Source organism: Calonectris borealis, chromosome 17 (assembly GCF_964195595.1).
Source record: "Calonectris borealis chromosome 17, bCalBor7.hap1.2, whole genome shotgun sequence".
NCBI lineage: Eukaryota > Metazoa > Chordata > Aves > Procellariiformes > Procellariidae > Calonectris > Calonectris borealis.
The window spans coordinates 12,234,701-12,523,058 of record NC_134328.1 but is presented as its reverse complement, the minus strand read 5'-3'; the positions used below and the strand labels follow the sequence as shown (position 1 = coordinate 12,523,058).

The following is a 288,358-nucleotide window of genomic DNA, read 5'->3' as shown; positions in this document are numbered from 1 at the left end:
GACTGAGTGAAGCCTTCTCAATGCCTTTCTAGGTGAACAAAGATTGACCAAACATTTCACGTTATCTGCTGCAGAATCTCACAGATGTTTCCTTGCAGAAACCTTAAGCAGAATACCACATGTTTCAACATCACATACAAAACTGGTCCAGAGCCAAACCTTTACGACGTTGTTTTGAGTTTGCCTATAGTATTGCATGTGCCTGTCAAATCCGCTTCCTGTTTTGGATATTAGATCTCAGGATGGAGAACTTCCAAATACTAGCCAGGTCCAAAGTAAGCTGCGCTCCGCAAAAATAAAAACAATAATATCAGAAGAAGTATAAATACTCAGATGAATAATTGTCTCTATTATTTCCTGGCTTGCAAGCTTACATGTGTTCATAGGAGGGGGGCAATTTTAAAAAACATGCTAAACTCCTGCTGGCCAAAGATACGAAAGTCTTTGTTGCTCTCAGAGCCTTTATATCTTACATGTCAAAGTGATATCCAACAAAATACACATTTAAGATCCATCCCCATCCCTTATGATATTCATACAATGGGCTTTGGATTAGGTTTGTGAGTTTGTCCACTGTTAAGGCTGCTGAAGACAAAGGGAATGGTATTTTGCTATCACCGGCAGAATTTCAGACAGATATGAAGAGCGGCTAAATGTTACGAAATTGCTTGTGAAGTACGATTCAGAAAGAAGCGTGTTGGTGGGATACCCAGTCGTATGAGAGAGTGTGATAGTCTGATGGGGAAGAAAGTCACATGCATGGAGGTGAATGCCCATAACAAACAAACAACTGGTATTTTAAACATCAGACCTGCAGCCAGTGCCTCCTTGGCTTTAGTCTTAACCTTATGTCTTTGGGAAAAATACTTCCAGATTTGCAATCTGGATTTATGCATTAAGGCTGGTTTGACAGGGAATAAAAAATGTTGTAAAATACGATTAATAAAAGCATTTGGCTAGTTGGAAAAAAAAATTAGACTAAAAAAATGAACATTTCTTATTTCTTAAGTAATTTCTAAATCAAATCTGAGTTTTCTGATCATTTCTATAACACTGAAGTTGCAGACTCTATGCCGCAGAGTTGTCACGAGGACAGTGTTTGTAAGATACTGAATTCAGATAAAGTGCACACCTAATTTAGAGCAGTTATTGCCTTAATTTTGTTTTCAACCAGTAGGATGAAACTAATCAAAATAAGACAGAAGAAATGTGAGAGTTTGAAGCAAACCGCTAGCCCTGTGATCCCCCCAGAGGAAGAGCAGCATCTCCATGCAGGTAAAACAGCAGCATCACGTTGTGTCTCTGTCCCTATTCTCTCCTTGGGTTCAGCAGAAAAATGATGGCACAAAGAAACGGTGGCAACCCTGGCTGAACCACCCCTCGGGGAAGTTAAAAGCCAACGAGCCATTACTAGAAGGAAAGATGATGTGTAGAAGTGGAAACACCACACCCTGCCGGAGACGTGTCTCCGCACACAGCCACGACCTGCGGGAACGAAACCCTGCTGCTCTCCGATAGCTGCACCGAGAGCTGCCCTCGTTTAAGGGGAGTGTGTGTATTTTAGCAAGATGTGTACAATTTTCCACTCTGTCCCTCCCAAACGCTGCTGTTGCCCAACATACTTCAATGTACGTGGAAAATGATTTTCTTCCCAGATGTTCCGATTTAGAGCTCAGTAACTGCCTTAAACTGCATTAAAATTACATTAAAAATACTAATAAAGAGAATAAAAACATTAACTGTATGTTCCATTATGCTATAGTTAACTTGTACTGAAAAGTACATGCAAACATATGCACCAAGCTGTCCAGCAGCACACACATGATTTACAGGCACGGTTCCTTTGGATTTTGAGAATTGTCTTTCTAAATCATCTACACGACTCTGAACTCCACCGGTTTTCAAATCGTTTTAGTGGTTGGAAGTGGTGGTTAGCACCATCTGAGGCTGAGCGTGAAGAGGAGGAGGACCCAGGGCAGACAGGAAAGCACAGGCGAGGTATTTGCCTCTTGGCAAGAACCTTCCGTTATCTCTGTCTAAAATTGTCACCGACTATTAATTTTTTTTCTGATAGGTTCAGAGATGTTCAAAAGAACACATTTGAGCCACGATGCTGAAGAAGTAAGTGGAGATGAAGGGGCAGAAAAGATGGAAGCTGAAGACAGCATCAAAGGCAAGATGCCAGAGGCGAATCCTTCACCTGCTCCCTCCAGTTTCCCAGCCTGGAGAACCGCTCATCAGCTGCGGCAGATCGTGTCCTTTCCCCGTCAGTTCGGAGGGGTGAAGAAGCAGGCAGGCCATTAAATGAAGTTCCTGCAACAATCACTGCCAGTGAACTGTTTCTGAACAGGCAAGAAAAACCTAAAAGCAAACCCACCTGTGACAATACGCACGTGATCGGTGCGAGACATCTTAAAAAAATACAATAATAGCACTTAATAGTTTCCAGAGCTCCAAGAGGGACTTGAATCACGTGTGGACAAATCAGTTGTCCTCAATCGGCATTACTGCATTGACCGAGCACGGGTGCCCGCTGCGAGCACGTGTCTGCCCCTCGGGGTGACCGCCCCTGCCAGGGCTGTCTGCCCCGTGCAGGAGCTGAGGCTCGTTTTCACACTGTACGTTGTCTCTGTGGCCTTTTAAAGAAAATTAAACTTTTGACAAAGTAATCTGGCAACTGTTTAGTGCCCTCTTTGATGTGTAAGTGTAAACACAGCCTTGTAACTTAGGGGGGTTTCCGAGCAGGTGCAATTTAGATGATTTAACTCATATCCTTTTAGTACCTATAAATCAGCCCAGTATAACTCTGGTGTCCTGGGCTGTGATTATCAGAGACCGAGTCAGCAAAAGCTTGGTTAACAGGCTGTCACCAGCTCACACCTGCAGTTCTTAAGATGTTCCATTATGCCATCCCCTGGCCTGATTTCCTTAATCATCTGGGTTAAAAAATGCTGTTTAGCAGTCTCACACCCTTTTTCCTAGAAAATGAAAATGATTCATTTGAACTCCTCCCCCCCGCGGAGTCAGAGAAGTTTTATCCGTCTGCCTTGTGCTTTGCTTTGTACCGTGCTATGGTGCCCAGGTCAGAAAGGCTTTGCTATTTCGTGATCATTCTGAATCACAGGATTTCTGCTTCAATTCTCACTTTGGTTCTGCCCACTTCTATTTTTTTTCTGGGTCATTTTATCTGTTCCAAGGCCAACAAAATCCTTCTGGATGACAGCTATTATTTATATACAGGTACGTTTTTCTTGCTACTGCTAAAGTTTTTCTTAGTATTGAAGTGAGTAACTGCAAACAAGACATTTTTAAAGTGCAATGAATGTCCTTTAGGACCAATGTTAGAATGGATTAGCAAGGATGTAGGACTTAAAACATTTTGTTCATGAACTGTAGACAATTCATTGACTTGAAAATGACAACTAAATTGAGTAAAAAGAGAAAATATTTATCCAACCTAAAGTTTCATTGGCTTTTAGAGCAAGTCCTCCAGAGTTCCAAACCATTAAGAATGTCTGTTGGAACCATCCCCTATACTTAAAAGATCTGCAGATTTCTTGAAGAATAATTATAGTCCAAAATTCCAGCTAATTTTTTTTTATTATTATTTTTCCTTCTCTAGATAACAGTAGTTGTCAAATATTTTCACAGTTTGGATTTTTTTCCCTGGACCACTACTAAATTATATTCTGCCATCAATGCAGAAGAACCATTCGTTCTGCCAAATATTGTTGGGATGGAGAAGTCGGCTGGCTACGTGCACTTTGATCTCATCCAGCTGCTTGCTTTGTTATTTCACAGGTCAATCCTGAAGGTAAATTTTCATACATATGGAGAGGAATTTATTTTTTTTTCTTAACTCTGATGCATGTTTGCAGTTAAATTAAGGGTTGCTGAATGTACTTTGTCTTAATTTTTTTTATAAATCCAAAATTGACTTTTTTTGCTTTAAGGAATACGGCCTCAGCATCCAAACTTCGATTTGAAGGTGAATTTAAGATCTGTTTCTTTGTAAAAGCCTAAATCACACCCCTAAGCACCATTGTCCCTACTTCTCATACTACATCACAAAGAGGCCTGAATAAGAGATATTCCTTATTCCCTTTAGCTGACTGCTTTGCTCTACCACTAGGAACGTGATGGGAGTTTCCTCTGATCTACAGCCACCCTTCTTTGTTTGTCTGCTTGCTTTTTGATTCAGCCTTAACAAAGAGGACAAATCTGTTACTTTTAGGCAGTCACTTTTTTTTTTTCTTTAAAATGAAATTCTTTAAAATAGTCCAGCAAATCCTGGGCTCTGCTCATTTCCAGGAGGTTTAACAGAAACCACGTGGCTCAGCTTTGATACTTGGTCAAATGCACCTATTTTGATTTGTCAGACTATCAGATCAAGTGTGGCGATAGCCCAGTCCAGTCCTAGGCTACATTCGGATGGAGATACGATTGCACCAACCCTTATTTCAGGTCACGGCAGTGACATTGAGCTTTCACAACAGAGTATGACAACTGCAAGCCCAGTCCTACCCGCAAAGGAGCCCGCAGTGCAGTCCTGCCGTGGGTTAGCCCAGGACATTTGCAATTTACGGAAAGCGTCCCAGGAATTCTTTGCAGAAAATGAAAATGTCTGAATGCTATTGTCCGACCCCTATATAAGAACCACGTTTCTTACTGCTACGGTAAGCCTTCCCCCTTCCTTCATGGAGGACTGCTCCAATTCTAAAGAATTCCTCCGCGAGTATTTCAGACACATGGTCTCATTTCTGGCAGCCTCCCTTACGCTAAATTCTCTCTGGTGCCTGGAACAGCTGCTTATTCCTCAGCTTGGGCCTTTGAGATGTAAATAGTGTAATCCGACTTCAAGAGGCAAGGAAATATTAGCAGAATTTAATGTAAATATTGTATAAATCATCCCAAAATAGCATGGCCACGGGATGAGCCAAAGACACTAACTGAAAGTTAAACAGACTAAGTAAATATAGACTAAATATATTCCCCTCCTGGAATTGTTACTGGAATGGATCCAGAGAGGAAATAGGTTAAAATGCAGTCTTGTGGCAGTGATATTAAAAAGGCATTGGCCCATTTGGTGACATTTATAATGAATTTTATGTACTCCATACATTTTTAATGCATGCCGAGTTAAATATTATCAAATCTATAAAAAGATTATGGAAGAAAATGTCTGGTTTCACATGGGTGGACACTGCCTGGAACTCTCTCTGTGGGTTTTGTGTAAGAGAAGTGTTTGAAAGAAAACATGAAAGGGAAAAAGAAAAAAAAAAAAAACGCACAGTGCAGTTTTTGAAAACTGTTACTTGCCCATTTGGAGCCTAGAAGCCATCACTCATCAAGGCAACAGAATTTCCAGGACACAAACCACAATGGGGACCAAGGAATGAGATGTAGTAATTCCATCCCTTACACGTGCAAATGGAGAAAAAACAATCTGATTGTCTCTGCGTGGCTTTGTGCAGCTTCTGATTCGGTGTAGTGTCGGTATGAAAGGACCCTTGTCTTGTACGGATGTTTTTAGCAGGTCCCTAGCCACTGCTGTAGCAAACATGATTCATACTAGTTTTGTGCATAGGTACTAGAAGATAAACAGATGCCCTGACTCACCTAGAACAGTCCTGGAATGCAGGCGCTTGTCTTGATGTCCCAAGGACTGTTTTTCAAACAGCTACTTTGTCCAAATTACGGAGAGGATGGGATTTCCAAGCCCCCCCCCTCGCATACTGTACCCAGGGAAAGCAGTAAGCCCCGGACACCCAGCAGAATTCAAACCAGAAGCTACAGGTAAAGTCCAACACACCCAAAGGGGACCAAGATGGGTCTGAACTGACACGACCCTCAGCTTCTCTAGCTGGATCTGTGTTGATATGATTTATAGGCTAGCATTTTCGTTATGAAAGGCTGGAGAGACTCCAAGAAGGTGAGCGACTCCTGTTGTGCAATCCCTTTTCACAAAAACTTCTGAAACAGCTGTGACAAGTTAACTAAAATTTTCTTTCTCCGCAGAAATATCCTCAGCCTACGGGGCAGGAGGGGAAAATGATTGTGAAATGCAGAATGAGGGAGCTGTGTTATCCTCGTACTGATCTGTGCCGTGGGGCCTCCTTTGCTCCTTACGCCCCTTCTTCAGCCCGTGGCAGGGGTGACCAGCCAGGTCCCAAGGAGCGGTTACAAGGTGAAGGGCTCCTCTGACCAAAGCGTGACACACAACTACGAGTTCAAAACTCAACAGCTAAGAAACAACACAGAAGAAAGTCCTTGAACCTTCCTGTTAACTGCAGGCTGTTCAGTCCCACGTATAAAGCAGCAGGGAGGAAAATGACAGAAAAAAGGCAAGGGAGAATGAGAAATGTGGATGCAGCGAGTCCCACTTAAGTTTCTTTCTGCCTTCCAACATTACGGATTTTGTTTGCTTTAGTAAATGCTGTCCCAGATGCAGGAGGGGGCATTTGCAAACACCCACCAAACAGGTTGACCAGGGAGGGTTTACCCTCCTTGGCAGTCAGACCACAGCATCCTCCAGAATAGCTTTTTTCTCTGTATTTCTGGTAAGGGACTAGGCTCATTCACCTCCTCAGGCTACGTGTAGCCCTGGTGTCAGACTCTCCTCCGAGTCATCATTCGCCATGAGTTCTCAGCAGAGGACTTTGATCCCTTTTACTCAAGCAGCACACAACGACCTGACAAATCCCTGCGCCCTTCACCTGGAAGCTGCTGTCCAAGAACCTGATACATATAACACGCGAGGGCAGGACCCCTCTGCGATTTAAAGCTCAGCTCTGGTACTTGTGCATGGCACCGCGCTCGCTCCTCTCCAGAGCTCTTGCGGGTACGTTGGTACCGTACGCCACCCGGCTAACGCATCGCATCCAGCGGCGTACGAGACGCTGCGACGCGCTGTATCGGTGCCTCAGAGGGAGGACGCTCATCTCTACTGCGCCATGTAAACGCTCTCCCAGGGCCAGTACTGCCCAGCAGGAGCTAATCCCGGAGCAGTGTTCTGGGCAGGTCCATCTTTCCTCTAGGGACTGAGCCCTCAATAAAACCCTGGTGATGTGCCTGTCCCCAGTGCAGACAGCATTTAGTAGTGCCAAGTTGTGGTAAAACACGCCGTTAGCTTCATTTGCTCCAAACAAAATGCAGCGCAGCCCTGTGGTAAGGTTTACAAGTTGAAGATAAATCAAAACATCACAGACAGGTTTTTCGCTGACTGAGCACGTTGGTCTGGGACAATCCATGAAACACCAACTCCTCTTTGCTTTAACAAGAGAAGCAGATCACCCTTGTCCTCCCCTCCCAAGCCTGCCACGCAGTTCATAGCAAACTACTGCCCAGAGGACATGGTTGTCACCAAGAGCAGCACTGGTCTGCTGTGGACCACCAGCCCCCAGAGCCGGTGGCCATGGCAAGGAGCTTGCCAACTCACCTGCTGCCTACGTCAGCTTCCACTGGACCATCCTCAGGTAACAGCAGCCCAGCTCCAAGGAGGAAAGGAGAAGAAGGAAACGAGGAGAAGGAAATCTCCTGGGGGAGTATATGAGCTTGTGCCTAATGGGCAACCTCCTTTTAAAAGTGCTGGGCCCACAGCTGTAGTAATTTAAGCTTTAATTCCTAGAAAACAACCTTGAGAGGCACCTCCCTGGCTTTGTGCTCTTTCTGGAGCCTGGTGTCAGGTCCTGCATGACCCTGCTCCACCTTCTATGGTTGCTCAGACGGCAGCCAAGGAGCGGGAGGACATCTGGGAACCTGGAGCTTGGGAGCCCCAAGTTTCAGTTCTCTGCTTAGACACTGAGGCCATCTCCAGCAACTCACTGAGCCCTGTGCTGCTGCCTTACCTTTGAAGGGCTGGTCCGGGGTACCCGGCAGCGTGGAGCACCCAGGCCCTAGCAGAGTTTTATGAAGTTACGCTGCCCACCATAGGAGTGTTTCTATTTAAAGTTGCTTAAGTGGTGCCAGAGGATACTTCAAGCGTAGTCACCTAAATCCACCGAGGTCAGCCTCTGGTGCCTGAAACTGTTTCCCATGAATAACCGTGCTGCTTTGTCACACGGAGGGGACTGTAAAGCTCAGCGTAACTGTGGTGCGCGCGGTCAGGGTGGCCATCGCGGCAGCAAGAACATCTGACGGCTTTTTGCCGTGCTCATTTCAGGCTGCGCAGTGACTAGCAGAAGAGGGTAGCAGCTGCAGAGACCAAATTCCAGCTTTGCTGCTCGATGCAGGCTTATTTCTCTTTGGTAACTCTGCCAAGTTCACTTCTGACACTGAGTATCTGCCACTTCTAAGGCAGTTTTGGGATCTCCCCTTTTGTAGATTGCCTCCAGGTCTCATACCAAGATGCTTCAGGGCAAACGCTGCAGCAGAAGCTAAAATTGCCCATCGCCTGAAGGTAGGTAAGTAAATCCACCACCTGATTGGAAACACTGTGAGCTTAACGGGAATGATCGCAGTGCAAGCTCTGTGAAACACAGAAGAGAGAAATACAGCTCACAAATCACTGTCTTGTGTAGGTCCTAAGCTTCTGCTCTAGCGAATAGACCTCTTATCTAAACAGAAGGAAATAATAATGTACATCGGGAATAGCAAGAGACTTTATTACGGAAATGAAAAAAAAAAGTCTTGATTTTTATTTTTTATCTCTGAAACAGAGGAAGCATTGGACCTTTTTACTATTAGGTGTTAGATTGATTTATTTTACTTTGCTTAAGCAAACCTAAGCTGGTTTTCAGTTTTTGATTTCCTAAATATTTATCCCATTTGCTTTTCAGGTATTTCATGTTAGATTTCTTTAATACTCTATATTTCTTTTTAAATATGGCTTCTATTAAGTGCTTTCCAAATTAAATCCAGCAGAATGATATGCTTTGAGACACAGCAAAATCCAAGAATATGATAATCAGTCATCAAAATCTAATTTCTCCTTTATCTGGGCTTGCTGCATTCAGTGAATAACATTAGAATTTAGCCTTGTGCCACAAAACCGCAGGCTACTTTTCATGTAAGTATCTGCCTCATGTTGGCAAAACACTGAATTTCAAAATTAGAACTGATTAATTTGAGGAGTGTTTCTACAAGATGGAGATTGAAGACTTGATTTCAGAGCACTGAAATTAGAACATTTTGCCATTAGCTTCAGCGGTCAGACTGAGTCACTAATGACAGTAACTCTGCATCAACACATTTCCCGCAACGGTTTTTGGTACCAGAAGTGCTTTATACTGAGTGTCTAGAATGACAAAAGCAGCACTCATTTATATATAGATCTCCTAAAACTGTGATCAAGTGGACCAGGGAAGCAAAACAGCAAGGGAGAAGCAAATAGGGGAAGTAATGAAGTTCTGTTTTTTTTTTATTAAAAAAACCCAGTTACATTCTGCCTAAGAATCAAATATAGCCACAAAACCAAAATGAAAAATGCAGTTTCTTCTCCCTTCTGCATTAAGCTTTCCATGAAGTCTTTAATCAAAAAGACTCATGCCTAAACCAGATGTGTACCTCATTGTTGGAACTCCATCTAAAACCTAGCACCAGTTCTCTCCAGAGATTACCTCCGACACAGGGAAAGGTGTAATTCATCACAACTCAGCTTGACTTTATCTGCAAAGCAGCCAAAACTGTGTGCTGGGTGGGATTTTTCACCATCAACACTCTGGTTGAGCCAAGAAATGTTTCCAAAGGCTGACGCTTGAACCACTGGGCAGGGACAAGCACTGATTAAAACTTGGTCACTCTGTTCCCAACTCTGCCGCGGACATCGGGGCAAGTCATTTCCCGTGGGTGTCCAAGCCAAACTCGCGCTGGTAAGCTCCTTGTGACTGGCTTATACAGAAACTAATACTATGCATCCCTGATTACTGTTGAATCAAACAAATGAAGTGAATCAGTGTATGTTCTTCAGCACTGCCCCAAACCATTCAGCATAAGCTGTTACTCTATCAGGTCTGTTTTCAGATGTATGAGTGCTGGGAAAAGAAATCTGAACGGAGTAATGATGTCGCGCACAAACTTTTGGAGCACTCAGTGTTCTCAGAAATGTAAATAACACCATGAAACGCCACATAGGATATGTAAGCTGCTTTAATAATAATAAATTTATTAAGTGGCAAGAAGCCACTCTGCTTTGTAAACCGATTTTACTCAATCACAGTCCCTCTATTTTTTTTCCTCATTTAACATGAATACATTCTGTAATTTGTATGTGAAAGATTTATGTAGAGATATGTTCTGGACCACTCTCGCTGATTTTTACTGGTCAGAAAAACATTAAACATGCGGAAACAGCACCTTATTAAAACTATAGGCCTTTTCTCATTACATCTCCTTTGCTGCTAAGCTAAATTGTCACTGAATAAGCCAAGTCTACACAGGTTTTTTTCCTTGTCCTGTGCTCTGAGATGTAGTGGGGCCTGCAGAAATGTCTGATAAAACCTCACATATAATAAGTAATTCAGAAGGCTTTGTAAGCAATAGCTGCAGTTGCTTCTTCAGACTAGAGAGAGCTTCTCATGCATTAATGCACTTAGTTAGGTTTTGTGAGGAGCTCAGAGGAGGATGTGCCCTCTTCCTGATACAGTTAGTTGAGCCTGGACTCTGCACCACTGATATTGTTCAGCAACTGTGTGCACCAATAATTTAAAAAAAAAAAGAAATCAGGCTGTTTTTATCAGAAACAAGTAATAAATCTTATCATGATAGTAAAAAAAATGGCAATTTCTGACGTGTGACATTTTCATTGCTTGAGAATGAATCAGTGCAAAGTGAGGTAACCCATGCACCCCGTCACTTAGGGCTGGGGGTGCATTAAACCAGGCGCCGCCTTTTGGAATCCCTCTCCATGTCTTCAGTGGGAGAGTCTCCATTGCACCCTAGAGGGGACACCATGTTTAGCAAAGGGTCTTCAGATGCCCCTCCAAACAGGGACAGCAACAAAGCCACGCCATAGCCAGTAGCTCGTTCACCCTAGGAAAAAAAAAAACCCAAACAAAATCACACAACAATTTACACTTCAGATTGTACAATTTGAATCTAGTTTTAATTTACCTCCTCACTCAACAAGAGCAGTGATGGCGCATGGCCACAGTGAATACTCGGGGTTCCTGGCAAGCCTGCTCAGCCTGTGCTTCTGTATCCTTACTGCTATTGGAATCTGTCCCGGTTAGATCAAACCACCACATTGGTCGATTCACATGAGAACAGAGCTCACACTGACTCGAGGGTGGACTTACACTAGCACTGTTCAGGGCAGGGAATGTTCCATCCAACACGAGCATGGATTTGGAGTATGAGCTGAGTAAGTTGGGTTTAAAAAAAAGGAGAAAGGGGGAGTAAAATGGCTTGTTTTTTAGGAAAAAAAGAATATACACAAGTTCCATCAAAGGGAGGAGGGGAAACCCCCAAAGGGAAACAAATGTTTTCTCTGCTGGAGGTCAGCAGGCAGGATGATCAACTCTGGTCAATCGTCTTAAAACAATGCGGGTGAAAATGGAAGGGTAGGATTATTGCCATGAACAGAAAGCAGGCAAGTTGTCAAAGTTTACAATGATAAAGATGTTGCTGATTAAAGTGACCGTTAAAGAGTATTTTAAAACCAAAATGAAAAACGTCAACAGATGAAGCTACCAAAACAAAGAAATTCCCAACACAGATGAAGAGTCCATACTTTTCAAAAGAACTCTTCTCCACCTAATTCTCTTGCTTTGAATTTGATGGCACAGAATTCAGAGTATCTGCAGGCACAAGCAGTTTTTTCTTTACCCAGCTTGCTCGCCCAGGAAAATGTCAGAAGCCACATGAACATACTCACTGCATGAACAGGTGCAGCGATGTCTATATGTACCCAGACTCCAGGCCAGTCGAAGCCGATGTGAGAAGCAATGAAGAGCCCAGCACAGGAGCTTGGAGTATTGTCTCGGTCCTGTAGAAATAATAAAAACACAGTTGGTCTTGCAAGAAAAGAAAATGTCAATGTTTTATTCTTGCCTACAGAAAAGACAGTTGTGCAAATCTAGTTCAGAGCTTAATGAATGGCCCTAAAACACAGTCTTGCAAACCAACTATACTGTAAATCCTCTGACTTAATCCGTGGTAGCAGTCTCGCTCTGCTCAATTCCTTTTCTGCCCAACCTCCTTTCTGCAGTGTTTTTGGAACTTGGCGCACATTGTAAGTCTCAAACACAGCAAAAGCAGCTGCAGCAATCCCCGAGGCCTCTGTCCTCAATTTCCTGGTTTCTGCATTCCCCGTTACTGTCTCTCTTGGTTACATATGATCTAAGGAATACTCGTCTTTACTTCTTAAACGGTCTCCATCCAGGAATTTAGCATTCATCTTAGGGCCATGGTTAAAAGGCAAGCAGCCTAAAGACACCTTTGCAGCAAGCTACCCTGTTTAAAATTGATGCTAAATATCAGTATAGTGACATATAGCTTGCAAAATCCCCAGGTAAAAGACCCTGAAGACCATAACTATATGGCCATTTCTAAAAGATTACAGCCCACATGAAGAGCTTTCAGCCAGCTATCAACAAGCCAGCACATTATCTAGAAAACACACGTTTATGTAATAAATGAAATTTAAAAGAAAAAAAAAATCTTACTGCCACAGAGTTCTTCATATCAGCTACAGCAGAGGTAAATTCACTGAAGTGGAGCTCAGGGCAATACACAAGAGGATGGACCAGGTCTCCACAGTTCCTGCCAGCTTTAACACAAGCCTTTTCCCACTCTTCGTTATTGGTAAGGACAGCAGCATGATACTTTCCTGTAGCAACTCCCTAGTGAGATATAAGACAAAATCAGGAAGGATTCATCTTAACTGTGCTGGATAGGATAATTCTGTACTACTCCCTCTCAGCATTAACAGCTGCTTTCCATCTAACAAAACCACCACGAAAAAAACGTCTCAAAACTACTCCACAAGAAGGTAGTGTTACAAATGTAGACAAAGACATTGTAGCTACTGCTGAATCTTTTAAAATTTCTGAAAATCTATTCTGCAGTGAAATAGTCTGCATTTATCTGGCCTATTCAAACCACTGTCCCACATAAATATTTCTTTATAGTTACTGAGTAAGCAAACTATATCACTTTACAATTATTTATCTTTAGAAATAAATGAATTATAAACAAAACATTTAACACAGACACACAGAGAGGATACCCCAGCAATGTGTGTCAACCACACAAACAGTCTAAACATAACATCCCCATTCATTGGAAAGGTTGCTTCCTTCCAAATCTACAAAACCCAGAAGCCACCATCACATCAGTTTTCCAGTAGGACAATGATGGGAAGCTTTCAAAGGATTGATGTTTACACCAATGTATGCAATGTTCATGCTTATAAAATTTGCCACCATTTCTCCTCCTGATATGAAGACCGATTCATTTTCTAGAAAATTAAACCACAAGAATCGCTGCTTGTCAATATAACCTTCTATAAAACAGGAACAGATTTCAAAAAATAATAGCATTAAGTTTGTACCCTTGTGTCATTCTGTGTATGACTTAAAATGTAAGCCATTTTATGGACAAGAAAAATTCTAATCACTATCATCAAATCAGTTTTGCTAATTATAAAGCTACTGAATTGCAGACACTGAATACTGGATGGCTTACATCAGCTGCTAATGTCATCAGAAGAATTCAATTTTTTCTGTAAGTAGGCAAAAGCATAAAAGTTGCATAAAGAACAAAAAAACCTGCTCCAGTAATGCAGTTATAAATGTAACACATTCAGGGCACACATCGTGTGCACAGAGGATTACAGTTTACTGGGGTTGCTGCTGGCAACTTTCTCTTGCAGAAGTTTTGGAAGCCACCATCAGTCACAGTAGTTCACAGTATCTGCCTTCCACCAAAGACCAGCAGGACAGAGGCAAAGAAGAGTATCACGTGCAGACAGTAAAAGGACGCACCCCCTGTCTGCTAGCAGTTCTGTACCAGTACCTGAGCTCCAGTAAGAGTGGCCATATCAAGAATGATATCAGCTCCAAGATCTTTGCATGCATAAGCTACTCCATCAGCCAGTATCAGTCTACCTTCTGCATCAGTGTTATTGATTTCCACAGTTCTAGGAAGAAGAGAGGGCATTTAATACAACAGTGCTTCAGGCTGGAAGTTAAGACTCATCTGTCTGGACTAGAATACTGGATGAGAAAGCAGACTCAAACCTAATGTGCTTTCTTATTTGACTCTGCAAGTCTGTATGGCTGCTTATTCCCCAGCTGCAAGCATCCAGGCAGAGCACACATGGAAAAGGGTTATAACAGTACTGGCCTCACGGTCCGGTCTACTCGTCGGGCCTGTATAATGCCTAGCAAGCCGAGCTGAGATTTTACAAATTACTGCCATGCAAAGAGGAATCATACTCCGCTTAAAACAAGAAGAGATTCTCATACAGTGGTAGCCTCCCTCTGCGACTGAGACAATACAGACTAGAGATGGACACAGAAAAGCGGTTGTACTGGGAAAAAATGCCTAAACCTGAGTGCTTTAAAGAAACTTCAGTTCATGATATATGGTACGTATTCTGATGTGTATTTACATACCCAACAGGAAACTCTAAGCACACTTAACACTCACTACTATGGCTGTCTGAAATACTATTATCAATATTCAGGGAAGCTGATGATTGACAGGTTCACAATCTGCACAGTGCTCAGATAAATAGAACCAAAGACGATGTTTCCTCTCAATGTTTCTGTGAAAAGGATAGATGCAATCTTACTTTCCAGAATAAAGAACATGAATGTCATCCGGTCTCGTTGCACGTGGTCCGACTGCATTCTCGGCCAAACAAAAAACAGCATGAAGATTGTCTTTAAAACCCTGTAACAACAATAGGAGAGAAATGGTTTTTGATTCACACCAAGCTAATTTATTGCGACTGAAATCAATGAGGGATTATGACTTCTTGACAGCAATGCCTCTAATTACACGGGAAATCTGTGAGGAATGTTTTATATCTTGAAGCTGAGGCTAAGAGCTGTAGAAAGCGGGCGAGGAGGTAACATCTCATACTCAATGGAGAGCGAGTAAAAGCCTAAATGCATGTGACAGACACATGGGGAAAGGATCTAGAAAGCCCTTGTCAATTAAGCAGTGATCAGTACAAACTTCTCTCAGTGGCAAGGTATCCGAATTAAAACACCTTTTATATGCAGTGTGCAGAAGTAACTGGAGGGGGTTATGTTTAGTCAAACCTGATTCCCTGGGAAGAGCTCTTTACAGCCAGCTCCAGTAAGATCTTCACAAGCACAACTCCAAAGCCCACTGAGCTCACCAGGAAACTGCCAGGCTCACCAAAAACAAACCCCAAGTCACTAAACTACAGTACCCCTGTATGAAAATCAGCAGAATACATCTCCAAAGATGCGATGCTTCACTTATCCAATTTTAATACAACTCTAACATAGACTCACAACAGAGCTCACAAACAACACGTCCGGACTGTGTAACTCCTTCACCTTTCGTAGCCACAAAGGAAAGATCCAAGCAAGGGATGCTATCAATGTGACAGTTACAAAGGCTTGTGAGAGGACATTACACAGCCAGTCAGGACGCTTGGGATTATTCCCCAAACGCTGCATTTCCAAACCCTGCTTTTATTTAGTCTCCAATAACAACAAAGATACAACTGGGGCCACTTGAGAAACTGAGCTCCTTCCCACCATTTCTGCCACACTGGGGAAGAGCCTACAGTAATAGTGGAAAATGATGGAAATAATAAATGCTAATATGCAGCCATTTGTGAACTGTATGCTTTTCCTAAAAAACCAACCCCAGGTGAACAGATTCCATCTCTAAGAATTTTGTTGGAAAGTAACTTTGATTGTGGCAATCCTGGAACGTGGTGGTACTCCATGTCTCAGTGGACCTCCCAGCTGCCAACGACACAGCTTGCTGCTCTTCAGCATCTAACCTGCACCATAGGTCAGACACATGCTACCAGGATCTATCCTCTCTCTTTCCATGTAAAATCAAAAATATCCATGACTAAGATGAATTTGAGTTGGTTTTTTTTTTTTGGAGGGTGGGGTGGGTGTTTGTTTTCATTTTTAATGTATCGTTCCTGCTGGGAAGCACACAGCATTTTCAAACTCTCTTGTTTTCCCTTAGCCTCCTCTCTTCTAGCATATCCCATTCTGGTTTACTTTGGTTTAAAATCAAGTGCTTACATGGTTATGGATGAGATTTTAAAATGTATGATGATTTTGTTATTTATACAATGGCTGTATTGTGAGGAGGGATCCTAGAAACAGAAAGAGACAGCAGCATTTAACAAATAAAAACATAGTTCCTCCTCAACTGGGATAGCTAGCCTTAAAAATACCAAATTGTTAGGGAAACCAGGGCCAGTTTTACTGCTAATCTCTTGATAAAAGTCCGTAGCTGAAGAAATCTGGACTTGCTGAATCAGCTCATGTTCTGAAGTCTAAAGGGCAAATGCATCAATCAAAACCTTTCAAAATAACGGGCAGCATCTAGAAGCCATAAAGTAACTTCGCAGTTTCTAGTCCAGCCAGTGGGCAAACAGCATTGTTGATGAGATAACCTTCCATCTACGAGCCTTTGCTCTTCCAAAACGGTCTGTGCAGCAAAAACCCCACTCTGTTCACAATCTTGCACTGGACTCTACCAAATTTTCCTCCCTCAAGTGGGAGATGCGGTTAACCTACTGTCAAAAAGTGAAAACCCGCTTCCAGTATCAGTTGCCTTTTCCTGAATCTCATTCCACCTGCAGCTCTCCAAAAGCAAGATTCACTATGTTAACATGCAGGATCAAGAAAGACTTCAACAATTTAAGTGAACTTTTTTCTCTTCTTCCTTGTGTTGGAAAGCTCACAACGGATGAAATGCATCTTTCTAGGAAAAACCACTTTCTTAATTTTGCTATCCAAAGCCTTTTAAAATCACACTGAAAAACTGTTGAACGGCATGTAGGCAGATACTTTCTGAAGATGGATAATAACCTCTGCCCCTCTTCCCACAGAGCTTTCTATCCAACACACGTTTCCAAATTCAGTCTCTGTGATGAAGCATCGCTAATTTAAACCCCTTCCAGCTTTTTATTATTCTTAAGAGCATTTAAAAAAAAAAAAGTCATGAAACAGTAACGACAAATTATTTCCACTGCCTATCTGAATACATTTTCTGTAGGGATTTCATTAACAGGTCTTCTTACATGAGGTTGTAAAATTAAGCAGTGAGATCATTCTTTTGTTTTTACATATACAGGCACAGATTTCTTGTGAGGTATGACAGCTTCTTCAGGCTCAGTTTGTCCAAAATAAACTGCCAGTTTATTCATTTGTACAATAATGGTGTAGGAAATGACAGATCACTTATGTTCACACCTACTGTGATTGTGAATGCAACTTCTCTCGGTGCAGATAATTACACACAAAACTACTTCAGAAACAAGGTGTGAATCACTGAAGGAAGGTACCATACCCATGGCCTTCACAGACTCTCCCAAAGCATCGTTTAAGTTCTAGCTCTTGTCCTGTGCAAACATGATCTACCTTTCTGAAGGTCTTGATTATGGAAAGCTAGCCGTTTTGCCTAAGACGCAGCTCACAAATCTGTTTCGAATTTTAAGTCTCTGCAGATAACTGTGAAGTTTACAACCTTTCCACATCAAACATGCTGCCAGGGCCAAGGCACAGAGCTAAACTCTTGCGAAATGGGTATTTGGCACTGATCATCCCCTGGACAAAGCTTCCGTCAGATCTATGCATTAATCTGCAGCAGTAAATGTTCTTTGAACTTTGGATACTCCGTAAAGGCAATAGCTGCTCTGTCAGCAAGACTCAGTCACTGGATTTGTGGAGAGGGCAGAGTTTTATTGGCAGCAGCCACTTCTTTTCCCCAGTTCATATTGTTAAAGCGCAATATGCATTTTTTTAATTCTTCGTATTTCAATACCTGGCTTCCTCTCAGCTTCCCTACTACTTTCTGACCACAGGAGCAAACCAACAAGCAGCTCCTGATGAGACTAGAGCTGGCACTTCCCCAGTAGGTTAATATTAGAACACAGTATTTGGAATATGGACAGACTTCATATCCCAGAGCCACTCACCCCCTTCTTTGCTAAGGGGACGACAGCTGCCCCAAATCCCACAGCTTAAACAAAATCAGCACTGGATAACACAAGTATAAATCTGATTCAAGGAACTAGAAACCACCCAGGCCACAGAACAAGCACTGAAATTCAAGAAAGACTCTTAAAAAAAAAATCAGCACTCAAGGAATTTCTCACAATTCTCAAGATCCCGATAAAGATTTGAAATATTTTCCTGAAATAGCAGGAAGAGCAGAGTGCCTCAAGATCACTAACAGCAGTGGCAGGACAGAACTTCAGGATTAGACTGGCCCCCATATCTGGGAATATATCCAAAAGCCAGACTGCTCCTTGGCAATACTGGGCTACATGATATCAATTAACACGTTTTACTTACTTGCTTTACAGTGGCTTTGAAGGCACCCAAAATAGCAGCTGCTCCACCACAGTCTCGTTTCATTCCAGGCATAGTAGTCTGTTTAAACAGAACCATAGAATTTTTTTTTTCTTGTTGTGGTTTACACCAGCTAATAGGAAGAAAATTAACTCTACCTCAGCCGAAACCAGGACATTTCTTTACAAGAGAATTTCACAGTAATGCCAGCTAAAACTAGTATTTCTGATGCTTCTGTAACTCTGGTCTTGACAGTGCTCAGCCGTAACAGAAACACGGAACACGTGCATCTGCTTACTGGTGGATCTAGCCCTAGAACTGGAAAATACTAAACCTCTGCTGCTAGTTTGTTAGAAAAGAAAAAAAAAAAAGGTTGTTTACAAGATTCACACTGAGGCCAACTCAAATGGGTTTTGTATCTGTCTCCAAAATCAGAAATTAAACATCTTTGTTTCTAGCTTTCTCCTAGCAGTGGGCAATACTTAGCGAGCAAAATATCAGGTAGCTATTTAACTGCTCTGTAAAGTGTTCCTTGATTTGGTCTTCTCCCCTGGTAGTTTGTGTCCATATGGTTGACAGTAGATCAAGCGTTCACTCAAACAAATATACTCTGGTTTCCTACAGACACTAACTGAACTGCTTCCATCAGAAAACAACACTGTAAGCAAAGGCAGCAGCAGAACAAGCGTTATGTACCTTTCCCTTAATGCTGAGTCCTCCAGTGTCATACACAATACCTTTGCCCACCCATGCAATGGTCTGCGTAGCACCATCTGGAGTGTGACTGAGAACTGCTAGGGCTGGAGGATGCAGAGCTGCCTTGCCAACTCCGTAGATACCTGGAAAACAGAGAATTAAACCACTTGCGGGGAAGAAAGACTGTGGGGAGCAATCTGTGCCTATTTTCTGTAAAACATTTTGGAATACTATGGGCAATAAAAGTGTTTCAAAAACGTGCAAATAAAACATTCCAATGGAGGTGCAAAACATTCCAATTAACTGCCAGGAAAAAAGCTGAATTTTCAACAAGATATACCTCCAAAGCCTCTCTCTTTCAGCTCCTCATCTCGAATAATGGTAGGAGTAATCCCAAGGTCCTTGCCAACTTTTTTGATTTCCTTAATCATTAAAAGAAAAAGGACAGTGTCAGTCAGTTATCAGAAGGACACATTTGTGTCTTTCCACTTAAGAGTTTTGTGTGATTTTTGCATGCATACACATACAAACATTCACAATTTTGGGAGTGGTGCTGGTTTTCCAATGGCCTAATTCCACTGAGACATCCTTGACTTACTATGGCATGAAATACCAATTTGACCTTTAAGCTCCACCAATAAAAGAAATCTTCAGAGGTAAGGGCCAGCTGTTCACTCTACTGGATCATGATGCAACAGGACAGGAATACTTTCATTCTCAACAGCTTTCCAGATCTTTATGATAAAACTCATTCGGAAATATGTCAACTTCTGTCCCATAATTTCAGAAACTCTTATCACCATTGGGCTTAAGACAACATTAGCACTGGCAAAGAAGCCAGTGTCATGACCGAATCAAGAACTCGTGTCTTCTGACTCCCAGTGCCTTACCCCAAGCTGTACACTCTGCCCCCTTCCAACTTACCAAAGTTCTATGAAATATTAAAGGCCAAAGAAACAGCCTCAGCATCCTCGGACAGGTTCTTTGATGTGCTTCCCACTAGCTGACATACAAGTTTTGCTACGAGATAGCAACACTAGTTCTTGATTACTGCAGTCTAGACTTACAATTAGTAACTCTTACTCATCAGGTGTACTACCTACCTCCAGGAAGTTATCTGTGTTCATCTCATTGCATGGGGTGTCCACAATTCGAGCAGCCAGCCTGACTCCTTCTGTAGCACTTGCCAGACACTATGAAAAGAAGTCAGGACACCTGAAAACTGGCCTTGGTTTGGCTGGTTTTCTGCATAGCTTTGCATTTAGTCCTGTGCAGCCTACCCCAGATGTGTGGTTCCTCTGGAGCACATTAATGCTTGACTGCAACCGATCACAGGCAGTTGTATGGTATTAAATAATTATGTCAACCAAGCTAACCATTTTTTTTTTGTATGTGTTAAGCTTAAGTTATTTTTCCCTGTGCTCTAATTTCTAAGCAACTGTATTCCTTCCCACAATGAATTGATAGTGCAAAATTAGTAGTCTTCTCCACTATCAAAGTGAGACCAAGAGGGCAACGTGAGGTGGAGGAAAGAAAGATAAGAGGAAGCCAATTCAGGAAGTCACAACGAGCTTGTAGGCTGCTTGGGCTGGAAACCTGCAGAGATGATGTGATCTACAACATGGGAAACCGCACAGTTTATACATGGCAGGCAGAGCGGCTGAGCGCAATAAAGATTACTGCCGTAAAACATTCTATATGGCAGGCCCATGGGGAACGTGGAATATTCCGTATTTGTGTAAAACATGCATGCATCCGTTTCCTCATTCCTGTGGCAAAATTGACTGACCCTCACCCGGACTGAGTAAAAACTTATCTAAGCAAGAGTGGACAGAATCTAAATGGTCCACAGTGAGCATGCCGAGGCTGTTTCCTTGAAGAAGGAGCCTCCTGGCAAAAAGGACAATGGGGGCACCAGACACTAAGCTTCAACTTTTAACTCCTGTGAATCAACAACTTGAAACAAAAAGACTAGGTGGAAGGAAACTTGTTCAAGCTTTCCAGTAGCCACACTACACTGAAGACCACACACAGCAGATGGGTGAGTCAAGATGGGTTTCAAAGGAATCTGATGTGTTGGTTAGTTATTTGTGCTGAGGTATCTGAAGTTTGGCTTGGCCAGACTGGCCTAAGGACTCTATACATTCCATATCCCAGCAGACTCATAAACCTTGGCTTGCTTTGGAGTGGTGCCCAATTCCCTACAATTACTTTTGATTGCTTTACTTCCCCTAAAGGTATAAGGGCCTCCTCAAGAGCCAAGCTAGGTTTGAAGTGATTCACCGTTAGGGCCACACAGGTAAATGGAGGTGCTCTAACCCAAAGGTCAAGTCCGAGGGAAACAATATGACTTACAAAAATAAGCTGTGCCTGGGTTTGCCTTCCAGGACACTCAAGAGAACCTGGATAATGGCAGCCTTTAGTAAGTGCCTTGTAAAACGGTGACAATCCCTGATAGTCCTCACCATAAAATATCCTGGACAATGCAGTAGGTGCAAAATACAGCAACATGCCAAGGGAGAGGTTTAACTAAAAAAATCCTACCACGTGCCTCTTCCGTGCTCTACGTTAGCTGTCTGGTGCTAGTTGAATTTAAGGGGTGAAAACTTAGCTTGGAGGAAGCCAGTAATAGTTTTGGCATTGACATCAAGGGGAAGAACAGGAGGTAGAAATAATTTCAGCGTTGTTTTTTAGTTATAAATAACCCAAGAGGTTTGGAATCTACCTATCTGAAGGAACTATTTTTGACACCAGTTATGTTTTTTCTGATTTGGGGCACGGAAAAATAGCACGTCTGTCTTTGTCACTTTCCTGAAAACTGGTCTGGCATCATTTGCTGTGGCCAAATCAGTTCATAGAGTAAGGACAAAGTATGGAGGAAAAGATACTGAAAGAAAAAAAAATACCCTAAAGCTGCAATTCTGTGAGATGCAGCAACACTGCATCCTTTCTCAAATCCACTGCCAAAATTTTTAGGGGATTTGTATAACCTCACTGACCGTTCAGCTACGTGAGTGTCCATCTGTACTGAAGCACAGAACCTGGAGCCCTGAACGGGAAGTTGCCTAACAGCTTAAGTGCAAACCTTGGAATAGCTTTTAAGTTAGGATCCTGAAGAGGAATGACCTAGCATACTAAAAGCTACCTGATGTGGAGTTTCCTCTCTGTAATAGTCAGGTGCAAGGAAACAGTCTTTGATTATCTGCTATTGAACGATAACTTAGACATATTTAACTCTTATGTATAGCCCATCTCCAAGCTGTATAATTTCTCAGGGTCTTGTTTCTGGCTGCAGTTCTGCTAGAAAAACTCAGCCAAAGAGGTACATCAGACAGAAATATCAGAGACCATATGTGATCCCAGAATAAGCAACTTTTAGTGACTTCACTGTAATATACACCTGCACAGCCACATACAGATTTTGCCCGGGTAAACGAAAGAAAGAAGCCCACACACCGAAGGCAATGTAATATTAAAGGCTAAAAATACACTATTTGCATCTATGATAAAAATGAGAAAAGAGAAATTTTCTTTGTGCTATTTGTTTGGTGTTTTCCACCTCTGAAATCTAAACTCTGAATAACATCTTCAGCCTTTGCTGCAGTAATACGTTTAATATTTCTACTCACAGGTGCTGTGAACTGATCAATTTCACGGAACTTCGACCTAGAATAATTTATTACTTTAGATAAACACCTATTCCATACGTAGCCTGAGACAGATGTATTTGCGCATGCAAAAAATTAAAGAAAAAAAAAGTATTTCGGGGAATAATGGAAAAAACTGAGGACAGGGGGGAAAAAAAAAAAAATCTTACTTTAAGCGTTGCCACTTCTATTGGTCCATTGTTTTGTCCAACCAGGAAAAACTCTACCGTTACAGTTTTCTTCTCTGTGCGTCTTGATGCGCTGGACCGATGTGTGAACAACGGGAAAGCCCTGGCCAATGCACAAGCAGAAGCGAAGACTTCCGACCGCTCGCAGACCATCTGAAACGCCAGCCAGAAGACAAACAAGTCAGACAACATTAGGGATGTGGAAGACTACATTTAAAAGGACCTGTGATATTACTGATGAAGAGGGGGGAAAAAAGGGGGTGGGTGGGAAATAACTGATGTCTGAGTCAAGACATACTCATACGTCTTGTTTTGTGTGGATGGAATGGCAGTACGAACGGTACTACATTGAACTGGTTAAGTTCATTTCCCATATGGAAATGGACTTGACTGTGTGGTAATTAGTACATCCTTATAAGGGAGCTGGCCTGCTTTAATTATACTAGTGCAATTAACACAAGTTAGCCTACAGATCAAGACAAAAAAAAGCATGGGAACCACCAATACACGTTCAAAACAAATGAAACAAAGAGAAATGATATCAGAATGTGGCTAATATTAACCTGAAAGCTTTTTCACACGCAGAATATTTTTCTGAAGTTCATTACAGAAATTACTATGGAAAGCAGTTTTAGCTAAACATTTTCAAAGTTAGCTATAAGGGAAAAAAAATTAAGTAGAGTTATTACTCTTGCAAATAAGTTTTCCAAGTGAAGAGTATAATCAGATTTTGTTACTGACACTGACTATACGAGTCTTCTGTAACAACCTAGAAATCTGAATTAATCTGGAGAAGCCATAGAAACAAACAACAAATTCATCAGGCTCATAGAGAAGATGACCAAAGCAGTCCGAGAGCTTCTCCAGCAAAGGACTCACATTGGAGCATTAATTTGCTTTAAGACTTTTAAAACTCACTGAGTAACACAAACAAGGCACCTTCAATGGGTTATGCGATATAGACATAGCCCCCTGCACGCAGGCTACGTCAATCTTCCAAAGCATGTGCTAATGTCATAAATCCTAGTTCGAAAAAAGCCACTACCGGTTCCCTTTGCATGGATATTCCTAGTTGAAGACATTCCATACATATCCAACCTTAATTCCCTGCAACTGCTGGAGCATGCATAAACTATTATAGTTAGGTCTTATTTATGCATCAGTGCAAAACCACTTATAAATGTCAGTATAATTATATCGGTAAAACTTGCCCACCTCCAGTCTCCTTGGATACAGCTAAAATCCTGAAAAGTTGAGAAAATACTTGACTAGACATTTCACCAGAAGCACTTTCAAACAGCCACTTACAACAATACATCTGTTGACACCTCCTGGAAGGCAATTTCTAACCAGGCGGGTGATGAACTGAGCTGCAGATGGACTATTGTGTCGGCTGACCCTGGAAGGCAAAGCGGCCACAGTGGCGTAATTCAGGTAGAGAGGACAGCTGTCGGTGGGGTTTGGATTCAGAGTGCTTAAAGCGGATTGCCATATCTGGGGAGAAAAGAAGAATTTAAAGAACTGTGTCAGACTTTTCTTTCCATCTCATTCCCACTATATTTAGGCACTCTTTAACTACAGGATTTTAGATGTTGGATATAGAGAAATTGTGCATACACTTTTAAATGTAATAACCTTTACAGCGAAAAGAAACAGGAAATATGACAAACCTGTTTATTAACCAGAAAATACAAATGTGCTTTCCATTCCAAGCATCACTTTTGAGCCATGTGAATTAGAATTTAAAAACACACCATATAGTGCAAAGGCTGCTTTGGAGCGTTTTTAAGTTGAGAGAGTTTTCCTAGTGATAAATACATGGATTGATTTACTAGTCCTGAGTTATCGTTTCACACAGCAATTTAATTAAAAACAAACAAACAAAAGAAGTCTAGATATTGTCATAAGGGACTCGGGAGTCCAGCAAAAAAACCTGCCAAACGTCCAGCGACCTAAAAGCCGCGATGCAAAACATTTATCATTTTACGAGAAGCCATCAAATAGAACTAGGTCCGCATACCCCACCGCAGCAGCGGAAAGCAGGGGAGGGGGAAGCGCTGGCACCTCGTTCACCCCGTGCAGGGAGCGAGGCTCAGCCTCCCGCCGGCCATCTGGCACCTGAGAACGCGTGTTTCAGTAATTACGTTAATTGCAGACATCCCCGTGTCACCTCAGAGGAGGGCACAGCACTTCCCACCCGTCGAGGCGGGCACACGGGGTGCGGGAGCGAAGCCGCCGTGCCTCGCCCGCGGGTGGGGAAGGGCTGCGCGGTCCCCCCGCCGCAGCAACAGGCTCCTGCCGGACCCCGCTGCCCTCCCGGCCCGCTGAGCGGGGCGGGGACCGGCTCGTTTCCCCTTTATTTTTCCGTTAAGGGCCACTCCGAGGGGGTTTCACGGGGTAAACCCCCCGGCTCCGGGGTTCAAGGCCGCGTTCCGCCCCCGCGGGCCGGGCAGGCTCCTTCCCCGCCCGGCCGGGCGCCGGCGCCCCTCGCCGCAGCAGGCCCCGGCGCCGCGCAAGCAGCCGCAGGCCGGGCGAGCCCCCGCCTCCCCCGCACCACGAGGCCGCTCAGGGCCGGGGCGGGCAGACGCGGCCTCGGGGGGGCCGCGGGCGCTCCGGAGGGGCGGTGCCGGGGCCGCCGTCTCGGGGGGCTGGTGCGTGGGGGGGTACGGGGACACCGCGCTCCCGCCGCGGCCCGGCCTCACCTCCTCGGTGACCCGCGGCTGCAGCTTGCCCCGCAGCTGGGCCCAGGGCAGGCGGTGGAGGTTGTGGAGCTGGCCCAGGACGAGCAGCGGGCGGCTCTGCGGGTCCGCCTCGCCGGCGCTGGCCTGGAACTCCAGCTGCACGTTCGCCATCTTCCTGCCCCGGCCCGGCCCGGCCCGGCTCGGCTCGGCCCGGCCCGTCCGCACGGCTCCGCCCCGGCGCCCGGCGCCGGCTCCGCGGGGCGGGCACCACGGCGGCGCGGGCGGCCCCCGGCGGCCGCGCCGGGCACCGCAGGCGGGCAGCGCGCCGGGCCGGGCGGGGCGCGGGACCCGGATGCGGCGGAGGGGGCCGGCCGGGCCCGCGGGGGCCTTCCCCGCCCCTCCCGAGACGGGCCCGCCGTGCTGCGGCCCCCCGCAGCCCCCAGGCGGCACCGGCAACCTCGGCTCTGCGGCCCGGCCCGGTGTGCGGCTCCTTCGCGGCGGGATGCCCCCGCACACGACGCGAGTGTAACGGCGGTGTGCTCCCTGCCTGCGCTGGGAGCTCCAGGCTAGAGAGAAGCCTTTGCCAGGCCTTTGGGTTCCACCCGAGTTTCGGAAAACGCAGGGGTGGATCCGGTTTTACAGTTTCACGGGTTATAGAGGAAAATGGAAAAAAAATGCAGGGTAACGCTGCTGTGCAGTGTGAGATCCCGCGTCCTACTGCACTGTCAAAGCGTACAGAGTGCTGAGAGGGAAAGGTGTCAGTACTCGCCCAGCTACCTCCGTGTACAACTGAAATGCAATTGTATCAAGCTGGAAGTCTGGATTTCCCCTTCGTAATTCCATCCTAAATGGTAATGCTTCATTTTGGAAGTGTGAGGTTACATAGGGATAAAAATGAGAAAAGCTGAATTCCTGTTTTCCTCATGAAGTTAAATACTGGATAAAATGCACTGCTAAAAACCATTTCAGAAACAGAGGAAAAAGCCAAAATATGCTCTAAGGTACAGCGTGGAGATTCACTAAAGGAAACAATGTTTTCCAAACACTAGCTTTAATAGTAAATCTAAATGTCTGTTTTAAATGTAATAGGGTATTTATCCTCATCTTTTTGTATTTGCCAATCACCTCCTATTAACATTAGGTCAGTAGGGAATTGATACTCATTAATCTGCAGCTATGAAAGCTAGGAAAATCCAAACATCAGAAAGGGAGTGTACTTCCACTTACACTGGAAACATGAATGCTGACACATATAATGGCAATACATCTAAAAAGAAAAAAAATACTAGGTTGAATTGCAGAAAAAGCTTCCTTAGAGTAAGGTCTTACTTGGTCTCTGAAGGGACATGATGGAAACTTTATTGCCTGATATATTTAAAATTAGCCTGAATAAAAGATCTAGCAAAATCTGTTGCAGAGGTCAGTCATGCATCCTCCAGCCTGGACAGGATAACTCAACAAATAGGCTCCAACTGCAACTTTTATGAGTCTTTACTGAGCCACAGAACATAAACTGTTTAGGGGCTCACTACTATTCCAACACATATAGTCAGAGTGGGAGATATGAAAGACAATAACACACAGCAATTATTTCAGGATTGAGACATTCAAAAGATTCAACCAGGCAGTAAGCTCCTAGTCCTTGAGTACAAATTCTGCTGCAAGTACAAATTCTTGCTACTGCAAGAATATCAGTACAGTGCTGTCCCCAAATCCACATTATCTGAAAGGTAAACAAAGCAGTAGGAAACACCTAACCCTCGAGCCTTCCTTCATTAAAGTTAAGGACAGCAAAGGAGGGTCCTACTCAAGGCAACAGACTGACTAAGTAAATCAGTTCTGTCTACAGATGTTTCTACATACGTTCCACTAACAGTAGCTGCAAACATTTCTACTCGTATGAGCCACAGCGGAAACTGCAGCATGGACCAATCTTCCATGGCCACTCCAATTATTGATCCTCTACAAGTATTTATGGAATTAAGGCACTCAAACATAAGCCATCATAATTAATATGCAAAGTCATAATGGATTCCCTGTTTTAATGAATTTTAGTTTATCTAGGAAGGCTGTTGGGTTTGGGGTTTGTTTTTTAAGATACTAAATATACATTTTTTTCCCAACAAAATCAGTTTCACTGTCACCTATCTAAGAACTTACATTTTGCATGGCTGTGCCAAAAGCAAGGTTTCCAAGGATTTAAGCAAAGGAGATAAGACTCCTTTGTGTTTTAATAAGTGTTTCATAAAAGCAAATCTTAAATCAATACAGTCTAGGCAGCCTCAGTGAACCCTGCATCCTTTATATTCATTCAAATTCTTAGCACATCCCAAAAATCACCAAGCAAGAAACTAATTCTTCCATTTTACTTTTCAGTTTCTAGACAAGGCTTGCAGTAGAAATAAATTTTCTATTGCAGTGCTTTTAATACTATCATTTTCACATATCACTGGAATTAAGTTCTGTTAACATGGAGTAGCAGCTCATTTTTGCACGCCTGCATGCATTTTAATGGAGAATTTCTGTACAAGCCAACAGCTTTATAGGTCATTCCCACCAGGTGAGGAGCCACGGATTCTTGGGAGATGCTCTAGCAACGTTCTTCTGTTCCTCTGTAAGGAATCAGAGGTTCAATACAAGCTGAAAAGAATCCAGCAACCATGAAGAGGCCACAATCTGCAGAACAGAGCGTACCAGCTTTCTCTGCAGCAGAATACAGATATGACTACAGGGCTGGACAGAAGCACAGTCAGATTAGGCTCATGCTTAATCATGAGCATTAAATCATGAGCGGTAACACCTGAGTAGGCAGCAGCCACTATTAAAGCCAAGCTACTCTTACTTTTTTGGGCTTTCATTGCCCAGTGGCACAGATAGTACCCCTTCTGTAACATGCCATGTAGATGTATTCTTACAAAGCACAGCATAAGGGTTTGATTTAGCTGCTGATATTTATTTAGACTGATTCCTAATAAGCTAGACAGCTGCAATGATTTAGAAACCTGTTGTTGTGGGTTTTTTCCCTCAATATAATCAGTTTCAATAAATTCCAGCTCAAGTTACACAGCACAGTTGACATCTGAGTTCAACCTCTTGTCCAATGCATATTAAAAATGCATTTCATTTTACAGAATTTGGATAGAACATATGCAGCCAGTTACTTCAGTGGACTTAAGAGACTATGGGCATAACTCAGGGGAAGTAACTCTTAACAATGCAAGTTACATTGTGCTACAGAAAGTTACTTTTTTTTCCCCCAAAGATATTTCATGCTTTCATTTAATTATGAAGAATATATAGAAACACATTAACATCACACAAGTATGTTTCAGTTTATACTTTTTTGAAAAATGAATAATTGCCCAATTAGGTTGGAAGTGTTTTATTACTTCTTTGAATTCATTAGCCATGATAAAATGTCAAAAGCACCAGTCAAGACAGAAATAAATAACACGATCTCATGTTAGAGAGAAAGTTGCAAATACAGTATATTAAATTATAGCAATATGCTGCTTCACACCAACCGATGTAGACAGCACACTAGGGAGACAGTAGTTTTACTCACGATCATTGAAAAGATCTATTACCAGAACAGGGGAGCTGCACACCCAACTACAAGCATCATTCTTTCTTTTACCAATTTACTTTATGAATTTAATTAAGGGTTTGAACAGGCAGTTTTGGAAGTTCAACATCCCCTCTGTCTAGAGGTAACAAAAGTGGTACAAAGCTTTTCACAATAAGCCACGCAGAGCCAAGGCTGTCACATCGTTGTAGTCTTTGCTTTCAGGTCCGTTCCTACCAAGTCAGTTTAAAGCCACATCTTAAGTCCTCCTTAGTACACAGTAAAGGTAAACTCAGGGCAGGCAACATATGCAACATTAATATCATAGTATTACGAAACTGCACTTCAGGGGCTTTGAGCAGAGCATCTCTGCAAGTTTATGGGGAGCACTGTATCAGTCAGAAAATGAAGGAAATAAGTTACAGTCCCGTTGGAGAAAAAAACCCATACAGAAAAGCCGTATTAAAAATATTAAGGCAAGGCCTCTACAATTGCACACCACTTCAGGCCTGAATTAAATCATGAGCATTCTATTCCTTAGATGTTTCTTTAATTTCTCTTTTATGGCCTACAGCAAAGTTTTCCACTAGAAAAAAATAGTGAAAAAAAACCCCAAATTCTCTACTGAAGGCCTAATAACATGTCCCTTGCATGACATCTCTCATGGTCGGTAAAAGACCATAAACACGTCCTCTTCCAGGCAGGCATTCGAAAGAAATAATCTTCTGTCAGGGAAAATGGATGTAATATATACTGTAGTGAAGTCACTTCTTATACAAAAAAGATAACACATACAGACAGATGCACTGTAAAATAAACAGCTTATAAAACAACTAAAGTTTGAAACATCCGAGACCCACTACAGCAGGTCAGATGGAGTAGAAAGCCAAAAGGAGAATCTCTAATTTTTAGGTTTAACTTCACCACTGCTTTAATGTAATGTCTGTACTTTAAACTAAAAAAATTGTACATGAAAAAAATATATATGATCATTCTGGTGAGGAAAAACATTCCCATGATTACTCAAGCTCAGAAAATTTTTTAATTAACTAAATGTATTAAATTATACCAGTGATTAAATCTTGTTATTTACAAGATCAAGTACTACTCTGATTCTTAGTAATGGTGCAGTATCTAAATTAAGATCACACGGGTTGGATTACATTCTGGTTGCTAAAAGCTTTCTTGTTTAGCTGTCTATCCAGTTCTTTGGATTTTTTGAGTCTGGAAGAAAGGAGATGAAGTCAAACATTTTTGTGCCTCAACATATTTTACATCTAGATCAATTTTTGTTATCTAGTCCCATGTACCATGGTTTAAATTTGAAGCCTGTAACAATTGTGACATTAGAATACAGAAGACAACACGTTTTTGTTCACAGTAACACACTAATTACTGTACTCACTGGTAAACTTCAATTTTGTAATTATTTTTAAGTACTGTGTTTCCAATACCTCTGCGTAGAGCGCCAAATTATTTGTGTGGGAGCATCAGATTTCCTGACATTTTCCGTATAATCCTTACAAACACCTCACAGATCACCAAACTTGTACTTTGAAGAATTCTACAGAAACATTGCACAGACTTTGCACCACAAGGGCTTATACATTCAAAGGCAGCTTTCTGGAGTGCAGGTCCATCCATTCACATTGGGGAAAAAAGTTCACATAAACTCCAAAAATGAGAAAATGAAGTGAAACCTAGTGTGACTTTACACCAATAAGAACAACAATAAGGACAATTACTATAACAAACAAAATTAAAATAACAAGCATCTTCCGATTCTTCTTTTGATATTGCTCTGCCTATAGAAACAGAAAAGAAAGAGTTAATACTTTGATTTCTGCAAAGCTACAAAGTACAGACTCTTGTTTAGTATAAGTGAAGTACACGTATATCAGAATTGTTCTCTGGTAACTTGACATTTCATACAATGTATATTGCAAGCAACTCCCACAAAATAACTCTGGTCTGCACCATAGACTTCAGTGAAGGTAAACGTACACTGAAGTAATTTATCTGTATTGAACAGCAGACTCTATAAAGAGGAATGCATCCTCGTATCGGTTAAGCAACCTCACTTCTTTTCAGCAGTCCTTGAGAGGGCCCTATGCCTCCAGAGGACATATGAGCTACAGGGAAGAATGATACTTCATTTGGAAGAACACTTAGCTATGAAGACCATGGAAACAAGATCAGGCAGCTGGGTATGCGAAAGTCTGAACAGTAAAAGTTGGTAAGATGTTTTAACTCATTTTGCTGATATAAGATTCCTGTATTGTATTTGAAGGATATCAAAATTCGCAACAACACTTCATTTTTTAATAGGCATTTTTGTTGTACCTGATTCAGCTGTGCATTTTCATTTAATTTCAATTAGAACTGAAAGCTTTCTTTTTGATTTGGTTCTCAGTTTTCTGCTTCATTCCTTCTTTCTTCTAACCACATTTTCTCATCCCTTTCCTCTTTTTCCCAGGGGAATTAAAAGGAGGCAACGTGGAGAAAACTCTCCAAAAGCCAAATGAAAGTCTGCTAATAGAAGCTAAACAAAAAAAAACTTGCATTTAATTCTTTTTAAATTAATAAACCTTCAAAATTTAAAGGGAAAGATATTAATTCTTCTCCTTTATAGTCCCTGGAAAGTAATTATTTATTATCAGATCTGCTAAAGAGGAGTTTTTGACCTGAAACTATGTAACATGCAACCACTGTGGTTATTTACTTAATTAGCCTTTAAGTATCAAAGCCTGACAAAGTATCATAACTGATTCCAATTTTCATGTGAAGCAGGAATTGGTAACTGGTGATTCATATCACCAGACTTCTGCAGTGAATTAATGCAATTTCTGTGAGAGTGCTGTCTCAGTAGTTTGTAATAATTATGCCAATTAAAACAGAAAAGAAAATTCACATTATAGATATTGAATCAGAATAAACTACCAACAGTACTAGAAACAGCAAGGTATCCATGGCTGATATTACTATTCAGACCTGTGTGTATGTCTTCCATGACAGGTGAAAAAATCCCTATGCTGTACTGAAGACAGGTATATATTGCATCAAAAATCCATACTCTAGTCGGCAATCCAAACAGGGGTTTGCTGACAGTTCATTAACTACCACTAGACTAGAAATAGCATTGATTCCAACCGATTCATTTATTTCCAGTTCAGTTTGTGCAAATTGCTTGCAACTACTTTAAGCCTTGTTCACCAATGGTCAATGCCTTATTTAGTGATCTCCAATTTACTTTTATGTATAACAAGAATAAACCTATAACCAATTTATTTTGCTTTTCCTCAAATGGCACTTTTTTGCTGTCCATATGTTAGAAATCTACCATAATATGAAGAAGTTGAGTGTGTAGTAATAAGATGTCCATGTTTCCAAAACAGAATGTTTTACTTAAGAGGCTTTTGCGTAAATTCTCATTCCACTTTATTTCCAGCAATGGAAGGACTGAACTGAGCTGACAAGTCAGAACTTTGCTTAAAATCAAAACAAAACAAAAAAGCCAGCAAAACAAAACAACCACAAAACTGTGTTCTGCTGCCAATTAAAACTTTTCAGATGTTCATAGTAAAAGCTTCACATTAAAAGCATAAGGTTGGAGCTAACTTCTAACAAATGTCAGATGGTAAGAGAAAACATTAAAAATTATTCTTGCTGCCCACACTACTGAGATAGTGTTTTCAAACTAGGATTATCAACTGACTGAAATCTATACTGAGGTACCCAATAACCAGTCCTATTTCACAAGCGCTGGGCTCTCCAAACAGAGAAAGAATTGCAGATAGGTCCCACCAGGTCAGCAATATAAAGATCAAAGCACATTGCTTGGATGCTCAGAAAATTATTTAAGAAATTAACACTAGGCATCAAGCATGACATTAACAGAAGTTATACGGAAAGTTCCTACTACAGTACAGTTGGACATTTTATACTGTACAGCAATCATTTCTAAAAGGGATGATGTCCAATTGAAAAATGACTGAATAACTTAATGGCTATTAAATTACAAAAGATTATTAGATATGCAAAGCAGCTTAAATATTCCATCAGCTTACCTTATGTAGTTGTTTTAGACCCTCTTCAGTTTTCATACATGACTGTTCGACATTGTAGTCAATTCTATCTAGAACTGTTCCCTAAATAAAATCGAGAGAATGAGCACCAAATTGAACCTAAATGAACTTCATAAAGCAATTATTATTATGAGCAGCAGAGGAATTAACAACGCTCACAGCAAACAGCTAATGAACTACATAAACTATGAACTTTTACAGGAGAACTAGTTGGGATTTCATTAAACAACCTCCTTGCTCAATGCCTAACTGGCAGCTCTGTCACCATCTCACATCACATCCCTTAATAATCACCTTACTTCCAGTTCAGGTGCTTTTGGCTGACACATTTAACCTAAACTGAATCTTTGGGAGAAATAACCAACAGAACTTTGGCATTCTATTTTTTTCTCATCTAACACCCATAACCAGTTGAATTTTTATTTATTTTCATTAACTCATCTTCTGGCAGATTTCAAGCAGAGGAAACGTTAGCCTGAAGAGGTAAGGTAGGAAAAGCAAGAAGCACATGAAAACAGGATGTTACAACAGGGGATTTCTTACTAACACTGTGATGTCAATGTACCTGTTCTACTATCATTGCTCCCAGGTCCCTAAATATTTCATTAAGATCCGAGATGGACTGTACAATTTGACGGATTTCTCGTTCCCGCTCTTCCACCATTAATGTGTTTTGCTCCACCAATGCTAGCTGGTCATCTGTAAAACCCTGTTGAAATAAAAGATTTAGATGTTGAACTAACACTAACAGCGTAAAAACACTAGAAATAATTGTAATTATTTTAAGATTTTGTAACACAACAGTCCTTTTGGAATTTCCATAGTAGACAACTATCTAAAAAAATCTTACTGTATTTTAAAAACAGAGCTTCAGAACCACTAAAATAACTTGGACAGCTATTTATAGTTTTAGCAGAGAAAACGTAAGTCTTACATTCTGCCTGAACATATAAACAGCTTTTAAAAATAAGATCTGTCCTAAAGAATGTTTTTGTTGATGTACAAATCCAATATATGTGTCTTGTAGTTATGGAATATCTACTGATTGATCAGCATTATAGAAAGTTCCATAATGTCAATGGTCATTAAAACGTGTAAAGACACAGCAGCAATCCTGATTTTGTTTTAAACTATAGAGACCTTACTGTTTTTGTCTCCCAAGGCCATTCACAACTGAACACTGTCCTTCCCCCCCATCACTCTTATACAGAGGTAAGTGAAAAATCTCTTATACACAAGATTAGCTGAAAAGTTGCCTTAACTTTTTCCGTAAGTTTTCAGTTAAACATTAAGCATTACCATTAAGAGTATTCTGTGGCACTATTAGATAGGACGCAATAGAACAGATCCCACTATTGCTTAGAAATGCAGTATTCCCAAACTCCACAACAAAGTAAAACAAAGTGGGTCTGGTACTGCTCTACAACATAACAATTTAAGTGTGCAGAAACAAACCATTACACCATTATTTGCAACAATTTGTAGTATTGAAAATCTTCAGTTACACTTGAAAGTTCACTTTAAAGTGAGTGCCACCTTCCACCCAAACTTAGGATCACACAATTTTCTAACAATTGCATCTGCCCCAAAAGGTGGTATGACAAAGGCAGCACTGTATTTACAGACCTTCTAGTCCCTTTTAGTCATGTAAGGAGAATTCAGCAGTCAAACTGAGTTCCCTCGCACTGAGGCTGATGGCACAATCATCTTAACATTGCAGCAGCAATACTAACTAGAAAAATGCATCACAGAAATCTGCAGAAATAGAGTTTCCAGGTAGCTTGGTGCTCATGGCATACCATTTTGAAATTTTCATACTAAAATTAAAGGTACATTAAAAAGTTTCTTTGTGTTGAATTTGTGTAATAATATCTTAACTTACTCTATCGTAAAGTGTATCATCCTCCCCATCATCCATCAGTGGGACTGAGGTGTCGAAGAAGTGTTTGGATCTTTCTTCTCTATTCTTCATGCCTGTAAAAGACAAACTATGTTTGAGCATAATATTTACGCACCCTAAAATCAGAGTAAGAGCGAGGTCTGAAGCACCAGATAGAAAAGCACAAGAAAGAAAATCTGGCTAATGAATGACATAAATAGCAGTATCTAAATTTTAACTGTCACACAGGCTTACTATTTAACAAAGCATAACAAATTCAACCAAACTTGCAAGATGCCGATTAAATCAGTGATTTTAAGTCATTATGTTCCATGAAGTTAAAAAAATTAGGTAAGTTAAGAGCCTTAAAGTGTGATCACTCTAGGCTATTTTCTAACAAATTCTCTTAGGAACATCCCTTGTCTGAATTGTGATCTTAAGTTCCACCTGTGCCATTTATACCATGGGAGGAAGAAGTATTAAATTTGAAGATCAAATTTTTGTGGGTTTCTTCCAAGATTAAAATAATCTTACTTAGCTGAAAATAGAACTCCACACAATTTTAGAGTTTTAAACAGAGGATATTCCACTTCCGAACTGTTTATGGATGCAGAATTTTAATTCATCACAGACGACTTTTTGAAGTTTTATCTATCACAGACTACCAATCAACAGTGGGTATCATGTCTGAAGACCAAAGGCTGCTTCACCAGTGTAACAGAAGTAGCTTTGCAGACCACAATTTGAGAAGCAATGATGCATTAAAATGTGGATGGATGAAATACACTGGTTTTGTTGATATATTTAAACATGAAATTTCTCCTTTAGAAATATGAAAGAGAGGTAGAATAAAGCAGTTTGAACATGGGCTGTGAACCAGAAACTCCCAAATTCCAACCTTCACTCTAATACACTTCTGGTAGTCCTGTGTGCATCACTTAACCCTTTTGTGCTTCAGTTTTCCCAACCAAGAAAATAAGCACACCTTAATTAGTGGTTTCCACAGAAGGTGCCCATGTATTACTGTATCTCTTATGCTTACGTTTGAGATAGTCAGACTGTGCATGCCTAAAGTTGGTGGATAGGTCCTGAAGGGACTGTGCTAAGGAAGACACTACATTCCTGAGAACACGTGCTTCTTGTTCTGTACAACTACGTGACCTGCTCTGCAAGACCTGGACTGCTCTCTGACATCTGTGAAATAACTGAGAAAACAATCCCATTAGTAAAAAACATACAGCAACATACATTTTAAATATCACATGGCAAAAGTTCCAAATGGGAGACTAATATTTTGATTTCTAGATTTTAAAAATTAATTTTTTATTGCCCAGTGCAATGTTTAAAAAGGTATGGAAACACAGAAGATAGATGAACAAACAACTTAAAGCTAACAGGGTAGCAGAGTAACACAACTAATTCTGACCAAAGACATTTGCTTCATTATAACTGCTTGGACTGGAAGCCTTAGAAAATATATATATACACATATATATGTATTTCTCTGAGATATCTGTAAATGTGATTTGATTAAGTCTCCCAATCCTATTCTAAGTAGAAAAGCAAACAGGTAAGTAAAAGAACAGGGAGGTTAAGCAACTTGTTGAGAAGTTCACTGAGACAGTGAGTGCAGTACCAAGCATAGAACCCAGGACTTCTGGCTCGCTCTAATACTGATTACAAAAGAAATGCTTTACTCAAAGGAAACCACTGCCTCATCATGATGCATTACAGATATGGGAAACTGTAGGTTTAGAATGGAAAGCAGTCTGTACCTGTGTGATCTCTTGGGTTGTTATTTCTATTGCCCGTTCTTCTTCACTGCTGTCATCCAGTGTTGGTCTGTTTAGATGTTTATCATGAAGACTGGCTAATTCTTTCATCTTCTGTTTAACCCTGGCGATATCATACTGAATCTAAAACAGAAAACCCAACAATGAAGAAAGGGAAGTAAGCAATGTTTCAGAGGAAAAGGTTCCGACAAATGCTAGACAAAAATAATTGCAAGAAACCTATATTACATAAAAAGCAGACCAAAGATCATTAACAAAATCCACATAAAAAGCTGACTAAGAAGTAACTGAATACTCTCATATACTTTGAGTTTGCTACTTTTTGAACCTACTCTTGTTAATCTTAGGCAAGACTGCTGTTTTCAAATATACTTCATTAAGTTGGAATAATATTTTTATCATTATATAATTAATATCACAGTAAGAAGGTTTAGCGAACTTCCAAAAATATAAATGAAAACCCAGTCTTCTGGAATTCATGGCCCTAGATAATCTCCCTTTATTTCACTTGCAATATATCCTTCAAGATAATAAGTCACAGCTTGCCTGATATTTTCCTCTAAACAAAGGTGTCAATTTAGAAAACACAATTTTAATCTTTTTTCTAATACTACTTCTATCATAAAACTTACAGCATTGAGAATGTAACTGACCACACTAATAAATCCCTATATGAGGAATCAAACTCTGTGTTGGATTTGCCACACAACTTACTTCGTCTGCTCCATCAACCCATTTGGGAGGTAAGCGTTTTGTTACTCCAATTGCTGCTTCGGGATCTAAACTTATTCCTGATACCAGTGCCATACGATCATCAGCAAGCTATGGAAGATAAGAAAAGACAGCAAATTAATTTTACTCAAATTAGATCCAAATCCTTGAGCATTAGGAAAAAATACATGTATGCCTTCCCGTAAAAATTAACCTCGAAAATGTGTTTGCAAATGATGCAGGTATGATCAAGCTCCACATCTCCTGGTTTGTCCCTATCCTCCCGCTTCCTACAGGATCTGAAAGATGAAAGTTACTCTTAGAATAAATTCTTAGCAGATTTTCAAGGAGAAAATACGGTATTGCAGCAAGAATTCAAGTAATTCTCATGTTGGTACATTTTGTATTAGACAATGATTCACAGCCAAGGGATCCCTAATCAATGGTGTAGCATGGTTTATACTGGGCCAGGCAAGTCTGAAAATCTCATTTGGGAAAATCTCCAAATAAAAATGTTTATTATATCTCCAAGAAATAAAAATAGTATCCCGAGATTGTTCTCAAACCATGTTGTATTTAGCCAGACACTCACCTACTAGGCAGCTGAATAACAAACCCTCTTGCAAAATGACATGCAACTAAAATTATTAAATTATTTATTTAATAGAAATTAAAAGGTGCTGAACAAAAATAACCAACGCAGTGACCAATCCATACTTCCCTGTATCACAATGATACATGCTTGCTGCTTCAGCTATACGGTCTGAGGCAAAGAAAGTTGCAGGAAAATGGGTGGAATAATCCTCCAGAAAATTCCAGAGATTGTCAGAGAGTAAATAAGACAATGTGCCAGCCAGCTTATACACAGATCCACAGGAGGGCTGGAGATAGGGAAGGAGTGGAAGAAACCCTTTATCACAATTAATAGTCATAATTTGAATAACTCAGGTGCAATAAATCAGGGGTTTTATTATTGGAGACTGATGCACACTGATGTACAGCAGCACAGTCACAGTTGCAGAAGGGTACGATACACTTTTTGGACACTATTTTTGGGAATAGAATCCAATTTGCAGGGTTGAAATACTAAAAGGCTTTAGGAAAAAAAACACATAACTAATTAAAAGTATCTTTTAGAGTCACAAAATGCCTGTGATAAATCTATCGGAGTCTTATTTTTCAAATAATGCCTTTGGACGCAGGTTGAATAACTTCAACCTCAAGAAAGCTTAAAATATGACAACTATGATGGAATAAGAACATAATGTGCAGGTGTTTGTTTTGGTTTTGTTTGTTTTTTTTAAAGCTCAGTTTGGCAGAAATCAAAAGCTATGTCTGATCTTGAATATACAGGTACAGATTTATTTATCTGCTTTGATATCATTACCAGTAAAATGGGCTGTTCATCCTCAATAAGAATTCTTTTGTTAAGGACAGCATTAATGCTACTAACCTTTAAACAGATCAGAAGATTTTTCCTGGTAGGGTGTAGAAACTTATGTAACTAGACTCAGTGCTATCGTGCAGGTACGAAGAAACCTATTTCTACAATGGCTCAGTGTTGGATGAGGTTGTCCAGAGAAAGTATGGTATCTTTGTTCTTGGAGTTTTTCAAGACTTAGTTAAACAAAATCATGGATGACCCTATATAGATTACCAATAGTCCTGTTTTGAGCAGGAGCTTGAACTACAGTATCTCCAGAGGTTCCTTCCAACAAGCATGCCTTTGATTCTCCAATTTAAGGCCGAGTATGATACATACTTAACAGTGTGCAGGGCCACAGAGCAACATTTAGCACTGGGGCCATAGATGCCTCCAGCCATCTTCCTCCTCTGCGAGGAAGGCAGGGGAATGGATGGAATTGGAAGACAAAGATAGATCTTGTTACCAGTTGAACCAGGCTTTGTAATTTCAGAGGTAAAATAATCTTCCTTTACTGGAGATAGAAAGAGGTGGTATCATCAATGATACCACTTGAAACATACCTAATTACTTCACTGTTTGGTCTCAGGGAAAGATTTCATACAAAAACCTCACTTCCTAGTTTCTCCCAGATTTCTAATTTTCCTTTATCAGACCTGGAAAGCTTTGTGGTGTGTCGTGTCCCCCCCCCCGCTTTTAAAAAACAATCTCTCTTCCTTCCTGGGCAATTCTTTCCTGAAAGCCTGTTTTTTATCCCTGACCTTATTTCCTGACCAATAAAATTTGTACAATTTATGCATAGCATAAAAAATAGTTAATAGCTTCATTGTACAAAGTCACTATATCCCATATGTATACTAGTTTATACATTTATCTATTAACAATGTAACATTATACCACAAAATGCTTGCCTTCTCTATGCAGCCTTGTCCTTTTACTGTACACGGAGACACCTCATTCTATATAATGAAATCTAATAAACTAGCAGAATAAAAAAAAGGAACATTTTAGCTCAGCAGTGTACGCTTGATGCACCATGGCAGAATAAAATGTGAAAAACAATACCTCATCCAGCTCCTGAAGTGATTTGTAGATCCCATCAGCCCCATCCAGTTAGAGACAGCAAAAGATAAAAGGGAAAAAAGAGACATAGGACAGATACAGGGTATGGTCAGTTGAGAAAATACTAATTTATTTTTAAGCATGTTTACCAAGAACAAAACAAACTGGCTTTCAAAACACAACTATTCAATAAATACATCATGATATTATATTTTTTAAGTCAGCATTTTGCTTGATGCACAAACTTTTAAAAAAAAGGATTTCAGTTGCTTGGTAAACAGAAAGAACATAAGAGATCAAGTTAAGAGCTTGGTTTGTTTTCCAAAGTAACTGCACAGTGAAGTTTCTAGTTACCAAAATTTCAGGTAGAAAAACTGCAATAGAATATATTGAAGTTGAATATATTGACAGCAAGGGCAATTTGACTGCAGTATTCAACATCCACTGGTGAGTTAGAAGGTTTGATTATGATCAGAGGATGCACATACAGGCTTTTGTAAGACATTTTTTGACAAGCACCCCAGTTACCACAGGATAAAACAGACAGCAAAAGACAAAAAGCAAAAGCAAACACAGTATACGCTCACTTATGTACACACTTCAGTTATGCTCTAGTTTCAGGTAACATTAATCCTACATGCATCTGAAAAAATACAAAAGCTAGTATCTGCAACATATATGCACCTTCTCTATTCATCAGTCTTTATACTGTGGAGGGTATGTGTGAGGAATAGGGTATTTCACTGAAAGATTAATAAAGCAAGCATATCAGATCTAAAACAAGGACAAAATACTTGTGGTTTAACAACGCAGCAGGCTTCAACTAATGAACTCTTTTATCCTACACCAGGCTTTTGAAATAGGACTATACTATTAAGAATGCTACTTTGATTATCTGAGTTTAAGGAGTGGTTGACTGTCCACATGAGAATGCAGGGCAAAATGCCATTTTTGACAGAGAGCTCTCGAAGTAAAGGATTTCTTCAGAAGCAGCCTGGAGAGTGAACTAAGGTAAGCCAAAGTACTACGGGCTAGAATTTGCAACAGTGCCCTGCTGGCATGCAACAGCTCTGCTCTGGGGAGGGCACCCAAAAGAAACGGTAATTAGCTGCAACTCTGACAGCGATAGGTACCTTAGAAACATGGAAGGTGAATAGCTCACACTACCATCTCTACGCTTCTTGCTAAAATAGTATGCTTGTAGTAAGTAACTACAGAACTCTCAACTGTCCCCCAGGATCAAGATTGAGCCATTGGCTAATTTCATCCACTGCACAAGAGCAACAATTTCCAATCACAGTTAGATTTGATTGCATTTGAATGGGCATCCTAGAAAATAGCTTCAATTAATGTTAGCAAACACTGTAAATAAACATTTTATGCAAGTGCTAAGTGTTATTGCACTCACTATTGAGTAAAAGTGTAGTTTCACTGCTCAGTAGCCTGCATGTGAGTTTAAACTATCACTAACTTTTTAGGTGATATTTTAAAAAAATCCAAGGATCTTAAAAAAAGTGATACTGATATTGGCAAAAATCCATGTTAACAAGAACTAAATGCAGTGCCAAATTAAACATGTATAATACACATTACTGTTGACATTTCCTGTTCTGCAAATGCAATTTAATACATAGCTCATTAGACACAGGTGTAATAGAGTTAACAACGAACAAAGACCATTCAACAGTAACTCATCAGCTGAAATAAAGTTTGCAGCACAAAGTACTGCTTTTCCTAACAAAAACGCATTAATGCAAGGCAATTTAGAATGACAAGACTGCCAGCAGATATTTACTGGTGACTACTACAAATAAATTATAAGTTTGAAGAGAAAGTGTAAAAACCTCAGTAGAGCTGAGCTGCCACACAGACCATCAGAGTCTGACTAGCTCAAAACTTAGAAAAAGCCGCATAAACTGCCACCGAACAAGTGGCTTTTTGAAATTTCTGTAATGAGGACACACACCAGAATCTACTGACTCCCCTCTCTCACAGATAACCTTCAGTATTATATGGGTGGGGGGTGGGGTGGGGGGGGGGGAAGTAAAAAGGGCAATGGACATCAGAGCAAATTAAGGAAAAATTCAAGCAATAGGAATAATCTACACTAGCATACTTAACAGTGCCCACACTGAAGTGAATAGAAGAGTTCTGCTCTACGCAGTAACATAGGTTTTTTTCTTTGGGGAAAGGAGACATCAAAAAGCACAGTGGACAAAAAACCTCATGTCAATGCTAACATGAAGTTATTAAAATAACTGTATTTATTATTCATGAAGTGAACAAAGACGTGATCAGCACAAAGACAGATCTCTTCTATTCATTTTACGTGAAGTAGTAGGAAAAAGGGGTCAACAAGGCGGGGAGGGAGGGGAAGGGGGAGAGGGGGAAAGTACAGAGGACGATGGGGTTTTGAGGAGAGGACTCAGAGAAAGGGAGCTAGGGTGAGGGGGGATCGGGGAAGGCTGGGGGGCCCGACGGGAGGAGCGGGGCACACCGCACGGCTGCCTGGAGCCCTAGCGCAGCAAGGTACAGTAGGATGAAGGGAGGAGACTCACCGCAGCAGCCATGCTACGTGAACTCAGAGGGCTGGAGGAGCCGTAACTACTCACTTGCTCGGCCAGCAGCTGCCGGCTCTGCACCGCGTTGTTCCGCAACAACAAGAACGCGTCCGTTAGACGCCGGGTGGCCATGGCCTACCGCCCCGGGGCCCCTCGCCCCGGGGCCGCTCGCCGCCTCGCTGCCGGGCCCGCGGCCCTAGCTCAGCCCGGGGCCCGCGGGCAGAGACGGCGGCCGCCCCCGGCGACGCCCGCTGGCCGCTCACAGGGCCCGGGCGGAGACCCCCAGCGCCGGGCCCCCCCGGCCGGCGGCCCCATCCATCCCCCCCGGATCCGACTGCAGCCCCAGCAACGGCCCGGCTCACTTCCGCGTTGTGCATCGCTCAGCGCCTTCCGCCCCGCCCGCCTGCCGCCGCCCCGCTCCGCCCGGGCCCGCTGGCCGCCGCACCAACGTTCCGGCCCTCTTGGGGCCCGGGGGTGGGCAGCAAACCCCCCCCCCCCATCCAAACGGCTGTGAAACCCCCGTAGGGCTGACAGACCCCAGCCCTCTGCCTCTCCTGGCCTTAGCGGGGAGGAGTGTGGGGGCGTTAGTGACTTATGTTGGTTGCCCATAATGACAGCCAGGTGTGGGCCCATGAGCAATGGCAGCCTCCGTGTCTCCACACCTGTCCCTGGGCCCCTGGCTGGCGGCTGGGCTGGAGCCCTGCCTTTCCCTGGCGGGGAAGCTTGGCAAAAAGGCTCCGTACAAAGAAGCCCTAACATTTCCATCGCTTTTTCAGTTAACTTGCTCCTTCTCACTGCTGTGAAGCATCCTCAAATCATCCTCAAAAGCACAAGTTTGGTTCAAAGCAAAATACCGTAGTATGACCATTTTGGTGTGATGGCTTCTCTTTTCCCATTTATTTTTTTATTCTGAATCCTCTCACCTTCCCCCTAACTTCGTTTCAGTAAATTTTCTGTTTTCCGAAAAACCTTGCACAGCTCATTTTGCTGGCTCCGACGGTTCAAAAATCAGGATGTTCTCTGAAAACGAACGAGCCGTTTAAAATGACCCTATGGAGTTTGACTTTCTGAAAGAGGCTTTTTAATACGGCGAACTGAAACGGTGTTTTCCCTGCTGCTCTGTCAGGCCGGTCCGGGTCCCCCCTGCGCGGGGCCGACGTGGCAGGAGGTGGGGCCGGGGCTCCCTGGGGCGCACCCCGTGCCGGGGCCCCCGGGGACCCCCAACGTGGCCCTTGCGAAAACAGCAGCAGCCTCTGCCCGGCACGGGGTCGTCAGGAGGCTCCCTAGCTTAGACTCTCAAAAAAAACCCCAAAACCCCCAAACAACTAGTATTTACACATATGGTAGGAACAGCGACTCTAATCACAACCACATTTTCTGGAAATGTTACCCCGTTTTATCTAACCGCCTGGGCAAACTTGCACAGCGAGAAATAGAAAAAAAGTATTCCTTTGCTATTATAAGACATTTGGGGAGTTTTCTTGAGCAGCCCTTCTGCCTCCGCAGGAGAGACCCGAAACTTGGAATTTAGCAAGGAAATAAGCTCCAGTCATACAAGGACTAACGCACGCGTTTCATTTTTCGTGGTCTGGTGAAATCTGTTTTCATTTTGGCTGCCTGACAGAGGCTTTAAAAATATATGTACGTACTTCATTTCTTCATGCTAATTTTTAATCTACTGTAACAATTTTTTATTCTATGAGAACAGTTTCAGCTAATGACCTTCCAGCCTTCTCTTGGCACTGCTGCTGTGGCTGTAGGTCGGGAGGAATTTCTCCTGCCGTCAGCGGTCTCCCCACGGTCTTTTAGCTCTGGATGCGTGCGCGGAGAAAACCGGTGGGAATCTCTCACACGGTGGGATGGCGAACGTGAACCCAATGGGAAGCCTAACGGGCTGGAAGTTGGTATACGCCAGCAAGTAATGCCTTTTACTTCCTGATTTTTGACACCTTAAAAAGGTTTGAATGTTGGGCAGGCTTAGAATTTAAGCAGAGGGTATAAAAGCATTTGGGACTTGTACACAGAGGGATAAAACTCTGAAAGGAAGGGGTCCAGACCTAACTTGGTGAACAACCACTTCAAAGTGGCTATTAGGAGTAAGCAAAGGGAGTAGAAGGAATGGAAAAAAGGATTAATCAAAGAAAAGGGAATTAGAAGTTAGGAAGTGTAGGCATAAAGGGAAACGTGCCAGAAGCAAAGCCGAGTTAGACCTCGCAAAGGAATTAAAACAAATAGCAAAATGTTCTTCAGGCGTACATACCAGGAGACGAAGGAGAGAAGAGGTAGGGGTGATGAAAGGGGGAGAGGCAGGACACAAATCAATGCATAATATATAGTGGAAATGTACATAGAGGAAATGAATGCATGGAGATAGAAATTATCTCATCCAAGTGGAACAAATAATAAAGATCGTAATGCGACGGTAATTTGGACTAGATGGTCGTTATAGGTCCCTTTCAACTGAAATATTCTAATTTCTGACCCAGTCATCTAACAGCACTGGCCTATCAAGATTGTATCTGGCTGTGTGACAGCATCACTGCGGGAGCAACACAACACAATCTGAGAGCAGGAAAAATCGTTCCAGGATTTGAAAAGAGGAAAAATGATTGAAGTCCGATCCAAATAAAATACAAGACTTTTGGATAAATTTAGTAGGAAAGAATAATACCAGACATGATGGCAGATAGGAACGGGCTAAAATACAACATGCATTTACTGAAGGTGGATAGTGCTAGACTCACCTGATGACTTTGTAAGGTAACTAGTTTTCTAAACAGAGGAAAGCTAGTAGATCTATTCTGTCTGGTAATGAATAAACGTAGGCTGGAAATTAGAAGAAAATGTTTAACCATCAGAGGAATGAGGTCCTGGTATATCTTTCATACAGGCATGGCAAGGGCAAACAAATGCATTACAAGGTAGCACTCGATCCCTTCATAAAAAGGATCATATTTTCCCCTCCTAAGACAGCACATATCCCTGAATATATCTCTCTAAGCGTATACTGTTAATATTTTGGGCTGTTGCTTTTTGATGCTAAAGCTCATTGCCATAGATTTGGAGCCTGTGTCTTCCTTTGCCCTTTTATCTGCTTTTTCAACTCCTGTTCTTTTCTGCTGTTCTTAATGAGCAATGAGATGGCAATGCTGCCTGCACTCGCACATTCCTGCACCCACTGCCTCCCACAGCCAGGGCCCGGTCTAAAATGGTGGGAACTTTCCAGTTACTACCGTGGCATTTGGATCAGGCTTCTGGAGGAAGACAAAAATACTCCATATTTCAGAAGAACATTCTATTTTGAGGTGAATAGCTAAGCTTTTTTTTTTTTTTTTTTTAATGGGAAGATAATCAGAGCCATATTTCAAAAGCCAGCTTTTAAACGGTGCTTGCAAACTCCTTTCTCGCAGTCCAGTCCCTCTATCACCGCTGTTTAGCTACCAGGCGAAGTCAAGGGCAAACAGACCTTACGCTTCGGTGATCAGACGAAGGTCAATCTCCACGACATTTTATCTTGTGTAATTGAGTAGATACACGGAGGAGGTGAAATATTGCAGTCTTTTGAAGCCTGAACAATTGGCTTGTGCCAAAGGTAGGATTAATGGACCATTAAGTGCATTTTGCCCTGGAAAATCCCACCATCCTTTTGCAGCTGGGACACTTGGCTGCCAGAAAAGTTGTTCTGCAGGAAAGTTTCTGAAGAAAAAATCAGCAAAGTGGCTGGGTTAGCTCTGTCATTGCTAGAGGTGCATTTTCTGCATGGGAATTGAGGGGCTCTTGGAAAAATAGACCATATTCTTGCCTTTATCCTATAGCAGAAGATTTTCAGGCTTCAGGGCTGTCAAACTCGCAGTTTCCAGTGTTAATCACTGAACCAGGGTTTGTTTGGCCAGTGAACCGGGAGTTTTCCGAGTTTTGGCAGTGGTGTGATTCTGACAGCCTCTCTGTAGGTGGTGCTGCAAGGCAGCGAGATGTGAGTAAGAATCACCTATGCTATTTTTAAAATTCCGTCCCTTGGTTTCTTACCCAGCTCTTGGTATTCCAACTGTCTCAAAAGACAATCAGACATTGTTGCCTATAATTTCTTTATTTTGATGATCTATAATCTGAATGTACCCACTGGAAATATAAACAGAGGAGAATTGTTATTTTCTTTGTGTTCAAACTGTTGGCATTATGTACTCGTGCTGGAAAACTGCAGTTGAACAAACTGTCTTTTCATATTGATCTAACTTTGCCAGATTTTAACAGCAGATTGTAGAATCTAATGAATTGGAGAAGAACACCTGAAAAAGAATAATAAGTTGGTCATGCAGAGACACTAAGTAATGGATGTTTAAATTATAAAGAGAAAGAAATTATAGAGAGAAAGAAATTCACATCTCTAAGTGGGCTCTGTCCTCTTTTGCTCTGTACTCAAATGTTGCCTTGAGTTCAGCTGCTCTTCTGCACACTGAAAAATGGTAGAATGGATCCTGCAAGTGTGTCTGTACTCCTCCCCTGCTACTGAAATGCAATCAATCCAGATGGAATCAAGTTTTACTTCAAGCTTGGTAGACAGTGAAGACTGCTGCGTCTGCTTGGAGGGGTGCGAGGAATTTTTTAATCAAAATTCAGCTGCAAAAATTTGGTGTTTACAGTATTTACATACATAATTAGACCGGCAGCCTTGTTCAAAGGCAGATGTAAGAGTTACAGTCTATGAGCTCGTACCCCAGTCTTGTGACAGGCTAATAATGCCTATGGTACTTAAACAATGGAACAAGTTTGTCATCTAATATTGTGCAAAATTCCTTTCCTCAGCGGGGCACTATATTAAATCTTCTGTGTCACCATGGTGTAGGGTCACCTCTGCAGCAAAGATAAAATGTTGCTCATTGTAGGCATTTATATCTCTGCTTATCCTAATTACGTCTCCAGTAGTCACATGAAGATATACTGTATTTAAATTGATGTATCAAATGTAAAAATTTGTCACTGGTCTCTTTCTTGTAAGATATATACAAAGATTCTAGCTCAAGATGGGATGCCTAGTTGTCATGGATGTATGGTTTAGCTGAGCAAAATTTTTGGAGCTGGATGTACAGCAGTGGTTAGATGTTCATCCACAGAAATAGCAGTGTGAATTCAAGATGTTTCTGTCCCCTAGCTGGTTGCTGTTGACCATAGCAGTGATGTTACCCTGCAATTTAGCTAGCACAGTACGCTCCGTGAGTGCTTCTCATGTGCTTTAGTGCAAGCCGATCAGGTTAGTTGCTAATATAGCAGCTTTCCTTGCGAGGCCAAGCCACTGCAGCTGACACACGGGAGCGCTGAGGGGAGTTAGCTCGAATCACTCTGCAAACCCACATTCGAGGGTCGAAGAGTACCATGTCTGCAGTAAGAGAGGAGAGAAATGTGTTGTTGGCATACTGTGGCAGAGTCCCACAGTACTTCAAGTACATGCATACATGAAGAGATTGTAATCAAATCAAGTAGACAAGAGAAGTATTATTATTCCTCTTTTAGAGATGAGGAACCAAGCCATGAAGAGATTCAGTGAGCAGTTCCCCTGCAGATATGCATAATGTAAGAGCTGGCAATAAAACACAGGATTCACCATTACTGCCATTTTACAGGTGGAAAAACCAAGTCAGAGAACAATAGTGGCTTGCTCAAGGTCACACAGGGTATTTATAGCAAACCCAGGACCTGAATCTGGAGCTGCTGAGACCTGGTCAGCATTTTTCCCAAGGGAATCACGGGTAAGGAGATTAATGTCAATAGTTTCCCCAAAAGCAGCAGAATTTCAGAAAGAGAAGGAAGACTGTTCCAGAAAAAGATGCCTGTGCTTGTGTTAGAAAAATAAGCTTAGACTCCAGTATCCCCAGCAACTCATACCTATCTTCTTGTTATCCTAATTAGTGGCAATGTTCCACTTCCAGAAGGTTTTATCTCATTAAATTAGGTGGTGTTTTTTCCAACTAATAAAATTAGAGAAGGCAATTCAGAAAGATGTATTACAGTAGATCACAGTCTGACATTCATTCCAGCAATAACAACTGTTATCAAAGAAAGATCTTTTTCATAAATGTAGGAAACAAGTCAGGCTAATAAAGACATGAATAAGTTTTTGCACATTACAATGTAAAAATAATCAATGAAACAGTGAAAAAAAATCTAGTCAGAGAGTCTGCATAATGACTATTATCTTGCACGGAAGTAGTCTGACTCTGCTTTATAATGAATAGCATTTAGCCATAAATCATTCTGAAACGAGGGAAAGAAGGAATGACCCTGCTAATTTCAATGCCATTTGGGAGCAGCAGAGGGCACATCAGAGCAGGTTCCTACTTAACAAATCTTCACTTTTTTGGCCTGGATTTTCCTGTAGAATCAGGAACTGTAAATACTGATTTTCTTAATGAACCGGTGCCAAGTGGCTAGCAAGTGGGTATCCTCTAAAGAAGGAATCATAGATTTCCAGACTGGTTTTCTGTCACTTAAGACTGCTGCTTGCAGCTGATGTATTATGCCAAGATACTGCCATACATGGTGTTTATTGCTATTCTCAGAGGTGCTTAGAAATGGGAAATGCTAGAATCTGAGATAAGTACAAAGATGATGTAAGAGCGCAAGGAAGGAAACTAGACCAAGCAAAAAAAAAGTTTATTAGACCAAGTGGAGCAAGGCGGGGAGGGGGGGGTCAGAGCTGCAGCTGAGAATGGCCATGGGGAGATGATGAAATCCCCTTTCTGCCTTAAATAGCATCACAGTTAAAAAAAAAAAAAAAAAAAAAGCCCAAACCATACATCTGAAATCAAAGCAAAGTCGTTGCAAGGAACAGCAGAACAGCAGCTCCAAGAAAGGAACTGCTCTCATTTCTTTCTCTTTTCTTCCTGTTGCTCAGATAAAAGAATTACAGTGTCTCTAGAAACACTTTTACCACCATCTGTGAACTTCTACTCCACAGAGCAAGGCCTCACGGGAACACGTCTTATTGTCGCCAGTTTATACATGAAGAAACTGAGGCAAGGGAGCATTGATTTGACAATCAGTTTTTCTCCAAGCTATCCTCGTTTGATCCCTCTGAAGACGTGGATGCCCGACCTTGGATGACTCACGCAGCCCAGACTCAACTAGTTTACCTCCCACTGGTGCCCCAGCGGCTGGCTTTAGCCCAGGACCCTTCAGCTGTTGCCTGTGGCTCCAGCTGGTCTGCAGTGAATATCCCCTTCAGTCATCTGTGCCCTGAACTCCCCACTCACCCCCATTGCTGGGAGAGGATCATCCAGAGCACTGTGAACGACGGCAGCAGTGGTCAGAGCGGGCAGGGAGTTATTTTGATCTCCCACCTCAGTGCTGCCATGTATCGGCTGATCTGGGAGGCTCTGCGGTCTCCAGAGTGTATGGCCCCATCCCGGTGCTCTGCTGTCCTTGTTGCATCCCTGCTGGGAAAGATAGTCCAGTGCCCTTTGGCTGTGCTTTGCAGGGGTGGGCACATCCTCCCGTGCGTGGAGTACATCCACCGTTGATCACAGAGGGTTCAGGATCCTTGGAGCCCTGAGCTGAGTTGCAGGAAAAAAAGACCCATGTCCGAATTGTTGTACCTGAAGGAGGGATGGATCCAGCCTGGCCAGTCCAGGCTGGCTGGTTATCCTGACACAGCCACCCCGTTTTCCTTGCATGGGAATGTCTGCGCTGGCTTCTGTCCACTGCGTCCCTCTTAAAATCTGTAGAAGAGGCCATCAGAAGCACTCAGCCAGCAGGAAACACTGAGCACAAGGGCCACAGTGGGATTTAGGGTGCCTGAATCTGGGTTATTCTTGGTGCTTCAATGTCCCAGCTAACAGCAGTGGCTTTCTCCACCATTGCAAACGAGAGCACGTTAGAGATCGGGAGGTGTCCAGTAGCAGGGGGCCTAGGTAATGGTCCAAATGCTGACCTGCTTTCCCTGCAGCGTAGCTGTGGAAGATGGTGGGCTGGGAGAAGTTAATGGGACATAATTTGGCTCCGCATGTTTTCTTGAGGTATTCTGTCTAAGTAGGCTCAGCAGCTTTGCCTCCCCCCATCTCGGTTTCCTGACCAAAGATGAGGTGCGAGGAACTGAACCGCATTCCCTGGGAAGAGCTGATAGAGCCTCCCCCGCTTCTCCCCCTCCTCTGGTGCTTCAAACCAAAACAGCTGCAAACTTCTTGTGGCTGGAGATGTGCTGAGTGGCCTGGCAGGAGTTCAGGGAGAGGTAAAGGAATCCCACCCACCAGTAGCAAGGGCTCTGCGCCACCAACAGCCCTTGCGTGCCCTAAATCCTGCCTTCCTGGTAATTGCTATCTCCATAAATACCAGTCGGCCGGCAAGAGAAGGGACTTGCATCACTGGACTGCGTTGTATCGCGTGAAATATGAGGTGACACACAATACACTGGCATTAGGCAAAGGACTTGTCTGCTGATGTGGTGACACGCTTGAGGCAAAACTGGAAAATCTGATCCCTTCCTGCCCGCGGTCTCCCAGGCGCTGTGGTAAGGCACGCTTGACTTGCTTTGCTCGGGGATGTCGAGGGAAATGGGAAAATGAAACACGCGGGCCAGCACCATCTGCAGTTCGTGAACTCAGACGTGTCAGGTTGGCAAGTGCCCGCAAGGCCGTTTGGTTTGCTGAGCTTGGGTCCTACAGCTGGATTATCTGGGCTGAGCACAGCCCAGCCAGGTTTGTCCCTGCTGAAGCTCAAGGGAGGTGAAGAACGCTGAGCTGCTTTTGGCAGTGTTATATCAGAGACGACTTTGGCCAACAGCTCAAAATGTCTCCCTGCTGCACAGATTGCCCGTTACCCCGTCCTCCTCCCCACAGGACCAGCCGCCTGCTTTCCTGTTGAATCGAAGAACGACAGAGCAGCATTTGTGTTTGATTCTCCTACACGTGCGGTCCAAGGGCGACAGAGACCTGCGAACGCCTTTCTGTGCTCCCTGCATTTGCTTCTCCACTTTTCTCTCCCTCATTTCTGTTTCTGGATAACTTTTCTCTTTTTTTAAGCAAGATGGCAGCTGCATTACAGAGATCAAAGCCCTGAACAAAGAAAATTTGCCCTCTCCTGCAGCTCTGTTGTTAGTTTCTTTTTGTTTTCATGGCCCCAGCTCCAGAATGATGCTGTCTGTAGAGCGACCATGAAACCGTATCACTGGGGTGAGTGCTAATAGTTGTAGACCCAGAATTGCATGGCTAATCCGCACATGGTCTGACAGCAGAGCAAGCGCACGGGGGTGGCAGCAGGCACAAACAGCTGGTGGGTGAGAGGAGGGATCTCCCTCCTGCTGGGGACTCTGTTATGAACCCCACCTCGGTGAGATGCCTCCTGTACCTCAGAGCAGTCTTGCAAATATCTGCCTCCCTCCAAGTGCCACTCCTGAAAGCATCTCTGTTCTTAACTTAATGAAGAGTTAGGCGATTTTCTTTGGGTTCCCACGTGGACTTTGTAAAACCAATTTCCAGAACAGCCCAAGAAAGCCACACAACCAATACTAATTTGTGTCAGTTCCAGCACAGCGCTCGCACAGGGAAATGAGAATCTCCAACGTGTCTGCGACGCTCGCTTGGGTGGATGTGTACATACACACTCATCCAGAGGGGTTTCTGGTTGTTTATGTAGCACAAGTGTCTTGAAACAGATCTGTTTGCTCTGAAGAGCGAAGGATTAATGAATAACGTGCAATTAAAGCCTGCACAGGAGGTAGCATGTAAGAATAGCTCCAGCTCTGCTCCCTTTCCAGAGCTTGTTTCATCTGCACGTTAAGTGTGCTTGTTTAAACTAATACCTCTCTTTCGATTGCGTGGGGCAGATTTTTCAGCAGGGCTTTAGAAAGGCAACTACAGAACAACGCTCCTCGTAACGCGCGTGCCAGCTGCTCTCAGGGCGGCTCGACAGGCGCGCGCCGGGCAGGCAGCAGCGCTGGTAACCGAAGGGCGCGGGGTTGATGCTTGCAGCCAGCCCCTGCTCAGGGGAAAAGATTAGTCTTGGGGGGGGGTTGCCTGGGCCTCCGGAGATGCAAATCCAACACGCTGCCCGACGATCTGTGCTGACACACATTTCCTGCGTGACCTCCAGCGAGCTGCGTGGGACTCCGACAGACAAACCATGCCAAATCTTCCCGGGGAGGCGAAGGTATAAGCCTCTGTTTTCATAATGGACGGGGAGAGAGGCACAAATGTCTGCCAGGTCCTCGGCCTCTGCAATTCCCAGTCTGCTGTATTACCTTACGCTGGTGATTTAATTTACGGCAATGAACTGTGAACTGCAGTGGCTGCGAGCTGTGATTTCTGCGATAGCTGCTGGGCTGTGACAGCAGCTTCCAGTGGAGGAGCAGTGGTCGGCTCTGGTGCCACCTCCTCGACCGCCGCAGCTGAGCCTGGCAGATCCTTTCCCACCCAGCGGGACCCCTCTGCTGTCTACCCAGGCCCCCGGCAAGAAAGGCTGCGTTCCCACACTGGTTTTGGGCTCCTTTGAACACGATTCAGTCATCCTGGGTTCGGGAGTTCAGGCTCACGCTGGTACTATTGTGAGAGGGAAGGAAGAAGCAGGGATAATCTTATGGGAGAACAATAAACTCCGTGCTGCTGCAGAGAGGAGCAAACCCCAGGGAGTTTGGAGCCAGGTTTTCCAGCTCAGCTCATTGCCCAAATGGTGAACCCATGGACATGAACTTTGTTTCCTTTTCGCAGGTGGGAAAACCCTGGCACAGGGAGGCTGAGTGATCGTGAGCGATGGAGAGGCAAACCTTTGGCTGAGGCAGTGATACAAATAACGTCTCGAGTCTGAGCCCTCACCAGCAGATCAAGACCTCCATATGACGAGAAGAATGTGCTGCAGTATTCAGTGCACATATTGTTCTCCCTCAAAGGAGCAGAAGTGTGCACATCATTAAAAGGAAATATTTTATGCTGATCATTCCCACATGCCTGCTCTGTATCTATATGGTTCTTAAGCAGCACCCATTCTGCACATAATGTCATGCATTTACATCTCACAAGGAAGATCAGACCTCCTCAGGCTAAGGAATTGTGTTCTGGGCCCCTGATAAAACCATTTTATGGAGATGAATAACTTGTGTGGTTTCATGCTTCCTTTCCCTGAAATGCCATTAGATGAACATCAAGTGCTTTTGTATTTATTTGAGGGAATTTCCTTTTAGACTCTGCAGGCAGAGAAAAAAATGGGGATGGGAAGGGAGCTGGGACTGAATTATGCCACTAACTGGCAGTGCCTCAGCGAGAGCCGAAGAGCACGGCTTGCTGCCTCATTTATATCCATCGGAGGTGCCGTGAGCTGCAGACTAGGATAAGTTACCTTGTCTGAAGGGCTGAAATACCACATCAAAGCGCCATGTGGATCAAAGGTGAAAGCAACAGGCATTCCTGGCTGGCTCATCTTTCAGACCTTTCTCTCTCTTTAGTTTCCACTTTGAATCTGATAATGCAGCCTGAACGCAGCCTTTCATATGCCTTCATTCCTCGAGGCACAGGTGGTATGGAGCATGTATTTCCTTGTCAGCGGGCTTCATGGGGCGTAGGATTTCCAGGGCTTAGCTCTCAGGCATCAGTGATGGAAAACATCTATCATTTTGACCGAGGCAGAGCAAGACTGATGGAGCTGGACTGATGGAGAGGCTCTCCTGCCCCAAGTACAGAACAGGGTGCAAATCTACAAAGAGCTGCTCAACAGTTAAGTACCAGTATTAATCTCTAACACGCAGTGCTCAGGGCCCTCCCAGAGAATCAAACCCGTGATTCAAGACTTTATTTGAACACAGACTAAAGCATCTGCGAGCCTTGGAGAGGACACACTGAAACACACGGGGTGAAACTGAGAAGGCCACATCTACTGACACATGGGTCCCAATGGCACTTGGAAGCACATTGAAAATTTTTATGCTAAATGAAGTAAATGTGAAAGTAAACGACTTCAGGGACTCAGAAAGAAGACTTTCACCCCACAGGTGTGTGACTTCTGTGACACAGAAGACGGTAGGAGGCAGATGAAGCTGTGTTGCTCAGCATCTCTGAAAATCTGGATGTTAACTCTTCCATACTGTAGGTTCCTCCTGCAGTACTACTTGTCAGAGAGGATCAGAGTCATCACAGCATGAAGGAAAGGCCTCATGACCTGAAAAAATCTTGTTTCTGACATTTTCTGTCCTTCAGACTCTTTCATTTATGTCAGCAAACTTTTATTGAGTCCATAGTGGCGGAAGTCTCCCTCTGATAGATGTTGCCAGCTGTGCATTCATTGCTGCAGTTTGGTGTCAGAATCAATATACGTGCTTCGTCAGATTTGTGGAGATGTTGTCTTCTGGATTCAGAGCTCTGTACTAGTACGTAGGGCCTTAGCGAGTAGCTTTTGAAATCGAGACCCTTCTATATCTGTGGGTTCATGTACTATGAAATACTACCTTATGTTAAAGCTGAGCTGGATTCTTGTATGTCAGGGTTGATCTCCAAGGTTTATAAAGCCGTTCAGAATGGCAGCGAGATGAACAGGGCAATTGTATAGCCCTTTCCCCTATTCCAATCTGCGAAAGGAAAACATTGTGACTCATCAGCCAGAGAAGTTGTGTTTTCTTCAGCAGGAAGCTTTGCAGATTCTCTGCTCCCAGATCTCGTTACGCTCTTCCATCCCACCATTCTGGAAAAACTCCCACGGAAAGACAGGCAGATATTTTAATCAAGAAATGGTCCTTATTTCCATTAGCAACAGCTGTTTTCCTTTTAATTTAATTCTCCATTCTGGAGTCTGTTTATGAAAGCTGCCATTAATTATGTTTTTCATCAGTCAATGTTCAGGGATGGCTAATGGCCCAGCACACCTAATTAGTCCTTCATGTACGATAACGTTTCAGCACGTCTATAGTTAGTGTGTAGGGCTGATATCCGCTGCGTAGTGGAGTTGTGCGTGGGGCTGCGCAAACTCTCCCGGTGTGTGTCAGATAGCGTCACAGCAGTGTTCCCTGCTGCTGCCAACATGGGGCTAGCTGGGCTGCAGTCACCGGGATGTGATAGCAGCCAGTGCCAGAAGTGGCTTCTAATGTCACTCCGAGCATGCTAGCAAAAGGGTGAAGAATTCAAGCTGCCTTTGGAAGCTCTTTGAAGACAGGGAGTGCAGGGACTGGAAATACAGCTACTTTTATTTTTGTTTCAAATGATGCACTTGGTAAGTGTTAGTGATGGCTAAATGCACTGTGCTAGGGTGTTTTTCTTCAGCTGCTTCTGGGCAGAAATCCTTGCCTAGGTATTCCCAGCTGACCCATCTGTCTCCAGCCACGAAGGGGGCTACTTGTGATGCAAAGAATGTTCCTCTCCTTAATGTCCCTGTGGAGACACTGGCATGACTTAACCTCACAAACCTAGTGATGCATCTAGGTTTAGGTGAGTCTTTGGCTAGGTATAGCAAAAAGCTTGACACAACTGTCCAGAAACTGTGGGAATGAAAAACAACTCATCTTTGTTCAACAAGATGCACAAGTTGGTTGATTGAATTCTTCACATACCTTAAAGCTGGAGCTGGAGTTTGAACATCAGGCTCAGTTGGAACTTTGCCTTTATTTTGAAGGTGTTTGCAGCTGCAAAGCATAGTAGTAGTTATTGGCAGGTAGCCTCAGGTAAGAAGTATTTCAAATCCTCCAGAACACAGATAGTTTTGAAAAATATCCACATCTGTCACAATTGTGTATTGAAATCCAATCAGCGTGTGTGCAGAGAGCTGGCTCTGTTCCCTTGCCCAGGCTGTCACCTGCAGAGTTCATGGCATTGTGGAAAATTGCATGCACTGAGTAGGAGCATGTTTTGTTTACCTTGGTAGAAAAGTGGCAAACGACCAGCTCAGGATTTGTAGTCATGTATTGCATAAAACAGTCAGTCACCTTCAGCCTTTCCTACGCCTGAAGGAGTCTGGTGCCCACGATCATTCTTCGCTCACTTCATTTGCTTTTGCTGGGAGCCCCATGGGAGGCTGCAGGAAAGTAAAGCTGATGTAGCCACATTTGCTGGATACAATAATAACAATGTACTGCAGTGAAACCACTTCACTGTATTTGAGGAATGAGAGATGCTCTAATATTCTACCTGATGCTGAAGGTATTTCTCTGCCCTGTAGAATCTCGTCGGACTTATGCAGAGGTTCTTCGGTGAGTGTTCAATTGGCCAACTTCTGACTGTGAGACCTCACTAAACTTCAAACCTTTTGACTGCAGGAGGAATGAATCTGCCATGCTGCTACACAGACAGAGGCTTTTTCACAAGGCATCTGCTTCCAAAGCAAATGAAATTTGCTTTGATTTTCATGGCCTGTTGAGGGATGAGAGCAGCACCGCAAGGAACCATACAGGATTGGCTCAGAAACAGTTTAAAGGAGGATACAGGAGCATCCAAGGTGCTGTCATTTGAGAAGAGAACGAGAAAATGCAGGTGACCTGTTAAAGAATATGTCCTGTCCCCAAAGCCTCCAGCTCTCATGCTGCGAAGGGGTATAATTGCAGACAAAGTAGGTTTAGACACAGAGTGACTCTGCATTTAGTATTACTCTAACTTAACACATTTTTCGGTCAGGGGAAGTAAGGCGAGTGTCCTACTGTTATTCATTGTTCGGTCTCCTCTTTGCTAGTTGTTTGATCACCTCAACTTTGAGCTCTCATCTGAAATGTCTCAGCTGGAAAGTGCTGGATTTACGGAGCTCTTGCAATGGTGATACAAGAAATGTTCTAGCTGGGTGTTATGGTCCTGCTGTCAAGTCCTTCACTGGAAACCCAGAGTAATTCCAGTGCAGCTGATGGGTTACTGTCGTGTAAGTGGAGGCAGCGTTCATCTCTTGGACGTCACCTTTTGGCCTCTTCTGTTGGCAAATGAACCTGAGGTAATATTGCAAAAACACATCCTTTGAGTGAAAGCGATAAGAAAGACAAATGTTTGACTTTAGCCAGAGAATTTAAAACTCAGAGTCCTTTGAAGATTGCTGAGTTCTGCGCTGTGTTAGTCATCCATATCTATCTAAGAAAACACTCATTTCATCACAGCTGATGACATAAATTCAGACTTGTGAGCAAATGGCTAGGTTGAGTTAAATCACCTCTCTATCTGCTAATGGCATTTTTGCCTTTGCTTGATGATGAAGGTTATCTTGCTGTTTGGAAATTATAACCTGCAACTGTTAGACAGCATTATCGGCAGACTTGGGTGAGATAATTTGTATGAAAAATCCAGGGAATCTGAAGCTGATTGGCTTCCATTCACATGAAGCTGAAACGCTTCAAGCCTCCAGCCGCCTTCACACACCATGTGCCTCCTGCTATGGTGGGGAAGGAGCAGCAGCTGGCAGATGATGGGTAGCGATGCCGCAGCCCGCTGTAAGGTTGGGAGTGACATCACTGATGGAAGGGAGAGCAGCTTGAGCTGTTTATAAAACTGCAGTTGGGAAGTTTGCCCCGGACTGCATTAGCCTCTCTTCGCCTGCCTTTCCCCACTCAAATTCCAAGCTCCTTCAAGGGAAACAAACATCTGCAGAGACACAATGTTAATTGTTGTACTTAGCGCTGCTGTTTACATTTTTGATGCAGGCAAGTCAAAGCATGTCAAGGCTATCCTGATGGCTAAAACAAGCCAGAAATCTTGTTCTGGCTGAAATAACAAGGGGGCGGATTCTGATCTCGTGGACCAAGGCATTCTGCATTGGCCCCGGAGGATGGAAATCGGAATCTGGAGACATCAGAGGGTGTAAAAAAAGTAGCAGAGAGGCTTGTAAGAGGGTGAATGTGATAGAGTCACCAGGGAAGCATTACAAGGTTAATGCAGTTTTCCATTATCTGAAAACAGTTGGGGATTACACTGCATTTGTAAGCTTAGAAAGGCCGGCTTCCCGGGTTCTGCTCCCATCAAAATCCAGCCTAATGGCTCCTTATCAGGAATGATGAATCGCTCTTGTGCCTACACTTTGGTCCCTGATTTCCACTTTTCTTGCATCTGCTTCAAGTCCTTTTTAATTTTAACATGTAGAGCAGCCTCTGAGCCAAGCGTGGCCCTGGTGTTCATAGTCATTCCGGTAATTACCGCACTCGCCAGGTCCCTTTAGGATGCAATTTCAATGGGGTGTGACTTTCACAATATTTTTTTCCTTGTTGTTGCTCGAGCCACTCCAGGAAGGAGCTGTTAAACACGAGTCTCAGCAGGATCCATCATGACTGAGGACAGAACAGAATGTAATGAAACAGGGTGAATACGTGTCTCACGTATTCAGGATATGTTCTCTTAGTTATATGGTTGATAAAGCTTTGGCTGAGGTTCAGAAAGGTGTTCAGCTTTCATCTCTCTGTCTTTCTTCCTCCACTCCCCTAAATATTAATGGCTGCACTCATACCTCCCATATTCGTGGCTACTTTAATTGTTTACAGACTTTTTTAATAAAGGATTTGACCTTTTGCCTGTGCAGTTATACAAACCTTTCTCTGTCTTCATGGTGATGCCCCCTCCATCGCAGCTTGTCCTTGGCTTCCCTGCGCCCCGGCTGGCTCGGTCCGATGCAGTGCAAGGGAATAGACACTAAATCACTGTAGTCAGGAATACTGCGGTGGAGTTTTCCTGCTGAAGAGAAGGAGGGACGGCGCCGCACCGTGCTCTGCTCAGGCTGTGACCCCGACGGCACAAAGCTGTGTGCGGGCAGCAGTGTATTGGTTTCACTGGTGCCAGGTCTTACGATGACTGGTGGGTTTGGCACCCTGGGCTGGCTGTTTGAAGTCGTGCTTGCTCTGTTACTCTCCTTTTGGCTTGGGCGATTGCGGCAAGGCTGGGTGGGAAGCTGAGGTGGCACGGGAAGTGTGTGGCAGTGCTGGGAACTGAAGTCACATCTCCTGAGTCCCCACCCGGTCCGTCAACCACAAAACCATTTTCCCTCACTAATTGAATACAAAGAGAACAGTCTTTTTTACATTATTTACGTGCTGGGAGAGCAGAGGCAGCTCTGTGAGAAAGTAACGTGGCAAAGGAAAGCTAGCAGGATTGTGAAGTGCCAGGTGACAGCGGGGTGAAGGTTTTGGGAGGGTCGGGCTGTGCCGGTTTAACCCTGAGCATCTCCGTAAGTGCAGCTTAGCAGCTGGGTTCCCAGGTCGTGAGGAAACGACAGGGCACCCAGGAGTGCAATGACTGTCCCTCCGGATGTATACCCATGCCAGGAGGAGAGGGAGGGTGTGTATCCCCTTTAATGCTGACTGCTTCTTCCCGGCACCAGTTGCTCCCTTCAGAGGATCCCATTGTCTCAAGACAGATTTCACATGAATCGCAGCAGCTGGGAGTAAAGGAAGAGAAAAATCGATCACACTGTTCTGCTGTGGTCGTGTTGCTGTGCTGCGTTTCTGTATCGGCCAAGCTCTGACCATGAAATTCTCCTTTATCACATTTTTGGCTCCGTTTGCTGTGTAAAATTATGATACTTGAATTAGGGCCTGTGTTTATGAAAAGAGACAACAATGATTAATATTAATGTGAGCATGAATTGAACCAGTGTTTTTAATCCTATGGCAATTAATTAAATCAGGGCGGTGACAAATAAGAGCATAGATGCCCAATTAGGCACCGTTGCACAGGCAACTGAAGAAAAGAAAAAAGTTCATCTGACGTAATGTGATTTGGATCAGGCCCTTAAGAAGGAAGAGCCTTTCTGCTCCAAATAATTATTAATTTGATTGCTATCAGAACAGGAATTTACTACAGTGTCTCTGGCCAGCCTGTCCTCTCGATCTGAAGAGACTTGGGTTCCTATTCTCTCCAGAAATGACTGTGCATGTATGCAATGCAGTCGTAAAAAGCTGTGAATGAAAAAATGTTAGTTAAGTATAAGACCATTAGTAGTTGGTAGCTGGGAAGGAGTGCGTTAGTAATGAAATATAATGTTTATTTTCCCTCTGAGTTAAGCACGTTTAGGGATATCCCCAATGTACAGGGAGATGAACTGGCTGATGGTCCGCTGTGCCCCTGCTTCTGCAAGGGACCAGGCAGCAGAGAAGTTTGGGAGCAGCCTCTGCTCCTGGTTCCACAGCTGCTCAGGTCAGAAGGGACTTGGATTATTTCCTTTCCCTTAGCCCACCTCACGCCACCCATCTCCGCCCCGGGGGCTGATCCGTTCCAAGAGCAATTCTAGAGGCAGGAGGACATGGGTGCTGGTGGAGCCGGGGCCGATGCCGGCGAGCAGGGCCAGAGCTGGACCGCAGGCACTGGAAGTCACGGCTGAAGCGCGTTGGCAAACGGCGAGTGCAGGGGCCCCGCGGTGGGACGGCAGCGGCTGCTGCTGCAAGCGAGGTCCGCTGGCAGAGCTGCGGGTGTGTGGGCAGGCGTACCGCCTGGCAAGGTTCAAGCTGGCCCTGTGCACTGAGATTAGTCCTTGAGCGCTAACTTTACCCACAAAGTATTCAGGAAAATAAAAGGAAACCATGCTTACGTTTGGGCTTTAATGGCTGGCTTTTTGCATCTCTCTTTCTTATTCTTGGTCACGAAAGCAGTCAGTCTGCCTAGCAGTTCAGATCTGAATTCTTTAACCTGGAAGGCATTTTGTGTAATGTAACGTCTCCCAGCCTAAGACCAAGTCAAGCATCATGCATCAGTGAGCTTCGTTTTCCAGGCTGGTAATTCTGGCTTACCAGAATGAAGAACAAAGGCACTGAGTAAGTAAAAGGAATAGGGGGAAAAAAACCCCAAATGGAATGGACATGTTGGTTGAAGCATCCCATTTCTTGAAAAACTGATTTTGAGGTGTCTGTCAAAGCAATCCCTGTATTTCGTATGATTATTATATCACATGGCCTTGGCGTGGTTTTCTGGTATTTCGCGAGGACCACCCAGAAGTGGGCCAGGTTTGGTTATTGGATTTACTAAACAGAACAAGAAACACAGAGCTCCTGCCTGCTGTTCAAAAATAATATCGCAAGGGAAGCAAACCACAGTGAGACCACAGGGAGGTGAAGCCCATTTTCCACTTGCTGAGGGAACTGCCCTCGCTTGCTGCAGAATGCAGTCTCCATATGCTGGGAATGATTCCCAAAAGCACTCCGTCCTTGCCGGCTCTGCTTCCTTTCAGAAGCTGCATCCACTGGGATGTAGGGTAAGGAAGTGGCTCTGAACAGGATACTCTGGGGTGTTTTCTCTGTGCAGTGAGGTGGAGAGAACAGCCTGTAAGAGAAAACACCAAATGGTGTTGGACTAGAACAGAGAAAGCCTGTTTCTCCCTGTCAGTGTTTCTCAAATTATGGATCCCGGACCACCCGATGGCTGGAGTGAGCTTTCTGGGGTGTAGCACACTCCTGTGCCGCAAGTAGCTCTGTGCTCACGTTGCTGTCGGTCCCCTGCTGCCTTCCTGCCTCGGCTGGTGGGGTGAGGAAGAGGAAGACCGTGCGCTGATGGAGAGAAGGGAGAGAATTCGCCCCTCCCTAAGAAGCCATTGAAACGGCACGCAGAAAATGGGGGAAGAAAAGGAGAGGTGACCTACAGTGACTGGGAATTTAGGAGAGCTGTGGAAAGCCAGGCTTCTCTTCATGATCTGCAGGAAGAAACGTTATCAGAAATATATGCAGTGGTGAAATAAATATGGCAGATTGTTTCAGAAACAGAGATAACTCACCATACTGAGGGCCTGGGGGCGTTTGTATCTGAAAAGAGAGAGGCATTGGCTGTATGTGAAGCTTTGCCTTGTACCCCAAGCTAAAAAGGACATCAGGATTCCTAGCGATAGTGTCCAAACGGTGGCTCAGCAGACTGCACGCAGGGGGATGTGCTCTGTCGGTGGAACAAACCCTGAGGGACCTGAAGGAAGCAGCGGGCAGGCCAGGGCCGCTGACCGTGTAGTGCATGCGATGGGCACGGTTTCACCCAGCAGAGCATATGCTCATCCTTTGTGGGTCATTTACAGAAGACACCAGCTGAATTAAATCATACTAATAGAGGTGTAATACTGCCACACCTCTGCTGTATACTATGGCTCAGTGGGAGAAGCTAAAGCTATAACCAACAGGCCAGAATATTTCAGATCTTGACTGCTGCGGGTAGCAATCTCAGTGATTCTTGCCTACGCTAAGACATAAAACGTTTTGCAATATCAGAAATCCCTGCATACACTGTTGTTAGACGCTGGTATGGATGGGAAGGAAGAAGGCAATGGAGATCTTTACCTCTCCATACGTTGACTAAGTGACTACTCTTTTCAGCTTCGTGGTAGTTAAAGGGTTAAGGAGAAAAGCTCCCTCCCGTGACCTTTCACTCCCCTAATGTGTTGTTGATCTCTTGTTCTCTTAGGCATGATTTTTGTTTGGGAATGAAATGTGCTTACTCACTCATATGCCTTTCTTCCCCAGACACCATGTTTGGGTACATCATCCATCAGCGGAAACTCAGGCTGTGTAAAAGCCCGGTACCCAGAGTGACAACTGAGTTAGTGCTTGTGTCGTGGAGCAGCCCCCTGGCCAAGTTTCTGCAGCTGGACGGTTTTAAACAGAACTCCTTTACGAATAGATCCACCAGCAAAAGAATCTGCAGTCGCATGTTGCTCTTGTGGAAGCTGCCAGCTTCTGGGGGTCACTGGCCTTCTCACGGGGGCCAGCGAGGCGAGCCGGTGGACCGTGGCCAGGGAAGGGCCACAGAAGCGTGATCAAAAGCTGTTCTCAGCTGATCGCTTTTTGACTTCTCCTGCGAAATGACTCATTGCTCTCCGTTCTGCTAAATAGATTCAAAAGGTGCTGGTGCTAATTCTGCTGCCGAGCTCAAGGCTGAGGATTAAACGGCACAAGAACTCGTCGCTGCCATTTCTCTTCTTGGGTGGAGCTCAGGTTGGAGGAGCAATCTTTGGGGTATAGCAGTGATGGCACGCTTACTTAAGCATATTCATTTCTCAGCATGTTGTTTGCAACTCCTGCCTTTATTCTGCTGTACAGACATCTATTTTTTTAATAATGATTTGGAGTTTTCATGGCAACAGCCGTGAAAGCCAATGGCAGTCATACAAGTCAAACTTCAAGCAACACTTTGCAAAATACACAGCAATCTATTTTAGTGCACCACATCATTAATTAGAAGAGACAGACTGGGCAGGTTTGGAAAATATGATCTCTAGTGTTCAATTTTTAAAAAGCATTCTGAAATGGCCATTGAAATTCTGGGCATTTTCTACCCATAGAAGAAAATACAGCTAGAAAAATTAGGCCATATATTGATTAATCTCAGAATTGAAATAAATTATTTGTGTTAGTTACCAGCGGATTCTGTTTGTGACAGTTCTTCTAGCTATAGGCTTATTAAATTAATATGGTAATAATGGGAGAAGCAGAGAGAGGGATTAATGCCGTAGGAATACTGAAAATCTGAAAATAGTTTCTAAATTTATCCCTGTAATTTTGTGCTTACAGTAATAAGCAATTTTGATTTTCATCCATCTAATTTATATTATGCATTGTGCATGATAGCAATCTTTGCTTAACTCACGTGTTGAGACATTAACACTTCAGTACACCAGTATGTCACCAGTCAGTTTTAGCAATGACTCTAGGTACAGTCGTACTGGTGGCAATACGTTGGACTCACACATTCAAAGGCTAGGTTGATGTCTGTTTAAAACCTATGCTTTTATAAATAAAAGCTAATCCTATTTTTATGAATTTAGAAGCTTAGTTTTGTCCAGTTATGCTTTTTTTTTTTTTGAGGCTGTGTTTTTTTCCTTGTAAAATTTTTTAACTGAACGTTTTCTGCTTACAATTTTTTCACTTGAAATTTTTTGGTGGGAGATTTCTAAAGGTAACAAAATGTCAACGTTACCTCTGTTTCAAGTGAAAAACAAAAATCCAAATTTGCCTGGAAATTTCTAATATCTTTTTTGCTAATTAAAATATAACATTTTCCTAAAATTGTATTTGATCCAACTCCCATTTTTGCTTTGGAAATGTTTTCGGTGAAAAGATTCTAACCAGCCTGATTTATTTTTAAAGCAGCAATGATCGTTGCAATAGCGTGTAATTATCTTTAGTTCCAAGATCTTTGATCACAGTGTGTTCACATCTAAATCTGAGTTGGGATCTAGATCTCTTTTTTATGCCTTAGGCTATAATTTGTGCGGCTTCTTTGACAAAAGAATTTCTTTTATAAGATATACACACAAGAGCAGCACCATGTTTTTCCCTCTCTATGTGGGAGTATACAACCTTATAAAAAATGTATTGTGATTCCCTTTAGCGGGAAGGGAGAAGGAAGAGGTCACGTATTCCAGTCCTGGGATTTTGATATGTCAGGTGAGCATCACATATGCGAGGTTAATGACTGCGTTGCGGAAGCCCGTGTGCTATGGGAGTAATTTGTCTCCTGCATAAAGAATAATACAGACGTAAAACTGGGAATTTAAAGAGAAGAGTGGTCTAAGAGCAGTGCCATGGGGTTGACTGCCTGGTAGTTCATTGCTGCACTGCTGGGATAGATGTCTACACGCGTGTGTTATATGCACATCTCACTTGAATTTGCAAAACAACTGAGGCTGTATATAACTGGAAAATAAGCAGAAATAATTGCAGGAATGGTCCAGTTGTTCAGCCACTCTTTGCAAAAGAAATTGCTGTATCTGTAGGAGTATTCTCTCCTGTTTAGCTTTAACTTGAGTCCCTAAAATAGACGGCTCATCTTGCCAGACTCCCACAGAGGGAGACTGGGGCTCCTCCGGAGGGTGCGTCAGAAGGACAGGGCAGTCCCTGGCTGTTGGATCCACAGCATCAACATGAGGCTCCGACAGCATATTATGAAACGCCTCCATCAATTCTGCGTCGCCCCACAAGAGTGGAGACGAACCTTTGCTCATGTCAGTTGGACTAGCAAACCCGCACCGTTCCCAGTGAAAACTGCTTATCTGAATGCAGTTGAGACTGGGACTCCCAGGCCTTTACTGAGACTCCAGATTTCTCTGAACTATTAGGCACATCTGTACTGCTGTATTTCAACTAACGGACTGTAACACAAAAACCTTTATTTTTGAGTTCCCAAATTTTGTTATAGTACTTCCGTATTAAAACTTACTTTTCTGAGTAAATAACTCAGGCGTGGCTAATACGAATTTTCATCATCACCATTATCATGATGATGGATGATGAAAGCAACTGTGTTTTTGAACTGTTAAGTTTTGGAAAAAAAGGAAGCAAGTTTTAGATGTATGGTGTATTTTCATGTTAAATTGGTATAATCAAGATTGCACAGCCTCAAAGCTTACCATCTTCTACCAGGCAAAATGATTTCATTTCTTCTGAAATCTTAAATCATTATCTGTTTATACAAAAATGTCAGATGACAGAAGCAGCGAGAGGTAAATGGGAGTATGCTGGATGCTAGCAGTTTAGACTGAGAAGGCACAATAAATCTGTTTCTAGCAAGAAGAAAATTGTACCGTCAGTGAAATAGCATTATCCTGCCTCTTCCAATATGTTTTTACCTGATGGATCAGGGAAAAAAACACCAGTATTAGCGGACAACATATTTCCACTCGGAGTGAAAATGACTTTATATCAGAAACACATGCTAAAAATGTCTTTTGCATTCCTGCTAATTTCTCAGATCCAGCACTAGGCATATGCTCCTTATCTAATCTTGATTGCTGCATTAAACCAATGCATGCTATTCTACTTTATCCTTTGTGTAATTTCAGACATGGTTTCTATTTTCTTTGCACTTCACCAAGGTAGCATATAACTGCTTGGAAAATGTTAACATCTGCAAAGGAAAAAAAAAAAAATAAAAGGAAAGGAATTAATCAAAGCCCTGAGATTTATGGGCTAAATCCTTGGACTTTGGTCCAGGTAGTAGGTTTCTTTCTCTGCTGAGGCAGCAGAAAGCAGCCAAGGCGCTGCCCGTGCAGAGTAATGGAGGGTTCTCCTGCACAGGAGCCCCGGGGCAGAGCAGAGCTGCCCTGGCTGGGTCTCTGCTGCCTGTCCCCTGTCCCTGCCTTCACACATCGTGACAGCACGTAGTATTTAGCCAGCTCCTCTGCTGGGCCAGCAGCTGGCTGCAGCTGGGGTGTGCTGCAGCAGCCCCAAGGCCATCCTGCAGTATGCTGGAAACCCTTTCAGCCCAGCTTTCGCTCAGCTTCAGGGAAAGAGAAGCAGAGTTTACAGCATGAACCTGGTGCAGCTGAGAGCTGAGCCAGGTTTTGTGATGATGGCGGTTACTTACCTGCGAGTTTTGATGAACTGCATCTGCCACCCCCCAGCATGGCAGGGCTCAGTTGCCTTGCTAGGAACATCCTTTTGATGCAAAAAAAAAAGGGTAAACATGGATCCCCAGGGCAGAATTATTGACCTGCTGAGGCCAATATGACCTGCGAAATCCCAGGGGTGACAGCGGCTACGCTTGGAGAGGCTGGGATGCAGGCGCTCATTTATCTTCAGGCACCGTCATAGCCTTGCAGCCAGGCTTTACCATTGACGCAATGCCAGCAGAGAATTGTGAGCCTTGCCGGTGATGTTGTCACCTGTCCTGACATATCTAAGAAGACAATTAAAAGCTCGAATCACCGGTGCCTGAAAGAAATGTGGTCCTGACATGCAGCCAGTATGTTCCTCTTAAATGTTCCCCCGAGGCTCGCAGTGCTCCCTGAGATAGCAGTGCTGCGGGAACCTCTTCGCTCCTCATCGGCAGCTGGGAGGATTTACCTCTGGTATAAACAATTAGTAAAGAAAGGATAAAACTTCCTAATGGAGAAGGAGGCCTCAGGAAAAGCCAGAACTTGAACAAATCTAAACTTGCGGTTGAGGTGTGCGAGGAGGAGGGGCTGGGGCTATCTTCGTTTGAACTTTTTTCTAAATTTCAACGATCACATTTTCAAAAGCTACCCCTCATTTTTCTTTTCTTACATTTTCAGGTATTAGTACAGCTGCAGGCAGAGCAGGAACATCATGTATGCAGATGTCTGAGCTATTTCTGGTGAGGTAAAAAGGAGGCTCTGATAAAGCTGATTTGAAACCCCGAAGGCATGGACTTCCACTAAGTGTATGGTGGAAGGGTCACTTAGTGGGAAGGTAGCGACGCTTGCGTAAACCTGGTGGCACAAGAAGGAAGTGAGAAACCCCTTGAGATCTTCAAGACGTAAAATCAAAATTGCCTTTTGATGACATCCATGGTTTAGTCATCAAATTCTTGGGTCTTTCTAGACAGGATTGGCAGAACTGCTGTGCCACACACAGAAATGGAGTCGTGCACTGATGTATTACTGGAAGAGACTTCACAGTTACTCTGCCACTGACTGTTACTATTATTATCATTATGATTATTGTTGTTGTTATTATTATGTATTTTGGGGGAATAACAAGAAATTAAGATTTGAAATGGAAAATTCAAAGTTCTTGGAAATGTTTTCTATTCACAGAAGATTACCTGCATATTTGTGGTTTCACAAGTACCACTGGTACTTTAATGGTCGTACTGTTATAGTCTGCTAGAAACATACATTCAGACTGGATACCCATTACTGGAAATGATAGTGGGTGTCTGGAATGGAAGTTGTATGTTCTTTTGAAAGTGTCAGTTGTCGCTATATGTTACTTGCAGCATTAATATTGCAAATTGGAATACAATGTAGAAACATAAAGGGATTTACTACTACAGAACTGCATGTGTTATGTGATGTAGTGCTGTGATATTAGACAATGTGACATTTCATGAATAAAACAAAAGATCTTACAGCACTCCTTGTAAAGGGAAAAAAGGGCTTGAAGCTGGTCACATTTACAGGGTGACTCTCTGAGGACTATTTCAAATGCTAGAAATTTAATAATGACTCTTAAAAATCTAATTATATACTGACTAAAATTAATAAAATCCGCAGGAGCAAAGATAGGAATTAATGAAATCAGATCAGAGTAGATATACTGATGAACAACACGATTTATGTTAACATTTAAAAATCATGATAAAACACCATCTAAAGGCACACAAAACCTTGTTAATAGAACTTGAAAGAAAAATGATGCCACAAACTCATAAAAATACTTCTCCTCCTTAGATTGAACATATTCTATCAGTCCAAACGTTTGCTCAGCACACTGCAGAGAGAAGGAGAAGCAGTAAATAGCTGCTCCAATTTTTCAGGACGGCTATTTGACCTATGGTGTGACTGAGCAACCGCAGGGGCAGCGGCCACTCAGCCAGAGGCGAGGCACGGCCAGCAGAGCCTCTCTTGGCCACCCCTTCTCCTTCACCGAGTCCCAGCCAAGCCTTTTGCCTGCATGGTGTTTGGGAATGGTGATGTGCAACCCTTTACGGCAACTGCTCCCTTCCTTTGTGCTGCTGAAGGTCAGAAACTGGCCAGAGCGGAGACCACGATCCATTCTATAGGTCTAGATAGAGGTAGTCTCTGTGGCTACCTCAAAATTTAACTGGCTAGTCTGGGGCTGTCCTGAAGTCTGGGATATCCTAAATCCCGTAACCTTGGATTCATTATTGTCCCTGTATGCAGGTTGGATTCAGGCTGAAATGCCCCGAAATCCCTGGTACGCAGTTAACGTCGTGGCCCTCTAGGAAAGATTTGCAGTGGTCTTGTCTGACATGGCATCAGCACCCAGGCGGATGGGGCAGGGGGAAGGTGCAGAGCCAGGCACGGAGCTCCGGCCCCAGGTAGACTGTGGGTGTGCTGTACAGTGCAGAGAGTGCGTCAGAATCTCCCCTTCTTGAACTGCCAGGTGCCTCATCCCTGAGCTGACTCGGGTCGCTACAGCAGCAAAGAAGTGTAGGGGAACAGCAGAGCTGGCTTTGAGCCCAGCCTGGGGCTTATTTTTACCTAGATGCAACCACTGTCCTTATTTGCCACTTCCCATGCAGTACTGTGCAAGTGCAATGCATTATTCTTCCCGTTATTTTATTACTAGAGAATCATGGTTCTTCACTGAGGGAATATTCTCATGGCTGAACTCAGACTCAAGAGTATTTTGGCCTCTAAAACTTTCACTAGTGTTGACATGGAATAATTTCCTCCTTAGTAATCTCTGGACTTTGCGATTCTGCAGTTGCATATGGAAAATATTAAACGTGGTAGCCTGCCTGTGCTTTCTATTATTTATTTTTTGTTTAGAAAAGTATTTATGCACATTTCTCTGAAGCCACCTGTTCAGTCCTGGACTTGGAATTCATAGATTTGTATGTGCTGCCTGGTGGCACGCAAGCCTGAGCACACATCTCTGTTATCTCACACACAACTATTAGCTCATTGTTGATATTTGATTGCTGTTATTATTATTATTATTATCAGACCCCATGGGAAACTACTTTCATTATTAATAAGCAATATCATAAACATGACCAATTTTCAGTATTACCAGCATCTGAACCCTAATATCATGATAATGCTTTTCAGCTTGTAACTTTCCTTCTTGAGCCTTTCTTTACTAATTAGCTGAAGACTCACTACGCTGAAAATATCTGGCATTACCACAGACAGCATGTCCGATGCGGGCTCTAGCCTTCGTATGTGCCATCCTCCACCCAAATCCCGGGGCTGAGGAGGCTGTGTTCTAGAACACTTGTATCAGACCAGCTAATCATGCCACTGACTCGCTTGTGCTTAATTAGAATTTGGTTAGGTTCATTTGCAAAGACAAACTGCATTGTGTATTAGCATCCCTGCTTTTATTATCAGCTCATAAGCCATGATACTTCAGTTCACTGCACTAAATTGCTTCAAGAACATTTGTTGGCACCTGCAAATATTTCTTACCCTTATACTATACGCCTAAGTAACCCCATGGTAAGTAGTGTTATCCTTCCCAGCGGTAAATGCTACTAGTATTTGCGCTAGTACTATGATTAATACGATCAGTGGCACATGTTTGCAAAACTGGGATTTCTCCAGCCTCCTCTGCTATTAGTGAGTTGCGGGGTGGAATGTGTTCAGAGTGACTAAAGCAGCAAGAGCAGAGCTGGAGGAGCCCTCAGGCTTTGGCATCAGAAAACTCTGTATGGCCTGGAGTTCCACTTTGGAAGCTTACTACACATTGAAACATAATTAATGGGACATCTACTGATTTTTGATCTTGAGGTTCATTTTAAGCATGTTCAGCATTTCAAAAAATTGAGACGATGAACATTTGATGTTGCAGAATGGTGCCAAAAATGTAAGTTTCGAGCATTCCTACTCCTGATTTGTTTTGACAGATATTTCGTTTTCTAAAGCTGCAGTTAGAGCAATAAAAACAAAATTCACCACAGAAAAACAAACACCAGCTCCCCTTTCAGAAAAACTGATATATTTTTCGAATGCTGGAAAATTGTACAGCTAGACCCCATTGAATTTCCACAGGAGGTAAAGCTCGTTAGCGAACACATGAAAGACAGTGAGCAGATTATTGTGAAAAAGATATTTATACAGTTACTTCAGTAACACTTTATTTAAAGTTTCTGGTTGCTGGCACTTAGACAGCATGTGTGACCTTGGTTAGGGAATGGTTATTGCTGAAAAACAGACATTCTAAGAACCCTTACAGCCCGCGAGAGAGCTGGAGGGACGGAGTTCAGCGAAAAGGAGGAAAACCTGACATTTCTCTTTTTATTCCACCAACAGATCATCTATTTAAGGAGGTAAACGGAAGAGGAAAAGCGTCCCTGGAGTGGGAAAAGGAGGGATCGAATGGAGCATGCTCGGGATTGTGTGCTGCTGCCGGGGAGGGTCTCCCACTTGCCCCCAGTCAAAGGGGATTTGTGCTGAGCTGGCTGCCTAAGGATGCCGTCGCTGTGAGCGGGGGAGCACAGAGGAGCTTTCTGCTATAACTTCCTGTTCTTTGTTTAAGAAAATACATTAACTGGAGGAAGAGAGTTCTCACTACAACCCTGATTACTATTTCCTTTAATTCCATCAAAATGACTTCTTCCCAACCCAGCCTCCCCAGCCAGACGCTCTCCCCAGCCTGTGGAGTGTTCGAAACCCCTTCATCTTTGCTGCCGTTAATGTTTTGCAGATTTCGGCAAGACTCCTGGGCTGTGTGTATAAAAGTACAGTTTAAGCAGTGACAAATAGAAAGCACATGCTTATTAAAGCTACATTACACAACTCCGTACCGCTTTAATGTCATCTGCTCCTAAAACAACAAACCTGCGGGGACTTGTGCCTCCGTGTGTGTCTTGGAAAAGGCAGGCAGGTCTGAGGTTAGGCTGACTCCTGAGGACAAGCTGGTATATAGATTTGGGTCCACGCTGAATACGGCAGGACCACTGTTAGCTGGAGGACACATGGGGGCTCGATCGCCATCTGATTAATAGACACATGTAATTTATACATGTCAGGCTCTAGGCAGGACAGCCTCTGGCTTGTCTAAACACCTAACAATGCCCTCACCATAAAAAATGAGGCAGAACTACGGGACGCTGGGCTGGGCTGACAGCTGGTGCTTGCTTGATTTACTTGCTAGCGCTGTATCAAAACCTACGTCCCTGAACTCTGGGTTAAGCTGGATTCAGATATGCAAGCTCAGGTTCTACAGATCAGGTTCACCCTTAGTATTTCCTTCTGCAGCGAGCAGAACCCCCTTGGCTGGTGGTAGTGGATCCTGGCAAGATCCACCTCCAGGGCAGAGTGGGTAGTGAACAGAGATTACCCCCGCGGTGGCGGATCCTCCTTTGCTTTCGCCCCCCGGGGTAAGGGGGAGCTGCTGGGAGGGCGGGGGGCTCTGCAAAAGCAGCGAAGAGCCCGGACACCTTCCTCCTCGCTTCTGCTCCTTCCTCTGAGCTTTCTCAGTCGGTGCCTAGCAGTTCTTGAATATTTTCAGTCTAACTTTGTTTTACTTAGAGTCTGAGGTAGGCTTCCCAAGCCAAACTTGTAATCTTTTTGATTTGAGTCCCTGCATGCTCAGCAGCACACAGCACATCGTTGGCATGCAGCACTGGTAGCGTTTGACTGAGATAAATGTTCTCTATGTGAACTCAGAGGCTGTGTCTTATTTAATTTTGTCATTTTCAATTAAACTTTGCCCGTCCTTCCATTACTGTTTTGAGTCCTGTTTAGTGCTAATATTTAATATACATGCACTTCGAAGTGTTTTCCTTATTTCAGCTACATATTTCACACATTCTTTCAAAGATAAAATTAATGTTTGATTTTAGCTGCTTGATTTCTTCTGTAACTTTTGTCGCTACAGAAATGTTGATGGTTCAGTTCAATTAGCATCATATCAGTATTTTCATATATTTGGAATGGGAAGGGAGAAGGACAGAAAAACAGCCTGTGAAGGCACTGAACGCTGCTACATGTAAAACTAATAGAAGGAAAGTGAAATAACATGGGATATTATCACAATTTTTTTTCAAAAATGCTTTCTGAAGTTATCTGTATATTTTAAGTTTCCCACAGTGATACACTTCAAGTTTTTAAAACAACACAAACATTTGCCTTGGCTAACAGCCTAGTGTAAAGAATAAAAATTATCAACACAACTAAATGGCTTAAAAAGACAAGGTATTGTCCCCGAGGAGAAGCAGAGAATGTAAAAGTAATCTGTACAGGCACAATCCTATTCACGTGTGGCCAGCAAAAACAAACCGCTTGAGTCAGCTATCTCTTTCAAATGGAGAGATTTCTTTCTTTACCTGTCCATCATCTCTCTAGGATGCACACGTACCACCTAACTGGACTGCTTTAAGTACAATTAATATTTGTTCTGTGTCTCGTAGGTGCTTTTTCAGTAATGACATGACATTTATTTATTGCTCTTCTTCAAGAATTAATAAAAAAGCCAGAGGGGCTATGGATCTCTTGATCCTCTGGCAGAAAGTTGTGAGCAGGTTATCTGAACTGTATAACCCCCAAAAGGTCATTTTTTTCATGGCCTACTGCAATCACACAGGTCATTGAAATCCATTTTTTCCCATCTCTTCAGCCTTTTTTGTGAAAAGCAGCAATAAAGTTCAAACCTCTGCCACATTGAATTCTTTGGCAGCTTTTTAAAGCTGCCCGGAAACCATTGTGAAAGCTTCCATAATCAGATAATGACTGATATACAGTGCGTGTCGATAGAAGTGTTTGAAAATAAAATGCAGGGTGCTATAAAATGGGTTTACTAGATAGTAAATAACGTTTCAAATATGCAAGAGAATCACATTCCAGTCCTGCTTTCTCTCTGCCGCCCTCCTTCCCTCCAGGATCTGCTCCACTTGTGGGAAGTCCAGCGCAAACTCAGGCAGTTATAACTTCGGGGAATATTTGCACCACTTCATACGAGACATATTTTAGGTGTCTCTGTTGGCTGGCCGGTCTCCCTGCATGGCTTTTGCAGCCGATGGGAAGAGACAGACCCTCCGAAGCCTGACACAAAGCAGGAGCCTCTCTCAGGTTCCCCATCCCCCTCGGCGCTCACGGAGCACTGAAAAACCCCAAAAGCCCAGCAGCTACCCTGTCCCGAGGAGGAGGGGAGGCCGTCCAACCCCTTATGTCGCGCTGCGGTCCGCCGCCTGCTGTTGCCCTCCCCTGTGGACTTACAGCCTACCAAATGGGCAGAGGAGAGAGGATGAAAGGGTTGCATTTATAGGGCATGCCCCCGTTGGGTGACCGGCCGGCTCCGAGCCGTGGCTTCCCATCAGCACCCGCCGCTCTCCGCTGCCTCTCCGTCCGTCGGTTGTCTCTCCTCCGACATTGCAGCCCTAAGCTCTCCAGGGACTGAGTTTGTGCTCTGCATTCGCACCAGGCCAAGCATAATACACCTGGACTATAACTTAATTTGCGTGTGCTACCTCATTTTGCAATTTCCAGGTAAGCCTGGAGATAACATCAAGAGGATTTAACAGAGGCCGGGGAGGGAGGGGACGCAGAAAAGCGCCGTGACCCAGCCTTGGCACCAGGGTGCTGGGTGAAGCTGGTGCGTGGGTGCCCGGTTCACTTGATCCTGCAGCTGCTGGCTCTGATAAATACGAAGTGATCCGCGAGAGCTTAGTCCTAATGAAAGATGAGTGCATGGAGTTACTGTCAAAGGTCTTGAGAGGCTGTTCTGCTGCCAAAAAGGAAAAAAATCCAATATACGCAATACAAAAGCAATGTCTGATCAAAATGAAACTGTGAGAGTGACCCTGCTAATGAAAAGTTCTGGTTTGCATGGAGTTGTAGATGAATGAATGACCAGTTAGGGGAAAATATTATTTGCCTGGGAAAGCTTAACATTTGAATAAGGAAAAAGGACTGCTTCTTATCTCTAGCAGATCACTGGGTGCTATTGAAAACACTGCTATGAATTTTTCTCTCCCTCTCTCTGAAGCTGTTCTATTTCAGATCAGGCAAAAGGGAAACAAATGTGTAATTGTCTTACGCATAGTCTCTAATCTCAGTTTCAGCACAAATACGTAGTAGTCCTTAACAGAGGAAGAGAAAAAAGTGATTGTTTGGAATGAATGTTTGGTCGTCTTTGAACACTGAGACTACGGCATACTGTTCGCATCTTGGGCAAAGGATTTTGTGACTTCTAACTTGTTGATAAAACTGACTTCAAATGTCTTTTAACCAGCAATGAAAATGTATGGGGTCATCTCAGAGGCTGGAGCATAAGAAAAAAGGAACAAATTCTATGGGAATTTTGCATAGAGATGCAGGGAATGACTGTTAAGTGCTGGCATATGTTTCAGTGCATCGAGGTACATATGCTCATTTCTGACCCATGAAAAATCAATTGAAATTAATGAGAATACTCTAAGCTTTAAAATAGAAACATGCTTAACTACCTTCCTGGGGTATTAAATGGCTGCCCCAATGTTGGCTGGGTTTCTGTAATGCTGAAGTCAGCCAACTTGATGCATTTTGCCCTCTTAGTGTGAAATCACATGTGGTTTGCAAGAGAATTTTGTGAGTGCCTCTGAATGCAAAATCCAGCTTGTAGATGTGTGGATGAAAGGCTCTGTATAAATGTCAGCCTTTATTATTGTTACGAATTTCCGGCTTCTGTTATTAAGATATTTTATACGGATCTTTGCGTGTCTCTCCGTCTGTAAGTTTGCATTAAATGCCTGCCACAAATCTCCCTGGCATCCCATGGAGAGGGGATTGCTTTAACTTGGTGCTCTTCTAACCTTTCCTTCTGTTCGGGGAATAAACCTCCTTTAAAAAAATGACCTCATAAAAATGGAGTAAACTCTGAGCTCTTTGTTTTTCTCAGGTCTAACCTCCAGGAAGACTATAAATTCATTTATTCTATAAACCACAGAGAAGTAAATCTTCAGCGTAATGTGTGGGGAATTAGCCACTTAACTCTCATTAACATTAATGGGAACTGAATATTTATTTACCCCACAGCACATAAATCTTCGCCTTGTAACTTCTACAGTTTCTAACTAAAATGTTTCCATTGTTCTAAGGATCAGGGTTATCCTGCTGGAGTGTTTACTAGGTTGTCAGCCTATGGGAGATATACTGGATGTTTCAGTCCTTTCCCTTCAAGTAAGCTGTAAAATGCATTGGGGCTCTGTAACGTGAACTTTGTGAAACCTCTGTGTGATAAGCTCGGATGATTCAAACCTCCTCTGCTTGGTGCTGGTCCCATCATTCCTGCTGGGAGCTGGAATCATCTGACATGAATAAACTGTTGTAACTGATAGACTCTTGGTCTGCACCCGGGGTGATGGATGGATGGGGCTGAGGCTGTCGGTGCTCTGCCATGAGTCTCCACCTCTTCCAGAATCTGTATTTCTTCCTTTCTCCCTTCAAACCTGTGTTCTCATTGTCAGAGAATTACACACTCAGCTCTTTCTTCTCTACTTTAAGTCAAAATCAGGCAAATCAATCAAGCACCATATAACTCCGCTTTAAGGAGATCTTTTCTCTCCCATGGAGGGAGGTGAAGGGGCCATAGCTCAGCAAGACCTATTGGAGGCTTCACAGTTGTTACGTGTTACCTGGAAGACACTGAGATGCTCTCAGGATGGATGAGCCAATGGACCCTAACAAAAATATGAATATGAAAACTGCCAGACACGGGCTGAAATCCAGGCTCTGTTATACTCCATGGCAAAACTTCCCATGACTTCAGTACACCAGGTTTAACTAGCGCATGAAACTACTTTTCCCTAAAGCACTCCATAGAAAGCTATTGCTCTTCTGTGTGGTTTATTTGAACTACTCTGAGGAAGTTAATAAATCCTCCAAATTTCTGGTTAAAAATAAATAAGTAACAATGGAAGCAGAAAGGCTCCATCTTGCTTTCTATTGATTTATGAAGTATTTTAGAAATAAAGCCTTCCTCTGCACCTAAGTGGATTGGGCAAAAAGAATTGGGCTTAAACTGCAGCTAGAGAGTTTTAGGCAAGACATCAGAACAAGCCTCCCAGGGCGAGGGTTGAGAAGCACAGCTGCAGACTGCACAGGCTGCTGTCTCTAGAAGCAGGCTAGATAAATTGTGAGGAAGGACCTCGGTGGTCTAATGTAGGCTGGACAGTTGAAGAGGAAGCGATGGCTTGTTACTTTAGACGCTCACTTCCAGCTCTGGCACTCTGCTGGAGCAGGAGGAGATCCATCGATTTTCAAGGTTGTTGGATCAAGCCTGTTTAGTTCTGTAAGACTTTTCAATAAACTAAGAAAACTTTATCCAATGCTGTCCTTCAAACGGCAAAGAATCTGAGTGTGGGGCAGAAATTACTGTGGAAAGTGGTGTTAAGAGAGCAGAAACCTTGGGCTGTGTCTGACCTGTGTCTGAACTCATATTGAGAGTCCTAGTAAACTATAAAACCATTGCAAAGAAGAAAACACATGGAAACCCAATCCCCAGGTACACGTTTCCTATGTGAGAAGTTCACCTCATCTTCTGATCTGACTTGCCCCCATTCTGTGTCGCCGTGATCCTTGGGAGTCGCACCTCGTGCCACACAATGGAGAACCCGCCTTCCATCCCTGTTCTTGACATTTTTGAGGCAGTTGAGCACATGCAAGCATCGCACACACCAGCAGTGCAGGACCTCTCCTCTTATGGCAGTTTTACAGACAGCCCTTAACTGAGCCAAGTGACCGAGCTGTGCATAATGCCTTTTTTAATAGCGTACTGAACCTATGGCTTTTATTATCCTGACCAGCTTGCTCACTGCACCTGTCAGGTCCTCCCGAGGCTGAAATGAGAGCAGTCTCTGCGTCTGTTTTCACAGCTCGAAAGCAGAGACAGGGATTTGTCAGGAAATCATTAAGCAATACTACACCATTTGTTGTGGATCCATTTTCTTTCCTGAAATCAAAGTATTTATTTTCAAGTTCAGGGCACAGGATTCTGGTGTGAGTTATGCCAACATAAATGCACAGGACCCCTCCAGGCAATCAGTAGCGAGACTTCTGGTTCACACACTTTGCTGCACACTGATGCACACACATGAGAACCATGTCTATCTCTGGAGCTTTCAAGCTACAGAGACTGGATGCATGGTTAGGCTCAGGGACGTGAGACCTATGACATATTAAAACATCAAATGGTTGCTGTTATTAGGTATTTTAAACACCATAATCATAAACAAAGGGCAAACAGGCAAAGCCACGTGCAACGTGCTAACGGCACGTTAAGCACAGACCCAGGAGACAGCTTTGATTTCAGGTTTAGCTCCTGTGAAACATATTTACTTGGGAAATCTTTACTCTGATATTATTTATTTTTTGTTTTCTCAAATGAGGCACTATTCATCAAAATCTTAAAAAATATCAAACTAATGTTAACTGTGAAACCATACTATTAATATGTGTTTCATTGTACCTCACATTTAGTGTATTCCTTCCTGAATGATCAATTAGCAAACCTTACTCTATACTGGGTTACTGGAATGTAAATATCTCAAACAGAAGTTTCTTAACAATGTTCAGCATCGTCCTTCAGAAAGGTTAGGAAATGACCAAAGGGAAAACTAGAGAAAAAAAACAGATAGAAAATTGCAATTACCCAATCTTAACTCAAGTGTTTCCTATGGAAAAGAACGTGGTGTCTTTAATCAAGAAAAGATGAGATTCCCATGAACTGTTTTTCCTGTCACCCACATTACGGTGCAGTAGCCCTGGCCACAAAGGCTCCATCCAGCACAGTGGTCACAGACAACTCTTCCAGTTGCAATGGGTCATGATCCATTTGCACGATCCATTTCCTTGGAGAGAAGGACAGTCCACCTGGATTGAACCACCAGAGCATCCCTCTGGAGCAGCCCGCTTTGCATGGATGCACTGCTCTAGCCTGACCTGCCTTATGCAAGCTGGCGAAGCCCTAGCTGATGGTGCCTGGCCATATCAGTTACACGGCAATGTAGGAGCACGGTTATGCTGTTGGGCATATCACTGAACTCGTCAGACTGATACGTGTTCAACCAGTGGAGAAACAAATGCAGGTATCAGATAAAACCATATTTCTCCCTTTCTTTTTTTTTTTTTTTCTAAAGTGCTGGAGGGGTTTCCAGCAATAGATAAAATCATTTTTACAAAATTGAAATGCAACAGTTGTTCCGGAGCTTGTTAAGTCCTGAAATCTGTAGGTGGGGTTGGGAAAATGACATTCTCAGCTCTTCGCCAGCAGCGAAGCTATTAGAGCCTTTATAAATGTTATCCAGTTCAGTGCTGCTGCTTGTGCCATATTCCCAACAGCAAATGCAAGCATCATCAGGATCCAACAAGCTCCCAAGAATAAGCCCACCAATTCAACTAAAAATAAATATAATTAAGCCATAAAAAGAAAAATGTCTGCAAGATTATCATCCTTGCAGCTACTTGGAATGTACTTGGGAAATATTTTTGTACTTAGTTGCAAATAAAATATGTTTTACATGGAGAGAATGTTGCCAAAATATCACAAAATAGATTTATTAAATAAAAAATGAAAATGGAAAAAGATGAAATAAAAAATGGAAATAACTTTTTCACATGGTTAGACAAGTTGCTTATAAATATTGTCTCATCTGTTAGAACCAACTAGTTGGTGTCTGGCCTAAGGTTGTGTTTTGTAACCTGTCAGACTGGGAGCTGTGAGAGTGGTTAGCAAACATCGGATGAGTGATCCAAGGGATTTACCCATTTTGAGTTTGTTAATCCTTCATTCTTATGATACTTTAATCATTCATGACCTCTATCATAACGCATCCCCTCCTAAAATTTCCATTGCTGGGATACTTGTTCAGATTGACTATATGGTATTTTGAATATACTGTCTAAATTGTATTATATTGTTTCTGTTATGTGTCTGGCTAAGTGAAACTTTTCAAACAGGACAGTAACAAGCATCACACAAAGAATATTATATCACCTCCCCCAGTTTCTTAAATAACTGATCTTGGAGAATGAGTAGTAACAGGTTTATAACATTTCTGAAAACTGAAGAAGTTTTCGTGACTATATCAGCTAACATTATCTGAATACTGATAAATTAATAATTTCATCTAACACCCACAAAAAACTTCCAAAGAAAATGAGTCAGTAATGTGCTCAAAGTCTGAAGGATAGTGCCTCTGCCACCAGGCTCCAATCCTGTTAAAGATTTCTTTCTCATACCGCTACGGGATGTGTGTCTGGACATACTGACGTGCCCAATAACTTGCGTAAGGGCAAATCAGTACCCGTGTCTCCCTTCAGCGAGAATGAATTAATTCTCTTGATTTTCAGCACAGTGAATGGTGGCACTGAGCACCTCTTATGAACTATCAAACACCTCAGAGGTCTGGGCTCATTAGAAAGAACTGTAATTAGTGCTCCCATTGCTATTATTGATGCATTTGTTACGCTATCACCTCAAAGGCTTCCAGTGTTTATTTGTCAGATAAATTTCTCAGTGCCCAGTATATTGAATTTTTCACTTGCTAAGAGTGCAGGTATGTGGGAACACTAACACATTAGGCAAGATTTGATTGCACAAAACAGCAAAAGAAAAACCAAACTATTGTAAGGTTTGGTGGGCAAGTGAATGGGAATCTGACAGGGAATTCATTAAAAATCATGTCACATGTGCCTGGTGCAGAGCCACAACTGGCAATTGGCTTTGTTGGAACTAAAAGGCTGAGCCCAAACTTTGCTGGAAAACTCCCTAAGGCCATTTCATTTACAAAAAGACCAAGCTTTTGAGTGCATATAATTATCCTTCATCCCTGCCATCTTATCCTGCATTAAATTTAATTGCTCACAAAACTTGGCAACATTCTCACACCCATTTAAAGAAATTAAGTGGCTCTGTCATTTTTTAGCACTCTTGATATGAAAGTGTTTCAACTTTCACTCTGTGACAAGAGTCTCTGCCTCCTCCCCTTCCCCCAAAATATACATTCTTCCTGACAGAACTGAGCTCAGAGGGAACAGATGGGCTAAAAATTGTTGATTTTGGCCGAGAGTGTCAAAAGTCACCAGTGGTTTCCAGCCTCTATTTTTAGAGGTGAGTGTTGACCACTTACTGGAAGTCACATTCCTTCACGTTTCCAGAGCTGGGCAACCCATGTCTTGCTCTGTCATTTCCAAAGTAATAGGTCATGAGCAACAGTCACCCAGGGGCTGTGGTGGGATCATCACCCTGGGCCTTGATCCTTCACCAAGCTTTGCTATCCCAGCTCAGGAGAAGCTCCCCAGAGTTGCTGCGCGTAGGGTTGACCCATTGAGTCGCTGACCCACCAGTGCTGTTTCATCGTAAGAGCACCAGACGCAATTTGAATTTCCTCTCTACCCTTCACTGTCAGTCGGTTGTAATTTTAGAGCGTGGTAGAGTCAAACCTGTTGCCTGGAAATGAAAGACTCCTAAAATATGAACTAAAGAGCAGTCCCAATGGTATGAGCCAGTCTTTGTTGCTGGTACCTGTACCAGTTAGTTCATTAATGCTGTCTTACCCGAGAGATTGATTTGATCTTTACCTGCTCAGTATATACAGACTTCTTTTTTTACAGGCCATGAAGAGGACAAGTCACTTAAATATGTTTCAAAGATAAAAGATGAACGTTTGCTACTCCTTTCAATAAATGTGGCAGGCACTAACTATGACAGTGCAATTAGAGATGGGTGGAAATTTTGAGTTCACTAAGGGAATATCTGTTAACATTTGCTTTTTATCTACAGGCCTGCATTTCAACTGTGAAATGCTGTTAATCCATCATGAAGTCTTGTCATGTGCTTGGTAATTATATGTTTTGGTATTCCTCAAATGAAAATGAATTTGGGTTTTGGGGTGGACAGTGTGTAGGGGAAATTCCTGATGATCAAGTAAAAATATACTATTGACACATGTGACAATTAAAATTAAATAGGTTTATAAAAGCAGTATTTTCAAAGGTACTGAGCGCCTACAGCTCCTGTTGTCTTCAGCGTTATGTACTGAACTTGACTGGGCCCAACACAGCACTACATTAAATAAATGTCGGGTTTCATGTCCAGTGTGAAAGAGAATGTCTGTGAAGCAAAGGACAATGAAGTCAGATTTTCTGCTGTGTTTATTGGCGATAAACATCTTGAGAGAGAATGTGAACATCTACAAACACCGGGTTATAATGTTAATATAGTCCCTTATCGCCTTATAAACGATCTGTATCCTGACACGGGAAGTGAGCTTCAGTCCCAGATGAATTATGAATGAGTGACTCCCTGATACAAATAAAAGCAGGAGGATGGGCCTTGTCGAGCAGTCTGAGCACAAGAGATGGAAATAGGAGCCAGGAACTTATCTCAGCTTTGGAAAGTGAGCTGCTTTGGAGTCTGGTCCAAAGCTCCGTTAATTAAGTGGGAGTCTTTCCAACAACATCAGAGGACTTTATCACTCTTTATTAGGGCTACCATACATCCACCTTTTTCGCTTACATTTGTCTTCTTTTTCTGCCCCCAAGTGACAGATGCAGCCCAAGTTTCCCCAAACCCTGAAGCGCACACGTGTGTGTGAGTAGGAGCAGATTTGGTTTGCCACGGTGGGCAGATGCAGGATGTCAATGGATGCAAGCGGCTGATGGACGTGGGGAGGTGATGGAGGGGCAGGGCAGGACGAGAAGTGTCGTGGGCTGGCAGAAGGACCTGTGCTGGGAAGGCTGAGAAGGGAGAGAAGGGGGGATTTGGGGATGAGGAAATGGGGAAGAAAAAAAGCAATCAGGGTGGGATAGGTGAGAAAAGCAGATTGCTCCAGGATAGGAGGCTCTGGGAAGCAAAGAAGGTGGGGGTCCTGGGGTTACTGCTCTGGCATTTAATCCTTAATTGGGGCTTTGAGAGGGGATTTCCACGGACTTCCCCAGGCTGCCACTTCTACTTCTCTGCCCTGTCTGCTGCCACCGCCTCCCTGGGCTGGTGGAGAGGGTGGCTCTGCTCTATGGTCTTGGAAATGTCACTAGCTTCCCTGCTTCAACGCCCTACCTGCATGATGGCATGAGTGCCATAGTCACCCTCCAGTCTGGGGAGCTGTGAGGTTCACTTCATGTGTGTAAAGACTTAGGGAGAAAATTATGTTGTGTTATTAAACTGCCCCCTTGGAACAACAGAAATAAGGGTTGAAGCCTGAAATTTGAGGAAAAAGTTGTTGGAATAAAGTAGTTTAATAAAATTATATGTGTAGGTGAAGGTTTTTGTTGTCATAGCACTGCAGGTGACTGAGACAGCATTGTTTCAGGTCCGGCTCCTGCTGCTCCTCGGGATGTCTGGCTGGGGTGTAAGATGTGCATGGCAGACTACTGTGTGGTGGGAGATGTCCAGGTGAGCTTTAGGTGACTTCACCCTGGTGCTGGATTCACCCCCGACGTGGGTGCACAGCACTCACCAACATCAGGCGATGGCTCCTGGGGCTTTCTCCCCGCTGCCATGCAGACACTGTCCCTGAGCGCCGCACCCAGCCTGCTCTGCAGGAGAGGAAGGTGTCTCTTGGCCACTTCTGTGCCTGCTCCGTGCCACCGTTCGGGTCCCTCTTCTCTCCTACACTTCAGGCCTCGGGCAAGATGTCCTATGACTTCATCCCTCCTCAAGGATTTCCACAGTGTCATGGCTGAAGCTGAACTCTAAATGCACACAGGTCTGGAGCTGGGGCTATTCTTTCCTTTGACAAATTGTTCAGACCTCACACCTCTACAGCTAAACAAATGTAATCCAAGCATCAGATCATAAAATCTTGGAAAAAATTTATTTGAACTGCTGGCATGGCTTCTAGTAGTACACTGGGGGCAGCTCTCCTTTCACATGTCCCCAGAGGCAAGTAAAGTATTTCACTCCTAGTAACTGCGCTATAAATGTAGGTCTCAAGCAGTGCATGCTCCGTGTTACAATGTGAGAAACCTGAGGGCTTTCGCTTTTTGTGCAGGAGATTATCAAAGCACCTTTAAAGGGAGCCAGATTTCCTGCCTCACCTTTCCTCTCCCATTGCTCCGACACCCACTCTTCAAGAAACCAAAAGGTGTCAAACTTTCTTCAACACGTACAAACGAGCCACACTGCCTGGGCAAAAGGGGAGGAAAGACTTTGGTCTCTTGAGGGCTTTTTGCTGGCTGCTCGCAGGCAGGTAGCCGCTCTCTGGCGACGCAGTTCTGCACCCACGTTACCAGTTACAGTAATACGGAGACGGAGACACGCTGATAACCACGGGCCAGACAGGCTTATTTCCCTAACCTGCTTATACTCCATCGCTGTGAAATGCAATGTGCTGGAGCAAACATGTCCCTTCATGTTTTAGGGGAAAGAATGTGATTTTGCAACTCGCTGTTCTGCTTTTCCCTCTAGTTACCAGCAGTGCACACTTGGACTTGAAGGAGTAAGAGCTGAGGGGAGTCAGGATAACACTGATCCTCACTTCTCACCCAGGTCTCCCAATTACCTGAACTGTTATTAACGACGAGAAACAGTTTATTAAATGCAAACTTTTGGCTTGTCCTTGCAAATGACCTTGGGAGTTTCAGGTGCGCCAGGACTGATGGAGAGGGAGCGCTGGTGCCAGGTCGCGGGAGAAGCTGGTGGGTAGAATGCGGGGCAGCAAAGGTTCACCCCGTCACTCCAGTGCCAGGGATAACCAAAACACCAACAGTTACCTCTTGTGAAATGTGCAGGTGTCAACATTTGCTTTGTTCTGCAAAGGAATGAAATTGAAAACTTCTGGGGGTTTTTTTTTGTTTGTTTTTTGTTTGGTTTTTTTTTTTCCCCCAGAAAAAATAAGGGAATCGTTTTCTTATTCTGAATGAACACCTGAGGCACCAGGTTATAGCATCCATCTCTCACGGCATAGAAACCAGTGATTTCTTTGCTCCCTCATCCATTGGTTAGGGTACCAGGTGAAAGATTTTGCACCATTTCAAAAAAAGGACTTGAAAATAACTTTCCATAGTGCAGGTGAGGGGCCGGGACACCAGATACTTTCCTGGATGATCAGGGCAGGAGAGACAGAAAGGGGTACGCTCCTGCTCTGCCTCCTTGCTCAGCAGTTTCACACCTTGTCTTGAGTTAAATTTAGCAAAACCAATACATTTGCACAGAAAGCTTCAGTTCTAATTAACTGCCATTTTCCAACACCACAAAACCCCAATTCACTGAAAACTTGCTAGTGACTTGGATATAACTGCCACTGGTTTGATGGTGCTCATGACATAAGGCAGGATCAAACTCGGCAGTGGAAGGATAAATAATCAATTTTTGCATGCTGGAGGAGCAAAATTTCAGGCTTTTGATGTGAAAAGGCACCTGAACAACTAGAGGCTGACATTCATAGCACTGGAAAATTCAACTCTGAGAGAGGGCACTGAGCTTGAAGGAACAAAGAGAGGTCGCACCGCATTTTTTTGTGGGAAGACAGTGACTGCACCTGCCAGCCAGCTCATCCAATGAACTCTGCTGAGGAGGGTGGACGGAGCTCACGGATGTGCCAGTTCTTTTCTGTGAGGCGGCTTTCTGCCCGCTGCAATTACGGAAGGAGGAAAACAGCAGTTTTGTGAATAAAGCTGGCAGCTACCCAATACAGCCTGAAGAAATAACCGTACCTTGGAGAAGCCTTTCTTTTTCTTTCTGGGTTGAGCTAAGCTCTTTAAAGGAGTTTAGCATTCATGTAGGCATCTTCATTTCAAGATGTTCATTACTGATAAAATCTATCCTGGTCCCCATGCAGTCGCCCGCCTGTGCTGGTATGAAATGCCTAAGATGCTGGTGTGGGAGGTTTGTCTGCTCTAGACACTCCTTAATCTGAATGGTTGAAGGTTGGTTTCAGGTCAGAAGCACTAGGTTTAAAAATACTTCTAGGATTTAACAGCAACCATTGTAACTCTGGACAAGTTTATTTATCCTATATGGTTGCTGAACATAGCTTAATTCTTGACCACAAAGGCTTCCTCTGGTACTAAATTCTGACTTCTAATCAGGCTTCATGTGGAAAACACCATCCTTGGATCAGTTTTGACCATGCTCCCTTTTACTGTGGCTGGATGCACGACAACTTTGTTTTCTTAGTATGAGACATCAAGCACAGAGCTCCTCCTGGATCATGTTGGCTTAAAAGCAATGGTTCTGAGCCATTATCCTCCCTACCTGTATCTCTTTTGCACTTTTGCAGCATCCCCAAGTCTTCCTCCCTGATTGCAGAGCTACGGGGGTCTCTTTGTAGCCATCGTTGGGGTTACAAACTAAATCCATACACTTGGAGCTCCTCTCCATCATGTATTTCAGCAAGTACTTCTTCAGAGTGATGAGGCCATTGGCCACATCCCACACATCTCCTGACACCAGGGAAGTGAATTAAAACATCCTAAAGGTGTAATAATACCCTGCATGCTGAGATTGGAGGGGGAGGAACAGCCCGGCAGTTATTACTGCATATTGGCAGCCTCCTGATAAGAGCAAAGCCTCCTCCAATCGGTTTATAAATAAATCAAATGTATGAACATTGACACTATGTGGTTCTTTAAAGCAGATCTTTGTTCAATATGGTGAGAAACTCTATTACCGAAGTTTTACAAACAGAAAAGACACAAATTCAGTCTTTTGGAGTAAGAGTTTTGGCTGATACTGAGCAAAAGCCAACATTCATTTGCTGAGAAGTCCTAGAGGTTTTATCTATTGAAAACTAACAGGAAAAAAGATTCAAGAAGAGCAGAGGAATCATTAAGAAGAGAAGATGAAATGAGAAGGAACAAGAAAGAATGCAGAAAGTTAGAAAGACTTCGTTGAAAACATAAGATGCATAAAGGTTAAAACAAAACTGCAGACAATAAAACCTGCATTCTTGCAAATCCTGTTATGAAATTATGGCAGAAGGGCTAATGTGAAGAAGAACATTATGCAAAGAAAGTAAAAACTGTAGAGAAAAAGAGGTGAATCCAGGTTAAGGCAATGTAAATAGCTTTCTGAGATACACACACCCTTTGTGTCATTCGTTCCTTCTAAGAAAAGTATTATCTTTTAAAGTCAATAGATGTGTTTACCCAAGTCACTCCTAGTTCACTTCACAAGGAAGGCTTTGGGGTTTTTAATTTTTAGTTCCAGACAAAGTAATTTTTCTTTGTCTCTTTTTTTTTCTTTTAGAAAAATGTAATACATTTTTCATATTAAGAAAACAAGAGATTGAATGATTTCTTTTGGCACTTCCCATCCATGACCCCATTTGCTGCTTATGTGAAGGAAAAAAGGCAGAAGATGGTTCTTGCTGAGACTGCAGCCCCTGCAATTGCCAGATGTGAGCGCAGAAGAGAACGGGGGCCTGTTAGCCTGTCTAAATCTACCCTCACCCCAACGACCTCCCTGTGTCTGAAGACACCTGCAAGAACATTTACCCTTGAAGCATCGCCAGGGCCACCTCCGGCAGTCCCCTTTGCTTACTGCTGAATTTCATCATCCTGAGTACATGGCTGCTGCCTGGAGAGTTATGAGCATCCTTGCCAGCACACGTCTGCGTACACAGCCAGCCCTGTGCCTCTGGTAATGAGTGCTCGACAGGAGCCACATCTCTTATTCTGGGAAAGTTTGCGTCTTGTCTGTGTGCAACACTTTGGCAATATATTTTCTCTCCATTTCCTTTGGCATAAATAGCAGCCAAAGGCAGCCCTGCCTGAGGGAAGCGCTGGTACCCATCCCGAAGGCAGAGCACCTCTTCCCCTGCACTCTTGGGTAAGCCCTTCAGGGGGTTTTATCCTGTATTAGGAAGAGATTACCTTTTGCCTTGCTCAAAACTGCTTGGCCAAGTAGGTCCTCCTAAAAGCAGCATCTCTCCTATCACAAGGCCTTTTTTTCCTTTGGAATCTCTTCCCCGGTGTAATTTGTAAAGTAAATTATGTAACAGCAATTACAGAATTCCTGATGTGGCCAGACAAGGGGAGCAGTTATCTCCTTTGCTTTGTAACCCAGTCCCCCACCCTTATATTCTCCAGCTCTGTTTGACTGCTTTGCAGCTACTGTTGCCAGCAGGTCTGTTTCCTCTTTAGTTTCCTCATGAACGTTTCCATCCAAAGTATATTTTGCATTTTTATTGGTCCTCCCCAGACGTGTGGCCTTTCATCTATTGACATTGAATCCATATGCCGATCTCGGCAGAGCGTGCAGACTGTAGCACCTTCCCATGCCACACCTTCCATGCATCGCTGCTCGTTTTCCAGGTCACATCCCATCACCGTCCCATGTTGCATGAGCAACAGCATCCCCTTCCCTGCGCCCGGACCGGGCTCTGCCCTGCACGCCGTGCAGCCACCCTTCAACACTCCTTCTACCACCGCGCTGCAACGAGCCTCTCTGTGCTCTCCTTTCAAAAAATACCTCTCATTTATGTAGTGACCACTGCTGCCTGCTGCCTAATAACCCAGCCTGTGTGTGGCCCCACTGGCACCCGCAGTGGGGACAGTGCAACCTGGGGTCCTTCATTCACTTGGAGATAGCTTCAACCCCCACCAAAATCAACAGAGACTTTGTTAAACCATGGGGCTTGTGCCCTCCACCAGCTACCCCGATCCTGGTCCTCCCTGCTTGCCCGGTATCTGTACAAGGAGGTTCCTCCTGCCCTCAGCAACTGGGCTTCCCTTTTGCAGAAAGAGTATTGCAGAGGGCTAGAGGAGCCGCTCCAGAGCCCAGAGTTTTTTCCATAGTGCGAATGGGCTCGCCCAGGCTTTTTCACCGGCCCTAGAAAAGCTCCGATCCATTTTGGCCAGGACTTTTGTTAAAAAGGCAAACAAAGCGAGGAGCGCTGGAGAGATGGCGGAGGTGTGGGAAGAGCTCAGCCCTGGCGTGATGCCTCGGATGTACCTGAGGCATGACGGTGTCTGGAAACACGTGTGCCTGGTCGTGCGTTAACGTCTGCTGCGGGGTCTGCTCCTCCACCGCAGCATGTGAAGCTCCAGCTGACGTTAATAGGAGTCGCATGTGCATCTGGACAGAAGAAATATAGAGTCTGAAACAACGCCTCGGCACAATGAAGCTCTCGCCGTCTCAAGGCCTATTTGTTCCTCACGTACAACAAAGCAAAAAAATCCCTCCTGCTTGTTTTTGTCTTGATATTTTTCACAGATCCCAGCGCTGTAGGCAGCCTCAGAGCAGACCCCCAAAAAGGGTTTTGGCTTAGTTTGGATTGTGAACTAGTTGTCAGAGAAAATTATGCTGTAATCCTGGGAGATACAATAAAGCTGTCCCGTAGGTTAGGCCCTCGCCAGTTGGAGGCGATTCTTAATGCAGATTTCACTCTGCGTGTGTCACATTTGCTAATTTTCCATGAATGATTCCTGATTTTCAATCGACCTTGGTCTTTAGGTTCATAAAACTTTGTTCTGCATTGAAGTCTTTTGGCAATGTGGAGTTTTGCCTGAAATAAAGTAGGAAAGAGACATCCTGAAAAATAAATTCAGTCGGATTTTGCACAGGGTGCAGCGTTACCATCAAATGGTACATTTTGTGCTGCTTCTACTGAAGAGGGAGATGTTCCTGTAGATAAGGTGCTAGGTTTTAAGAAATGCGCATTCAGCTTGTACTTCTGACAGGCCTTAGACTGAGCTTGTAAATGCTTTGGGACTCAACTTTTCCCCTGTAAATACAGTCTTTATTTTTCCTGTTGTGTCTATTCAGACTGATTTTCAAAGGGACCCAGGGGAATTGCCGCAGGAGTCCCATAGAACAATAAGTCTGTTCTAGTTTCATTAAATGCCTCACTGAAGCCCTTTCCTGGGAGAGTAGATCATTCACCCTGCTTTCCTACCCACCAACCTGGTCCTATTTACACAAGCTGACAGACTACCTGATGGAGCCATTATTCTCTTTTCACATATAGTCCAAACTATTTCCTTTTGCTGGGCACTGAGCAGTTTTAAATCAAGATGTCTTAGTTCATGGAGGTTAGGAATAGTCTTATAAAATGCCTTATTTCTTCCTTGCTCCTATGTAAATCTATTTTATTGGACAATTGGAAAACATAACACTTGGCTTGTGTGGATAACCCCCCACGTGCTTCCAAATACAATATACAGTATTTTTTTTTCAGAATAAGCTTTTCATGAAAGCCTGTTGTTCCCTGCATCCAGGCTGAGCTTTTGGAGAGCAACCTGCCCTCCTGCCTGAAATCACACCCTGACCCTCGGCCAGGAACTCCGCATGAGAAGACATTTCAGAGCTGAAATTCAGGTCACATCGAGGTGGTTTGGTGTCATTTTAAGCCTGAGAATACAGGTTAGACCAGTACCATAATCAATGGAAAAACCTCCGAGGGGTGTTAATAGTTCTCTGTTGCCTGCTCTGCCTTGTGAAAGGAGGTGCCCGACCAGAAATTAACCCATGAGGCCCCTACGCCGGTTCCTCTGCCATGCAGCCTCTCGCCGCTCACCCCTGCCATCCCTCCCAAATGTGTTCTGGCACGCAGAGTTTGTTCTGGCCGGGAATTCGGTTTACAAAGATTAAAGAGACGCTGTGCAGTGGGCAGCGAGCCTCAGCAAGCGAGGAGATAAAGGCAGCATTGGAGGCGGTATGGGCACAGTGTGGACCGGGGGCAATGGGGGAGTGGGCCAGCTGGGGACATGGGAGGAGGTTACACATCCTGAATACACATGAATTAATGATAAATGCACCAACCTCCACACTTTGAACAAGATGTGCTGGCCTGCTCGAAGCCCCTCTCCCTTATATTGCAACGTCTGGCTCTCTCTAGGCTCTGGTGTGATACAGTGCAACCGTTATGCTCTGCAAAACTACTTGTCAACTGCCCAACAGCTATACAAACAAGGCAGGAAAACACTGCTTGAATATTTAAAATCATCAACAGGCTCCTTTAAACCACTGGCTAATGCCTCTGGTTGACATTTAATACTCTGCATTAAGAAAGAAACACCACCTCATTTTTACAGTCAGGCAATGTCTTGCACTTATTGTCATTGTCAAAAATTATTTTCACTTAAACTATGCTACTGCAGCATAGGACACAGAAAAAGGAAAGGATTTACTGCTGAATGCTAAGTCATACTTTATTTTGCTATTTAAGGAGCTAATAGAGTAATGTAATATAGAGAGCACAGACCCAAATAAAAGTTCATATGTTACTGCCAACTCCAAGCAATTTAGTTTTGTGACTCAGGCAGCATAATTGTGAAATTGGCTTAGAACTCACTACGTTGTTTTATTTTTATCTCTTTGTATGTTTAAATGCATGCTTGAGGTTCATTGCATTTGCCTTAAGACCCAAAGGTTCATCTCAGTTGCTTATTGAAGATTTTCAGTGTAATCTGAAAATTGTACGGGCTACAAGGCTATTTTTTATTGCTGAGAGCAGAGATTCTCTCACAATTGTCTGTAAGATTTGGACTGTAGGTAAAATGTTAAATGCACCAAAACACAATAAAATGAAGAGGACATGGGAACCCTTAACACAGACACCCAGGCTCTGCCCCGTCTAGCCACCCACCTACCCTGTTCACCACAGTTTGCAGAGGATACAGGGTGAAAGGGATGTGCGAAATATCTTAAATGCATTTCCTGAAATGACACTGAGTATGGATTTGGCTCAGTTTGTCTCCAAATACAGAGACAAAAAAATATCAAATTCTAAAAGATTAATTACAATGCGGAGGGCGACAATTTTGTATCGTGTTCGGGTGCTTTTCATAAGACAGTCTCTGAGACTGCGTGCGGGTGCTGAGTGTTTTCAAATGTAAATCTGATCGCAGGCTGCAGCCCATGTGGTAGATAAACAAGCCGTATTTTTAAACGCAGTGTGAAATGTGGGGGCTGACGTGACCATTATCAGAGCCTCATGCATGAGTTATGAGACATCATAAAATATTTTCATATTGCAACAATGAAAACTGAAGCTGCTCTGTGGTAGGCTTGTTTGATCTGATAGCTCACCCGGCTCCTTTACTGGGTCTAGCAGGAGGGAGAAATGTTTCTCAAGAGCCGTACTTCTGAATGCTAAGCTGTTTTCTCATAAATTTCTTACGAAGAAAAAACTTTCTACTGGAATGACTGACGAAGAATTGACTGTTAAGACAATGCAGGTGACATTTTCAGGGATTTAAGGATATTCCACCCTGCCCATGAAGCAGCTGAACTAGTCACCTTAATCAGGCTGAAACAGAGTTGCGACGTGAGTGCAAAGAGTTAGGTCACCTCCTTTTATTAAATAGTTAATTAATACATTTTATTGTGAAAATGAGCGTTCCTAGGGGTTCTTCAGACTCATGGTACATAGCTGGATGGATATAACAAATACAGTCACTTCATCTCCTTTGAGACTGATCCTATAAATTCTTAATGCCACAAATTTCCTTTTCCTTTGATAGTTTCTTTCATCTTAATTTATTCTATTGCATTCATTATATAAGTGATTATTCTTATTCTTGTTTGCATAGCCAGATTATATTTTACAGAATACCTGTCAGCTGAGTTTCTGTATGCTAGTGTTAAAGCCTGGGTATAGATCTTCTTAAGCGTTAAATTGCATTTCTCCCAGTGATACAGATTTCCGAGGTGATCTTGAGCTAATGGTCTGATTTCGCTGTGTTTCACTGCTGCTGTGGCAGATATTCTGCAAATACAGGAGACTTAGATGCCTCTGAACTTCTTCAGACTCCTGTGAAAATCCTAGTCCAGGTCATTCCTCCCAGCAGATGTAAATGCTTCTTTTCATAAAGTGAAAAGTGAGGGTAAGTAAGTGGGGAAGGAAAGCCCAGCGGTGCCATGGCTGCTGCAAGCAGCGGGGCTGAAATGCCCTGACCGACAAAGGAAAAGCAGGGGAGTGTGTCCGTACAAGCGTCTCGGGGGCATTTTGCACTCAGGCCAGCAGTGACCAGGCATTGGCTTGCGGACTTGGCTTGGATCCGACCAACTTGGAGCCGTGGCAGCGTGTGGCTGGGTCTGGAAGGGCCGTCGGTGCAGACATACCCTTCCAAGCAGCGAGTCCAGCTCTGTGGTTTCTGGCACTGCAGGAACGACTTCAATGGCATGAGCCCACGGGAAGAGCTGGACCTTGGAGGGTATTGCTGAGAGTCTAATTTGTCTTCCTGTCATGGGCATGAGGTTCAATTACCTTTCTCCCCCTTGCTCTATTTCTTGAAGACTATGATAAAAATGCATGCAAGCAGTTAAATATTCTGAACTGCTTCAGCTTGGCAGAATATCCTTCTCTTCTTGTCTTCCCAGCATTTTACTTTGGGGACACACAGGCACACTGAATCCATGTCTGTGGTGCCTTTGCATCGAGCTGATTCCACTCAGCCTAATCACAAAGCTGGGCAAAGGAAAAACTGAATTTTCAAACTGATGACACATTTATACCAGAATTGTAACTTTATAATATTAATGTATCATTTAACTTACATGTATACTTTGGAATGTTTATAACTACTGTAAATCATAGACAAGAGCGGCCAAGAGTGCCACACAACATTCCTAGTACAACTCGTAAAATAAATACAACAATTGCAGAAGAACAACATTCCCTGTTACAAAAGGGAAAACGTAGCCGCTCTGCTGCAGATGGGAAACGTGCAAAGGAAATCTTCACGAAGCCCAGGCACACGCAGAGGCAGCGGCGTGGCGCTTTCTCTGCACTGCCCCAGTGCTGCTGCTGTGGTATTCGGCAGAGATTTGAAAGGACAAAATGCCATCCAGCCAGCGCCAACGAAGTGTTGTGTCGCTGGGAAATGACACCGGAGGTTTGCTGGTGACGCCGCTTGGCATCATTGTTCGCTTCAGTATGACAGCCCGGATTTTGTGACGTGATCTTCCTCCCTCCCTGTAAGGTGACTGCTGGAAAGCCATCCCCACGCAGCGTGCAACTCTCTGACCTCTGTCCACCTTGTCTTGCAGGGCACCTTGAAAAGAATAAACCCCTACTGTTTCCTGACCCGTGAAATTCTGTGGCTGATTTCTGACCTATTAACCTTCAGTTTTTCTTTTAAGGTTTATAGTACTTTTATGACTTGACCAGTGGACTGTGAAATACACATTTAAATGCATTCAACTCAGATAACAATCTCATCATTAAAACAGCCTAGCTTCTTTGTTTGAAGTTAATCACACTCAAATTCTTCTGGATTCATCAGCACCTTACCAATACTTGTTTTTTCTCCCTGAAGTTGGCAACAGAACATGACACGAAGATATTCAGTTCTTAAAAGACAGTAAAAAAAGATTGCAAATCTTATTGAAAATTCCCCTCAACTTTAGAGCAAAATCTACAGAAAAATCAAATCCCAATTTGAATTCAGGACATCTTCAAGCATTAAAAATGAATCAACTTCTGAGATTTAGGTGAAAGGATGACTGTTTTTTCTAGTTTTATTATGCTGAAAATACAGTTGAGCAGCAAGCACAATGTGGTAACATTGCACAGGCAGCAAAATACCAAAATAACACCAAGAAGAGGAGACTGTTTTAATGTACTTTCTGGTAAGTTATTTAACATGCTTTTGTTGGCAGGGCAGATGGTTTGGGGCTTTGGATCAGGCCTGGATTACTTAGAGCAGGCAGTAGGCAGTGCCTCTCACGTAATGGTTGTTCCCAAATACAGCTGAAAGCCAGTGTAATGGGACACTCGGTTCTGTTTCTCTTCTCTAACACTGACACCACGAGTATCCTGGCATGTCCTTAAGTTTGGAAGAAAAAAACCCCACCATTTCATTGCATCTGCAGATGCTGAACTGGGGTCCTCATCTTACCAAGAGGTGCCAACTGCCCCTATCACTGGCAGGAAGGACGGGACCCCGAGCTCTGTCCTGTGCTGCAGAAGCCACATGAGTTATCTGGAAAGCAAAGCTGCTGTCAGAAACGGGTTGGCAGAGCCCAAGGCAGGCAGGGTTTTGGCACTGCTGTGTGCCAAGGGCAGGTGGAGAAGAAGAGCTGTGTCCAGCAGAATCAGCCCCTCCGTCTGCTTGATGTTGCTGCTTGGTAACTTCACCCTGGAAACCTTCTGCCAGGTTAATGAGTCAAAAAATGTGTTTCCTTTCCTCCCCAGTCGGATCATTTCTTGTTATGGCCAACAATTGAAAGTTTTATTTTAATACATTGCCTAATTTATAATGGGTTCTGTCCATCATACACAGAAATGCTCTTTTTTTGAGTCAAATATAACGGTGCCTGTGTTCATACACTTTTTCTGTGCAATCCTTGGCCTCTGCATTTAAGAAACGTGACCCTAGGAGGTGTTTATTGAAGGCTAAATATAGGTTTATCTGTTCTAGTCTTTCCATGAAAGATCTTTTTCCTTCAACACATGGAGATTAAATACACGGAGCAATATTAGTTAACACTTAAGTTATGGCACACTGTGAAAAACGCCAGGAAATTCCGTTTCGAAGTTGACGTTCCAGTCCTAACTGCTGTTGACTTAATATTTCTTTTCTCTCAAAGGCATGAACTGAGGATAGGGTGTCGCTTGAAGCTGAGTGACGCTGCCTCAGACAGGATTTTGGAGAGACACCTTAATCTCTTTAGGTGTGCTCTGCAGGTTCGTTTGGGCCATGGTGGAAAGCAAGAGCAAAAATCCCACTGTTCTCAGCAGCCCAGAACCTACCGAAAGCAATATTTGCGAGTCCAGAGTATTAACTCTGAGTTAAATAAAAGAAAATGAACCAAACTTGAGGGAATTTACGTCAGAGCAGCTGTTTGCGTGCATCTTCTGCTGGTCTTAACTCTCACACTTTGGGCTTTCCTGTTAGCGTTTACAATAACTTCATTGCATCATGGTCCTAGTGTTTAATATTCCCTCTTTCAAAATATGAAGTTGCAGCTGACTCCCTGTATCCTTCTGGGATAAACGCAGAAAAAGCTTTACTTAACAGCTGCTATATATTATTATTATTACCTCTTACATCATATCTTATTACAGCTCTATTACAAGTTTCCCCTAAAATCTAATCACATTCTGAAATTGTTTACAGCGAAACTAGAAATGGGCTCGAGACATAAAGTTCACATCCCAGCATGGGTCTGAACTTTCCTGCAGTTCAGATTTATTCAGACGCAGCATTTAACTCTCTTGCTCCTGAAAGATGGGAGCAACTGCAAAGATGTGCATTGCGGTACCGCAGCTATGAGTATACGTCGAGGGCACCTGAGATGTGCCTGTTCAGAGGCGATCTGAATTGGTGGCAGCTGAGACAGGGTTTTATTTTCTGGTGTGTGCTCTGAGACTGAAAGGCAGAGAGATAAGGAGTGAAATTCTGGTCCCATATACGTGAATAGCAAAACTTCCATTGATTTCATCATAGCCAGAATTTCATTCAAGCTAAAGAGATGGACGACAGATAGACAGACAGACAGACACTAATTAATTAACTCATCTGAGCTAAGCTAGGCTTATTTCTTTAAAATGCAAATGAGCACTGGCAGAAGTGTGTCATTGTACCCATTTTGAGCTGCTTATGGCACGTGTCAGGGAGCCTGAGGTGGGGAAGGACAGAGGATTTGGAGTGGTTTGAGGCTCCCAAGATACAGAGAAAAGCTGTTCTGTGCTCAGGTCTGCCTGCTGAAAAGGGTCCGGAGCCTGCCTGGACCTCCAGGGACCCAGTCCAGCCCCTTGGGAGCTTCACCACAATGCCCAAACTTCTCTTGCCTTCACTTCCCACTCTCCAGCCTTGTGCAGACTACGAAACAGCCCCTTGGCAAGACAGCAATAGTGTTGCACCCACATGGCTTCTCTTACAGGAGCAACTGCGGCTACTGTGGGTAAATCTTCACAGGATGGGTCCCTTAGCAGAAGTGCATGCTCATAAAGGTGGAATAAAAACAATTCAGGTCACTAGCCTCATCCACACACTGACATTTCTATAGGTCTTTGCTTTACAGCTATGATATTAAGTAGTTTGGCTAACTTTTTAGAAATGTTACTATTTTCTCGACAAAATGTCAAGTAAGTTTTCAGGGGGGAATACTTCATAACTGAAGTATGTTTTCCTAAGGGCAATAAACCACTAAGAAATGTACTTTTTTCCCACCCGGCCTTTGAGCCAAAACTTTCACATGTTTTTCAAAGAAATAAAATTATAGGTGTTTTTCTGTAGTAGGGTGAAGTACCACCTGGGTGGCAGTGGTAGAAAGCTGGGCAAACTTTATAAATCTAGAAGGGGGAGATTGTTTTGGCATGACTTAGGGCTACAGCCTGGGTTTCCTATGCATAATTTTAAAAGGAATTGCTCAAAGCATCAGGAAACTCTTGCCGGTACACTATACCCAGTGTACAACTCTTACCTCTTTAGACCCGTGGAAGATTGCCACGGCTGAAGAGAGGACTTTTTCAGTGTAATGAACAGTGGAGGCAAGAGGCAGACGTTTAATTATTTCTGTATCTGACAAACTCACACCCCATACACATGCTGGTTTAAGAGACCAGGAGAATGTAGAGTGAATTGAAAATAATGAGTTGGTCAACACCGTTTAATTTGGTTCCTGTTCTGAGGTCGAGGTGGGTTCCCATCATCTGCTGGCCATGAGGACGGCAGCACTGAACTGGTGTTTCGGACACCTCCAGTCTACTCTGAGCTCCGCAAAACCAATGGGAGAGTGTGGGGGATTTTTATAATTACTGGTAAATAGCTGAGCAGCTGGAAATGCACTTTTTTTTGGTCATTTTAATCTCTGGCATCACAGTGCTCAGAATGTCAGCAAATACTTTTTCTGATTGAAGTAATAGAAAAATTTAATCAGTTCATCCACGATCACTTTACATCAGCGGGGGAAGATGAGCAAAGGTAAGGACAAAGAAACTTTTGCAAAAACGTCTAACAGTGGTGCAAGACCACTAAGAGTTAAGAAGTGCTTTGCTGGGCTGCCTGGCACCCTGACCGAGCAAGCCAGGCTCTGAGTATTTTTTTAAATATTGAAAAACAGGCAACATAAAATCTCTCTCCTGGAAATCAAACAGAAGGAAAACTAAAGTAAAGCTACAAAGGAAATCTCATTCTCTGGCCTGCTCTCTGTGCTGGCTTCCTACGTGCCGGGCTGGGGAAACTCTGAATCCTGTGGAAGAAATCCATGGAGAGGAAGCAACAGCCATCGCACAGTATAAAAGATGAGGCTGGTTTTAATCAGGGCTGACTCTTCACAAATAACAAATGGGAAGGAGAGGTTAAAGTGGGGCATAAGGCTAAGCCAATAAAGCCTTTTTTGAGACAAAATAAGAAGGGCGTATTTCATTATGCCACGGTGGAGAGAGAGTCGAACGAACTAACGTGTCTCGGATGTACAAACACTGTCTGACTCCAGGCTTACGCTGCCTGCCCAGCTCACGGCGAGCAGCAGGCTCCTAATTTAGGAGCTCTGAGTAACCCTCATCAGAAGGCGAGTCTCTTTGACTATGTAACAAGGCCAGATCTTAATTGAATTAGACATCTAAAATTAGACAGTGTGAACGTCCACACTCCCCCATCCCCTCCCCGCCCCCTCAATATGCGCATGCATCACTTGCCTGGGAGCGTCCTAGCATTTTTCAAACTTTATTGGGGGAAAAGTACATTTTTTTGAATGTCAAATCCGTGAGAAAGGTGTGAACAAGAGCAGTGTTTGGCTCTGCCTGCATCCAGGATGCCGAGAACTTTCCTCCTCGGCTGGAAGCCGGGGTCTCCTGCCTGAGTACGGTGGGTGAAGGGTGTTATTCGTGCTGCTGGTGAAAGCAGTGAAGGTTTCCAGCAGATTTAAGAGCGATATGGATCCAGTGCACAGTTTTTAAGTTTTTCCTGCAGCAAGCATCTAAAGCGAGCCGTTAAATTGCCATGCTCATTTTCCTGAAATTCTGGTGTGTTCAGAGATGGGATAACTAGGCTGGAAACGAGAGAGTGCTGGTGAGAGAAGGCAACATTTCAGAAGGAGATCTTGATCTGACGGCCATGGAGGGGGGCGGGGGTTGGCGCTAAATCATTTAGTACTACAGCACCAAGGCTAAAAAATGATTCCAGCAAGCTGTGTAAATGCCTTGGCTACCAGCTGATGTTAGGGCCAAGGGAAAAAACAGCTCTATGGATTTCTGTAACAGATATTGGTAACACCTAGAGCAGAATCTTCCAAGACCACAATAAAATTTTCAGTGCTTAATGGATTTTTTTCAGCATAAAATTGTGGTTTGTGTGGGTTGCTTCTTAGTGTCTTTCAAGTAACTAGCCTGCTGCTAAGCAAACATTTGGGGTATGCAGTGGCCTGTGTGGATGCTGTCTTGATTTATAGTAAACCCTGGGAAGAACTACTATAGCACCTGAAAGCAATCTTTCAGCAACTCAAGGAAGCAGAGTTGACTTTTAATTCCCCAGTGTTCAGTAAGAAAGCAGGAAACCATTATATATATATATATATATATATGAGATATAGTAGGGCAGGGGAGTTATGAAACCAGAGATATGTAAAATGCAAGCTATTAAAATGCACCTATTACTGACTACTAAATGGCAGGTGAGATCTTTTCTGGATATTGCAGTATATTATTGGAAATTTATTCCACATTTCGCAACACTGGCTGCTCCATTAACTGATCTCACTAGGAAAAAATCATCTCATAAAATAAATATGACCCCATGGCGTGTGCTAGCCTTTCAAGGACTGAAATCAGTTCCTAGAGATCAAACGGTTTTCATGAGCCTGGAATTTTAAGGTCTGTAGAGGGTGAATCTCAATGTCAATAATCTTAAATCGGGGACAAAATTAGCACAAAATTTAAAAGGATAATAAAAAAAAAATTCACATTTTCTTGATAAATTATCTGAAAGAAGTTGAATTCCCTAGGTATGCAGAGATTTTAATAAAGCCGATCACAGCATTTCCCTGGAAGGAATTATATGCCACACTAAAGCATAGGTGGTTAAACAACAGGAAATTCATAAAGCCAAGCAGAAAGTTAGCGATTGTGCAACTTTATATGATCAGTTTAGTAACTTAGGTTTGCATTGGACCAAACAGACCAATGAATGTATTTTTCCCAGAATGACTGAGAATAAAAGGATCAGTTTCTCATAATGCAATTGCTCTTTGCTGAACTTGATTTGGAACAGATCTGCCTAAGTATAAGCCTTTTATTAAAAAAGAAATCATTTAAAAATGATCAAATACAAGCTAGAACTCCTGCAGTGAAGTGGTGTTGCCTGTGATTTCCAGGACACCAGAGATCACCCTGGTCTCCTTCTCCTCGGTGACTCTCTGGTTTGCCAGAGCCCAAAGGCTTGACTCAGAGTGCAACAAATGGGGGATGCAAACAACGATTCATGCAGAAAACTCACCAGTGTAAGATTGTTTCCTTCAAAGAAAATAACTTTTCCAAGTCTGGATTTCATGATTCTTCACTTCTGAAGCAAACAATTTTCAGCAATAAAGGGAGGGAAAACCAAGTTGATCTGGAATATAATTTTCATTCCTAGGAGTGAAGGATGGACTTGGCCAAAAGAAAAAAGACTAAATCTGTCCTGAAGGTAGGAGGAAAGTGTGCAAGTGACACAAGCCAGTGCCTCACCTGCTCTCTGGCAGTGGCGTGCACACGCTGCTGAGAGAGAATTCGCAGATGTGCTGTAAACCCACCGTGCGGAAGGTGGGTTCCCAGAGCCCTTGAGGACACATCTGAGCCTGCATTTTAGTGCAGCTGAACCAAGCCATGTCCTCAGTCTGAGAAACTGCACTATTCATTCCTATCATTAATCTTTCTCTGTATCTCATGTCTTAAGTGGTTTCTGAGGAGGTTTGGTTCAGGGTTTTTTTTCCCAAACAATACAACTTTGCACAGCACTAAGGAAAACATTCATCCAGCAACAGCAGTAATTGCGATAGTGGCTCATACAACTCCAACCCCTCCAGCCTCTACCTGCCGCTACACAGAGGGAAGCGATACTTCCTTGGAGGCAGTGCCTCTCCACTGAGTTACAGGTGCTTCTCTTTCCCTGGTTGGGAAATCTGCAGTATAGTCACCGAGACCCAGGTATTAAATTAAGTTTTTGGTTTTTTGTGAGCTCAGGTGTCCAGCTCACATTTGAGCCCAGGTCCTGTACATGAAGAGCCAACTGGGCTTTGCAAGAGGGAGAGCATGGAAATGTAGGTGCAGGGGAGCGGACCCACGGTTTGAATTATCCCTTTGCTCACCCGGGGACCAAGAGATGCTCCCCACCGATCTAAGGACACCCTGTGGTACAAGCAGTGGTTCAGTTAAGGTGTTGTTGAAGGAGGGACACTATTTGCTTTTATCCTTTGGGTAATTGCACTGGAACGATTTATCCAAAAAAACATGGAAAACCAGCTAATCTCTACACCCTGAATAAAAAAATCCCTCACACTGCTTCTTCCCTCTGTGAAACATGACATGTGGCCTGGTCATTTGGTTTTCCATCCAAAACCTCTGACCTCAAGTTCTATTTTCTTAGGCACGCTTACATTTAATTAAAAGGAAACTATCAGACATAAAAGTAACCCTCATAGATATGCTGTATCCAGTCTCAGCTTAGGCCTGTTCATGACTTCTCCATGTACAGTTTCCTCCAGGATTCCACCCTAAACAGAGACCCGGTGTGATGCAACACCATTTCAGCACAGAAGATAGGGTAATGCCGGCTTGACAAGTGAAATTAATTATTGCATTCCATTAATTTTGAGTCATGCGCCCAGCCCATGGAAGCTAGGAGAACCTTGTGAAAAACAAACTCACTACATTGTACTGTAATATTATTCTTGGCCGGAGTTTCAGGCAGCCTGCTGGGGTACTCCTGAGCGGCCGAGCTCTGCAGCGGTTTCTCCACTAGCATCGGTAGAGCAGCTGCTGTCTTCAGAGAGAAAGAGAGGCTCAGTCTTCATCCGGGACTATAATAAGGACAGTTAGGGCCTCCGTGGGATCTTTAAATGCAAGCATGACTTGGGAGGGTGGTGATATTGGCTCCTGACACTTTTGAGTGTTGAGCTCCAATTACATATTTACTTGCAATTGCTAAGTGACTGCTTTGAGCATTTCCTGTGCAAAACTTAACTCCTGGAGTGTGCCATGGGAATGGCTGCGGCAGTGAAGGGACTTTGACCCTCCTGAGAACAAAGTGACCTCCATAAAGGCCCCGTGACAACTGCGTGAAGTCTTCTGCACCGCAGCGTTCAGCTGGAGCCCTGCGGTAGCATCTTTCCAGTCATAAAAAGGAATGGCTTAGCGTGACTCAGAGCAGAAACACTGCCCATCCCAAATGTTGTATTAAAATTTTGAGCGTGAGTCAGCCCAGTTCCCTCTGGGGAATACAATTACTGTCAGCGAGTGTCTGCTAAGCAAGGCCCTGCTCAGGGATCACGTCCATGGGTTTCTCCCATGGGAACCCATGCTGGAGACACCCAGGTACGGCGCTGGCCTGGCATCGCACCAGTAAGTCCGTGACTCACGGTGGTGGCTGTCTTGCAATACTGACTTCATCAAACCATGGGGCGCTGATGTGGATCTACCAGACTTCAGAAGAATGGGATAAAGCAGAGCTTCCCAGGCTCGTCCATAGGCTCACCTCATGTTGTGATGGGAAGATGGTTTGACCCCTTCTCCTTCAGTAAGGAGGGTGGCTAAGCACTGAGGAGACAAAACTAACGGATAAGTCTTTTGCACCGTCACAGCAAGGAGCAGACACCATGTCCATAGGCTGCAGGCCATGGCAACAGTCCCTGTCCCAGTCCCTGCTTTTTTCTCTTCAGTCTTTTTCCTGGCAGACTGAACTGTGCTGGGCCTCTATATTAACTGACTTAACTTACTTTAGTAAACAGAGTAAATCTTTTGCTCCAGCTGTACAACAGCTTGCGCTTAGCAGTCCTCTGGGTCCCTTCCATACGTGCCACTGGGTTGAGGAGACACAAGCCTTGCCCCTCTCAGAGAGCCAGGACCTGCGACGGTGGCTTCCCCAAGGCCACCCAGGAGCGTCCACGCTCACCTCTTCACTACCAATGTCAACAGAGCGCTTCCCACCCCACCTCTTTCCCTTATCACCCGTTTTCTGTCTCTCTCTGACAGATAATGAAGTATATAAGTGCTGTCTTGTCTCAGGTATCTGTCTGGGGCATCAAAAAATCTTCCCTGCAGTGAACGGAGGTGCTTTGACACAGTTCAGGCGGTGGCTGTTTGCACGCTACGGGCCGCTGGCACGCACCACTTCTGGCTCTCCTTGTGATTAGCTTTCTGCTGTCAGGCTGCTCATTTTGTGTGGGAAGAGAAACGAGGAGACCGGCAACGGAGATAAAATTAACTGCGCAGGCAATCTGAAAAGCCTTTTGCTGAGCGTAAGGATAAAGCCAGGAGGATTTATCAGCGGGAAGGCAGCAGTCGTGAAAGACGACAGGGTGATAAAGCACCTCCATTTGCCCCAGAGCAGCCTCCTCGCACGTGCCCCTGCTCTGACCTTCCGGGACGAGCGGAGGGGACGAGGAGGAGCTCCGTCTCCCCGGCACGGCACGGCCTTGCTGCCCTGCCGCCAGCGCCGGGCACTTGGCACCTTCGCTCCGGGGCTTCCTCAAGGCAGCAAAAAGGAGGTGCTGACCCGGGGGTGTGGGGGGCTTGGAAGGGATCCTGTCAACGCTGATTTTCAATGGAGAAATTTTCAGTTAGTAGTATTATTTTAAGGAGAAAAGTTCTCTTCTCAACAGAGTCCCACCTTTCTTTAGTTCTGTTTCTTCATTTTTTGAGTATGAAAATTCTCTGCAAGAATCTTCCTTGGAAATCACTGGTGGTTTCTATGACTCTGGCTGCTTTCATCTGCTTGTCCTTGGAGGAAGAAGAAACAGAAGGACAACTTCCAGAAAGACAGCTTCCCCTCTGGTGAGCACAGGAGCTTCTTTTTGCTTTCAATGTCACAAAAGAGGCTCTGCACTTCTGACTGTAGAAGATGCCACATTTGCTGGTTCAGACGCTGCTCCTCGGGAGAAGCTGAAGTACCACGGTAAAGGCAATTCAGTGCACACAGGTGTCAACCACACGCCAGGAGGATGCACAGACAAATGGACTCTCTATCTTTTGCAGACAAACCTCCCGTTGCACCAGGGCAAATGATACAAAGGTCATCCTAATTTCTTGACTTTTCAGCTGAGCATCGCAAAGAAAATTTCACATCTGGATGACTAAAATTGCACGCATTGTGTCCCACTTCACAGCCAAGAATCTGAAGCTGAAGATGACAAACACAAACCACGCGGAAGACTAAAGCCTGGCTCTTCCCACCCCTGCACTAACCATGGAGCTGGCAACAGCCAGCCCGACAGCACAGCCCTGATAGGAAATTCAAAGTTGTAGTAGCTCACTAACAGTGGGGAGCAACCAAGTCTTCTGGGTGAAAATATGGGTAATAAATATTAATAGATCAAGGCTCTGAGAATAGCCAGGGAAAACAAGTCAGAAACATTTTGCAGAATCTCATTGATTAAAGTGAAATCTCATTTAAAATAGTCGGTAGTGGTAGTTCTGCCTTTACCATTTCATTTTAATCACATCAAAATGTTTCATTTGGGTAAGAAAAAGCAGCTTTATTTTAACAGTCTCAGTTGGGTTAGTTCTGATTTATGTTGCACGTCAATCTTAGAATAGGTACTTGTTATTTTTTTTAGGAACATCTGCAGTTTTCAGTATGCTGAGAGAAATGGTATTTTTTGACCCAGGACTTTGCAAGCTCATGCTTTGTCCAAGGAGGAGCCAGGACCACCTTTACGCTGGTAATTACAGATGGGTGACTGTCCCGCCCGGGACTGGAGCAGGGTTTTGCAGAATGTGCTGATGGATTTGGTAGACATTTCCCTACATGCGGTGCAAACCGTTGCAGAGAACAGACTTGGGGAGCAACCGTGATGGAGTGACTCCCTGTTCTCCGAGGACTCCACATAAATCTCTACAGCCTCTGTAACCACCGACTCAGACGGTGCCCAGCTCTAATTAAGGCATTGGAAGACTTTTTGGGGTGTACAGTGGGATGTCCCATAATGGTTTCCTGCAGTGAAACATGTATGAGGCAGCACTCCTCGAAAGGTTCATAGAGGTGCCCACAGTGATATGCTGCTGACTCTTTTATGGGATATAATCATATTACACTGTTGTGCAGTTGTAACTGATGGCAACAAAACCTGATGTATTGGGAGGACAAACCATTTTGCAACAGCCTGTGAAAAACAAATTTTACCAAAAGATTTGTTCTTGCTAAGTCTTGCAGAGATAAATGAATGGTTATAAAGGCTCTGAAATGGATGGTACATATTGTTTAATTTTAAAAAGGGAGATGATCATAAACTACATTTTAAAACTTATCAGTTCAACAGCATCCTTGGTGCAAAATGCCATGTTATATTCATTAACAGGTAGTTTGCTGGGATCACTCATCCAGGGACTGGGCATTTGATGCAAATCTTTGACTGTAACAGACTGTCTCTTAGACTTCTTCCTCATATATATCAAGCTTGAAAACACAGCTAATAAAGGCCAGATGGCTGCAGGCTCCTTCTCACACCCATAACATTGATGGGAACATTCTGGAGGGAGTGGATTCTGCCTGAGTCTTTGCCTTGTGCATGACATGATGATAACCACATTTCAGCCTTTGCACTGTTTGGTCCTAACTCGATTCAAATGTTTCCTGGATTTCTAGCAAATGAATGAAGTGCAGCTCAAAAGAAAATATATCCAGCCCTTATTAGAAAAGGTTGTACTCATCACGAATCATCTAAATACCCCATTTCTGACAGCAGGGAAATCCTTTTATTACTGAGTTTGTTTGGAAAGATTTTGAATAGTTCATTATAAAATTGCATTCATCTCTGCCAGAACATATAGAAAGCGGCCAAAGTCCAAAATCTGGCCCCACTCAAGTCCATGGGATTTGGCATAAAATGGCAGAACTACTGGGCAGAATACTTTGATCTGGAATAAAGTAGTACATCTTCTCAGGTAATGTAACCCACTGAAGTGTGCTCTCCAACACTGCAAGGCCTTGCAGTTAGGTTCTGTCTGACTACACTAATTAAGAAGACCAATTAATGCCAAAATATAATTCTCTGGAATGCTGCAGATATCACAGATATTGCACGATTGCACAGGATATTGCACAGGATTAGATACTGTCTCTGTTGGTAAATTCCTCATGGTTAGTAACCTCATCTTTTATATTTAGTTTTTAATAAGCTGCAAGAAAAAAGTAATTAAATCTGACAGGACTCACTTTCGTGACATATATTGCAGGCTATCTCATGACATGGAGACCTGGTGATATTTTTTTTATAAGGAGCTGATTTATTTTCACCAAATATCTGTACTAGAATCAGAGTTTTCTCAAATTCTGTATTTCTTTGGCTAAACAAGACCCGCTGCCTGTCTGGCTTTGTGCTCTGCAGCACCGCTGGCTGCACACCCTGTATATGTTGACATGGAATGGTTTGAACATTTGACATTTATATGTAGCTGGCATTCATTTTGTTGCCTTGCAACCATCTGGTTCCAGAAGAAACTCATAAACTGATCTTGAATCATGCAACCACCAGACAGCAAACAGATAGAGCTGTAGACTCTGACAGCACATTTATCACACTTCTGTGATAGCTGACACAAATACTGCACTGCACTGTCTTCTCCTATCTCTGTCATGCAGACCAGCGAGGGCTGCATTTTAAAAAGAGGATTTGATTCTTCACAGCAGTGGGAGCTTACGGTTTGCACTGACTTTGGCACATCCTGTGTTTAGGCTCTCTGTTAGCCCATGAAAGCTCTGCATGAACCAGCATGCGCAACTGGGTCCCGACATCTGGCATATGGTAACAACTCACCTTGCCAACCCGAGCTAGAGCGGACAACTCCAAAGCCCAGATTTTTCCAAACTTTGGAAATACCAGGGGGCAGATTTCAAGTCAGAGCCTTTCACGCTTGTGCATAAAAGAAAATTAAAAATTTATAGCCCATGCTGATTCTGGTGGTGTTGGTACACCTAAGGAAAGGGGACTGGCAGTGACCTGCCATCATCCCCGGCCCCATCACTGGGCCAGAAGCCGGAGGGGAGCAAGCCAGCCTGCTCAGAGGTTTCTACTGGACAGAATATTCTTGCCACAAAAGCTATATTCTTCATTGTCAAGTGTTTTGCTCAGTAGATTAACTGATACATGAATGGAAAGTTTCTAGGAACAAAGTGCATTCTTGAAAATAGAGCAAAGGGAGTGCAGTTGCATTTTTCTTGGCTGTGGTTTATGTAGGAGGACAGTGGCTCCCCTGTCATTCCACTTGCTTGTCCTCTCCTTTTTATTTCCAGTTCCTAAATCCCTGACACTGGTCTGGTGTCCATGAAGCAAAGAGATCACTTTTCTCAATAAATAGGAGAACTGAAAAATGCAGGAAGACCAGGTTATTAAATCCTAAGAACTTTTACTCACACATTATGTAATACCAATTTAACGAGAATCTTGCTCTGTAATTAAATCCCCATAACTCATCATATAACTGGTACCTCCTCTTTCCAAATTAAACATTGCTTTTTCTATAATTGGATAATATTAGAGTACTACAGCAATTTGGGTTAAGATTTCATCATTGGAATCCATTTTTATTTTCAGCTTCCATAGATGTGTACACAAACACACATCACACACTAATGCAAAAGAATGACTTTTGCACTACAAAATTCAGCAAATAATAGCAGCAGTCACTGGAGGGCACCTGCCTCAAATTCTCAACTGGCTAAATATGCCAGAAAGGAAAAGTAAGTACTTAAGATGACTGGAAACGCTTCCTTTTCAATTCCAATTCAAAGTGCCTGCAAAAATGTTTTATTGGGTCCGTACTGGTTTTCTGACTCTTTAAGATATATGTGTGTGTGTCCCTGTGTCTGCACATATGTATCAGTGATGGGAGAGGAACCAGACAGGAGATCTGAGTGTGCAGCTGAGTGCTCAGGTACGGAGCAGAGCAAGGTCAGCCAGGTCAGCACCTACATTAGTATTTACTTTGTTCATTATTCTTATGTTAAAAAAATAAAAAAATATGGGCTCTGTACGCTAAGGATTTCACAAACGTACAACAAGAAGCCATTCCTGTGCCAGGGATCCTTATACATATATGGACAAAACAGCAAAGGAAAGGATGGATGTGCAGGCAGTTACGGATGCAAAGCAGGAACAGAGCTTTGTTATCAGGACTGGTCTGAACTTGAGAGAGGCAGTGATTTTCAGTGTCCTTTAATGGTATTGGCTCTTCAGGGAGGGCTTAAAATCTTATTCTCGAAAACTGCGTCTCTGCAAGGAGTAGATAAAGAGAGGCGTTGCAAAGAGCCAGGGAGCCACATCCAAGTCCTTTTCACTATTTACAACAGCCCACAAGAATGCCTCTGCCTTCTGCACTCCTTCAGGGACATCTGCCTCCTGCTCAGGTCAGCGGATTGAACAGATTTTGTGTTTTTACTCTTTTACATCCTATATCAAATCAGTGCAGGTCACAGCATCACTTACTGATGATGCTCCAGATTACAAGGGTGTGAAATACTGGTCTGTGTAAATGTTCAGAGAGTCTTGGACATGTGAACTCTCCCAAATCTAAGTCATAAGAATGACCTGTTCTGCTGTCTGATATACCCTGTCTTTCCACAAACCCGAGTTCATCTTGTCAGGCGTCAACAGACTTAGATAAACAGATAAAAGGTGTCAAAAGGATTTTACAGGAAGAAAACTATATTCAAGAAAAGAAAGACTGCTTCAACTGAAGGACATTCACAAGTTGAGTTCTTTGGATTTTAGTTTTATTTTAAACTATTGATTTATTATTTAAATTCTTCTATTGCAGCAAAAAATGCACTTCTTTATTCTGTACACATACATTGCAACAGAATACTTATTAAAAAGCCAGTGGATGATTTCAATAAGGAGGGTTATTTGGTAGACTAGGCTACCTTTAGGGAAAAACATGTTTACTGCGTTAAGATTAAAAGTTCTACATTAGTGTCTGGGATATTGTCCAGCCCACCATTGAGATGTGCCATAGGCATTGCTTGTACTTCTATACAGCACAAAGTGCTATATGCTTTCTATATAGTTAGACAGGCAGAGGAGTTCTGCCTTTATGAAAGACAAGCACTGAGAAACAGATATGGCAAGTAAATTAGGACAATTCCTGAGTATCTGCTTCCATGTGAGTGTAGCTGCTAGTGTCTATATTGCAGCTATACTTAAGCAACAGGAGATTCAAGCCTGGCTTTTCCAAACACGAGACCAAAGCCTGGATTCCTCTTGCACCACAGTTAGGTGCTGGAGTACCTACACTTCCCTCCTTTCTACTTTTTTCTTCTTCAGGTGATGTTGAACAACTTGGTTTAGTCTTTCCATGTAAAAGAGCACACAGCAAAACTGCCCTCACCAGTGCCTTGTGGGCCCCAGTGGTTTTCCCACTCAGACCGCATTGAGAATATCCTCAATACCAGGTATATCGCATTTTTTTCCTCGTCTCTCAATTTACTGAAAACCTTATGTGAAACTCTCTTCACAAAGAAATGCAATGAAACTACTCTTCACAGGGAAATTCTTCCTCATTAAAAAACTGAAAGGAAGAAGCTGTATGAAATGAAGCTCTGGGAACTGTTCATATGGCTGAGCTTTGCATGGCTATAGCTGTCCTAGGGCTGGCATGCCGAAAATATCTTTGAGTAACATGACAGGTAAGAGCAACTTGGATAGAGGAGAATTACCCTGGCCCATTTTCCTCCGATTGCTGAAACTCAGTTGCTCACTAGGAGGAAACCACAGAAATGGGCATGTTTTACAGTGTTATGTATTAGAAACCTACATAAATGGGCACTTTTTTTAAGCTTTGCACTGAGAACCATTATTGTCACTGCCAATACGTCTTAGAAGCTGGGACGAAGCACTGGAATGATGGCAGACTGATGATTTAAGGCATGACAGTGAGGGGCTCAAGAGGGAGCCTGCTTCCGAGCGGCTAATGGCAGTAGCAACATTCAAAACATACTGCAGGCTGCAACAGCAATGTCTCCCAACGGCACGCTGTGCGCTGGCATGCCAGGGGGAGAGAAAGGGAGGATGGCTGCAAACTTCCTGCCCGGAGCAATGCCACGGCACGGGGCTCTCACTCGTGCCATAGCGGCTCTGGCAGCGATGCCTATTGCTCAGTCACTCTCGGTCGTTGATGGATTTCAGTGATCCCCCTGCAAATCGCTGAGGTGTTTTCCAGCAGAGGCTGGCACCGGGATCTCTCGGTGGGCAGTGCAGCGTGGCTGGCATTTGGGAGCACAAATGGTGCGAGAGGATTTCTTGCTGTTTGTCACCGTGACATGGCAGACACACTGAGGTCCTCTTCCAAACAAGACGGAGCATTTCCAAGGTATTTAAATCTAGTGGAAAACCTCTCTACCCTGACTCTCCTCCTGCAAATGCCTCTCTGAGGACATGCAACTAGCAAACCACAACCGGAGGGGAATACTGGCTGTGAGGAGAGAAAAAAGAGGTGTTTGGCAGGCTGCGGTGCAGGGAGGCTCTGACAGAGCTGCCTGTGCTCTGGTGCCTGCCCCACACCGGACGGGGCAGCTCCTGCAGGCTCAGGCTCCAGGGAAAAGCCTGGTGCATGGCAGCGTGTGGCCTTTCGGAGCAGCTGGGAGAGCAGGGTTGCAGCTGGCAAGAATTTCTGAGCTCAAACTGTGGGGTCTTGATGCCCTGCCGAGGCAGGTTATTGTGGAAGTGCTAAAATGTAATGTGCCTATCAAACCATGACTGTCGTACGGTGCCAAACGCTGAGTCCAATGCTCTGTGTTGCACCCTGTCCCCAGAGGACTGATCCTGGGACTTCTGAGCAGCAGAGCTAGGACAGCCTGTCCCAGCTGTAGCCAGTTCAAAAGAAAAATGGGATACCAGTTACCAACTGGGACATAACTCTGTCATGCATGTATCTTTATATACGTTTCATCTCTTATCCTATAGGTAAAGCTTTAAAAATATTTATTGTTAATCTGTGGTGCTCCTTCCAACAAAATTATGTTACTGCAGAGTCCTTGTTATGGCCACGTAACTTTGATATCAGAAGCATTTTGTTTTATTATTATCTCACTGCCCAACTAATTTGTTTTATAAGTTTCTCCTCCTGTATTTTTATTTGTTTTCCTTATTTTTTCTGTTTTTATACTGAAGATAAAAAGATCAATATCTGTTCAATCTCCAGTAACCTAATAAAATATCTATCAATGCAAACAAAGGAGAAGTAAGTTCCAGATTTTTTTCACCATCTTTTCAAAAGGAAAGACTGCAGTAATTTTTAGAAGGGGTTTTTGTTGGTTGGTTTTGGTTTTTTTTCATTTAAACCAGCCAACACAAAAGTCACTCTTAGGCAATATTTAAGGAGATATTTCTCTCAAGTTCTGAACACTCTTGGAATGTTTTCAAAGGAGAAAATGAAGGAAAGTCCACCATTAACAGGCAGTTAGAGAAATTTTCGGATTACTTTCAGTTTCTTACTTATCTTGGCACTCCATTAAAATAATTACATTTGCTTTAGTAACAGAGAGATTGATTAGACTGAAAACTTTATTGTTAGCATGTTTAACATTATATTTACCCCACTTAGCAGCTTTTGATTCAGAGTGAGGCACTAACAATAAAAAATGGAAAGTAATTTCCATGAGGAAGCTTCAATTTTACTGGCTTTAGTCTAATCACTATAAAGGGGAACTCTGGTTTAATCTAATTTTTCTTGGGATTAGAAGACTTTTAATTATTGCTTGGAATCAAGCTTTCTAGCCTTGCATGAAGCTACACATTAAAGCTGGCATTTTAAAAGGGTCTAAGGAATACATCTATCATTAAAATTCAATGACACTGGCAGCTTAGCTCCCTGCCTCCTTTGAACATCTCAGGGTTTCCTATTAATAAAACAACATCTGTGAAATTTAGGAAAAAATATTAATTTTGACCCCCTCTGGATTTTAAATGGGCATATTGAGCCAATGCAAACCCATCCTCCACTCCTGCCAGCCCTTCCTGCGCATTTCACTTTCCTGTGAGCAGTTTTCTTTAATCCTAGGGTTTTTTTATTGCAATACAAAGTTTCTTCAAAATAGGAAACTACCAGGACCATAGTGGGTGGATTCTCTGATCATTTCCAGAGACAAAGAGAAATGAGCATCAGCTTCGATCAAGGACCACACAACGGGGTGGCTGCAGAGCATCACTGAAATGTTTGGTCCAGAACGTGGGGATGGTAGCACCGAGTGTGCGCGTGTACATGTGTGTGTGAGAGCGAGTGAGTTTGGAGGACCTGAACTTATGTTTGTGCTAAAGTCTTAACTGATGATGATAATTTTACACACTAGGTAAGTCACCCTCGTACTCTGGCAGACACTCCGAAAAGCAAACCAACACACTCCTCCCTCAGGCGATGCTACTGCTGACCTGAGACCGGTCCTTGAGACTGCTCCACTAGCCCCTATGAAAGTTGCTTAGACAAAGCTTCTGTACTAAAAGTGGCATTTATCTTTAATTCTTTCTCTCCCAGAGTTTCCACTGGATTCCCATTACAGACAGAAATTTGGCAACTGTTCAGATTAAACACCAGAGTGAATTTGCTTGGCTCCAAGGAAGACATTTCTGTGTCGAAAGCTAAATTATGTTGCTGTTTTTCCACCTGTTAGTGTGTAGATTATATAATAGAGACATTTTTTGATTTTTTTTTTTTCTTCTTATGATTGAAATGATGTGGAAGATGTGATCTTCACAGCTTCTTCTTTGCTTCATAGACTAATGCCAATGCTTTTGTCAAAAAGATCAAAAAGAAATATTTGAAACCATGACGATTTTGCTTGCTGCTTACAGAGCTGTTTTTAGTGGTAAATCTTACAGAAGTTTTAGTCCAAAGCCATTTTTAAGGTTTAAATCTTTGGCAACACAAGAGCTTGATCCTAAAATTTGGATGGTTGTGGGGAGCACTGTTGGAATGTGGGTCCCAATTTGTGTGTGTTTTGGGATGCCTTGATTTCAGGGTAGCCAGCCTGCAACATCTTTTGAAACTCCTAACTTCCTGGGATGGTGTAGTCAGAACATTTGAGGACCAGTCCCAATACATAATGAAAGGGCAAGTACAAGTGGTGAGATCCCCAAATCAACGGTCTTGACTTGCAAGTTGATAATAGGCTGTGCTATAGCCAGTGCCTGATTATTTCCTTCCATGGACTCAAGCTACACACACCATAGCAGCATGGATGTCAATATTGAGTCCACTAATGCAGCTGGGCTTTATATTTTCAGACTGCTATTGAATACGCAATGGCAATTTCTTGTTACTTTTTAATCTCTCCTTAAACAAAGTCATAGTTCTTACACAGTCACCTCTGAGACAGGGAGAGAAATATTTTCCTAACAATTACTGCAGTCGGCTTAGCTGGGCATTTGAAAGTAACAGACATTTAAAAATATACAATAACAGTAATCTTTAAAAATACTTTATTTTAAAAATATTATTTGGGAAAAAAAGTCCTTGCTCCCTTTATTCAGCAGGAAATGCCACACAATTATCTTTATTTTCTTACTGTTTGTGGGGTGAATTGAAAATTGCTGGTTTAGATGAATTTACCTAGCAGCAATTAACATTTAATTTCCTTTAAAAACATAGAAACAAGATTAAAATGCCCATTGGGGTGTCATTTCTCCTTGATTAAAGTTTAGCAGTGACCAAAAAAAGTTGATGTTCAATGCATTAATCAAAAAATAAGAGAATAAAAACTTATGTTTGATATTCCAGAAGCGAACTCAGAAGTGGCTCAGAATCTGTTGTAGCTTATTTTTATTATCAGAGAAATAAGTGTCTTGCAGGTGCCCAGGGGTGACCATAGCCCACTGAAGCAAACAGCAGACTTTCCACTGAACTCAGTGGATGGGGCATGGTCAGAAAAATGGACTAATATTTGTACATTCAGCATTTTGTGTTTCCTTATATGTTAAAGGAAAGAAGGATACAAATGTGATAACCTGTGTGATTCAAATTCTAATATTGCTTATGATGATCTGTCTTAATATATTCTTTACTGTATGATTACCTGACACTAACCTCCTTGTGACCCTGCAAGTCCTTGTCCTGGAGTTGCCTAGAAAAGGTAAATATTTCTGTGCATACTAGGAATCTTTTATCTTAAAGGCTCAGTAGGGGGATTTATGAAGACCATTATATTCTGTTGTCCTTTATTTAGAAGCCTTACAATGAGAAATAATAAGAAACAATCCTGTAAAAATTCCAGAGGGAAATATGTTACTACTGAGCATAATGATGCACTAAGTAAGGTGGCACTGCCAGGACAAGGAATGGTATTTTTCAAGGCAGTGTATAGCTACACACCCAGCAACATTTATTTATTTAATGAGAAACATGAATTTTACACCTTCCTAGTGACCTAGCTAAAAAGATTAAGCAGCATTTACATTCTCCAAGCTTAAAAAGTTCTTAAAGGGTGGCTATGTCCTCACAGTTGCATTGTGCATGGCAGTAAATGCTCATCTCCACATATACTGGTTTGTGCACAAACACTGACTGGGACATCCAGGGAGCAAATACTAGAGACATGAGCATGGCTGAAAGCCCATTGCTTTTTCTGCTGAGGGACTTGTGGCAGAGGGTTGCTGGTGGTTTTCTTTTCAAGAATGTTTACTTCTCTGATTAATATATTGCTGATACCTGGATGAACAGGTACTTATTACCAATAACTATGTTTGGCTGACCAGGATATCTTGAGTCAATCTGGGTCAAGTCCACAGGAACACTCACTAATAGCAACAAGCCATTTGCTGGGGCTAGTCCTCCCAACTTATAGTTATAGGGGCAAAAAACAGAGCTCAGGCTCTGAGGCAAGGCAGAGAAGATTCCTCTCACCTAAGAAAGCTGGAATCAGCTCACAGAGACAGTCGAACACTCTGCGGTAATGTCCGCATCTGGATGCATTTTCAACTGAATGTGACCCTAGCCTAGACCAAGGAGGACCAACTTTCAGGTCATGCCTTTAGATCATACACCATAAGTCACTGAGATTTTTACTAGCTAAAGCAGAAAAAGAGCTTTTTCCATCACCTGTGTTCTTGCATTGTCTTTCATAAACAAAGATGCTTTTGTTGATCGTATTATATCTTGTACATATGGGCAGAAAGCACTGTGCTCAAATGGCAGTCTTTTCCACACCGGTAGCACACTGGTATGCAGTAAACACATTCAGGCCATCCTGATTTCTTTACTGAACAGTGAATGGATCTACGTTTTAGACCTGCCCATGTCTACAGAAACCTAGAGGTATGCAACTAGTCTTATCCTGTGCAGCTCTCTGCATGTAGGACTGGGACCTCCGTGTACACAGCGATTATGGAGTGGACACATAAACATGCAGGAGAATAAAGATGGAGACAGAATCATGACATTTTTATTGCATTTTGACTCTTTGCAGATTGTCTGAATAATTTGGAATCCGGTCCATAAAAAATAATGTTCCAGATATTGTTCAAAATGCACATGCAGTTGAATAATCAGTTCATATGCACAATTATTTGACTTGTGAGTAGACTGGGTAAAACCTGACATATTTTTTCCAGCATATGGTTGTACTACTAACTTATTTGAAAGAAAAAATGACCCAAAATTCACAGAAATAACTGTCCCACAGTTTTTCCTGTCTGCCTAATTTTGTCTATTTTCCCCACTAGCAACCAGAGATTCAATAAACTATTAAAGACTAAAGGCTGATGTAACTCCTTTTTTAGGGCAGTGATTTCAACAACAGCGACTGTGTATGAAGAGCTTTTTTTAAGCTAGGGAAGAAGAGCAAACAGCTAGAAAAACAAAAATGTAAAGTGCTTATACAAAAATCTGTCATGGACATCTGGACCACCCTTGTCCAGCTCAGGAAATGTAACACCAGTCATGCCTCTAAGTGAAAAGAATCAATTGCACTTTCTGTTTTCAGAGGATCAAAGGTCTCCCTGTCAGCTCTGCATTTCAGGCTGGGCAGTTACTCGCAGAGCTGGGGTCTTGGTGCAGGTCTCTGTCTCCCCTCTGTCCTGCAGCACATCTGCGGCTGCAGGCTCACGAGGTGTTTCCAGTATTCTTGTCGCTATGACTTTTTAGCATCCATGCAACCAGGCAGCTGTGTACCATGACTCTGCAGTGGTGATGGAGAAAAAGGGAAAGGCTGACACTGAAAGTCACAGAAGAAGTCACCTCTTTCTGTGAAAGCTTGATTCTTGAGCCTGACAATATCATTGTTTACAGCACCCATGCAACTCACTGAGATACTGCGGTTTAAATCTTGCTTCTGTAAATGCAGAGTATCTCTGCTTTATCCCCAAGGTTTTGGGACATACAGGTACAGAGCTCAGATTTATGGTCATCTTATTTTTGGAATACCTGAACTGTCGCTGATGTGATAGACTGTATTGGCTCCAAAGGACTGGTATAACTAAACAGAGACACAGTTTGATATAAGATTAGATACTTTTGTAAAAACAAAGCTTTACAAAATATAAGATGAGGGGAAATTTGTCATATTTATAGTTCAAAGAAATCTCTCTCCCCAACACTACTGAGTCTAGACATCTGGTTTTCGTGCTTAAAATACAAATGCTGTAACAGCAAACCAGGTCACAACTGCAGGAATTGAAGCTGTCTAGAAACAAGAATAAAAATTACTTGTCCTCCATGGCAAGCAAAAAGCAGGAGGAAAAAGCCTCTTGCAATTAGTGGTGGAAAATAAAATTAGGTTTTCAAAATTATTACAGCCATATGTAAGATGGACTCCCGCACCGCTGAAGCCACAGGCAAAACACAGTCTGGAGTACTCTTCATACACTGATCCCTAAATAGCTGGGAACAATTGGGACTTTTTGGGTCATAAGGCTCACAGCTATCCCATACAACGACGTCAGAAAATACCAAGAGAGGTTTTGTTCCCCCCCACACCTCATTCCCCCAGTAGAAGGCTGTACATCCAGTCAAAAAGCAGTTCCAATCCATCATCACCTGTCTGAGGTTACATCTATCTTCTCTCAGATCTATTCTTTTTATAACGAACTATGCTCTCGGCTGACTTAATCCTCATGAGAGTCATTGATTTACAGTTTCATAGGTAACATGGATAACATGAAAAGAATAATCTATAAAAAAATACATAGAGCCAAATTCACTGGCTAACCTGGATAATGTTCCTTTAAGTTTAAAGCCTCTATTGTGCTAAATACCCAGATGTTAACAATCTCTTCTAGAGGCTATTGAATGCAGGAAGGACATGTTTTTAGCAATTAGAAAAATAGTAGTACACTTACACATGGCAATATTTAGCAGAGTTTGTTTGGTTAATAGGTCAGCAGTTTGGGACAGTTGGTGGTTGTTACGGGGCAGCAAGGAGGGTTTATGCAACGAGACGTACTGGCAAGCATAAGGAACAGCCAGGTACCCATGGGCCACTCACAGATGAAAGCGTGCTATATAATCCAAAGCACTGAAAAGACATCCCTTATTCCATCATTTCCTTCTACCTTTAAAAAAAAAGCTTTGAAAACATTTTGCGATAGGTTTGAACAGTGGCAGGGAAAGGGCACATATTAAACCAGAAAAAATGCACATGGTGGAATAATGTTTTGGGCATATAAGGATACTACACATGTAAGGCTTGAACTAAAGTTCATTTCCTTAAATACTTTTTGGGTAGAGCAAGAATTGGATAAGTGATTGGATAAGTGATTAAGTGCTTTCCTGAATAGGGCATCAGTCTTGGCTGCTGTTTGCAAATCCTGTAAAGATTATTCTTATGCTTTGCAGGAATATTACATGCAAGGGGCTGGTCTCAAGCTGTGAGCAGGTGCATACTAACATTGCTTCTAGAGTAGACGTGTGTCTGCTGCAACGATTTATGATGCGTTCCTCACAGTAGCATGAATTTGGCTGGTGGCCTTTGCAATTTATCTTTGCTGATATCATTATGTGCCTTGAGAACATTTATCTTCCTAAACGTAAAGAGTAAATGATTGTTTTAACGAGGAGAAAACAAGCCTTATTATAACAGCCCTGGACTAGGGACCACAGAAAAGCTTGGATTTTTAACACACTCCAATCTGTTTTAACAGCTGCTTATGGTTACTATAGTCACTGAACAAAGATACGGTTATTTTACCTTTCTTTATTGATGGCCCAAGTTCCCTCTTATTTTCTCTGTCTTTGCAGAATGGCAGAGGCCATGCTTGGAGCCACAGACCTTTGGAATCAGCCAGATCTGTGCAGTTTTCTGCATGCAGTGGTGCAATTGGCCCTTCTTACATTGAAACTGAAAATTGGATTACATATAAGGATGCAAAAAAGGGGCCATATCCAATCTAAATAATCCATCCATTGATCTCAGAGGTGGTTTCCAGTCTTTTAGGACCATGGCCCCCCATGGAGTCACTGACAATAGACCTGCTTTTCTTGGTCATTTTTTGCAGAACCTTAGAATTAGTTCACATTCACCACAAGGTCCATGGAAAACATATATAAAATCACGCATCTAAGGTATTTGTAAGACGCCAGCACCTAAATTCCTACAATCCTCATGAGCGAACACTAATAAACCTTGAGGGAGTTTTATTACTTGCCCAGCAATCAGACTAGATACATGATTATGCTTGCTTGTTGTTTCTAAGCCACATGCTGCCCTGAAAAAAACAGTCTCAGCACAGACTACGTCTGTATCTATAGTAGCTTCTCCTCTAGCGAAAGTCAGAGCTAGTGGTGATTTTGCAATACAAGAATAAAAGCAATTGCTTTCCAGATTGTTATTCTTCTCCCTTCCTGGGTATGGGCAGAAGAGAAACAGAAGAGAACAGGACCTCCCACTAATCTGAAAAAGCTAAACCCTAGAGAGGAGGAAAATGAAATTTTAATAAGGAATCAGGGCTTTGGAGGTGTCAAGTGTTGGAGTATGACTGTCCCAGCTCTCATGCCACTAGAAGGGAGAATGGAAATTAATGCTGGGCTGCTGGGATTGTGAAGGAAGCAGCATAACCACAGAATCAGCACCAATTTTTTTGAATACAGGCCCAGTTTTTGCTTTGGAACAAGAACTTGGACTCACATGAATTGTGTGAGGGCTTGGCCTTGAAAAATCAATGGGTGCTCAGTATCTGGCAGGATCAAGTCCATGGTGAACAAGAAACTTGGCGGAGATGTGAAACAACACTTCTTCTGCTTTCCAACCCCATGGTGTAACCACCAGACCACAAACGTCTTTCCCACTTTTTGCTGTTAAGAAGGAAGCGTCAGTTTTCAGGCTTGGAGAAATGTGGTGGACTGAGGGCAGGAAGGATCTGTCATTCATAAGAAAACGTGGGCTAGAGTTTCAAGATCTATTTAAATTTTAAATTTCCTTAATGCTGATAGGGTCCAGGGGCAGAAGAAGGTTCCGTCGCCTGTGGCTCTCACTGCAGCATGCAGCGAGATCTCGCCTCTAGCTGCCTTTAAAAACTAATGACACACTTAATTCCTTCACGCTTTGGAAAACAGTGGCACCTTGCACAAGATATAAAACTGGCTCATTTTTTATTCTTTCTTCTTCCCCTAGCCCCAAAAGGGACCTTGAATTAATGCGTGTTCCTGATTAGCATGATGATATAAATCACAGCAAGCTGCTTTCATGTTGAGATGTGAAGCCAGTGCTCCACAGTGCCCTACAGTGCACGTAGTCACAACAACTTGCAGTGCAATGAAACCAAACAAAGTTGCTTCTAGAGTAATGTGCTACACAAACTGTTGCAATTATCTCCAAGGATGTGGGAGCTTTATCTGCGTCAAACCTTTGCTGTCAGACATTATAAAGTTAATTATAAAATGTGCCGAGGGGGAGGCAAGCAGAAACCTTGTTAACCTTTTCTTTCTGTGGTTTTCCCCCCTCATTGCATTTACATTGGCCTTGAAGAACTGGGACATTTTGCAGATGGTTTAGGATCTATAAATTCTTATTTAAATCATCACGAGCCAAGTATAACAGGTAGCAGTCCAGACTTCTCTAGAAAGGACAAACCCCAGCTAAGCATGTAAATAATACTCCAGTGCTTTTTAGCATATAAATACATACACTGAGCCAGGTACCCTGGAAGGTTTATTCACATTTTCCTATTGTTATTCTGTAAAGTGCACTGGGTATGCACCGTATGACTCTGCAATATTTTTTTTAAATGCTACTTCTCAGTGAATAGCGCAAAGCAACAGGCTAAAGGAAGGTGGTATTCCCCTCACTGCTCCACTGTCAGAAGGTGCTCATCTCAGGAGGCTGATGAAGACAACCAAAACGCCGGCAATCTGTCTATATCCACCTCAGCCTCAAATGGCAAAGTCCAAATAGGCGGTCACCAATCACGAAAAAGCAAGAGGAAGTTACCTGCTTGAGATCAGGTTGGTGTAAGAAATGAGGTCATCAAGGAGGGCAGTGTTACGTTTTCTTTACTAATGGTGAAGCGTGTGGCAATAATATAGTATGTTGCACAGTACGGAAGTATTGTTCTGTGCTGAATTGAGAGAAACAGGGTAATCATTACAGCACGTTATAGCTGGGAGATGTCCTTAGGCAGGCACTGATGACACCATTTACTTGTTTGGGCAAAATGTATCATCCCTGGCCCCGGTGTCCCTGTGGGAAAGATAAGGCAATCTTCCTTTGGCCATGTGATGAGAGTTAATGAATAAAGGCTCTGTACGTTGTATTTCTCATGAAGAATCCTCTGCATGTATTAGCTGTTTTTATTTAAGAGTGAAAGAAATAGAATCTGCACCTTATATTTGGTTTTTTTTTCTGAGAAATTTAAGAATCCTTTCCAGGTTTGTTTATTTTTATAGCTTTTTTATATCTTTTTTCTGTCCCCATCTGCCAACTCTGCATCATGGTCCATCTGTTGGTAAGTCAAAGAGTGTTAAATGTATATAGCTCCCTCCAGAGTTTCCCAGTGAAGTTCTTGCCATGAGGGACATCTAGTTCTTCTCCCACAAGCCACTCAAAACTGGGTTTTATTATTCAATTCCATCTATTCTTGGCTGAGATGTGACAAAAGAAGCTGTAGATTGGAAGTCATTCACAGGCACTGAGAAAGATGTTGTCTGTGCCTTTAAACTCTATCCTGATGCAGAACAACATTTTACAGGTGACCATCCATAGCAGTTGAAACTACCTGGATGAAAACGGAGTCTGAATGTTAAGAAGGATCTTTTTTAATATTGTGCTTCCACTAACATTTTTGCGGTAGTCTTGTGCCTAAACATATAGGCTATCCTAGAAAGCTGTTAGGGCATACTAATTCCCATAGCCCCATAAAATACACCCCTGAAACTGAAATAGAGTGCAAGTGGTTCTACAGGGTAAACATGAGTTGTAAATGCACATACTCAGCACTTTCAGGTCACCCAGTATTTTCAGCTCTGCGAACATTATACCCCTTGGTATTACCTCTTAGAGACTGAACTTCAGAAGCAGAGTTGCTACGGCTTATGGACATGGCTTTTCGGGAACCCGAGTATCTACTCAGAGGATCCCTTTCTTCAGACAAACAGTATTTTCAGAGTTGTTGGCTTATTAATCTTTGGTTTCCTGGCCTGCTGCCTTCATGTGTGGTTGCCTATCCTTGCTAGTCTGGCAAGGGGAAGAGAAAATATTTGGCCTTCAGGGGCTAGGCAACTCATTGCCCTGTATTGCTGACACGAGTGCATGATTCTGAGTTCAAATATTCTGTACCTGTTTTGCACAGGAATTAATATTACACAAGGTGCCAGGCAAGTGAAGCATAGCTAATGTAAAAACACCTTGGTCTGGTTCCCAGTTACCCTGCAGCTGTGTTAGTATTTACAGCAGCGTGAGCAAAGTGCTCCTGAATCAGAATAGGAACACCTTATATTCACTTTGAATACGTAAATCAGGCTACAGAGTTCTGCTGGAATTACAGGCTATTTGCAATCATTTGTCTCCCTCCACGTGCTTTGCCCAGCAGGTAGTCTGTAATTATTTGATAATAAAAATTATAGGCATTTTTACATTGCTGGTCCTCTGCAGGAGCTGAAGATTACCCAGCAACTTTTACACAAGTCGAGAATTTAAGCCTGATGTCCTGGCAGACTTCCAGGTTGGAAGACTCGATCGCCTGTCTAAATCCTCCCGGTATTTCTAACAGGCTGTGGCACTCTTCTCATCCTCCCGGGGCGGCGCGCTGCGAAACAGCTGCATTGCTGTGCTCAGGCAGCTCTGCAACGCAATGGTGGCAGGAGGCATTCTTCCAAAGCAAAAGTGCTTGTGACTTGGTTACTTTGATAAGGTCCCTTGGGAGTTGCAGGGATGAAAGAGGCCATATGAATGAAATCTATCGCTACGCCCTGTTAGTCTGATATATGATAAAAGCTCATGATAGTTTACATATGATTATTAAAATTTTCAAACACCTGTGTAAAAACTGCTCTGGTTTAGTTTTATTCCCTCCCTCAAACAAATGCTCTTAAAATACTCTGAAAGAAATGGAGGAGATTAGCATTAGAGGTTGGAAGTGTCATACGAGAAGCGCATAGCCAAAATCAAAGTTTGTTACCGGTAGAAGATTACCTGTACCATCATTTTTCTGGGTTTCAGTTGACTATGTCTGAAAAGAACATGTCCTGCTTTGTAAGGGTAAATTATTGCAAAATTATTCCTTTCTCTCTAGCATCATTATAAAGGACAACTCTTTTGCCTATGCATTTGGTAATTTATGTATTTGTAAATATAATAAAACCACAGTGGTTTGGACATTTACCGAGAATGACTGGTTTGGGGAATTTGAGAAACAAAAAGAGATAAAAACATCAGCTAGAAGAAGGAGTGCCTGCATTACAAATGGATTTTGTTATTTTTATCTTGGCAAGTATCATTAAACTTTAATTCTTTATGCACCCATGACAGATAAGTTTGTCCCACTTCTCATTAAAGATGTTATGCGTTATTTTTGACAAAGTAATAAACCCACTGCACTGAGACCTCACCCCAGCGTGCTGAAGCCTCTGCTGAGCAAAGATGTGACTGCAGAATCAGGCCTCGACTTCTTCTCCTCATTGCAACCAACGCGAGTACTGCTGTGAACTTGAAGACTAGCTTTTTTTCTCCTAAAGTTTCCCTTTACCCAGTGAAACAGCCAGTTTCACTAGAAAAAGTGCGTTTGCAGGGTCCTGGGGTTCTGCTGGGGGCATGCCTGTATCTTGAGTTCATTTGCAAAAACCGAACCTAGTTTTTCAGTCCGGAAAAGGGCACTAAACCTCAAACTTCAGTGCCGACACCGGCATGAGAGTTAGACTGTCAGAGTCACAGCACAGCCTCTTCCCCTCACCGCTTCCAAAGGCAACCCACTCCCCGCATTATCGGACAGACGTCGTTTTACTGTCTTCGAAGGGCAGTGAACGGACCGGCTTCACCTCCAGCCAACACCTCGTTTCCAGTTCATTGCTAAACATCAATACAGACAAGGAGAAGCGTTGTTTTGTCCTAGACGCGTCTGAGTTCAGATTTGTGCTTAGCTTCGTGCCAAGAGCCGATTATAAGCCCTTTATCAATCGCGGCTCTGTCCCGCAGCCTCGTTTGGGTAATGGAAAGGAAAGGGAATTGGCTGGCATGGGCGCCAGGGCCCTGGGCGAGCGCCGCCTGAGGCAGGTACTTCGGAGTCACCTTCAAAGGGTCCTGTATTTTTTCAGCGTGGGATGTTGAGAGGGTTTCTAAGGGCTTTAGGCCCCATTCTCTTGACGACCCTGGCAGCCGAGGCTGAAGATGAACGAGGGCTGTCAGGTCTGAGGGAGCAGCGGCCCGCAGCGGGCAGGAGGGCGAGGCCGTGGGGACGCGGGGATGATCCCCTCACAGTGCCACGCTGAGGAGAGCTGGCCCAAGCTCCACAGCGACCTCCGAGACCTCGGGGGAGCCGGGGCAGCCCCACCGCCACGGGTGGGGGTGAGGCGGGGGTGACACCCGCCTCGGCCCGCCGCGGGGGCCCCTGAGGCACAGAGCGGCATGCTGCAGCCATGGCGCCCCACGGCCAGGGCGGCCGTCGGGGCTGGTCCCTGAGGGAGAAGTGCCGATCCCTGAGGGGAAAGTGTCGGTCCCCGAGGCGGGGGTGCCGGCCCCGAGGCGGGGGTGCCGGTCCCGGTCGGGGGTGCCGGTGCCGGTGCCGGTCGGCCGGCGGCGGCGCGGCGGGGCAGCCCTCCTCCTCCCCCGCGTGTGCGATGCGCGGCCGCATGTGGGGCGCAGGCGGCGGAGTCTCCACCTCTTCTGGCAACTTGAACCTGTGGCTGCCAAGCTCCATTAAAGCTATCAGCAGTCGGGGGGACGCGCTCCACAGCGAAGGCGGGGTGGGTTGTGGTGTTTTATTTTAAAATATATATTTTTTTTTTTTCTCCCTTCGCAAGGCTTGGGGCTGAGCGGGACGACTGCTCCGGAGCCTGCCCCCCCGCGCTCAGCCTCCCGCCGGCGGGCTGAAGCCGCGGTCCCGCCGCCGCGGGCATCGGAGCGCCGGAGGCGGCCCATGGCTGCGCCGCCGGGCGCCGCGCCCCGCTGAGCTCCGCGGGCACCGGCGGCGATCGCGCCTCTCCTGCCGCCGGCTCGGCGAGGAAACAGAGCGGCCACCATGGTCCGGTGCTGGTGGCTCGCCGGGCTGCTCGTAGGTAGGTGGCACCGGCGACCGCTGCCATTCTGGGGCGGGTGGAGGGGGGGGGAGCGGGTGCCGGAGTCGGGGTCGTCCCTTCGGAGGGCTTCCCGCCACTTCCCTCTCCCCCCGGGCGCTACGAAGGGGCAGAAGGGGTCAGGGGATTGCTAGGAGGGTGCAAGGAATTAGGGTGCAAGGGGATTGTATGGAGAGTGCAAAGAAATAACAAGGAGTGTGCAAGAAGTGTGCAAGGAGGGTGCAAGAAGTGTGCAAGGAGGGTGCAAGAAGTGTGCACGGAGGGTGCAAGGACAGCGCAAGGAAATGGCAAGAAGGATGCAAGAAAGCTGTAAGGAGATTGCAAAGAGGGTGCAAAGAAATGGCAAGGAGGGTTGCAAGGAGTGTGCGAAGAGGGTGCGAGAAGATTGCAAGGAGGGCGCAAGGAAGTTGCAAGGCGGGTCTCCGTGGGGCCGGCTCTGGGACGGAGGTCCCCGGGGTGCCCCTGCCGCCCCGGGCCGTGCTGGCGGCGGGGCAGGGGGCACCTGGCGCCCGGAGCTCCGCTGGCTCGCTCCCTGCCCGGCTTTCCCCTCGGATGCCCGCCCGGCCCGCGGAGCGTTTCTCCGCCGTACACACCCGCGGTGTCCGGTCGGAGCGTCCGCCCAGAAGCCAGGGCAGCGTCCCCGGGCGTGCCCCGCACCATCTACCACCGTTTGCCTGGGGAGAGGACGGGCGAGGAGAGCCCCGGAGGGAGCCCGGAGCCCCGGGGATGCTGCCGAGCTGTGGGGCCGGGGAGGGGGGACAGCCCTCCCCGCCGACGGGCTGCCCTGAAGCCTTTCCCGTCCCCCACCTCTGAGCAGCGTGTGGAGATGCCCGAAGGGCTGGAGGTCCGGTGCTGAGCGGCCCAGGGCGGTGCTGGGCTGGGGCTCAGCCTCCACCTCCCACCCGAGGCTCCCAGAGTGGTGGGGGTCGCTTCCCCCCCCCCCCCCCCCGAAACCCTGTCGGGTTTTCCCTGTGCTATTGCAGCTTGCTCCTGTCCGGAGCACGGAGCATGGTGAATGCTTGAGCTGAGTTTAGATCCAGGGAGGGCTCAGAGGTGATTCTCAGTGGTGGTTCACTGGGAATTGGGAATTATCCCTGGGAGGATCCAGCACCTGCCCCAGCAAGGAACAACTTCACAAGTAGTCTTCTGCTCCAGGGACATGCCACCGAGCCCCAGCTGTGCAGACAGACCCTCAGAGCAGTGCAGGCTGCAGCTTTGCGGCTCCCTTTCAGAAAGGCATCTTTCAACCCCACAGTTCTTGGAGCAGTTTCAGAAGAAAAGGTTCTGGCTTAAGAGACCATATGGGAGAACAAAGACAACTGTGCTGTGAAAAAAGGCAAAATGATTTCTGTTTATGACAAGGAGCAGAGCCTGAGGGAGGCTTCTCCATCCTTGGACAGAGTATTTTCCTAGGAAATGCAAGGGAGACCCTGGGTTGAGACTCTGCACCCCTGAACAGAAGGGGCAGGTGAAAGGAAGGGTGGGAGAGTGCCCCTGAGGCCCCCATGCAGTCTGGACATTGGAAATCCAGACACCTGGGTTTCCTGCTGCTAGCTTCCTTTCTACCACTTCGTTTACTCATCTGAGGTTTTGGGCAGCAAAGTATCAGACTGACTTGCTTCTCCAGCTCAGGGCTTAGTTTAGTGATCATTCCAAAAGAATCGTGTAGTGACAGCTATTGGACATTATTTGCATTAAGTGTAAAGGACCAGACTACAGAAAGCAATTTCTTAGCAAGGTACTTTTATAGGGTTACTTTTCTGTCCTCCTTATGTGGGGTCTTTATCATATGTTGTTCCTCAAAAGATAAGGCTTAACAGGTTAAGAAATATATTTTAGTAGCTCAAGTTGCTCTGCTCAGAGATCTGATACAGTGCATTATGTAAGATTCATAGAATCATAGAATGGTTTGTGTTGGAAGGGACCTTAAAGATCATCTAGTTCCAACCCCCCTGCCATGGGCAGGGACACCTTCCACTAGACCAGGTGACTCAAAGCCCCATCCAGCCTGGCCTTGAACACTGCCAGGGATGGGGCATCCACAACTGCTCTGGGCAACCTGTGCCAGTGCCTCACCACCCTCATAGTGAGATTATTCACTTAAGTCTAATTAGAATACTTCTTTCTTAAATCTTCATACAATTTATTTTAGTCCAATCTAATTTAAACCCTGTGCTTCTTCCATCTGATGTCAGTGAGAGAATTTCCATTGATTTCACTAAGAACAGAAGCTGGACCTTAAAACAGATATTTAAATAGCTAAATCAGATCCAGAACTCATTAAAATCAAAGCAAGGTTTGCCAGTGACTTCACTGTGAGCAAAACTGGCATTCTGTATTTTGCATAAAACTGAACATCAGCATGAGCATGACACCAGTGCATAATTAGTTGAAAAAGTACTTAAGTTAGGTAACTGAATCTGATTTTGGAGTCTCCTCCAGCAAAGAATCACTCATTCCTGGAAATGTCCCCAGAGACTTGCTGAGTTTTACCTAAGCTTTCATTAAAGTCTTTACGTTCCAATAACACCACAGTGATATTTTTCTTGTGTAGCTTCTCCTATAAGGTTTAACATAAAAGATCTATTCTTGCTTTCAATGTTTATTTTTAAGTTTGAAAATTACAGTGTTGGGGTAAGATAAGATCAGCAGTTGCATTGAATTATGAGATTAGGAAGAGAATCCCATGAATGATAGTAGTACATTCAATACAGATCTGTGTGTGTGTGTATTTACACATGCATATATATGTACTTACTATTAAATTAACATCATTGTCTTTGATTCAAATATGTGTTTGGGCAATGTGTACTTAGCTAATTTATTTTTACCAAGTTGGTGGTTTTTATTCTTCATTTCTCAAGCTGGCCAAAAAATCAACAACTAATGTATTATGCCGGATCGTGTGATATGACTCTATTTGTTCTTTCCATAATTATAGGTTAGCCATGTTTCAAAGTATATGGATATAGATGAAAACAGCGCTGAGATGTAAAAAAAGCACAAGTGAAAAAAAATATCGTGTGGTTTCTATATTTTCCCCACAAGCACAAATTGTTGAGTAAGGAGATTTTCAAAAGCCAGAAATTGCTATGAAGAAAACCAAAGCTGGAATCCAATGCTAGGGGAGGCTGCATCTGGCAGAACAAAGTTTGGAAAGAGATTTTGCTTTCAGTGGGATCCTGTGTTTCCCCACAACATAGCATATGTCATCTATAAAGACAACGCTTTCATGCATGAGATGATAGATACAATCACTGCTAAAAATCAACCTGAAAATTATGAAGCACCTATACAATGCTGTTACGCAATTCCTTTGGTCTTCTTATTTATTTGCCAAGGAAGATAAAGCTATGAAAAAAGATAAACCCTAACTTCATGATTTTAAGATGGTGCGTCTCAGGTACAGTAACACCAAGAAACTGACAGTGAGAATGTGAGAATTTTAATGTGTAACCCTTCTTCTGTAGGCTGAGTGCTGCCAGAAACTGAAAATATGATTCGTAGAACAGCTCCTTCGAGTTTAAATTGTGTAAGATCTGAGGGGTTAGTAATCTGCAATCTTTTTTTTTTTCTTTAAGGAGTTAAAAGGTCTCATGGTCTAAAATGTGAAATTAGGAAAGTTCTGTTTCTGTGTATTAGGAAAGAAACTCTGATGTCTATTTGAAATGCCAAAGCTTCAGAGTGTTAAGTGATAAGAGGGTTGAAATCCATCATTGTTTTTGAGTTTTAGCAGGGTGATGGTGTGATAATCATGTCTTTCATACTGATGTTTTCTCATTTTCAGTGAATAGCTTATTAAATTATCACAGTTTGAATTCAGCTGAAACTGAGAATGCTGCAATGAAGCTCAGCTCCTGTGGCACTGTTAGATAGACATTTGGATCAGTGCAACAACAGCTCTCGACTTACAACTGGTGTGATGGTACATAAATCAGCAGAAGTCTCACCGCTGAGTGTTTGAAGAGATTTGCTTGAGTTCCATTTTTAAAATAATCCTTTAAACTTGAGCGTATCCCTTCGGTCGATCACTGAAAAAGTCCCCTATGGTTTCTACTGGGTTAATAACAAACACTGACAAACGTGTGACATTTTGGCCTTGTCCAAGTCAAAGACAGATCCTTGGAAGCGGGCTTTCACCCCGTACTCTAAGATCAATGTATACACCAAGCTCCCCACGGAGACAATTGGATTCACCTTGTTCACACTCTTACCAAATCCCCAAGTGCTGGACAGTGGCAGGTTATGGCTTTTAAGTGTCTCTTCTGTCCTGTTGATACAAAAACACAATGACATATTATTTTTAAAGCTTTTCAGACAAGCTTTTTCAGAGAAAAAATTGTTTTTCCCAGTTAGACTCCCTGGAAAAGACAGATGAAAATACAAATGACCGCAAAGTTTTGCTGAAGAAAAGCTCCTAGGTTTTGTTAGTTTTGAGTAGCGCGAGTCCCGTTATTAGATTATGCGGCGCATAGGTTGAATGTCAACTTTGATTTCAGCATCTGTCGGCGGTGTTTAAGAGAACTGGAACACATCAAAACTTGGCTAATGTTGACAGGCAAAACAGTAGACTGAAATTTCAGGCTATCTAGAAACCACACCCAGACCCCAAAACACATGTTAGAAGTAACTTTAATTCTGTGCTTCAGCTGAACAAGTAACCTTTCTCTGTGGTCACTTGTGATTCTAAGTTAAACACGTGTGCGTATTTCTGGTCTGGGCTATGTATCAATTTACCACCTTTCTGCAGAGCTTTTTTTCTGAGGATACCTTCCTCTATGACTGCTTTTGAATGCCCTTCTCCTCCTTGGCTTCTCGAGAGCCAAGTAGCCTCAGACTATTAGATCCTATTAGATCCTATTTTTGTTACTCTAAACAGTATCCTTGCAGGAGTGCCAAGAATCCTGTCGTGTTAGGTGCTAAATAAGGAGAGAACAAAAGGATCGTTCTTGCTTTAGTGGGTTTATAGTCTAATTTCCTGGACTTAGATTTTCAATGGTGCGTCCTTGACATTGCAGGGACCTACTGGGATTCCCAGCTGTGTCCAGCAGTTTAGTACCTATTGCAGTCGCTTATGTCTTTACACACCTAAATGCCTTTGTGCGTCTGGCCCATATTTCTAGTCCCATGGAGGCCAGGCAGTAATTTCAATGAGCAGGACGGCAAACAAAGTGCTTACACAGGACAGCAGCTGTCTCCCGTGGGAGCAGGGAACTGGGATGACTCCATGGCAGTGGGAGACTGAAAGGCCACTCAGAGTATCCCGCCAACTCCCTGCCAAGAGCGGGTTATTCCCTGCTGTACTAATGCTTTGTTCAATCCCTCAAAATCCTGCCAAGCAAGTGGACTTGCGCTGCCTACTAGATTGTGCCTCAAGAAGTTTACCCTGATACACAAAACACATTTTTTCCTCTCTTCATTCACTCCCAACAGAACCTCTTTATTCACTGCAAGGAATTCCTTCCCTTCCTTGGTGTTTATGCTTTGTGAATATTTATAGGCTGTTATCATGTCCATCTTGCCCCAGCCGTCACTCAGCCAGGCTACATATACTCTGTTCTTGTAATCTTGCTTCGTAACTCAATCCCTCCCACCCCCTAATCATTTTTTGTTGTTCTGTTCTCAACTCCCGCCAGTTCCAGTTGCTCCTTTTGCTTCGGGTAAATGCTATATTTATGTTAATATTATGTGGTGGGTGGTCCTCTCTGCGCTTATGGTCCATGTGAGTGATTTAGATGTTCGAAATGAGGTTGGCATTTTATAGCCAAGCCATGGCCTGATTACCGCTTCCGCTCTTCAAAGCGCTCCAGGAAGAAATATGCTTAGCCATCACTATTAAAAATGGCCACGATAGCCACTAATAAAGTGTCTGTGCAGGGGTTCGAGGGAATTGCCAAAATTGCATGGGTGCTCTATACATTCGAAATGATGGTGTGCCACTAATTTTAAAACCATGTGCTGTATTTTCTAATGAGTTTCCAGCTCATCTAAATTAAGGAAGATAGATGTAATATTTCCCATTTGGTAAGAATATGAATTCCAGTTAGAATTTAACTGAGTCACGATTGTACCCCCGGGGTATTGTTCAGCCTTGGACTGAGTTGGTTTGCTTTTGTTTTTGAAAATAAATGCTTTCCCCCATGTGTTCTCACCAATCTCTCACCATCTAGGTACCCAGGGGATTAGAGATCATCTCACCATGGTCTCACCTATCTCACCAAAACAAAATTTAAACGTTCACCAGTGTCCAAGGAAAAAAGCTCTAGCATCGTCCTCCTTTCCTTCAGTTTCTTTTGCTTTTTGGTTATCTATTTTTCTGTGCCAAACTTCTATGGCAGAACTGATCAGAGTTTAACACAGGTCACGATGTGTTAGCGTAGCCTGAACCCATTTGCTTTTTTCAGTGCTTGCCGATGCCGAAAAAGAAGGCACATAGGATTATCCTATTAGTTCTTACCTCTCCTGATTAACCATCCCTCTCCCTCCAGACTCTTTCCTGTAGGTTTGTGTGGAGGTAGTGACTTGTTGCAGGGGAGCCCTGTGATTTCTCTGATTTTGGCTCACAGCAAGACCCCGTTCTCGGCACTCTTGTCCGCTCTCCTGGACCCCCCCGGCTGGGCTGCCCGGCACGGGGCTGGCAGCGGGACAGGGCTCTGAGCTAAGGGCCGGTTACTGCTGAGCTCTTCACAATGGTTGGGCCAACTGCCGTCAGGCCATATAGCCGTCAGGCTATATGGAATTGCTCAGCTGTTCTCCGGTAAATCTTTTGACATTGACCAATTTAGCTGTGGAAAAAGCATACGACTCCTCTTTCTGAGCCTGCGCAATATCTTCTGGGAGGTGGGAGGGAGAAACACGAGGTGAAATGGCTCCTGTATCTGTCAGGACAGCAAGTATGTGGTGAGTAAGGCTCTGTTGTGTAACTGAAAAGTGTAGCGTTTTGATTAACGTTAACTGTCGGAGATCTCTTGGGAAGATGTACTCACATCCGCCTCTAGTGCTTTTATTTGTCATCATAAGTCCTCTATGCCAACTCTTACATGTCTTGCTTAGTTCCCTCCATTTGAGAATATTCCACATCCCATTTCGCCTTTGTATCCCTTCGTTCTCCAGAGGGAGTGTTTACTGTCAGTTTATGGGGACGGGCATTTTCTGAATAAGGTGCTGATGCTGTGTTGGAACGCTCATGGGATCTTTCCTGTTTATGGACCCCAATGAAACTGGGCCCAAGCCCCACAATCCCATTTACAGTGTTAGGCCTGTTTTTTTTCTTTGAGATAAACAGCTAGAGAGGGCAATTTTAAGAAGCCATTTTATTTAAATGTAGTTTATACTGAAGAAGATCTTTGAGGTGCAGGAAAGAATACCTTCTCCCTTCTCCCCTTCCCTACCACAAATCCCATCTGTCTTGTCATCTGTCACTGGACATGACACTTATAGGAGAAAGAAATGATTTTGTGATTCCAAGAGCAAAACATTTACTTCTCTAGTGCCTTAAAAACCTCCAGTCAACTCACCACAAGTGCTTCACTATTTTAATTGTGGACATGAGACAAATTAGGCAATGATCACAGCCTCAGAATAAAGCTAGGCTAAAAGCCATAGAACACAATGTCTGAACCTGTTTGCCAATGTGTTGAAAGTATGTGATGAAAGTATGTTTTGAAAATTTCTCTAAAATCCTGAGCTGCTTGGGAATTTTGAGTCAGTTGAGTTCCCTCTTAGGATCTGCAGAATTTCATATATGATTATGCTGTGTTACGAACAGGAAACTCAAGGTGATGCTCTCTGCCTATGATAGCTAACATGTAATACATTTACTGTGCCATCCTTGAGAGAATAACTGAGAAACATCTAGTGAATTTGAACTATTTTACAAATAGCATGAACTGAGCATCAGACTGGTGAAACAGCTATATTAATTATACTCGTTTTACAGACAAATAAGAGAAGGGATGAATAATAGAAATACTTTTCCAGAAGCCAAACAGTACTCCAGTGAAAGCACTGGCATCCTCCCTCAACCACTTGACCACATTCTGGCTTCAATTCAGGGAGGCATTACTAATCAGGAAAAATGCTCATGCACTGGCTTAATTTCAAGCACATGCTTAAGTTTCACTGAAACCAATTAGACTTAAGCATGTGCTTAAGTCCTGTCCTGAACTGGGTTCAGTTTGCAGATAGGCAAAATGCGAAGTTCTGCTGTGATACTGTTTTCCACTCCCAGTGGGTTATATTTAAGTTTTATAACTTTATAATATTATAATATAAAATGTCTCTCTTCCCACAGAATTGTTCTCTTGGGAATGCCTTATTCTGAGTGAATTAAAAGCACCACTAACTTAATCTCCACACAAATGCAAGAAAAACTGATTTGCTAAATACAAACATTTTCTTTGCTTTTAAAAGAATGCTTATTCCTTTAGTGCCTAACCCAAAATCCATTCTGTGTGCTCTCAGGAGAGAAAAATGCTGAAGAAACACTATTTTGCTCTGTCAGTGAAGTCTGTGTGGATAAGTATAATTTACTTATGCAAATATATTAATATGTTTCTTATTGTCCATTTCATTCCAGTCTGAACATTCCTCAGAAAATATCAAAGGTTTTATGTAATCTCTAAATGAAGAAATGTGTAATGCTCCATGACTTCAGGCACTGATCTTATCCCTGTGAATGGGTGACTAACTGAAACATTAGAATTATAAATGGGAATAATAAATTCTGGCCATAGGAGGCAATAGCATGTAACAGATCAAGCAATCTAGCTCTAGAGAAGAGTTGATCTACAGTAACTAATTTGGTGCAAACTGTAATGTATGCTTTTTCTCCTCCATTTATAAAGAAACAGATGTGTGACTCAACTTTGCTTTTTTCCAAAGACAATCTGCTTGGAGGAACACAAACAAGATTTGTTTCCAACAAGGCATATTACAGTATTTCTCTCCTGGTTGGTATTTTTTTCCTTTAAAAGTGAGAAGTAGTCTGAATCTGGAGCATACAGCAGTTATGTAGCACAACCCCACTGGCAGGCTCTCATTTTCAGGCTTGGCCATTGCCTAGGAATCTTTCATCTTAAATTTACCAAAAACTTACTTTGCGAAGAATTTCCAGTTCTGCCTTTCTATCATTTGATGCCGTGGGTCTGATTTTTCTGAAAGTCGCTTATACAAATAAGTCTATGGAATAGTTGGTCAGTATTTGGTACTGCTGTTGTCTCAAGGCTTGATCCAGTTTCTGCTGATTCCAGTGATCAGCCGCCGTTCTGGTTACTGGCATTCCTAATTGCCTGAGTGCTTGTGCAGCCCCATTGCTCGGAGACTTTGGGCCAGTACTTTGGATGCAGCACGCGCTGGAAAGCTGGAAAAAGATACTGTTTTGTCTAGCTGCTGTACTGAGGAGCTCTCTGGAAACGCTTGTGGTTAATCGATACAGACAGATGGGATAACGAGTGAGTGGAAGAGATCACAGTTGGGGATTTTTTTTAGATTTTCCTATGAATGAGTATTTTTGTCTTGAAGATGAATTGTGAATAATTCCTTCCTCCTGCTCAAGAACTCTATTAAGCAGTTAATTTGTGTCTCTCTTAAGATGGAGAGAGGAGCTGCTCTGATGTGCTTCACCAGGGCTGAGTAACAGAGTGACATATGAGTGACAGCCACTTTATGCTGCTGTTGGAATAGACATGTGCCCTAACTACAGATTTTAGGTCTGGAACTGAACTTTTCCAGCTTGAAAGAATGTTTGAATCTGGTGGGGCTGGGCTGGAGTATTTGAGAGAGAATAGCAGCCACAAAATTTGGACACAAGCCAATAGCTTTTGGTTTGAGGATGCATCCAGCTTGGAGTCTTGTGTACAGTTAAGTAAGATAAAATCCCTAGGAATTCCCATCATGTCAAATATTTACATTCTGGGGGCTTTTTTTTTTTTCCCCATGGAGTTTGATCCTGATTATAAAAATTCCCTTTTCTATTGAATGTGTCAAAATGTAGTGATTGCATTGCCAAAGTGTCTGTGCGCTCAAACAATGTAGACTTTCAGTGTTTCTGCCAAAAGTAGCAATAAGGGTTTAGTCAAATATTGAAGCTTCTGCTGCAATAAACACACACAGAGCGCAGTTAGCGAGTTGAGAATGGGGATATATTCTGTGCTGTTACTTTGGTATAGCTATAGACAACACCAACACCTCTAGAGTCTTTCTGTGGTTACGAGCAAGAGCAAATTTGACCCTTATAGTCCATTACCTTTAACACAAATACAGTTATTTTTTAGTTTACCGTATTCTGTAGAATAATGATTTCATGTTTAAGTGTAATTCAACTTGGACTATCCTTGTACTGAAGGCTCTCCAAAAGCTTTGCCAATAATTAGTAACTGACCTCTTGATAGGTCAGTCAGATGAAAGTTGGCATATTTTGCAGGAGCGTAAAAAAAGACACGGGAGTAAGGAACACACAGGATTAAATTTGCTCAAGACCACAGAGCAAAGTCATGGCAGAAGCGGGATGGGGATGCAGAGCCTCAGCTCCTAATGGGCTTACTAACTGGGCACCCATAGGGCAACCTGCACGGATGCTGCAGCTGCCAAATTAAAGGTTTAACTAATAGCAATGGGTTTTGTCACCCGGTATTTTCCCCTTTTCATATGAGGACTCATAGGAACTGCTTTTTAGGAAGCACTAGTGCAAGCAATTGTGAAGGAGCTGGCTATCCCTGCTCACCACTTCCAGCCCTTAAAGGTGATAAAACCAGTACAATTGTGAGTCTGCTCCAAAAAGAGCCCTTAACACTAATAATGCGTCTTTCCAGCTAGTTTATGCACTCCAGCGCATAGTGAGGTAACAGAAAATCCAAGGCCAGTTTCACAGGCCTTTGGGTACGTAGGCTGCTTCTGTTACTGCTCTCCTGCTTCAGCGGGGGCGTCACTTGCCATGTGTTTGTTCCTGTTGTGGTAGTTTCAGGGTTTGCGTGCTTAAATCTACACAAATACATTTCAAGGACCCTCTTACTGTGACATGTAAAACCGTTGCAAATGGCAGTGCCATAGTGAAGTGACTCCGAATTTGTCCATCAGACGTAAGTCTTAAGTTATGTACTACTAGATTAGTAATAAAATACTCTTTGAGTGGAAATCTCTCTGCTTTGCCACATGTTCAGGAGCCTCTGACTTGCACAGCAGGCGTTTAATTACCGAGTTCCCATTTGACTTGGTCTAGGGCTTGTATTTGTGGCAAACTTGGATGCTGAAGATTTGTAACAGGGATTTAACCCTGTGTGTGTAGGATGTGTTGATGCCAGGGATGAGAGGCTCCTGTCTCGGAATAAATTGGCTGTGGGAATCGGGGGAGCCTCCCTGGTAGACCCCAGCTGTGAATCTCACCCTGAGTGATTATATTTGTATTATATCCTGAGTGATTATATTTGTATTATATCCTGAGCGATTATATTTGTATTATATTCTGAGCTTGTGAGCCAGGGAATTTTGCTGATGTTGCTCAGCAGCTCGTAGTCTTGCCCATGGTTTGCGGCAGAGCCGTATGCACTAGCTTCATCTGCAAACACTTCTTGTTAGGAAGATGATTGCACTCTCCAAGCCGGGCTTGGGCCTTTCACAATCTCAGCTGCCATTTCTCTCACGTGCAGGCAGATGGTTTGGGTTTCTCTTCGCAGTGAAGGGTCCGGTTTAGGCAAATCTCCCTATAAAGATCACAGGATGGTTCAGATTATATGGAAGTATGTATGTGGCGCACAGGGACTAAGAGGAGCAGTTGTGACTCAGTATCTTGATCTTGACCGAGGCACAGGGTGTGCAAATGTTTAGCATCCTCACTCAGTGGGAAGGTAATACATATATGTTAGATCTCTCTTCCCAGCCGATAGGCAGGTTGGAAAGCAACCTGTGTCCTAACCATTGCTACGTAGTGAATAAAAGTTGGCTTGAAAATTGCCAGCACACTACTAGGCAAATTGCAAAGTACAGCTAGAGCGAGGAAACCCCGGCTGGGCTCATAAACCCCAGGCAGCCCTGGGCTGGGCTGAACGCCACCAGGCCGAGGGATCGGGCTCTGCCAGACGGGACAGTCGTACGATAGCAGAAATCGGTGGAGTTTCAGGAGGAGCTTCACTGAGAACTCATTTTGCGGTGTTAAAAAGAGGCAAATCCCAAGTTTCTTACTGAAGCAAATTCACAATGAGCGCAACAGAAGTTTGCTTAAGCAAAGAGTGAATAACATATAGGAATGTACGTACATATGCGTGCATGCAAAGGTCTTCAGGATTTAGCTGAGTGTTCACACGTTCCCTAAGCCAATAACATCCGTTGTTATGGGAAATGAGGTAAGTGACAGAATTACTGTCCTTATGGCGGGCGACAGGCGAGTCTAATGTTCCCATGCTGTAATTCCCTGTTTCAGTTACTGCTTCAACAATAGCTTGAGAGAGAGAGAACACGAACAAAGAGCACTCAGTTTTATTTGAAGATTTCATCTAAAAAATAGTTGGATTCAGATGAGACTCGAGTTGGAAAACAGTAAAATAAAAAATCTGTATCTTTAACTAAGAGCTTGCTGCTTAGGTAACCCATTTGGGGGCTTCATTCTCTTAACTAGCTCTTCTAGTTAATGCAGCCAGAGGAGTTTTTCGAGGCAATGGCGTTCAAAGCGTTTTCTGGGTCAGTGAAGCAGTCAAGAAACGCAAGTGCCGAGCACTTGGCAGGATCCGAGCTGTACCTGTAGGTGCCTGGTAGACCTCCACAGCCCTGCTAGCCTGGGAGCACAGCCCTCCGCACAGCCCCGGGGATTTGCTAGGGCGTGTAACCCTCAACAGTCGGTGCCGGCCCCAAGGAGAGCCCCCAGCGGGACCCCCCCTGCCCCCGCCGCACCGCGGAGCCCCGGAGCCCCGGTGCAGGGCCGCTGCCTTGCGGGAGCCTGCTGCGGGGAGGAGGTCCGCAGCGCGGAGAAACCTGCTGCCGGGGGGGGGTGTGGAGTGGGCGCAACCTGCGCGGTGCTGACGGCCTCCCCCCTCGCTCCCTCTCTCCCTCTCTCCTCCCCCCGCGCAGCCTGCGCGGCCGCGGAGCCGCCGCTGCGCTGGGAGCCGCGGTGCCGGCAGCAGCTCCGCCACCTGCAGGACGGCGCCAGGATCGCGGCGCGGCTGCCGCCCCGCCTGGAGGGGCGATGGGTCTCCACCGGGTAAGGCACCCCCCGCCCCCGGGAACGCACCCCAAACCCCCGGGCGAATCCCCCCGCCCCAGCCCAGCCCCTCTGCACTGTTCCTGCCCGCCCCCCGGCGCTGCCGGGCTGGGCTTGGAGGCACGGAGAGAGCCATAGCTGAGCCACAAAAAGAAAGCCTGTCCTCCTCTCCCCCCTCCCCAAGCACCCATCCTCGGCTGGAGGGAGGCCTGAGGTCCCCCCTGCCCCCCCCAGCACCCTTAGAGCCTCTTGCGTCTCTCCCCCATTAGGGTGCAGCTGATGAGCACACCCGGCTCAAATGGGCAGAGCAGCCTTCATCCCCCCTGCCCCCGGCACTCCTCCCTGGGGACGTGGCACAACGCAAGATCCTCTGTCTGGCACCATCGCATTTTGGTAGCAGATGCCCAGATCTTAAAATCACCCAAGGGCGGCTCACCCACGGGTGGGAGGCTCCTGCCCACGATGCTGCTCCCACCCATGCTCGCCCCTCTCTTCCCGCACCCCGGGTGCCCCCGGGGAGGATTTCACCCTGTACACCCCCGGCCACGCGCTGTGGGCGGCTCAGGACTGCCTTCCTCCCCAGGTGCGAGGTGCGGCCGGGACCTGAGTTCCTCACCCGATCCTACCTCTTCTATGCCAACCGCCTCTTCAAGGCTTACCAGTTCTACTACTGGGACCCCTCCTGTCGCGACCCCTCCTACTCGCTGGTCATCAAGGGCAAGCTTCGCCTGCGCCAGGCCTCCTGGATCACCCGCGGGGCCACTGAGGCCGACTACCACCTCCACAAGGTCGGCATTGTTTTCCACAGCCAGAAAGCCATGCGGGAGGTGGCCGCCTGGATCAACCAGACCTCCGGCGAGGGCTGCAGCGGGTTCCTGCCCCCGGGGCGCACCTGGGCTCCCGGAGCCCTCTACGAACTGCTGAGCGCCAAGACCGAGCGCGACTGCACTGCCGCCTTGGGCTTCGCCATGCACGAGCTGAGCCTGGTGCGGGTGGAGAAGCATTACCAGCCCTTGCTGCAGCCGCAGCAGAGCGGGAGCCGGCTGGTGGAGGAGCTGTACCTCGGGGACATTCACACGGAGTGGGTCGAGAGGCTCCACTACCGACCGACCGGTTATCAGCGACCTATGCAGAGCGCTGTGGTAAGGACGATGTGTTTACGTGGTCCCCTCATCGGTTCATGGGCTTTGCCAAGCACGTGTCATTTCCTTGCTGTTAAAATACCGCCTGCCTGCGCTTAGCCCCCTTCTGTCCTAAGGACACGCAGATGAAGAGGTGCGGGGCTGGAGGTTTGGGTTCCCAGGGTGATGCCTGGGTGCTCCACGGCACGTGGGGCTCACTCTCTCCCTTACTGAGGGAGCGGGACTGGGGTGGGTGAAAGCTCAGCAAAACCAACATCAGAAACAAGCCTGTGCTGCCATGGGCCTGGAGTTAATGGCTTTTCTTTGGCTGTGTTTTCCTAGGAAATGCAGTTTCCTAGTTTCCCGCACCAAAGTCAGTGAAAGCTTCGGGCTGCACGTCATTAGGGGCTGCCTGCTCTGTCGTTTGTCTTCCTCCCCTCTCCTTCGCTCTCTCGTGTCCTCCAGGTTGAGAGAGGAGCGAGGAAGCAACATCTGCCATTAGATCATTACTCCTCGGTGTAATGCCATTAGAAGAGGAAGTTGCCCTGCATACAAATATGTTATTACACAGAAATCAGACTTTCACTTTGACGTAAATAAAACTGAGCAGGAGGCTTGGTTGCATTTTATTATATTTTATTTTATTTATTTTATTTTATAGCAGGTTAGTTTATTTCCAGGAAAGCACATTTCCATCTGAATCATAGCTAATCAATTCAGAAATGACTGAGCAGTGAGATGGGGTGAAAAAACCTCCCTGAACTTTACCAGATAGAATTGAATTAACTGAAAAAAAGTTATTTTGGGGCAACATTTCCCCAACACCGCAAACTACACCAACTGAACTCTGAAAAACACAGCGCAACAGCCCTCTACCCCCTCAAAAGTAACATTCTCAAATTGGGCCAAAACCATATATATGAGCAAAACCAGATGGTAAACATAAACACTTTAAAAAGTTAATTTAAAACTAAACCTAAAGATACTGAAATTCACTCTCTGAATATAGCACTGTAATTAATCAGCTAACAGCTCTCCAATGGACCAGCACATGATGTCACCACTTGGCGATAATTAGAAGCTGCCATACATTAGAAATAACTTCACACGACTGGTCTAAGCAAGTAAGATTTTTGGCTCCATGTCTGTAGTGATAATTTTATTGGGCACAGGGTTTTTCTTTTTTTTTTTTCTTTCCCTGAACTAACATCCATTTGCTTGTGCTAGGGAGGGTTACACAGCTATGTTAGGAATTATTTTTTAACCCTCTCTAGGAAAATATCACTCTTGTTCCCTTAAATTTATATCTGTTTTAAAGAAACCCATTCTCCCCAAATTACCTTTCATTATCAAAGAATTTCCTGTCTAAGGAGAGCATATATATTTGCCAACTTCTGGGATTATTTAGCCATAATGTACTGTGTACTGTCAGCACTCATTAGCGTGACAGTAGCAGTAAAGCAAGCTGAAAATGACTAAATTACAGTAGACTCCAATCAACTTGCATGTAAATTACCCACCCTACAGCTAACTACCGAGTTATTTAACCTTGTTGCGTACGACAGTTCAGTAAAGATTAGCTTGTGCTCTAGAAAATGATACAATGTTCAAACCCTGGTTATTTAAAAATAAATCAGTTGTGATATATGAAGTATACGAAAAAGTTCCAAGCTGCACAAAAAAACCTCCTGGCATTGGATCAGCTGCAGGACTGGTTTGACTCAGAGCTCTGCGCGAAGCACAGGCAGAGCAGCAAAGGTCAGGTCCTCGTTTTGCAGTCGCTCCTTTTCTTCTCCGCCTCCGGTGCGATGCCCAGGCTGGCGGCTCTGCAAACCCCCTGCCTCCCTCCCGACCCGCCTCACCTGCCGCCCGGACGCGACCTGCAAACGCAGCCGCAGATGCGGGAGCGTGGGCAGGGGCTCTGTACGGCCGCGGTGGGAAGGGGGCGAGGGGGAAGCAGAACGTGCCGTGCTTTTGGCTCTCCTGGAGAGGCTGCCCTCAGCCTGGGGTAGTACAGCCACAGAAGCCTCCCCGAGGTGAGGTTTCACAGCCTTTTTGATTGCCGAAAAGACTGCATCGTTTCTCTGAATCGGTGCAGAAATGCCGTGGCGTAGCTGACATCTCCCAGCACCCTCACCCATGGATATGCGCAGCAGCTTGCAGCAGAAGACTTGCGGGGGAACAACCTGGGTGGCGCGAGGGAGCGCTCCCTGCCCTCACCGCAGCTCTGCCCTTGCCCTCTCCTCCTGCCTGCAGCCTGTCCTCAGCGGGGCACAGGGCAGAGCGCAGCCTCGGGGCACAGACCTCTCCGTCCCGCCCCGCGTACCAGAATAGCAAAGAGCCAGGGCAGCGCTTTATCTCGCTTAATCTGCTTGAAAGTCTTGGGCCAAGTTCATTGCAGGTAAAAACACCCTGGTGCGGGAGTGGGGAGTTTCAGCTTTTAAAATATTCTGAAAGGAGTTTTTGCCTATCAGTTTACAAAAACGTTACTTTTTGTCTTCTGCAGCACCATGTGCATCCTTGCCCGGCCTGTGGTATTATATACAGAGCTGATGAACACCACCCCCCTATACTGCCCGTCAGAGCTCAGCTGCCAATGCAGCTCAGCGGCAGCTGGGTGAGCACCCGCTGCGAGGTCCGACCTGCGGTGCTTTTCCTCACCAGGTACTTCATATTCCACGGTAACAACCACACCTGGGAAGGTTTTTACTACCACTACTCCGACCCACTCTGCAAGCAGCCGACTTTCACCATCTACGCATCCGGGCATTACACCCAAGGCATCCCCTCCTCCAAAGTGAGAGGTGGGACAGAGCTGGCTTTTAAAGTCACGCAGGCTCGGGTGACACCAATGGACCAGGTGACGGTGATGATGCTGAACTCCTCAGAACCTGGAAGCTGTGGGCTGACAAGCTGCTGGAGTGCTGGGGTGGAGCAGGATATAACACCCACAAATGGATGTTTGGCTTTGGGCATCAAGCTGCCCCACACGGAGTACGAACTTTTCAAAACGGAGCAAGACACGAAAGACCGCAGCCTGCTGTACATTGGCGCAAGGCCCACGGACGGATCCAGTCCTGACAGCCCAGACAAGCGACCCACGTCGTATCAGGCACCTCTGATTCAGTGTGCTGGAGCGTCAGAGGAATTCTCTAACTATGTTAGTCTAAAATACTTGGGAAAAAAGGATGCTAATGGGAATGAAGCACTAAAACCTTTGCCTGTGGCCTTTTTATTGTTTATAGCACTTCTGTTTTTAAGATGGGACTAGTTATCTATTCAGGTACAGCACAGAATTCAGATAGTCTTGGTGCTAGCATGACTTTTATATCCTTCAACTGAGCACATCTGGAATCAGTTTTACGCAGATTTGGAAACACTTTTTTAAAAAACCCAACAACAGTGCACGAAGCCAAGAAGATATGCCTGTGGTGTTATTGCCTAATCTCCCCTCTCTTTGAGTACAAATTTAATGTAGTGACAGGGATGCGCTGCACATTGAAATAGATAATTTAGCAATATGGGGGGGGGGGGGGGGAAGCGACATCAATTAGAATTGCTGCTTTGAGCTTTTGACATTGTTAAGATTCAATCAAGAGCTTGATTCAGATGTAATTCAAACATCCAAAGTGTCGGCTGCTGGGTTTCTTTGAGGTTAAGTTTCCTCCCATCATACTCCTTATTGCCATTCGTGCAAATTTGATCTGCAGAGTCAGTCAGCAATAAACAGTCAGCAAGTGCTCTTGATAAGGGCACGGTTAATCATGCCTTTCGCAGTTTACAGACATTTTCTGCAGTTTTCGTGTGTATGTATGCACACAAAAATGCAACAATCAATCTTCCACTTACATACGTACAAAAAGCAGCCCTCAAAGAGCATTACCTCGACAGACTGTTATGCCTGGTCATAAAAGAAGATACAATAAACGTGCACAGCTGCTCCAACCTTCAGCATTACCTAGCTGCAGACACTGCATCCTTGCTGCATTATTCTGGCTTTTCCAGTGCAGCACAGGGCTGCACTTTGGTACGTCAGCAATGGCCCCCCGTCGCTGCCCGCCTTGTCCAGCAGGCAAAGGCACAGCCAGGCAATCGCGACTCCCACTCACCGTGCACCGAGCGAAGCAGAAGATCGCTTACGAGTCTTCTCAGGCCATGTATTTTCAGTGTCTCTTCTTTAGTAAGTGTACTGGCATGCCAGTTGTTAATCCAGCTCTCCTTTCAATCAAAACGTCACTTCCAGCCTCATTCCTGTACAGATGTTTTAAAAGTCTGCCTCTAGTGAGCAACGAGCTGAGGAGACACTCGAATCGGACAGCACAGTCAGGTCAGACTGATTTCTACTGACAAGAAGGACAAACTAAGAAATTATATTCCCTGTCTGCTGCAGCTAAGAAGCATATAACTTACTTGGAGATGACCTCCTCCCAGTAGCTAAATCCTCTCCAAATAAGCCTATATATCTTACTCACAAAGGATATTTTGTTAAACCAGCTATGCAATAGCTACTTCTTAATGCTGTATTTACGAACTTGCAGCTTGTACTTAGATAAATTATGGGTTTTATAACATAAAAATACTTTTGGGGGATTTGTACATTAACTAATAATTCAAATGAGATGCTTATTAAATGCATACAATTGTGACAAAAATGTTGTCATCATGTTTGCATGTTCCAGGCATGATCAAATATTAATCGTGCACATAAACAGTTACACTTCTAAGATGATACACAGAAAAGCCAGGCTTGGCTACCTCGCCTGCGGTTCCCTCTACAATCAGTGGAGAAGGAGACTTCTCCGGGGTTAGTTCAGCAGGCAAAACCTCCCTGTTTCTAAGGGTTGTTGTGTTTTGTTGCCTGCTCCTGCGTGGAGATCCATGGGCAAGCATTTGAAGAACTGGAAGTGCATCCTGGAGGATGTGGCGTCTCCTTTGGGATGTCCCCGTTGAGATGCTGTGAATCGGGGCAAGTCCAGGGTAGCGCAGCTGCATCTCATGTAAACCATACACCCAGCAGAACTTTTTCTTCAGCAGAGCTGTTTCCCATCACCGTGCTAGAGCGGTCACTCACTGCAGCCTAGAGGAAAGGCTCCTGTGACTCACATCAGCAACGCGACATGTTTCTGCAGGACCTAACGATGTCCGTGGCAAGAGTAGGGAACAGCCTTGCGCTGTCTTTGGAGGGTGGGTGGAGGAGGGGGAAGGCAATTCCTGCCCTACATTTACGCCCAAGAATGAGATTTGTGTCCAGATACTTTTTTTTTGCCATTTACATAGTATGGAAATGTACTAAACTTAGCAAGTGTTCAGATACCGCATGGTGTAAAAACTCCTCCAAGACCACAGATCCTTTCAAGGTGGCGATGGCATTAACAAGATGTAAAAGGTTACAAGACAACATCACGTACTTATGCAACAACACTTGAGGAAGCTCCCACCTCCTCCCATAGCAGGGGAACCACCACGCGGCTCCAGCAGCGCTGGATGTTTAGACACGGCTCCACAACTCTGCACGACGGATGGGCTATGCTGACTAAACTTCCCTACGAAAGCCTCATCAGGAGCCTCTTTGTCCTGTGTTTCCCCCCCTTGAAGTATACTTCTGAAAGAAAAAAAAGCCATGAAAAAGCTATTTGCATAAATATCATAACTTTTATTGTTCTGTTCACAGTTTTTGGAGAAACATTCCTAAATTACACAGTTATTCTCTCTCAAGAATTTGTGCCTTTTCCAATTTGAATTTGCCTGGCTTCTATTGCCAGTCAGTGAGTCTTGTTGTGTTGCTCTTTTTAAGATCAGAGAGCTGCAGTGTTCAGTATTTTCTCCCCGTGAAGATACTTGTGCACTGTAATCAAGACATTCTCGATTCTGGCAGATAAACTCAGCCAACTGAGTTTCTCTCTCACCCTCTCTAAGGCATTTTCACACTCCATCAGTAATTTTTGAATCTTTTTTAGCATCCATTCCAATTACTCAGCTTCTCTTTTAAAATGTAAATATCCAAATTGCATCCAAAATTCCCAACTTGCACAGCTGAAACATACAGAAGTATAATCACTTACTGCTAACGGCAATTAAAAACAAGAACACGTTCTTATTCGTTAGTCTTTCACCCTGGGACTGCACTGGGAACATGTGAGGCTCTTGCTCACTCTGGACCTGGCTATGAATATTATTGTCATGTTATCAGTAGTGATTTTATCTCTATCTTCACCAGTGATCTGGAACCACTGAATCGTATCGGGTCCCAGCAGAACCCTTCTATGAGCATCCCCATTTCATTATGGTTTTTTTTTGAATGACCTGCTAAAAGGTGCGATTGTCAGAAAACACCAAGCTTTGCAGGGGCCCAAGATATACTCAGTTCACTCTAATCCCAAAGAAAACTGAAAACCAAAGATAGAATGAAATGACTTGCATCACGCTCCTTCTTAACATTCAACTTCTTTTTCACCCCCTCCCTGGGGGTGTCCAAGCTGGTTAAGCACTTCACCGGGCCGTCCTGTCCCGTTTGCCATCCTCATCGGCAGGTCAGAGATTGCCCCAGGTATCTCCCTCAGAAACACTGATACAAGATTTCTAGACCTACCGAATTTTAAAATGTTACTTTTTCATATTAAGCATTGCTAATGAATGACATCACCTTTCCAGTTCTCTTACATCATCATTAGCAGTTTTACCACCTGTATCTAGCAATGGTTCTTATCCTACCGCAAACATTTCCTCTGAACTTCAGCTCTTTATCACCCTCTCCAAGCACTCCAACCTACACATTTTTCTTTTCCTTTGGCTATTGCTTTCCTTATTAATTTTCTACACTTCATATCTCTCATTTAGAGTTGATTGCTGTCTGCTTCCCTTTTTCTTATTTGTTTTATATTACTTTACATCTAATTTTTCCCTTCATTTCATCACTGAAACAGGATGGGCAGTTAGCCAAAGTTGTCCCCCTTCTCGATTGCAAAATTGTTGGGTTTTTGACCATTTAATAGCTTTCACTTAGAAAACTGCCAATTCTAATTCAGTTTTCCATCTAATTTCTTCTTCACTACCAGATTTTATATGAAATTTGCTCAGCTATGCCCTTTTGAAGCACCAATTACATTTATTAGCAGTTTGCATGGCTGTATGCCTAGCTTGAATATAATCAGGATTCCACGGTAACCACCAACTTCTAGTTCTGCGATTCATTTATCTTTACCTGACATAAACAAGACAAAACCAAGTAACTTCATGTTTCATGTCTAACACTGCATTAGAAAAACAGGTCTAGGACATAGAAAACAAACATTAGTCCTGACTACTGGATTCCTTTCAACTGTAAAATAAATATATACCTTTTTATTGTCCCTGTGAAGAAAAACCAGGCTAACAGATGCACTGGCAGGTTAGTACCAGCTGAAAGTCAATGGTAACAGGCACATGTGTCTTGGAAAACTCTTCCCCATTCACTTCTTACGTAATACTTTTCAAAAGTTTAATCATTTTTTTAACCACTCCAAAAAGGAGAGAAAAATAAAATCATTTTCGAACACTCTGAATACATTTACTAGCTTCCTGCACTAAGTCTGCACATGAAAGTCTTTCATACCTTCTTTAATATCATAAGCTACTCAGACAAGCTGCCTTTGCAATTTTCTCCTTCTCTAGCAGGCACAAAAATTTAAAGCATGAGCTGAGTTTGCCAGACAAACGTCATGGGTCTGATCTCCTCTTCACAACTCAATTAACAGTAACTTATTTTTCCAATTAGCTGTCTTCATGCCCCCGTTTAAAATACCTTAGAACGTATTTTGCATTCTAGATTTCCCAAACAGTTCTTAAACAGAAACAAAATACACAAAAAAGTTTTAAAACACTTTTGGATACATTAACAGCATTGAGCTAGTGCTTCATTTGATAAACAATCCACACTGAATATAAAAGCATGCTATTTACTATAAATAAATATGCTGCATTGAAACAGCAGAAAAAAGCTGGAGACGGAGAGGAGATGGTTGACAAGACTCATTGCTCCAAACTCTACACAGGGTGAAGAGGAAGAGCAATAAATTTGATCAAAGAGGCGGCAGAAAGGTGAGTGGTTCCCTAGGATGGGAAAAGGCATCTGGGACCAGAGCTGGACACGTCACGGGAGCGCTCTGCCAGGCAGCCTGGGTGCAGCCACAAAGTGCTCCCGTGGGCCCAAAGTCCGGGACAGGCAGGCAGGGAAGAGCAAGACTGGAAGGGTGATGGGAAGAAAGAGACTGAGATGGAAAATAAATAGGCAGCAGAGAAAAAAAGCCATTTAAAGACACTGGGCTGAACACTGGTTTCTTTGCCAAGGAGCAGTGAAGGAAAAAGGATGACTTGGATTGAACCAAAGGGCTGAGGGAGGGAATGGGGTGAGATTTGACAGCTCAGGCAGAATAGATCAGGACAGAAAGTGGGCTGGAGAGCCTGCAGCCTTCACAGAAACACTCTTTTGGGCTCAGAACTGAAGTAAAAACTCCTGGCTCCAATCACACTTGTGTGTGGCCTGCCAGTGAAATGTGAAAACAAAACCTGCTGCTTCAGCTCAGTTACTCACCACTACATCAGATGCTTAAGTCAAGAACTGGTGTCCACACGCAGAACATAAAGGATTCAATCCTGACACACACACGTGGGTTACACGTAATACCAAAATGCCATTTTTTAAGTCCAAATTTTAAAAACCTGATTATACGTATCTTAAGAGAACTTAAGATTATATACGGTCAGGCACACAAGGTTGGGCAGTTTTAGACACCTTCTGGGCAGCCTTAGATTGCTTTCTGACCAGGTACTGAAGGCTTGATCAGACACTGCAACGTACTCACAAGAAGTGGCCAAACTAATAGTGCACAAACTTGGTTTGCGATTTCCTAACTTCTGAGTGCTTGACTTTGTACAGCCTTAATGAAGGTCTTTTAAAAGTAGTTGTGTGTGGATAATGGTGTGTGGGAATTTTGCCAACTCAAACATGAGGGAGTTCAAGAGGCTTTTCTAATCTTGTGAGTTTATCCACTGAAGAAAAAGATTTGATTAAAAAAATGAAGTACAGCTAAACTGGGAACAATACTTTACTATGGGCTGTTCTTCAGTTTTTCATAGGCACTTCGAAATCTTGAAAAAAAAAATCACAAAACTAGGAACTTATTAAATAGGAATGAAATGTACTGATGCTGAAACATAAACAGAAATGCCAGATGTATAATGTCAACTTATAATATGCGGCTTCAATTAATTCTTCTTAATTCATTTGTTTTCTTAACTTCTTTGTTTTGCCATCTGGAAAAGGCCACTTTCTAATGACAGATCATAGGAGGAAAGATCCAAAGTTCAAGTTTGCTTCAAGGAAAAGCAGCCTTGTTTCTGTACTCGTAGACTCAGTGTTCCTTTTTGTAGTTTTCACTCATGCAGAAGCTTCAGGACAAACTTAGGCCTGGACTGAGAGGCAAAAAGATCTACATGGAAGTTTAGTAAAGTTTGCAAAGGTTTTACTCTTCAAAGTACAAAAGTAAAAGCAGTTCTGTAAAAGGAATGAAGCCACAGGAAATGGTGGAATAAATGACAGGTATATAGTCATTTTGGAAGTGTGCAAGTGCATGCTTATTAGAATATTATATGTAAGAGATTTCTGGCTGGCTCTTACTTATGTTATTTTAAAAAATAATCTACATTTATCCAGTAAAAAAAAATTCAACCATTAATAAAACAAGCAAATTTTATAGTTAGGCAGATTTGAGTAGTCGAAACACACAATTACTTCGTCTTCTGAAGCTAATCAAAATAAAAGTTAGTAACAGCACAATGAGTAATGTCACTTTTGCACTGACACCCATTAGACGAAGTGATTCAGTACACATGAAGCTCTCAGCATAATATAAAGAAATCTTAATTGGACATGGTCAAAGGATCAGCATTGCCCTGCTTGAACAATAAACCCCATTATTTATCTAACTGTAACAGATGATTTATACTAGCATTGTATCCCATTGTCCTCTTTTAATGAAGTATCTCTACAGAAGTGCTAGGTTTCACTATATGAGCAAGCAGCCTTGCTCAGTAGTTGCTTTTCTTTCTAAAATGCCTAATCATTGGTTTATACAAATATTTTTTAATTAGTAAATTAAATTTTTAGATGTGTATCTGATTACAAAGAATAGTAACTTCCACATATGGTATTGAACTAGTCTCACTCCTGTACAGATTATTTTCTTCTTTTTATATGAGTGTTTCTGACTCAAAAAAAAAAAAAATCTCAAATACGTACACTGTAATTCACTCACCACCTGTCCCTTCTCAACTTGCTCACTTGAGGATTTGAGTAATGGATGCTAACCCATTCTCAAACAATGAAAAAGCAGCTCTCCAACCCCAAGCTGCTCTAGTGCTGCTGTGAAGTACTATTGCAGCTGTAACACAGCCACAACAAACATGAAGTTCAGAGTGTTTGTTTTACATGTTCTTTAATTTCAAACAGAGGGATTTTTGGTTGTGTTTTTTTGTCAGTTACTTTATAAAGAAAACTGAACTCAGGATATGGCATTTCAGGACATCATGTAGAGCAAAAGAAGTATAGTTTCAAAAACTTAGAATACTACAGTTAAGTCACTATTGTGCCCGAGAATTAAGGAAGTGTTCCAATTAAGAGATGAAAGTGTCATACGCATTTTCTTCAAAAAAAAAAAAAAAGGATAACATAGCTTGCTTTCATTAGGCAACTGCAGCATCAAGTATCTTAAGACATTAACAATCCATTTTTGCGTGCACACCACTATGTAAATATGCTGACTGCTAAGTCAAGGTTGTTGTAAGAATTGCAAGTTTACATGTGCAGTGAATAGAAACCCTTTATAGTTTATTGGTGAGAAGAAACTCTAGCGATTTGCAAAGCATTTCCGGACAAAAAAGTAACATGGAATACCACCATCAAGCTATTACAATCCTGTATTTTTAGAAAATTACATTATGGTACATCAATCCCTCTCAAGATGACATACATGTATTATCTTGCTCTTCAATCCCTAAGGCTATTCAACAGTAACTTGAAACTGGGTGCCTAGCTTGCATATGCAATTGTTCCAGTTGTGCATTCACAGCTGACAACTGCCAATGCAGAGCAATAGTTATGATCATTCATGCATGGGGTATTTGCTTTAAGGTGTGGATAATTACATGAAAATAGTAGAAACCATTTTCCATTCATTTCCTAGTACTAGGCTTCAAGACATTTAAAATATCTATTTATACCAAATTTGCCTAAAGAGTGCAGACAGGAGTGTAAAGCTCCACAAAATGAAGACTACCTAAGCAGCCTCTACTGGCTCTTACAAAAATTAACAATAGATGTATATGCAAGCGGGCATCTTAAAATAACAGTAAGGACAAAAATTGGATTAAGTAGTATTTCTACTATCATTGATACATGATTTCTACTATCGTGTACCAATTATAGTTTTCTAGTATCTGGTGTTGTGTGAGGACACCAGACAATAATCTTATTTAGAATCTCTGTGTTCCATGCATAACTTCCTACGACATACAATGCCCTCCAGAATAATTTACTTTCTATGAATACTTCATGAAAACATTGCTCTGGTGTCACCATGCAAGGAACAACTTACAAAACATCCAGGTGGCTTAAGAACATCCATCCAATATATTTTTGCAATGTATCTACAGACTGGCCTTCTAGGAACCTTGGAAGAAAAAACATCCTTAGACTTCTTTCTACTGCATATGAAAGAAGGGTCCAGTCAAACAGACAGGTAATAAGGATTCCACTGATCCGTCATTTTATTTTAAGCTCAGCAAAAGCAAAGCATTACCCAGACAATTCAGTGCTACTGTCTGTGCAGGCTGTTGTCAGAAATGGTTAGGGAAGACCTCAGAATTTTGTTAAGTTCCAAAATATAAGCAGTTAATTTAACAGTCTTGTTTAGGACTGATGATGTGGGTCAGCCCCAACTGCAGGCTACAGTCATTACCAACAGATCCTTAACTAAGCTCCTCTGTTCGTTGGTCTCCTTGATCACGTGTTTGTAAGGCATCTAGCAAAGCATGAGAGTGTTTTCTGGGACCTCTTTATAATCCTGGAGTGCAAACAACAGGAACAACTTTGCTCACAAATGATTTAAAGTTCCAAGTTGCCACAGATCACCAAGAAGAGGCTACTGAACACTGGAAGGAAGACATTCTGCTGGCTTTCGCCTTCATCTGGGAGCTGCCTGTGCCAGCAAAGTCAACTGTGGTAACTAATAGTGTGCGTAAAATTTGCCTGGAACATTATTACAGATACACTCACAAGAGACCAGTTTAAAGCTTCGATCCTCCTGCAAAGACAGCGATTAAAACAAAGTTTTTTGAGGCTGTTTTTCAGCAGAACAAAGGGCTCTCAAAAAGTTAGTATCTTTTTTTTTTTTAAAAAAGCAAATTAGGAATTCAGCTCTTCTGATAACACATTTTTAGTGAGATCAAGATATCTACACCCTCTTAAAAAAAAACTGCATAGTTCAGTCTCACTTCAGTAAAGGTTTTCTCAAATATATTCTTCAAAGCCATGAAAACTAATTTCGCAACATCACTTACAACCTTGTCTTTCTCAAAAGGTTCTTTTAAAATGTTTCATGTAAAAGTTTTCATTAGCTTCTACTGCCCGGAAAGTATCTTTTCCTTGATCAGTTCTGCCCAATTTGTCACACTGAACTCACTGCTTCGTTCTTTCCAGCTCATTTCCCATCTTCTCTGCCCTTCACAGGCAGAGCAGACAAGGCACTGGCATTTGAGAATGCTAAGATACACCCCTCATTTCTGTTGAATCTTCTAGAAATACTTCCAGAGTTGTGTTCAGAATCTGAACACACCAGTTAAGATTTTTTCCTCCTATTTTCTTATTAAACCTCACACAAAATTTCACATATTTGCACTTGCAAAGCGCTTGAGACACAAGTGGAACAAATATAAAGGTCAACGCGTGTAGTAGACAGGCTGCAGCCCAAACAGCTTTCTCAAGAAATCACAGGAATAATAAAGGAATGAAAGAAGTCACTTTTAAAAGACGTATCTTAATCCTCAAAGGTGTTACAAAAACTTGTCACCAATGGTTTTTGGACCTACCATCTAAGAATATATGGGAATTTACCTGCTCAAAAGCTATTTCATCTACTGAAGTTCAACATGTTAAAACACATTGAGTTTATCTGTTTTGTATTAAAAGTATGCTTACAAACAAAATTACCTTAACCTTATTTTCAACGTGCTATCAAGCATCTTAACTACTGAACCCAACTAAACTGAAAAATGGGAAGTTACCTTGTACCTCAGCAGTCAGCATGGTTACTTTGAACAACACTTATGCGTATCAGGCTCATGATGGGGTTGTTTGGATTGATTTTAAAATTAGGCTGGAAAAAAAAAATTCATCCTGAAACAAGGCTGCAAGTTTCCTTATGCCATAAACAAACTAAGTTGACAGAGAACACTGTTTCTTCCCCCCCTCTAAAACTGTGAGAACATGACAAAAGTAACAAAAGAAACATTAATTTGGGGGCTTTATTTAATTTTTCTTTTCTTTTTTTTTTTTTCTTTTTTTTTTTTAAGATGCTACATAGTCAAACAGGATTGGTCTTTTACGGCATAGGACTAGTTTACTACTAATATTTTTTCCCCTAGATAGACGTATTTACATACAAAAACAGTTTCCTGACCACTGTTTCTCCAATGCTCAGATGATCAAAACTCCCAACAATTGTGTAGTGCCCAAAACACCAGGAGGCAGAAGAATCTTGCATCACTACAGCAGCAAATTTTTAGTTCTAGTCACTGGCTTTAAACAGGTGCCTTTTCATACTATATAGTATTAGTCAATTTTGTGACAATAAGGAAACATGAGATGAAATACATTAAATAAGTTAAATATGCATTAAACATCTCTGAATAACATTTTAATTCAACTAAATGAACCAACAGCAATGTAGCTTGGTCCCTTTATGAGAACAAGGCATTGACCTTTATTCCAAACGAGCGTCATACCAGTCAATATATGCCTCTTAATGATGCCTAGCACATTCAGCATTGCCACATACTATTCTTCTCAGCTTCTCACTATTCATTTAAGTGCCAAGAAATTGGTAACTTGCACAGAGTTGAAGACACTGACAGAAACTGTTAAATTTATGAGCAGAATGGTGGATTAACGTATTTTACAGAAGTTATCAACACCTCCTGCCTAACCCAGCTCCAAACATCCAATAGGGCCAGCTCCAGCAGTGGAGGAATAGTTTTTTCTAATTTTCCTTTTTTTTTTTTCCTTTTTTTTTTTAAAAAGAGGTAATCCAGCAACATGTACCAGGGTCTAAGAATGTTTAAAATGACATATACAATATTCCATTGTAGTGTTAAATCATGATTTTCTCCCCCCCCTTCATCATTGAGGAATATTCTCTTTCATTCATTCACTCATTGTACATTTTAAACTTTCTAGATTATGTTACATAGTATTTGTGCAGGGGTAATTTAAAGGCAAGACCTGTGAGATGTCATACATTAATTTTTTTTTTAAACATTGTTATGAATAAATTTAATCCAATGATATGGCAGAACCATCAAACCAATTTACAATTTCCAGCATGCTGCCTCTACAAGGCTATTTTTCCTATAATTACACCAAAGACAAAGAACAAAACCACCAAAGCAAGTAGTCTGGAGCTGAGCCCTTCGTCCTTGACAGCAGCTGCAGAAGCAGATATTGGGTTGTTTGTCTGGGGTGCCTTCCTCATCCGCAGTCCATCTTCTTCCTAAAGGAAGATATATTGATTACTTCTACTGAAAAAAAGCTTTAAATATTCACCCTTACCGTATTTATTTTAGGTGGGCATAATATAATAGGCGAAAGCTAATGTACAGCTAATTTAGAGCTCTATTTCCTAGATAATCCTGAGAAGGAAAGGGTAGTGAGGTAGGAGAGGAATTCTATATCTAATTGACTAGCAGAGTAAAAACCACATGCTCGTGGGAGTTCTCTAAGGTAACAGGGGAACGTATGACTAAGGTAATAGGGGAAGCAATGAGGAAGCCTGCAAGAACACTTGTCCAAAGTCTGGAGACAGCTCCAGAACCTCAAAAACAATGATGGAGGGAGTAGCATGAAGATGCTTTTCTTGCTCTGTAAGCAAATACAGTGCTGTTGGGGAAAATGCTTTTCAATATAACTAAGATAGGTTATGAAAAATATGCAACTTTAAGGCAATTACACACATCATTCCCCTAGTTAGATGTCACAAGCAAATTTTACCAGCATTTGAAGGGAAATCTATTTCCCCCATCATATTAATGCTGACATTTTGGTGTGAAACTAATGGCAATAATTAGGATATTTTCTTGGTATGAGTTTGACAGCTCTCTTGATTTAAAGATGTATGAGACAACAGATAAAACAACATCTTTACACCAGGTATTATCATTTCAAGTGGAGACGATGTTTCCCACAACTTGATCTGAACTGTTGTGCAGCACAGCTGTGTGTTAGCACACTCCATTCCACGCACAGAGCACTTCAGGAGATGGTGAAGTGAGCCTTTTGTGACCTAACTTGTATACAGCTGAAGCAAGTGTTAGACTTTTTTATGTGATACAGTATTATAGTGCAAAAGTATAAGATACTGAAGCAAAAGCCTCCGGTCTATACATAAAAAAATACTCCAGAAATAAAATTGTAATAAAAGTTACTGCAGCCTTAAAAATTTTCAGATAAGTGAAATTCAAAAGGCTCAGTGTATGTCAGTGTTTCTCACTTTTGAATTTAAAGGGCCACCTAATGTTCTGGAAGAAAACAAGTTTTTAATTATTTATTAATTAAAAGTCACAGACTACCTGATACCTCACTACTGCTGTAAGTCTGGATGGGGACAACTGACTTTTGTCAACAATAAAATGTTGTTTACCTATACAGTAATTTTACTGCTAGAAACAACACATTTTCATTTTAAGATATTTTAACTTCCTTTTGACAGTGACTCTATCCTGACACTGACAGCACCTGGTGGCTGGCAGTAATTTAACATTGTTTTCTGATGTTTTACAGATGTTTCTAATACTCCACAAAGGGAACAAACAGCTCACCATTTTAAGATGTTACTGTAAGACATCAGCTCAATTCTAGATATCTCCTGTAGAGTGTTTATTCAAGACTGATTTGCAAAAAAATAAAATAAAATCATAGAGTACTTATAGTATTGTGAGACACCGGGAAAACAAGAACACAAGGAGAAGTTAAGATCGTGTCTCAGCTATATACATACATTATTTTTATGTGTAAAACAAAAATGGTTTACAAATGTTTAAAGAATTTCTTCATGCGTCAGCCAGCCGAGCAGCATCAGACCTGACAGAACAGCACTCCTTTCACTGGGCTCCAATAGTCACAAATTCCAAATTTTCATTGGTGCTGTAATCTATGAAACTAGACATTTACAACAAATGAAACTACTTAAAAGAGTTTTTCAGCATGGTGATAAAGGCTTCTCAATTACTTGATTTCACAGTGATGTGCTGGATATGACAAGAAGCATATTTCCTATTAATCTGTCTTACTTTGGTCATTTCAACTGCATATTATAGGTGCAATTACTAAAACATTCTGTATTTGCACAACACTGCCCTCAAGCTCCCATCAGTTTGAGAGAGCAGGCCCAAATCCAACACTGAATGCTTAATTCAGACTGAGAAAATTAGGTGGGAAAGAAAAAAGGGCAATTCATTACTTTGGGTTGCTATCCAGTTTCTCTGACTGCATGACTTGTACGCTCCTTTCAAAGGAAGCATCGGTTTCAACGCATTTTCTCAATTTATAGAGAGAAACCTAAACTATCTTTTAATTTGTAGACAACATTAAAATATTGTACCAAGATCAGGCAACCAAACCTTTAAGTCGGAAGCTTCGTTTTCAGGAAAGGGGTAAATCTGGAAAAAAAAAGAAGTATCTTTACCTTAAACTGTTTATTCTCCTCCCGTAACCTCTGAACTTCTACTTGAAGCCTCTTATAGTCTTCCATTACTTTCTTAACTTCAGTGTCATCCAAAGAAGAACTTATTGATTTAGACATTACAGAGGAATCTGTCTTTGTTGCAGTTGTGGATACAATTTTATTTATTTCTATGTCATGCTGTTAAAAAAGGATAGAGTGATTTTGGTTAGTTATTAGCACCACACCACACACCTGATATTTAGGAGGAGAATCAGGTAAAATTGTCTCTGCACACCTGAAATGTGCCTGTATCAAAAGAAATAAACAACATTTATCTTTCTGTAACCTGTACTTCCCCCTTCTGTTTCACACAAAACACTAAGTCAGCAGCAATAAGTGGAGACAGAATGACCTCGACTTTTCAGTCCCTGCATATACAGAAAAGGAAATACCCTTAGAACATGTCCCACAACATGAATGGGAACTTACTTGCTCACAGTCTGCTTATAGAGTATTAGTGCTCTCCTCACCTTTCCCTCCCCAAGCACAACACAAGCAGCTGCTCCAGGAACCAGGGTATTGCTAGGAACTACCCACCTGCTGCAGTTCCCTCTCTCTTCACAGCTGGCTATCACCTCTCCATCTTTCTGCATTTCTGTGGTGATGGAGGAACTTGCAATCCAAGTTAGGAAACAAGCTGCAGACCTCCAAACCCCCCTCCCTCACCTACCTTTGGATCCTCTCCATGTTCTGCACTTTAGAATGCAAAGGACCTGGCTCTCATAAAAAACAAACCACTCTTTCCCCACCCAAACTGCAACCAAAATCTTAACATGAAGATTTTATTTATACAAATAAAGTAATAGGATCTTGTTACTACTTGTGCTTTGTTTTGCCCTAATGAATTTTAGGAATTATTGAAAAAATTATGACTAAACAGAATAGCTGTTAAGTTTCATTTAATTCAGATTTTTTCCTTCCTCTCATCACACCTCTAAACTGGAAACACAGAAAGTACCCTGGTCTAAAACAAAAGCACCTACTTTTAGAGCAAATGTTCGCTGTCTGGAGCAGGTAGGTCAGACATAGTGAGACTACAATAGCGCCATTATGACAATACATAATCGTAATTACAAGCTGTCCAGTGCAAGGTAGAACAATCATGCCTTCAGTACCTGCATACTAGGAAACATTTTTCAGTTTATTCAATCCATTATCAGTTCTACATTTGACACTACACACCTCCATTAGAAATTCATGCGTTCATTACCCTAACAAAAAAGGATTCTACCATATTGTAGCTGCTAATTGCAATATAATCCTTAACTGCATTTGTGTCTTCCTTACTAGCTTTCTATCAATTTACTTGCTAAAATCCGTGTTGTATCAAGGAAGCAAAGGGGAGTGTTGGACAGGCAAATTTGTATTGCTGACGGTTGTAACTGCTTCAGTATAAACTTTGAGCTTTATGACCATCAATCAGCATCTCTCAAATGTCTTTGAAATATTCTTTATCCTGTGATCTTTCACTAAATGAAAACGGATCAACTCAAAGATTTCTTTGTGCTTGTGTTGCACTTATGTTGTTCAAATTAGCTACTAGTTACATTAAGCATCACTAAGATTTTAAATAGTTTATATTGTGTTTTCAAAGGGTGATGCCATCCCGGCAGTGAAACAGAGGGTTCTGTCTTTTGCTTACATAGCTGTCTGTATAAACATGCCATTTTACATGATTTACTGTAGTATTAAGTTAAAACACTCAATATGCATCTGAAAATACTCACAGGCTTATCATTTTCTGCTGGTAGCTCAAAGACACACCTAAGTTTCGAATCCATGAGTTCTTCTGGTTTTGCTTCTTTCCACTGGAATAATTTAGTATTGATTTAATATTGAACATAATAAGGCATATGGAAAATGCAGTGTATTATGTAAACAAATCACATCATCTTACTCAGGAAAAAACCCACAGGTGTTTATCATGTTACCATTAACCACATACATGATGAAAAATGAAACCAAATATGTAACTGAGTGGTATTGTAAAGAAAGACCAGATACTGTGAAGGAAATAATTCTAAATAGTCTGAAACTTGCACAGTTAATTTATGAGAGAACTGGGAATTGTGTAAGAGTAATCAGCACAGATAGGGGGAGCTATGGTCCCGATTTGGGGGGGGGAAAAAAAAAAAAAAAAGAGGAGGAGTGCATTCAAAGGAAGGGAAAGATAACAAAAACCCAAATCTGTAACAATGTTAGTGCTGAAGTCTTTGTACAGCGGAGTTCCTATTCAAGTTTTTCAAATTTCACATGAGGTTTTCTTCCTGACTGGCATGAACTACAGGACTGTTCTTCCCCCTCCTTGTTTTCCACCTCCTTATTTTTCAGCATCAACATCTAAACAATAACAGATGTGCTACATATAGAAAGGGATAGCTTCCCGTCTCATCCTTCTCTCCCCTCCAACTAGGGAGTCTACCATAAAAAAGTTTCCTTCCAATATTTTTAACAGGGATTAACAGTTATAAATCTTTGCTCAGTATCAGCTGTAACCCTGAACTAAAAAGATCTAATTCATGGTAGTGATATACAGCAAGAAGTGTCCACATTTATGTCCTGGAGTTCTCACATGCTTCTCTTCACTTTGACTGTACTTCTGGTAGCATGGTATTGCTCAGCATATCTCAAGTAGGTGTAAAATTATGTCTAACCCCTGTACAACCTAAAGAAGTATTTGACTCATCCTAAATAGTTGAATCGTACTCTTCTGCGGCTGAAGTCAGAATTCTATTTCAAGCTCGTTGGCTGCCTGTGAAGTGTTGAAAGCTTTATAGTACTCCAGTAATTTGTCTCACCTGTTTATCCAGAATAGGAAGAGATTTGGAGAGTGGTAACAAAACTGAGAACTGATCAAGTGTTATAGGAAAAGAAATCATGTTGGTCTGGAGAGCTCTGGAAAACTGAAAGGGCCATCGAGGTCCTAAAAAACATTCTTTGCTAGCAGAATAATATTTTTCATGGTATAAAGTAACTCATAAAAATTAAAGAGTTAGAAACAAAGGCAGACTGGCTTATCTTTCTAGTGATGCAGACATTTTATTACTATTGCTGTTTCTCCCACTGGATTTTATTTTGAGGCCATTAAACAAATATAGTTCCATAAATCTCTTTCAGAAGGGAAATTCTTAACCCTGCAGAGTGCCACAGCTTTAAAAAGCTATTCAGAAGATGATGCATATTGTAAAGACTACTGTAAAAAAGCCATGATATGTACTCTAGGTTTTTTGGGGTTGGCTTTTTTGTTTTTAAGTAATACACATACATACAAACACACACAAGCCCCACACTTTAGAGTAATGGCCTTTTTTTTTTGTGTGTGTCCTCAGTAGCTACTGAGTATTACCTCAAGCTAACAAAACCTAGACTAGAGAAAGCTTCCCTGTGCCTTCTTGCAGTAGCAAATCTTGCTGTTACAGGAAAGCCGCCAGTTGACATACTGGTTTGCCCCTTTCCAAGTTGTCTTAATGTAGCCTGACATCTTATTTCTAAGTCTTTGTCCTTCTTTGCTTCAGCACCTACATGCTTCTGTTACTCTCATTTGTAATCCACAGGACAAAATCTATGAGGGCCTTTCATTTACCTAAGCCACCACAGACAGAGGTAGGGATAAAGAAAAATACAGTACTTGTAAATCATCCTCCTGGTTGTCACTGGGAAAAGGAGCTGCTCAAGGGAAGACTCAAGACTGAGAGCGGAGGCATAAAATATAAAAGATGCCACAGACTTATATTCTGTCCTTTCTAAAAAATGATATATTGAAAAAAATTACAACTACTCAACATTTGTTTCAAGGGTTGGTATCCCATTACTGACAGCAGCATCCTAAAGAAGCAACCACAGACACCGTGTCTTTTAGTGCAAGATTCCTGGGGCTCAAAATAAACAGAAAACACCTTGCCATGCACAGAGATGGAAATCTGGCAAAGCTTTCAAGGATCATTCCAGTGTGGTTTGACAACAGCCCTTAAGCAAGGCAGTAAAAGGTCTTATAAAATTACGCGATCAGAAAGAAATCCATTTTAATTAGTTTCAATACTTACTACTGCTTCCATATCTGAAGTATCAGCTGGAGCAAACATAGACTGAACCATAAACTTGTGTTTACTTTTCTCATTAGGGTCATAGTCAAAAGGCTGTAGCATCACTGCAAGAAAAACCCCAAAACACATTATGTTAACGTTGCTCTGATACATAGTCATGCACTGATGATATAGTTACCAGATTTGAGAAATACAAACATTAAAATGGTTTCAAGTTGTATGTCCATTATGACCAAAGCAGCAGCTGAGATCAGGAACCTCACTTTAGAACAAAATTTTAAAAGCAGATAAGAGAAACAGACTTCTTCAGTCTGTCTAGATTTTTGTCTGAGAATTTTGGAATTGCTGATCACTGTAAAATATTCTGTACACAACCATGGCAAGGTAACAATGGTAGTTTATAGTAAATAGGATAATTTACATATCTTTTCTGACAGAGGGAAGAATTCTCAAAGAAAGCATCTTTTTTTCTTCCTCCATCTTGGGGCAGAAGCAACAAGCTGGCATTTTGATTAGTTGTACACACAGTATTGCTGATGGTTCCTGAGAAAAGCTACAGAGGCGAAGTCAAACATTTTAAACCTTGAGGTTCAAGTCTCAGAATGGAAATTTCCTCTACCAAGTTTAAGAGTCTCATAGTATTTGTTTTATCAAGTACAAGCACTTCTCTTCCAAAAATAAATTGCTGAAAGTTTGTTACCAATTTATAGCTGGAAGTTTATGGCTAAATGCTATATAAACTTCACCTCTAAAAGGTATACAAGAAACTTATTTCTCTCCATTCAAAAATCACAAACATTCCAGAATTTACTTATGCAGAAAATGATTGTGTTCAGGGGGTAGAGAGCCAGGAACAGCAGATTTGGTGTGTGTGTGCGCTTTTTTAATTTTTTTTTTTTTATTTAATATTAGGAATTTCCATGTCTTTTCTTTTTGGGTAAAGAACTAACGTGTCAAAGTAACTTGAAGAGGGAGAGTTATGTATTTCATTTACATGGAATATTCTTTAATCACAGTGGTCACTTAGCACTCCCACATTTTGCAAATAACACTTGGATATTCAGCTACTGTGACATTAACATCAACATGAGGCAGAACATACATGAAAATAAGCAAAGCAGTTTACACAAACATGTTATTAGATATTGCAAAAAGATACCACCCCCTCAAATTTAAAATGAAGCTTGCATATACTGCAATTACTACTAACTTAAAAAATGGTATAAGGTTTAAAAATTCTCATTTTACGACCCATGAGGCTACTTCAGTCCCTCAATTCAATCACTGAGAAGCAGTTCAAGAATTAGAATTACTTTCAAGTACTACTGCTATTAACATATGTGCCCAAATTCATATGCACTAATTGCAGGGGTTTGTTGTATAAAAGCGATATCCAAAGATCCCATTTATTGCAAATGAAGGCAAGTCAAACCAATTTGCCTCCTTCAATGAGCAGAATTATGTTATGGCTGTGCCATATTTATTTATTTATGATAGCCACAATCTGTGGCTATCAACAACCACATGCCTTTTAAAGCCGGAAGAGAAGGAAGACAGCAAATTCTCTCAGATGAGGTGCTTTAAAAACTATTATACATTTTTAACTCACCTTGCAGTAATCAAATACTAGTACAAAATAAATGTTTGCAAATTAACAGTCTACTTTTTAAACTATTTTTCCAAACAGAAGTGACTGCACTGTGAAAGCACATATATTTCAACATTGCATGATACGTCACTGAAAAGCAGCAGCATAATTTTTTCTCCCCTGTAGTATACATCTAACTTATTCCAAATCTACATAATGTTTAAGATCCAACTGGGTAGTCAAAACTATCCACTGTTTATGGAACTTCTCCAGATCTGCAGTTTTATCAGTTTGCTTTGCTGAGTGCAACTATAAGCTCATTTGAAAATCATTACTTCCCAAGTGATAGTGCTGAAGCCATTCTCGAATGCCAAACAATCGCTGCTCTGAATTCCATTCACTGAATCATAAGAGCAAGCAGCTAGAGAGGGCTTGACAGTACAAACGTTGTTAGCAGTTGTATTTTTAGATCAATACATGAAAGCCACATTGACACGAATTATTCAGCAAATGTCTTTTAAGCCAGATGGGAAGCCCAAAAATATGTACTTTGTTCAAGAGGAAACCGAACCATTTCAACATTTATTCGCATACTGTTGGGGGTTTCTGTGAAAGATCAGTTCCATGTAACTGCCCTAATTGCTGGAGAATTTGCTACTGTGAATGTGGCTCCTTTGTTTTTACTGGAAATTCCATATCTTATGCAAGAACTATCTGAAAAGCATATGCTCCTACAAAATGCCTTATCAAATCAGTCATCTCATCCGGTCAAAAGTTTCTGACCGGCTTTCATCAGAACCCAGAGTTCTAAGAAACAAAATTATTAACATGATCTTCAAGTTTACTAGCACCAGCATCCATTAGGCAAAGATACGTATTTCAACCACTTTCTAAACTGATCACCCTACAGCTAAAGCACCAGAAGTATTCTACCACACGCAAAAACTGCAAAGTCATTGAGAGATCAATGGAATGAGGAGTAATGCAAGTTACATTTGTTAGCCCACTTGTCTCTCTCAAAATTCAAACACGAAGGACTGACCTTATGTACATCCTGTTCTGAAGCATTTCCAAAGAAATGGATACCAGTTTTCTCACACATTCCTGCTATACCCCCCATATTTTACACAAGGCCCTCTGTAGATAGTGGAGAGGCGGTGACCACCTAATATGCTCCTTTCTTTTCCTAGAACAGTTTCCTGGCAAAGTTAATAACAATGTCAGAAGCATTAAACTCTTCTGGTTTTCCTAGAGTAAACCTGCCTTCTCAAAGAATAGAGGAAATTTGAAGCAAGGAACATGGAAGGAAGCAAAACTCTACCCCTAACGCCTGCTAGGATCTAGCACTCCCTTCCAAGAGCAGAAGGAACAGAAAAGTCTTCCTGCTCAGCTAGTCAGCAACCTTCCTCTAGTTTCCATCTAAATTTATTAATGGCCTGTTTACTTGGTCCTGGACCAATACTGCCCTTATGCTTAAATATCAAAGAAGGGGAAGAGCCATTTATTTCTGGTCCACTCCAAGACATCAATCACAGTAACTCTTGGCCTTCTGGTGAACTAAATAAGCCAGACTCGGTGGGTCCTCTCTGGACCAGGCTCCCCATTCATTCTCTGCACCTGTTCTGGCTTGAACTCCTCTATATGAGCTACTCTAATTACACATCCAGGAAATTTTACTAGTGCCTTGGACAATAGCATTTATACCCTCTTATCTCTTCCATTATCCAGCCTGCTTGCACATACTACATCTGCCTTATTCACAGCCACATTATGTCAGCATCTTGGTCACCCCATCCAGCCCCCTTCATTTAACAAGCTTGTGATTATAGCAGGTGTATTTTATTCTCCAAGTACGTGACTCTGCAGTTTTTCTGATAAAACTCATCCTCTGTTTCTCTTACTGTAGCCTTCAAGGACACCCAGTTCTGCTGCATATCTTCAGCCTCTCAACTTTACATCATCATCACGGTTTTTGTGTACTCTTTTTGTGCCAGAATTGCTTACAAAAGCATTAAACAAGATTAGTACCAAGAATCATTCTCAAGAAACGTCACTAGTAACTTCCTGCTATTACATTTCCATCCACCACATCACTGTTTACTCTTTAAGTAGCCCATTCAATAGTCTGTGAATCTATTTTTCTTTTCTAGTTTTATTGATAATTTTCCCAAATGGCACTGCATGAAATTCTTTATGGTCTGGATAGATCAAATCTACCACCTGTCACCTTTACATAAAATACCCCAACCAGCTATAGGGGCAAACCTCAAGATCACTGTGCAATTTGATCAGCTCTGCTAGAGGTGAGCAAAGGACACTCGCATCCACAGAAACAGGCAGAATCCACTGCACCACTTCACATTTGTTCCATGTTTACATAGTTCTTTCTGTAAATATTTCAGTAATACTAAAAAATGTTGAATCTGTGAGGATCAAGATAGATTCTTATAAAGCAAGCGGACAAAACCAACCCAAAACTTGGCAATCGCTACATAGTCCTGGGATGCCCGGGGGAACAGCGTGCAGCAGCGAGGCTGCCTCGGCAGAGCCGGGGGCTGCAGCAGCGGACGGGAAACAATCGGTGTCTTAGCAAAAGGGTCAGACCCACTGCGAGCAAAGAGAACAGCAGCTGCAGAAGCACCCTCCTGAAGGCAATGCAAACTGCCTTTTCAACGTCAGGCAAGTTTACAAAAGACTAAAAATCCCCCCCAAGGATATCTGACAGCAGCCTAAGGATAACGTCAGCTTCTCCCCATTTTTAGGAAGCATGTTCAGACTGCTCTCTTCAGCAGGACACTGTGCACAGATGGTACCATCACTACTTCCTCTCTCCCCCCATTATACACCTATCTGCAGACTCATCAGCATCTCTTATATTTTTTCACTTTTCCTTTGTAATCCATTCATGCCTTTTATCTAGATTTCAACCTCTCGGAAACCACAAAATCAGATATCTTTGTTGAAATAAGACATGTTAAACAAAAACAGAATGTGTGCAAATACCCTTCTTTTCAAAGTATTTCAGACCAAATGCAATGAAATCAGATGACAGCGCACACATACACTTCCCAACAGTTACATAAACTCAGCTGTTAAAATTACATGCCATTATATAACAGGTGAAAACACAGGCTACAAACCTCACATCGCAGCAAACAGCGCACGCTGACGGGGCCTTAAATGCAGATATTTAGGAAAAGCTGTGATATGGCATAAGAAGCCAGTATTTGATACTCCACTAGAATAAAGCAAGCTTTACTCTTCTAGCATTTTATATGTTTTAAATGAGCCATCATACTTGTACGAAATGAAGTGGAATAATGTTCCAATTGCTGCCTCTATCTTAGGGCAGAAGATGTTCTCATACACTTACATCAAAATAATACAGACAGTTTCACAGGAGTTTAAGAAAAGCATCTGGTTAGTACAGCCCAAGGAAGATAAGGCTGCCCCAAACTCAGCTTCAGTCAGTAAAATTCTAAGAAACTTATAAATTGTTCCAGAGCTTCATGCCACTATACTTAGGCACTGATTTTTTGGAGAGACAAGGTGCAGTACCAATGCAGCGCAACCAAGCAGCTGTGTTAAAGCCAGTCAGCAACTCTCAAGAGGACAGACTGCCATAGTAAATACAGCCCAATTAGTTTAAGTGTCCGGAAGTTATTACTGAATTAACTATATTCTAATAATTTCTCATCAGTAGTATTTTCACTAGGTTTGGAGGAATTCAAGTCCTATTTTTATGCCCTGTGCAAGACTTGAATTACATGACTGAAAAATAACTGATTCAGAGTCAAAGAAACAAATTCTATTTATTTTTCACTTCATTAACTCCAAAATCAGCCCTCTGTTCTTAAGCAACATTACTCCAAAGCAAAGGTTAAACACATGTCCCCCCTTTCTGTGAATTCGAAAACAATTCTGTTCTGCAAGTTAACTTTGATCCCCTCTATCCAAAAGATCCCTTCTGATAATCAGAACCAAAGACACTGCCATCTTCAAGTCCAAAATTAGGTCTCATGCATGGTTTAAAGGAGCTACCAGGAGTGCAATATATACAGCTTTATTAAAGAGAAATTCAACCACAGCACACGATAAAGACAGCTTCAGTTTAGAATGTTTTAGGAAAAAAAGAATTAATATTTATAACACCAGAATTCTGTAACACATCTACCTACAAATTTACCTTAATATATTACCGAAAAAGCAATGAATGTGTACTACTTTTAAAAGATGTTAATGTAAGGCCTGGCAATTTAGGATCGTTATTATTACTAAGTTATTATCAGCATGAAAATATGTAGAACACAAATGTGAGCTTGTGATTAAATATACCATAGCCATTTGCAAAACTAACTGAATCATAAATCACTATAAATAAAGTTATCACAAAAGGGAAATTTTTCAAAGCTACGTACGCAAGAGCAAAGTATAGCTTAGGGTTAGCACAGCAACCTCTCATAATAGGATACTTTAAGTCAAGTCTTGGACTAGATCCATATTCTATCTGGTATGCTGCTGGGAAGAGTCAGGCTGGAAAAGTAAGAAAGATGTAAGCATGCTGACAGCATAACGTAAGATGGTTCACACAACACTCACCTATACTATATTCTGCCCAAGGTACAGCAAAGAGTCATTGTAAGCAGAAGTTTAAGAAAAAACTCAATGCTGAGATCAAGACTACATTTAAAAAAGCATGATATGTGTCAGCAAAGGAAGCGGGCTTTTAATTTTGAAAGTTCATCTGGAAGATGAAAAGAATCCACATCTTTATAGCATGAAGATAATTTGTAGCTAGAAACCATGCTAATTTTCATTATCACTTCACTGATTTCTATGCATTTAATATTTAATACTTGCCTGCAGCCAGTATAGATGACAGACAGCTTTACTTGGGAATTGTCCCAGGTTTTAAACATCTCAGTTTCTCTCTAGAGAGCTTTTTCATTCAAATACTAGTTATTTCAGAGCTTACTGGATACGTGCTAGCCGCCTCCTGAAGCAGAAGTGCTTTGCCTGCTCCACCTGTAGCTACCACATTGCACTGGTTATCTCCTCACTGTGACATTCCCCAGAGATCAACTTCAAGCGAGGCACAATTCTGCAATCATATGCACGCTCAATTTGACACAATAGAAATCCCAAAGACAACAGATCAATGAGTCCGCAAACGTAGGCATGCACAAGATGACTTACAGGATTAGAGTCTCTTAATGTTACAGTGCAAAGTATTTTTGGGATCAATTTTTATTTTGTTGAAGCAAGCTCTCCAAGGGTGAGGTGTTTAAATATTTTACATTTTATTAAGTAAAAAACTGAAGTCTTGATTTTTACATTTTGATTTTTTTTCAAGTAAAAAGCAATAGTTTTAACTCCTAAAATTTTTTATTCCAGGCTAGGAAAGTTTGGCAAGAGACTAATGGCAAATCGTATAATGTATGAGTAAGTAATTTTTCTTATCATGCCAGTATTAAAATTCATTAAAAATAGTAAAACAAATCTGCATGTTTATAGAACTAATTTTCTTAGCTAAAAAGTCAGACTTTATTCATGCAGTATGCCACTACTACATGCTTTGATAGAACTCTTTATTAAAAACATGGATTGGAGAAGTCATTGAGAAAATACATTGCTTTCAAGCATGTATCATCAGCAAGTTAATAACATACAGACATTCTGTTTATGGGAAATACTCAACTTTCAAAGTAAGCCACTTCTTTGCTTTTCCATTACCAAACTTAGGCAAGTCAAGACCTACTGATCATTAGAGAAAATCACTAACTTTTCCTATGCAACAGCAAAGATTTAGTCACTTGACATTTCTAACACCAAAGCATATTGCATCTTCAAGGAACACAAAACAAGCATGGTTTGAAAGTAAATGTTTTCATTACTGGTTGTATTAGGCAGTTCAGCAATAGCCTACATCAGTCTAAACCGGTGTGGCTGCAGTCCAGTTTTATTCTTACCTTGATATGCCCGTCCAAGCACTTGTTTGACCCTGTGGTGAGCTGGTTCAGGAAGTTAAGCTGGCAAAAAACTAACCGTACAAAAATAATCCCACAGGGAGGGCAGGACTGATTTGGATAGGCTGGCTAAGACTGTTATTGAACTATATAGATCATTTACGTATTTCTCCCCCGCTTCCCCAAACAAGACGTGAAAACAAATCTATTACTGCTAGACCAGGAATAAGGGAAGTAAAGATACATGAAATGGCTGCCTCTCCATGAAATCACAACCTCTTGCTTTTACAAACATTAAACAAAATACTTTCAGATTGCAAAGTGTTCCAAGAAATAATTGATTAGAAGAAGCTATTTTCAATCACCAAAAAACTGCTTGAATGACTTACCAGAAACATTAATTGATGTTCCTGCATCAATAATTCCACTGTTAGGCCTTACACAGTATCTACGTGGTGCTGTGGTCTTAACTTTGAAGCACACATTTCTGTCTGTAGGATTGCCGAGTTTCAGGTTTGTAGTGACAACATCTGTGAAAGGACCTGAGGAGGAGACCAAAAGCAGACTTGAAATCACACAGAAAGTACTTTCAAGCAGAGGCTAAAAAGGCTTTAAATCTCTGTTCACAAATCTTATAAAGTAATTAGATGTTCAATTTCCATCTATGGCACGTATAGATAATCGTGCACACAAAGCTAAGGATGCAGTGAGGCCTCTGAGCATTCTGACGTGCAGCATGCTCCAACACTCACAGCACAACAGCTGAAGTTGATCACTAATAGCAAAACAAAACGGGGGAAATTATTTATACATGGTGCCAACACAACAACATGGCATTCAAGTGATGCCAAATTCTCTGCTGTATCACAGTTACTCCATCCTAACTACTGAATCCCAGTAAACCCAGGCTTTCAGAGAGATACCATATATACCTATGTTATAGATGATAACTAGGGGAGTACAGTACAGGACGTTAACTAGAAAGGGAACGATAACAAAGTGGCTACTACAGATTCATCTGCATGTGCAAGCTGTACCTCCACAGAAGCAGGATTCCACCAGGTATTCAGAAATGCCGTACCATAACCAGCAAGATAAGCATTCAGGGTGCATCCCCTTTTCCTACAAAGTCTTTTTTTTTTTTTTTTTTTAAATAATTCTCTTGGCTACTAGAAATGATAAACCAGAAGCAATCTTCATAAAACAGCCTACCTCATCCAAGACAGGAAATAACCATGTGGAAATAGGTAAATTCTTGGATGCTAAGAGCAGTGGCAAAGATTTCTATATTAGCAAAACCAGAATCAAACCATTGTCAAATTCTGCAACACCAAGTGCAGGCAAATCAATTTCTCACAGGCTCACTACCTAGTTGAAACTGCCCAAATCCCTTAGGTTAGAGGAAAGGCTAGTTACTGATTTTCTACAAGACACTGGTAAATCAGACAGGTTTTGACAGGACAGCAAGACTGCAGTGCTTGCTCAGATGATAAAGAAGTAAAATTAAAAGAAATATAACCACACTTTGATCAACTGTCTTCTGCATAAAAGTAATTAATATGATGCCTGAATAAAGTATCTTCACCTATCCTCAGGAGCAAAAGCAATTTGGTCAGAAAAAGCATTGAACATTTCCTTCCAGAAATGACAGCCCTAAAGTTTAAGAAGAGTGAATGATGATGATGATGATGATGATAAAAATACTAGCAGGCAAAATTCCATCATCCTCCTCCTGCAGCATGGTTGGCTTAAAATAATTTAAGTTTGCTTCCTTTTCTACAAATTTATCACACAAATTTGTCTCCTAAGATGACATTTCATACAGCTGTAAAAGTGTTAGATTCCTTCAACCTTTACCCTTGATCCAATTTGTTTTAAGTAATTAGAAGGGGGAAAAAACCCCAAACAATCACACACAGAAGAAAAACCCAACCAGACAACAATGTAGCACTATTTCTGCCTGCACTCTGAAAAAAACACCTTTGCATTTACAATGCAACCTGGTAGCAAAAAAATTGAAGCAATAAAATTTTCAGATCCCATGACAAAGATTTCACTAAACCTGTGCCCAGTGAAACACTGAGATGTGAAAGACAATGAAACACAGCTGTCAAGTTTTCTCTGTGTTCTGCATGCAGAGAGGGACTTTAAGTCTAATGGAAAATAACCGGGCAGCAGCAGCCATGAGTTAAACAAGCCAAACTATCAGAAAAACCCAGCAAACATTTAGGTGTGTAAAGACAGTAGCAGATCTTCAAGATAGCTCTAACTGGGAGAAGTCTAACATGCCAGAAGAAATTCCTTGATGCCTAAGCATTAAGGATGTGCCTTTACCAAAAAATTACAGCTTGAGCTATTCCAGCACAGAGGGAGGGTCGTCTGTACAAAGCCCCACATGTGCAGCTGCATCCTCAATAGTGCTTTACTAGTCTGCATGCTGGGATAGATTTCCTGTGGGAAATACCATGTTTTTACTTGGCTGATCCATGAATGCATGCGGGATTCGTGCGCCCCAGCACAGAGCTGCTGTTTGTAATAGTAATACGACAACAATTCAGTGTGTAAAATAATTTCCAAATGGAGTTACTTATTGCTAACATAGATCATACCTAAATATTTGGCAGCAAAACCTTTCAGCAGACCAAATTCATTTCTTCTTGTCTGCTTGACATTTCCTTTTCTTTTCTGTCCGCTAAACTTTAAACAGTTTCTTTAGATACATTTTCCCCAAATTACAGGTTTTACAGATCAGCCGGCATAACTGTACGAGAAGGCTGACGTCTGCTTTCAGCAAACTTGTGCGCAGGCGTGCTCCTTACGGCACTGTTGTTCAAATACTGTAGCAAAGCAAAACAGAGCAGACAAATGCAGGATTAAAGTGTTTTGAAGCATGTAAAAAAAGAAATAGACAACACTTGGGGCTAATTAGAGCATGGCAGTGAAATATTACCAGCTTGGCTGACCTGTCTTAAAAGACAAGGCCCATGGACTGCCAACTCAGGCTGAAATGAAACCTTGATAGCCTGTTGTTAGATTACTATTGCCTAGTTTAAACATTTCTGGGGCAGTTTGGGGTATGTGGGGGAACTGATCCCAAGATAAACACAAGCTAATTCTGTACTGTACCTTTGCTTTCTCACATCTGGATTTGTGCACTGCAGGTAAGGTTGGCTTGGGTATTAACAGTCGTACGAGACCCACATCTACCCTCGAGCTTTATTTTTCAATGCAAGGCATTAGGACTTCTGGAATCATACCCACAGATACAGTAAGATAAAATGCTCTACACTTCTTTCCAATGCCTTTGTCCTCGCTGCAAGTGGATGGACTATTTATACAAGTATATGCAACACTGGGATAATGCCTATACCCCTAAGGTGGGCTGTAGGCACAATTACAATCAGTCAGGTTGGTGCATCTGGATGGTACTTGGGTTAAAAGCAACAAGTTAACTCTGCAGTGAAGACTGACTCTTTACTGTGTGCCTAAACAGAAGCCGCACTCTTAAAAAACACATCATTTATTTCATAACATTCAAAACAAAATAATGTATTTTTGACTGCTCTTAATATTTCTAGATAAGGGAAACTTATGTTAAGGCAGAGTGCTTTCCAAATGACAATTTGCACTTCAAAAAAAAAAAGGCAACTATTTTTCTCCCGTGTTTTTAAAGATCATGAGAAAAATGCCACTGGTGTCATCCCAAGGACAAAGTTATGGGAAACTCAGGGTCTGTACATGCATCATCTGACATGGGGTTGTCATGGGAGCAAGCTGTCTAGAAGGAAGAATGTAGTAAATTAAATTTGCCAGTGAAAGTTTGGAATATTCCACAAGGGCTCGATGACTTTTTCCTGCCAGTTAGAATAAAGTCAACTTGTGTTAATGCAAACTGGGCATCTAGTGATATGCAAACTAGCAGTACTACTTAAAGAAAAGAAAACATTACCTCATATACTCATGCAACAACAAACAGTAAGAGGTATCATGGTTTTTCATAGAGTCATTTTTCAGCAGGGCTAGTTTCAAAGTACAGCTGTGGCTTTCCATCCAGGAGCTACGCATACTACCCTTCACATTTGAAGATCACAGCATTATCTCAGAATTTGCCATGCTCCATTTCCTATTCAAACACCAGTGCTGTATCAATCTTTTCTAAGAGTGCCATTCTGCAGTGTACTGCATTATAATATCCCAGAATATTTTAGTAATAATACAAAAGCCTGAGAATTAGGTCAAAAGAACATGTCAACTCTATTTAAATTTCAAGTAACTCTCCTTGCAATAAAAATTGCCCATAATTGTACCAGCAAATCCAGGCTGATAACTTTTTGATCAGCACAGTATTTGCTGTTAAGTTTCTTGCCACTCACTACTCACAGTAACCATATTACACAGCTGCATCATCTGTACCGAATCTTAATACGATTATCCTCACCTTAACCAAAATTCTGTGTTTTAGCATGGCAAATAAACAATCCTCATACACATGTTCTTTCAACGCAGCAAGAACACTGCTGTAGCACTGTTTGGCTTGTGAAAGAAGTCAGCGCAAGTATCAGCAGAGAGTAAAACACTGATGGCTTGGGCAGGAACATTCAAACCAAACAGGCACAGTCTTCTGCAGATTTGTATGTGCAAATACCACTACATCTTTGTAATTAGCTACACACATTAGTTGGGCTACAGTCCCAAGGTTGCTTTATTCCTGCATCAGTCTGTCTCACTGCTGAACAGGGAGGTGGTCCGACCTCTCATCTCCACCAACTGCTTGTGCTAGCTGCACAGCGTTCATCTGGCTGCGCCGAGAGCCGAGCCAGGGAGCTGCTCGGGCTGAAAATTAATCCACTTACAAGACAGGGAGTGAGGGAGGGGGCAGCGAGGAAGAGAAAAAGCAGAATCCGTTTTCAGCCAGATCAAGCAGCACTCAGACACTGGCACTAGGGAAACTGCATCTTTCTGCACAGCATTCTGCCAAATTAAGGCAACAAGGTCTCGTATTTAGCAGGTTAAAGCTAGCACGTCTAGGCATACACTCTGCAGTCACACTTTCCCTTGTAGAGTTGGCATAGCTGTTTAAAGTAATTAAGGCACAGGCCTAATTTTTCTGTGCTTAAATATCATGCAAATTCTCATCTGCTTCAAGCCAGGCATCCCCTAAAAAACTTTACTGAACTGGTGCTTTTCATAGCAAAAGCACTGCAGTAGCACTTGATACAATCGTAGTCGAGTCGTGTTAAACTGGCAATTGTTGATTAACAAGACTAAGAATAAATTCTCATCAAGCTGCCCATGTTATTCCCAGAATATTTTAGGTGCATTTTCATCATCTTTCCCTAAACAACAATTTTTGCCACTCCTACTCAGCACCACAGACACATAACCAACAGCAAGGTAACTGGAAACAGGCAGAAATACAGGCAGAGCTTCCAGTGAGACAACCCCTCTTCCACTTCCTTTGTGGAAAGCAGCAGAATGCAACAATAGGAGGGGAAAGACGTATTTCACCAGGGTTTAATCCCATCAATGTGTCAGATGAAAGTCATTAATCACCTGACATATTAATCAGCCATACAAAGGTAACCAAGGAATCTTTAATAAGGGAAATGGTGGAAAGCAGTAAAAGAGAAACTTAAATTGTTTTGTGGCTATTCTCAAGAGCCCAAATCCTACAAATTGATGTGTCCTGACTAGTAGATGTCCACATGGAGCAATAATTCATCCAATGAAAAAGCCACATTGACCCTGCAGGTACAAATGGAGAGGGTGAGGGTTGAACGTGATCCCCATCACACACACCATGCCAGCTCCTGCTCCCACGGCGTGAAGTGCCTCCCCACCAGCTTGGTCAGCCCCTCAAACTGGGGATGCACCTTGCCCTGCTCTAGCATGTACGAACCGACTGCAGAGTCCTAAGCAAGAGTGTATTAGCACCACCAAAAAAACCGCCACCAGCCAAGAACACAGTCATCTCACCACCTGAATATTTCAGCCTTTCTACTTATAACTTTTCTTATAATCATATCTGAGTTGTTTCTCAATTTCTTTACTATGCCTCTGACAGTACCAAGTGATTTCATTTTATTTCCACAATTTCTCCCATTTTATTTTTGGGGGTGTCTATCAGCAATAGAGAGATAGTCAAAATAAAAACACTAGCGATGAGCAAGAGGGCTCAATAACAGCTGTAGAACTTGACTTACTGTACACTTCTTTTTAAAGTTATATATAAAGTTGATAACCTCTGAAGATAAACACCAAAATGAAACAAGCTGAAATGTCAAGCAAGACATCTTGAGCTATCAGCCAGGTGCCTGTGAATCAAGAACACCCAAGATCCAATCAAACTCTCCCACCATCTTACTTGTCTTCAGACAAATCACTTAAGGGCTTGATCTTCTGCTATTAAGAGCCTTAAGAGTTGATAGCAACTCCAAAACAGAAGCAGGTTTGGACCCTTATAGTTTTCCTCTCTGTGAAGTCAGGAGAATACTTACCTAATTACAGAGAATCTTGTGAAGATTAGTGTTTTAAGAAGTACTGCATGCCAAGTTTTAATCATCATCACCATCTGGCTCTGGAGACATCCACAATTAAGTGAGCATCCGCTTTCTTTTGAAATCAAAAAAGTCGAAGAATGAGAAACGAGGAGTGCCTGAGTTGCATAAACATCTGATTTCACAAGTAGCTCACTGAGAGGACCCAACAACCCCAAATTTGGTAATTATTTTTAAGAAAAACTTAGGCCTCTCCTAATCCTTGTGTAAACCACTCATAAACCTTTCCATCTCAGCTTAGATTTTAAATGGAAGTAACTAGAAAACCCCGTCCCTGTGGAATCAGTTTCTTTACTCTTAACGCGACTATCCTCACCCGAAAGAGCCCTGGAAGCAAAGTGACATGAGGGAAGTGGTCATTTCCACTTCTGCTGTGTCAAGCAGTAGAATCCTTGATGAAAAACCTATTACAAAAATAGAAGTGCCATCCAAATCACTCCCCATGCAATAGCTGACGCAGTGGAGTAATTTTTTTTTTTTAAAAAAAGTAATCAATAAAATTATCTAAGAGGAAAAAAAAGAAGATGTAGAAAAACAAAATTACATGATCCAGATGCCAAAGTTGGAGCTAGGTTGGCAGTAAACGATTCCATTTGGATGGATTAATCAGTGTCCTTCTCTGGCCTATTTTGGCACAAGTATTTTTGCCAGAGCACACCTCATGCCTAATGGGGAAAAAAATGAGAAAAACTAAATATGAGACTGAAGACTCTTTTCAGGGTATCTATTAGTATGTAATTTTTGTCACCTTTTATTCCTCAGAGAATCATTAACAGTTTGATTTCATAGTTGTTAAGAACTGTGAGGCCACACATAAGCTTGCCAAGAGAAATGGAAGAATATGCCCTTCAAATAATTTTGGTACCAGTGTCATTTGTTTTTTCCAACTGATCTCTTCAGAGTTTTATTACACCCAAACATTACTTATAGCAATCTTCAGCAACAAAATTGCACAACATGAAATATTTTCTTACATCCTAAACTTAAAACAGTTTTCCACACACAATGCATAAACAAGAGACTGATGGCAGAGCTGGCTAGCTTTTACAGGCATATCTCTGTTTCAACTGTGCTTTCATATCCTTTTAGAACTGAATGCCAAACATATCGTATTACTTTGTTCATTCCACTCACAAATATCACATGTACCAACTCTCTCCAGGTACGAAAACAGCTCAGAAAATAATGGCATACTCTCTTTTGACAGTGGAATAGTAGCTACATCTCCTTCAATAAGCATGACGTAGTAAGACCTACTTATAATAAGACACCTAGTTATTCTACACGGCTAGAAGCCTCATTCATGGGGGTTGCTGGGCGGGTATTGAAAGGATACCGAACCAAAGCACAGACCCCCAGGGAGAAGCGGGGATGCAGCAGCAGAGAGCAGAGCGCCGCATCACGATGGCCCGATGTGCAAGCTTCCCTGGCAAAACCAGTGCTAAAGACTGAAATCACTGTAAAGTATCTCCCTGGAAGAAGCATCGTGATTTTAATCACCATCCCAAACCATTTTCTTGTACTTCTTGTGAAGTAATTTTTCCTGGTCTAATTTCATCACTAATTTCCATTTCAGATGCACATTAAATAGTAGGGAAGGAGCAACTTAACTACTCTAATTTTATGCTCATATATACTCTTCAAATAGACAAATTTGATGTGTAACTTAAATAGCAACTGAGCAAATATTTTAAGTGCAAAACTATGCATAAATTGCAAATAACAGAAGAAATGAGCAAAATTAGAGATTTTGAGATGCACAATAAGTAGCTGCTTTTCTAGTAAGTTAAAAAAAAATGAATAGGCAGTAAGAAACCAATTATAGCTCCAAACAAGGAAGGAATCCTGAATTTAGCAAGATAGATTTCTGGGGAACCACCTGAAAACTAGCCTATCAACTGTGCTTTCAGAATCAAAGGGAAAAGAAATACCAAACCACAACCAAATCAGAAATTTAGTCAGAAGCAGTGAGAAAACATAGTAAGGAAAAAAATACCTGACAGCTTATACTGTCTGGCATAGAACAAGATACAAATGTGAAGTTGCATTCTCCAAACCTAAGCTTCCATAAGCATTATCTGCACCACCGTATGATGCCAGTAAGCATAGTGTAAAAACAGGTATACAAAAAAAGAAAAGGGAAAAAAAAATAAAGCTTACTGCCATTACACCTTTGCCCTAGTCTGGTAAAAACCTAGGAAGGCCAGAAAGGAGACACTGCAAACCAAAGGAAATTATGCATACAAATATTTTGAGAAGATGCTAAATATATTGTTAATTCACATATCACAAGAAGCAGCAGTTGCAAATATAAACAGGCAACAGTGGCGGTCCAAACATGAAACTGCATACAAGAGGGCTGGACTCCTACTTGTGAGAAAAATTAGAAGCACCAGTAAGGATAAAATAACTGGTTAGATGAAAAGGAGCAGTCATGGGAAAAAACAAAAAAGTGCCATTTTTTTTTCCTTAAAGAATTACATATCATTTGACATGCTTTCTACAAGCACCACTAACTTGAATAAGATTTTAAAATTTTTTGCAAAAACATAAGATTTGGCTCCATAGTGAGCCCCACACCTACACAATTTTATAATTTGCATCTTAAGTAACTGGATCTCCAGGCAAACCTCCCCTTCTCTATTTTTTCCACCCCTCATGGAAACCAACCAAGAAAACAGGATTAAATTTAGAACGATAAAATCTTTAATCCATAGCACCATGGTAGGAGGGACTTCGTTTACAGCTCAGAGAACTAGACACTAAAGTAGTTTAGTAAAGAGATTATTATAAATACTTCATGAAAATAACGTGGGATAAAGTACTGCAGGCAGCAGCAGTACCCAATTTGTACAAATGTTTTTGAGGCCAGAAGAATTACAGTTGAAGTAAGCAATTTTCAGAACAGCTATAATACAGAAAGGATAGATCAGTCAACTCTCAGTCTGGATTGTCTTGCTAGTGTAAACACTCAATCATTTCAATCCATGTGCATCTTAATCCTGCACTGAATTAAACATGGAAATGGTGATTCGCTTTGCATACATTTTCAATGACAGCAAGATTGTGACAGCTGTTCCAGACTGATGGCACAAATCCCTCTTTATGAAAGGTTGCCTAGCAGGCCAAGTTTTAAATTCAACAACATCCCAGACATATCAGAAAATATCCTCTATGTCTCTACAGACATCTCAGTCTACAAAGCAGGTATGAAAGGATTTCTATATTGAATAAATATTGGGTCAAATGCCAAAAGAAGAGACTTGGCATGAGTTTTTCCCCTAGTTTAGATAAACTGGTATTTAAATATTCATACATGTATGTAAAATAGGCTTCCCTTCTGCCTCTGGTCATCACACAGGAAGACAATGAAAGGAGGCTTCAATGTTACTTGTGGTAGGAACTGTCACACCAGTGTCAGAGTCCCTCATTCAGAGAAGAGAGAGAGGTCTAACTGAGAAAGAGGTCCTGACCAAACCAGATCCTCACTTAAATCAGTGAGGATTTACTTGGAAGAGAAAAAAACAGCTTGCAGCAGCACAATGATAATTTTAAAGATCACATTCCCTATAAATGCAAAGATGAAATTTAAGTCTGAAACAACAGCTGTTACCACAAACAAAACTTTCATCAATAAAGCTTTCAAAGCCAACCAACTACACTGACAGCAAAAGTAAAAAGGCTGTTATTGTACCAACTATGAAATGCATTCAGTAGTTATTAGTTGTTCCCTGCAGGGAGCAAACATAAGACCAATATGGTAACAAGATAGTAGAAAATGAGTGTGACTGCAAGATGTGGGCAGAATTAGCAAAGGTCATTTGATTCCTGCATTGTCTCCAGCTAGGCAGAAAGCTATGTTTAGAGGCACTCTGAAAGCAAGAAACAAGACAAACCCTCAGTCACCCAGCTTTCTACAAAATATGCATTATAACATATGTAGAAGTTGCTCATTTCATTCAAAACTCATTTGATGCAATCAATACCTTCCAGAGGTGGGTGCATACAACAAATTAAGCTTCTTTTAAAATTGGGTATTTGTTCATAGATGTAAGCTGACCTGAGCTCATAAAGTTGGATCATTCACTATGGTGATGATGCCTTTTTTCCAGTTGAGTTTCAAAACAGATCTGACAATCTATTTAAAGGCTTGTACTCTAATTTTTACAATCCTAATTCCAAATTAGAGTGCAATTAAACAAAATTCACCCTTGTATTCAAAGGCAGCTAACCTATTTTAAAAGAAATAAAGCATTGCATGGCTACTGATTAAGTTTTTAATTTATAAAACCTGTGAAGTGAGGAAAAAAAAGGCAATAATTTCATTTCCAATGAGAAGAAACCAGCAGAAACTCCTGTGCAAATTTCTACTCCCATATTCCTCTTTTACAGGTGATAAGACATCGCACTTGGCATGCAGGGTAGCACCTGGTAAACTCAATTTGCTGCTAAGCATCTGTGTGAACCTGCATCCACTATGACACATTACCTGTGTCTTTATTTTTACATGATAGCCATGCTCCTAGGACTTAAGACAGCCACCCCTTACCTTATATTTACATACGTATTTTCAGTATAATTTGTTATCAGATATATTTTCTGAAGTGATGAATAGAGGACACATCCCATCAACCAAATCAGACTGGCAGTCTGCCATCCTGCTGAGCTTTAAATAACAAACTTGACAAAATTTTTCACGTATCATTGCAATGGTTCCATAGCTCAAAGTGAGCTGAAAATTGGTGCACAAACATGAGATTCCCAAGGAATGGGAAATTATGAATGTGTGTGTCCCATCCTTTAAAATAAAGGCAAGCAGTTCATATTAAAACCACAAAATCCCACAAAACTAAGAGAAGTAACTGCCAAATAACAGTTATTCATGCTGATTTTATCACTGCATTAGGACATTCCTTGAAACACCAATACTTTGATCCCATTAATGCTTGTTACTTCAACTGCAATTCTTAAAATCTATGCAGTACAAAATTATTCAAAAGCCCTTAACCCATAAATCACATTGGCCAAAGCCTTCAAGCAGATTGTGAAATTGTTTTAAATAGTCTTGGGAGACTTAAATACATTAATTAAATTTAACAGAAAATGGAGCTAACCTCCTTGACTGCTTCACACATCTCAAATAATTGTTATTCGGCTCTCTAACCATCCTATTCAAAGTTTCAAATTTCTGTTAGTCCCCACATGTACAATTCCTCCCCCCTTTCCCAATGGAGCTGTTAGTGTCATGTCTCCAGCGTACAGGACACCAGAGATTAAGGAAGCTCAACAGAAGCACTATCTTCAACTTATTCCACCTTTCAAAAAATGAGATGTCATGAGACACTCACAATGCATCACTATCTTGCTTTTATCTCCAGTTCCTTCCCTCCAAACACTGCTCTTTTAAAGCGAAATTAAGAGTCTATGCAAAGTGATGAAGTAATTATGAAACTAGTGGTGCACGTGAAATTAGAACAATTCAGTGAGATGCCGCAAGTCTGTACAACTATAACGAACACTTAATAGTTAGAATAAGCTATTGATTTTAGCTAAGTTGCAAGAATAGCTAAAGCATAACATGAACTGCAAATATTTCAGTGTCACCAGAAAATGACTAATTTTGTTCAATAGTTGGGCTACATACTTAGATTTTTTAGATTGAGGAAGCCTGCCTGTTATTTAAATATTATGTCCTCTTTTTAAGTGTATAGCTTGATAATCAAATTCAAATATGTAGAGAGATGTGAAGGTTTTACTTGTATTTAATGCAATAACAATGATTTTACTAGGAATCAGGCTAGACAAAGGGAAGCATGGACTAGTACATTTTCCAGCAGAAAAGCAGATCGCCATTGACACAGCAGCCTTCAAAGAGTAAAGAAATCCTAGTACTGACTGCCATTATGCTGTGAATACCAGGAGGGCTCTAATAGTTTAAAGAAAACAGCATGTAAATTTTCAGCTTAAAAGATGCATATTCATTACACTAAACAGGCAACTTCTCACAACAGTATTTCACATTCTTAAACACAGCCTGTTCCAGTGGCAATGACTAGAAATTCCTGTTTATCCAATACAGAACAGAACAAGCACAGAGTCAAATCTCCCCGAATACCTTCAGTGCAGGAGTGCTTCAATCATTACAGACAGATCATGACAGGGATGGAGATGTAATTATATAATTTAGTCGCAATGTCCGACTAAGTCCTTAACCTCTCTTCTGAGACTTGACAACTGCAGGTTCAACAAAGACTAATCTTATGTCCCAAACATTACTGAACTGTTGGATTGAAGAGCCTTAGCCTGGTATCTGATAAGAACTGGACATTCATGTCAGACACAGGAGGTTTTGCACACCTACACTGCAATGCACAGATCGGACTATAGTTTACACAGACTTACCTGAAGGAGCTCAAACTATCTTATTTGGGAGTGGCAGCCACCTAACCACGGTAATGCAAGTTATACAAGCTGCATGGGACTGTGGCTAAATACTAAATACTTCACTCACAGCGCTGCAGATATATTGTTGGACTGAGCACATCTATATGGGCCAAGGCCACACCCTTGGACTGCAGCTCTGATGTATCTCAGGGAGTCACTTGAGCCAGTGACAGCTTGGAAACAACACCGCTTGGCCTCAGGCCAGGTCTGAATCAGTACTATTAGGACTGGAGAGTATTGGCTATTCTGGTTTATTATTGTGCCCTTTGCAGAAAGCAAAGTTACACAGTGACATACTGCATACGTGCAGGTGCAAAATCACATACTGGGAACAGGAAACAGCATTTCCAATTGTCAGCAACTCACACAGTTTTGCGAGGAATTAATCCTGCATTTGGCAATACTGCTATCTGCCACTTGGGGAGCGCTGCAACGGAGTGCTGAGTCATAAGTCCAGCCTTACCTGTAGCAAACCTCTAAAAACGTTGCTGAAATGTACATCAGCCTATGCCACCTCCGTTTTTGTGTATGTCCCCTAGTAAACAACACTCCCCTGACACTCTGCATCTGCAAAGAATGCAGACGCGTTTTAAACACCTAAAAGCCCAGGAAAGTTCTAAAATAAGTTACATTCTTACAAAATGTTACTTGCTGACATTAAACAAATGATCTCTATTCCAGATGGGCACATTATGCTGAAATGACAGATCAACCTCACTGGGTAGCCATCCTGTGAAGTGCATGAGGCAGTGCTCTATAGCACAAGTGTGGCAATGTAATTAACAACTGTATCAAAACACATGTAACAAAAGGGGCCAGAATTACACCTTTGGGTAAATTTAAAATTTATAATGCCTAAAGTCAGGCCCTTGAATATTGTAACTAATTCTTGGATGTTATCTTCAAGATTTAAAAAAAAAAAAAAGAAAAAGGAAACATAAATGGAAATGTTGTCATGTATAACAACAATGGTCTTTTTCACCATTCATTACCAATAAAGTCTGAACAATAAACCTTTAGTTCGATGCTTTCTCACCTAGGCTGCAAGTTTACGCCAACCAAGAAGTGGAGGAAGTCACTGGCAAGACAGTAAAGCTCCTATTTCACATGGCATCAAAGACCAGGGCAAGGAAATGGGCATCTCCAGCCACATAATAATGGTGGGCAGAGGAGTGTCCTGCCTCCCACCATTCGCAGCTGCATTTCAGCACAGCACATGCTGATGCTATTTTGGAGCATGTGTGTTATGGTGTAGGAGATGCAAGGCGGGGAAGAAAGACAATCCTACTCATGTTCACAGGCTGTGAAAAATTCTAGCATGAAAAACTCCTTTGATATTTTTGTAAACAAGTAACAAACACAGTATTTTGAAACAGAGCGCCAAACGAATTTAGAAGATTCACTGCAAACCAAGGGGCTGCAAAAGCTTCTTGAAAAAAGTCTTCAAATCTTTTACAAGCAAAAGTGCTGGCTAAGAGAGAGATGTCTGCAACCCCATAGTGACTGGGACACGTTATAGAAGAAATCCTCACTTTGGTATCTTACTCCCCGCATCTTTTTGCAAACATCATACCTCCCTCTAGATTTCATATTTAAGAGCTATACAGAGCACTTCAACATCATCAGAGCTATTTTCTGCTTTTTCTACCTGTCTGCATTTTGACGAAGACCTTTATCCATTTCCAGTGTTTATGAAACCTGGTTTACAGTCCTACCTCATTGACATTGCTGCCCTACATTAAGCACCAGTCAGATCTTTCAGCGCACACCAGTGAGGAAGTACAACCATGCAGTTCGCAGCACTACTGACCTCTGTCAGTTTGCATCCACTCGTACGGTGCAAAGCAACGCTCTGGAAATAAATGCAACTATTTACAAAGGTGAGAAAATCATTCCTGCCATATTACCAGGCAATATGCCATCACAAAACCAGTAGGACAAGAAACACTTAGAGTAGAATTTACTTCATGAATACTTCAAATTGGCCTGTCCCAAACAAAGGACAGCGGTCAGCACCGCTTGTTAGAACGGACTGTAAGACAGAATTTATTGCCAAGGCATATGAATGCTATCCATAGCATTAAGTCTGTTTGAACACTAATGTTTAAGCATACTTTCAAACTAAGCCAGTTATTAGCTGCAGTTAGTCAAGCAACATTTTACGTTGTAAGAATATGTTGCTGGCTAAAGACTTGGCAACCAAAATCTATACAGTTAGTTGATTTAACTTCAACGGTTACTGATTATTTAGCCTAGAACCTCAACTGAAGGACAGGCAGCCTTACAAGTTATCTTTATTTGAACAAAAAACAGAGTTTGGCTGGGTTTATACCTACCTGTGATGAAGGGGGGGGCGGGGGGGAACCACAACCCTAAATCACAATTATGTCTCATTAGCAAGTCAGTGCCAATTAAGGCCCCACTTTTTGCCCGAGTTTGGATTCATTTGCTTGTTGAAAGCAATATTACTCAGAAGAAGAGCTGATGTTCATCTCATCATACTTAACACAACAAATGTTAAAACAACAATAGTTTCCTTCTCAAGCATGTTTGATACTGCTGCCATAACAACATGCAAATACTTCAGCTTGCAACAAAGATATATTCATTCCACCCAGTGTTTATTACCATGCTTTTTGATAAGCCCGCTTTTCATTATTACTTCTAATATATTTACTAATAAAAACAGGTAAAAACTTCCCCTACATTTGAAAATGTACCTGAAAGCTTTTTAAAGGAGTATTATTTTTACCAGAAAACAGTAAGTAAATCACTATTTTTTAAAAAAGCATATTTGCCAGATATTCAAATGAAGCTATCAAGCACCTCTGACTCTGGTAGCATAAATAAACTTGCTGAATGCTTATTTGTAATCCCAGAATATTGTATTACAGTAGTGCTATCTGTCGGGCTACAAGACAGGAATTTCAATGCTAGTGAAAATTCAAACCCATTCAAGATTTTTATTTAAAGAAAGGATGGATTTTCACGCAGGCAGAGTATTCACGATTGATTTATCTAAATGGCTTGTCAAATTATTATTAAAATATGAAAAAGCCAGGAAACGCTGCCCAGCACCTGGCCAGAGGCCCTGTGTTTTCTGTCAAAGCCCGGCGGAGCCCCACGCGTTCGGGTGCCCCACGCCCCGGCTGCGTGACAGCTCGGGGAGGACTCGCCTCCCCCCGCCTCAGGGCCGGGGGGCTCGGAGCCGCCGAGCGCCTGAAAAAAACAGCCCCTTCCCCTGCCACTGCACCTCCGCCGAGACCGAGGGCTCCTCCCGCCGCCTCGGACATTCCCCGCTCCCGGGCGGCCCCGCGGGGCTCGGGCGCTACCCGCAGCCCCCGGCCCGCGCTGCCCACGCCCTGCGGGCGCGGCTGCCCCTCCGCCGCGGCGGGGGAAGGTCACCCGGGGGGAGACGCGGCCTTTCCCGGGGCCAGCCGGGGCGCGCTGCCCCGCCGCCGGCCGGAGAAGGCGGCGGCCGGGACCCCCCCGCGCGCTCTCCCCTCAGGCCGCCCTCGGCCCTGCAGCAGCCGCCCGCGGCGCGGGTGGGGGCGGGCGGCGCAGCCGCGGCGGGGGCAGGCCCGGCGGGGACCCCCGCTCCCCGCTGCGGCTCCACGGGCCCGGGGAGGCGCTTCCTCGCCCCGCGGCAGGCGGGAGACGCCCGGCTGGGCAGGGGGGCGGCGGCGCTGAAGGACATTTTAGCGGCTGGTGCCCAGCCCCGGCCCCCGGAAAATGGCTGCCGCTGGAGCGAGGCCTGAGAGCGGCCGCGCCGCCGGCCCGGCGCGGGGAGGCGGCGGGGGGCAGCGGCGGCCGCCTCGTACCTTTGAATTTGAGCTCGTGCTGCGGTTCGAGGCTGAGGACCTGCTCCGCTTTCGCCATGTTCCTCCTCCTCGGCGGTGGCGGCACCAGGCGGAGAGAGGAAGGGACGGGGAGGGAGGGGAAGGAAGGGGGGAAGGAGGGGAGGAGGGAGGGCAGGCAGGCAGGCGGGGGGAGGCGCGCCCGGCTGGTTTATTCACCCCCCCGCCAAGCGGCCCTGGAGCGGCGAAGGGAGAGGCGCTGCGGGCGGCGGAGCGGAGCGGGGACGGGCCGGGGAGGGCGGGCGGCGGCTCGGCAGCTCCCAGCGCGCACGCTGCCCTGGCAGGGACGCGGGGAGAGGGCGGGAGGCGGGACGGAGGCGGGATGATGCAGCACGGAGGGGCCCAGAGAGAGGCTGCGGCTGACGTCTGCCGCCGGCACTGCCGCCCGCCTCCCGCCGCCCGCCTCCCGCCGCGGCTGAGGGGCCCGGCCCGGCAGCCCCGCGGCTCCCCCCGGCGCGGCCCGCCCTGGCTGCCGACAGGGGCAGGGCGGGGGCTGAGCGGTGGGGAGGCTCCTCACCGCTCTTTTGGCTCGAGCTACCTCCCTACAGCTGTAACGTTACGGGGGAGAAAGAGGTCTAATTAATAACATTAATGAAGTTTAACCGTCACTGAAAATCATGATTTGTAATAAATGCCTTATTATCAAGCAGCAGCCTGTTACTTCAGGCCTCGATTCCGTAAACCGCGGTCCGCACCGCCTCAGGGCTGGCACCGGCCTGCCCGCGGCGGGCAAGGCGCAGCCCCTCCCTGCCGAGGCAGCCCGTGGCGGCCGCGCCCCTCCGGCCGCTCGCCGGGCCCTGCGGGGCTGGCCGCCCCCAGCGCCGCCGGGGACCTTTCGGCTGGCGAAGGGAAACGCGTCCAGAGCAAGGAGGGTCTCCTGCGGCGTCGAAGAGCCGCTCTGTACAGAATGACATCCTAAGGCAATCATGTCATGACTGCAGGGCTGAAGAACGGAGCATTACAGCACCAGGAAAATTCCGGTAACTGTCATCAAGCTACAGGAAAGACTAACTTTTTAACAAATAAAACCAGACTTTGAGGTCATCTTAGTGATTTTAAGACATTCCCCCCTCCCCTCCTTAAGTAAACTGTAACCAAAGTTTTATGTTGTTTCATTTAGGGGTTTTTTTGTTGTTGTTTTGCTTTTTTCGTTGTTGTTTAATTTCCCTCCCCTACTCCAAATAGCATGATTGAATATATTTTTAAGATTTACAGGTTGTTCTAATATGAACTATTGCTTTATTGATAGCCTTAGGCCAGTGTAGTTATAATAGCACTATGCCTTTTTCTTTTTTTTTTTTTCCCCTCCCTTCTCCTTAGGTTGTATTAAACATTCTAAAAGTTCATAAGAATTTATAAAGCATTGCTGTAACCCATCAAATTCAGCAGGGGGTAACAATGAAGCAGGAGTTTGGGACACCCATGTTATCAGCAGCAACATGCTGGTCTTAAAAACTAGTAATTTATATACACCAAAAATTATTAATTAGGCAACTGGACTTGAGACATCCAGGACTTCAGGAGGAGATACTATTTGCAGAGATAAAAAGCAAGTGTATTGACATCGATCAACTTCCAAAAAATAGCAACTCAAAGCATACAGTTACGTTAAATCCTAATCAGGGCTCATTAGCAAACAGGTAAGAGGTGAATAATAATATGGTAATAGTAAAATATTGTGAAAATTCATTTTATCACACCAATACAATCTGTGTGATGCAGTGTACCTCACCTCCACACAAGTTCTTTGCATCATGAATGTTGTTTTACTTCATAATTGCCAAAAATACATAAGGCAGCTAAAAATATCTGGAAGTAGTAAGAGGGTTGTTCTCATTTCTGGCAGTAAATGCAATGGCAAATGACGGATGTATATGGTAAAATTAACACCACTAAACGGGATGATGGCATTCAATGCTCTAAGCACATCTGCAGTATTTATACCACATCTCAACACTTCAGCTGCTCTTGTCCATGATAATCCCTGTTTTTCAGCTCGTCCGCTTAACCACCTCTGATCCCGTTTCGTCCTTTGTTTTTCTTCTGAGATGTCTTTCTTTCCATGCCAAAACAAACCAAACCCATATATGTGTTTAGTATAACTCTTGGTTTTGCATAATGCAAGTGCAACCTGCTAACTCCTCCTGGCCAATACAGCAGGACTAATTTTTAGAAGCTTCAGCAATGTACAGCAACATGCTCAAATAACGTACTGCTGTTCTTCCTTAAATTCCTTCTCTGTTGGAGAAAAGATGGTCACATGTCATAAAGGGGTGCATTGTCTTTTCCAGGTCCCTGCTATTCTTCTTTGCTTAGTTAATTAGATTTGGAGCCTAGGATGTTCTTAGCTTATTACTTTTTGCTACTTGTGGGGGTTTAATTTATAGCATAAACTACGGTTTATATCGTAACATTTTACTAGGTATCAAATCAGGAAAGAACTGAGTTCATTTATGCTTTGGAGTAGAGCTTTCTTTGGTTGATATTCTGGAAAGGTTATCTTCTTTCATGTAATCTCTTAGGTTTTATTTTTACAAACAGATTCTCTCATTGAGCTAGGCATTCTCAGTCCACTAATTAGTAGAAAAGACAAGCTTTATACATATCTGCAAGTTAACTGGAAACTAACGGTGAGGAACAAGACAGAGGAAACTTTATACAACATACAGTCATACATAATAAAAAACCCTAAACAACTGTTCAGTGTGTTGCATAACGACGCGAGACAGAGACTTCTTCAATATGAAGCAGGAATCATGTCTGTCTTTATTTGCTTGTTAGTAAAGTATTTATAATCAACTCGCGACCTTCGAGTACATTTTTGGTCTTTGTCCAAAGCATAATTACAGAAAAACAGGATCTTAAAACAGGATACAAGATAAAGCCAGATTATATTCTAAATATATTACAAGCTCTATAATTAGCAAAATGTTCCTCCAAATTACGCTCCACCTTCTTTAATGATATTCTATTCCTTATTTATTGTTTCCTACTTATCGCCAAGCTCCTTATTCTTTGTACACAACTTTTCCGAAAGTCATAACTCAGCTTAATTACTGGATTTTGCCAAACCGTAACTTTTCCATAAGTCATAATTCAGCTTAATCACTAGACTTTGCCAAATCCTTATCTACCACGTTGTAACATCGTTCAGTCATTTTACTTAATTGCAGAAAATCCCACAACTCCCCTTTTTTGTTTTATAAAGGCTCTATTTGCTATATTCTGTAATATTCCTATAGCACACTGAATCAAACATGGAAAAATAATGAGTACAATTACGACAATTAAAATTATTATCAATACCCACTTCAAAATCATTCTCCACCACGATCCGACATTAAGGGAAACTAGCCAATTATCAAAAGGATTTCTTTCTTCCATTAACTTCCCCAATCCATCCTGGAGTTCTCTTAATTTACTCTGTATAGATTGAGATTTGTCTGTCAAATTAAAACAACACATCCCAGCAAACTCTTCACAACCATGACCATGGGCTAAAAGCAAAAAGTCAATTGCCGCCCTATTTTGCAAGGTTGCCTTTCGAATACTGTCGAATTCTGTGGCCATATCATAAAGAATTAAAGAAGTGCGATTGAATTGTTTTCCTGACCAACACATTAAGTTCCTTGCTACCTTTCCCAAATGCATTAAGGCCAAGGGAGGCAAGAATAAGGACATTGTCGTCAGAGTAGACTGTCCCCAAATTAGGACATCATCTGTACAATTCTCCAATAACGGTGTGGTAGATCGCTTTTGTCTATGACCACTCTGTCCCTGTGCTTGGTATAACATCTGCAATTGCTGCAAATGTTGTTTTTTTGGCAACAATAACGTCAATTTTCCGATCATACATGGCCCTCCAAATGACAATGGGGGAACCCCGGGCCAAGCTCTATCTCCACAGATCAAAAAATACCCAGGAGGCAAAGCGTATGCTTTGGTTCGGTTATAAGGTATATCTTGCATCGTATGATTGCAAAAACTCTCATTTAGATATTGTAATTGTTGAGGTGAAACATTGGTGGGCAGATCATTACTACTCAGGGAACTAAATTTGACACATCCATTGTTGGGAAATGTTCCAAGCAAATCTAACTCTTGAGGAGGCAACATTGCCTTCTTCAAATTCTTAATTAAGAATGCATTAACTGTAGTATTAATTGCCCAGCTCATAACATTAGACATTTGCTGTATAATTGACATATTTACAGACCCCTGGATCCAGTCAGTAAAATCTGATATATTCACATAAGCAAACCCGATCAAGCAGGTCCGGAATGGATTTCCTACTTGCTTTAATGAAAGACAGAAGTCATTCGTATCTGTCGCTTGAGCCCATCTTATCCAAACATTGTCCTGATTCTGCATTTCAGCCAATTCCACTGGTACTGCATGAGCTCTTCCAAGGGTCAAGAAGCTTGCAAAGAGGATAAGGCAGCAACTGTAGGTCGAATCCATTTTGCAGGCAACCATTTAGGTCCAATATCTGTTAAAACACAAGCATACCCTCTTCCCCAGGTTAATAGTTCAGCAGGTCCCCGCCATTGATTAGTTCGGGCGTCATACCACAATACTGGAGGCCTGATTCGAAGTTCCTGTTTTTCCTGTTGTGACATGATGTGGATGTAAACAGGGGGATATTTATCTGAAAAATTCAACCAATTTATAACGTACAACGCCTTTAAAAGTACTAATTCCGGAGACATAAATTCAGAATAATGTTTTTGAATTTGCTGTTTTAAATAATGATGCGCCCGTTCCACAATAGCTTGACCAGTAGAGTTTCCTGGTACTCCTGTAACATGCTCAATTCCCCATTCTTTTAAAAATTGTTGGGTACTAGCGGCAATATAAGCAGAGCCATTATCTGTTTTTATACATCGAGGAACACCCATTACGGCAAAACATTGCAACCAATGGCGACGAGCGGCAACAGCATTAGCTTTTCTTTGAGCAGTTGCCCAAATCATGTGCGAAAAGGTATCCACAGTTACATGTATGTGTTGCAAATTTTTAAAACTCTTAAAAAATGTAATATCAGTTTGCCAGAGCTCTAATGCCTTAAGACCACGAGGATTAACCCCATGTGGTAAACTTGCTGGCAAAGGAGCACAATGAGGACATGCCGCAATAATATTGCGGGCCTGATTAAGGGTTATTTTAAATTGTTTGGCTAATGCTTTTGCGGACTGATGATAAAATGAATGTGATAATCGTGCTTGTTGATGAACATGAGGCACTACTACAGTAGCAGGAGAAACAAGGGTATCAATCCTATGGTTGCCTTCAAACAGGCCTTCTCTAAACGGGGTATGACTTCGAATATGTGATACATAATATGGATATACACGTGCATTTAATAAATAAAGAAGTTTATACAATAATTCCTTTAATTGAATATTCTGTACCTCTTTAACAAATGATCTTTCTAAACGTTGTACAATTCCTACAACATAAAGAGAGTCACTAACTAGGTTGATAGCTATGTTAGAAAAGGTAAAAAATACTTGTACCACTGCTTGCAGTTCTAACAATTGTGCGGAACCATTACCATAAAAAAGCTGATCATGCCATTGCTGGTTATAGTACCATGTAAAACCATATTTTCCTGTTCTGGAACTAGCGTCTGTATAAACAGTAAGACCAGCTACAGGGGTAACAGATAACATTACGTCTGGCTCCAAGCAAAGTGTTGTGGAAAACAACTGGTGTTTCGGATAATGATTAGACAAAATTCCCTTAAAGTCGTAAGTAGCTAATGCGAATTCAGTTATGGTTTGAAACATTTGTTGTATCTGCATATCTGTGTACGGTAAATAAATGACTTGAGGGTCAATCCCACTTATGTCTATGACCCTTTGACGAGTAGAATAAATTAAGTTAGATATCGCTACAATCCGTGGAATAATTGTTTGTTTTTGTGTTATAGACGGATATTTCCATTCGATAACATTCATAGGGTCCAACTGGTGTGGAAGCCATTGAAAAATTAAGGCAGCTAAATATTTTTCAGTGTTGAGTATTGCTACAAAAAGGGGTATATTTTGAACAATGCGATTCGCATATCCTCGCGTAATTTTATTAGCAATAGTTTTAAGAGCGTTCTGCTGCAATTTGTCAAGTTTTCGAGGGGCATTCGCCCCCCCTCCTCCTTTCAGCAGGTGCACCAATGGAGCAATATCCTCATTGGAAATTCCACAATAGGAGCGAAGCCATTGAATATCTCCTAATACCTTTTGAACATCTTGTAATGTAGAAATATTGAGATTAATCACAAGTTTTTGAGGCTTAACCTGTAATTGTGTAACTTTAAATCCTAAATAAGAATAAGGTGAATGTTTTTGAATTTTATCAGGCGCCACTATTAAACCAGCGGCATTTAATGCCTGATGAAGGAAATCGATAAAATTAGAATCAAGGTTTTCCGCTGCACAAAGAATATCATCCATATAATGATAAATAATACAATTCGGAAAAGTAAAACGAATAGGTTGTAAAGCGGCAGCTACGTAATACTGACAAATGGTAGGAGAGTTTTTCATTCCTTGCGGCAATACTCGCCACTGATATCGTTTATAAGGTGCTTGTTTATTTATAGTTGGCACCGAAAAGGCAAATTTTTCTTTATCTTGTTCAGCCAATGGTATCGTGAAAAAACAATCTTTTAAATCAATTACTAAAATTTCCCATTGAGCAGGAAGCATAGTTGGAGTTGGTAGACCAGGCTGCAAAGGCCCCATTGTTTCCATGACAGCATTAACAGCTCTTAAATCCTGTAAAAGTCGCCATTTTCCTGATTTCTTTTTTATAACAAAAACAGGAGTATTCCATGGACTAAATGATTCCTCTAAATGACCTAATTTCAACTGTTCCTCTACCAAGGTCTGCAAATGCGACAGTTTCTCAAGTGTTAGCGGCCACTGCTCTACCCAAACAGGAGCAGTTTGCTTCCATTTTAAAGGTATTGGGTCCGTCAACTGTCGCTGTGCAGTGACCGCTAAGTAAAAGGCGATGTCTGTAACACAACTCCCCATTGCGTTAAACAGTCCCTGCCTAGCAATGCGATTTCTGTTTGCATAACATAAGGTCGGACTTTTGCAGATAGGTGGGGTTCATTTGTCTTACACATAGTCACATACTGAGTACTAAGCATTGTAGATTGTTTTCCTCCTATTCCCTGAATCATGGCACTAATTTCTTGTAGAGGCCAAGTAGTTGGCCATACCTTTTTTGGAACAATTGTAATATCAGCACCTGTATCTAATAACATCAACAATGTAAAAGTAAAACCATCATTTTGCTTAAGTTCTACTTCAATTGTAGGTCTGTTTTTCAGGATAGGTATAGAAAAATATACAGAAGGATCATTAGTTGATCCAAATCCACTTGCCCCTCTTATTCTTTCTTCCTTATTGGGCACCATTGCCTGGAATGGAATTAACTGTGCTATTTCTGTTCCTTTTTCTATCGTTATGGGTGGATACAATGCTTTAATCATAATCTTAATTGTCCCGGTATAATCTGAATCAATAAGACCTGGGAGAACAAAAATTCCCAAACGAGAAGCAGATGATCGTCCGATTATCAAAGCACTGAGCCCATATCCCAGCGGTCCCTTTTCCGTAGAATCTACCACCTGTACCATATCATTTAATAATTGAACAGTATTAGCAACCCTAATATCTACTCCGGCGCTTCCGGCAGTTTTCCCCCGGAGACGGTCCAAGCATCCATTGAACTGGGTACCCAAGCATAGGGAATCCGCTGGTTTTTCTTGGAGGTATTTAGTGTCATAGCGCCCCTCTGGTTGGCGCTCATTATCATGTTTCCCGACTGCAAAAGCTGCCCCTGTTTAGTAAATCGCGCACGGCATTCCTCTACAACATGTCCTTGTCGCTGACACCGCGTACAATATTTGCTTCCTGAATTATTTTGAGATTTCTTGGGACAAGTCTTTTTAAAATGTCCTTTTTGTCCACATAAAAAACAAATTCCCAAGCGTTGCCGAGTATTTCTAGGTTGTAAAACAGGTTGAAGGGCAGCGGCCAAAGCTTTAGCTTGTGCCTGGGCATATACTACAGCCCTATCTTGTTCTGCTACTAGATCTGCCCTAGCACAGGCTTCCATCATTTGTACTAGCCCAGCCGTTTTTGGTAACGTTGAAAGTATTCGCTTACACACATCATTAGCATTTTGTACAGCCAGATCAAGCATTACAGCTGACTTTGCTTCGGTCGATAAGTTTGGTGATTTCTCTATTGCAGTTCTCAACCTATCCAAAAATGTAGAAAAAGATTCCGATGGCAGTTGCAGTATTTTAACATAAGGTGGGGATGCGGTCGCAGAAACCTGTAGTGCTTTTAATGCGACGGCAGCAAGAGATTGAGATTGCTGTAATATTCGTCGATCTAACCGAGCTTGTGCCCTAGGATGCACAAAAGCTCCTTGTCCCATCAACATATCGATTGTCGCAAATTTCAATGGGTCCCCATCTTGCAAGTCCAAATTTTTCATTACTGCAAGTTCACAACGTTTTCTCCAATCATCTTTAAAAACTAATTTTTGCATGGGTGACAAAATTAACGATACCAACGTTTCTATATCAAAAGGAGTGAGAATATTTTGCGAAAATACCACATCAATCAAGTTTCTTACATATGTATTATCCAAACCATATTGCATTATTGCTTTTTGCAGTCGATCTAATAACTGCCAATCGAACTGCTGCCATTCTCGCACCTCCGCTCCTGCAGCGTTATGATGAAGGTGCACAGGAAAAGCCTTTAATGGACCTAAGAATTCGCCTTCAATAGCTGCATCCCGTATTATTCCATGCCATTTCTGACCAGCGTCCACAGTCTGTGTTTTTTCGTCTTGCATACTTGCACTCTTAAAACCTGTTACTGATTGTCGTTGCAGTTGTTGATATAGATTCTGTAACAGTCCTGATTGTTGTCTCATCACCTCCTGCAGCCTCGTACCCAACTGCCCGAGAGCAATTTTTTGCCTATCACCTTCTAACTGTAATGCAGAAGCTTGCCTTTTTAATTCCTCCTCCTCACGCTTTATCTGCTGGAGTTCCTCTAACGGCGAATTTTCTTGCTCCATTATTTCATTTTCACTGATTGGAGGTGCAGTAAGGGCTGCAGACTCCATACCCGCCTCTGCACCAGTTTCTTCAGGGGAAAAATAATCAGGCGGCAATGGGATTTCAAAAATAGACTTAGCATCTCTTACATTTGCTGGCAGAACCACAGGATCAGGTGAAGAAATAGAAGCCTGCTCACTCTTTTTGGCTTTTTCTCGGAATGAATATCCTAATGCTTGTTCTGCAGCCTCCATAATTTCAGACTCAACGCGAGTCTTTTTCATCAACTGATTTATTAAATACCATACATGACTAAGGGTTACTGCTTCCTTATTTCCAACTTGCACGGATTCCCATAGATCCTTTCCTAAAGCCTGCCAGCAGTCTTCCTTAAAAACCTCATCCATCGTTGTTAAAATGTTCCTTCTCTGTCCCCATTGCAACAAGTCCAAAGCTCCCTTTTCCTTCAGAGCTATTTCATGCTTCTCTGCCAGAGATAACAATATAGCTAAAACAGCTTTCACTTCTACTGATACAGTAGATCCCATTATGAAGCAAGCCGCTCACCTGGTACCAGTCAGTTTCCGGCGGCGCCCGTCGTTATCCCAGCCGTCTTATGACTAAGGCTGACTCAAAATATTCATAGTACAGTTTTCATTCTCCAACGTCGAATCACGTCGGGGTCACCAATTGTTGCATAACGACGCGAGACAGAGACTTCTTCAATATGAAGCAGGAATCATGTCTGTCTTTATTTGCTTGTTAGTAAAGTATTTATAATCAACTCGCGACCTTCGAGTACATTTTTGGTCTTTGTCCAAAGCATAATTACAGAAAAACAGGATCTTAAAACAGGATACAAGATAAAGCCAGATTATATTCTAAATATATTACAAGCTCTATAATTAGCAAAATGTTCCTCCAAATTACGCTCCACCTTCTTTAATGATATTCTATTCCTTATTTATTGTTTCCTACTTATCGCCAAGCTCCTTATTCTTTGTACACAACTTTTCCGAAAGTCATAACTCAGCTTAATTACTGGATTTTGCCAAACCGTAACTTTTCCATAAGTCATAATTCAGCTTAATCACTAGACTTTGCCAAATCCTTATCTACCACGTTGTAACATCGTTCAGTCATTTTACTTAATTGCAGAAAATCCCACATCAGTGTTGCTGCCCAGACCTTCCCAAGTTCTACTTTTCCTGAAAGAAGTACAAAGTACACCCTTAAGCATTTGATGATCCACATCTTAAAAGGTTTGCCAAGTTGTATCATCCTACCGCAACTGGCAGCTCTGAACTTACCTGCTTGTATTTGAAGGACTCGCCCACATTTTCATCCAGGCTGAAGTTTTTATAAAGCACAGCATTGTTTACTCTAAGTTGAAAATTTATGAAGTCTAATGAATGTAGGTTGCCAGGTTTCTGTAATATGTAAATAATGTGCGTACATTTAATATTGTGCAGCTCAGATTCATTGAAATGGGAATGCACGAAGGCCACCTGCAGTACTAGGTCCTTAACAATTACACAAACCAACCCTCACTTTATTTTTATTCAGCCACAAGACTAGAAGGCAACTTGTTGCCCAGGTGGGTTTTGATTAACTGGAAAAATAGGGGTGAACACTACAGGGGAAACTCTTAAGAGCACCTGAAAGCTTTGCACTGGAACAATTTTAAAGAACAGTTTCATCTGTTACAAAACTTTTACCTTAAAAGCAATGAAAGACTTGATCCAAGTAAAACATTCTCTCATATTGTGTGTGTGCAAATTAGGTGGTTTGCATTTAGTTATCTAGATTCCCTATGCAAACACATGTAAATGTGTTTTTCTCTCTATTCTAGCACATTCCTTGTCTTTACCCTTCTGATGCTCTCTCCGATGCACATTCATACCCCCTTACACAAACATATCTGACACTCTTCAAAAGCAGTTTACACACAACTAAGATAAAAATAGCAAGTACTGAACAATAAATTGAAGCTATTCCAGGTCTCTCTTAAAAAGATGACAGTATGTGTTTCCTGCATACGAACTGCAGCCAGTTGCTTAGTAGAAACTTGTGTCCAACATTTTCAGGTAAAAGATCAGTATCAGAAACAGGACTTTTTTTTTTTGCTTATTTACGCTTTTCAAGTCTGCTATTAACTGAACATGTTAGACTTGCATCACATATTGAAACAAGAAAACTACATCTTCTAAGCATCACATAAGACAACTAAGATAACCGTAGCCAACTCCATATTTTTGTGCTCTACATAACCACCAAAGCAATGGTTTAAAAAAAGCAAGCTACCAACCAGCTGGCCGTATTAACAAATAAGAAAGGATCCCTTCCCAGCATGACAGGCCCCCACAACACTGTGCAGATATTAAAAGCACTTTACAGTTTTGATTGACAGAAACCTGGCCTAAGCAGTCAAGAATTTTACATTTCATGCAGTCTAAGCTAAAAGCAATGTATTAAATAACTTGACCCTGGTAGAATTTGTCAGGCCTTGCACTGGTTGACAAGACTGTGTGTGGCCTGCAGTTTCTCAGCCATCATGCTGCAAAGAAAGGAAGCATTACACAAAAGCTGCATTCTCTCTGCTGTTTTTCCCCATCCCTTCTTTGTACAAGTTTGTCTTCTGCCTTTGTCTGTGGATACATAAACCAGGGAAAAGCTAGTGTTTCTGAATGACCAATAGTCAGTACTTTTGCAAAAAGCTATTTGAATCATCACTTAGAATCACTTCTGCCATGGTATTGCTTACATTCCTCTTCTATAATTCTATTACTATAGAGACTATTTTTTAAGACGTTGAGAATTTTGGAACCATTTATAAACAAAGCCAGCACATTTATAAACAAAGCTTTTTATTAATAAAATGTTTACACCTTTTTTTGCACAATACATCAGACTGGTAGTGATTTAGCATGTTATTACACTATAAAAGTTTATTATGAATGCTTAAGCTGAAAAGGCTGTTTACATTATGCCAAATCAACCTTTCTTTATTTGCATTCTATGCACTATATGGGAGTGTAACAATTCAAACAAAAAGGAGAGAACAAAAGCCTGGTTTTCCTCATTAGCATCTACAAACCAACAATACAGACAAACCTGTACATGCTCTCAGGACCAGCCCAAGAGAAGACTAAAAAAGTCTCAAAACATTCATAAGCTTGGGAATTCATCACTACAACATCTCATCACTAGTAATCTGACTACATTTCATGCAGTGAAGCAATGGTTGTAAATTTGTGCAGTTTACAGTGCTGCAAATGCTCTGTAACTTTGAGCGGCTTAAGTTTGTTTTAATAAGAGATACTATAATAAGAAGGCACAGACCTTTCAACCTTTGTAACAGGTTAACCCAATCCTATAATGAAAAGGCAGAACGTTCTTAAGAGGGACAAGAATTGCTGATACAAAGGTTAACCTTCATGCTTAATTTTACAGGCAAACATTTATTACACTGCAAGAGCTATATGCATATCAGGTTATTTTTGTGCCCTGAATACACAGATGCAAATGCAGAAGAAGAATACACAAATGCATTCAGAAGAAACCTTCAGAAGGATTTCTTTTTTTCTTCATTGTACTGGGGGTGGGAGGTACAACGGGGAAGATTGCCGGGAAGTCTTAAGTGTCTTACAGCTACAGAAATGCAATCCATTTCTGTGTCTTAAATCAATTTACTGTATCACAATTTCAATGTTGGATACACAATATTCAGAAACAGGAAGTACAAAAGAGGAAGTTAAAATATAGAAGTGTTTACGTCATGTTACTAGAGCCTTACAATGATTTGTAAGGCTCCCCCAGGTGAATGTGCTTTTAGCCTTCATTATGTGGTATAACACAGGTACATTCTCAGCTGCTGTTTCCATAACAGTTTCATAAGGCTGCACTAATGAATTACCATTTTGTTTACAAATATTTGCTGCTGTGACAGATATTTCTAGAACCTTTGAGGAGAAAGACATTTACCACCTATTCTTGGCTAAATCCCATAAGGAAACAAAGAACAAATTGTCAAGAAAACATAATGGATTTAATGGGAAATACATACTGTAACATGACTAAAAGTGAGGCAAGAAAGTAGCAGCGAACCTACCTAGGTGTCAGAGTTACAGCATATCCAAGTGCAACAACTGGATGGAGTATCACACTGACACAGAGGAAGAGCATGGCAGAAAGAGTGGTCTGTATCCTTCAACATTTGAAGTAGCAGTTGGTTTGTTCAATAATACATATGTGAAAAAATTAACAGAAATGAAGCAAAGAAAAACCCAACCTTCTTAAAAGAAGAGTGCCTTTACAAAGGTAATCAGCTTCTTGAATAAAATTCATTGTTAGTGTTTAAACAAAAATTTAAGAACCCCAACTTGCATGATGATGTAATGGGAAAAGCCAAATTTTTTCTTCTAAGAAGTCTTTATTCTAGATGAGAGCAGTTTCAGCAAATGCTGTCCCAATTTTTCGGGGACAAATCATCCTACTGCCTTGATTTTCCATGTAAAATAGGAAGCACCAAATAACTCTAGGCCACTAGAACTTTTCTAAGTGTTTTTAAATAGCTGTTCATAGCACATACACTCTGACAACGCTATGTTAAAAATTCAGGGTGGGGTGGGGAGAAATGGGAGGGGGAAGGAGGAAAAAGCTGACCCTAGGATCATTTTGACATGTCAGAGACTAAGCCCATCAGTACTCTTGGGTTTCAGGATACTCTTATACGCCTTGAAAGATTTGTTATCTGTGACACTTTATACATAAAGCGTGGTAATGCTTGTTTGATTTTTCCAAGTCATGCATTTTTGATTCTAGATGACCAAGAAAGTGTTTGCATTCAAACTTCTGAGACCTCCAAAATATCAGAAGGGATTTTTCAGAACCAAGCATTGGTGTCAGAAGGCCTAGTAATTAGGGAAATATGTTTTGGCACCTGAATTCTTGTATGAGAAACAAGGATGTGGTTTCAAGCTTATTTTGACAAGCTGGAGCCATACAACCCTGAAAAGGTCAGCTGACATGACTTTTTTGTACTAGAACCTATATTTCTATCTTAGATTGGTAATTCACAACATCATATTTCTATAAAACTTCTGCCACTTACAATTACTAAGGTTGTGATCTATTACTAGGAATGTGATCTGAACATAAAACTTTAAGTTTTCTGTAGAGAATTTTGTGCAGATTTTTTTAGAAGCTTAGTTCCAAGCACACAGTTCTCCTGCTTCAAGTAACTGAATCGTGGCATACAGTCTCAAGTCACTGTAAAACAACTTCCCGCTAAAAAAGTTAAGAAAGTTTGTCCTTCTCTCTTGTCCATAAACAGAAGAGCCTCTTTTTTTTTTAGAGGTTTAAAGCATTTAAGAGAGATATGTGAAGCTTTTTAGAAAATGAATAGGCAGTGTAGAAGTTTTAAGTCAGTGAATTATTCAGATTCTCCTCATGTTTGAGATTATTTTTTCTACTTCTATGTAGCTATTGCTGCTTGTAAGTGAGGTTTGCTCCAGGGTGACTAGCTACACAGTTCAGACAGCTTCTGTCCTGTAAATCATCAATTCCCAAGATAGTCTTTCCAGATTGCTGACATAGCACACCACAAATAGACTACACCATCCTTAATAAACACTAAAGACTGTTTCACAAGAAAGTCATTCACACATCACTGATAAAGCTTCCTTTTCCAACTAATACTCAATATGTTATACTGGAAATTACCACTAATGTTAAGGAATAATTTAGGATTAACATCATAACAAAAATCTTATTGAGGCCAACTTTTAAACCATTCAAGATATTCAGCCTGAATTATTTTTTGATAATTAAAATGAAGCTTTAACCATTAATGTAGACAGCTCCCAATGAATCCCCCACCTCTCAACCAGGTTAAAGAATTAGGTTCCCAAATCAGTAAGTAGGCATTGTCTCCTCTCCTCTTACTCTCTTCCCAAGCATGTAAATAATCTTTCTTGAGCAGGCTGGTAGCATTAAATTGGTATTATGTACATCAACACATCAAAGACTCAAGTCTGCATAAAACGCCCCTCTAAACTATCAACTGTCTGATCCTGTAGCACCTAGAGGAAGGGCCTCACTGATGTCAGTAGGGATTTGAAGTGCAACTACTTGTGTTGTTTCAACATGGATCTACTAACATAAATGAAATCTTTACCTTCTTGGCAACAGCAAAAGTTGTTAGAATTGTCTTAGAACTTTTCAAAGCACCTATTAACAGTTTTCAGTAGTTTGGCCACTAGATGCTTCTGTTATTAAACATAAGCTTCCAGATTTCACCTACTTAGGCATTTAGTATGCCAGTTTTCAGCATGTATATAAAATATACCACAAAACTACCTACAGCACAGATCAAGAGCCTGGCAAGTCAGCTAAGAGATTGTTATAATTTAGAGGGTCAGATGAAGACACCCTCCAAAACTTGGGGAGCACATTTAAGTTGCTCCAAAGCTTAAGAACTAAACATTTATCAAATGGTACTTTTGTACAAATCTATAACTTTCGTGGGAAAGAATTGGTGGTGTTTATAAGTTGAAATAGTCATATTTTGTCAGTTAAAAATGCTCTGAATCAATGATATGACATCAATCTTGTTACATTTTTACATACATGATACTTTACCCTTCCAAACTTGCTTTGCAGCAATTAATTCCCTTTGAGAGTATCTGAAAGTCTAGTCTCCATGATAAGCTCCATTCATTAAACAGAAAGGCATAGTGGAATAAAACTTCAGTCCTGAGCTTTTTCAACAACTTCTTAAAAGGAAAAAAGTTATTAAAAATTTAGCTGGAATGGTTGATAATCAGCACTCCAAACACTCAAAGGCTAATGTACCTCCAAATAGAGAAGCTATGTTAGGACAAAATATAATCAATTTCAGCAAGCCTAGTGTAATATGAAAGTGGATGGCCTAACAAATTATTAATATCGAAGAAACCATTTTTCTTCAACAAAAAAATGAAACAATGAACATGTGCATCTCATCCAGGGAAGACTGCATTCCAGCTTTCAGCTACGGCCAACTGATCAATAAACAGTTATCTTGGCTCAAGAGAACTTACATCAACAGTCTGTCATTTTAAATAGGCATGTGTTAAAAAGCAGTCTCGCTTCAGTGTTTGTAGTTTGGACAATCTGAAACACTGGCTATTTCCATGTTCTCATTAACTGCAGTAATTCAAGATCAGAACTGCAAAAAGGATATGAAGTATGCTGGCATTCCACTCAAATTGGTAACAAAACAAAAGGAGTCTGAGGCATTAAGACTTAGCTACATTTGAGAAGGGCCAGATTGTTGCTGCTTCTTCAATGTTTTGGGGTAGGGTTTTTTTGTTTGTTTTTAAAGTTCAATTTTGGTGCATTGTAAATAACTGACAATAGATCAGAAAGCAGTTCCTAAAGATTTGCTAAGATATATGGATCTCTCCCCTGACTGGAGAGAACTACAATAATCTCAATACTAGCCTAGCTCTCAGTCTTGCCTAGAGTCCAATATTTTCTTCTCAAGCCAATAAATCTTGCATAAATACTATTAAACCATTTTTGTTATCTCACTGAAAAACAGATTTAAACTCTATTTTTACCACATGCTAATAGGCAACAATAATTTAGGAAATCTGAAATTCCTTTTTCTACTAATCTACATGAAAGATATTCCCAATATCTGAGACTTTCCCTCTCCTACTATGATCCTTCCAACTTCAAGAATTTCCAGATTTATTACTAACCAACTTTAATAAAAGCACTATTTTCTCTATCACAGTTAAGGTACTAAAGCACCTAGTATCTTGGTATAGAATAGGCTTCCGAAGCACTGTGAACACAAAACGTTTTAAAAACCTAGTCGAATTAGATAACCACACAATTTATTTTTTAGAAGTTTGCCAGGAGTAAGAATTAAGGTATTTCAAAGAAATTAGGGATTTCCATGACTGCCAAAGTCATAGAAAGTTCTACATTTAATTGCTAACCTGCTTTTTTATAATTAAAAATATGCCCAAGAGCAAGCTTACTCTGGTCTTTCATTACTAATTATATTTCCATCAAGCATTTTGTAGGAGTACTAAAGTTTTCTGTTCATAATTTATTTGCTTTGAGTGACAGAAAAAAATATATCCTATATTGGGCTGAACTCCAAACAAATGGCTGAACACAAATCTGTCTCTACTAGGAGATGCTTTGTTAAGGACCAATGTTTCAAAGGGGCTTCAAACAGCCTCCGTTTGGTGAAGATATACTTCTTGGGCTCTCTGTAAGCACGTAGCCTATACAACTGTGGCAAAGAAGGTGTAACTGATAATGCAGGGTAAGTAAAAGGCATGATAAAAATGTAGTCACCAAACTTCATTAAACATACTGACACATTCAAAAAATCTCACTGTAATAGCTCTCCTGTTTTGCTCCAGAATAGCTCTACAAGAATTTTCACTAATACAAACTAATCTGAAGTCTTTTCATTTCTTACAAACTTTTCTACATTTCCTTCAGAGAAAATACTTGAGATGATAGAAAACCAGATTACAAACAAAGAATAAGCATCATCAATATGACCTCATTTTGATACTAAAGCTAATCAGCGTATTTTAGTATATACTCAAGTCTATTAAGCTCTTTTTCTTCAAAAGTATAAAGTTTCTCACTAGTGCTGGTAGGAAACAAAAAGTAAAAATAAATAAAATAGCACTAATGGGTATGGTCAACCTATAGTTTAATTGAAGCGTACTAAACCAACACAGAATAAGCTAAACACTGATTTGCTAAAAACCCTCACAGATGAAAAAGCCCAGGAACCAAGAGGTAATGATCTACATTACCACATGTCTTAAGGTTACTTCCTATTTGTATTTTTGTGCTCAAAACAGGAAAGACTGGGTGCACCACAGATGAAAACTTGTTCAACAGACAGACCTCATGCTGCACCAACAGCATTCTCTATTGGCCCCTTCAAATGTGATTGAAAGAGAAAGAATTTCAGTCTGCCTCTGGATGAACTCACAGTGACAATACTAAAACGCAGGAAAAAAAAATCTGATGGAGGTTTCGCAGGAGCTCATCCATAGGTGTGGAATGGAAGGAGTGTATAAGATTGCATTATTTTTTACTGTTTTTACATAATTTATAATACTTTAAACACTGGTCTCATAAATACAATATGAATACTTTACACATGCCAAGCAATTAAAAGCTTTCCCCAAAAAATTTTAGGTCTTATCAGAACCACTGGCAGCATCTGTTTACAGCATCTGTTTTTAGTCAGTAACCACTTAATTCAGTCAGAACTACAACTAGGTTTTTTTCAACCAACATCTTAATGCTAAAGAACTCATAGGAACAAAAAGATGCCTATAAGCATATCGGTTTGCCTTAAAGTGATTAAAGTCAGCATGAAAAAAGGATTGTCTGTGGTATAAGATCTGTTGCTTGTGTCCCCACCCCCAGCGCATATCATCTTTAAATAAAAAGTGCAAATGGGATTTGGGGACTGGATGGACTGATTTGCCTATTATTTGTCTTCAGTTGCTTATTCTGTAGCCACCTCACATCAACTGTCCCATCGTACTTTGGATTAGCTACAATTAAATTTAAAATAAGGCTCACTGAAGAAAATGAAGAAGTGACATCTAACTTCCAGACTCCTCCCACCCCTAAGTCCCACAAAAGTGCTCATTTCCCTTTTTACAAAAAAAACCCTAAAATCTTGATTACAAAACTGTTAAACATTTCAATTCTACCATCCATATAGTCACCTTCCTTTCAAGCAGGCCAAAAAAGTGATGATGGATTCCTCTGAACACAAGAGATACTACACTTTCTGTAAGTAAACAGGCTGACATTACGATTGCAGTCTTTTCTGCGACTGTACAGATGTCAGATGAACTGGTCCATTTTTGTGGGACCTCGGGTGTATGAACACCAGCAGATAAAGATTTAAGACTGATAATATAAACCCAACGTGAACTATTAACTTCCAAGACCACCTACTGTATAAACAAGTCTGCTTTTCTAAGGGATCAGTCAACAGCAGCTGCGCTTTGTCACCGATGGCTGTCTTCTAAGTTTGAAGCCCTTACCACTAGACGGGGGGTTGGTGTCAGTTGATGGAATTCTGCGACCTACAAGGAGGCAGAAAAAAATTTAAAGCAAACGTTATACTTGAAACTAATTCGAAGCATTCAGTGTATGTTTTCTATACAAAAATGTCTTCAATTAGTCATATGTCATTAATGACAACATTCCTGCATAACAGAAGGATGGCAGTTAACAGTCTATAATATGTCCATAAGAGGTACAGTTCCACAAAAGAAGAGTAGAGGCAGTTTTAAGCTAATTTTGCAGCATTTACACTTCAGGCTAATGTAGACTTGGAGAGCTAAGCTATAAAACTACCCAGAGAACATACTCCGCAGGATCCAATACCATCTGGAATATCTTCATTGATAACTACCATCTTGACCTATATTTCCACAGCAGATCACCTGCATCAGGCTTAGCACAGAAGTGCTTGTAAAGATAGCTGCTTTAGTCATCTAATCAGTCTTTAAAATTGACTATTCTTGGTTGAGTATTCTTTTCTGAGGAGGATTTATGTTTTTTTTTTTTCCCCATAGTTTATTCAAGATCAATTTTAGAGAGCAACTATTAAGTCAGTAAATCAGGAAGCTGATCTACAGTACATACTTTTTACATCAGCTTCAATATATTCAACTGCTTATAAGGACCCTATTTTTTTTTCCTTAAGTCTAATGCTTCTGTAGTTATTCAAAGCTAAACTGCAGTGCACACACACATACACAAATGGATTGCTGCTTGTCCTCCTTTCGCAAACAGGCTGACATACCTGCACATCGGTGCTGCTGCCTGAAACATATCCTGCAAATAATATTGCATGGAATTCACTTTGGAATACTGTCTGCTTTTCATTCACACAAAAAAAATTGTCATTGTCGTCCCCACCATGAACGAGACAGAAAAGATTTGCAATTTGATTAAAAAACCCAAGGTATCACAAAAATACTTGTAGAAAATCTACACAAAATAGTTGCTATTTCCTAGGCAGTAATCTGGCATTTATGAATTCTTCTATTTTTGAAAATGCACTGTTTTAGACTAAGTATAAACACTAAGAGTGAGAACTTAATTCCTTTTCTCAGCTGTATAAAGTTTGGATCTTCCTATTGCCATTTCCTTTCCCTTCCATAACCTTGGAAGTACCAATTGAAACATTCAACAGATACAGTAAGATGACACTGACTTCTGACATGAGTGCCCTGCTTGCTATTTATCCAGCAGCATCACAGTAGGCTTAAAATTTCTAGAAGGAATATTTAGAGGTCATTAGATGACCAAAAATTTATACAGCTCATTCTGCAGTTTGTATTCATGTCCGATTTTAATAAATTTAAGTCAGTATACTCTCACCTAAACAGCACAAAAACTAACAGTAATCAAATTTCTACTTGAACTTCTTTCTGAAGAAAGCACATTAATTTTTTAAATACTTACTAATTTCTATAAAGAGTTCATTAATGTTTATTGCATTTTTCGCACTTGTCTCTACAAATATTGCATGAATGGAATCTGCATAGTCTTTAGCATCTTTTTCCATGACTTCTCTGGAAAAACAAAGCAGAGAAAAAACTGTGAATGCAAAAAAACCCCAACATTATTCAAAATCTTAAGGGAGAGATCAAGCTTTTAACTGTATCATTAAATAAATATTTTGTATTTTACCTGTTTGGCATGACAGTGCTCCCTCATCCTGAAGTTGATGCTTGTTCTTTACTCTATGCTGTCTCCCTGCCTTGAGGTATGAGCATCACTGAAGCACAATCATAAACTAAACAAGGCCTTAATCCACCTGACAACAGTACAGTGGAGTTTGTTTCTTGGGTGCTCTAAGTGTGGGTCTGCAATCAATCATTAGGGGGGGCTTTATTCTTCACACACAGAACAGTTTTAGATGTACTGAAAAGATCCTAAAGCATTAGTTCCACTAATCCAGTGGACTTCCTACAGCTGTTTACAAAACCAAGTACCTCACAACACTGCACAGATCATGAGTATAACGTTTACTTTACATAAAGCATGAAGACAGAGCTATAAACAGAAACATATTTAGACTGAGCACACAACAGACCCAAGAAGTGAAAAAGTTATTCTGCACCCCGAAGTAGGCAAGTTGATAATGATGTATGTTTCTTTAAACAACCTGAAAAAAACCAAACCCCAATAGGTGGAGAGAGGACTGGACTGTATCACTTTACAATTTCTAGAAAAAATAGGCTACTTTCAGTAACAAGGGACTTAAGACAGAAGTACAGACCTTAGATCAGTGACTCAAATATTGCCTCCGACTAAAGTACAAGGAATCTTGCTCACTAGATTGAATAGCAATGTTTACATCATTTATGTGGCCACTTAAGCACCACGAAATAAGCGTGTGAGACTTAATACTGCATGCCTTATATTTGTCTTCTAAGTAATTTTATGCCATATTTCCTTCAAGACACATGCTACTTCTAACAAAAGTTATTAGAGCGCACTAGGTAACTGCTATATATTAATAATTTGTAAAACTATACTAAGAACCAACTTTGCACGGATTCTTTGAACACATAATTATCTGTCTCTTTTGAGACACCGGCTGTGGTACCTTTTCCAATGAAGTCTGAAAAACAAGAAGCTTGCACACACCTTCTTTCTGAGTTTTGCCTTATTTAACCAGGACATCAATAAAAAAAGGCTTCTTTTGTTTTTACTACATGCCTTCTCAAAAGTTTGGCTGTTCATAAAGTTTCTCAAGAACTTTTCCCGCTCCCCGCAGCTATTTCCGCCACAGCCAATTCCACCCCAATATTTAAGCAGGGAAAGAAGGCACCTGAACAAGCAAGTCAGAAAAACCTACACAATGCTTTCCAACAGGCTTGATGTTTTTCTTAAGAAAATGAGGTGCTACAGACTGACAGGGGTACTTCTTATGAAGCTTGTAAACAGCTTGTATTACACTGTAGTTTCACAGGCAGTTTAGGCTTGTGTAACTTGGCACTGCCACCAGAGAAGGTAATCCCGTCTCCCTGTAAACTGCTGATTCCTAACCCTGCTATCCCACCTCTGTCATGTCAGCAAGTGTTCATGGTGTGAGAAAGACAAATACACTTGGATCAGTTTTCCTTTTTTTAGTTTTAATCTGAATCCATTTTACAGCCTGCCTTACTGCCCAATCACACACGTGCTCATACCAACACAGGGGAGGAAGTGGGCGAGACTGTCCAAGGGCAGACTAACCAAGTCTTCTGACAGTAGAAACAGCTCAGACCCCTTGTGAAACTACAATGCTCGTGCAAAACAGCTTAAATGCTCTATACCTTTCACCTGCTCTGAAATCTTAAAATATTTAGCACTATGAGCTTAAGTGAAAACCTCCAAACTGTCAGCGGTTATTTACCTTACATCATTAAGATCACACTTATTTCCTGCAATAGCTACAACAATGTTTGGAGGTCCATGTTGTCGAAGCTCTTTAACCCAGTTCTTTAACGTTGAGAAAGTTTCCTGATATGGAAAAAAAAAAAGAAAAGAAACCAGAAGGAATTAAGAATCAGAACTGGCCCATAACACAAAAGCCCCCAGAAATCGTAATGCTGGGTCAAAAATGAAATTTCTTACCTCTTTTGTGATGTCATACACTATAATGGCTGCTGCTGACCCTCTGTAATACATTGGGGCTAATGCACGAAACTGAAAGAAAGATACCATACATTATGAATCTGATCTTCCATTGACCTCCATGATTTCCTTAGTATTATTATTGAAGAAAGTGAAAACTAGCTTTAAAGTTCACATTAGTGGAAGTAGTTTCTTTACAATTACAGAGAGGTGTGCAGTAGAGCACAAACTTCCATGAAAGTATTGTTTTACAAAGGCCAACTAATAAATAGTTTAGGGATCAGCAGCACACCTACTGCAAAACGCAGGAAGCCCAACTTGACCTTATTTTGACTAGATTAGAATCTCTCATTTAAAAGACTGTAGATTATACACAGACAAACCTGCAGGATATATGCTCGACTTTAAACACTGAGCAAGGGGAAAATAGCCAAAAATGAACTTGCCTCTTCTCCTTTAAGACACTCATGCTTTTGGACAAAAAGTAATTTCAAGAAAACTAGCATGTATTACTGCTGATCTGAAATATTCAGAAGTTGGTGTCAACCTCTAGCCCCATGGATCAGTCACGGCACTCTTAAATACTAGAAATCTTGGTTTCTTCATAATCTAACTTATAGCTTTAGGGATTTCACTTAGTTTTTTCTGCAAAACTCAGAAGTTAGAGGCATGTTTAAAACTAAAAACTGCAAAAGCCCACAACTATGTGACCTGTTGCAAATAGAGCTTTAAGAAACACGCTAGACTGAAAAAAGTAATAGAGCACACGATTAAGGTGCATCAAAAATATCAATCGAGCATCCTTAACAACAGTGTGGTATTCTACTAACTTAAAAAGAACTAGACAACTAATGTAGCAACCAAAACTCAAGTCAAAGCACACATAAACTGCATGTAGTGCTTTGATGTAAGCATATGTGATTTAGAGCTTTTATGCATCTTATTACTCAGGGTAAAAATCATGAATAGAATACAGTTTTTCATAAAGGCTTATTTGGTTCTAATAAAATACCAATCTCCTTTTGCTTATACAGTTCAACTGAGAGCAATATTATAAATCATTAAAACCTTGCTATAAAGCAGAATTTCAGACCATTTACATTTGGCTCTCAAATTCTGTTTTGAAAACAGCATTTTGAACACAAAGTTCAGAATATAAAAATATTTAATAGTGGGAAAGGGAAACATGGGCAGGCATTCAGTTCATGTTGGGACATAATCCCTCTCTTCCTCCTCAGTACTAAAATGTAAAGGGAAACATATTTGGTAAACCACCGCTTGGACTGGTTGCAACCTGGCTTTTTGATTATTTGACTATTTACATTGGGAATAAACCAACTTTCACTTGCTGATTTTGTATTACTCTCATTTCCTGCCTGCTAACACTTAGATACTTTTTTCCACCTAAGAGCAGTCAGCAGATAAAATACATTAACAAAACAGATGTTACCAGAAACACTGAATTTTCCTTTTGCTATTTTTCCAAAGACTTCAGGTTGCCCTCCAGCCTCCGATTTGTGGTTTGACAGAATTATTAAGATGACATAACATAATTATCCAGAGAAACTGTCACAATTGTTAGGTGAAAAGGCAAAAATCCTAATTGCTGTAAGTAATCTCCTATCAACTTTACTCAGTGTAGAAGAAATGAAAGAAGAAATAAGGCGTGTGTGTGTAGGGAAATGAGCTATGTGAAGTGAATTAGTGCACATTTCCACCTTTGGAGTGAAGATAGCCAGCCACTCCCTGAAGCCATTTAGAACAAGGGGTTGCCCAGTATAGTGTAGAACTATTCACTGCTGGGCTTTTGAAGTGGAAAATAGCAAATGCTCCTCAAGAAGCCAGGACTGCGAGTTCTGGTGTTACACATCACAGCTCAGTGGAGACATTTTAGTTCCAAGAATGGTGTGGACATTTTTGGTATTTCAGATCACCAGGGATGGGATCCCTTCAATAATTCATTGTCAGATGTGTTGCATGACCAGAAAACTGTGCTACAGATTTCAGGGCAAGGCAGGTATACAGACCATTTGTGACTAGCAGTAAGTGATAGTGCTGTTCAGTTTTGGAGAAAGAAACATCTATGAAGATACTGGCATAATTTCAAAGTAAATATCCTTGCTCCCGTTTCACTGGTTTCCTTGGATATACTGGGGCCCCACAGTGACTTCTCTCAGGTGTGGAACATAAGCTTCACAGATATCACAGCTCTTGGGTGACAGCCCAGGTAAGACATCTTTCCTTTTTTGATGCCAATAAAGATATCATGCAACTTGTATGGAAGAAATTTAAAGAGATGTCACTCAAAGTCTAAAAACAGAAAGACAAGGAACATGCTAGTCACGAACAGAGATGCTTCCTCAGATTGTAGTGTGCTGAATCCAAATTAGGGCGTTCTCCCACTGCTTGCAAACACAGTTAAAGTGAACAGGATGGAATACTAATATGTAATGGATATTTCCTGCCAAGTTGTGGCAGGCATGTTTATAAAGCTTTCTATTTAAGAGCACCAGCCTCTCAAAATTCATACTCTACCTTTCAGAAGACTCACGTCCCAGCATTAACATTTCAGAATAGGCTAGGATGTTCACTTAAGACAAATTACAGCAAATGCTGACTGACTGCTAGTAATGGAAGGACTCAGATATTTCTGATAGCGTGGATACTATTGGACATATCCCTGACAACATAAGTTTGCTTATATGGTGCTGCTGGAAGGAAATAAATTGTCATTCAAAATCTGCAGCACTGAAATGCAATACAAATATACTTGAGTTACCTCCTGGCCACCAAGGCTGTTATCAAGCTAAAAGCTAGCAAGTCAGTTCCACCAGGACTCCAAAAGGTCAAGTGACTCTGCACAGGGATGACTGAGCCTTTACCAGGTTGGGGTTTTTCTGGTTTTGGTGGGGGGCGAGGGGGGTGTTTTGGGTTTTTTTTTTTTTGCTTGGGCTCTCTGTTTCTTGAGCCAATCCTGAAAAATAGTACAGCTGCATTTGCCAGTTATTATCCTAAAGTAATAACCCAACCTGATCAAACTGACTCTCGCTGGAGACAGCTCTGGTGTCTACCTTTGTTATAGTTAGCTCACATCCAGATGAGTAACTGACAGTTGCCAGAAGTTAACAGTCAAGAAGCTGCAAGAATAAGCACTGTTAATACGGCTACTATAATTTCTATCAGTTACTAGTAATCCATAAATAAGCAAGTTAACTAGCAAAGTTTTCCTTTTAAATTCTAAGTAAAAATCATACAAATTAATTATGATTTCATTTGACTAGTCATTTTCTTGAAAGTTTTTGTTGCCTCCCCTCAGAACTATGCATGCTGCAGAGATCAAAACCCCAAATTACCAAATTAAAATTTAAATTTCCAAATAGATTTCTTGACATACCTTCTAACACTATCAGATTTGAGAAGTAAAACTTTAAGCTAACAGAATGTGTTAGCACTTGTGTATTCTTTCCAGAATCAGGGCCTTACTTGTACTATGAAACATGATCATTCATTTCACTTGGATTCTCATGTTGCCAGTTGCACTGTCTCCAAATACTGCAGCTCAACGTTTAAAACTCAACTACAGAAATGGTACTAGAGACAGCTGCTAGCTTCCCACCTCCCCGCTTTGTTTTCTTTTGAAATGGCACTCCCTTTCAGTAAACCTAAACCCAGTCTTGTGTTTTATAAGCCCCTCTTCTTAGGTAATCATCCTTAACTTTGTACTTTAACCATGATAACAATGAAAAATAAAACCAGATATACAGCACCCGTATCTTGATAGAAACCTGCATAGAAACAAACTTTCTAACAGGTATTTGCAAAACCAGATCACATTATGACTTTCAGGGGCGGGGTTGAAAAGCAACCCAAACTCTAGCCAGAACTACCACCACAGATATTGATTCTACTTACCCGCTCCTGTCCAGCTGTATCCCAAATTAGGAATTTATGCAGCTCATTTTGATACTGTACAGTCTTGGTCATAAATGAGGCTCTGGAAAAAAATTACAGCTTATGCTTTTCAGAATATAAATACGTTCTTAGAACATTACCATCATGAACTTTTAAAAAGGTTTACATTCCAATAAAAGTGCTTCCCTCCCCCCCCCCCGAACAAAACTGATGAAGATTTTCATATATAAAGGCTGAAATTAATGAGGCAAAGGGCCTCAGAGGATGACGTTTCCTTTCAGAGGATGAAATTCAACTAACAAAACAGAAGAAACACAAATGCAAATTATAAGCTTTTACTGTTCGTAAGCTTTTGATAAAAATAAAAGATGTATGACCAAAAAAAATCAGAAAGATCAGCCTTTTTAAGAACATTCTTCCTAAGTGGAAGAATCATCACATCAAATCACTTAAGTGTATACCAGAAACTTCCGGAGGGAAAGAGATCAAATCCTTTCCCTTTGCATCAGCTTTTTTCTATCTCTGTACTAACATTCAGATAAACACTGGTAAGTCCATACTTGAGGATAAAACATGGGAGATTCGTATCACTATTGGTGGGTGTTAAGAGGACAGAGAAATCAATAATGAGTAACTTGCTTGTTGTCTGCACTCTGTACAGCTCCCAAATCCTGTCCGTCATTATATACTTCAGTCTGCAGAGGCTCTTACACTTCCAGAAGACAAAAAAAAAAAATCTCTTCCTATGCTCTAGCTGCCCCCCCAACTTAATAGATGTTTTACAGTAAAATATTGCAAAATATTGCAAAGTACTTCTGTGCTTTACTTGATCTGCTTTACATGAATCACTGTATTTCCCACAAGAACAGGAACTCAGAGACCTAATCTTTTATAAGAGGGAGTTCTTTGCTATAACTACTACTTGTAGACACATTTTTTACTAGAAAAGCCATGCACTGATTCAAATCCTTGTAGAATAGGAACTATAGATGCCATAATTATTTTACACATATAAGATCCTACATTATGATCTTGAACACCTTTTGTAAGCTTAATTCCTGTCACTTAAAAATACTGCAGACTTCCAAACTTGTTCTACTGTCAGTTTTGGACAGGATACAGGCTAGGATCCTGGAGGTGGCCTGTACTGGAGCTTCCTACAGTACACTAAGCTTGCTGTAGACTCAAAGTCAGAGAACAAGAGCCTTTCAGCATGATCAACAACATTAAATACCAGAGTCCAAGACTCTGAACTTCAGTTTATCTTGGATCTTAACTACCACCAGGGCATAAATTTTAATGATATCCATGACACTTTTTTTAGTTAATATAACTGGAGTCTTTGGGCATGTTTCAATGTTATAGGAAGACAAAACAGCTACATTATCTACATTTAAAATAAAGGGAGCAATTACACAATGCTTTCCACTGTTAAGAGGTAATCTTCTCCCCATTCCTTAAGCTCAGATGGTTTGCCAAATAGTACATCAATCTCCAAAGTTGATTACTCTTTTAAGAGGCCAAATACAAGGTTGCAGCGTCCCTAAAAAGAAAGAGTGTAACTGCAATGCATTTCAACACAGTTAACTAGATGATGTGTTTTAGCAATGACTAACGGAAAATAAAGTGACAGGAGTACCTGTTGTAAATACAGCAAAGACTTCTACTTCCTTGAGACTGCTGCAAATTAAGCATCAATTCTGAATTCTCTGGCCAATATGGAAACAATTCCCTAAATCATAGATTCTCACCGAAAATTTATCTTAGTTGGTTCTATAAACCAAAACATTCCTGTACAGTCAATTTGAACTGAACAGCTGTGTTGCTCTAATTCACATCACAACTAAACATACCAAATGCTAGCTAACAATAGAGGTTAAATGCTACTTGAAATTCTTTGACAAGTGGAAGCTTTCATTGTGACAGATGTCAATTAAAAAAAAAACACAACACCAAAAAAAACCCAAAAGAGAACAAACAGCTCAAAGACAAACCACTTTTAGGTCAACAAAAGCCTCCAAACTAGAGCTATCCTCTACGACTTCTAGTAAGAAAACAGGCATTACCCCTAATAAATTTCTTAGCTGCGTCTCTGAGCCAAGTAAACACTGTAACTACGTGAAAAAGATGCACCTGAAAGTAGTTTTATACTCATTCATAATTTCTTTTTGATGCTATAATGAAAGACTAGATATTCTGCAGTACCTAGAGATAATATGCTGGTTAAGCAAAGCGGAATGCGTCCTCAGCATCCTGAGAGGACAAAAGTTGCAGAATTCTGACAGGGTTTCAACAGCTGCCCATATTTGAACCTGAATGATGAACATTCATGACAACAAAGTACGATTGCTCAGATAATTCTAAGAGGAATGGAAACAGGACAGGAAACATAAGATTGTACCTCATGAACTCAAAAACCCGGGAGTAAACTGGTAGGTTTGAACGTTCTATACAACCTGAACTTAAAACTTTTAAGACAGCCTGCTCCCATACTTAAGCAAACAGCAATATGACTACTACCCACACATCAGTTTCATGGTCCTCCAAAAAAGAACCTCTACTGTAGCTAATTTGACAGCAACTAAGAATGTTCAACCCTTTAAGATCTAAGAAAACTACTTAGCAATCTATCTTAAAGGCTACCTTTGTTAACACTTCCTACAGAGTATCTTGCAATCTGATACCAGTACTTACACTCAAAAGAGGTGGGGGGTGTAGGGGGCAAGAGAGATATCATGGGAACTACATGTTTTTCAGAAGGACAGGATGAGACACAGCTAATCTTTATCAGCAGGATCTTTTCTGGTCAAAGCTGCAGTAAAGCCTGTGTGACACCTGAGACAGGAAGTTGCACTGACACCCCCCCACACTTTTCAGCATCAACTGAAGTCATGTCCTCCTGTACGTAAAGAATTACTTCTGAGCAAAACAGCCCGTAAGACACTTGCAAAGCAAAAAAGACAGCAAAAGAAATAAAAATAAAAAGATCCAACCACTCCAAGAATTCCTGATGCTCGCACTTCCTTCTATCCATTTGAAGATTTGAGCTCAATAACATTGCTACTCTGAGGTGAGACCAATTGCGTTAACAATTTCATCAGTTACTTAAGAGTGTGTGTATCGCATATAGATGTATAACATTAGAACTAATCCATGAAGAGAACTACAATGTGAATTAGTATTAACTACCTTCAAAAACCTAAGAAACTTCTTACTGTACTTGACACTTAAAAAAAAACTTAAAAAAAAATCATGTAGTTACATAATAATTAGATTTTGAAATTTAAGCGTAGTGCATGAGAAAAGCATGTTGTTCCTTCAACAGAAGCATCTATAGTGTATTTTATTCATAACCCAGGAATCCTAGCAGGATTTTTTTAGCTTAGATTAACAATACAAAAATCTTACACATGAAAATGGAAGCTGCACGAGTGTCGAACACACTCCTACGTTTCCTCAAGTAGCTCATGAAGTAATTAAGGCTGCAGTAATATTTATTTGTTTTATTTAAATTGGTTTTATTCTTGAACAAGTCACATTTACTTTATTTAGTTTCTTACCCTATTGTTGGGTTGATATTGGGATCAAAGCTATCTTCTACAAACCTCCACACGATACTTGATTTGCCCACACCAGTGTCCTAAAAAAAGAACAGAAACAGTTGAAAGAGATATTAGTTACTATAAACAGATAATTCTTTTTGTCCTCAGATCTTGCAATACACTGTGCTTGAATAACACATTCCTGCAAAGAATCTCACAGAAGTTCGATTCTGAAATACTTCAGGTATTATATTCATTTAGTAGAAAAATAAAAGGTCTCTGATAAGTTACAGTTTTCTAAACAAAATTGTTAAGATGTTTTTATGAAGGACTATAAAAATCTGCATTCATGCTTATTATCAGTTATTCAAACTTTTTTCTTTTTTTCAAAGCTATGCACAAATTGCATTTGAACAGGAGTAGGGAAAGACCATCTACCACTTTTAATAAAATATACAAAAGCAATTGAGTATGGTACTCCATCTTTGCAAGCCCATGGAACACATTAAATTATACAAGTGTGACACATGCATTTCAACCTCTGACTAATGCCGTCCCACCCTGCTTAATGAAAGACTTGAAATTTCTTCTGTGACACACCTGAAACATGTTTCTAATGCAACTCTACAGAGCTATAAATGGTAAAAGAGGAAACGTAATATGAAAATTCTGGGTCATGTATTTGCACCACTGACTCCACAGTTTTAAAAAAAAAAAAATACATAAACAGCATATATTTAGGAGTGAAATAATTCAACAAACTATTAGCAGTAAAACTGTTCTCAACAGCAGCTGGACATTTTAAATGGTCATTTAATTAAGACAGGTGAAGATAAACTTTTTGCTCTACATCTCCAGAGTCATTAAAATTTTAAGGAAAAAAAAAACCTGAGGACCTGCCTCATTGAAAATGAAGTTTTACGCCATTCATGCACTTTCTTGAATCTTCTGAAGAATGTAGTTAATTTGGGTACAGTATGTATGCTTTATCTTTTCAAGTTGTTTTCCTCTCAAGGAAAAGCGTATTATCTCAGTTCTGTGTTTTATGATGTTTGCAGTTTCAATAAGCAGAGCAAATCTTAAAAAAAGAAACATAGATGCAGTTCCTGGCTCCAGGAATTCAAGGACCAGTTTTCCTGGGTGCGTATTCTCCTTTCCTTACACAATGAAAGGTTTCTCAGGTCGGGCGAACACAAACAGTAGCTAGTAGTTACCCCAAATGCCTTCATAAGACGAAGGGCACAGAAACACGTAATTTTCCCTCTGAAGGGCAACGTGGCCATTTAGAAGCAGAAAACAATTCCGTCTGTCACACTCTGTACAGCACAGGATTTAGATACAGGTGGAGACAACTCCACCTATTGAACGTCAGGCTCTCCAGTGAAGCCCTCAGACCAAACCAAGCCAACACGCAGCTTTATAGCCTTGATTTTTTTTAAGTTTCCGTTTGCTTGGTGTCTCCTTCGTCCAGCACCTGCCACACTTTAGGGCACTTTCAAAGCCTACATACGTTAAAAAAAAGTTCCGGCCCCTCCCCCTCGAGTTTGATTTCAGGTGCTTTTACTTATTTATTTTGTGAACTCCAAGCCCGAAACAGCTTGCGAGAAGAGGGAAGCACACGCTGGATGTTCGTGCCTCCTCTCTTTTCTTTTTTTCGGAAACACCGAAAAAAAAGGATCGATATTTACCTCTGGAAAACGCCTCCCCCCGTGCAGGGGAAGGCCCTTCCGGCCGCCCGCTCGCCTCAGGGGGACGGGGCCGGACAGCTGGGGCGCGCCGGCAGCTCTGGCAGGGGCGAGGCCCACCCTTCGCCTAGGGAAGAGGACCCCCACACTCAAAGCCTCTCTGGGGCTCACGGAGAGGCTCTCCACCGCCGGAGAGAGCCTTTCAAGCCAGCCCTTCAGCAGACTCACTCCCTCCCGCCGCCCCCAGCCCCGCGGAGAGCCGGCCGCAGAGCACTTACCCCCAGAAGGCAAACTTTCAGCTCCCTCAGAGCCATGGCCGGGCAGGCTGCGCCTTTAACGAGCGCCTGAGACGCAGCCCAGAACGATCATAGCCCTTCCCGAGGCACGCGTACACCCGAGGCCTGTGGGGGCAGCCCCCCGCCTCCCCCACGCCGTGGTTACCAGTAAACCTTCCTCCTCAGGCTCCGCGGACGCGACGCCATCTTGGGCGGCCCGCCGGAGTCACCTGACTACACTCCCCGCCCGCCGCCACCGCGGTTTATCTTCCCTCTGAGGAGGCGACGGCGGATGCGGAGGGGGATTCGCCCCCCGGCAGCGGCTGTTTATTAAACCGGTGGCGTTTCGGCTGCGTGGGGGTTGACCCGGGGGCAGGAAGTACTGGCGGCTCCTCCCTTTGCCCTCCCGCTCCCCTCCTCCTCCTCACCCATGTCCATTCCAAGATGGCCGGTAAGTGGGGCCGTCGGGCGGGCTGTCGGGCGGGGGGTGCTGGGGCGGCTCGGTGGGGGCTGTCGCCGTGCTCGCCGTAGCCCTCCGAAACCAACCCCCCGGTATCTCTCTTCTGTTTTTGTTTGTAGGGATCCCTTTGTATTTTGTGGATTTGCAGGATGACTTAGATGATTGTGAGTAACTGTTTTTATTTTTCTGCTCCCTGTTTAGGCCCTCCCCCGCTCTCCTACCCCGGGGTTCTTCTGTCGTCCTCTTTCCCTCTGCGCGTTTTTATCCTGGTTAGGGTGAAGGAAGGATTTTGAGGCTGTTTTTAGTGGTAGGTGGAGGCTTACAGGACGTTAGGGCTCACGAATTAAGAGCGTATTCGTGTGTCCGCAGGAGCGCGGCGCTGACAGGGAAAGCGGGCTCGCCCCTTCCCTCAGCTGCGGGCTCTCGCCTCACCTGGCGCCCTTCATAAGTCTTTAAGCGCTGGCTGACGGATCGAGCCGTCGAAGGATGGGCACCCTCTTGAAGCGAGGTTTGGGGGGGGCAGCTGCCGTCCCGCCGGGGAAGGAGGACCCGCGGACGGGAGGCAGGCCCGGGGCGGTGTCTGGAAACTGGTCCTCTGAGAGACCATCCTCGCTGTTTCAAATGGCCGCTGAACTGCGGGTTTCAGTGTAAACAGCACCTCCAACAATGGCCCGGGATGAACCTCTAGGAAGCGAAAACGGGTCCGGCCGGCGGTGGTTTAGGGGATTAGCTCCGCTGTTGTTGTCGGTGGAAATTAGCCTAGAGTAGCCGAGGGATTTCCTAGCTGCGATAGCTCGAACGGGTGAGACTTAAATGCTGTCGAGGCTGCTGAGGACGCCGTGTGTTCCGCTGTTCCTGCATCCCTGCGGCACAGGCGCTCAGCAGGACGTTGCTGCGGTGGCTGTGTGTGCACCTCGGAAGCGGGCATAAAAGAAAAACCGCTGTTGTACTCTAGTTGGCCAATAGAAGCCAGTGGTTTTAGGGTAAATACCATGACGTGGGTCCTAGACCAGGCAACAGCTCCACCTCAAGCCGGTGTAGTCCAGAGTTGTGTTAGGATTAGAGCTGAACACCTATCAGACAGCTTGGTAAGAAGTATTACTTAAGGAGATAAATCTTTGACCGATAATTATGTGAACTTGTATTGCTTTAGAAAGCAGCTGTATATGTGGGGTGGTTTCATTGGCACTTTGGGTGCTGATTGACTTTTCTATTAAAAAGTGAAAACTGATACTTGAATCTGTTTCTTGTGAGAGATACTATTTGTTTACCACAAAACCATTATTGTTTAATAGTACTTGAAAATGTGTAACAGATGGATTTCCACACACACCCCACCTCTGCCCCCAAAATCTGGCATGAATAAGCTAATTTAGAAAGAAGGTGGTCTTCAGGAACACCAGGGGAAATATTAGAATACAGGTGAGATCTAAAGTATTCCATTGGAAAGATGTACAGGGACATCGCCTCTGCGGGCGGGAGGTTGTTCTGTGGGATTTTGTTAGTTGCTGCTCTTAGGTGTTGTTGCTCTCAGTCTTTGACGTTTCTGCATTTCACTAGTAGGTAGCAGGAAAAAATGATGTCTCGTTTGTATTTCGAGTAAGTTTTAGAAAGAAAAGTTTGGGATGTTTTGCGATGCAAGTGATGGTGAGATTAATTGCATATGTAAGAATTCTTGGTTTGTTTTATGTTTGTATTTTTATGTATTGCAAAATATCCTTAAAGTTTCTCTTATACAGATAAATTGTAACTCTGTGAGTCTTGATGAATTTAAAACTGTAATTAAACAGCATCCCCCTTCCTTAATACAGTTATCTATTTGAACAGCTAGAAATCTAACAAAATGTAGTAAGTGTGGAGGATACTATTTGAAATACACGTATTTAATACATAAGGATTTAAAATTTTGATAACTGTAAGAAGTTGCTTAAAAAGAGGTACTAAAGGTTGTTGCTTGCTGCAGTAAGTAAATGTAAGAAGTCATCACCTTAGATGGCAAAAAGCATGTATGTGTTGAACAGGATTTAAGTCAGAAGGAAATTAGCTGTTACATTTCAATGTGCTTATGCTGATTTAAAGACTGTTTTGCAGTGAGTTCCTCTAACAGAAGAGCTGCAACAGTTGTTGCTGTAGTACCTTATTTAAGAGTTGAAAATACCTTTCTGTCTCTGCCTAATTAAAAAAAAAAAAAAAACCCCAAAACGAACAAAAACCCAAATGAAACCAAATGAAAAAGTGCTAATGAATGTTTAGCTATTTGAATTGATGGGGTCTTTCTGAATTGCTCCCAGTTCCCTTTCCAATTTTCTCTCTGTATTAAGAAAAAAAAAACACCAACCTCGTGTATCATTTGAGTTCTATTTGCTGAGTGTGTAAAGTGCAAGCAGTGGAAATAAATGGAAGCTTCCTGTAGTGTTGTGTTATGGGTCTTGGCCTTGAACCAGGGGTGACCATCACTAAGAGTTAGGTGTTTGTTCTCCATTAGTGTTCAGTCTTTGGCTGTTCTGTTGAGACTGTGAGTAATTGATTTGTCTGGTGAGTCAATTAAGAAGTTTGATGCTTGTAGGCAAAACTCTAGTTTGAGTCATGAAGTTAATAAAAATGTAATAAAAATAAAGAAGGTTTTGCCATAAGCAGTAATTAATAAGCTTTTTATGTGGGTCAAATTTATGTGGGTTAAAATTTTTGTAAAATAAATCATCAGTTTCAGGATGAGCATGTAAATAAAGGGATGTGCATTTTGGAGCATTATTGAAATCTTTTTAAAATATTCTTTAAGTTCATTAATTTGACAATGCAGTTAGAATTATGGCATTGAAAGCTGTCTTCTATTTGTGTTACACCAGAGTTCAGATGTCCCATCTAGACTGAGATATTGTTGTGCAATGACTAGTCTAGCAAAGAGTTAGTGATGCATTTTAGGAAAATCTCAGTGAAATAAATCACTGGAACTGGATTTTTACTTTCTTAATTAAATTGGTGAAATAGTGTTATGCTCATTGAAGATCAATTCCATTGAAACAAACGGAGAGGCTGGAGGATTCTTTTGAATTTGGGGGAAAAGTTGTAGTAAAATTTACCTAAATTCATCGAGTACAATTTGAGACTTGTTTTTTGTAAGGTGAGATATTGGATCATCTGGAAAAATAATTAGCTTAATTATGCCCTTTGTACAATAAAGAAAATATTTTTTAAATTGTTTTTCCTTCTAAAAACAGCGGGAGAGAAAATGACCTCCTGAAGCTCATGAAATCGTTGCACTCTGCCCTAGTATTTACTGTTTTGTATTGGCAAAAGTAGATAGTGATACTAGCTAATGATGTTGAATTGCATAGTTAAATCCTGTGACCCTGTAGGTGTTTCTTACAGGCTTTAAGCAGCTTTTGAGTCTAGGTCAAACTAAGGCATGGTGAGCGCGAGTTCAGCTGTGAATACCGTCACATTTATTCTTGTTTACAGGTGGACGGATTTCAAGCTTGCTTGTTTGATATTGTTAGAGGGAAAAATACTGAATGTTTGATTCACCTATGAAAGAACTTTAGATAAGTTAAGAAATACTAGGTCATTATTTTTCTGTAATTTATTTTCTAGTACTCTGGTGTATTCTGAAACTTGTAAGTACCTATGGCTTCTTATTTTATCGAAAAAGAAAAAATTCTTGAGAGAAGACAAAATGGATTCTGTCATGACTGTTCCTTACTTGTGTTCTGAGTGTGTGGAAAAAATTTCAGGTATTTAACTCGCTTGATCCTGAGCATAAGTAGTTTGTTCTGTTTTCCTTCTGGTCCTAGAAGCACTGGTGTGTGCTTAGCTAATTTAAGTGAATAATAGAACTACTCTAAGTAGTAAAATTAAGCATGTTCATCATGTACACAAAATTAGCCCCAAGTGTAGTATTGTAGTCAAACTTAGAATTGAGATTTACTTCATTGTCATTTGAATTGGTAGGAATTCTGAAGTATTTGAAGTGAACTGATGAGAGCCTTCATTTTTATACCATTCCTTAATTCAAGAAAAGTGGGCACGAGATAAAGTTAATAGCAAGTATATTGATTTTTATTTTTTAAAGCCCTAATAAATCTTTCTTTGTATACAGGTGGCTAGCCTCAAAAATTAGCTAGTGAAAGTGTGTCCAATCTGTGTGAATTTTAAAAAATATATATATTATAATTGCATAGATATAAGGATGGTAGGAGTTGGGTTTGGATATGGAGAGTTTGTTGCAACCTCAGAAAGCAAATCCTCGATCCTACATGCACTGTATAACTTCCTGTGAGCTTTCAGGGATACAGTAGGTTTCTTTTGAAGCAGCAGATACTGGATGCTACCTCTGCAGATACTATGCTTGGTGGGAAAGCTAGCCCTACAGCATGTGGACGGATCAATCCCAGACAGATCTGTGCAATGTAAATGATATACACTTGTGCAGATAAATGTTTTGAACCTGATAGAACTTAATATAAAGAGCAGCCACTAGAAATAATAATGACCAATTGAATGGAAATAGTAGTAATTATAAAAATTATATAATCATAACATATGAATAATTAGCATATGTTTCTGATCATGTAGCTGTGGGTTCACTTGTAGTATCTGTGTATACATTTGAAATGTGAACAGTCAGTCTAATCCCATAGTTTTCTTCTGTTTGAATCCCATTGATCTTGTTGGTCAGAGCATATTGTCTGCAAGAATTGCAGAATTCAGAATTGCTCTAGCTTTTAGTTCATCTGGGTTCCTTGGAGGCTGTGTGCTTTCTTAAACCAGTCTGCTTTTATTTTTTTTCCCTGAAGACCGAGGTGTAACATTTTGCTCCAAGCACATTCAGATGATTTCTTCCTTAAATGAGCTGTATTTCTGAGAACGTTTTGGTTCGTGTTAAATAATTGTAAAGCACAGTTTTTTATGTGAAATAGGAATTTTTCTGTAGGAAAAAAGCTGAGGCTTGGTACCTCTTGGTAATAGAGGATTTCTTAATATAAAAAATTATTTATAATGGGTATTAATGTAGTTTAGAGCCAAAGTTCATTGTGCTGGATCTCAGATTAAGGGATTCCTTAGGGAAGGGTATTTGTAATATAAAATTAGTAAAATAAGAGTGAGAGTAGAGCTGAAGCTTAATTATCCTGATTCAGGTACAGCCACTTCAATCCTGAAGAAATTATTATACCGGAGATAATGGAATTACATATACACATAATTTAACCCACTGGCAGTTCCAGAGTGCATTACGAAGTAACACAGACTTTCCTTTAAGATGTGCAAAGGCTTTGTTCTGATTGGGATGATATATTCGGAAGGAAGTGTAATTTTTTTATAATTAAACCAGAATACTGAAGATGGGGATGATATAGTATTTTACATACACATTTCTTAATCTTCAAAGTGTGTCAGTGGGAGAGGGTATTCCTGTTCTTCCTATTTTACAAACAGTGGAAGCTGGTGCTATAAATTAAAACTAGTCCCACTTTGCTTTTAGTTATTTAGCCAAAGCTCTGCTGTTTTTTAATATGGAGGCACCATGTAAGTTCCACTGCCTGAAGACAGGAGTTCTATGCCTGTAGAGGCATAACCTAGAGTGCCTAGATTTTAGTCTTATAGGCACAGTTTCAAATACAACCTATTTGGCTTGTCATTTTGCTTTCAAGTTGTTACCAGTTTTGTGCTTTCTGTACTGATTTAAATACCTAATATTGTGTCCTGCCAAGTCAGAAACTGGCTTGTTGTCTTCAGTGGTTGTCATTCTCAGCACATATGCTGGTTTGAGAGACTACAACTTGCATCTGAGAAGCAGTCTTGGCTGAATTTGCATGTAGTTAAGTATGATCACAGTTACTATATTATTTACGTGAACGAAGTGTGCATAATTCTAGGGAAGTTTTCTGGGAAAGTTGTAAATCCAGAGCAGGAATATCAGCTACTCTAGTGCAACTCTTCTGTGGATTTGGTTGCTGTATGTGTTCCTATATCCATTGCTGAAACGAGAGAATTTGTGTTGCAGGCGGGTTATTTCACTGCCTTTGTTTTAAGGATGAAGGATTAAAAAAAAATTTGGCAGCAGAGTTATCCTATTCCCTCTCCTCTTCACAGTCTTTTTGCCTGTAATCTGTAATCAAGTGCATGTTACTGGATTATGTGACTGTAAGACTTGGTGGGGCAAATTTTAACAGTTGGTATGGTGATACTTGGTTAAAAGTCTCAAGCTGCAAATACAAAAAAGATTTAGAAAAGATTAGGTTTGCATAGGAAAGTCTGTGGTTGATAGGTCTGCAGCAGAAAGCTCCCAGTATGTTCACAAGTAAGGTAAAGTTGAAGTTTTTCCCAAAGTTACCAGTCTGATTTAGATGTATGGGACCCTGTAACTACAGTGAGAAAAATGTACCTTGGTAACTTTGAAACAGAACCAAGAATTTGCTGTTTTAAAGCAATACAGTTTGGGATTTTCTGTTACTGTTAAAAATTCAGTTTATTTTAATGGGACTGATTTTCCTTTTGAATTTGTCTGTCAGTTTGTGGCATGCAATTTTGTCAGCGGAGCCCTCTTGACACATAGCGCGTGTGGTTAGTCCACTCAAATTGTGAAGTAAAATGAAGGATTTTATGGCAGTTGAATTAAATTTCAAAGCTTGAATTTACAGGTCTATATGCAAGTGTTGCTCTTGACTTCATTGGGTACAACTTAAGATCTTTTTGTAAGCTGTTTCCAGTGATGTACAGACGCTTTTCCTTTGGAGAATAGCTCTAAAAAGAAATAGAGTTATTGGTATAGTGTGTTTACGCTGTAACATCTCTTGCTGACTCCTGGATATTTTTTTTTTTGGGTTTCTCTTCTTGTCTTTCAAGTTGGTTTTGAAGATTATGGACCAGACTGTGATAGCATGAGGATAACAGCATTCTTGGATATTCCTGGACAGGATAATTTAACTCCACTGGCTCGTCTAGAAAAATATGCCTTCAGTGATAACATATTTAACAGGTAAGGGTACAACAGCTGCACTTGATGATAACCTGAGTCTGAGAGCATTGTGGGTGTTAAGGTGTCATAACTTCTGTTACCATTCTCCTAAGCGCATGCCTAATATTATTTCTGTTTGAATAACTTTTATATAACGTTTCCATAAAAAGAATTTTTCATTCTGAATAAGATTTCTCAACTCCATCTTTGTTTTGTTGGGAGAAACTGTATAACTGACATGTCTGAATGTTCAGAGAAGAGCTTGATCTTTTTTAAGGTGCCCATTTGCATTTTTTAAGTTCCCCTTGCATCCTATCTGCATGTTGTTGGCAGAATATTAAGGCAATTAATATCTTGTTCACTCCACAGGCAAATTATTGCCAGAGGTCTTTTGGATGTCTTTCGAGATTTCAGTAATAATGAAGAAGACTTCCTGACTGTAATGGAAATAGTGGTTAGGCTCTCTGAAGATGCAGGTTTGAAAGTTTTTTTGTGTTTTGTTTTGTTGTTACAAAAATTTAAAAAGAAACTTATTTTACATAAGCTGCAATACAGAAGGCAATAACTTTTGATTTTGAGGAGGCAATGAGTGAACTAAAGAAACAAAATCATCTAACAGCAATATCTGTCAGTGAAAACGAGATTAATTTTTCTCTCTGTTTTTTGAAGTATTTTGTATGGTAGGTGTATAAATGAAAGCCTCTTACTTAGTATAAGGCCCAAAGTAATATTTTCAAGCAGTTCATTACATTTTAATGAGTGGTGTATGTGGCACAGAATACTTCTGCCTTTAATACCCACTGTCTTTAATACTTCATGTGCATACATTCATGGTGATTGGGTTTTCTAGCTAGTGTTCTCATTTTGTCTGATTTATTGGGGAACTGATCCCAAGTCTCTGGACTGTGATGATGTATGTAAGGCTCTTCTATTTTATTCGGCTTTCCTTTGAGAACAGGCAATCTCAGTGGTGATATTTCTTATGTTTTGAGTTTTTTCATTTTCCTCTGTTGTGAAACATTAAACAAAAAAAATGGTACTTTTTTTCTTAAGGTACTTGATCTTAATTTCGTATTTACTGACGTAGTTTTGACTTCCTTTTTATTACTAGAGCCAACTGTACGTACAGAGCTGATGGAACAAATACCTCCTATTGCCATTTTTCTGCAAGAAAGTCGACCAAAATTCCCAACAGCATTTTTTGAGTACCTTATGCCCATAGTAGTGAGATACCTCACAGATGTGAACAATCAGGTAGGAAAAACAGACTACATGAGTTAAATGGTTGGAAAATTCTGTATGGTTCAGTGAGTTTGAGGCATGAGGAAGAGATAATAGGAAAATCCATATTCATTGATTCTTAACTTTTATGTAATGCTTTGTGTTTATTGGCTTCAGCACACTTTGCTAGGGAGGTCTAAATAATTTTATTTTTTTTTAAATACTTTCTTTAGCAGATAATGGGAAACTTACAGGATTTACCTGGCAGCATAGTGACACAGTCTGTTACAGGAGTCATGACTTACAAGCCCTGTCTTCTACTTCATCTTTTGGCTTTTCCTCAGAATTTGATGAAAGGGCATCTAATGATTACATTAAACTTTAGTATTTATTATTAATTCCATACGTTGTTAAAATTGAGAGGGTTTTTTCTGGGGTTTTTTGTGTGGTTTTTTTTTTAACTCGTACCTGTGTGTTCATTGAAAACATACCTTTTGTAGTTCTCATATTTGTAAATGTTGTTTTTACAGTGATGTACTCTTTTTGTTTTGTTTGTTCACATTAATAGGTTAGAAAGGCAGGTCAAGAAGCACTGCTTATACTGCTAGAACAAGATCTTGTTGCTCAGAGTGACATTGAAAATAAGGTGTGTCCAATTCTGTTGGACCTCTCTGCTCCTGACAGTGATGATGAGTACAAGGTGGAAGCTGTGAATGTAAGTGAATTTGGAAGAAATCTTACAGCTTTACTTTTTTTTTCTTCTTTTTAAATTGCTTTTGTTCTCTATCTTTTAGCAGTGCTACTATAAAGCTCTTTTAGAATATAACAACTTTGTGTGAGATTTTCATGAGCATAAACCCCAGAAAATAAAAATTGTAGCTGCGTTCTTAGTGTCCTGAGAGCTTTACATTAATCATTGAACTCAAACTTTCTATACCGTTACTATTTCGGTTTGGTTTATTCCTTCTCTATTTGTTAGTCGCTCTGTTGTGAATTGAGAAACCACTGTTGTGATACAGTTGAAGCTTAAGTTAAGCCTTGAATTTGTAGGTTTCTTAATCATTTTTAGTATTGAGCACCATTGAAACAATGTGAATTCTCAAAGAATTTGAACAGGGTCAGGACTTGATGCACCAAGAGGTTTAACTGAGAGGTTAAAAATGATCTTAACTGAATTCAAAAAGAAAGCAAGGTTGTCCTGAGTACTGTTGTACTGAGTACTATTTATTAATGCCTTTGGCTAAGCATAGAGGTACTTTAGGGAAGCTTTCTCTAGGTCCAATACCTTTTGTGCAATGAAGAAATCTGGGCTTCTGTGTCAATGAAGTGCTTGAGGAATCTTTTTGAAATAGTGCTTCTTGAGAATTGAGCTATACAGTACAGTATTGTGAACAAGAATGTTATCATATGCTTAAAAATGTGAAGTATCAGATCTGCAAACTCAGTAGAAGTTATTTTCCCAAAATGAAGAGGGGCTTTTTTCTATAGATGATTGATGAAGTATTGAGTACTTGAATTGCGTATTAACAAGAACTACCACTCCTTTTCATTTAGAACAGTAATTAAGATGAGGTCCAGGAATAGTGCTGACATTAAATAAAATAAGCAATCAAACCTTTTGTGTTTATTCATTAACATACTTGATTTTTTAGTTTAACACAACAAATCTTTGATTTTTATTCTGAATTTTTGAAAAGATCAGGTTTAAAGAGACCATCTTTATACTTCAGGTTGCTAAATGACTGTCAAAATGGTAGCCAAATAACTTTAAAATACAGTTGGTTCTTGCCAGCCTTGTTTTAATTCTTGTTAAGATTGTTATGTTCCCCAACAGTTTCTTCACATTTGGTCTACCAGGTTTCACAGTAATGTTGTAAAAGTATGAATGATGCCCTGATCTTAGTTCTTAAGCATTTTGAAAAAAAAAACATTTCCTGTTCACTTTCAAGAAATCGGTTGACTCCACAGAAAAGTGCTGGTGTGTAATTCATTTCAGCATGGATATCTGATACTTGACCTGTAAAATAGTTTTACCAGCTAGATTTTCCTCTTCCTTGTTTGAGATTTTGAGTATTGCTTTGGCAGTTTTCCAGGGTGATGTCTGAGCACCAGACGCCTTTTAGGCATTGAAAATTTGTACGCAAGTCCTTGAATGGTGTCTTCCTTAATTGTTACTTAGCATTCTACTACAAAGGCAAACATTTATAGGAATAAAGCTTATTTTTGTGGAGGGAGAAAGTTTCAATGATTTTGGAAAAATAAAAATAGAAAGATGAGTACTGTTAATCTGACAGCACTTGTCTAAGCATTAAACTCCTGGTGCTGCAGGCAGAACAGTTGAGTAGAAAGGTGGATGGGAGCCCCTTCCTTTTTACTGTTTCAAATATAAGAATTACAGCAAGTTATCCCAGAAAGTGGGAGCTGAAAGGAAATTCAAAACACTTGCTTTTCACAGCAGAAACATGGTTTGTAATGGTAATTGAAATTTGACAGTTCCTCAGAGAAAGCTAAATTAATGAGCACGTTACTAACTTTCTTTAATTGTGTTCGATGTTAACTCCTAAAATTTCTGAGGATGATTCTTGTAAAGTGTGCATTAGCTCACATATATAACTAGTTTGTCTTACTCTCACTTTTCTCTCTTGTTGTATGGCAAACTTTTATTTTATCATGTTGTCTGAGCCTATAAGGAGCTGGGGCTCTGCTTGTTTTTAAGTGTCTAAACAGTCCTGTTAAAGCCATGGGGCTTACTTGCATGCTTAAGCTTGAGATATTTCTAATATGCTTAAAGATTGTGATTTTGTGTGCTGGCTAGTGCAATGCAACTTTTGTCTTCTCCATACAAATTATCCATGTATCCCACATTGTAGAACACCTTGAAAATGCATTTATTAATAAAAGTTTATTTAACTGGATAAAAAAGGCAATGAATTATGTGCAGAAATGTTATGTTCAGGCATAGTGGCCTAGAATGATTTTAAATAAAAACCATATTTGTGCTTCACATAAAACAGGTGTATGAAAATACAAGTAATGTATAGCAGGTAAATCTATTCAATGGTAGCTGCTCTCTCGCTCTCAGAAGTAATTTTTAGGAGGAATATTTAGTTGTGCTTACAAGCTTTATAATTTTCTTTTCCTTACACATACCCACTTCTTGATTTTTAGATAATCTGTAAAATGGCTTCTATGTTGAGCAGAACAACAGTTGAGCACATGCTGCTTCCTCGTTTCTGTGAACTGTGCAGTGATGGGAAATTGTTTCAAGTCCGAAAGGTTGGTATGTTTTCAACCCTAAACCATTTAAAAATGATCTTGTATGTTGTTGTTAAATGTCTTCCTGAATAATTTAGTCGTAACTTTAGCTGATGAACTTTGAAAGAGTCTGGAAGAGCAGTTTTAATTTATTGACATGGTTATAGTTTCTGTAGTTCAGTAAAGAAATAGGTAACAGTCCTTGGTGAATAGCTTTCGTGTAGCAGTTAAACTGATCTTGCACATTTAAGAGTTTTGCACAACCTTTTTTTTAAGCCACTGTGCTTGGTTATAGGATGCAAACAAGTTACCTGATCTCTGCCATCTTATTTCAAAACCAGAAATTCAAAAGTAATAGATATTTGAGACATTCTAGCTTTTAAAAAAAAAAAAGTTTGGTATTATTGAAAGGAGAAATCCCCAAAGTGTAAGACTTATTTTAATTCACGGTTGAGTACAAACAGAAACTTGTAGCATAAGAAGTCTTAGAATATTTTAGTAGACTTAAGGGTCACGTAGAGCTTCAGCTTGGTCCTTAATGTAAGCTGCACTTGTTGGAATTTGAGCTGCATTATAGCCTTCTAAATAAGCATATAAATGAATAAATCATATGTTAATACAGTCCTATCTTAATTGGTTTCAGATTTTGGCAACACCTTTTTCCAATGTGAGGGAATGTCCCTTTTGCCTTAATTATAGCATTTGTAATGTACTGTAAATGGCACTAACTTGAGACGTTGATTAAACTTTACTTCAGCAAAGTACTTAAGCCAATCTCAGCCATAGCAAAGATAGTTCTGTCAGTACACCTAAGTCCTGACCCTCGTGTTATATTTTAGTCTGCTTTGGTTTTGACAGCTGCTGTTCAAAGTAATTTAAACTTTCAAGTGGGCTTATTATCCCTTTTAGTGATTACTGAAGTAGATTATGCTCTTCATGCAGAAACCTTTAATACTATTGATTTCAAAAGCTTGTGGCTTATGGAAGCTTGCTCTAATGAGTATTTTTTAGGAATGAGTTAGTATTACAGGATGTAGTTACATGGCTGAAGTTTGAATAGTCAAACGTGCACTTGTTACATGGGATAAATAATGCATGGTGAAGTTGATAATAAAACTAATGCACTTGAAAGAGCCAGAATGTAATTCATTACTTTTTTTATTTCTTAGATTTGTGCAGCTAATTTTGGTGACATTTGTAATGCAGTTGGGCAAGAAGCCACAGAAAGACTGCTGGTATGTAAAAAACAAAATCAGTTTACAAGACTTGTATTTCTCAGTTCAAAATGTTTAATAATGAGTTCTTTTATCTTCTCTGTAAATTAATAGGCATTTTTTAAAATTGATTTGGTTAAGGCTTTGGTTGTAATTATATAGCAAAACTGGGAATTAATAGAAATGCAAAGTTCTTATTATGGAAACCACTTTTAAAAATGTAATTGAGAGCATATATATTCTCATTCTTTCTCTCTCCCCCCCCCCACCCCATTACTGACTCTTTCTTTTTTCCCTGAACTAGATGATCAGTCAAGTTACAATTTCAGGAAAAATAGTCCGTTAATAATTCTTTCTATTCTTTCCTAGTGCATATAGTTATACATAAATTCCTAATTAAATAAATGGGAGACAGATAGATAGCTTTTTTCCAATTTCTTCAATGAATATGTGTTTTTAACCTGTCCCTGTTTCTTCTATTCTTCATTTATTTTATTCTCTCTTGAGTTATCGTCTCCAGTTTCCAAGCAAATACCTCGATAGTAAGTTGCTGCAGTGTTTGTTTAGTCTTTAATTAGTCTTTGTTTTGCTTATTTTTGGCAGATTCCCAAGTTCTTTGAACTCTGTTCTGATAGTGTTTGGGGAATGAGAAAAGCTTGTGCGGAATGCTTTATGGCAGTGTCTTACACCACATCCCCAGAAGTTCGCAGGAGCAAACTATCCCCCCTATTCATCAGTCTTATTAGTGACACTTGCAGATGGGTAAGTAACCTACTCTATAATTGATACATCTTCCCAGGCAGAACATACACAAATAATGGGCAAATCAGAAATGTGCTGTAAAAGTTCTCTAAACTGAATTTGCTGAGATTAGAGTCTAATCTACTAAAATCTAATCTCCTCTAATAAGATAGTATCTTATTTTTCCTCTCTCTTACTAGTTAGAATTTCTATCAGCTGTTGTTTTTGTAAGTGTAAACAGTCTTCTGAGAGTAGGTTGCTTGTGTTAAAGGTATTAGTTGAAGTAGACAGTGATGTCCTTCAAATTTATAACTTTTAAAAAATTTCCTTGCTCTGATTGTAGATACATGCTTAATATTATAACACCCTTTGCTTAGGTGTCACTTATTTGGTAATTGATAATTGGTTATATTGGTATTAAGCTGTTACAGTAAGAACCAATAAAAATTGAACCAAATTTTTATTTTTCAGCATTAACTCTGTGGGAGTTGCATGAATTCTGACTGTCTTTATACTATCACAGGTTCGTCAGGCTGCTTTTCAGTCTCTTGGCCCGTTTATTTCTACCTTTGCAAACCCTTCAAGTGCTGGTCTTTACATTCGAGAAGATGGGACGCTGAGTATCCGACCATCAATGCAAGATGTGAATTCCAATTCCTGTCAGCCAAGCAACAATATAACTTTAATGTCCTCCAGTACAAATGCTACATTGTCCAGGTAAAATCATGGGAAGGATGTGGTGTAGTGGAAGGGGGAAGAAAGAAGATAATTCTTCTACTTGCTCTCCAGGGCTAAAAATCTCAACTTGAGAATATTCCAGAAAAGGTATGAAGAGTGAGATCACGCATGTGTCTAAGTGTAGCCACATTATTGAAAAACTCACTCTGATGGCTTCACAGGAGGGTAAAGGGCATAGTGGTAATATAAATTCTGTCTTTCTGCAGAGAAAATAAGCTTCTGTAGTTGATGGTGTCTTTTATGAAGTATTTCACTGAAAAGTATTGTTACAGAGTACTTTAAGTTTTATTTGGATAACTTTGTGTATCTGTTACCAGTTCAGAACAACCAATGGAAATCAAACCAGAATCATCGACTGAGGAGACTTCAGCTGAAGTTAATACAAAGCTCTCAGTTGAGAACCTAATTAAAGTTACACGGGAAGAAAGTTCAGATTATTGTACCAATCCTGGAGAAGATGTGTCTCGATTGTCTCAGGGTGACAAAGTTGCTGCTGGTGTCATAGAAGTCACTAAGGACAGCAGTTTTCCTGGAACGAACTCAAGGCTACAGTCTGCTGAGGACATATTTAATACTTTTCTATACTGGCGCCCTCCTCTGCCTGATATAAGTCAGGATCTGGAGTTGCTTCAGTTCAAGACTGAAAAGCACAAAGATAGCTGCTCTGTGCCATGTAATAACTGTGTTGCTAGTAGTGAAATAAAGAAAGTTCTAGAAAGCTTACAGGAGCACATAGATGATCCAGATGTTCAAGGTGAGACTCTGTAACAGTAAAATCATGTTTTCTCTGAGCAGGTTTTCTCCTGGCCTTTGCAAAACCCTTGACTGCGTTTTAATTGGCTTGGTATTCATAAGATAATGAGACTTCCTTGAGTAGTAAATTATAGTAGAAAGGTATGCAACAGCCTTTTTCACAAGACCCGAGTTATTTCTAGAACAGTTGGGGAAGTGTTCCTAGCTCCTGTTCGCATGAGAAATAAATTGGATCTAACTACAAAAGGGAGAAGAGCTTGTTGAAATTTGTTAAAACTGTCTTTAATTTTAAGTACTGTAAGTACTGTGGTTTTAGGGACAGAGCTACCTGTTAAAAGCTGAATTCATCCAATATTTGATTGTGTGAGAATGGCCCTAATTTCAAGTCGTCTTTCCTTAGCCTCCCCCTACAAGCCCATTGATGAACATACTGGAGTGATGGTAACCTGATGGTGGGATGCATATGTGTTTCCTGGGCCAAATCCCTCTTGACAAGCCTGTCATCCATAGACAACTCAGTTTCTTGTTCCACTAAGTCTCGAGTACTGTAGCGAATTAATAGTTTTCATCTGCCTGTTTATTCATCCCTTCTCTGCATGCAAAGTCGTATCTGCAGGAACTGCAGCATCATTTGGGTTCCTTGCTGTAGTAGTAACGAGTAGTAAGCCGACTGGCAGCGTGGCATATTTACGTGGCCCCCCATGGCCATTCGGAAAGGTACCAGGAAAATAAAAAATTCTTCATGTGCGAGAGGCAAAGGATCAGAAAGAAAGGGAAAGATTTAAAAGAGGAAGAGGTGAAAAAATTAAAATTTAAAGCAGTAAAGGGAAAAGTGGAAATTTAAATGAATGAATGAATGAAGAGGAGAAAAAAGTGTAAATGAGTTTCAGAAAGAAAAGGCAGAGAGTAAAAGCAAAAGGAAAAGAGAAAAAAAAAGATGTAGAATTAAGACAAATGGAGAGATGTTAGTTTGACAGCTGCACAGTGAGAAATGAGGGGTGTGGAGAGGCATGGGAGAAAACAATGAAGAAGATTTCCACACACACACCCTTTTTATTATGACTTTAGCTGACAGTCTTGCTTCCTTTCTCAGAATAAGATGTGGATGTTAGTTTTTGTTTTCCTCCTGCGCAGACTGCTAAAACACTCATAAATATGCCTGTAGTCCATTCTTCTGCCTTTTTAAGTTGTTTGTTCCCCTTATTTCCAAAGTATTCTAGTATTCTTCACCTTTAAAGTATTCACTAATGTTTCATCTTAAGACTGTACTTGCTGTAGGCTTGAGCAGATGTAGCTATTTCAAAGTTTCTGCATTCTGAACTCTTAGTAACTTCATGTTCCTAGCAGCAATGTAGCATAATGTGCAAATACAGTTTGTCCTAACTTTATTGGTGATACAGTGGTAGACCCAACCTCTTGTTTTTATCTACTTCTGCAAGATGGTTCAGGGATGGTTTGACTAATTCCCTCCTCTGGATAAAGTTTTTCAGAGAAATGTTTTAAATGCACATTGATGCCTTTGCCAGGAAGTTGAATCAATTAAAGAATATAACAAAAGAACTTGTATTAAAATGTTTGACAGCATGAAGAATGAGAGGTGAGCCAGTATGCTGTGATACCTCATTACAGGAGATTATTAGAAATATCTTTCAGTACTAGAAATTGGTAGAATGCTTCTGCTGAAAATGTTAATACATCCAAATCATTGCTCTTAATTTGTGATGGTTTTGTGGAAGAGTAATAGGCCTTTCCTTTTGAAGAGCAAATGTTTTGCTAATACACCCTTTCTGTGCAGCTCAGACTGGGCTTCTTTTTATCTTTTCAGATTAACTAATTACAAGTTTAATGCTTTTAAGTGCATAAAGGAGACTAAATAGTCGTCTTCTGCTTTATACAGCTCAGGTCCAAGTGTTGTCTGCTGCTCTCAGAGCTGCTCAGTTTGATTCTGTTGGTGACTATGAGACCAAAAAAATGGAAGAAGGCAGTGGCAAACTTCAGAACAAAACTGTTTCAGAGGAAACAGCTGTTTCAGATGCTACCTGCAACCAGGTGGAGAAAGATGATTTTTCATCCCCTGCCTCCCAGGATAACATCAGTGACCAGTCTACCACCAGTATACTGAAAAGCACAGTAAGTATGAATTGTGCTCCATGTCTGAAATGAATTCTTACCAGCTAAAGTACTCTATGTGTTCATGTAGTCCCTGGCATAGACTTGTGATCTAAAGCCTTTGAACATTACTACACCATAACTATCATATACTACTTATTTTAATTAAAGAAGAGAAAGAAAAGCTATTGAGGGCTGTTATTTCTGTTTGCACACAAATTTCCTAAGAGTTAAAGTTTTGCAGTAGCCTTGTTTTTTTCAGATAAAATGTTCCAAGTACAGTTTCACCTCTTCCTGTAATGAATCTAAAATAAGTCTTTTATCTCCAGATAGGAGGCTGAATCAGGTGGTGACACATGCACAGTTCCTGGTTACTATTTGTTGATTATAATGTACAGATAGGAGTAAAAAAAATGTTTGCACAGTATTTAATGTTGCTGGTGCTAATTGTGAAATAGAAGGAAAAACTCTCCTTGTCTATGAACAAAAATTGCATGTTAAACCGGTACGAACAAAAATGTAAAATATTGTGTGAACTTTTGAACTTTGGATGGTTTTGGTCTTTTAAACCTTTTAATTATTTCGAAGTTTTTTATTGATATTTGGGGAGAGGGGTATGCTTCATAATTTGATAGGCTTGGGAGTTTCCAGCAGTATGTTCTAAAATAAGTAAAGCTTTTAGCACAGTATTGACTGACTTGGAGCAACTGCTAAGCTGTCTTGTTTTAATGTAATTTAAATTCATGCCAAGAATAAAAATTATTTAAGAGTATAGTAAAAGTAACCATCCAAAAACTGTGTGAATGTTGGGTTTATTGTGTTAAATTAGATTGCTTATTTTAGAAGTAAATCTAACTACTGTTCCCCTTATTGCTGCTGCGGTTTTAATATTGTTTGCCTTAGTGTACAACTGTTGTCTTTTTGTACTGGTATAAACACCCTGAATAAGGCTTTGCCTGTACAAGGCTTTGTCTGTAAAAGGCTATTCTGTATCTGAATTGCGTTGTTCTGTAGTGTGATGCTTTGAAATATCCCAAACAGCAGTAAGTCTAATTCATTTCACTAGCTAGTACATCCTTTTACAGGACTCAGGGGAACAACACAGAGGAACCAGTGTATTTTTAAAGAAAGAGCAAGAAAATAATCCACCATTTGAAGATGACAAGTCAAAATTACAGGTAATTTAAAATAGTATCTAACTGCTTTAGTGGAGTATGGGATACATTTCATCTTATCCTTAATACAGTGATAGCTTTTGCAATTGATCAGTTGCAGAATGTGAAGAAATGCTTTGAGTATTTGAGGAGAACCCTATTTTAAATCAGAAAGCTGGAAAAATTCTGTTGCCTTTTTGGTGCCTTAGAGGCGATCTATGCAACCAAGATAGGCACTGGCTATACTGTTTTGTTACTGGATTTACTGTTTGTCTTCAGCAAAGAAGAAATTTTCAGTTTGGTTTGCAAAATGTTGATAAAGTAATTACTGTTCATTAATTACTGTTCAGTCAGCAAGCATTACAGTTCATATCTATCCTAATGAGAGGACAAATAACTACAGGGGTTATTCACACTCTGTAAAACTAGCCCACAAAAGAGGTGTCTTGCCACTGTGTTTTGCCGCCAGCTGGTTGGTTGCAAGAGAATACGGTAGCACAACAGGTATATTTTCTTTCTGGTTTTAAATTAAAGTGTGTGTTGCTGATGTACTGTCTCTATAGGATATCATACCTCAACCTTTATTAGACCAGTACTTGTCAATGACCGACCCAGCTCGAGCCCAGACTGTTGATACTGAAATAGCCAAACACTGTGCGTATAGTCTTCCTGGGGTGGCCTTAACACTGGGCAGGCAGAACTGGCACTGCCTGAAAGATACGTATGAGACGCTGGCCTCAGATGTACAGGTAAAGAAAAAAAGTTTTTTAATGATAAATCAGAATTTTGAGTAGCTTTTCTGTTCGGTTTGTTGCGCTGACATTATAACATTGTATACTTACTTATAAGGGATTAATTATACACTAAAAATATAAAAATCAATATTTAAATTGGACTTCATAAATATGATTAACATTTTCCACTGCTGTGTAACTAGCCCTGTTTCTTCTGCTCTCTCAATCCTCACATAGGTGTAGTTCAAAAGCTGCTTTATTTTAGTTATGGTGCCTAATCTAGTTCATTTCTTAAACTGTTGCAGTGGAAGGTACGTCGGACGCTAGCTTTCTCCATACATGAACTAGCAGTTATTCTGGGTGATCAGCTAACAGCCGCTGATCTGGTGCCAATTTTCAATGGATTCTTGAAAGATCTGGATGAAGTGCGCATTGGTGTCCTTAAACACCTGTATGACTTTCTAAAGGTAGGAAAGCGTAATGTAATTTCTCAAGATAAATTTTTTTCTGACTCCATTATATTAAAGGAGTTTTTTAATGAGATGTGCAGGTATTGGTGTCTAATTACATGTGTAGTGTTGTGCAATACTACCATTTTGTGTGTGTGTCTCTTGCTTTTTTTAAGGTCCCTCACTTCTGTTCTGTCTCATATCCCAACAAAATATCAAAACTGAAAACCCCATGTAAATGTGGTTGTAAATGCTCCTAGCTGTTGTAAAGGAATTAGTATTTTGTGCAGTCCAGCTGGAAAGTTTTGTTTGGGGCTGGGAAAGAAGAGAACAGGTCCTGGTGGGCTGCTGCAGAATAAACACAAATCCTTAGTTTTTGATTGCTCAGTCTTATGCCCAGAGATGGTGCTTTGATGGGTATCCTTGCAGAAGTTATAACTTGCTGTACTTTTTTGGATGTCAGTCTGGTGTGTCCAGGCACTCAGCTAGTTGTGTGCAATTTTTAGTAAGCATCTTGTGAATGATCACTTGCTTTCGAGTAAGGAAATACACATAGGTGTGAATAGAGTAATACACCAGAGAACTGCAAGTACTGAATTTTATAGTTTTATACTAGTAATGTTTTTCCTTTAGTTACTTCATGCAGACAAAAGGCGAGAGTATCTTTACCAACTTCAAGAATTTGTGGTGACTGATAACAGCAGGAACTGGAGGTTTCGTTACGAGCTGGCAGAGTATGTAATTTTGTTAACTTCTGATTTTTTTAATCTGCATTACTAACTTGGAAATAGATAATTACATTCAAAAGTTAGCACACCCTAATTAGGAGCTAAAAGATTACAACCATTCTTTATTAAGGAACTGAACTGTTGAGGGGAGGGTTTTTTGGTTGGTGGTTTTTTTTTTGGCAAGTTGTGTTGTAATCAAGCATGACTGAAACGTAAGTGTCTGTGATTATACCAAATCTGGTTCGCTTGCAGCTTATGAAATATGACAATCTGATAGATACTATTAAGTGAGGTTTCAGATTTTTATTCAGTTCTAGACTGCCTTGTAAAAATCAGTGAAATGTATGTACAAAGTCATTATTCTAATGTGTATGAAAGAAAAACCAGTTCTTAAAAAAATTAGTTTATTCATTTGGTATTTCCATATGACTGGGTGTATAATGGAGATAGAGTAACATCCCACAATTCTTTTTCTACAAGCCCTGTCGGTACTTGAAGCACCCAAAGAATGTTCGTAGGCATAGTTTCCAGCTAAAATCTGACCTTCATATTTATCTCATTGCTTTGTTTGGGCTATTGAGGATTTGCTCTCCCTTTCTAGTTTGACTGAACAAACTAAATCCCACTCCGGTGCAAGAATGTTGTACAGCAGTTCCCTGACATCTAGTGGAGAGCTGTCACTTTGTGGTTGGTTTGTGCACAGCTGCTGGTAACACACTGGCAGTGGTGTGGCTAGAATGATTGTGTGCAGTTCTGACATATAAACAATTTTCTGAAATGTAGATTTCTACACCAAAGTAAATCTTTCATTTTTACTTTGCAAGAATGTACAGGATATTGGTCTGAAGTTGCAAAGAAACTTATCATTGTACTTCTGTTTATAGCTTTTGTTATTTGGGATAATTTTGATTCATTGGTACATCTAGTTTGAATAGAAGTTTCTCCTGGACTTCTGGAGGGATTAAAGTATGTACCTCTTTAATATCGTTGTGCACCTTTATAAAGTAAAGAGAAGAACAAAGTGTTCAAGTGCTTTGTAATAACCATGGTATTTTTGAGGCTCCAAATGATCCTTCCCTATTTTTAACAGATAGTATAATCGGAGCAGGTTAGTGTTGCATTTGCTAGCGTTAATCACTTTCTTTGTGTTTCAGGCAACTGATCCTGATACTGGAACTCTACAATCCCAATGATGTCTATGACTACTTAAGACATATTGCACTAACTCTCTGCTCCGATAAAGTTTCAGAAGTTCGGTGGATCTCCTTCAAACTGGTAGGGGATTTAGTTCACTTCCTGGCAGGAGAGGAGGAAAATGATCCTTGAGAGGGATACCTGAAATCACTTTGCTTTCTTTCAGACAAGTAGGGTGAATACAGACATGTTTTGATAAACATGGTAAACAATACAGAAAAAAGTGAAATGAAAACTTTATAAAATATTTTGAGTTGTCACACTTCCACAGATACTAAAATCTTTCTCTGTTGGTTGTATGTGAATGATAAATGTATTTCAACTGGATGAAAACCAGGATACAGAAGATTTGGGAGACCTTTGGGGGGGAAGGAAGTTACTGATCTTTCCTCCAAGTTGATTTAATTTGTTATGAACTTCATGATGATGCCATCATCCCATACATGACCTGAAGGAATAGAAAGATTTCTTCAATTTCTTCTTTTTCTTCATGGCACCATGGAAAGGGGCATTATTTTAATGGTTGTTTTAATTTCTTCTAGTGTTTTTTGTTTCACCTGAACAAACAGCTTTCTTTAAAGCTTATGCTTTCTTTTCTCCAGAATAAGCAGTTATTTAGGAAATTCTGCAAGCACAGCTGACTACACTGAATACAATTTTTGGTGTTGCTTTGTTGGATTCAAATGAAATGATGCTTTTTTCACTTTCTAAGAGCTACAAGTCTCATCTCTTCTTTTTTCCCCCCTTTTCCCCTTCCCCCTTCCTTTGCTTCACAGGTTGTAGCAATACTACAGAAGTTCTATGCAAACAATGCAAATGCACTGGGATTAAATTTCATTAATGAACTTGTAGTACGGTTTCGTCACTGCTCCAAGTGGGTTGGAAGACAAGCTTTTGCCTTCATTTGTCAGGTTGGAATGTTCTCTCTCTTTGTCTCTACGTGTACATTTAATTTGGAGCCAGTTTGAGGCTTTTCAGCAATTTGGGCAAAACTGAAATTTGGACTCAATAATTTTTTTTGTCATTCTTTGGGGTCTGTGATTCTGTGGGTTGACAAAAGACAGTGGCAAAGTTGGTCTGGTCTCAGTACTAGCATATGGCTCTCCAGCTTTGAGGTGTGGTTCTTGTTTTGTTCTGTGCCTCCAGCTGAAATAGCTGATCCTTGTACTTTCTGGTATCCCAGTAGCAAAGTCAAGAATTAAGTCCTAGACTGAGATGCATTTTGTAATACTTTGACATGCTAGGATGTCTCTTCAAGAGCTCTTCAAACTACCAATGGGTGCTAGATGCTAGGAACTATTTCTATTCCTTATTTTCACTTACCTACCCCTCTCCAAACCAAAAATGCTTACTTCACTAGCCGATGAGGAGCAAGGGTTGAATGTTTAAAGGCAAAAGGATGATGACAGGCAAGAGAGCAGTATTTCCTGAAGTATAGTTGAAAGAAAGCTGTCTGCTCTTGTTGGGTTATCTTCAGATGAACTTTAGAATGGTAAGACCTGTTTTCATAACAGTATTTCAAAGGTTGTGCTTATTTCACCAACATAGGGTGTATTTGTTCAGGGTTAAAAAGTGACTTAAAATTTTTAATTGGCCAAAATAAGGGCAAGATGGAAAGGAATGGCAAATAGTGTTTTTTTTATCATAAGTCTTGCTTTCTCATGTTCTGTGCTTATCCTGTAGGCCGTAGCAGAAGAAGAATGTATGCCTGTCGATCAATTTGTTGAACACTTGCTCCCCAGTCTTCTAAGCCTTGCTTCAGATCCTGTGCCAAACGTCAGGGTTCTGCTCGCCAAGGCTCTGCGGCAGACCTTGCTGGAGAAAGGTGCGGTCATTCTCTTCCCTTGATGGAAGGTCTCGTGAATGCTGTCTTTCCCCTGCCGGTGCAGTTCTTTATAAATGGGCTCAGCTGGTAAAAGGCTGTTTGGTTCTGTTTGTACTGAAAACAGAATTATGCGTTGTAATCTGGGATACTGCATGTAAATTCAGATTTAGGAATATAGGTTTAGGAACGTGCGCTGCCCTGGCTTTTCCGTCTCCGGGTGTTGGATCCCCGTCCCAACGGGCCTCGGCGGCCACCGCCACCGGGCACGTGTGCGCCCTCCTCCGCTAGGGGGCAGCCACGCCCTGCGTCAGCAGGAAGCGCTGCAGCGGGGGAGGGGGTGCTGCTGCGGGGGCGCTCCGGTGCCCGCGTGTGGGTGGCAAACGCGTTTGTCTTAAGCCTCGCATTAGATCATCTCGATACGCTTCAAACCTTCATGTTAATGAAGTAGTCGTCTTTGGGGTCCTTCAGATGGAGCGTTATACCGTTTTCTGAAATGGTTTGCTCTGTCGCTTTAGTCTTAAGCTAACAGTTGTACTAGGAAAGAATGTAATTTTGTGTGCTGCTACAATTTCCTGTATTACAATTCCTTAAAAACAAAAAAATCAGCCAATCAAAGGAAGATGCACAGAAATCTCCTCTCCTATCTTATTCCTATCAGAATAAAGTATGGAGAATGTCTTGTAAAACATTGTACAGCGGCAGCTTCCGGAGCTTGCTTTTACTTGTTGATACACTTCTATTTAGGGCTCAGCAAAAAGAGTTTCTCAGAAATACCTAAGTACCTAATAAGATGAGTAAGAAGCAGCATATTTCTCTTTCTCTGTCAGCTTCCTTAGCTTGCTGTAGTTTCTCTAAGGAGCCTATAAATTGGATGCACTACCCCAGATGTTTTTGGCATTCTCTGTATTTCTACACTACTTATGCCCTAGGGTTTATTCTTTTGGCTTTGATTAAAATTGTCTTTTTCTCCCCTTATTCTAGCTTATTTTAAAAGTGTTGGCAATCCTCATCTAGAAGCTGCAGAAGAGACCATTCTAGCCCTGCAATCTGACAGAGATCAAGATGTCTCCTTCTTTGCCACCATAAAACTAAAACAGGGTAACATGGACAATACTACCGTTGAAAAACAAAACTAATGTGTTCTTCTGCAGTAAACACTGAACATCAAAATGGTTATTCACATTATGTTCGCGGTTAGTATGAACAATGTGGACAAATAAGGCTTTTGTTACCTACTTGAGCTGGAAAGGGTCTATTGAGAAATGTTACGATGTTCATTTCATGACCACCCTTCATAGACAGCTGTGTGTTTCTGTCTGATATGCACGAGTAATTCCTTTTGGTTTTTTTCATGGTAAATGTGGGTGATAACTCTGACCTCGCCTGCAGTTAAGTATTGTTATTTAAAGTCTTATACCATATGCAGTGTTTCAGTGTAATTGGAATTCATATTTCATTTTTTAACAAAACATTTCCAATAGTAGAGCAGTCTGCTATAGCTTAAAATGGTTTCTAAATCTTAAAACCTGATTATAGCACACTTAGTGAAGATATTCTTTCCTTAGTTTTATTGTAGTTTTTGTATTGTTTCAAGTATTGAATTTTAACTGAAAAAACAGTGTATATATGTGAATAGTTTTGAATTTTAGCAAAAAACAATGAAGAACTTAACTCTGTATCAGTGGAAAAAAGCTCAGAAATCATTTCATTTTATAAAGTAGTTACTCTGCTAGAATTAAGGCATGGGTCATTTTTACTTAATATAATGTGATATTTTTCAAAGCACAGAGAGCTCAAGATTCTTTGTATATTGTGACTTTTCTATTAATTTGTTATTTCTGAGCTATACCCTTACAGGTGTTAACACGTCTGTTTTCGTTACTGCTGGCTCTGGTAGTGGTAGATAGACTGTAAATTTCCCAAACTGAAAATTACTCATTCCGCCCTAGCAAAGTTCACTTCATTTAAGGGATTCAGTTCCTGCCACATGTGCTGTATCTGTAGAAGGGTATTACAGAATTTTACAGACTTAAGTTTTTGTTTGTTTGTTTTACATACACACCTCTTTAAAAAACACCTTTGAACTGGTCCAACATTCAAATCCCGAACAGCCCGCTACTTTGTCACTAAGAAACGAAGGACCTCTAAATTCTGAAAAACCCCAACAAATGTTCAGGCGAAAGGTGGTGACGCAGTTTGCTCTATAACTTCTGTTGTTTGTATGGTAACGTTCGGGGCAAACAACAAATGAGGGTTACTGAGATCCTGAAGCTTAAGTAGGACGTCTTCTGTGTTTTTAAACAGATGCTTTGGAAGAAGGAAAGAATATACAGGTAGAACACAGTTCTGTTAATAAAATCGGATAGCTTCTGACCAGTTTGAAAAATTATAAAGCTAGCATTTTTTTTGGTGGATCCTGTCTTCTCTTGTGTCCCAAATCTGTAGATAATGTGAGGCCTGGAAAATGAAGTTTTACTTTTTTAGATTGTGGATTGGAACTTTGTCCTGTTCAAAAACTAATGCTTAAATACTAAAGAAATAGTTTAATGTAATAACAGTTACTTTCGCTCTGTGAACACAATACTTTATCGTAAACAGACCTGTGTAAATATTTCCCCTTATTTCACTATTATACTAGTAAGTAGTTCACATGGGTGAAGGTTTTTACAGAAATTGCTTTTTTCTTTTTTCTTTTGTTTTAAATTTGGGTTGTCTGCAATACAGCAAGTAGGTTCCTCAGCTGGGTTCTGTATTTTTGGAGGGCTCAGTTTTGTATAAGTTTAACTAGTCCTGTATTATAATATGTACAGTATTTGTAACAAATCGTTTTCTTGTGAGATCACAAAATGCTTTTTGGAAGTTGCAAGCAGAAATATACCACTGCTATCACTGCTATTTGAGCGAACAGTATAAGCTCTGTAAACTGCAACATTCTACATTTAATTTTTTACAATTTTTTTATAATTTAAAACAAATGCTTCTTCAGTACAGACTTTTTATGATTGCAATTTCTTAATAAAGACCTCAAGTCTTAATTTTTTCTAGTTCTAATATCTTTTTCTAATGCTGGCATTATACTGGTATTTTCTAACAGTTCAAATTTTCTAAGGCCTTTCTGACAAGGTTTTACTTCTGTTTATTATCAGTTCACTAAATTTCTCAGCACTGAACAAATTTTTTTAAGTGTGTGTATATGTAAGTATGTTTGAAATGTACTGTATGTAAATTAAATACTTTGAACGTTAACCCAACCCAGGTTTCTGTTTGTCAGATAATCTTAAATAGTTACCTTTACTTGCAATAATCCACTGGAGAACACAAGCTTCCATATGTTTTAATGTGTTTGGTTAGTGTTCACTAAGAGTTTTTAATTAGGATATATGTAAACAGTAAGCCACCAGCTATAAAAGGCGAAACAAAGTTCTTTGTTTTTAACAATATTTTGGTACCTCTCTGGCTCCAGAAATCATGTCTGTTTTAAATGATATGATTTCAGTAGAGCGTTGGAAAAACTTTTGTTAAAACTCTACAGTTGCATGCACTAACGGGGGACATCATAGTTTTGGGGTGGTTTTTTTTTGTAGACAACGTGCAGGTCTAGTAAACCGATTTACTCTCTACAAGGTTTGTCTTTTTGTTTTAAACTAGAAATTATTTCAGCATGACTAAAGACCGCACTTTACGTCTTGTATTAGACAAATGTATGCAATGATGATTAAAGCAGTGTGTTGACGTACAATTCTCTGGGTTGTTTAAATTATGCAAAAATATGTATTTTTAAAGCCAGATGGAGCAAAGTTAGGTAGCTGATCCACTTTCACAATGGCAGTAAGAATATCACTTTTAAACATTTCTAGCTAAGGAACATGAAAATAACGTTAGTGGGTGCAATATCGCTTGGACGCTACAGAGATTATCAAGCACTTGTAATCCAAAGCATGTTAGTCATGTTGCTTAGAATTCAGACTGGCTGCTATCTCGTGTGTGATACACACTTGGCATCTGTCAGGGTGCTGCCTGGTGGCGGTTCTGCCTGTACACAGTGTTGTTCAGAACCCAGTTCAGTGGGGACGCTCTGGAAGTGTCATTCATTTGTCAGAATAGAGAATCTATGTAACTTTCTATTTGTATTTATCTCAATAAATCCTGTGACTGTTTTATAAACCAACTTGTGGTAACTGCCTTTTGTCGTAAGTGGGATGTGAATGTATTCTTTTGGATAACGAAACATCTCCCTAGCATAAACACTGTCACCTGTCAAACTAGGGTTGAGTGTGGGACTCATCGTATTGTGTAGTAAAAAAATCCATTAGATGTCTAGAGATTTGAAGTAGCTCTTCCTGCGCTTTTTCCTTGAAGTGAGCGTGCCAAAAGTGCTTTGAAACCAAAATCATTCTGTCAGAACTGAAACTCTTAACAAGATGTGTTTTCAATGAAGAGAACTTGTGTGTGCTGGGTGAGACTGGCATTCAAATCTTTATCTTAAATCCTTCCCTCTCCAAACTTCAGCCTGGAAGGACATTCGGGACTCTTTTTTCAGTGTGGTGTTGCTGTCGGACATCCTACGGTAACGAACTCTGCATAGCTGTTCAGCCTTGGGGAGTGGCAGGGAGGGGGGAAATGAATAATAGACACTTGGCTTGTTGGTTTTGCTTCTAATCTCAGGAATCTTCTATATCTTCTGCTGCTGCAATCCCCCTTTGGCTGTTGCAGACACTCACTGGCTGCTCCATCCTGTGCTCTAGAACTGCTGCAAAAGAACATCTGACCTCCCCTCTCTTTTCTCTGCAGGATCTTAGCTGATGCAAAAGTGAGGAGAATGAACAGTCCCCTGCACCCCCCGGTAAAGCCTACCCACACGCTTCAAATAGGGCACAAGACCCCCGTGTAGTAAACTGGAAACACAAATTAAACAGCCCTATGTTCTTTTTATTACATGTCAGACTAGACATGTAGATTGAGATCTAGACTTTTACAAAGAAAACAGGAACATAAAATATGGCAACTTTGGGTATTTACCCGAGTTACTATTTTGTTTCTCTACTGCTTGTCTTCCAAGTAAGTTTATGTCATCCTAGTAAAAATTAAAAGATGGGCAGGAACAAAAATCTTCCTGTAATCACTCTGTGCATTACTTCCTGTGGTGTTCTCTGGTAAGTTCAGATAGGCCATTACATCACGCATGCAGACTGTACTTCTGTGATGTCAGTTTATGCTGCTTGGATACTATAATGTTCTTATGAACATTGAGGGATCTATACATAGAGGGCTTTGATGAAACAAGGGGAATGTCTAGGGGAGGGAAGAATTGCTACCAGATCTAGACCGCTATCCTTATAACAATACCAAGCTTTTTCTAGGAGACCAGTCTCACGAACTTTTCCTGGTCAGGAACCACTTCATCGCCATGCCTTCCGGGCCCCTGCAGACCTTTAGTGTGCAGCTCCGTCTAGCTGAAACTGAGGAGATCTTTTCACTGCCTTGCTGCCAAAATGACTTGACTCTGAAGAAGCTTAAGTCCCATTTAGAGTTGTTGGCTGGGATCCCCCTTCATTTCCAGCGGCTTCAGTACCTGGATGAAGGTGAGAACCTGTAACCTCTGGGATTCTTGGAGGTTACTCGTAGTATCTCTTTACCTGCTAGTTATGGCCACGTTTAGGTTCTGGATGAAGGTCAGGGTTCCACTTTTTTTACTGTACTGCACTTGGATTTCAGCTCTTGACTTAATGCTTAACTTTGCTATGCCTTAAAGATAATGGTCTACTCAACAGGGTCTCTTTAGGTTAGAGATTGCAAATGCTGACCTCCAAATTCCCGCTTAGCCTTGTCAACAGCCGATGCCAGTACCTGGCTGACTCACCTCAGCCTACAACAGCTCTAGCGAGGCTCTGGCTGACCTCTCCACAGTTAGAATTGTGTGGAGCAGTGGTTTTTCCTATTACATCACCTGAATGTGTGCTGTTGGAGTACTTGGCTTTGGAGGTAACAGGCAGAGATGGCCACTGAAACTTGTTTAAACCTGCTATTTAAAACAAAACAACTCTTCCTACTATTCGCTTTCTTAGATCAAACAAACTTGATGCTTTCTTTTTAGAATAAAGACACCACGTGTGCATGGATACACAAGTATTTTTCTCCTACAGTCTTGGTACTTAACATGTTAACTGTAGCTTTCTGTGGGTTACAACCGCATTATCCCAAGAGCACTATATTGTAGCCTTTTCTAGGCTGGGAGTGTATCTGTTTTCACAGCTTTAGCACAATGGGACCCAAGGTGTCCTTGATGCATTATGACAGTAAATCAGAGAACGCTAGCATGGCTAAAAGAATTCAGTCACCATCTAACTTTTTTTTAAACTGGTCCTTGTCTTCTCTGAGGATATGTTGACTTGCTTTTCTTCTCTTTTATAACTCCCTACAGTAGATCTGCCAGATGAGTCTACGTTTAAGGACAATGATATTGTCCCTGGTGGAACAATTACAATGCGCATCTGGCGACAAGATGGCTGGGGGCATCTTGTGGCAGCTGCTGCAAAAGGAGAGACTATGAAGGTTGATCCCATTACTTCTGTGAAAAGGTGGGGTACTGCATGCGGACAAGCTAAAAGCCGATTGCTGAAGGTCTAAGTACTCTTACAAAGCAGGACTTCATAGAGGAAATGGTGGGGAAGTCTTTAATGGGAGAGACTTGCCATAGAAATTAAGTAGGTTAGCTGTACTGGCAACAGTTCACAAGGAAAATGGTAATTTCAAGGGGGCTGGTAATCCACAGGTGAGGAGTCAATCCCTAATGCAGTCTGTTCAATTTAGATATAAGACTTCTTTTTGCTGTTACTAGTAAACAGCACATACACTTGGAGTGCAAGTTCTTTTCACTGTTTTATAACTTCTTGTAGCACTGATGTGAGTATACTTTCAGATTACTTTTCTTGTCCCTGCTTATCCTGATGGTCAAAAAACGTTTGCGTTTTGTATTCAGCTGCCTGCCATTTTACCCTTCTGATGTGTTCTCAACAAAAGATACTTAATCCCAGTGGTTTTCATATAGATAGGAGAAATAATACATAGTATGTAAACAAGGCCTTTTTCTTAGTTATCTTAAAACTTCATTAGAAGATTGAGATTATCTGTTCTTGCTTATTTCGGTGAGGCTGAGTAACTTGTCTGTTATTATGAGAATCGGAGGCAGAAACTGTTTCATGGTCTGTCCTCCCCTGGCCATACTGACTCCAGAGTAAGAATGGGACTCGATATATGACAGTACCAAAACCAAGAATCAGAGGATGTTCCCTGTCTCATCCACTTTATCTGCTGCTAGCTTACAGACAATCTGGAGTTTGCGATCCTGTCGAGTCTGATTAGTAAGAAAGCTTTGATTTTTATAGAACAAATAGTTTCTGTGGTGCTTTGATAGAGGGCTTGCTGCTTTTTTGATTTAGGACTGAAATGTTGTCTCAGCAGAAACACAAGGTACTCTAGCTGATTTGTGCTGTAAACCTTCAGGCCTGAACAGATGTGGTCCTGAAGTATCCTTTGGCACCTTTCATAAAGGTGCCAAATTCCAACCTGGCTAGTCACGTTCTGTTCCTCTGTGTTTCCCCAACCACTGCAAATGGGTACCACAGGGTTCTTCACTTCCTTTTGTTAACTGTTGTGTAGTGTTGCGGTTCACTGGCAAGCAGCTGTTCTGCCTCGTGCCACAAATGGCTTGCGTTTTGTTATTGGGCAAATTGGGTTTTGGGGTTTGGTTTTGTTTTTTTTTCTCTCCATGTTTTGATTTCCCTGTGTATTAAAGATTCTTCCTACTCAGTGTAGAGCAGGAAACAGAAGGATGTGCCACAAAGACAAATGGTGTCCTTTGAAATGAAAGGTGTATTGGCATAAAAGCCCCATAGAAAGCTTGTTGACACTGTTGATTTTCAAATGGAAAAAATTTCTTTTCAAGAAATAACGGTACAGTTGTTCTAATAACGTGCTTCCACTTACTAAACGAGAAAACCGTGGTGCACTGTGGAAGATGTAGCCCAACATGGAAATGGTTTCTCAGGAAGAACAGCAGCATGAGGCACCTGAAAATTGTTCCTAAGAGGCCTCTCAGCAACACTTTAGAACTGACGTGTTCAACTTTATTACAAAAAAAAAAAGCTCCTTCTGGAAAAGAATGTGATACAGGACTGTTTCCTGAGGCAACTTAGGTTTATGAGTTGTCTGTTGGGATTAAGGCCCAAAGCCTCACCTAGCTCCTAAGGACCCGAATTAATGTCCCCTCCAAGGGATGGCTATGAATAAACATCATTAGATAGTTGGGAGTCAAGATGGGGCAGAAGAAACAAGCAGGTATTACTTCGTTGATTGGGGAGTGATTTATGCAGTGTGCAGGCATCCCCTAAGTAAGATATGAGACTGCTGATACGCAAAAAGAATCAGACTACTCTTTTGAAAGACACTAAAATGTTTGTGTTTATTCTGCAGCTAGCCCATCTGGGAGTTACAGAGGACTTTGCGGGCACCACGCCACATGCAGAGTTACTGGGACCAGAGCAGAAAAAGGAATGGGTAGCACACCGAGCTTTCGTGGCACTGTTTGTTGCCAGCCACAGAGGTCATGTTGAAACTGCCAGGTTCCTCCTGAGACATGGTAATATTCTTAGACAGAACAATTTTTATCTGGCTGTAACTGCACAGCATACCACCTTCCTGCTTACCCAGGCCATAGAATTTTACCCAAATGGCCTTGCATATTTTGTATTTGAGGTGGAGAATGTATTCAATTCTGATGTAGACTTGGAGACAATAAAAACTGCTGTTCTTGCTAAGTGTAATGACTTTTGGTGTTAGAGAAATTGGAAAACAGGATTTCTGATTTTTACTTCCCTCTTTGAGTCTCATTTATTTATTGCTATTTTCTTATCTAGAAATGCGTAGTTTTTATCAATCCTGTGCAGTGCTGTATCAGCCACTGAAATACAAGAAGAGTTGTGAGCACAAGTTCTATGGCTCTGACATTTGGCCTTTTTTGTTGCTTTGCAACTAAATAAGCCGCCTTTCCCCGGAAATCTGCATTTGCACAATGGACAGTCCTTTGCATCGGCTGAGCTCACTTGATGTCCTGAATGAAAGGACATTTGTTAATGAAAGGACATTTGTTACTCACTTTTTTTTATCACTGAAAGTGAGTGCTGAGGAGGAAATCCCACCTTGTCTGACGGTGCTCCCTGCAATCCTGGTTCTGGAGCCTGGCCTCCTCAAAGTCTGTCCCTGTTAAAGGACATTGTCATCTCCCAATAAGCGAGAGCTCCCGGTACAACAGCAATTGGCAACGCCTAGCTGCGGCGAAGCGAGCAATGTGCCCCTGAACGGAACAAAGAATATCCAGTTGTGTGTGAGCTAAGGGCAGGAGCATTTGTTCGCTAGACAGGTTTGTTAATTCCACTGATTAGATGTGACTAAAACAAACTGCATCTGCCTTCAGAAAAAAGTTGTGCATTGTGGCCCGCAGGTGGCATTACCTCCTTTCGTATGCCTTGTCACACCGGACTGTGTATGATTTTTCGCAGGTGTGGATTTGCATTCTAAAACCCCGCTGGGAAGGACTGCCCTTCACGCCGCTGCTGTCGCGGGCCAGTGTGACTGCATCGAGCTGCTCCTTAGCTACGGGGCGCGAGCTCTCGGCCCGGACAGCGAGGGACAAACTGCGGTGAGCCTTGCCCGCCTGTGGGGCCAGAAGCAGAGTGAACGCACCATGGTTCGCTTCCAGCCGAGGAAGAGAGCCCCTGGTGCTGGGCCACCCTCCAGCGCTGTGAGCCGGGCCTTGCAGCAGACGTCTGGTCCCACGTCCTAAAATACATACGGACTAACTTGATTCTGGCAAATTTCAAGGGACAGTCAGTAACTTTCCCGGAGACCCACACTTCAAATATAGGTCACTGGGTGGGATTTGCAGGTTTTAGTTATGAAATAAGCTCATGTACTGGTGATGCTACAGCTAAGATGACAACTAGCTTGACAGCACAACTCTCAAACACGCTCTTAATTTGTAGCTTAAGTATTTATAACATTGTTCCCTAGCCAAACTGGCCATTTAGTTAATACGGTTTGTAGGAGAGCTTGAGCCTGTCTGCAAGTTCTCTTTGGAATGCTCCTTGCTAGGGTAATTTCCTAATAGTTGGCAACAGACCAGGGCGATATAGTTTAACGGGTATTTCAGGGGACTGGAAATCCCTAGATCCTTAATCCAGTTCTGGCCCTGACTGGCTTTATTGCCTCTGGCAGATCACTTAAGGGTTATTTTATAAGTAGGGCAGTTTGTCTGCCATGGGAGGGTGCAGGCAAAATTGATGTGCATGTAAGTGGCTAATTATGATTGCGCAGTGCTTGCTTAGTGTCTCCAACACTTTAAGCCTCAGGGCTTTGAAGGTTGAGGTTTCCTGAAGCCAGTGATGGGGTGAAGGGACTTGCCCATCTGCTTTCAAAGTTTCTTAGTATCCCAGATTCCTTAGATGCTTCAAAAATAAAAATACTACTTATGGCCTCTTAATGCCTCTGTGATCAGTAGAAGGAAGCTGAGCTTCAGGTCTGTTTCCTGAGGGCTTATTAAGGACTCAAGGCTCAATCTTGAGCAGTTTCCATTGCTTTGCTTAAAGAGACTTTTTTCCAAAGAACTCGGCACTTAACTTCCAATTAACCACAGAAGAGATGGTTCTCAGTAGGAACCGAGCACTCTTGAGAACTTGGCCTGCTGCCTTTTTGCTTGCAAAGCCCCATGCATAGCTGGGAGACTCTACAAATAACTAACATGAGTTGTTCTTGTTTCCTTGTGCCAGAGGATTTTCTTTAACTGATACCAGGATTGCTACATAAATATCCAGGTAATTAGTGAATTCTGGCCTCAATACTTAAGTTTGTGTTCCAGATCAGTGCCTGGGAGTAGCCATATCCAGAATGTGATAAAAATCAGCATCCTGTGGTGCAGCATTGTCTTTTATGACTAGGTGAAATGAGGATCAGAAAGATGCTGGCTGTGAACTTGGATATCTTTAGTTTATATCCCTTAAGGGAGAGATTGTGGCTAATGATGTGGACTAAGAATTGACTTGAATGCTCTTCTCCCAGCTTTGCTTTGTGTGCACCGAATGAATGGAGGCAAGTTACATAGACCTAGTCCTGTAGGAAGTGCTGCAAAGTGGGACATCGTAGTACCCAAGCAAAGGTGCCCTGTATTCCAGGAAAAAAAACGGGGGATCTGAATAATGTTCCCACGTATGTTTTTTGTCAGATAGTCCCAGACAGAAATATGGAGTGTTGCTCAGGGTAAGCGCAGTAAGCGTGACATGGCAGGTATCCAGGCATGTGGCTGCCTAGCTCAGAGACAGATAGTTTAGTCTGTCCGGGGAATTGTTTCCCTGTGCTCGCAATCCTCAGCTTCCTGGATGTAAGTCCCTAAGCCTAGTTTCCATGTTCGTAAAATTAAAATACTACCTGGAATGCTTTAAAAATGCAGCTGCATCCCCTAAACACTTGCCTGCCTCATTGAGTGGAGGGTTGGATGGATGCCTAGTCTGAAAGCAGAGCTTTGCTTGGATGTTCCCTGCCACCGGACTATGTGCTGTTCTGAGAAGAGCGCACGTGAACCAGGGAATGGAGATTGAGAAATGAAAAACACAGATTCAAACTCTAGAATGATCTAAGAAAAATATCCCTTTACTTCAGCTTTTCTTGTAAACTGAAAGGGCTTTGGGGTGATTGTTTTACTACTTTGTTGCAATTGCTTTCCTTTCCTTGAGTTTAAAAGGTCTCAACCTAAAGGGAAAATCCCTAGTCGCTGTTTTGAATTGCCTGAAGTTACACAAAAGTTGCGGGAGTGTGGAAACGCTGCAGTTGGCAGGAGAGGGGTCTCCGGGAGTGGGGCCGCGCACACGGCGGGGCGGCAGCACCTCCGGAGTGGTCTGCAGGACGCGTGTGCCCTCTCGTCTTTGGGTCTGTGTCGTGTTCACCGTTCCCGTACGAAAAACCTCCGTTTGCTTTTCCTGAGCCACATCTTCTCAGTTGCATCCAGTTGTGAAGATAATCTACCCAGTCTCTCAGAGGCAGTAGCCTTGTATTCCTTTTGAATTGATATTCGTACTTAAAGTCTTTCAAATCTAAGATGATAAATACCTCTTATCCTTCAATTCCTTATTTTAGTCAAGTAATAAAGCAAGGTCGAGAACATCAGGCTTCGGGAAGTACCACTTCTGAAGCCAGTTACTGCGATTCCGGAGGACACACAGCAATGCTTACACGTGCTGACATCAGTCTGAAAAATGAGTGCAGAATTCCTTTGATTTGAGGGGACACGTTCATAGTAACATTTAAACAAAGTTCACCCCAAGAGGTTTTATGCTGATTATTAATTCTATGTGACTTAAATATATAGTGGTTAAATAACTGCTTGGGAGAATGAGAAGATCACAAATTTTATCAAAGTGATCAGTAGACAAGATATAAAAAGATAGGGCTTTTGGCATTTTGCTGGGCAGTTGAATATTGCAAGCAGGATTATACAGAAAAGTCCTTCGAAATCCTTTATTCTTTCTTCCTATTGTCTGTCTAGACTGTCTAATCTGTACCCAAGCTTCTAGAAACGGGGAGAGGATTTGTAGTTGCTTTTAGACATTATGCAGCATAGCTCCAAGAACAGCAAATGTCATATGGAGAGAACTGGGTGACCTCAGGACAAGGATGCCAGGAATGGCAGGAAATTATGTTGTATGTGATTATGTAGTTAGGGACAAATATCAAGTATTTTTTGCTGGAAGGTGGAGATTCATCCTTTAGAAAGAACAGAACAGAAGTCACCAATGTGTTGCAGCTGGGAAATGGATTGGTGTGCACCAATCCAAAATTGTATTGGGGCAAATTAGAAGAGAATTAATGTCTGGGCCAGACAAGCACTTGGAACAGTGTGTCCTGTTCTGGCTAGGTGAGAAAGGTGAACTCAAGCTAGAAGAGACCCCTAAATTAACCAGGGGAAAGGAGAGAGTTCCTCTTCCCGAGAGGGCCAGGAAAGTAGGGCACAGCTGATAGAAAGGACCACGCAAGGATAGTATTGCTCCTTATCTAAGACGATAAATGCCAGGGAGGCAAATAAGCTATTTACACTGAAGGAAAATAAAACCAGAAATCAGAATATGTTTTGCAACTCTTGTTAGGGAGGAGTGGGGCAAAGAGACCCGACCAAATGTGTGCGCCTTTAAGAATGCTGTTGTGTGCTATAATGGTCTGGAAAACTGTTTGGACTAGATGGCAGCATTGCTGGATGCTGATTTTATTTGTTGCAACATTGTATTTGTTGCTTAAAGCTTCTATTCCAGAGAATAACAATGGGGTGTAGAAAAAGCAGATAGTATTGCCTGTCTGAAAGTAACCAGCTATGCTGTAGTGTGTACCAGAAATAAACATCAGGGGAGACAGCAGAGTGAGATGCAGAGCTCAGACAGAAATGTGGCTGTTGAAGAGACTGAGGCTCTGGATTTCTGAAATCCATGCTCAGCTCTGCCGCTGCTTCATATATGGTCTTGATAACTTGATTTCTGTCTTATATAGTATCAGGAATCCCTGCAAATGTTTCTCTATTGCACTGACGTGCAAAAGTCTGTTTCTAGAAGGGAAGCTGTAATAACAACCTTTTCAAAAAAGGAAGCAAACAGGCAAGCAAAAGATTTGTGCATTTTGCATCGCAACCACTTTCTCTTCTCTGTGCTACAGCACAGGGAAAGGATCAGTCTTTGGAAGACTTTAGCGAGGACTTGTTAATGAACTTTGGGTTCCTCAGATAAAGAAACAGGAAGATCATTATGGAGAAGAAAATGTACTAAAAATGCCTTGAGTCTAATTATGCCTCAGGCAGGACAAACGTCACAACTGTCTCCTAATATTAAGAAATCCAAAGCAACTCTTTTGAAAGGACTGTGGTTCCCCTGGATGCAAAAGGCAGTAAGTTAAATAGAGATGACAAGCACAGGAATAATTCATCACACTTTCTTATCATTATCAGCTCACCCCCTTTTCTTGCCTGGGCAGACTCCCAGTATTGCTCACAGCTGTTGCCCCAGAGCCTTGAGAGAGCTGAGGCTCAGCAAGCCTGAAACAGTGACTGCTGCTACTTAGAAATAGTCACTGGAGCCAGGGAGAGCCTTGGATGTCTCAGAACTGTCACTTTTGATACTTTCAAACATCAATGAAATGTTCCCCAAACATCTCCCCTTTCTCTAGAAATGTTTCTAATTTCACCTGAGTTATACCCCAAACCTGCCTAGTTTACTTTGTCCCTCCGAGCTTCTCCCATATGGAAGCTGCAGAAGAGATAGGCTTGGTGCTGTTGCCAAAAGTGAGATGCTAGGAGGACGTGCCTGGTGGTGAACGGATGTATCTATGAAGGAGTGGAAGCATAGCAGATCCTAATGTTGCAGCGTTAATTTTCAGGCATCTTGCTGCTTCATATCCCAAGGCCCCCAGGGTCTCCCTGTGGGACGGGTGGATCCCACCCACTGGACCAAGAGCTGTGCTTCGCTTTAGGCAGCAGGCAAGCCTCCCCCTCTGCTCCCCATTCATAGCCCTGAAACTTCTTTGATATTAAAGTCCCTTTCAATGAAGACAGATGTCATTTCTTTTGAAATGTGCCCTTTATTGATAGAACTTCCATACCTGTGGGGATATGGGCCCCTCTAGACTCAGTCAACACCTGAGTAGAGTTTTGCACTCGTGTTTTCTCAATGCTCCTGGAAGCCTAAAACCACTGTTGATCTAGTCTTACTTGTGAAATATAGCCTACAGCAGACACCCCTATGGAAACAATGTTGAAACTCGAGAGCAAAGACCTGTGATTACTTTGGCATTGCACAAATAACTTGTTAGCTCAGTGAATTTTTAAATAGGAAAAAGAGCAAGCTTGTTGTTATACCTGTTCCATATTTATCAATAGACAACAGTAGTGCAGAACACTGTGGCAATCATTACATTCATTTCTTAAAGTGAATCAAATGAACAGAAATTGTTAAATGCCAGAGTACAATATAGCTTATAAAACCCTACAGACATCAGGAAACTTGTACTGATTGGCCTCTTAGATGTTGTTTTCCTCTTGCTTAGGAAAGAGAATTGTAGTCAGCTTGCAATCTCCCCGACATTGTTCATGAAAGAAGCAGACAAAAAGTACCAATGAAACAGAAGGGCTGCAATTTAGTTAATTTTATGCAAAACACAATCAGCATTCAAACTGAGAGTTACCAGCAGAAATGCATTGATAGAGAAGCCAAAATATTCTCTGTGCATAAATGGTGAAATATTAAAACAAAATTTCAAAGAGACTCCTGGGACTCATGTAACTATAGGCCAGAGAAGATGCAAGGGTGAAGTTTGACACTATCAAAGTCAAGAGGACTTCAGTGAGGCTGTGATTTTGACACCCTAGGTCATGCCTCTATACGGTATGAACCAGTGCAGCTCTGGTGTGACAGAAGACCTTGTATCAGTAAGGAAAAAGAGCAACAACTTTTTCATAAGAGTGATGAGGAGAGAGATGGTCGCAAAGGATCTATGCTAGGGAGAGGATGGAGAGGGAAAAGCAATAAGGAGGGTAGTAAAGGACAAAGAGAAATGGAAAGAACTGCAGATCAGCTAGAGAATGTAATTATGAAGGCGACAGCTATGCAGGGACCTGCTTTCTAGCCGTAGAGACGCCCAAATTGATGGTGATGGACATTGATGTCCCATTTTGCATTTTACTTGGCATGATAAACTCCTCTAAGCATTGAAGTTAACTAAGCGGACGCAAAATATTTTTGTACAGAACAACATGCACTCCTCTTCCCCAAACTGCATGCACCCCATTGAAATTTTCTGATTACTTGGTCTCTGTGCTTCAAACCCCTGAAGGCTCCAATCCAGCGTGCGTAGTCTCTCTCCGCCTATAGCAGAAGCTGTGTATGCATGCTTTCTCTGCATTCATTTTTTGAATTTGCAGTGTTCCTTGAGTTGTAACTACTGTGTTCAAAGACAACCAAAAGTCGGTTGTGAACTGTGCCTGAGGATCATGCTGACCATTAACATTTAGAAAGGATAGTGGTTTGCAGAGGGAAGCCAAAAGCTACTCAACTTTCTAGTATGCTTCCAGCATCCCGTTTAGGTTGGTTTAATGCCTAACCTAGGCTGCAGTTGAGGTTAGTGCTTTGCTTTTCCTTCAAGTTCCAGTTCTCCATACAGTGTTCTGTTTGCAACATTTGCTTGACATTGACTGTCTGGTATGATTTGATGGTGTTTTGCTAGAATTCCTGTGTTACAGAAGCTAATAAAGGAACTGTCAACTCAGAAAGCCCATCTTAAAATATGGTCCTACTGGCTCGGGATAAGAAACGCAGAGATTCCTTGTCCAAGCCTCTTCCATGGAATTTGTGACGCTATTTCAATTCCTTTGGTTTCCAGTAACCAAACAACCATTGGGGTCAAGCAAAAGTCAAGGTATAAAAATTCATCACTGTGAGCTTCCTTACCTATAAGCTGGCCGTACGTTAGAGGAATGATCTGGACTATTGCAGTTGTCTTATATCTCTTGATGAGTGTTTGTATGCATAATTCAAATGTGTGCATGTGTTTCAGTTCCAGCTTGTATTGATTGAATTGGTCTCTGATAATAAACAGTATAAATAAATCAGGTGGGAGTTAAAGCATTGATGTGCTGTATGGGGCCGGGGGGGGGGTGGGGATTAAATTCAGTGCAGTGACCTTGAGCAGAGTGTAATTTCAAAAGTGCCTTAAATATGCTGATGACATAAAATAAGGCTGAGGAAGTTGGAGGGGCAGGAGGGTAGGGGACAGAGGAACAAAACAAACTCATTCAAAATGATTCGGATTTATCAGGATTACAGGCAGATAAGTGGCTTATGCAGTTTATTGTAGGGAAGTGTGAGGTAATAAGGCCAGGGACCAAAACCAATCAGGCTCCAGTCGGAGCGAGAGCAGCGTGGAATACAGATCGGAGCATGGCAAAAAGGTCACGTGCAGCACCAGGGGAAGTCTCGTCGAAGGTGAATGGCTGTCTTGATGCGTCTCTTCTTACAGAGCTCAGCTCTACAGCTGCGCTCACTGCATGGCTGAGAAATGGCTGGTCCTGCGAAAGAGGTTCCTGTTCAGCATCGTCAATCCGTGAACTGGCTTGTAAACGAGAGCTGGGTTTAAAATTACCTTTCTCTTTCACGATCTCCAAATACAGTTGTACCTCTTTCTGGGAGCAAACCAAGTAAAGCAAAGAGGAAGACGGAGGGAATATAGCCATGCCAGCATGAATCAGAGGGACAGAGTCAGGCCTCGTCCATTGGTGTAAAAACACGCAGGAATCCTTTCATGTTGTTTGACGATGCAAAAATCCTTCAGGGGCTATACGATGCCTGTTTGCTAGTTGCAGATGAATAGAGGAGAATCCAGCTTTTGATGTTACAGGAAACATGAACTGAAACTGAGCTGCCTAATAGTCCATCACACTGACTTTAGACTAGAAAAATTTTAAAATGTATTGTTTTGGACTAATGAGCACCCTGCTGGGCCACAGTAAAGGAAAGATAAATTGGTGAATCTTTCCAGTTGGCTAATCTGGAGGTAGATTCCATGGTTTTGAAAGTACTTGTTTTCTTTCCTTATTTTTAGTTCTAATGTCTGTTCTCATTTTCTAAATGTTTCCCCTAAATTGTAAGCTTTAGATTTTTCTCAAGTAGCTTTTGAAACCCAATCAAAGGCAGAAATAATAAAAGGAGAGCTCTCTGCACTGAAGTCTGTTGATGTCCTTGCAGCTTTCTTCATTCTGTTAGGTAACATATTAACCACCCCTGTTCAAAAGTGCTTTCTCAAACTTGACCCATATCTCTAAACATAATTTTTATGCTTATTTTTTACAGAACAAATTAGATATTTGAAAAGATAATCTTCCTGTCTTACCTCTTACTGCCCCAATTTCATTTATATCCAGAAAGATTCCCAATAGTTGATACTTTCCAGTACCTTAATACCTAGGGCATATCAATAACATACAGACTTCTCTTTTTCTTTGAGTCTTCCTTGCTTGGTGCTGCATTAGATGGAAATCCATTATTGTCTGCATAGCTGCACGTGTTATGTTTGCCATAGTCAAGTTAAGGCAGTGAGGAGCTACAGGGAAAACTGAACTGGAAAGGACAGAAGCTAAGGCAAGTCACAAATGATAACTTGATCTCATATCCTAATGCTTACGTCATATCAGAATTGAGCCATGAATGGGGAGTGGTGAAAAAATCCTTGGGGAGATAAGAAATGCACTTGGAATTTTTCCTTTTCTGAGTCTCTTCAGGCTTTTGTAGCCCCTGATTAACATGCTGCCCAGTTCAGTGTCCCTGCCTGGGATACTGGAAGCATGCTGGATGTGCTTTGAGATGCGCTCTACCCCCACCCAGAGACGAACATCTTCCTGTGATTGCTTATGTTGTTGTAATAATAATGAAAGAAAGATGACCTCCATGTACTTGTACCCCATGTTTTTGTTATCCATTGATTCTCCATGGCAAATGGTCAGCGTTGGTTAGAATCTGCATCCTTGGAATTCTGATGTCAGTTTGGGCTGTTGTCACACACTTAGCTAATACCCTCAAAGTAATTTTATTTCTTATTCACATGCACACTTAATGTCCTTAGTCATTAGACTGAAAAATGTTAACCTTGTCATAGTTAGTGACTGGAAGCAGAAAAGTCCGTTTAATTCTCAGGGGAATGAATTCTAATTTTCTGCTTGTCAGAAAGTGACATTTTACATATTTTTCTCTTTTTTTCCACCAGTTTAGTGCTAAATTTAAATGTGTGTGTCATAGGAATAGACCTTTTGTCTGGGCTAAACACCCCAAAAGCCTTGGCGGGTATCCAATGTATGAGACTCTTGACCAATAGCTGCTGCTAGAGCTCATTTCATGCACTAGAGAGAACGCGAGGTGAGAATGAAAAGTTAGAGATAAGAGGTCATTGCAGAGGGCACATTAGCATTGCGCGTCAGAATGCATATTTTTCCTCCTAGAAAATACGGATGAAAAGCAGCTCATCTGGAATAAAATATCCAATGAAGAAACAAATTATGTTAATCAAGCAGGCTAGTACTAATATTTGTCATTAAGATGTGACACCTTGTATTTAATGTCACAAACTACTGGGAGCTTTTGAAAAATGTACTGGTTGGAAGGCAAGTTTTCTGCAGATACTGAATTCACTGTTCTATGAAAGGGAATAACTTGTGTCTTGAAAAATAGATGGCATTTATGGCAAAGAGAAATAATCCTCCCACAGATTACAGCTGTTCACTGCATTGTTGTGCTGGTGGTCTTATCTCATCAGTGGATATTTTAAAAGGTTCTTTTTTTTTTTTTTGAAACATTTCCATAAGGCTCTTCTGAGGAGGACATTGTGTACTGGGGGCTGGATGTATTTTGAGAAAGAGACACCACTACAAAGAACTCTGAGTCTAAATTGCAAAGATGGATGAAGTAAAAATGAGGGATGGTTATTTTGCTTTTTACAGATGGGAACTGAAGCAGGGGAGAGTGACTGTTGTGGCCAAAGTCACCCTGGGAGTCCGTGGAATTGCATCCTGATCTTTGAAGTCCAATTCCAGCATCTTTACCATATATTATCTTTCTGTTCCCTTGCTGCTGAATGTAGATTTAATATGCACATGTGTAATGAGCCAAACATGTTCTGCATATGTTTAGCCAAATTCTGACCTTAGGGTCAGAGGCAAGCTCTCCCTTATCTAGTTAGGAGTGCTTTCATGGCTGGGCTCAACCCGAGGAGCGCAAAACAGTGTTGGCATTTAGTTTGTGAAACATCCCCCTCCTGGGCTTGAAGTTCAGTTCATCTGCCTGTTTGGTGTTTTAACAAATTCGAGCTTCTCTCTGAGTTCTGGAGAAGAGATGGCAGGCCAGTGGGTAATAAACTGCATGGCTGATTGTCTGACCTCCTGTATTGTCTGGGCACCAGATGCTGATTAATGATTAGCGTGCAACAAATTAATAAATCAATACCACAAACAACTAAACCATCCATTACAGTGGCCTGTCAGGTCTCTCTCCTCTGGGAGAGGAGAGAGAGACTTGCAGGCATTACATTCTTCACTGTACGTAAATGCCTCTGGACTATATGCTGTCTTGACACCTTGCAGATACGATGTACAGATGAGATTAATTATATTCCATAGGTAATTTGATATGTGCTGAAAAAAACATTTGACGTTTTTTCTTAGTTTTGTTCTATGCAGATGGTCTCTTAGGGAGGGGTGAGTGGTCAGCACAGTAAACGTGGGCTCAGAAGGAGTAAGTTCAATATGCTGTCTCCCCGTACAGCCCGGGCGTCTTGCCTTGAAGGGGTTATCCACACCGCCTAATTTCATACAACTACCTTTGAAGTCTAAAGATAGGACCTTATTGCCCAAGCTCTCTCTGTAGCTTTGTGGGGAAAGCAAGGATCCTGCAGTGTATCATTTAAAGGTCTGAATTTGAACTCCAGTCCTGAATCATGATCAGAGAAGTTTAAAATTAATCCATGTGAAATATCAAACATCGCTGACCTTAGTCTCTCTGAGCCAGAATCAAGCAACAAATTGAGTTACTGTGTTGTCATCAATAGGCTGCTAGAAGCACAAAAACTTTTGTGCATCTGGCCTTGTTTTTCAGAAATAAAAACCATTTAAAGGTGTTGTGATACATTATGGAATACAGCTAATTAATGCCCTTGTAACAATCAAAGAGAGATTCAGACAGAATTCAGAGGTGGTTTCTGAATCTGTACAAACACCTGTACAAATCCAGAATGGGACAGGGGAGTAAATAAATTCCTGATGGGCCTGACTGATTTTTCCATCCTCCTTACATAGGAAGTGTGTATGTGCTTCTGTGCAGTTCTTTGGGCATGATTTATATATTCTAATAAATGACAAGTATATGTGTGCATAATTAGAAGGGACAATAAAGAAAAGCAGTTTATGAAATGGAATTATGCATAATAAACCTGTAATTTTATAGAGAAGTCTGTGGTCATCAGAAGAGAAAGTGAAGCTTGCTTGTTTTATTAGTGTTGTGAGAGACCTGAGCTGGAACTACAGTCTTAGAAGCTTTAATATTTTATGATGTCTTACAAAGAACTTATTTTCTAACTCTTTATTTCACCCATTTGTGGGCCTTTCCTAAAGCAGCATATCCCACCCTGCACTCTGATCTTACTGGCTTCCTATCCTTTTATGCTATTCTGGCTCTGCAGGCCCTGGGTCAACTGTTGTCTAGGCTTAATTTAAGGAGCATTTGTGTTTAAATATGGCTGTAAATCTGTTCTTTGCATTTTGGACAGAGATGATCCCACCTCAAGTGGCGACTTGATTAGAGGATCTGGGAGTCAGCTGAAGTCTAAATTCAGAACTGTTTCTTAGAAGCGCAGAGCTGGGGAGGTTTACAATCTAGTCCAGCGCTGCCACGTAGTAGGTCTGATGCATTTATGTCAGATATCCAAAACCCACCGGGTTTAGGTGAGACCAGATGAACAAAACAATCTTTTGGAACCTGAGGTATAGGATAAACTCTGCAAACTGGCTGTCGCCTGGCCTTATGGGGACCATTCAGTAGGTATGGGCTTACAAGGCCAACAGTGTGTATTTATCTGCTTTTTCACATTAAAAAAATGTGAAAATCATCAGTACAAAGCCCTAGGTTTGAAGACCCTTTTCTCATATTTGGATGCTTTTACCACATCCATGACTACTATCTGCATGTGTATTATTCAGCTCCAAAACAGCTATAGCAACACTGCCAAATACACACATGAAATGAATATAAAATACATTCTAAATAATTGCAGCATTTATGTAATTTGGTGTCTTCTGTGTTCCACAAAACCTCAACAGATTGTTAACTCCAGCAGAACCAGTAAGTCAATAGGTGTACTCCCCAGCAGAACACAATATGAGCAGAACCAGCCTGGTAATGCCTGTCACTATTGACAGTTAATGACTGATTAGCAATGACTCCAACAGTGCAAATGAAAGGAGAATTAAAAGCAGAATAAGGCAATCCTTCCTCCTTCTTAAGTCCTTTAAGTGTAAAGTACTGCACAAATGCATGAGGGACATTTTAATTGTGCTGAGTATTTGCTGAGTATGAAGAAGAGTATTTGCTGAGTATGAAGAAGATTGTTCCCTCTCAAGTTAAATAGCACTGACTCAAGATGAAGGAGTTAGTCTCGAGCTGTCCGTTGCTAGCGGCTATTCCATTAAAATGCTCATTTCCTCAGCACTCCTACATTAAACAAACAGATGGAAAAACAAACATGGTGAAAAACCTGTTTTGGTCAAAACTATGGTAAGAGCTGGTGAAACGTTTCTCATTGGCATATAAGTAACTCAAATTATTAAGGACACAGCTTCTAGGGGAACAACAACAGCAGCAGTGCTCCTTGAGAGCCAAGTTATTGTCTAGTTTGCACTGCAACGTGCTCCCTTTACCCTGGCACTGTGCCCTGGTCAGAGCTGGCTCAGGACCCCCAGAAGTGTAGGCTAAAGTGAATTTTCCTACCTTAGAGATTCAGGGCCCATCTCCTGGTGCTCTGCGCTGCAGGGAAAGAGCAGGCAGTGTCAGAGTTCTCCTTCCTCCCACTCCCTGACCCAGCAGCACCATGGCTCATACACCCTCATTTTTCCTGTGACAGAAGCAGCACAGCCAGCCTGACTTCTCAGGACTTGCACTTGAGCAAGAAGGGCTATTTTGTTGCCCCCAAGGATGTGTTGCCACAGAGAGCTCCCAACTTTGCCTGTGACTCCAGCCAGGGAAGAAATGAGGTGGGGGACAACATCTCTCTGCCCAAGTGAACCAATAAACAGTGTCCCTCCCCACTTTCTTTCCAGCCTGCCAGCTGTATCTTGGCTTCTACAATGAGACTGTAAATATGTGGCTTTTGTTCATTAAGCAAGTATAATGCTAAGATGGAAGCTGTAATGCACATGATGGGGAGCGCAAGAAATTACTACAGCCTTCATTTAAACAAAGGACATGACTGTGCTCTAGCAATAAAAGCATAATGGCTGCTTAATTTTTCGAGACAGGGCCTGTAGCTCACTGGGGTTTTTTTGGGCTCTTGCTTTGTTTTTGTTTTTGCTCCAGCTTTTAAGGATGAGAATGTTGTGGCTGACGCATGTCAGCAAGGAAAGGAGATTCACTAGCATAGCTGGGTTCATCTTGCTCCCCGGTGAGGAATAAAAGCATTAACTGTCTCTCACTTCAGGAGGAGAAGGGGGGGCTGTTTTCAGCCTGCAAGAAGTGAGAAGGCATTGTCAGGTTTAGGTCAGGCTGGAGCACAGGGCTGTGCGGTGCTCTCAGCAGGACAGATAAGCTGGGTGTCACACGGCAGCCTGGAGGCATCATTCGGAAAAAGCAAGAGACAGAAGTGTGTGTGTGCAGGGTGTGGGGGGGTGAAGGCTGCCATGTCTTGTTTTGGTGCAAGGCTGTTCTCTACAACAATGATCTTTCTGGAAAGCAGACTCAGAAAAATGGATCGAATAAAGAGCCTTTATCGAGGAAGCAGAGAGAGAAAATTGCCACTTCTACACTCCCTATATTAGAATTCTAAACAATGCCATTATCGGAGCTGTTAAAAACATTGCTTAACAAGAGTCCTGCCCAGCCATGTTTAATCCCAATCTGGTACCTGCAAGGCCTGATCCTGCAGGCAATTGCACCCAGTGAAGCTGGTGTCAGCGGAGCCACCTAATTGAAAAGGATAGGGGGGAGGAGTGAAGGTTCTTTCTGTTCTGTTTATTTCTTCATGGTTGCATCTATTTTTGTGCTTTGAAGTTCTCAGGTTTATTTCAATCTTTAGTGATTCTTAGTTTATTTCACTACTTTAGTGAAGCAGATAAGGCATGGAGGGCGAAAATATGAGGGAAAGGGCCAAATTCAAAATTGAGTCAAACTTGGGCATCATACAGAACCTGCAACCACAAGGTGTAATTTACATTAATAAAACCACATTGTACTGACTAATCACTTCAAAATTTCAGCCAAATTTCAACACAGCTATGTAATTGCAGTGTGCATCTCACCTAAAATGGATGCATAAGGTTATCACATGATAAAGAAACAATAGAGCTTGGAATAGAGATCTAGTGAGCTGCCTCACAATAAAAATGGTAAAACTGCATCTCCATTATTATCATTCATTTCTTGGACTTCAAGTTTACTGATGTAATCTCTTCTCTCCATTCCAAAACAATTAAATGAATAAATACAAACCTGAAAATCCCTAAAACAGTAGCTTGCCTCATTATTGCAGTAAATGTGCAATGGACATTGAATGGTGATAGATTTAAGGTCGTTTGACTTAGAGTGAATTCAGAGCAAGCCTTAGCAAATTCAGTTGGGTAAACTGAGTTTTTGCCTGTGGCTGATCTAGAGTTTGGGTGCCATAGGGCTTTAGATATGCTTCAATATGGTTTGTAGTGCAACACTGAAAATGCCTGAGGAATATGTAAGGAACCCTGGGATGCTGCTGTCTTCTGGGTCTTAGGGAGATATAGGAAAGTAGGACTGGAAGGAATTTCAAACAATCTTCTATTTTAGCCCTCTGCCTGTGGCAGCATCAGCTTACGCCTGTACCATGTAATATCTTTATACTGATTATTTTTAAAAGTAAACCTAGTATTTGAAATTTATTTATTTATTATGGGTCATTTTCAATTATGGAGAAATGAAGCAAAAACTTGATCGGAGTTTTCTTAGTTTGTTACCAGGAAATTAAGAACTTAATATTTACTGAAATAAGAAACGCACCACTCTTGCATGAAACATGATTACCTTTTTCTTAGCTAGCATTAAAATCCTGAGCTTTTTGTTGCTGACACAAGACAGGAGTAATAAACTTAAATGATATAAAAGATGTGACAGGTAATTATCCTCAGAGATACTCTCTCAAAAAGATACTTTAATGTATTGTACTATAATGTACCTAGCACATCTTTTCCATAAAATGTAACCTCTATTATGCATTTCCAAAGAGTAGGAAGTGTGCTTATTCTAAGCTCAGATTTTTCATATGCTCTTGTCTCTTAAAAAAGAAAAAAAAAAGCACCAAGAAGTAACAACCAGCCTTTGATCTATAATTTCCTGTGCTGTTGCTAAACACACAGTGAATTTTTTGTACTTTTAGAAGGTTTACTAAGGCTGTGTAATGTTACTTTTGAGATCAATGTACTGATATAAGAATACCTAAAGCATTAAAGGCTGGAAAAATCTTACACTGGGGATCAGACATAATGATGTTCTGACGAATATATTGCCTCATGTGTCCAGCCAGAACTTTGCATGTTATAGTAAATACAGCTGCATTTGCTTAAACGAGAAGGAATTAAATTAACCTGCTATGTTTACTTTTATACTTATCAGATGATCTGACCCCACCTTATCCTTCTTCTCTGAACATCTGGTGAACTGCCTCCCTAAATGCTGAGAGGCCGTCCCTAAGCTACAGCGTTGCGTGGTGGCCATCTGAAGCCATGGCAGTTCGTGGATGGTGCAGAGGAAATGCAGATGCTTCAGAGCAGTATTCATGAACACAACCTCCAGTTTCTTTGTAAGCCTTGTGCTTGACATCCAGCGGCTTACCATCCTGGGATGGTTTTGGACGTTTCATACTCTATCAGAGCCTGTAAAACCCAGTGCTCAGACTGGTAAGTGTGTCTTACTTCAAAGGTGGGAACACTACATCTTTTGGCACCGAGATGAAAAGCTGCCCTGTGGTACTCTTCAGGTTATATCAGAGAATTTCCAATTGGAAACCCTTACGGAAATAAATCCACCACTGAGGCATACAGGAAAGAGCATTCTTTTAATCTCTTTGAACTGTTCTCTGTGCAAGTCTTGAGACTTGTGCGTGCAGCCTGAAACCCTAAGGTCAAAATTATCTCCAATTAATCTGACAAAAATAACGATCCTTTCCAGTGTTTTGTTTCACTGGTGCAACATGAATCAGATTTGTGTTGTTTTCACAAAGTTTCTAGTTTTGTTTTGAATTTATTTCTTAATACTGCTGATCTTTTCCATGTATGATCGAGCAGACTGAAAGGGCAATGCTTTGTTCACTGGCAACCTGATCAGTTTCACAGCACAACGGTATCATTTTCCAGTACAGTTAAATTTATTACACTATGGTCCTATGAAATGGTTCGACATGCTTTCAACTAGTTAAATAACAATTTGATGGGATGTGAAAACCACAGGAGTCAGGAAGAAGGTAATAGTCTGTGAGTGGACCTTATCTGTCTTGCTACACTGACACTTATGGTTTCAAGGGGAGCTAAATACAACACATTTAGGAATCTAATGCAAGAAGTGACCTGGGTTGGGCTTCACACGGGAGTACAGATTTCTGGTCTGGTTGCCAGTGACTATGTTAGACTAGTGTTTGTCGCTTTGGTACTTTGTAGAATGTGGAAGAAACCACAAAGAATCCTTCACTAAAGGGGGAAATTATATGTGTGAATGGGGAGCCTTAAGTCTCTGAAAAGAAAAAAAAAAATTACCTCCTCTGTTTTGTAAGGCAAACAATCTCAGAATTAAAGTTACTTCAGGCTGACAGAGTAGCCAATAGCAGGAACTGGAGACAGTAATTTTTGCACAAACTTAGGACTGCAGTGGGTATCCATTAGGATAGTCACAGCATGTAACTTTGTAGAAATGTCTCATGCAGAATAGTGATTAGATTTATTCTCTAAGCGGCCACCTTTTAAAGTAGCTAGATCAATTGGCTATGCACATGCTGTGGTTGCTTTTCATTTTGCTTCTTTCATAATGTACAGCAACATTTGTATGGTGACTGCAATTTGAGTAGCGCTACTTATTTGGAATCACCATTTCACTATCATCTAATAAACAATCTTTATTCTCTGATGCAAAATGCATTTTAAATAAATAATAATCTTTCCACTCTGAGCTCCTGATAAAATATCATATATTAATGAAATTATAAAAAGCAAGTGCCAGTTCTATGCCAGTTCTAACAGCACAGAAAAGAACACATTGTGAAGGAAAACGCACCAGGTTTTTGTCACCCAATTTTGTTGTTTATAAAGCAAGTGCTTGTGAGAAAGATAATTCTGATTTCATAGTTTTTCAACTTAAATACAACTGTCATTTAAGCCTCTACTATTATTTCATCACACACCCAGGAAAGTATATGCAGGCACACATCCATGGTGACAAAAGATGTATGGCCGACCTATTTTCATATCTTGCTGTGGTGACTGTGTATCAAATACAGTAAAATTTTTGCATATGCAATTCTGAAAGCATCATCCATAGTTCTTCTTTAAAATGAGCCTATTAACAAAGGACTAGTTTATCTGAAAACAACAGTCAAAAGACAAGATGGCTTCACTTTTCTGAAAAATTTTAGTCAACTAAGGAGGAATTGATATGCATACCACTTTGCTAACATGGACTTTAGACCACCAAAAGCTTTACAAAAGACTACACGAAATGAAATTTAGATTGAACCATAGAAGACATGTAAATACACTTGCATCTTTTCAAATTTTGGTTAAAAATAAACTGCATAACTTTTTATATATGTTTACAAACATCCCATTCTGCTCTGACTTGCACAGAAGCAGAGTTCTAAGACTTCTATATAGAATTAAAATTGTCTTGACTTTTGCTGCATTTTTGAAGTGATTTAATTTTGCTTTGAAGCATTTCCCCAGTGTGTGCACTGAGTTTACTAACACTGTCCTGACCTTGGAGACGGTGTGATATTTTATGCTGTGCAGTGACATTTATGTGCCCAACTTGGCTCCAATAAATAGGTTAATTTCCGCAAATTAAATGCCAGGTTTGAAACATTACAAGGCGATTTAATAATTCTGTAGCGGCCTTGTGGATTCACAATTGGGGCAGTTGACCGGGCAGTTGACTGGGCAGTCCTTTGTCAGGACAAATCCACAACTTCTACACAATTTTTTCAGGTATAAAGGGTCAAACTAAAAGTGTTGGGAAAAGAAATAGTCAGGTTTATAGTTTCACATATTCTTGAATACCAAAACCCCAAATACATAGATCCATTCACAACTGACAGATTTATGCTAGAGGAATGAGTTCAAATTTTAGACAATACTCCTTACACATCCCAAATTAGGTTACATCAAAGTATCTCCTGAAGTAAAGGTACCTTAAATGATGGAAAGGGTAATAAAAAACCTTACTGTTAGTACAGAGTTAATATTCAGACGTTGGGAATAAGATTTAGAAATGTCCAACTGTAGATGCTGGACAAAGAATTTATTTTGGTTTTCAAAATCAAACCATGACTCATGCGGATTTGGATTTCACTTCATACAAACATCTACTGGATATTAGGTGCCAGCTTTGGTTTTTTAATATAACATTTTTTAAAAAACAGTGGTCTTGAAGCTCCCCTTTCATTTGGCCTGAATTAATGTAATTTTGTTGCTACTAAATTACATATTAATCTTTACTATACTTGTTTATATAAATCAGACAAGAATAAGAGGATATATACGTGACCTTAAAATAAACTGAAGAACCATGTGATTAAAATAGAGATACAAACCTAGCAATGACAAGAAAGCACACCGATTTAAAATAGTGTTCTTACGATTATCTTGCTTGTTCAAAGAACAGTTTACACATGTTAGAGTTAGTAGCTAAGCTGCAATTTAGCTTAAATTTCCAGAGTCTGATTCCAAGTTATTCTTCATTCTGGTTTTTAAGTAATGTGTCTGAAGTTACTTCTGCTATGTATTCTCATTCTTGGGTAATCTTTCCAAAGGATATGAGTCACTTCTCCATTTTTTGTAAAGAATATGGAAAAAGTAAAATATTATTATTTTGTGGGCATTTGGAACTGGATGTAAAAAAACATAGGTGGGATGTTGATCATTGTGAGTCATTTCTTGGGAAGAAGGAAAGAACAAACACTAGCTGCTGACCTACTGCTATGAAAGCCAAGGACTTACTGCTGACTCAAGAAGTAGATATTGATAGCTGCAGAATACAAAGGAGATCTTGCAGCAGGATTAAAAAGTCTTTTCTCTTTAAGTAATAAGGAGTTACAAGGAGCTGCCTGTGTTGATTTCTTGGAGGCTGTTATTTGTTTAAACAATCTTGTAGTTTAAACATGTTATCAGAAGTATATCCTGCAAATAGTTGCTACAACTAAATGAGTCTCCTTCTGAGTTTCCAAAAGTCCTGGCAAATCTCCAGGTAATGAAGTGCAAGACTGAATTCCATAGCACTGAGGTAGCTACACCAGTAGTTCCCAGTGCAATTGCCTACTGTTTCTGAGTCTTTCACCACTCCTGGTTGGTATAAGTATTGGTATAAACAAAACTGAAGCAACATAAATACTTTGTAACACATTTGCATTCTGATCAACTAATTGAAAAAAAAACCTGTTTTGATACTAAAACTGATTTTTGAAAGTGACTTTGTGTCACTGTGGCCTTTGTATACTTTATTTATACCAATCAAGCAGCTGCACTGGGAACTACTTGATTACTTATGTATGTAACTACACAAACTACCTGTAAAGCACGCACAACACAAAAGACAATGCATTTAATAATTATGACTTAACTATACTTATGATTTGCCTGTTTTTTTCAAGCTGCAGTGGACACGCTATGATGAAGCCTGATAATTATTTCTTCTGCAGGTGTTTTTTGTTTTTTTGTTTGTTGTGTTTTGTTTTTTAATGAGGAAAGCTTCTTTTCAAATGCAAGGATGCAGTTCCATGGCAGCTTTGAGTTACTCTTCTCTGCCTCTTCTCATTCTCTTTCTGTACAAAAAAGATGTTTTTGTGCTAGCACAGGCACTTGAGCAACTCAATAGTGGGCCAGTGCAGAGTGCTCATTGAAAACTAACTCTAAACACAGACTCCAATACTGGTAAGTGATGAATTGGGAATGAGCAGCAGGGTTGGATTGTCAGGAACATGGCATTCTATATTTATATTTGAAAAAGCTCCTGTGAAACTGAGTCTGAATGGAGGCTTTCATAGAGAAACAATTGTAAAAATGTGCTCTGTCATTACAAAATCAGTTTTTTAAAGACTTCCAATAAATATTTTAAAATCATAGTCTTACTAATGCTAATAAAAGTAGTACCTCCTCTGTGATCCTTATATGAGTTTATTCATTGTTACTTCTAAGTAAACCTGAAGTCAACAGCTTGGATGCCATAGATTTCAAAAAATCAGTAACAAGTAAAATGCTACATGAAAATGTTCACACTTACTAAAATGATTGTGGATGTTTACATAAATAATTTTTAAAGCATAAAGGTTTAACAGTCCAACAGTCCACTACATAATGTTAACTTAGGGATGCAAATGGATCTATGTGCCTGTTACTTTTTAGTGTCAGTCAGAGGGCTCACATGGCCACTTCAAATCCTTAAAAAAGGTTCCTTTGCAGCTTTGGATTTGAAAATCACGTTCAAGTTCCAACCCTGGAACCGCTGATCTCCAGCCAATAAATCCCTGGGTAGTCTTAGGTACTGGAGGAGATGGAATCACCTAGAATAAAAGTAACATGTAGAATTCAATGATTAAAAGGTTTTTGATTGTAATTTCTGTCATGCAACATCCTCTTTTGTGCTGTAGTGTGGATGGAAATGAGAATTTATTAGAAATAGTGGTTTTAAATGCAATCTGATGAATTAATATCCTGAACGCACACTGACATTAGTGGAAGAAATAAGAACTTCGAAAGATAGCCCAGTTGCATGCAAGTTTGATTTATAATACAGGATAGTTTATAATTTAAAAAGTCATTAGAATAATTTAGGTCCCATTCTATAGCAAGGCACAGAGACAGAGAGAAGTAAAATGGCCAAATTCCAATGAAGTAACTAACTTTCATTTACCACCCTTCTAAAAAAAAAAAATCTTTTAGTGCCTAAATTGGTATGTATAACAGGCAATCAAAAAGCAAAGTTATTCTTTAGTAGTGTACGTTAGTGTTCTTTTTTTGTTTTAAGTTTCGCTCAATACCTTTCTAAGGGCTTTACATTATTATGAGAAGAATTTTATCTTCAGCGTTAGCTTTTTTCCTTACAGAATAATAATAATAATCTTTAAAACTAGTGAACTTCTCTAAACAGGAGAAATAGCATTTTATACTTGCTGTAATGTATTTGGTAGCAATGCAGCTACGGAATAATAGTTTTGTGGCCAAATGCTAAACATATTACTGACCAAGCTGGCTTTTGCATCAAGAACTACTTACTCGTTCCACTTTCTTTCTACTTTAAAAGATGGGTAAGCATCAAGTTAATCTGCAACTAATCTAGCTAAAAAGGAAACAAAACAAAAGCCAACAGCCTCTGTTCACTGACTGCTGTGCTTACTTTGGCTGAATCATCTCAATTGGGCACGTTATATCATTTTAGCATCTGGGGACTTAGCAGAGAAATACACAGTAAGAGAACAATGTTTCAGTTCTCTTGCCAGAGTTGCTTCACTTTGTTCTTTGGCCAAGATTAGAAAATGTTTATGATATTTAGGTGGAGCAGTTCCTCTGAAAAGATAATTTTTACGGCCAAAACTGCCACCCACTGAGCAGGATAATGAAGGAAATCATGTCCCACTTATGATCTGGGGGAAGGGACTATGAAGAAGCAATTATTAATCTAACCTAGAGAGAAGAACAGATATGATGACTGTTACCATGAAGGTAAGTGTGCAGAAAGACATGTAGTTTTGAATAAGGACTTAAGAAACTTCACTCTGAATATGTAAAGGGTGACCTAAATCACAGCTAACCCTTACCTTCCTCAGCAAATAAAGATTCTGAGGTGAAATTGAAACTATGATCCCTGTTTCAGTATGCACCAGGCTATGCATGCTACTTCAGCAGCTGATAACTGTCTGCCTGATTTGTTAACACAGATACACCCTCACTGTGCTGAAGCAGAGGTAAACTTGACTGAAATTGGAGGCTCGAGACAAAACTTAAGAACAAGTAGCACTAATGGCAGAAATGCTGCCATTTCATTTCTCTGCCACACTCAGCACTAGCTCTTAATTTTTGTTTCAATTTAATCTCAGTAAGAGCTTTTACTATTTCCTCACCTCATCTCCCCACCCTTGGAATCCTTTGAAAGAAAGCTAGTTCAGCAAGTAGGAATTTCCAATCTCTTTTGTTTCCTTAATCTTCTCTAAGTGGACTAACCTTTCTTTTTGTTAGCATATTCTGCTTCCCCTGTTATGAATATGTTCCTTGCCCAATGTCACTGATTTAGCTGCCTGTATAGTTATCCTATTCACTGGTGATTCTGACACTGTATATTTATAAATCAAACCATCAGTCACATTCCACTCTGATTTCCAGCTGTTTGAATCTGTCTGAATCTGTGAATATAAATCATATAATATAAAACCAAATAGTTATGAATTGGCTCATTAGAACTGGCTTCTTCTGGCTAATCTAATTTATGCCACTAAAGAGGACAGAGGCATGTCTCTGCCAAAAAGAATACTGTCTTAAATAAAGCTAGAAAAATGTCTGCATCTTAACCAATAGTTAAAACTGAGAGTTAAGGTTATGATAAGCCTTGAAGTAAGACATCTATACGTGTATTTGAGCAATGAATGTAAGCTGTACAGTTGACTGTTCTGTTCCTAGATATCACAGAGGAGTGCACAGGGGAGGTGCTTTACAGAAAGATAATTATGTACAGTGAAAGCTCTGTGAACTAACAACCATATCCAAAGGGCAATTCCTTGTCTTACATGAATGCTTTTAAAGCATTGCTTGGGTTGCAAATACAATTTAGTTTGACCTTTAGTTAAAGGCCCACCTCTACATGACAACTGATTTTTAGAGCTTGTGTGGTTTCTTAAGACAGATATTGCTGTATTGCAATTTTAAAATCTAATTTTCTAACCTTAATGTATTTTTCCACAGGTGTCACAGGTCGAACCCGCAGATGTTCTGGAAGCTCTACCTTGGGCTTTGTATTTTCTTTCTTTTCACCTTCAATCAACTAAAACCAAAACATCAACATTAAAAATTGGACTCTCTATCTTTTGAAATATGCTGTAATAGCTGATATCTACACCATTGCCCTCATGTTGCATCTGAACTTCCTGTTCTTTCCATCTAAAACAGGTTTACTTATTGTAGTGCTTTGGAAATTATAGTAACGTACTTTCTGATTTCAGAAAGGGATTCTCAATTTCAGATGAAAAGCTAAATATTGCTGAGTTATTCCAACTCTTTTAACTACATCACTGGTCCAAAAAGGGCTAGAACTGCATCTTATATATATCTTATATGACCACAAAACAAAGATTAATAAATGCTAAATACACATGTTCACCAATAGTAACAATGCATAGTTTGTCAACTTTTCAGCTGTAGATCTATTAGTACTGTACTAAGGTGGTATGCATGACAGATCATTGTTATCAAGGATGGATGTTGACGCCCAGAGGACCAAAGTTTTCAAAGGTGCTAACCTGGATGCCTGCAGCAATTTTCAAAAAATCCTATAACAGATTAAGTACTTCTAGCCCCATGGAAAATACATTTGTAACTGCATCAATCCTGTTCTTTAGCAACAAAATACAGTGATTCCAAATGTAACATTATGTGCTACTATATTCTATTATCTAAACATCATTGAGAATAGACATCTCTCCAAATATTTTCGTTTGTTGTAAATTCCCCCACTGAAAATTTAATTAGCTAGAACCTTTTCCCCTTGATTTTTAAACTACCATATGGGTAGACAAAGGGGAAATATTTTCCTGTCAGTGTGCATCTAGTACTTGTTAACACTATTGGGAGTCATGTTTCTCAAGAGAAATATATCAGAATATGCATAGCATATAAATTACCACTTGCCATATTTTATTCAGAGGAAAACTGAAACTTTGAACCCATCTTAAAAGTAGTGCACTTGTTACCTCGGAACCTAGCTTAGTAAAGCATACTCAGTATTTTTCTAGTCTTCTGTGCTCTCATAATTTTGTGTCCAGATACATTTGTGTACAAGTAAATTTCATGTGTTGCTTACATGCCATTCAATTTTACCTCCTCAAGGGGTGTTTTCAAGAATCCCCATTTCTGACACCATCTTCTTGCAGCTTCTAGTTCAATTTCAGTGTATTTTTTCCTGAAACAAAGAAATATTTAAGATAACTTTTTGAGAGTTTTCATTAAAAAAAACCCAATGCAAACCCAACTACTAATGTCACAAAGCAGAGCACTTTAGCATGAATCTTTAGACCTTTACCTCAAAACAGCAAGTTTAGGTATGAGTTAACAATTGCCTGACTTGGAGGTAATGGGGAAATATTTTCCATAAGTTGGAAATGAAACAGTAGGTGTGAATGCACTTCCTTGAGAATTACGTTTATGTTAGGAATTGGAGGTCAAATTTTCTATGACACATTTTTTGAAAAACTTGAAAAGTAAGCACCAATGTCCTTTCATACATACTTTCATTTACTATTGTCTGATGAAATGACCCTTTGTCCCCCGCTCTGCCCTGGCCCTGCTCCCCGTTCCTCACACCCAGAGGGGGGATGGAGGGAAACGCTGGAGCACATGGGCAGCGCTGGCTGCTTCGAGTCTGTCGCTCGCTGCTTTGCCTGTCCAACTCAGGGCTCTGCCACCTGAGGGTACCAAAAGCCTTGGGCTTTTTGCAGATTGGCAGCTTCTGAACGAGCACACACACTTTACAAACACACGTGAAGTGAACATATGAACAAATTCCTTCAGCCCTCGCCCGCCTGAAAGCGGGCGCTAAGCGCGGAGCTGCCGGGGACAGGCTGCCTCGGGCGGGGGGGCAAGGAGGCGGCCGGAGAGAAGCAACAGAGGAGGCCCGGGGACGCCGGCTGTGAGGGGAGGGCTGGGACCGTTACCAGCAGTTGTCCCGCGCTACGAAGTTGCACGGCTGGGCCGGGTCGGTGCGCCGGTGCGCCATGTCCCCCGGCGGGGAGCGGGGGGCGGCGCGGGGCCGAGCGCCGGGCCGGGCCCTCGCGGCTTGGGCGTTGCTGGGCGACGGCAGCGGAGGCGGTGCTCGTGCGGGCGGCGGTTACAAAAGGGCGGGAAGGACAGGCGCGCGCTTGTAACCGTCGACGCTCTCCTGCGCTCCCTGAGGCGATGGTTTTCTCTGGCGGCGACCCCTTCGCTTCTTTGTCCTGTCGTCCCCCACACTGGCGGCGGGAGTAACCCTTCTGGAGCGATACCATCACCGCGTCTCTCAGGTGAAAGGCTAAAAATGCCTATTCTTTGTTTTCTTTACGGCCTTCAGGAAACCAGGGAAAGTGCACTTGATGTTGTCGATAATTTTTTGGGAGTGGCTTTGCGTGTTGGTTTTTTAAAATGTTATTCAGTAGGGAAAACAGGTTTGGATTAAGCTGATGAAAAGCTGTTACCTTGCTTGAGGAGTTAGCCATATTTCAGAGGAAGAGGTGTTGTCTAAACTCAGTAACTTACTGATTAGCTAGGCTCAGCAGAAAACAAATAGTTGGACACCTTTCTGGATGCTGAGTTGTTAAGAGTCTATTTTAAACCTGTTGTTCAACAGCCAAAAACTTGCAGTATTTTTAATTGTTTGTAATGGACATGAAAAATGTTTGAAGGATGCTGGTTTTTTATTTTGGTAAGAATCAGCTTGTTAACGTGTCCAAAGCTCAGACTGATTGTGCTATGATGGGCGTTTGCTTCTGTTTCCTATTTTTTTTAACCTTCTCTCTCCAGTTCCTAGGTCCTCTTGATATATACCAAAATTATCTTTTGGTAATTGTAGTTGGAAATAACATCAGTCTTGTGACATAGAATGTCTTTCTGATCTCTTTTTCTGGTAGATGTTGTTCTTTACAAACTACATGCTAATATTAGAAGTTCTGAGAAAGACCTCAACATACTTTATGGGTTATATATGAGAACCCAAAAAATATTTACAGCTTGTAAAAAGTTCACTGTGTTCCAATATATTAATATTTTTGGCTCTCCATCATTTTTTTTGTAATTTTATTTTCTTGCAGTTGCTTTATAAAACATTTCAACACTGAATGTAGCCAACTGGCTTTTTGCCCTTATGGGTTTAAATAGTTCCCTGACCCCTTTCTTTTTGTCTGGAAACTGGCTTGTGCAAACACACTGTAAATAGTTAATGTGATTTTTTCACACCGTAGGACAGTTATTATCCTTATTATAAAATAAATGCAGAAAGGTTTTGACCTAAGCTGCGTGGTTTATAGGTACTGTGTTTGAATGCTTAATTGCTAGCTTTTTATTTGTTTTTTTTTATAGAGTAAAGGATCTAAAGGCCTTAAATATTTGTGTATGAGAAGACTGTATATACATTTATTAGTCATTTTAGAAGTACTAAGAACCTATATTTGAGTAAGAGGAGAAAAAAAACTACTCCTGTAGTCCTAAAATAGCAATTAATACTGCTCTTCTGGGTCTCTAAAAATCATTAAACTATCAACAAATAGAATATTTCACTTACATGCCATTTCTTGATTCTCTAATTGATAATTAGACTAGCAATTAAATCAGCTGGGTCTCCTATCACACCCATAAATGCTTACTCATTGTCCTACTTAATTAACTCCTGCTGCTTAGTCACATTTATGTCAAGAGCCCTCTTATTACAGCCTTGATGCTTTCTGTGAAAAAAGAAATTTGTTAATGAAAACAATCAAATTCATAGTTTACTATGTGTCACGATTTAAACTGCAGTAGCGTTTGTCAAGAGACAATGAAACTCCTTATACTAACATTGTGAAAACAGGACTTTATAATGTTCAGTCTTTCTCTTTTTGTATGTAACTGAATTATTTTTCAGATGAGGGAATGCAGTAAATGAGTAGTTAGGTTTAGGTCTTCCTAGGTTCTTCTGAGCACGGGAAATGTTAGAATTGCACTTGCTCTATGAGAAAAGAAGTGAAATAGGATTTTAATGAGCTAATAACTATACTGAATGACTTAGGGATACAGGACCATTGAGATTCAAAAGTAATTTGCTGAAAGTCTGGATCTTGTAGCTACATACAGCAGCATTTGTCATCACATGACAAAGTTGAAGTAGATACTACATCCCTCAAGATACGTTTGAATAGAATCAAGTCTAAATACTTGGTGCTTCCAAGCAACATTCAGATCTTCTAAGATGGGTAAATTCTAACCTGGATATGGCCATAAATGCTGAAATCCTAACACTAATGCTTTCTGTCCTCTTCCAGTTAGGAATTATCCAATTATTCAGGTGCTCAGTAGTCCTGCTGTTGATCAAGTGGGCCATTCTTTGAGAACTCACAACTGTTCTTCAAGAATTTACAAACTGTATATAACTTGAGTTGCAGATCAGTATCTTGAGTTTCAGATATCCTTTCACCTGCATAAGGCATCACCCTACCACTGGGCAAGTAGTTTCAGTCTTGCTTTTTTTACAGACTCTGTACTCCCTTCTCCCAGCAGATATTAAAAGTGCTTGTGGTGCCATGTTCTGATGCGGGCTGGGGTATTGATATGGATTAAAACTAAGCAAGTGGAAAACAAGATGCTTTAACCCAAATACAGTTTTCTGTGTAGCTGTACAGATGCTTCCACCAGCACGACTGGGCCATGCGTGAGGGTTTGGAGGAGGGCAGTGCTGGATGATAATGCTAGGTCTGAGTTTTTACAAAGCTACAGCCTTAGGATGTTGTGTTGACACAAATATAGGTGGTACTGTTCTGTGAAATAAGTCAGGGAACCAAACTGACTTAAACAGACTCTGCAGAAAGAAAGTCAGATCACTGTTTTAATCTGTTTCACAGAACAGCTCCACAAGCAGTTGTGCTTCTGCAATCAAGGCAGCAGACAGAATGGAGACAGGAAAAGGTGATGCATGAGCTGAAATGAACAGCCTAGGGTAGGTGGATATCTTAAACCTCTACTGCTACAAAAGACTTTGTATAATGCAATGATGGCTTTGTTAATGTCATTCATGGTCCTCAAGATTTGAGTTAATTTTTGGTTTCTGGAAATCTCATGTGTCTACCCTGATATGAAAAAATTAAGGCTTTTTATATTGCTTATTTATGGAGAAAAGTGTCCAAATTAGCACACAATAGCCTTCTGTGTGATAATCTCTGAAATTATTTGAAAGGAACAAACCTTTTCTCTTTTGGGCTCTATGTAAGTATTTGTAAATGCTGTTTATGAGCATCTCCAGTCCCACTGAATATGCTGAGATTTGATTCTAGATGATACTTGTGCTTAAGTGCTAAAGATGCAGGTATAAAATACTTCATGCTTTACACTACTCTAAACCAGCTATTCTGTAATTTTCAGCTTCTGTTACAAGGCCAGACCTATATCATGTCCCTAATTCCAGCATTATGTTATCAACTACACAGGTTTTATTGTACTTAACGTTCTTGCCAGTAAAGACTCTTTCATCAGAGAATAGGTAGGAAAATTAAAGAAAAAGTTTTTCTGTTGTTGTTGTAAAGGGTATTTTGAGTGTTTTTATACTTGCTAGTTCTTAGGCCATAAACAGAAATTATTATTAAATTATTCATGACAATCACAATTGGATCTAAATCCTTGATCTCTTTATGAAGAGCTCTGCAGCGTTCAGGTTGGACATTTACACACATCCCCCATACCCTTCCCCCCATCCCCCCCACCCCGAAAAAGACAGGTGAGAATCCTCTCTGAGAAGTATGGGATGATGTAAAAAAACTATTGCTATTTTACTGCCCTACGTACATGCAAGGTAAGTGTAGGCAGAGCTGGCTTGGAGCACTACAGCACATAATGCTGCAGTTGAGCAGGACAATCCCTGAGAAACTAATCTGCTTGGGTGGACTTAGAGGACGTCTCAGCCATGTAAGGACTGTCTCAGTTTTTGGTAGACTCAGGTGTGTAGCAGCATAAAAGTGCTTGGGAGACTCTTCATCCAACTCTGTCCTCATCCCGTGTTGTAACAGTGTACTTTAACGTGAACTGTAGTAACTGTCGTAGTCGATGGGAAAGTAACAATGCAAATGAAGTATGACTGTTCTTCACGTTTGTCATCTAAAAGCTTCCAAGTTGAGAAGCATTTGTCACTAAATGAAGCCTTGAGTTGTGTACTTGTTTTCTGAACACTTGAAACAAACTAGCAACTGTAAAGATCTGGTATAACAAATATGTTTTCTTATGAAGAGATGAGCATTATAGATAGTAATTCTTTCTTCATGGGAACAGCTCTAGCACAGGGGCCGTGCAACTTGTATTGCATCGTGTCCTGCTGGGATAGATGTTTGTAAATGCTGTTTTCTAGCTGAGAAGTTCAGACAGTGCAGTGTAATGCATGTGCTGTGAATAGCACATGCTACTGATTTGGGGAGTTGTCCCAGAGCTGTGTTGCTAACTAGTAGGTGACCAGCAAGTCCCATACATTCCTGCTGTGCCACAGCTTTTGCTGGATGTCTGGCAGCTTTGTAGAGGCAACTGTCAGTGCTCTGACTAGTCTGTTCGATGGCTGGAAAAGTAGAACAAATGCTCTGCACTGATGGGAGATCATAGCAGTGAGGGAGAGGAAAATGCTAATGTTCCTAAGGAAACCCACTGTGGCGTATGCCAGTCCAAGTTCTCTGGTTTTGTTTCTGAAGGCCTGCACTTCACACCCTAAGCACTGCTGTCTTTGCATCTAAAAACTTGAAAAGCAGCTTCATTATTTTCTTTCAGCTACACTGAGCTTGCTTCTTCCCCTCTGATGTCAGCAATGTCAGAACCTCTGAAAATGAAGCTGTTTGCTCAGGTGTTTATATATCCATTTGTGTATCTATGCTTAGGCTCTTGCATTTAAAATGTTTACCAAAAAATATTAATTAATACTGGCGGTTCTGTGCTTGCTGCCTCATGGTTTGCAATATTAAGTGTGGAAGTCTAATAGAGAAGATTGTAAACATAACTTCAGTGTCTTTTGCTAATGCTTCTAAATAATATTTCAAATGTAGGCAGCTTGAATGGTAGACTGCTTTGTTATGATTACTGTTATTTAAGTAAACAAAGTGCTATTGACACTATAGACTCTCGCTTCATTCCAAAAAAACCTGCTAAAGTCTACCACATCAAGAATATGTTAATTGGAGTTAATGAATTTCCATTTATGAAAGGAACCCAAGGGCCTGGTTAGAACCATTATATTTTGTAGCAAAATTTAGAGCCATCATCTTATTGTGGCTGTAATTATCTAGTGACTTTTGAACAGTGTGTCTGCTTTCCCAACAATAAAATGTTTTCTTTTCTCTCCATAAAATGGCACTTACAGCTACATCTTCATGCAGATTTCTGTGCCTGAAAAGCATGAACAATCTTAACTGAATTTAGATACCATTCAATAATTCCTGGCGTTTTATTTGTTTTTGAGCAGATTCATTGCTTTTTGTTCAAACTAAGAATTTACATGAGATACTTCTTTACATTACACCTGATGGATACACTTATATTTCTATTGTACCTGGTGGGATAAGTGTACATGCCCTCCAAATAATTTTATTTCTGACATGGAGGGCTTTATCACTTTCAAATTGGAGGCCGTGTTTGCATTAAAATTCTTCATTAATAGATATGGTCTCTGAGCACTACTTCACAGCTCTGGTTGCAGAGAGCTTGCAGAATGCTGCCTTATTGCAATTTCAAAGACCATGGAACATGACCACCACTTCTAGCCTGCTCAGTGTAAAAATTTCTTGTAAATGCCTATGTGCACACTTACCAGAATTCTCTCTGATACTCGCCGTAGTACCTAGGCACAATATGAATTAAAGATGAAGGAAAAAGACATAATTTTGAATTTTGTTACACTGTATAAACTGAAATCAAACTCTTCATGGTCTTTGAAAGTATTTTTTGTTTCAATACAGTGCATGTTTCAAATCAGGAAAAGTTGCCTTTTTTCCTTTTGCATGAAAGGCAGGGGGTCTAGGACATTTTAATAGCTTTCATATCCTACTCTGCAAATATATTATTGCAGCACAATAGTTTCTTTGCATGAGAATTGCTTAAATGATTCAAAATGGATTGAAAAATATATTTCAACTTTTAATTTTATGCACAGAACATTAATGAGCCATGCCCCTTAGAGACTTGCTGTCAGTTTAACATATTCACAATAATCTCAACACAGATGTTATTCCATCTAAATCCTTTTAGAGGGAAGAAACTAGTAATTTTTCCTTGGAGAACATCAGAAAATATGTTATTGTTGAAATTACATATTGATCCCAGAATGCTATGTAAAATATCATTGCTAGGAAGAATAAGTAGCACATTGTTTCTGAGGTAAAATGCATGTGAAACTTTTTTGAGCCTCCTGTAAATTTTAAAACAAGTGAATGTTTTGTTAGTCCCATGCAATTTTGCTTCCCTTGAGGGTGATTGTAGGCAATGATGGATATCAGCATCTAATTGTATTCTAATTTAAGAGGGCATTTGTCATTAGTTCAGATTTCTCTATTTGCAGCTGTAATGTGATGAAGTTATTGTCTCTTTCAGATATATTTCCCCGTGCATTCTCTGAGCACATGCATTAAAATACTTGCTAGAAAGAAATTACATACTAACAATAACAGTTTTTTGCTGGAAAATACTTAAAGTACTCTTTCTGTTTTGTGTTCTGTGATATGCCCGTGTTGTTTTTTCTACTTGGTGCACTCATCTTGTAGTCTCCTTGCTCTTATATTTATTTTGAAATATCTTCTTTTTTTGTATTAGGCTAGTCTTACCTGAATACAGCTTTGACAGTGAAGTTGTGTTGGTGCTATAGAAGTGGTAAGGTTGTAAGTATGCTGTAAATATTATGTTCCTCAATATTGGAGGAACTCTTTCTATTCCACTTAATCGTAACCAAGGTTGATCTTCAGTGGAGAAGCTGTAACTAGTGTCCTCTATAGACCCCAGCCATATGTAAGTGGTGCATAGGTATGTGAAAGAACATATTTAGGATGACTCAAAGCAATGGTTCTGCAATTTTCCCAAGTTCTAAGAACTTTTCTAGGACTGCATAAATAGAAGAATAATACTTAGAGTTGTTGATAGTGGAGTACATAGTGCATCATTGGTTCTATGCAAAGATAACTGGTTAGAATACATACCATCAGATTTTTCATAAGTTTTTTGGGGGAGGAGGGAGGTGAAAGATGGGGGTGCAGCTCATCCATTACGAGAAGCAGAAGGAGAATTACCAGTTCCAGTCAAAGAGGTGTTCCAACTCCTTCTTGGGAAAGAGCTGCAGCTCCCACAGCCATTTTGTGGGGACTACTGACAGTAATAAAGGTTGCAGTTATGTAACATATAATCAGTTTCAAGGCTGAAGTCTATTTTACGAGCCTTGATGCACAAAATGTCAGGGGATGATGACTTGCTGAAACTTCAAGATAGTGCAATGAAGTATCCTTTATGAAACTATTTATTTTGCAAAAACGATATCTTGATGTGAAAATAGCTGTTCATTTCTCTATTTTGCTGTTAAGAATGCTAAAGGGAAAATGACTGTTAATATGATGATTTAAAGTAGATGCAAAAATGTAAGCAAACACAAAAAAAGTCAGATAAAATTTCCAAACACAACTGCTGGGTTTAAACAGAATATATGTTATTTAAAGTTAAAAATGAACCAGAATCCAATTCAAATGTAAAGGTAATTTATATAATCCTACCACTACATTTTTCTTAATAACCTCTCAGTAAATAACTTTAAAACTATCAACAAAACATGCTTACATAATTACTGACATTATTAAAACCAAAAGTAATTAGGAAACTGTAATCAGAAAGAAGTAGAACACCAACTGGATGTATATTCAACATTTCCAACAGAAAAGTATTAAGCTAATATCTTGGCATTCAGAAGAATCTTGAGACTATTGATGTTTTTCCAGTACATGTCTATAGATTATGAATACAATTAATATATTGCAAGAATGAGGAAAGCTCAATTATTTCTAAGAGCATTCTATGCTGCTTTTCTGTTAACACCTACAGTTGCAATGTACTGGCCATATCTCTTTCTTTACCAGCCCACTCTGATAGCTGTGGAGTTACGCTGAGGTAACAGCAGAGCAAGAAGTTCAAGACTTTTACTGCAGTGAAGTTGATTCTATGTTCAGGCAGTGAAATGTGTGCAGTGATTAAGTTAGAATGACATACTGTATTTACTGAGCTGTTGGCTGAGAATGGTGAAGGCTTGGGATTTTGGATCTGTTAATGCATAGTGATGAAATAAATATCTATACAGAATGCTTCTCTCCTTGTGGAATTCATTAACAATGGAGTCAAAATCACCACTGGCTGGTGAATTCATCAGTGAAAAAGATCAAGCTTTCAATAACAGCTGCGCAACTTCTGTAAGTTTTCATGGGTATGACTAGTGTGAATTTTGCTAGGTTTGATAATGTTAACTTAAAACTCTCAGGTACTTTGAAAGATTGAATGTGTTGTAAGTGACGAAATTGCATAAGTAAGCATTGAAATAATGCTAACATGCCAAGTTTACTTTATATCTTTGTTTCTGTAGGCAGATCACAATGTTACATAAAATTTGTGACTTGCAAGAAGAGTTCAAGCTCTTGGGGCCTTCTGATCATGCCTGTTCTCAGCGTGGTTTAAATAAATCTAGAGGTTTTCTGGCTTTTTACTGTAGTGGGAGAGCAATGGCAGGGTCTTTTGCAAATACCACCGATGATACCAGAATGGAACATCATGTTTAGTAAATGATATGGGTCTCTCATATCCCTTTTTTCTTGCTGGCTTTCATTAATCGGTGAACAGTTCTGATGTCTTCCATATTTCCTGGAATTCTAGCAATTCTGAAAGATATTTTGCTACTCTTGTACCCTTTATATTTGCTTCATGTCTATAAGATTTATTTGCACTCACAGCAGCTAGTAATGCTGTCTGAAGGACAGAGGTTTTGGCATGTCCAGAACTGCGCTGAGACATCTTGATTTCTGGGGCAGGATATAAAATTGCTCCCCTGCTGAAAGGTGGACCCCAGACAGGAAGGGTCTAGTTTTGGCATTGCAATGGCATTAGGCTGTAGTCTTATACTGGATCCATTTCTCATGATGCATGCTCATCTGCCACTTGGCAAACACTTCTCAATCTATCCTGTTTAAATTTTTGGGAATGTCATAGTTCCATATGCTGACTTAATCTAAATCTTCCTTAAAAAATGCACCTCTTAATTTATTATAGGAACTAAAAATCAAAGATTTGATAGACTAATTGAGAGTAATTTCTCTACCAAGAAGTCATTGAGCCTATTTTATGACATTAAAACACTTTTGTTCTAGCCTCTAAATATATAAAGCATTCTTTTAAAGTGACCATCAGTGTTTTAACAATATGAATTTAGGTAGCCAGTCTTGTGCTGTGTTTTTACTTTAAACACATAAAAAGCCTTATATAGGTTCAATCTGATATAGAAAGTTCAAACATAATCTGGCAGCATGTAAAGCTCTATAGTCCCTAATGAGGGAATATTTATCCTGGGTAGAGTACCTCTATGAGACCTCCATACTGCCTGAGTTCAGCTTGATTTATGTAGGATTAAGCAGCCTCTTGGCCTTGAGCTAACCCTTTCAGACAGCAAACTAAGGACCTAAGGTAAAATTTAATGCTATATATTGCTGTCTGTGGAACTGCCTGTGATAGGAGATGTTTCATTGTATGGAATTAAAATGTAATCCATTGGCTAAATTTTAAATGTTACCTCCAGAGGGCCTCTGAACTGCTAAAAAGAGAGCATAGAACCAAATGAATCGGCTTGTGTGTAATACAGGAGTAGGAATTGCCTGTACCTTGCTGTATTACACTGTCTTTACTGCTTCCTCGTCAGATTCTGAGCGAGAGTGTAGCTTCAAGAAGTAAAGCTGGTATCTGGTTTGTTTCAGTACATCTTAACCACTTCTGTTGGGCTGATGGGATTTTTATTACATAAATTTTAATTTTACAATATATACACTTATGAAATAGTGTTTCTTTGTCTATCCACTAATAAAACTACTGAATTCTTCTTTTGGTCTGGGAGCAGGGCATAGTTTGAGCAGCTTAAATGATGGGAAAGAAAATAGATAAATCATTAGTAATATTATGGGGCAAAACCTATCAGGTATAGCAGGCTCAGTTTATACTCCCCAAAGAACATATTGGAAGCAAAATTGTATTTAAATTCCCTTGGAAAAGGGTCAATTGTCCCTGAGACGTCTCCCCAGAGAGAAGACTAATGTCATATGCCGAGAAGACTAATGTCATATGCTGAGAAGGCAGTAAATTTTTGCACTGTTTTGGTCCCAGATGCTAAAAGGTGATTTCCTCTGTGCCTAAGGAAAATGTTTTCCTTCTCATGGTAAAATATCCAAGTCATTCTCCCACAGCTAGCCACAACTTCAGTAGCTCTGCAAGGTCAGCCTCCTGAAATCTACTGTTTCCACCTCTAACCACTACAGCTACGTCTAAATCTCTCTACTACTAAGCTTGAAGGGATCCTACTGCTTCTAATATATGGATGGGTACTCACATTAAGGAGATAGATGCTCACAGAAATAATAATTATAACTTCTTCACTATGTACTTTTAAGACTTACTGTCTAGAAGAAGTTTAGTCTTGTGGGAATGTTTCCTCCAAAAGCATGATTATTTTGTTTATCATTACTCCAAGGAAACAAAAAGGCCCTTTCTAGCTATGTGAAATAGCCATGTACATCTCAAAAAATGCTGTCGTGTTTCTGCATTTTGCAAAGTAGAGGGTGATTTTAGCAATTATTGTTAGCTCTGTACCTTTCTGCTAATTAAAAACTGCAGACTGATCTGTGATAATCTATGGAATGATGTGCTGTGAAAGATGCTTCTCTTTTCAAAAAATATTCTCGATATTAATGTCTAGAAGGCTCTTGGGATAAGCCCCTGCCTGGAGAATGAAATTCAGTTCCTCAATAGAATACAAAGCCCTGCCTGGAGAATGAAATTCCATTCCTCTGTAGAATACAAAGAGAAAGAAATGCTTTCAGCAGCAATCTATTTTTTTTAATAGTAGCTGTGGGAGGTCATGGGATTTAAAATATTTACACTGTCATACTTAGTTACATTCAAAAGGCTCAATATTTAGACATATGCTCTATAGGTAATGTTGCCATAGTGGAGAATGGTTGTACAGTGGCTGTAGTAGAAAAAATAATGCATAAATCAATTTAGTATTGATATTGGGAAAATATAGGATGTTGGTATTGAATTTAGGTTAGGATTTTGCTGCTTTTGTTTATCCTGAAAGTAAAAAGTATTTTTTTCTTTACAAATTTGGAAAAAGGTTTACTGTTATCAATGACTTTGTTCAAGGTTTGGCAGCTTTTTTTGATCAGATTTGCTGCTCCTTATGTAAATTGCACCTTTAAACATAACGTGAAGAGGTTCTTTCCTGTAAGGAAAATAAGTTTTAACTAGGTGCTGTAACAAGATATATGCAACAAAAAGGCAAATGATGAAGCATTTTAATGTAGCTATAAATGTTGGTTTAATAGATTTTTGACTAACCCAGGTTATGACATATAATTTAACACGTCTCCCAATTCAGTGAAAACCTCTTTCAGTAGTATGTTAAATAGTACCCACTCATGCAGGCTTTCACATTAAAGTAATTAGGGGGGAGGGGGGAATTATAAGAACAGAAAGAAAGTTTACTCTTCCTTTTTATAGTGAAAACAAATGTGTTTTTCTCCAGAATCTGCCAAGCCTGTGTTTTAATGATTTAACAGATGGAGTTGGCACATGTGAACCTGGAAGATGCATCTGTCTGATTTTTCCAGTCTGAGGATTTTTTAACTGCATTAATGGCACAGATGATGGTAAAATATCACCTCCCCAGGCTGCTTTGCTCTCCTAACACATAATGTCTTTTAAGGAAAAAAAAGTGATAGGAGACTGGGGTGAGGAAAAGGCCAGAGAAATGAGGATTTGAAAAGTTTAATATTTTCTGTCTTCACTGCATTAGGCTTTTAGGCCTTTCACTTTGAATTTCATGTGCGTATAGTGTGGAAACAGAAATTCTACCCAGGCAGCATTGTCTGTGATCTTAGAGTTCTGTTAATTAATTGTTCTAAATAAACACCATTTAACTCCATTAAATAAGGAGATCAATAATGACTAGTGTTTTGTCCTTTGTAACTTAAATGACTGTTGAGTTTCCAATTTGATAATTCTACTTTTTTTGTTAGTTCTTGGAAAAGTTCTGCTCATGTGTAACTTCAGATTTAACAATCTGATTTAGTCACTTGTACTGTTCATTCAAGCGGACATGCAGATGTTGACTGTTTTAACTGTTTGGAATGAGGGCCTTAATTTGAATTTCTTTATTTTAGAGTGGAATCCTTAGCACTCACCTGGACTTCCTACTGAAACCAATGGTATGACTACCTGTATAAAGATCCTTAAGACTGTTGGTTAAATGCCTCAGTAGTGCATAGGAGTGGACTAAATTACAGGCTCATTACACTTCTGCTTCTATCTGTTTCTGCAGATATCTCTATAAGAAAGTCCCTCTTCTAAGGGAAGTATTGTCCAAGGGCCAGATCAGTACTTACTCTCATATGCTATCCAGCTGGTTGCACTAACACTACAGATAAGCACTTGCTAGGATATGGAAGGGCTCCTCATTCTGTTTCTAAACAAAAATGTTGTGATAAAATGTAATCTGCAGTGGGCTGTGAACTGTCCAGTACTTGCTGTAACAGCACCATACTTTTTGGTTCACTTCAGCTTTACTACTGCTGATAAAGAAGAAGATATAACAAGGAATGACTGTCATTGTTAATGAAATTAGCACAGATTTTCTGGCCGACATACTGAAAAAAATTTAAAATGACAATGAAAAGGGCAGCAAAACTCTTGCAAATGCTCTAGAGCTTTTTTTGCTGGAGGAAAACATCTAGTCATACAGCTGTACATCAGAAATAACTGCATAGTCACATGCTTCACTTCTGTGTGGAATCAAAGATAGATACACAGATAACACAATAGGATTTACTAATTG

The 288,358-nt window shown here is 41.3% G+C and overlaps 8 protein-coding genes across 17 annotated transcripts; 3 read left to right on the top strand and 5 right to left on the bottom strand.

Annotated features, from left to right (window-relative positions):
- Positions 1–10,068: 10,068 nt before the first annotated feature.
- Positions 10,069–25,916, bottom strand: NPEPL1 (aminopeptidase like 1). Of its 2 annotated transcripts, XM_075166600.1 has the most exons (12): positions 25,698–25,914; positions 24,304–24,489; positions 22,978–23,148; positions 20,264–20,353; positions 19,501–19,582; positions 19,161–19,303; positions 18,468–18,545; positions 14,735–14,835; positions 13,954–14,077; positions 12,603–12,779; positions 11,813–11,923; positions 10,069–10,968 (listed from the first exon to the last, which is right to left on the bottom strand). In XM_075166600.1, the coding sequence occupies exons 1-12, from the start codon at positions 25,845–25,847 to the stop codon at positions 10,810–10,812; spliced, it is 1,572 nt and encodes a 523-aa protein (XP_075022701.1). In that variant the 5' UTR covers positions 25,848–25,914; the 3' UTR covers positions 10,069–10,809. The 2 variants fall into 2 exon arrangements, with proteins under 2 accessions (XP_075022701.1, XP_075022702.1); XM_075166601.1 differs by lacking the exon at positions 20,264–20,353 and having other exon boundaries at positions 25,698–25,916.
- A 3,223-nt stretch (positions 25,917–29,139) lies between these two features.
- On the bottom strand, positions 29,140–43,094 carry STX16 (syntaxin 16). Of its 4 annotated transcripts, XR_012676289.1 has the most exons (9): positions 42,753–43,094; positions 37,713–37,820; positions 36,981–37,121; positions 36,248–36,410; positions 35,209–35,300; positions 33,892–34,035; positions 33,309–33,389; positions 31,585–31,783; positions 30,960–31,046 (listed from the first exon to the last, which is right to left on the bottom strand). XR_012676289.1 is itself a non-coding variant. In XM_075166590.1 (8 exons), the coding sequence occupies exons 1-8, from the start codon at positions 42,885–42,887 to the stop codon at positions 30,942–30,944; spliced, it is 969 nt and encodes a 322-aa protein (XP_075022691.1). In that variant the 5' UTR covers positions 42,888–43,092; the 3' UTR covers positions 29,140–30,941. The 4 variants fall into 4 exon arrangements, 3 of the variants coding, with proteins under 3 accessions (XP_075022691.1, XP_075022692.1, XP_075022693.1); XM_075166590.1 differs by lacking the exon at positions 31,585–31,783 and having other exon boundaries at positions 29,140–31,046; positions 42,753–43,092; XM_075166591.1 differs by lacking the exon at positions 31,585–31,783 and having other exon boundaries at positions 29,140–31,046; positions 42,807–43,089.
- An 81,235-nt stretch (positions 43,095–124,329) lies between these two features.
- APCDD1L (APC down-regulated 1 like) lies at positions 124,330–143,680 on the top strand. The gene is made up of 4 exons (XM_075166589.1): positions 124,330–124,705; positions 137,783–137,912; positions 138,496–139,054; positions 141,540–143,680. The coding sequence occupies exons 1-4, from the start codon at positions 124,669–124,671 to the stop codon at positions 142,302–142,304; spliced, it is 1,491 nt and encodes a 496-aa protein (XP_075022690.1). The 5' UTR covers positions 124,330–124,668; the 3' UTR covers positions 142,305–143,680.
- A 7,706-nt stretch (positions 143,681–151,386) lies between these two features.
- Positions 151,387–184,814, bottom strand: VAPB (VAMP associated protein B and C). Of its 2 annotated transcripts, XM_075166595.1 has the most exons (7): positions 184,483–184,814; positions 168,050–168,202; positions 160,107–160,210; positions 157,791–157,871; positions 156,256–156,309; positions 155,960–155,998; positions 151,387–153,834 (listed from the first exon to the last, which is right to left on the bottom strand). In XM_075166595.1, the coding sequence occupies exons 1-7, from the start codon at positions 184,538–184,540 to the stop codon at positions 153,676–153,678; spliced, it is 648 nt and encodes a 215-aa protein (XP_075022696.1). In that variant the 5' UTR covers positions 184,541–184,814; the 3' UTR covers positions 151,387–153,675. The 2 variants fall into 2 exon arrangements, with proteins under 2 accessions (XP_075022696.1, XP_075022695.1); XM_075166594.1 differs by lacking the exons at positions 155,960–155,998; positions 156,256–156,309 and adding an exon at positions 156,025–156,201.
- On the bottom strand, positions 168,113–216,979 carry RAB22A (RAB22A, member RAS oncogene family). Of its 3 annotated transcripts, XR_012676290.1 has the most exons (9): positions 216,713–216,979; positions 214,768–214,847; positions 211,208–211,289; positions 207,296–207,367; positions 207,075–207,181; positions 205,133–205,242; positions 204,468–204,499; positions 203,612–203,742; positions 168,113–168,202 (listed from the first exon to the last, which is right to left on the bottom strand). XR_012676290.1 is itself a non-coding variant. In XM_075166596.1 (8 exons), exons 1-7 carry the CDS (start codon positions 216,746–216,748, stop codon positions 203,645–203,647), a joined length of 585 nt encoding a protein of 194 aa, XP_075022697.1. In that variant the 5' UTR covers positions 216,749–216,979; the 3' UTR covers positions 168,113–168,202; positions 203,612–203,644. The 3 variants fall into 3 exon arrangements, 2 of the variants coding, with proteins under 2 accessions (XP_075022697.1, XP_075022698.1); XM_075166596.1 differs by lacking the exon at positions 204,468–204,499; XM_075166597.1 differs by lacking the exons at positions 168,113–168,202; positions 203,612–203,742; positions 204,468–204,499; positions 205,133–205,242 and adding an exon at positions 205,543–205,838.
- Positions 216,980–216,988: 9 nt separating this feature from the next.
- On the top strand, positions 216,989–244,403 carry LOC142089740 (putative serine/threonine-protein phosphatase 4 regulatory subunit 1-like). 3 transcript variants are annotated; one of them, XM_075166586.1, is made up of 20 exons: positions 216,989–217,160; positions 217,289–217,333; positions 224,013–224,145; positions 224,494–224,600; positions 225,236–225,378; positions 225,914–226,060; positions 228,514–228,621; positions 229,770–229,835; positions 230,418–230,576; positions 231,079–231,272; positions 231,611–232,047; positions 233,944–234,176; positions 235,241–235,333; positions 235,873–236,058; positions 236,349–236,510; positions 237,126–237,226; positions 238,375–238,495; positions 239,191–239,325; positions 240,098–240,239; positions 241,221–244,403. In XM_075166586.1, exons 1-20 carry the CDS (start codon positions 217,154–217,156, stop codon positions 241,373–241,375), a joined length of 2,874 nt encoding a protein of 957 aa, XP_075022687.1. In that variant the 5' UTR covers positions 216,989–217,153; the 3' UTR covers positions 241,376–244,403. The 3 variants fall into 3 exon arrangements, with proteins under 3 accessions (XP_075022687.1, XP_075022689.1, XP_075022688.1); XM_075166587.1 differs by lacking the exon at positions 217,289–217,333 and having other exon boundaries at positions 217,026–217,160; XM_075166588.1 differs by lacking the exons at positions 238,375–238,495; positions 239,191–239,325; positions 240,098–240,239; positions 241,221–244,403 and adding an exon at positions 237,822–238,334.
- ANKRD60 (ankyrin repeat domain 60) lies at positions 241,388–256,922 on the top strand. The gene is made up of 5 exons (XM_075166593.1): positions 241,388–241,432; positions 245,031–245,821; positions 246,661–246,791; positions 248,712–248,877; positions 249,797–256,922. Exons 2-5 carry the CDS (start codon positions 245,647–245,649, stop codon positions 250,078–250,080), a joined length of 756 nt encoding a protein of 251 aa, XP_075022694.1. The 5' UTR covers positions 241,388–241,432; positions 245,031–245,646; the 3' UTR covers positions 250,081–256,922.
- Positions 256,923–270,695: 13,773 nt separating this feature from the next.
- On the bottom strand, positions 270,696–275,269 carry CIMIP1 (ciliary microtubule inner protein 1). Its single transcript, XM_075166096.1, has 4 exons — positions 275,208–275,269; positions 274,375–274,456; positions 273,224–273,322; positions 270,696–270,851 (listed from the first exon to the last, which is right to left on the bottom strand). Exons 1-4 carry the CDS (start codon positions 275,267–275,269, stop codon positions 270,696–270,698), a joined length of 399 nt encoding a protein of 132 aa, XP_075022197.1.
- Between the last annotated feature and the right edge of the window lie 13,089 nt (positions 275,270–288,358).

Excerpts from the sequence above, each read along its gene's own strand:
- NPEPL1 (XM_075166600.1), bottom strand. The coding sequence starts at position 25,847 with ATGGCGAACGTGCAGCTGGAGTTCCAGGCCAGCGCCGGCGAGGCGGAC. Across the intron at positions 24,490-25,697 it reads AGCCGCGGGTCACCGAGGAG|ATATGGCAATCCGCTTTAAG; the intron begins GTGAGGCCGGGC and ends TTTTCTCCCCAG. Across the intron at positions 20,354-22,977 it reads TAGAAGTGGCAACGCTTAAA|TGTCTGGCAAGTGCTACAGA; the intron begins GTAAGATTTTTT and ends TTCTTTTCATAG.
- STX16 (XM_075166590.1), bottom strand. The coding sequence starts at position 42,887 with ATGGCCACCCGGCGTCTAACGGACGCGTTCTTGTTGTTGCGGAACAAC. Across the intron at positions 33,390-33,891 it reads GAGCAATGATAGTAGAACAG|GGAACAGTTCTAGATAGAAT; the intron begins GTACATTGACAT and ends GATTTTATTTAG. Across the intron at positions 31,047-33,308 it reads GTCTAAAACAACTACATAAG|GCAGAGCAATATCAAAAGAA; the intron begins GTAAGCTGATGG and ends CTGTTTCTATAG.
- APCDD1L (XM_075166589.1), top strand. The coding sequence starts at position 124,669 with ATGGTCCGGTGCTGGTGGCTCGCCGGGCTGCTCGTAG. Across the intron at positions 124,706-137,782 it reads GCTCGCCGGGCTGCTCGTAG|CCTGCGCGGCCGCGGAGCCG; the intron begins GTAGGTGGCACC and ends CCCCCCGCGCAG. Across the intron at positions 137,913-138,495 it reads GGGCGATGGGTCTCCACCGG|GTGCGAGGTGCGGCCGGGAC; the intron begins GTAAGGCACCCC and ends CTTCCTCCCCAG.
- VAPB (XM_075166594.1), bottom strand. The coding sequence starts at position 184,540 with ATGGCGAAAGCGGAGCAGGTCCTCAGCCTCGAACCGCAGCACGAGCTC. Across the intron at positions 160,211-168,049 it reads AACATCAATTAATGTTTCTG|TGATGCTACAGCCTTTTGAC; the intron begins GTAAGTCATTCA and ends TTTTTCTTGCAG. Across the intron at positions 153,835-156,024 it reads AGGAGAATAAACAGTTTAAG|GAAGAAGATGGACTGCGGAT; the intron begins GTAAAGATACTT and ends ATCTTCCTTTAG.
- RAB22A (XM_075166596.1), bottom strand. The coding sequence starts at position 216,748 with ATGGCTCTGAGGGAGCTGAAAGTTTGCCTTCTGGGG. Across the intron at positions 207,368-211,207 it reads ATACAGCTGGACAGGAGCGG|TTTCGTGCATTAGCCCCAAT; the intron begins GTAAGTAGAATC and ends TCTTTCTTTCAG. Across the intron at positions 207,182-207,295 it reads TGTATGACATCACAAAAGAG|GAAACTTTCTCAACGTTAAA; the intron begins GTAAGAAATTTC and ends TTTCCATATCAG.
- LOC142089740 (XM_075166586.1), top strand. Across the intron at positions 229,836-230,417 it reads AAGCCACAGAAAGACTGCTG|ATTCCCAAGTTCTTTGAACT; the intron begins GTATGTAAAAAA and ends TATTTTTGGCAG. Across the intron at positions 240,240-241,220 it reads GCAGACCTTGCTGGAGAAAG|CTTATTTTAAAAGTGTTGGC; the intron begins GTGCGGTCATTC and ends CCCTTATTCTAG.
- ANKRD60 (XM_075166593.1), top strand. The coding sequence starts at position 245,647 with ATGCCTTCCGGGCCCCTGCAGACCTTTAGTGTGCAGCTCCGTCTAGCT. Across the intron at positions 246,792-248,711 it reads CAAAAGGAGAGACTATGAAG|CTAGCCCATCTGGGAGTTAC; the intron begins GTTGATCCCATT and ends TTTATTCTGCAG. Across the intron at positions 248,878-249,796 it reads CAGGTTCCTCCTGAGACATG|GTGTGGATTTGCATTCTAAA; the intron begins GTAATATTCTTA and ends GATTTTTCGCAG.
- CIMIP1 (XM_075166096.1), bottom strand. The coding sequence starts at position 275,269 with ATGGCGCACCGGCGCACCGACCCGGCCCAGCCGTGCAACTTCGTAGCG. Across the intron at positions 274,457-275,207 it reads GTAGCGCGGGACAACTGCTG|GAAAAAATACACTGAAATTG; the intron begins GTAACGGTCCCA and ends TCTTTGTTTCAG. Across the intron at positions 270,852-273,223 it reads CTGTGGAAAAATACATTAAG|GTGATTCCATCTCCTCCAGT; the intron begins GTTAGAAAATTA and ends CTTTTATTCTAG.